Source organism: Schistocerca cancellata, chromosome 1, assembly GCF_023864275.1.
Source record: "Schistocerca cancellata isolate TAMUIC-IGC-003103 chromosome 1, iqSchCanc2.1, whole genome shotgun sequence".
Taxonomy (NCBI): domain Eukaryota; kingdom Metazoa; phylum Arthropoda; class Insecta; order Orthoptera; family Acrididae; genus Schistocerca; species Schistocerca cancellata.
In genome coordinates this window covers 297,553,064-297,841,421 of record NC_064626.1, presented here as the reverse complement: position 1 = coordinate 297,841,421, position 288,358 = coordinate 297,553,064, and the positions used below count along the sequence as shown (strand labels likewise).

The window sequence follows — 288,358 nt, the reverse complement described above, 5'->3', positions numbered from 1 at the left end:
ACATTCCTGACAAACAAAACATAATTATGTAGTTGTATGAATCTGCAAACATAGTGTGTATTTTCTTCCAGACTAGGGATCACTACACATCTATGTTCAAATGTCTTGCCTTCTAAAAGGTGTACAACTTTGCTTCTGCCATGTTTTCCCCAACATTTGAGGCTTTAATGAAACAAATTGGTTACACATGTATCATTCAAAGTATTTTCCATTGCTGGCTACTACTTTCTCCCATCTTTTGGGCAATGTATGAATCCCGTGTCAAAAAAATTGTTCATCTTTTGAAGTGATCCACGAATCGATCCAATTTGTGACTTTTTCATGAGATCGGAGGTGTTGGCCGGCCAGGCCATGCGCCATTGATCTAAACAGGTGATAGTCAGAGGGAGCAACATCTGGAGAATAGGGTGGGTGGGGTAGGACTTCCCATTTTAATGTTCCAAAGTACATTTTGACCTCTTTTGTAATGTGGGGTCAAGCGTTGTCATGCTGCAAAATCACTTTATCATGCCTCTCGCTGTATTGCAGCCATTTGTCTTTTAAAGCTCTGCTTAAATGCATTAATTGCATTCAATAATGAGCACCTGTGATTGATTCACTTGGTTTTAACACCTCATAGTACACGACTCTGAGCTGGTCCTACCAAATGCAGAGCATGATCTTGTGGCCATGAATATTTAGTTTGGCCGTCGATGTAGAAGCATGGCTGGGATATTCTCATGACTTGTGTTTAGGGTTATTGTAATGAACCCATTTTTTGTCCCTGGTCACAATGTGATGCATAAATCCCTTCCGTTTTTGCCTCTGAGGCAACTGTTCACAAACATACAAACGCCATTCAACATCTTTTGGTTTCAGCTCACATGGGATCCAAGTTCCTTGTTTCTGAATCATGCCCATAGATGTTTTGAAATGGCTTGCTGTGTCACTCATGCTAATTGTGCCAGTTCTTCTGGAGTTTGAAGTGACTCTTCACTCAGCAATGTCTCCAATTCTTTATCTTTGAAAACATTCTCTCTTCCATCACTATGCCAGTGTACGACTTTAAAATCACCATTCTTGAAGTGTTGAAACCACTCATGACACATTTGTTCACTAATAGCGTCCTTACCATATGTACTTGAGAGCATATGATGAGACTCGGCTGCTGTTTTCTTCATATTGAAACAAAACAGTAACACCTCCTGCAAATAATGAGAATTAGGCTCGTAAATTGAAATTTTCAATCAAGAACAACTTTATGATGCAGATACACATTGACTAATGTTTGAATGAGGTTATGTTGACTGAGGTCCAACCTAACTGCCTGATATATGCGATCTGTTTCTTTGGACCGCCCCTTACCATTGTCGCCACCAATTGGCAAATGGCGGAAGCAAAGTTGTACACCTTGTATACTAAAGGTTAACAGTACTTGAGATTTTACCAGCTTACTTTGCTTACCAGTAGCTCCTCTTATCTTGACACATACAAATGACATTTCCAGAAAATTCATACTTTACTTAGTCTTATCTCTAAATTGTTCAGATATATCACAACTTGGGCTACCTGTATTAATCAAGCAGTTACATTCCCACTTATCAATCTTAATGTTAATGTAAGGACACCCAAAATCTGAATAATCTTCTCTGCTGTTTGACACTTCATGCAAAAGATCACTTTCAATTTTGTGAAATGGTACATCTACACTCCCTTTACAGGGTTTTATCAACTTTACTGGTATCTTAGCATTACTTTGATCACTCATATTGTCAGGTAGAGATTGAACACAATGAATGGATTCCATGGCACAACTAATATCACTTCTTATAGATGGAACACAAAACATATTACTGTCAAAATTACACTTACTGATTAGATCTTCCTTCACTTCATTCCAGTAATTGGGATACAAATTTTGACTAACCATAGCTAACTTATTTCAATATGCACATTTATTTATGTTATCATCAATCTAGTTCCAACCAAACTTAAAAAAGTTTTCACCTTCAATCTCTAGGCTTACAGATAACTCACTTTTATTGTTTGGATCATTACTCTACATGACATTAATGAAAAACTGTTTTGAATCGGCTGTCATTCCATGACTCTCACTTACATCATCATGTACATCACTTACCTTACCTGTATTGTTAACATAATTCACAAATGACTCTGAAACTTCATTATTCTTAAAATCCACAAATAATTGATACTTATCATCATAATATTCCTCCAAAATTACTTCATCAACAACATCACTAACAATACAAGTCTCATCTCCATCAAAGTTGCTTACCTCTCCTACATTCATTTGTAATAAATCACCAGTTTCAGACTTACCAACATTAGTTATTTCACCGCTCTCATTCACATCTACATCAAAAATATCACCTAGTTCAGATCCAATAGAGGAGTCATCTAATTTTCATACATCGATAACCCTGTTTTCTGACCAAGAGAAGTATCATTAGTACGTACTGCATGAAAATTCTCAGTTCTCTCACACTCTGGTTTGTGATTAGTACCAACATCACCATAATTAAACATAGTATCCCAAAACATTATATCAATACATAAATGAGAAACCTGATCTTCCTTCTGTTCAATTTCAGATACATGTGCCATATCATAAAACTGTTATTATTGTCTAATCACTAGTGTAATCTGGGGTCCTGTGCTTGTTGTGTTTCTTCTCCCCAAAACTGTGGACTTTCATTGAGGTGAATGGCCTTTTCCTGAGTAGGTACTTCTATGATTGTTTCTTCTATTAAAATGCTCATGGTTATCTCCATTATTCTTATCCTGCTGATGTTCAACATTTCTCTCTCTATTAACATTTTGTTCCTGATAGAAGTTACCATTATCTCTATTTCTGTACTTAGTCCCATAGTGATTTCTACCATTCTGATTATTGTGGTACATACTTCTTTCTACTGCCCTATCCAGCTTGTCAACATATTATAAAAACTGTTAAAGACAATGATCAGGTTCTAACAACCCTACCACAACAAAGGTCAGCATTTAATAACGACTGTGGTGTTGCTCATGCTGCTAAATACTGCATTTTCGAGCAACAACAGTCATATTATGTGGCAGGTGTCATTAGAGCACAGTTAATAGTCATTTCATGTAGTAATGAAAAAACTAGGCACTCATCTTTTTGTGTTTCCCTTGCTGGTCTCATCATAAAATCATGGCTCAATCGTTGAAAATCTAAGTGGTTATGATTCCAAGCTCGGATGCAAAGAGGCCTAGGTTTTATTCTGCTATATTCAAAAGTTTTGTAGATGCACTTCACAAACCATTCTTGAAGATTACACTTTTGTTGGACAATGGTGATGTAAAAAAAGCTATCAGCACACCGAATTTAAGTTGCACTTCCTTTTAATTGCAATATCATGTAAACACAAAACATCACTCCACAATACAAAACTTACTTGAAAACATCTTCCTCACAGTCACTGTTAAAGTTCACATTTTATAAGCTAACTACATTATGCATCTTTCCAACATGATGTCCAACACTTGACTTTCTCAAGGTCCGACACTCTAACAACTCAACAACTAACTAACTAATAATCACCTACGCACCCAAAAATCAGAGTTACAAGTACATCAAAGATCATAGTGACAAAAGAAAGAATACACATAAGAATAATGTCATTCCAATATAAACATATTGATGTATCACAAATGAAATCAAATCTGAATGTTGTCTCAGAAATAATGTCTTTGAAACAGTACATAAAGATTATTGATCCTCATGGTATAATATTAAAGAAATGTAATGTAATAGATTAAAAGTTGCTTTAGCCATATCTTTTCAAACTTGCAAAAATTACTAAATTTTACAACAGGCCTCCCTTCACTCTCTTTACAAAGTACACATAAATATCAAAATGTAATCTGTAACATATTGTATGCAAAGAAAAAACTCAAAATTTTTGAATCATAGTTACAAGTATGTACATGAGCACTGAATATGTCTCCTGGCAATATAATAAGAAAAGTATTAAATTTTTTTCAAACAAGAGTCCAATTGTTATTTTCAGTCCATCATTTATATATAACTCACTGTCCATTTCACCACTGTAGTTCCTGTTCTCCTAGTTAAGTTTTTCCTCTAATAACAGGTCCATAGGTATTCCCTTTACATAGTTCCTCTTAGCTGGTGGGTTCTTTATCTGAAATTATTACATAGGCTTTACTGTTCAGTTCAGTATAAGTTCCTACACAAATATTCAGTGTTATATTGTGTCACCAAGAATGATCAAACACTAGTAGAATGACATGAAAAAAACAATATGAAAGATTATAATAGTCTAATAATTATTATTCATATTCAATAAAAATTCTATATATTACAACACACATTAAATTTCTCATTGTCTAACATTACTTTAAAAAAATCTTGTTTATGACATGTCATAAGCAAGCTTATATTATCCTTAGGCCTTCAACATTCTGATGTGAAAGTAACTGGAATTTTTACTCTACTATAATATGGTATGATAGTATATAAATAAATTTGAAAATTAATTTCAAAGTTATTCAACCAGATACAGTTTGCTACATTAACATGGAAATTTGTGACAAAGAAAAGTATTACCAGACAGCATTTAAGAAAACAATTACTTGTTGATCTGTATTGAAGAGTATGAGGACATGGTACAATTATAGACACTGCAACAAGGGAGGAGCGATACCTCAAAATATGTGGATGGAAAAGAAAGATAGAAATAGGTACTACTGGGGAGTTCAGCCTAGCCCCCTCTCATCACCAGAAGAAGAAAAATAGAATAGAATCAGTGACAGGCTGTGGGATAAGAAATAAAAAGGGAGGGCTCAAAAAATATAGCTGAGAGTGGAATATCAACAGCTGCCCACCAATATAAAATACAATGCAGACATGGCAAAATGGACGACTGTGATAATCCCCCCTACAGTAGCTTAAGAAACCCATCACTGATACATATTGTCTATCCCAAAATTCACACCCCCCCCCCCCCCCCCCCGCTCAATACAGATCCAATCTAACTTTAGCATAAAAAAAAACCTACAATTTGACATGTACAAATGAAGAAAAGTGCTCAGGGATACACTGAGTCTTACAAAAACAGAAGAAATATTATCAAAATGACAAAAGTGAAGGTTGGATTTTACAACAAACATCCTCTTAATTTCATCAAAATAATATGCAAAATATCAAAAGGTATCACATTAATCCTAAACATTGTATATATTTATTGATGTGTATGGCAACTGTAAATTTGTATGCTTCTGATTCGAGAATAATAATAATAATCCTAAACATGTTATATAAAAACACAAAATTAAGAAAAATGACAGTTGTTAGTTTCTGTGTGTTGCCTCCATAGGCAGACAGAATGGTTCACCAATAATACACAAAAGAATGATTTAATTCCACGGTGTGGAAAGTCCTCAATTTCATAAATCCCAACAGTCAAGTAGGCAAATAAGCAGGCATAGCCTGTCCATAATATTTCAATTTCAGTCTTTTCCAACATATAGGCTCAGAAAAATATAATAACAGCAATAAAGTATTTTCAGCATAAATGACATCAGCACATGAAGAAAATAGTAGTAAGCTCAAAATATGAATGTCAAAATGTCTAATAACTAACATGAGTAAACTACAACTAAAATAGCACATGTCCTACCACACAAAGAAAAGTAAAATGCAGAAGCAACCATCAAAATATTTTCTTACATCTAGGCATATATTCAATGAATAGTATGTATATTACATGTCATCAAAATAGAAATGACATTAAGAAAGCTTTAGTATCTTATATAGTTTCCATATCACACGAAAGAAAATAACTTCATAAACAATATAAAATGTGAAAAATTTTTCTTGTATTCCAGGTTATTGAGATTTGCAAATTTTATTCTAGATATCGGACTTATAAGGTTTCAATTCTGTTACATTTCTCAAACCAAATAATTTCCTAGACTTTGGATAGATCAATCTGTAAGCATTTGGGTGAGGATTTTCTTTCACCTCAAATGGTCCTATATAAATGTCAAAAAATTTCTTTAATTCTGAAGTCATAAGTTTAGATTTTTCTTTCATTTTAACCAAAACCAAATCACCAATATTAAAGTGTGAAAACCTGCCTTTTGCACTATGTCTTTTCTTTCTGTAATCTGCTTGTTTTTTCATGGTGTCTTTTACAATTTGTTCTCTCTCCCGAGGTGACAAAATTTGACAAACTGGAAAGTCTATGTCTTCAGTAATAAAGCTAGTAGGTCTTTTGTTAAACATAATTTCGAATGGTGAAAAGCCAGTGGATGTGTGTTGCAAACTGTTCATTATGTCTTCGAAATCATTTACATATTCAATCCAATTTACATGGTTCTTACTACAATATGTTCTGCATAACCTCCCTATCTCTCTCATGTGCCTCTCTGCTGGATTACTGGATGGGTGATAAAATGAAATCAAAATATGTTTTATGTTTGCTTTTTCAACAAAATCTTTCCATACTTTTGATGTAAATTGTGAGCCATTGTCTGACAAGATTGCTTGTGGAGTACCTACCTTATTGAAATAATCACTGGTTAATTTAGATGTAATCTGTTTACTTGTGGCTTTCCTTAATGGATACAATTTGATGAATTTTGAGAATATGTCAACAATCACAAAGATAAAACTGTAACCTCCTTTTGACTTGGGGAGGGGTCCATAAATGTCGCAAGCTGTCAGTTCTAAATTTTTGCTGGGCAAAATATTTTGCGTCATCCCTCTGCATATTTGATTACTCACCTTTACTCTTTGGCATCGGTCACAGGCTGCTAATTTTTTCTTCACTCTTCTGGCAATATTATAAAAATAGACGTTTTCCTGACTCTTTGGTATGCATTTGACAGAACCACAATGTCTCATGTATATACTTAACTAATGTGTCTATGTGCTACTCAGGCCAACATAATTTCCAGTCATCCAAATCAGGTCTTAATCTTCTGAACAGAATCCCTTTGTGTACCTTATAATAATCATCTACCTTTTGCTTAGCTTCCAAATAACTTTTTACCAATTTCCAATTTTCATCATGATTTTGGTGTCTCCTAATGTCATTACAAATTTTTAAAATTACTCCTTCCTCTTTTATCCCCTTCAAATATATAATTTTGAAATTTTTGTCATCAATACCTGTTTCATTATCAAAATTTAGCCCAATAGGTGACCTAGAAAGTGCATCAGCAATAACATTTTCCTTCCCCTTAATATATTTAATTTCATAATCAAATTGTAAAAATAATGCCCATCTGGTGATTCTACTATGATAAAGCCTACACTCCTGTAAGTAACTTAGTGCTTTGTGGTCAGAGTAAACAATTACTTTGTGTCCAAGAAGATATTTTTAAATTTGTTGAAAGCCCAATGTATAACCAAAAGTTCTTTCTCAGTCACAGTGTAAGACTTTTCATACTTTTGTAATACTCTACTAGCAAATGCAATGGGATGGTATTCAATATGATCTCTTACTACTTTTTCCTGAAATAAGTGTGCTCCTAATCCTGTATCACTGCTGCCAGTCATCAAACAGAAGGGTAAAGACATGTCAGGCCTATATATAATTCTGCTCTGTGAAAGTTGTTTCTTTATCTCATCAAACGCTTTTTGACAATCAGATGACCAATCCCAGACAGTATTTTTCTTTAATAGATCACATAAACAAGAAGCATTCATAGCTTGAGTACTGACATACTTTTTGTAAAATCTAGCAAGACCAAAAGAAGATTTTAATTGTTTTTTTTTTTATTTTTAGGAACAGGAAAATTCTCTATAGCTTCAATTTTTTCTCTGTCAGGTTCAATCCCCTTTTCTGAAATAATGTGTCCCAAAAATTTCAATTCACTTACTCCAAATTTACATTTTTCTACCTTTAAGGTCATACCCCCTTCCCTTAATTTTGTACGCACCTGTGTTAGCAATACAAAATGTTCTTCCCATGTTTTTCCACCTCCCCCCATGAACCATGGACCTTGCCGCTGGTGGGGAGGCTTGCGTGCCTCAGCGATACAGATGGCCGTACCGTAGGTGCAACCTCAACGGAGGGGTATCTGTTGAGAGGCCAGACAAACATGTGGTTCCTGAAGAGGGGCAGCAGCCTTTTCAGTAGTTGCAGGGGCAACAGTCTGGATGATTGACTGATCTGGCCTTGTAACATTAACCAAAACGGCCTTGCTGTGCTGGTACTGCGAACGGCTGAAAGCAAGGGGAAACTACAGCCGTAATTTTTCCCGAGGAAATGCAGCTCTACTGTATGATTAAATGATGATGGCGTCCTCTTGGGTAAAATATTCCGGAGGTAAAATAGTCCCCCATTCGGATCTCCGGGCGGGGACTACTCAGGAGGACGTCGTTATCAGGAGAAAGAAAACTGGCGTTCTACGGATCGGAGCGTGGAATGTCAGATCCCTTAATCGGGCAGGTAGGTTAGAAAATTTAAAAAGGGAAATGGATAGGTTAAAGTTAGATATAGTGGGAATTAGTGAAGTTCGGTGGCAGGAGGAAAAAGACTTTTGGTCAGGTGATTACAGGGTTATAAATACAAAATCAAATAGGGGTAATGCAGGAGTAGGTTTAATAATGAATAAAAAAATAGGAGTGCGGGTTAGCTACTACAAACAGCATAGTGAACGCATTATTGTGGCCAAGATAGACACAAAGCCCATGCCTACTACAGTAGTACAAGTTTATATGCCAACTACCTCTGCAGATGATGAAGAAATAGATGAAATGTATGCCGAGATAAAAGAAATTATTCAGGTAGTGAAAGGAGACGAAAATTTAATAGTCATGGGTGACTGGAATTCGTCAGTAGGAAAAGGGAGAGAAGGAAACATAGTAGGTGAATATGGATTGGGGGGAAGGAATGAAAGAGGAAGCCGCCTTGTAGAATTTTGCACAGAGCATAACTTAATCATAGTCAACACTTGGTTCAAGAATCATAAAAGAAGGTTGTATACCTGGAAGAATCCTGGAGATACTAGTAGGTATCAGATAGATTATATAATGGTAAGACAGAGATTTAGGAACCAGGTTTTAAATTGTAAGACATTTCCTGGGGCAGATGTGGATTCTGACCACAATCTATTGGTTATGAACTGCAGATTGAAACTGAAGAAACTGCAAAAAGGTGGGAATTTAAGGAGATGGGACCTGGATAAACTGAAAGAACCAGAGGTTGTAGAGAGTTTCAGGAAGAGCATAAGGGAACAATTGACAGGAATGGGGGAAAGAAATACAGTAGAAGAAGAATGGGTAGCTCTGAGGGATGAAGTAGTGAAGGCAGCAGAGGATCAAGTAGGTAAAAAGACGAGGGCTAATAGAAATCCTTGGGTAACAGAAGAAATATTGAATTTAATTGATGAAAGGAGAAAATATAAAAATGCAGTAAATGAAGCAGGCAAAAAGGAATACAAACGTCTCAAAAATGAGATCGACAGGAAGTGCAAAATGGCTAAGCAGGGATGGCTAGAGGATAAATGTAAGGATGTAGAGGCTTGCTTCACTAGGGGTAAGATAGATACCGCCTACAGGAAAATTAAAGAGACCTTTGGAGAGAAGAGAACCACTTGTATGAATATCAAGAGCTCAGATGGCAACCCAGTTCTAAGCAAAGAAGGGAAGGCAGAAAGGTGGAAGGAGTATATAGAGGGTTTATACAAGGACGATGTACTTGAGGACAATATTATGGAAATGGAAGAGGATGTAGATGAAGACGAAATGGGAGATAAGATACTGCGTGAAGAGTTTGACAGAGCACTGAAAGACCTGAGTCAAAACAAGGCCCCGGGAGTAGACAACATTCCATTTGAACTACTGATGGCCTCGGGAGAGCCAGTCATGACAAAACTCTACCATCTGGTGAGCACGATGTATGAGACAGGCGAAATACCCTCAGACTTCAAGAAGAATATAATAATTCCAATCCCAAAGAAAGCAGGTGTTGACAGATGTGAAAATTACCGAACTATCAGTTTAATAAGTCACAGCTGCAAAATACTAACGCGAATTCTTTACAGACGAATGGAAAAACTGGTAGAAGCCGACCTTGGGGAAGATCAGTTTGGATTCCGTAGAAATGTTGGAACACGTGAGGCAATACTGACCTTACGACTTACCTTAGAGGAAAGATTAAGAAAAGGCAAACATACGTTTCTAGCATTTGTAGACTTAGAGAAAGCTTTTGACAATGTTAACTGGAATACTCTCTTTCAAATTCTAAAGGTGGCAGGGGTAAAATACAGGGAGCGAAAGGCTATTTACAGTTTGTACAGAAACCAGATGGCAGTTATAAGAGTCGAGGGGCATGAAAGGGAAGCAGTGGTTGGGAAAGGAGTAAGACAGGGTTGTAGCCTCTCCCCAATGTTATTCAATCTGTATATTGAGCAAGCAGTAAAGGAAACAAAAGAAAAATTCGGAGTAGGTATTAAAATTCATGGAGAAGAAGTAAAAACTTTGAGGTTCGCCGATGACATTGTAATTCTGTCAGAGACAGCAAAGGACTTGGAAGAGCAGTTGAACGGAATGGACAGTGTCTTGAAAGGAGGATATAAGATGAACATCAACAAAAGCAAAACGAGGATAATGGAATGTAGTCAAATTAAGTCGGGTGATGCTGAGGGAATTAGATTAGGAAATGAGACACTTAAAGTAGTAAAGGAGTTTTGCTATTTAGGGAGTAAAATAACCGATGATGGTCGAAGTAGAGAGGATATAAAATGTAGACTGGCAATGGCAAGGAAAGCGTTTCTCAAGAAGAGGAATTTGTTAACATCGAGTATAGATTTAAGTGTCAGGAAGTCGTTTCTGAAAGTATTTGTATGGAGTGTAGCCCTGTATGGAAGTGAAACATGGACGATAACTAGTTTGGACAAGAAGAGAATAGAAGCTTTCGAAATGTGGTGCTACAGAAGAATGCTGAAGATTAGATGGGTAGATCATATAACTAATGAGGAGGTATTGAATAGGATTGGGGAGAAGAGAAGTTTGTGGCACAACTTGACTAGAAGAAGGGATCGGTTGGTAGGACATGTTTTGAGGCATCAAGGGATCACAAATTTAGCATTGGAGGGCAGTGTGGAGGGTAAAAATCGTAGAGGGAGACCAAGAGATGAATACACTAAGCAGATTCAGAAGGATGTAGGTTGCAGTAGATACTGGGAGATGAAGAAGCTTGCACAGGATAGAGTAGCATGGAGAGCTGCATCAAACCAGTCTCAGGACTGAAGACCACAACAACAACAACAATGTTTTTCCAGAAATCAAAATATCATCTACATATACAGAAAGTTTAGACAGTAGTTCATCCCCCAAAGCAAGATCTAATGCTCTAATAAACTCAGCAACAGAAACAGTTAGTCCATATGGTACAACACAGTAATGATAACTTTTCCCCCATACAAAAATGCATTGTATTTTCTAGAATTTATATGTAAAGAAATTTAGTGAAAGCCTGAAGTTTAGTCTAAGTTGCTCATGAATTTCACATATTCAAATTTATGTAACAGTTCATCTATGTTTTCTGGATGATCATTTTCTCTTTTCAAAAATTTGTTAAGGTGCCTAGAATCAAGTACAAGTCTAACACCACCTCCACGTTTGGAAACCACCACCAAAGGATTATTATAATCACTGTTACTTCTTTCGATTATACTTCATGTTTCCATTTTTTGTATCTCACACTCTACTTCTTTTCTTTTTGCAAAAGGAATACTATAAGGCTTGAGGAAACAAGGTTCATGATTTTTAAGGTGTAAAGTGCATTGATAATTCCTGACTCTTCCAGGTTTTTCATTGAAAACATCTTGAAATTGTTGTGACAGTGCCACGACATTTAACAGTGCCGCCACGACAGTACACGCAAATGGCGATAGAGGTGCTCCACAACTCGGCTGAGCACGGGAGCGCCACCTAGCTACGAACAGTGCCGGCCGCATGTCACGGCACGGCAGTCGAATGAGAGATACTGAGTTGTTATCATGCAACCAGCTATTGTTCATAAGTGAGTGTGTTTGAATATCCACGCAATTATTGGTGATTAAAGGTTATAACACTTTTTGGCGACGAGGGTGGGATCTTTTCACTGCGTTGTAGATTTGTGTGTTCGTGATGAGGCAGACATGGAACAGCTTATGCAAGCGCTCATTGAACAACAAACACAGCTGACGGCTGCTATTCAGGCATAACAAACACAGCTGATGGCTGCTATTCAGGCGTTGTCGACGTCGCTTACTCATCGTCTGTCTTCCTCTTCTCCGCCTCCATTCCCTCCTTATGATGAGGCCGCTGAAGACTGGGAGGATTATGAGAAGCGTTTGTGGCAACACTTTTTGGCTTTCGGCGTTGACGACACTCCTATGTGTAAGTCGTTATTTCTATCTTGGACTTCCCCCGGATCTATCAGCTGCTATCTCAGTTAGCCCCTCTGCAGCAACCTGCCTCCCTGTCCTTCCAAGAAATGTGTGACTTATTGTCTAACTATTACTGCAAAAACACCCACGTTGTTGCCACCCGCGTGGCATTCTACCGGTGTCGTAAACAGCCCCATCAATCTTACCGGGCTTGGGTGGCGGAACTACATGGTCTGACTAAGAAATGTCAGTTTGTCACGGACACTCATCATGAGTCTTATGCTGATTCAATGGTTAGGGATGCTATTCTATGGCTTGCTCCTGATAAAGAAGTTCGGCAACGTGCCCTACAACTGCCAAACCCGTCATTGTCGGAAGTTCTAAGCGTCGCTCAATCCTTTGAAGTGTCTCACGCTGCTGGCACGCAAATAGATGCGTGGTGTGATGTAGGCGCTGTACAGTCAACTTTCGACATGGACAATTTGCCTGTTTCACAGGAGAACAAAGATGTGGTGGCGGTTCACTCACGTAAACAACGTCACGTTGGGCCGCAACGCTCGCAGTGAAAACAGCAACCACAGAAGCAGGTTCGTTCCGCACTTCCTTCTTGTCCATGTTGTTTCGTACAGCATGACAGGGCTGTGTGTCCAAAACGTTGGGCCACGTGTAATTCATGTAGGAAAAAAGGCCACATTGCTTCTGTGTGTCAGTCCCCTAAAGTTCCTGTCGATGAGGACGAGGCATCGGACATGGATGTTAACTGTGTGCTTTCTCAAACAAATAAGTTGTTTGTTACTGTTCGTGTTCTGGATAAAGACATTCGCATGCAAGTGGACACTGGCTCTGCAGTAACTCTCATTAATTCTCGCACATATTTGGAGTTGGGCTCCCCTCCCTTGACTCCAGTTACACGAAATCTGAGAACTTATAATAAACAGAAAATTCCTATCATTGGCCAGTTTGATGCTTCCGCTGCCTACAAGTCTGTTGTTAGGCCCCTCACGTTTTATGTGGTGGATCATGCGGGCACTGAAAACCTGTTCGGTTATGATGCTTTCCAGTTGTTCGGGTTCTCCATTGATGATGATGTGCATCTCATATCTGAGGATATTCCATATCAACAGATTGATGGATTGTGTTCTGAATTTTCGTCCATGTTCTCTGCTGGTCTGGGTCATGCCAAAGATTTTGAAGCCCACATTACTCTTAAACCTACAGCTCACCCTAAGTTTTTCCGGGTACGCCCTATTCCGGTGGCATTGCGTGCACCTGTCAAGCTGTCAAGGCTGAGATAGACAGGTTAACAGCTTCAGGGATTCTCCTTCCTGTTACCTCCAGCGAATGGGCATCGCCAATTGTGGTGGTTTCTAAACCAAATGGGAGTCTGCGATTGTGTGGTGATTTTAAAGCCACCGTCAATGCTCAGAACCTCATTGACACTTATCCTCTTCCCTGTCCTGAGGAGTTATTTACCAAGCTCGCTGGGGGCCAGTTCTTTTCCAAACATGACTTATCAGAGGCGTACCATCAGTTGCCATTGGATGCTTCTTCCAAGGAATTTCTCGTCATCAACACTCGTTGTGGGTTGTATCAGTACCAGCGGTTACCATTTGGCGTCGCTAGCATGCCGGCCATTTTTCAGCAGTTTTTGGAACAGCTCACGGCTTCCGTTCCTGGGTGCATAAACTATCTGGATGACATTGTTGTCAGGGGGGCCTCCACTGAGGAGCACCTTCGCAATTTGCGTTCACTGTTTTGGGTTTTGCATTCGGCTGGGTTGAAGTGCAATCTGGACAAGTCACAGTTCTTCCAACCCTCCATTGTGTATCTTGGTTTCCACTTGTCCCGTGAGGGTATACATCCTCTATGTCAGCATGTTGCAGCCATTAACGCTCTACCCCGGCCGTCTACGGTCAAAGAACTTCAGGTGTTTCTAGGCAAGATTGCTTATTATCACAAATTCATTCCATCCGCGGCAGCGGTAGCTCATCCTCTGCATCAGCTGTTACGCAAAAACGTCCCTTTCTGTTGGTCTGACGAGTGTGAGCAGGCTTTTGTCCACCTGAAGGCTCATTTGCAGTCAGCGCCTTGTCTTGCCACATTCTGTCTGGGTCAGCACTTGGTTCTGGTGACTGACACGTCACAGTTTGGCCTAGGGACTGTACTAGCCCATCAGTATGAGGATGGGTCGGAACGACCCATCGCCTATGCTTCCAACACCCTCAACGATGCACAACGGCGTTACTCTCAAATCGAAAAGGAGGTGCTCGCTATCATTTATGCTCTAAAAAAGTTCAGCGTTTTTTGTATGGTTCTAAGTTTCACCTCATCACCGACCACAAGCCACTGGTCTCTCTGTTCAGCCCATCGGCGTCGCTTCCGGATAAGGCAGCTCACCACCTGCAATGCTCGGCCTTATACTTGTCTCGTTTTCACTATGAGATTCACTATCGCCCCACGGCCCAGCACGCCAATGCTGACGCATTGTCGCGATTGCCGATGGGCCCCAACCCGGTTTTCGATCGTGATGAACTACTCGGTTTCCACATTGATGAGGAAGAACGTTGTGCGGTTGAGGGTTTTCCACTTACAGGTTTGCAGGTCAGTCAGCTACTGCGTGGGACCCGGTCCTGCGCCAGGTGATCGGTTTTGTTCAACGAGGTTGGCTGGACAGGACCAAGGGCCGGGCATCGGATCCCCTTCGCAACTACCATCCCTTGTGCCTTCGACTGTCTGTTCATGATGGTGTTGTTCTTCTGGCCACGGATGGCGCATCTCCACGGGTCATGGTGCCAGCCTCTCTTCACAAAGATGTTCTCAAACTGTTGCATGAAGGCCATTGGGGGATTTCTCGGACTAAGTCCCTGGCCCGCAGGCACGTTTATTGGCCCGGTATTGATTCAGAACTCGCTCACATGGTTGCTGCGTGTGGTCAGTGTGCTCAACAACTGGCTGCACCTCGTACAATGCCATCTCCGTGGCCTGATCCGGCACAGCCATGGGAACGGGTACACGCTGACTTTGCCGGCCCCTTCCTCGGTACTTATTGGCTACTGTTGATTGACGCCTTCTCGAAGTTTCCATTTGTTGTTCGATGTCCGTCGCCCACCACTGCGGCGATGACACTGGCTTTGTCCAAAATCTTTGCGCTAGAAGGTCTTCCACCCACCATCGTCACGGACAATGGCCCTCAGTTCTCTTCACAGGCCTTACGTGATTTTTGTACTGGGCAAGGGATTCATCATGTTACAGCACCGCCCTTCCATCCACAATCGAATGGGGAGGTCGAGTGCCTTGTCCGCACTTTCAAAAGCCAGATGAAAAAATTCCTTAGTGATTTTTCCACAGATGATGCTCTGCTGCACTTTCTGAGTTCTTATCGCTTCACGCCTCTGGGTGATCGCAGCCCTGCTGAACTCTTGCATGGCTGCCAACCGCGCACTCTACTGCACCTGCTTCACCCTATCAGGCCTTATGCTGTGTCCCCTCGTGCGGGAAAATACTCAGTGGGTGCTGACGTGTGGGCACGAGGGTATGGATCTCGCCCTAAATGGATTCCAGGGGTGGTCAAGGCTCTTCGTGGCCACCGGCTTTGTGAAATACGTACGGACAACGGCAGGGTTGTTTGCCCAGGAGTGGTGGCCACACTGGTGCCACCGCCCCTTCCTTTGCCTCCACCAGCCTGAGAAGCCAGTCCTGTCCCTGCTGCCGATCTACCACACGTGTTGATGCAGCTGACGTTGCTACCACTTCCGAGTACGCTGGAACCAGCCCCAGTCGTGATGCTGCCTTCTCCGGGACCCATCTCGCTGGAGCACACCCCCAGGTCCACGACACCTATGGATGCTGCGCCAGAGTTTTCACCCATCATCTCGTCCAGGAGGCACGTTCCACGCACGAGCTTCCGTCCTGGACATTTTCGACCATACTCTCGTGTCTCTCCATGGGATCTTCTCAGGGACTCACAAGAGGCCATGGATGTCTCCGCACTGTGCATGTTTAACAGTGCAGTGCCGCCACGACAGTATGCGTAAACGGTGATAGAGGTGCTCCACAACTCGGCTGAATGCGGGAGCGCCACCTAGCTACGAACGGCACCGGCCGCATGTCACAGCACGGCAGTCGAATGAGAGATACTGAGTTGTTATCATGTAACCAGTTATTGTTCATAAGTGAGTGTGTTTGAATATCCACACAATTATTGGTGATTAAAGGTTACAACAGAAATTCCCACGATAAATTTTCCAACTGTCTCTTCTGATCACTGTCCAAATTAATTGCTTCCTCTACTTTGCTTTTAACTAGGTTTTCATAATTTTGACCAGAAAAATTTAGCTCAGGCTTGTTATCAAAACAGTACATATTCTCTTCATAGTCTATGATTTTCCTGACATGATTGCAACCTTCTCCACAGTGTATAATAAACAGTTGTGTACACACAATAATATTGTTTTTGGGTTCACACACAATTAACTTCATCTCACTCCAGCTAAATTCAGCACTTACCTTTAACACCTAGTCCATGCCAAACAATATGTTCTCTTCTAAACTTGGAATAACAAGACATCCCTGCTCAAATTTTACATCTTCTATTTCAAATGATAAAAGTACCTGACTTTTGATGACTTTACTGTGTTTGCCTGTAGCTCCTCTTATCTTTACTCCCATCACAGGGGCCTCAACAAAATCAAAACTGTCTTTTATTTCTAAATTTTTCTGAAATAGCTGAAATAGGACTGCCTGTATCAATGAGACATTTACCCTCCCAATTGTTTACTTTAGCTTTAATGTATGGACACCCTAATTCACATTCTTCTAGTTTTTCTTTTAATGGTTCATGTGAAAGGTCATTTTCAATTTCTCTAAAATTACCCTCATTTTCCTGATCAGTTTTTAACCTTTTTTTTTTTTTAATAGAGGTGGAGCCCCTCCTTGCCCACACCGGCATGATGGCCAACACAAAAGGTCTACTGCCATCTCTGCATAAGGGTTAGTATTCACTAAAGTGAGGTGTCGCAGGATGTGGGTACTGCGATGTTTGCGTACGTCTGGTTAGGATTAACCATTAATACGCGCTCATCTTGAGATAGATTGGTCAAAATCTGATGAAGGGTAGCGCTTTGAAGGGCAGAGGAAAAAAAGTGCCAAGACAAGAGCCAAGGGAAAAAAAACCTCTGCGAAAGTTAGGTCGGGTAGTAAGAGCAGTAGCGGTTGTCTTGCTGCCTGCGATAGGTTGTGCAAGGATAGGCTTTGTTAGTAGTGGGTATCATGCATGCCGATACCTTGATGTTGTGCATTTGAGCTGCTCGGCAGCTGGTGCTGGGTGCTGGTACAGAGTCCTCATTCAGCGTCAGCAACCTGCAACAGTAAGGTTTGTTATCGATCTTGTGTCCGATAGGTCGTATGCCGGAGGCACAGTGTGAGGGAATGTTGGCAGATTGTTTGTGCGTCTGTGGGCGAGCTCGTCAGTGTCCCTGCTGTGGCCTGTTGGTCAGCTCTAATAGCAGCTGGTAGTTGCCAGTCAGTGTTGCTGATATGCAGGGGCTTACCGACGTTTGTCGCTGTTTGCGTATGTTAGTTTACCATAGGTGGCTATGCCCTAGCTAGCAGTGTCTTGTGCTTCCACCTGTGGTTCTGATTGTAGTTTCCCAGAGTGAGGATGAAAGGATTGTTCGAGTGTCTCGAGTTCCTGTATAGTCGTGTGGCGTGTTTTTTGAATACTTCCTTGAGGGTATCAAGGCGGTATTCATGGTGAAGATCCACAGTGCATGTGTAGCATGTAGCATTGCTAATGATTCGTAGCACCTTGTTCTGTATGATCTGCAGGCGGCACAGTCGTGTAGGAGCTGCATATCCCCAGACGGGAGCTGCGTACATCATCAGAGGTCTAATCAGTGTCATGTATATGGACCTCGACACCCTCCTATTCAGTGTGCTTTCCCTGTTGAGCATTGGGTAGAGCTGTTTGAGCCTCGCATGCGCTCGGTTGGCAACATATTTGATGTGGTCCCCCCATGTAAGTTTCCAGTCCAGCCAGACACCAAGGTACCTGACTTTCTCTCGGAAACGTATTGGGCGTGTATTTAGTGTTATTGGTCTACAGTGTTGGTGTTTGTGCAGTAGTTTCGGTCTGCATGTGAACAGAACTGCTTCGCACTTGTCGACGTTTACTTTAATATGCCATCGCTCCAATCGAGGCTCAGCTGTTCTGAGTGCTGTCTGTATTCATGAACTGATGTTCGACAGTTTCCAGTCTTGCGCGAGGATGTCTGTGTCACCCACGTAGACGGCTAACATCGTGTTTTGTGTCACTGTGAAGTCATTAATGCACAGGTTAAACAAGATGGGCCCTAGGATGCTCCCTTGGGGTACTCCAGCTTGGATACCGTGTTGTGTTGATTGTTTATCCTGCACGTTAGTGTTGAAACACCTGTTTGTGAGATATGAGTGTATGAGACTTACGAGTCCATCTGGGAAACCAGCTTCGCTAAGTTTGCGTATGAGTCCATTGTGCCACAGATGATCAAAAGCCTTTTTGATGTCTAGGAACATGGCCCCTGTGGCTTTGTTCATGTTGTAGTCGTGTGTTATATGTTCGACTACGTGGAGGAGTTGTTGTGTTGTCGAGTGGTGATTCCTAAAGCCGAATTGCTCCGGTCTTAGGGTGTCGTTGGCGATGCAATGCCTAGTGATACGTTTTAATATTACCTTCCCAATAATCTTGCTGAGCGAACACAGCAGACTGATGGGTCGGTAATTTTGTGGGAGGGAGTGGTCTTTCCCTGGCTTCCTTAACATCAGGACCTTGGCTGCCTTCCAAAAGTCAGGGAAGTGTTGGTGTGTCAGGATGGCATTCGTTAAGTGTGTGAGGTATTCTACGGCTTTATCCGTGAACTCCTGGACGACATGGTTTTGAATGCCATCCACTCGGTTGGTACGATAGACACAATACCCTGGGATGTCTAGTTGTTTGCGAGGCATAAGCAGTGTTTCGTTCACAAGAGTGATTCGGATACCCTTTCGCTCCATGAACACGGCCATTTTGGCTTTTTTGCTTGTGATCCCGTTGGCAAAACAGGATCTGTGAGATTGTGTTTAAGTCTGCGTTTCGGGGCTTGTGTGGTGTATTATCCATGTAGTAGTGTAAAAAGCGGTGTGATAGTGGCTTGGAAGCTAGTCCAGTTGAGCGTGCTCGACATGAACTGCATGAAGAGTTATGAGACACACCCCATAATCTTCATGACTATTTCGGTGGTCGTGCGTCCGGGGAATAATGTTTCCATTATTCTCTGGAATGTTGTCGTAATGTTGGTCATGTCGGCCTGCGAGTTTTTGGTTGTGTTAGCGGCCGCTTGTTCCTGTGTTGGCTGGCCTGAGTGTCGGCTGTTTGTGTGGCAGTTGTGGGCGCCTGTGTATTCTCTGTGGTGAGTGGGTGTGTTATGTGGGTTGTTGAGTTGGTGTCCGGGTTGTGTTCGTGAGTGTTGGTGTCCTGTTGTCTGTGTACTTGTTGTGGTGTGGTCGTGTTCCTCATGCTGTGGCTGTTTCTCCTTCTCCTCCTCTGGCGCTGTGGTTGTCCCTGTGTAGGTGCATTTTCTGTAGCCTGTGGTGGGCTGCAGTCCGCAATCTCAGGGGGTAGGGTGGTGTTGTTGCTGGTTTTGTGTGGTGTGCCCGGTGCGGGTGTGGTGTCAGGTGTTGTGTTTGTCTGTTGTGTGTCTGTTGCTGGGGGTGTTTGCTGAGCGTGTCCTGAGCTCTGGGGCTTCTCTGACCATCGTGCGCTGCTGGGGCTACCAGCGACCACTCCAGCGAAGGATATTCCACTTCTTACTGGGCGCGGGGGTGGTTTTGGAACTGTGATGGCGGTAGGTTTCGCCTGTTTCGCTATTTTGCGCCTCAGAGCTGCTTTGTAAGCAATGCACCCTCTGTAGTTTGCCGGATGGGCAGCACCACAGTTGGCGCACTTGTGAGGTGCTGTATGGGGCAGTTTGCAGCATTGGGTTGTGTGACCGCCAGTGCAAATGCAGCAGCGGGGTGCGAGACCGCATTTGATACCCGCGTGCGCAAAGCGCTGGCAGTTGTGGCATTGTTGGGGGGTGCGCGGCATGTTGTAGATCTCTACATTGACGACCATGTGAAGAAATAGCTTTAACTTCAGCAGGTCGTGGGACTTGGCCGTGTCAGCCATTTCCGCCATGTAGTTATGAGACGGTCTTGCTGTGCCGAACTCTGACATTCGGTTTACCCGAATGCACTCCCACCCGAGAGCAGAGAGTTCTTTGTGTACTGTGTCGGTCAGGGTTCGTGAGTCTATCCCCTTTATCACGTACTGCTGTGTTTTTTCCAGGACAGTCCTGTACGTGAAGTGCTCTTCCTTCCTTTCTTTAAGAAAGTCCAGTAGATTTGAGTAATCTGACTTGTTCGCCATGTACAGTGCGGCATGTTCTCCAGTGAGCTTAGAGTAGTATGTTGTGGGGTTGTGTTTATTGTTAAATTCCTTGTTTAGGAGACTTAGGCCTCCGTAGTTGTGTATGATGACTGGTGGGAAGCCAGTCGCGGTATTGTTTGTGTTCTGCGTAGCTGCTTGTATATTTGTGGTTGCTGCAGTCGCAGGGTTGTTTGTGTTGGTCCCTGTGTTGCCTTTGTTGTTGGTTCGCGATGTAGATGGTGTTGGCAACAGCACTCGGCCATTGCCTTGTCAGTTTGTGGGCTCACTTGTTTGTGTATTTGGCGGCTGTTTGCATCTTGGGCCAACCTGCTGCCACGGCCCGTCTTCGTCTGTGTTGGTTGTGTCCTCCGTCGGCTCTGGCTCCAGTTCCATCGGTGCCTGGGCCGCCAGAGGTGAAATAGGGGGCATGTCTTAAGATTTATCAGCAGGTGCCTGTGTGTGTGGTGTGGGTGTGGGTGTGTTCACTGCCCATCAGCTCTGTGATCAGCTCCTGCTGTTCCGCGATCTGTTTGTCCTTCAAGGCAACTTGCTCTTGGAAGGTGGACAGTGGGACGGAAATGATGGCGGGAGTCGCCGGCATTTCCGCCTCTTGTGAGCATTATGATGAGGTAAGTGTGGTTAGTAATGAGCTGCAGCGTTGCTGCGGGTAAGTGGTGGGGAAGCACAGGAAAGATTGGACATCTTTGCTGTTTCAGGAGTTTTTATTTGGATAGGGAAGGATGCACATCAATTTTGCTCTTTTCACAAAATGACAATATTTGCTTTTTCGGCGAAAGTGCTGTGTATCATGTCCCTACAGAAGAGGGGTGTCCCTACAACCTATCTGCGTGAAGTGCAATGCGTGGCGCAAGAGAGCACGGCTTGAAGAGAGCGGCCTACAGTGCGCGGGGTTATCCGACATGAACGGGCCCCTGACACTGAGATTACCCTACCAAAGAACAGGAGAGTCCCGCTGGGGAGGTTTGCAACCGAAGTTGCAGGAAGTTGAGCCAAAACTCTTGCCACTTAGCGTCCAGAAGCATTAAGCGGCTTGCGCTAGTTCGTGCCGCTCAGTAGAGAGTCACCGGCAGCTACGCCAGTTGCAGCTTATTTGAGACCACTCTGAAGAGCTATCAACGGGCAGCTACGCCAGGTGCAGAGAGCAGCATTCCGCTCGGGTCGGCTGCTCAACAACTTCACACACACATTGACACTTTCATTATCATCATCTATGGATACAACAGGTTGAGCATACAACAGATATTCATTACATTTTACACTTCAACACCAATGAGGATACAACCTTCTACAAATTTTAGCTAAATAGTTCCACAACTCTTCCCTATCAGTTTTGTAATTGCAACTGTTCCATAATATTTTTAAAAATTTTTCACCTTTTCCTTCAGAACTTGTATGTGGGTTTAAATACTTCATACTATTAGCTGGCACAACATTACAGTCATCTGCTACATTAGATTGGTTACACTGACTTAACTTTACCTGTTCTTCAGATGCATGAGTGTCCTCTTCCTCATTACTAACCACACTTACCTCATCATAATGCTCACAATTATCATCTTCATTATCACATAGCTTCACTACTTCACTTGAAATAATCTCGACAAATACCTGATACTCACCCACAGCATTAATCTCACAATTACTTACCTCCGTACAACTCTCAACATCATTAGCTTCCATATTTTCATCAAAATCAAATATTTCCTCATCATGCATCCTATCCACAGTCACATTAAGTTCCATCTCTCTCTCTTCACATAACTTTTCATTTTCATTAAATAACTTATTCAAATCAGAGCTGTAATGTTTGTCAGATACTTCAGAATTACATAGATTATCATTCTCTACCCAATTATAAAATTCTGGCACAATTGCAATATCCTCATCTAGCTTGTTCTCAGAAGTAGTTACCTTACTGCTTTCAACATGATTGTATCCCAAAATTTCTGATCAAAATTTAAAGTATTAATTTGGTGTTGAACATAAGTGTCTGTTATTTGTGGTATGTATTTGTTTTGTCTTTCACTGGTTTTATTATAATGATAAGTTACATTTCTCCTTTTTCCTCTGTCTGTAAATTCCCAGTTGTTATTGTAGGTCCTATTGTGATTAAATTTTCTCGCCCCAAAACTGCGGACCCTCATTGAGGCGGTCCGGAGTTTTCCTGCCTGTTTTCTCTGTTTGATCTCCAATTTTGTTCTCCCCTGTTTCTGTCATCCCACCTGTTTCTATTTCCAAAATTTCTATCCCTGTCTCTGTCATTACCATTATGATCCCTATTGTTTCCCCTGTGTTGTTCATGTCTATTGTCTCTGTAGTCTCTCCTCTCTCCATACCTGTTTGAATACCACCCCGCCTGTTGATGTTCACCATTGTCAAAACTTTGCATATTCCCTCTTTTTAATGCCCTATCCAATTTATCCACATATTTTAAAAAATTTTCCACAGAATCATCAGGCCAATGAACTAAATCCCATTGCAATTTTTCAGGTAGCCTTCTTCTCAACGCATCTATTTGTGTCATTTAATCAGAAGGTTTATCTAAATGTATTAATTTTCTCAGTTGATCTTTACAAAATACTTTCATGGTGCCCACTCTCCCTCTGAAAATAGGTCCATTTAAAAATTCAGATTTAATTCTCCCCTGTTCAGATTCTGACCAAAATTTGTTTAAGAAGCTTTTCTCAAAATTTGCAAAGGTTTCCCACTGATCGAAATGTTGGTTAGTCCAGGATAGGGCCTCCCCTTCAAGAAATTTTTTGACAAATTTAATTTTTGAACTATCAGACATTCCTGGCACAAAATTGTCCTTGCAATGATGCAAAAAATCAACTGGGTGCAAATTATCACAAGGAAAACTTTTCACTAACAGGTTCGACCATGCTGGTCCATGACTGTACAAATTCTTGTTAACAACATATTCTTCAACTTGATTTATTTTAGTTTTTAATGTGTCTAAGTTATTGGTAAGATTTGATTCTAAACTGTCAACCTTTTTCTCAACACTACTGACTGCATTAACACTGTTTACTTTCAAGTCATTCAATTTTTCATCTAATGATTCATTTTCATTTTGAAGTTCCTGAATATCCCTGGCACTGTTACTATTTTCAGCAATGAATTCATTTTCAAAAACAATTACTTTTTCCTCCACATTGTCTACCCTTGATTCTATTACCTTTAAGTTACCTTCCAGTGTATTTTTGACCTCAGTTAACTCAGTTTTTATTGCATTTAATTACTTATTCAAATTCTTCCCTACCTTTCGTCAATTTCAGCCCTCATTTCAGAATTTAAATGACTTATGTTTTCATTATGCTTACTCAGAAGCTGCATAATTAATTCTAATCTATCAATTGTTGGATCCCCCCCTACTATTTCTTCCCCTTCATTAATTTTATCCATTATTAACTGTTAACAGAAAAAGAACCACTAAAAATGACAATACCAAATTGCAAAATTCGTTAGAATTTTTTACTTAACTTATAGCTGAAGTCTTCTCCATCGGAATCCAGTCGTAGTATTTATTTTTAAATCCTTTGTCATCCCATTGTTTTTAGCGTCCATTTTTCGTCCTGTTGTTGTCAGGTTTTTGTCGATATTTTTCATAACAGATTCACTGTGTACTTTTCCTGAAACACATCTACAGTTAATTTTTAAATATTTGGTGTTGCCTATCCTGGCTGAGCCCCCACGTTCTAACAACCCCACCACAACAAAGGTCAGCATTTAATAACGATTGTGGTGCTGCTCACGCTGCTAAATACTGCATTTTCGGGCAACAACAGTCATATTATGGGACAGGTGAAATTAGAGCACAGTTAATAGTCATTTCATATAATAATGATAAAACTAGGCACTCATCTTTTTGTGTTTCCCACGCTGGTCTTGTCATAAAATCATGGCCCAATCATTGAAAATCTAGGTGGTTATGATTCCAAGCTTGGATGCAAAGAGGCCTAGGTTTTATTCTGCTATATTCAAAAGTTTTGTAGATGCTCTTCACAAACCATTCTTGAAGATTACACTTTTGTTGGACAATGGTGACGTAAAAAAGCAATCAGCACTCTGAATTTAAGTTACACTTCCTTTTAATTGCAATATCACATAAACACAAAACATCACTTCACAATACAAAACAAACACATGTGGTCCACCAGGCTGAAATCACTGGTAGCTAGGCCACAGGTAACTTGTAGACATCCTCCCTGTTCACATTGTTAAGGTGTTTAATTATTTCAATAGACGCTCTTATTTGCTGTTGCTCCACCCATGGCTGCTGAGCAAAGACATGAGGTTCTTGAAAATTGATAGGACAATCACATTCCTGGTGGTATTCTGTGACAGCTGACCTGTTGTTCTGTCCCAGTCATTCGTAACATTCATGCTCCAAAATGCAAGTGCCAATGGATTTCCTGGTTTTACCAACATAGACTTCACTGCATTCACACCAAAGTTTGTAGACACTAGTAATGTGAGGAGCATTCACATCATCCTTAGTGAGCCTCAAAAAATCCTGGATCTTGTGGCCACTCTAAAATACAGATGTAGTTCCTGTGGGATGCAGAATCTTGCCTACATGGTCAGTGACTCCTCTCATGTAAGGTATGCAAGCAACAGAAAGAATATCTTCAGTACTTGTACCTCATAACTCACTGTATGTCTCTGTCATTGTATCCATTCACATGTAATGTTATCTTGAGCTCATTTGGTTCCTGCTGTATGTGGTTGGCATCACTAATCCGGTGAGCTTGGGCTGTCAGCTGTAGGTATTTGTTGATGTGCATCAGTTTCCTGTAGACTTTATGACCTAGTTTGCTGTTAGATGTTCTGTATACCTCCATGTCTAGAAAAGGAATTGCTCGATGTTTTCCATTTCTAGTGTTCACTTTATGTTCTCGTGTAAGCTGTTGAGGTGTTCATGAAATCTTCATAGTTCTACTTCCCCACGTATCCATACAATGAACATGTCTTTCATGTACGTCAGTTATCAGCATGGGAATAATGGCATGGAATTTAGTGTGGTTTGTTCAAAGGCTTCCTTGAATATGTCAACTGCTACAAGTGAGAGGGGGCAGCCCATAGCCTTTCCGTATGTTTCCTCATAAAATTTGCCAGCTAAAATATGTCAATGATAAGCACAGTTGCACTAGGTTGCAGATGTCTGGTAGTCTTTGGTCCTGTAGGATGTGGATGGTTTTGATTATAGGTACACCTATAAACAAAGATTTTATGTCAAAGTTGACCATATGATCCATAGCTACTACTCGTTGTTCCCATATAATCAGGATGAAATGCACAAAATCCTTAACACAAGACTTCTTATGGCCAACCAGGCTGCCTAATTTGTGAGACAGATATTTTGCCAGATAATATGTGGGTGAGATGATCCCATTGACTATCGGTTTCAAAGGACAGCATTCCTTTTGTACCTTATATAATGGACTCAGGTTTGGCAGTGTAGATGACAGCCATGAGAGAACTGTTGTGTGGCCTTAATGCCTATCTACAGGGAAACACTATCCCCTGTATAAAGGTTGCTGATTTTCTATTGCCTTCCAGTCACCAATGAGAGTTTGCCCACCAATCACTCACCACAGTGGCACAGACAACAGACAGCTGACATGTCAGCTTCTAACAATTCCCTACTAGAGTTGTCTTGCTATCAGCCACTAAGATAACACAGGCAGCAGCATGATGTACAGCCACTTTGAGTAAGAGCCTCTTCAAATTTTTCAATGACATCTCAGATATGTGAAGTCAGTTGCCACCAGATAACTGAAAATGACAGTATACAAAGGAAGACATTCACCAGTATTCTGCAATGAACTGCCCTGAAGAAGAGTGCAGCAAGTTGGTCAAATCATCAACAATTTAGTTGGTTTAGTAGCTGCAATGACACAACCCAGTAACCAAAATTATTTTATCCAAATGACACCAGGTGTGGAAGCCTACAAACTTATATAGTAGGTGTTTTGTACAGGTACCATAAAGTTGAAGTGGGATGAAAAAGAAGACTTGGGAATTTTAATAGGCATTTATTAATGAATCTGTCAACAGTTGTAGGCCAATTATTTTATACATTTGTTATTTTTGTGCACCCCAAAGGTGCCTGGGGGGGGGGGGGGGGGGGGAGGAGCTGGGTAAAGAACTTTTCACTATAGAAAGGATAGTGATTCTGTGATTCTATATATAGATGTGTCAGTTGATCAACCAGGGCTTATCATCTTTGTAGTCATGCTCCCCTAATTGACTTGTGGCTCATAAAGAATTCTGTTTTGTTTTATTGAACTACTTAATACCACACATGTGGGAAATATCATTGTAATTTAATTACTCTGTGCCTATCAATGTATTTAGCTTGCATGGACATGTAATTGAACACCTACTTAATGTCAAAAGTGTCTTTATTGTGCATTCTGGGATGCCAGTGCCATTTCCAAAGAATTGCAAAATGGTAAGGTTAAGACATAACAGGCGATAAGATGTGTATGGTACAATCCCCAGGATGAAATAGTTTTTAAGTGTGCAGAAACATTCTCACATGTGGACTGGACACAATGGTCTGATTTATAAAATTTTATTTCTTGACCTTTTAAATTTAATTTTTTACATGAAGGTCTTTTCAATTTTAATCACTGTGTTAGGCACTTAAAATAGTTTATAATATTCTCACTGTGAATAAATAGGAAATACTGCACACTGTATGAATATAGTCACTTTGTAGTGGATATCGTATGAACTGAATGTAATCTGTATCTGTAAAAGTAATATTGGCAGACCCTGAATCTCAGAAGAGTTCAGCAAGTCAGATAGAATGCAACTTCAATTACTATTTTAGGGAACTGATGTAATTATGTTTCTAGAACCTCTCAATAATTTCTGCTTGGGTGAGCTACTACAGGTTCACATACTTGTCTGACTTCAGTAGACCCAAAGACTGCAGCAGGACATGAGCACTCATCCCCATAACCCACTAAACTAGTAACAAGGCCAAAAGGTTTCAGCAATGGTACATATAGAAAAAAAAGTAGACATAGGACAAATCTGCCCAATTTGACAAAAAATACCGTCCTATGGTCCTTATGAAATATGCATATGTCTACAAGTTTACTGATTCCATGAATTTATTTTTTATCCTTTATCTATAAAAAGTACTTTATGTAATAAAATAATTATTATAATTCTGTAAAGAGTATGTATTACATGAATATATAAATGATGGGATACCCAAAAAAAACTGGAATAGCATTGCCATGGGCAGAACTTGTGCAGTATGCATTTCTGCTGCTTGGCGTGTTTAGCACAGCTCATTCCTAGTTTAGTGCCACCTGTGTTGACAACTTGGCTTGTTCTGTTTATCTGCAGTGACTGTTTTGTTAGGACTGCTTTGTTCATGTTTTGTTTTTTAGGATGACAAGTTTAAGTGAACAATGTGCAGCTGTGAAATTTTGTTTTCTGCTCAGCAAAAATGCTGCTGAAACTGTTCTAAATGTTGAAAACAGCTTACCAAGATGTTCTATGGGAAAAAATCAAGTGAACATGGTTTACCCAATTTACAAATAGTAATGTGTCATTTGATGACAAACCTTGGTCTAGACATCCATCAACTACCCGAATCAATGAAAATACTGAAAAAAATTCAAGAGCTCATGCTCACTCGACAGACAGTTGATCAGTTGCCAGAGCTTAGTGGGTTATCTTGGAGCTTGGTTCAGTGAATTTTAATGGAAGATTTGGGAATAAAAAGGGTTGCTGTCCAGCTTTTCCTCAGGTTATAACTGACAATGAAATGGAATGTCGAGTTAAAACATGTTGTGCTTTGAAACAACAGCTTGAAACTGATCCAGATTTTCTCGTCAAAGGCCATTACTACTGATGAATCATGGTGCTATGGTTACAACTCAGAAACAAAGCAACAATCAAGACAATGGAAGATGTCATTGTCACACCATCCAAGTTGTCAAGCCAAACCAAACATCAGAATAATGCTGATTCGCTTTTTTGATGCTGAGGACATAGTTCATTAATGGTTTGTTTCCCCAGATTAGACCATCAATCAAACCTTTTATTTGGAAGTTTTAAAAAAGACCCAATTTGTGGCAGACAGGAGAAGTCCAGAAGAAAACGAGAGACAAACCGTCAGCCATTTCTAAAGATGACTACAAAAAATGTTTTGAACAGTGGAAGCACCAGTGGGGCAAATGTATTAGATGTAATGGAGAGTATTTTGAAGGGGATAAGGTGGTTTTGCAAACAATTTTAAAATATATAGCTTTTAAAAAAAATAATTCAGGTTTTTTGTGGGTATGCTCTCATGCAGGACATGGAACCTACAATGTTTCGGAGTGAAGTCTCTTCACATTTACGTTTTGGTATTCTTAAATCATTCACCAATGAATACACATGCACAGATTAATACACCTGAAATATAAATCTTCATTAGACATACAATTAACACATATGAATTGTAATTACAAACATTTAGTGTACACTACTACTTACAAGGCACTAAAGTTCTATCTTCTTTGCATACATTTAAAATGCATTAATATTTCTTCTTGTTACACAAAATATTTTTAAGGTCCTTATAAGGATGCAATTCTTTAACCTTGTGACTGTTTAGGCAGACTAACAAATAAGCTTCTGGTTGTGGTATGCTTAGAAGTTCAAATGGGCTAATTTACAGTAGTTGAACTTCTTGTTTTTCATGGTCAGCTTCAGAAATCAATGGTGGCTTCACAGTAACACCTTGTTTCCAACCTCAAACTTTTGAATCTTCTCATCAAAGTATTTCTTCCCTTGACGGGACTTTACTGTCTAGGTGATTAATACTTGATTTATTTTTTTCCAATGAGTCATTATTTCTAGTTGTTTATGGGGTTTCATCCACCCATTTGTTATCTTCAGTCCTCCTCATCAGCTCTGCAGAGGTTAACAAGTTATTAAAAATTTCTTCAGTCAGGGACAATATATCCAGGCAATTTGTTGGCTATGACAGTATGTCCTTATAAATCAGGTCAGCCCGCAATACATATGCTTCAACCAAACAATGGAAAATTCTTGCTTCAGGATATAGTGGGAAGTTTTTACTTGTTTAATTAGACTTTGTTCTAAAATGTTCCTCAATCAAAAATGGTTCAAATGGCTCTGAGCACTATGGGACTCAACTGCTGAGGTCATAAGTCCCCTAGGACTTAGTACTACTTAAACCTAACTAACCTAAGGACATCACACACATCCATGCCCAAGGCAGGATTCGAACCTGCGACCGTAGCGGTCTCACGGTTCCAGACTGTAGTGCCTAGAACCACTCGGCCACTCTGGCCTGCTGTTCCTCCATCAGTATCCAGCAAAATTGGTAGCATTATCAGATAACAATTCAAGGGGATTACCAATGTAAGGAATGTAGTCATCTGCCAGCTTTCTGAGTATAGGTCTTTTTTTTTTTTTGCAGTTTTTATTTGATAGATTTTCATGTGCTTGGTGGAAAGATCATAGAAAGTAACTACACACATAATGACCATTTTTTTTTCAAGGCATACTTCAACAGAGACGATTTGCGAAATGGAATATAATACATCTTTACAACCTAGGTGTGAAGGGGTGACCTTTTGACAGAACTACAAATTTTCAATAATTTTTGTACCTACCTCCTCAAATCTGCAACATGACAATAACCATGGCTATTCATGAATGGACTTCTAAAAGCTTGTTTAAACCATGGCATTGCCATTGCAATAGATTTTCTTCCAACCGACTTTTAATATTGTAAATTTCATGGTCAAGGTCTTCAGCTACACTGTCTTTCTTTTGCAGTAGTCTCTACAGCAGCCTTAACCTCCTCTACTATTTTTAAAGCTAATTGTGCATCCTTTGCAGGTGTCCATATTGCTAATTCAGCAGTACATTTATCCCGATGAAGGGCAAATTACTAATTAATCTTCCTTTCATGTTCTAGGGATAGAGCAATAAAATGTTCCAAGAGTTTCTCTTGATTCAGGTGTATCTCAACTACCTCACAAGTTAAAAATGTGATAGCCTCCAGTAAATGGTGATGAGATTTTTCTAAATCAGATGTCTTGTTAACTAAAGTTGTATATGATTCCAAAATCTTCTTGTGCGCAGCAGCCTGACTCTCTGAAATCTCATTTGTTAAACTCTGATGTTGGTCAATTAAATCTAATTTTGTAAAAGTTACACACTGTGTTTTTGACACTGCTTCCTATTTCTCAGTAAGTACACCATCCTGATTAAAAACTGCAACTAACGTTCCACCAGTTTTACCAGTCCTACAGTATAATTGCACTAAAATATCAGCATTCGATCTGTCCTTAGGGACAGTCTCAATGTTATGCACTACTTGTTGAATGTTACTTTCCATCTTTGTTATCCGTTTTTGTCTGACAATGCATCTTTACCATAACCCAAAAAGTACCAAAAGGAATGAAAATGCCCTAGTGACAATTAAAACACTAATAAAGTTTCTCAAACACACTTTTATTAACTAAATGTTACAACAATTAAGTTGAAATATTTAAGGAAAGGTGGACAACATGGTAGCACTTTTCTGTAAGCTGTGTTAAGGGGGCAATTCTTATGCTAGAAAACTCTTAAATTGCTGCAAAAGTACTAAAAATGAGAACTGCCAAAAATTTAATGTTTCTTGATACCCTGGGCACAGGCATGGTGAAAAATGGAGTAAGTATGATGCACGTTGCTGCTGCATTGTAGTTTGTATTCATCAGACTACTCCTGGCATTTTAGTTTCCTTGTCCTTTTCCTCCACTCAGGACACAAATCAAGGAGCAGAGAAACATACAAGGCATGCTATGTAATATACAGGATGCCCAGTTTCAAAATACTGTATAATAAGAACCACTGACAGAATGTCATCAAAATTGAACACGGGAACAGGGGAAATAGGGTCAGCTACAAATGACAGATGAATCACAATAAGACAATTATGGTTTGAGTTGCACATTACACCATATGCACTGTTCAAAGTACATGACTGTACAAGTTCTGTAGACAGTAGTTATGGCATTGTTAGTTAGGTAAGCCCATCCACCGTGGCAATGTTGTAGCATATTGGGTGGGAAAAATCAGCTTTTAACTGCCCTGAGGCCAAAAACCACATAAAAAGCAAAATGGGATTGATTTTTAGTTGTCATGGAGTACTTATTGGCTTCTCGTTATTGACACCTACTCTAACTTTCCTTTCATTGCACGTCGCCTACCACCGTGGCAACCACCACTGCTCTAGCTTGCATTTTCTCTTTGGAAGGCCTTCCCTCTACTCTTGTTACTGATAATGGTCCGCAATTTGCCTCTTCCAATTTTTCAGATTTTTGTGCCCATCATGTCATGCATGTCACGGCCCCTCCGTTCCATCCACGGTGAGGCTGAACGACTGGTCCGCACATTTAAGGCTCAGATGAGGAAACTCCTGACTTCTTCTGCTGCTGATGATGTGCTGCTCCAATTTCTGGCTTCTTTCATTTCACCCCCATGGGCGACCACATCCCGGCTGAGCTCTTACATGGCTGACAGTCTCGCACGCTACCTCATCTTCTGAGGCCTTCCACCTCACGGCCGCGGGTGCCTTTGCTTGGCTGGTTCACCGCTGACGACTTTGTATGGGTACAGGGATATGGCAGGTGGCCAAAAGTGGAGTCCTGGCCGCATCTTACGACACCGTGGCCGATGCTTGTATGAAATCCAGATGGACACGGGTGTTGCAGTGTGTCATTCGGATCAGCTTCGGCCCCGTGTGCCGGCAATGCCTGTTGCGGATGCCACTACACCGCCTTTGGCTCTACCTGATGCTCGAGATACTGGAATCTCTCATTACTCACAACGCAGTCCTCTCACCATCATATTGGTGCCAGCACATGAACTGACGCCACCAGGAGATGTGCCCATGCAGGAACCAGATGACCATCATCTGTTGGAACAACTCTACTCGCCTCCTTCTCCTACGGACACGGACACATCGCCCATGTCTCCTGTTATAACAACCGGACTTGCTGCAATGGACAGATTGGTGCACAGGGCCCCATCAGATTCAACCCCCATGTCTCCTGTCATCTCAATCCGTTATCATCGGGTACACTTCCATCCGTACGGGAAGCCTCCTCCTCGAGACTTTACAGCCAGTCAGACAACACCTATGGACATTAGCAATCTACAGGTCACCTCCATCAAGGCCTGTGCAAAAAATTCAAAGGGGGGAAAAGTGTTGTGACTCGCCGTTTTTTCAAAGTGCTGCCGTGCAGTTACGTGCGTCCTCTACATGCGGCACTGTCTGCCAGCTATGCAGCAGCAGTGCCACCTAACCGGCCAGCCAGCCAGCGACCGCTAGACTTGGTCTGAGTTATGATTTGACTGTTAAAGTGTACATACATCTTACTCTGTTTTCTTGATCTGTGACTTTCATGTATTGTGTCTTCCTTGAAATATATTTGTTCAACTTGAAGTTACTACAGATCCATGTTCTCAAATATTTTTTATTTCATATATTTCTTTTCTGACCTGAAACCTCAAGATTGTACACTGCTATTCATGCCATATGTCCTTATTCTACTTTAAATCATACCATTGGCATTTTTTCATTTACATAAAAATAAATTTCTTATTTATTCTTCCACTAATCTATTAATATGACTACTCCACAATGAGCTCTTACTTTTTGCTGTATTCTTCTATTCTAGGTGAACCAGGCCTCCACTGACAAAATTTTGGAGGCTGTTCATGGATATTCTCAAAATATTTTGGTATAAGTGATGCAAGGTCTCCAGTGACTCACTAAAATTTAACTCATTATCTTTGATTTATTGTATTGTATTGGTATTGCATTAAAAATACGAGTATCTGCACAATAATGTTAATGTTCATGGTAAGTGCTGTGTGCCCATTTTGGAAACAAATTTGTTCCAGTCATTCACAATAGTAGCTCTTGACAACAAAGAGGTTTACTTTACTGTTGGTAATCAAGCTTGCATTCAGTACTGCTTGATCCTGCCTCAGTTTCTTGTGGCAGTATATTAACAGTGATATACAACAAAATAGATAAGTTTACTGATGAAGAACTGGCTGATACGTATCTTGTATTGGTTCAAATCCCTCATTACTTTCAATTTATCTTGCATATCAGTTATAGTAAGTTTATTTACGTCTTTCATCTTTAATTCTTCTTCCAATTCTTGCTCCTTCCTGTTTATACTCTTTACATTCCATGTACCAAGTTTTAAAATGTCTTTTATTTGAGATCCAGATGTAGTCCTCTTAACATATCCAGGCCAATTTCCATGACATCCATCTGACTGTGTGTGTGTTTTTTTTTGTTTTTTTTTTTTCTTTTTTTTTTTTTTTTTCTTTTTTTTTTTTTTTTTTTTTTTTGTGTGTGTCATCAGTCTTTTGACTGGTTTTATGTGGCCCACCATGAATTCCTCTCCTGTGCCAACCACTTCATTTCAAAGTAGTACTTGCAACCTACATCCTCAATTATTTCTGTATGTATTCCAATCTCTGTCTTCCTCTACAATTTTTTCCCTCTACAGCTATTTCAAGTACTATCGAAGTTATTTCCTGATGTCTTAACAGATATTCTATCACCTGTCCCTTCTCTTCATCAGTATGATGGCGCAAAGCATACATGTGTGTAGTGAAAAACAGAATAAAAGTTATAGTTTTACAGTGAAAAAAACTAATTCATGGGCACTACAGTAATGAAATAATGAAAATTCATAAATGCCTACTCATTTCACAAACAAAGCATTGATGCCTTAAATTGGAAAGCACTAAATCTTCAAAACAAAAATGAGGAACTACAACAACAGCTTCACAGGTACAAAATTGTTAATCAGAAGAAAATGATCGTATATGATAGTTCACCAAATACCTACTCATGCATTGATAATATGACTGCTAAGTGTTGTGTGTGCAATGAAATCATAACAAAAGGCTTTCAGACATGTGCAGTCTCTCAGCAGTGGGCACAAACTAACTATTCATGTTCAGTAAACAAACAACAGCTTCAAAGAAGTGCGACAAAATCATAACAAAAGGTTTTCTGACGTATGCAGAATCACAGCAGTGGGTACAAACTAACTATTCATGTTTAGTAAATAAAACAACAGTTTCAAAAAAATGTGAAGTGGGAAAGATAGCACAAGAAAAGCACATAAATACATCAAAGAAGTTGCAATTGTTTGATGAGTTTTCAGATGTAGAAATTTTCTCATACAGTCACGAATGAAATCTCCCAGAAATATTTTGCTATGACCTTAATGTGAAAGCATGTGGACACGTTAAACCTGGAGCACCTATGAAGGAAGTTACCAAAAACATATGATTAGTAATAACAGAAAAGAAAAATATAAGCTTCATGTTGATTGTAGGCGCAAACAATGTTTACAGAAACAAAGTAGCAGCAGCAACCTACAACCTAAAGCAAGCCTTACATCTCATAAGAGAGGGGAGCATTGTCATTAGTGGAATACCTCACAGATATGATTTAATGCCCACCTCATGTGTAGATCTTGAAATCAGAAAGGCAAACAAACAGTACCGTAAGTTCTACAAAATAAGCCAAAATGCATATTTTCTCAGAATGGACTTTCTCCAAAGGAGTCACCATACAAAACATGGAATGCATTTAAACAGAAGTGGTAAGCCTTTACTAGGTAAAAACATTCTTCATATGTTAGAAAAACTCAGTCAACAAAAAAATGGTACCGCCATCCCAGTGAAGTTCTCAGGAGCAAAAGAGCAGCCTTCAACATCAAATAACTGCTAATACAAATGTGATGATACTGCAAATACTACTCTACTGGATACACAACCACAGACAAAAATAACAGAAGCAACTGGACAACCGGTAAGAAAGAAAACAGCAGAAACTACAAGAAAAACAGTTAAGCAGCCATTAGCTTCTCCAGCCGATGAAGAGACTTCCTCAGTTTTTCCACCAGCAATAAACAAAAAGACGCCAACAGAAACCAAATCAGTCAACCCACCATCAGTTTCACCAGCAGTGATAAACAAGGTGACACCTACAGCAGAGAAAATGGCGGTCTACAGAAGAACTGTTGTTCCTCCTCCCAGAGTCAACGATTTTTTGTGGACAGGTCTGAAGAGGAAAAAGCCACCACCAACCAGCTGCAGCAAGTGAGGTAGAACCAAAAATTTTGTCAACAGTGTTCAGTACTTTCTGGCTCTTACAATCAGCAAATTTACTTCCACTATGTACAAGGACTCATAAACAAAGTGAGTGAAATAGAAATTTTAATAAATAGAAACAATGAATTATCAAATATCCAAATACTGTGTATTACTGAGCTGTTCTGAAACTGAATGTGTTATGTTACCACAGTCCAAACTGATAAATCATTTCTCAAGGAAAAATTCAGGGGTGGAGGGAGCTGCATATCTGTAAAATACAATACTATTGCTCTACCACTGGACATATGCAACTCCCACAGCACTGAAAAAGACATAGAATTATCAGGCATAGAACTCAATGAACATTGTGTTTACTTAACATCAGTATATAGATCACCCTCAGGCAATCTAAGCTGCTTCTATAAGAACTTGGTCTTAGTATTAGAAAAACTAACAAATGGAAATCCTACAGTATTGTAATCTGTGCCAATTTCAACACAGATTTCCATGTAGAAAATAGCGACCATGCAAACTTCAAAAACTTTATGAATCTCTACAATTTGGAATTAAAGGTTAAATCCCCAACCAGAATAACCAACCACAGTCAATATTGTCTTGACCAAGTAACTACTGACACAGAATGCACAGCATGCTCCGTAAAGCTAGGATTCTCTGACCACTTCCTGTCCCACATGCAAACTGGCAGGATATATATCAGTCTCAAAATGTAGATAACAAATTTGAAACTTTTCTAAATACTTTTAGTTATTATTTCAACTACCACTTCCCCTTAAAAAAAAAAAATTCCAATAACAGTAAATCCCCCAAGTGGATAACCCCAGGTATTATCACCTCAGCACCTCAGCAATAAGAAAAAGAGAACTCTTCAACCTCAGCAAGACCGAATTTGGCAATACTGAAGAATTTAAGAATTGCTTTACCATATCTAAGAAAATCTTTAGAAATGTAGTTAATGCAGCCAAAAAACTGCAAAATGATAACCTGCTCAAATTATCACCTAAAAAAAGTAAATGCATGTTGAAAATCATTAATACACACAGTGGCAGAAATCAACAGCTGATAAGCAATATGAATCTACAAATAAATGGGAAATCAATCACAAACAAAAAAGAAGCAGCAGATGAATTTAACTCATATTTTATTAAAAATGTTGACAGTCTCACAGACCACCTTAAAAATAATCATCTCTCAAACTTAGGACAATACAACTGCACTGACACACTGTTCTTATTACCAACAACAGAGGCACAAATAGAAAAAATTAATCATACAAAAATTAAGAAAAAAATCCTCTACAGGGCAAGATCAGATCCCTTGATTTCTTATCCATAACTGCAGAAATCTCATAAGTAAACCACTGTCCCACGTAGTAAATCCATTCCTCAACAGAATATTTCCTAATAAACTCAAGACTGCAAAAATCATACCCATTCATAAAAAAGGAAGTAAAGATGATACTAGCAATTACAGGCCAATAACAGTACTCTCAGTATTCAGAAAAATATTTGAATACATTATGGCAGACGGACTAAATTCATTTCTGGAAAAAAGAAATGCCATATCACCTGCTCAGTTTGGTTTCCAAGGAGGAAAAACCACAACTGATGCAATACAGAAACTCCTAGATTACACTTTAACATCTACATCTACATCTACATCTACATTTACATTTATACTCCGCAAGCCACCCAACAGTGTGTGGCGGAGGGCACTTTACGTGCCACTGTCATTACCTCCCTTTTCTGTTCCAGTCGCGTATGGTTCGCGGGAAGAACGACTGTCTGAAAGCCTCTGTGTGTGCTCGAATCTCTCTAATTTTACATTCATGATCTCCTCGGGAGGTATAAGTAGGGGGAAGCAATATATTCGATACCTCATCCAGAAACGCACCCTCTCGAAACTTGGACAGCAGGTTATACCACGATGCAGAGCGCCTCTCTTGCAACCCGATCTGGTACGGATGCCACACTGATGAGCAATACTCAATAATAGGTCGAACGCGTGTTTTGTAAGCCACCTCCTTTGTTGATGGACTACATTTTCTAAGGACTCTCCCAATGAATCTCAACCTGGTACCTGCCTTACCAACAATTAATTTTATATGATCATTCCAGTTCAATTTGTTCCGCACGCATACTGCCAGATATTTTACAGAAGTAACTGCTACCAGTGTTTGTTCCGCTATCATATAATCATACAATAAAGGATCCTTCTTTCTATGTATTCGCAATACATTACATTTGTCTATGTTAAGGGTCAGTTGCCACTCCCTGCACCAAGTGCCTATCTGCTGCAGATCTTCCTGCATTTCGCTACAATTTTCTAATGCTGCAACTTCTCTGTATACTACAGCATCATCCGCGAAAAGCTGCATGGAACTTCTGACACTATCTACTAGGTCATTTATATATATTGTGAAAAGCAAGGGTCCCATAACACTCACCTGTGGCACGCCAGAGGTTACTTTAACATCTGTAGACATCTCTCCATTGATAACAACATGCTGTGTTCTGTTTGCTAAAAACTCTTCAATCCAGCCACACAGCTAGTCTGATATTCCGTAGGCTCATACTTGTTTATCAGGCGGCAGTACGGAACTGTATCAAACGCCTTCCAGAAGTCGAGGAAAATAGCATCTACCTGGGAGCCTGTATCTAATATTTTCTGGGTCTCATGAACAAATAAAAGTGAGTTGGGTCTCACATGATTGCTGTTTCTGGAATCCATGTTGATTCCTACAGAGTAGATTCTGGGATTCCAAAAACGACATGATACGCGAGCAAAAAACATCTTCTAAAATTCTACAACAGATCAACATCAGAGATATAGGTCTACAGTTTTGCGCATCTGCTTGACAACCCTTCTTGAAGACTGGGACTACCTGTGCTCTTTTCCAGTCATTTGGAACCTTCCATTCTTCTAGAGACTTGCGGTACATGGCTGTTAGAAGGGGGGCAAGTTCTTTCACATACTCTGTGTAGAATCGAATTGGTATCCCGTCAGGTCCAGTGGACTTTCCTCTGTTGAGTGATTCCAGTTGCTTTTCTATTCCTTGGACACTTATTTCTATGTCAGCTATTTTTTCGTTTGTGCGAGGATTTAGAGAAGGAACTGCAGTGCGGTCTTCCTCTGTGAAACAGCTTTGGAAAAAGGTGTTTAGTATTTCAGCTTTACACGTGTCATCCTCTGTTTCAATGCCACCATCATCCCGGAGTGTCTGGATATGCTGTTTTGAGCCACTTACTGATTTAACATAAGACCAGAACTTCCTAGGATTTTCTGTCAAGTCGGTACATAGAATTTTACTTTCGAATTCACTGAACGCTTCACGCATAGCCCTCCTTACGCTAACTTTGACATCGTTTAGCTTCTGTTTGTCTGAGAGGTTTTGGCTGTGTTTAAACTTGGAGTGAAGCTCTCTTTGCTCTCGCAGTAGTTTCCTAACTTTGTTGTTGTACCACGGTGGGTTTTTCCCATCCCTCACAGTTTTACCTGGCATTTTACGATTGCCTTGAACTTTTCCCGCAAACACTCAACATTGTCAGTGTCAGAACAGAAATTTTCATTTTGATCTGTTAGGTAGTCTGAAATCTGCCTTCTATTACTCTTGCTAAACAGATAAACCTTCTCCCTATTTTTATATTCCTATTAACTTCCATATTCAGGGATGCTGCAACGGTCTTATGATCACTGATTTCCTGTTCTGCACTTACAGAGTCGAAAAGTACGGGTCTGTTTGTTATCAGTAGGTCCAAGATGTTATCTCCATGAGTCAGTTCTCTGTTTAATTGCTCGAGGTAATTTTCGGATAGTGCGCTCAGTATAATGTCACTTGATGCTCTGTCCCTACCACCCATCCTAAACATCTGAGTGTCCCAGTCTATATCTGGTAAATTGAAATCTCCACCTAAGACTATAACGTGCTGAGAAAATTTATGTGAAATGTATTCCAAATTTCCTCTCAGTTGTTCTGCCAGTAATGCTGCTGAGTCGGGAGGTCGGTAAAAGGAGCCAATTATTAACCTAGCTCGGTTGTTGAGTGACTACCTCAAAGACAGAAACCAATATGTCGAAACACTAGTAGACAAGAAGCTTCCAGCCATAGGCATTTTTCTTGACCTAACAAAGGCATTTGATTTGGCCAATCACAATATACTGCTCCAAAAAATGTATTCCCATGGAATAAGGGGCACTGGCCATGACTGGTTGAAAAGCTACCTCAATGACAGAAACCAATATGTCGAAATGAATGTAACGAATCGACCAGGAATTGCTAATATTGTGCAGTCATCTACCCAAATCACAGAACATGGAGTTCTCCAAGGCCCAGTGTTGGGAACCTTATTATTCTTACTTTAGGTAAATGAGCTACCCTTAAATTTACACAATAAAAGAACCTCCCTCTTTGCTGATGATACCACAATTATGATATCTGACTCAAATGAACATCTTCAAGATGCAATAAACAGGAGCACAGCACAACTAAACTCATGGCTTAATTCAAACAGACTACTCCTATATATAAAAAAGATAGCTGGTATTACTTTCCACACAATACAAAATAAAAACTCGCAAGTACCAAATATATCACTGAGTGATGATAAAGTCAACTGTGTAAAGGAAACAAAATTTTTGGGGGTTACCATTACTGACACACTTACATGGAAAAGTCGTATTGATATAACCTGCACCAAATTGAGTAAAGTATGTTTCATGATTAGACAAATAAGGAATATTGTTAACACCAGCACCCTCATATCAATGTACTATGCTCTTTTCCACTCTATATTAAGCTATAGAATTATCTTTTGGGGCCACAGTGCAGAAGCAGTGAGACTGTTTAAACTCCAAAACAAGTAGTTAGAACAATATTAATCAAGCAGCAAAAAGAATCTTGTAAACCACTGTTCCATAATCTGAACATATTACCCCTCCCATGTCAGTACATACTGGACCTACTATGTTTCACCAAGAAAAATATTAGCAACTTAGATATAAGCTCAAACTGGCACCAACAAGGTCAAAGAACTCTCTACGAGTAATTCCCCATTCAACAAAACTATACAGTAAAGGTGTCAAATATATGGGAATAAAACTCTACAGTCATTTCTCAATAGCAGTGAAGAACATTACACAAGTGAAGGATTTTAAAGTAAAACTACAGTCACTCCTAATTAAACACTGCCTCTACAGCATACAGGAATTCCTCAAAAACAACCTGCTATAAGGAACTGCTCAACAAAAACATCAAATAATGGATCCCAAACCATTGAATTTATGTAACATAACTGAATGTAAGTTTTATTGGTATAAATGCTAAATTCTGGTACAGAATAAATATAAGACCTAAGTACATTACACATGTGATACAAATATGTAATCATTTTATAGAGTCATAGATATGTACCTCTTCTTATAAATGCCTAATATGTATCAAATGACCTGTCCTATCTCACCATGTGCATTTCTGTGCAATATATGATTCAGAGGATCAAAACAAATAAATAAATAAAATAAAAAAAAAATTTCCACATATTCTTCTCCTCTCTGGTTCTTCACAGAACCTCCTCCTTCCTTACTTTATCAGTCCACCCAATTTTCAGCATTTGTCTGTAGCACCACATCTCAAATGCTTTGAATGTCTTGTGTGTTTTTTTTTCCATATATGAAGAGGAAAAGAAAAAAAATTTTTGCACCCATCCGTGCACGAACCCATGGCCTTTTGTATCACATTCCCATGCTCTAACCGCTTTTTTTTCCCCAAGAAAACAAAAATGAAAAAGAGGAAAAAGGGTTTTGGAAGGCTTGGGTTTTATTTTTTATTCATTTTATTTTATTTTATACAAATGGATAAAGGAAATCTGTTCCTCTTCAGCTACATAACCAGAATAATACAAAGTCATCACATTACGACATAAGGAATTGTTCGATGACTGTCACCTCATTGCTGTGTTTTTTCTACTGTTTGTTCAATCTCATAAAAAAAAAAGAAATTGGAAAGAGGTGTGATGGTTATCTTCTCATGTCATCGATAATCCATCTGCGAGGTGGATTATGGAATGTGCTCCAAAGAGAATTAGAAAAATATTGCCAGTATATAGGGTTCTTGACAATCGCACAATGTCATTCGTTGAGGTAATATCAAAAATTGGGTACTGTTTTTTCGCCATTACCGAATAGGTCGTGAACAGCATGGCCGCCAATCCATGTGACAGAGTTTGTTTTTGCTCTTGGGAAATACATATCATTGGGGAAAAGAAGTGATTTGGTAGTTATCCTTTTGGGAGTCTTCTGTGTGAGAAAAGCCAATATCTGGCACTCCAAATACCAAACGTCCTTTGCCAACCTGCATTCAAAACGATGTTCATCTGTGTCAATCACTTGGCATGTGGCATGCAAGGGTGAGTTGGCAAGGTGGATGTGATGTAGGCAGGACTGGCACAACTTTTTCCCATTAACAGCTACATACCATGCAGCCTGCATGTCAGTATCAAGGGTGATAGCATTCACTGCCTGCCACACAGCACGCCACTTTGTAGTGGGGTGTTTGTTTTCAATCACATTCGGCATCCTGTTCAGTTGCATGGCAGCGTAAATTGTCCTCATCATCATCAAGTGTGTGGGTAGTAGTGCAGTATGGATGTAGCTTTATTCAAGGAAGAATTGGCTAATGTAGAAGAAAGGTGCTGGGATGTCCGTTACCATCACAGGGGGTGCGAGTGAGGTTGGTCGTAAGGCCTCCAGTAAGAGACTTGTGAGGAACATCAGGCTTCATCGCCACAGCTGTAGGTGACAGCTGACGGACAGGGCCTTCACTCTGACTCTGTTCTGAACATGACAAAGGCCTAAACCCCTCTGCTCCTTGGTAGGGTTAGGGACTCGTAACAAATCTTAAATAACATGCCCGTATTAACAAAGAATCCCAAAACCGCCAACATGTGGTGAGCTAGAGTAGGTGGTATCGGGAGTATCTGTGTAAAATGGAGGATATGTGACACCAAATAGCCATTAGCATATCATGTCCATTGCAGGAGGTCTAGATGTCTAAGATGGTGTTCACTTATTCCTACCCTCATTTTATTCAATAAACGCCTGTACTTAAGGGCTGTTGAACACTTCATGTCAGATGTGAAATCAATGCCAAGACAGCGGATTGTGTCACTGATTCGGAGTGGTGCGACGCTCTTGTCGGATAGACTTCTGCCTATAGACAGGGTGTGAGATTTATGAAGATTGAGATTGCACTCCAATGCCGCGCCATAGTCACCACCCATGCCAGTGCTGCACAAACATCGTCATTGCTGCAAAGAAGGAGTACCAGATCATCTGCATAGGCAGTGCAGGAAAAAGTGTGTCCACCAAGGGACATCCTGGTCAGGTGTTGTCGGAGACCGCAGAGGAGTGGTTCCAGGATGAGGGCTTATGATATCACTGAAAGAGGGCAGCCTTGTTGCACCGATCACTGGATCTGTATCGGTGGCATGAGATGGCCATTATATAACACCTTGGACATCGTACCACATAGGAGACGCATCAGTACCTCAACTATGATGTATGGATACCCCATGTGTTGCAGTACCTCCATCAAAAATGTGTGGTTGACTCTGTCAAAGGCCTGGCTAAAGTTGAGTGAGGCCAAAACTCCTGGCAGTTCGCGAGCTTTGGCTAGTGTGATCATATCTCGAAATCGGCACAGTGCAGTGTGAATATTATGGTCACCTCCTAACAATGCCTGGCCCTGAGACACAACACATTGTACCGATCACTTTTTTTGTGCCGCCAGAAGACAGGTGAAAATGTTCAAGTCACTGTTGAGTAAGGTCAAGGGGCGATAATCACTGATCATGGATCCGCCTCATGGTTTGAGTATGGGGACAATCATTCCTTCTAGGAATGCCCCAGGGATCTGCGTTGTGGGTAACATAAGATCATGGCATATATCAATCCATACTGGTGCCAGCAATTGTTGATATGTCCAATAAAATTCCAGAGGAAGGCCATCAGGTCCTGGGGACTTATGATCAGCCCCCGCCTGTATTGCTTCAATGATTTTCTCTTCCGTTACATCAGCAATCAAATCCGCAGTGCTGTCGGAGAGATCATGCCATACGTGAGTTGAGAGACTTTGGTGATCACCTCTGGGGGATGTTGGGGTTCTGAGTACAGCCTAGTGTAGTGGGCATGCAGGGCATTTAATATTGCGCTGAGTATCAAGGTGTCGTCCGGCTTCCATCGTGACAGCTTGGATCAGTGTCCTGTGTTGGTGCTGTCATTTTGCAATGACGCGGTACATGGATGGTTCCTCCTGGGCCACTCTGTCTTGAGTGCACCCTCAAGGTGGCAACATGTTAATCTGATGATCTGTACCTTGGTACGGTTCACTGTCACCTGCCTTGCAGGTGAGTACGGCAATGTTGTACATTCTCTTAATATTCTGTAGTAAAAGTCCATGGTATGTCTCTTCCATGCTGCTACATCACATCCATAGCCTATCAAGGTCTTCCGGAGGGCTGGTTTGGCACAGAGTAACCACCATGACAGTGTAGGCTGGTAGGTGCCACGCCGGTGCTTACAGGAATCCCACATGTTCTGTATAAGGCGTCAGCATTCCTGAGAGGCTAGGTGAGTGATGTTCAACTTCCAAGGACCACAGCTGCACCACACCTTCTGGCGGCCGAGGGCAATGGCACAGATGTAGGCCTTGTGGTCAGAAAATGCTGTGGGACAAACTTCGACAGCTCTCGTTGCCACAGCTATGGAGTGCAAGATGTAAATCTGGTCAGTGCGGCTGGAGGAATGGCTGGTGTAGTGTGTAAATCCGGGCCAATCGCCACAAACATGTTCCCACAAGTCCGTCAATTGAAGATTATTTATAATTGTCGCAAGCTCTGTGCACGGAGAATGATGTGGTAACTGATCCTTAGGTACTTGGCTACAGTTGAAGTCCCCTCCGAATATCAAGGTGTCCTGACGGCCCATAAAGAGGGGTGTGATTGTATGAGCAAAAAAGGTGCATTGTTCATGACACTGACCAGATCCGGATGGCACATAGGTGTTAATAAGTTTGACTTCTTGGATAGTAAGAGCCATGCCTCTGGCGTCAGGGAGATACTCGACGTCTTCTGTGGGTACACCTTCATGGAGAAGGATTGCCACACCACTGCCATTGCCCGACACATGTGAGACCCAAGTCTGAAGCCATAGGGTTCCTTGAAGTCTGTGACATACACCTCTTGAAGGAGCGCAATATCGATGTCTGCTACATTGAGCAGATCCTGTGGCATTGCAAGTTTATGTTGGGCATGTATGTTGTTAATGGTAATCATTGCTAGATGGTATGTTTGGCCAGCCAGGTAGGTAACTGGGTTGTTTAGGAGGCCAGGTGTGGGCAGCAGGGGCGGCCGCACAGAGTTTGATGATACAGAAGTAGTCACTGTGGTTGATCGGTGCTGGATACAGTGAGGGAGCATCTCTGCCCTCGGCATCCTCCGAGTGCTGTGGCTCATCCATCAGGATGCTTAAATTTAAGTCCATGAGCATGTCGGCACACAACATCAGTGCACACCTCTTCATTGATCAGTTTTATGTATACAACACTTTGTGTTATAGCAAAGTGGTTCCCAATGATGTCTTGAGGTGTAATATGAAGCTCTTCCCAGATGAAATGTTCAGTGTCAAGTGCTCAAGGTCTTGTGTAGTCTGCTTGAAATGTGGTCTTAATTCTGGACTTGTGGTACGAGTGTGCATGGCCCTACCGAGACATGGAAACATTGCACTCGCCACAGCGGAGGGTAGACAGGAAACACATGTGAGTGCAGTACGCAGACAGGCGGGACACAGGCATGACGACCTTGCCCCACCGATGCTAACAGTAAACTGAGACCTTTAGACCATGGATGCTGTGTACTACAAAACGAAAAAAGTAAAATTTGATGTTGGAAACACAACAGGATTCGGGACAACACTCTACTGGAATGTGAAATGTAGCATGTAGGAACTCATTCTTCATATGATTCCAAAAATTATTTAGGAGGCCAGGTGTGGGCAGCAGGGGCAGCCCCACAGAGTTTGATGATACAGAAATAGTCACTGTGGTTGGTTGGAGCTGGATACAGTGAGTATGAGGACAATCATTCCTTCTAGGAATGCCCCAGGGATCTGCGTTGTGGGTAACATAAGATCATGGCATATATCAGTCCATCAAGTTTTGAAATTGTAATTGGTGAGTTTACTGTATGTAACAATGTACTGAGTGTTATAAAAGGTATATAAATAGTGTAAGAGGGGAAGTATGGATGGCCTGTAAGATGTGAGATTTCAGTGAGGACTCTGTGATGTAATAAATAGTGCACTGGTCGACCGGCCAGCGCTTTTGTTTGGTGAGTCTCATCATCTTTGTTTTTAGATATATTTTTCCTACGTGGAATGTTTCCCTCTATTATATTCAAAAACTATTTTAGCTTTTCTTTCACATAACACTAAGGCTAATTCAAGTTGTTTAATGAACTAAAGTATTATATCATTAGATAGAACCTATGTGGGTAATTTCACCTTTTGAACACTGAAATGTAATTTTTGGTAAAATGATGTCTAAGTTCTAACCAATATTACAGCCACCCATTGCTAGGAAGGTGTAGAATCAATTGCTTTGGTTATAATTAGAACAATTCAGGTACGAACAATAAAATAATGAAAGAGATAACAAAAATAATGTTTTTAAAATGTTTTGAACCTTTAACAACTTCGATTAACATGCTGTCAGCTTAGTAATGCAATAGCTAATCACAACAACACCTAATTACTTATTAATTACTGAAACTCATAAAAAAATATTATTGATGATGAACAAAATGATTATTTGGACTACTGTAGTATTTATAGAAATTCTGTTCACACCAAAGAATAATGTATGTATATTTGAAAACTCAAATGGGTTAGGAAGATTAGTGGTTGAGTAATTTCTGCATAATTCAAAAATGTACTCAGCATTGCTTATTCAATTTTCCTTAAAAAAAAAAAAACGTAGAACTGTGACTGATTTGTTATCACATTTCATTTGAAACTACTGGATGAGGCCATTTTTTTAATTACTGATAAGTTTTGAAATTATAATTGGTGAGTTTACTGTATGTAACAATGTACTGAGTGTTATAAAAGGTATATAAATAGTATAATAGGGGAAGTATGGATGGCCTGTAAGATGTGAGATTTCAGTGAGGACTCTGTGATGTAATAAATAGTGCACCTGAAACAATAACTGTCTTTATACAGTTATTGGGAAACCATACAGTTTTCCAACCCCTTTTTAACTTAACAAAACTTCCAGGAAAACAGCATCCACAGTGAACTTCAATGGCATCAAGAGAAAGGTAAGTTGGCGACATAAATTATTATTCTGAGGATACTGAGTTACACCCACCAAATTACAAGATCTTTATGTACAGCTACTATTAACATTATAAAAAGATAATTAATTTCAATATATTTTCTTTTTGGGACAACTTTCTTTTATCCCTGTGCTGCAGTTACACCCCAAAGGGTAGTTTTTGTTTTCAGAGCTCCTTTTCCTAGAACACTTGCCTTCACAATGGTTCATGAATGTGTTCTACTCAGGTTTTTATTGGCAGTCATGTCTTAGATAAGATTAGAGATTGAAAATGAAAGACACCCTCAGGCTCCACAATCTAATACTGTTGAGGATAAAACAAAAACAACAGTTCACCAAGAGAGGCCAATAGGTAAAGAAAGAGAAACAGTCTCAAACAAGTAAGTGGATGCAATATCAGACTTAACTAAGGGTGCATGTAGTTGTGCACACATACTCCCAGAAGAGAGCCCTCTTGGGGGACTTGTTCTTTGTCTGATGTCTCACCTACTAACCAATCTGGCATGAGTGACCCTACCAGGAGCGTAGTTTCTACCATGCATAGTTCCTACCAGCATAGTTCTGTAAATCATTGAGAAGCATGAACCTCCTCACAAGAAGCACTGGATAATGACATTGAATGTTTCAATAAAAATAAAACCTGGAAAAGAAAACACACACACATTCACACAAGCAAGAACACCTCATACATACATGATTGCTCTTTCTGGCCACTGTGGCCAGAATGCAGTGGTGTATGTCAAGTGGAAACTCCAATCAGGAGAGGGTTGTGGAAGGGGTAGAGATCCAATGTATTGACGGTGAATGGGAGGGGGGGGGGGGGAGGGAGGAGGATTAAGTGCTGCCTGACTGACAAAATGGCCAGACAAGGCTGCCTGGCACAGATTTGGGAAGCTGTGTATGGTAGGGATGGGAAGTGGAAAAGGGGAGCTGAAGAGATAAAGAAAGGACCAGTGATGTAAGCAGAGCAGAAGAACAGTGGGAGACATGAATTTGGAAGAGGTTACAGGTCAGATAATGATGATGTTTGGTTTGTGGGGTGCTCAACTGCACAGTTATCAGTGCCTGTACAAATTTCCAACCTTTGCTCAGTCCAAACTCACTTTCATGAATGATGATGAAATGATGAGGACAACACAAACACCCAGTCATCTCGAGGCAGGTAGTTATAGGTCAGAGAGGCTGGAAACTGTTGAGTGGAAATGTGGGGCATTAGGTAACCTTAGTTGAGGCTGTGATGGTTTTCAGAGCAGCCAGTGTGTTGTAAGGATAAATCCCATCTGCACAGTTCACAGAAGCTGCTGATGGAGGGGAGGCTCCAAATGGCTTGGCTTATGAAGCAGCCATTCCATACAAGCATATTATGTCACAAATAAGGTCTACATTGCTCTAGGCAATAGTTTGACAGTGGCCATTCATTCCCATTTAGAGGCCACATCACCTTTGAAAGTAGCGATGTCATACACCAGTTCTGCTGCAATCATTGAAGAGCTTTTTATACTGGTATGACTACCAGCCAGTTCTTTACCAGTATGAATTGCCACTGCTGAACAGTGACCAAGAGCAAAGTGGGCCACAACATGCAGCTGAATATAACATCCATAATAAATGGATGTACAGACTGAATTTCTTAATGATAAAGTCTTCTCAGAAATTTCTGTAAAGCAACCTCCAAGACAGAAGAATGGACAGGTGGAGTTTTTAAATTAATTAAAAATATGACTTGAAAGAAAATTGTCAAGCATGACACCATTAATTGGATGTGTTTTTAAAAAGTCTAAGTTTTAAGAGAAGTTTGTATTATTATTACCTGTATATACTGATAACTGTAAATTACATGATTTATATAATTGTGTTTGTTGATAATTTGCTCTAAAAGTAAAGGAGAAATACAAGAAATCAAGACTCTATTATGCAAGAGATTTCAGATGAAAGACTTAGGTAAAGTAAAGAATTACCTGAGGATAAATATTAATAATGCAAACACTGTAGTGACTCTCAATGAGGAAAGCTACACTGTATCTTTAGCTAAGAAATATCATTTATAGTATATGTCCATAGTGTCACTAGAAAACAAAGTGGAGTTTTAAGTCTAAACCAAGCACTGGTGAGAAAGTGTTATGCTTGGTGGGCCAGCTAGTTTTCTATCAAAATTACAAGCTGTTTATGCACTGTGTGGATTGTCTAAATGTCAACAGGCACAACAAATACAGCATGTGTCATCTGCTAATTTGTATGGCTTCTCCTGTATTGCTTGTGGATTTTTATAATATGAAAAGAAGGAAGAACTCAAACAAATAAACAGTTCATCTGTGTCAATCACTTGGCATGTGGCATGCAAGGGTGAGTTGGCAAGGTGGATGTGATGTAGGCAGGACTGGCACAACTTTTTCCCATTAACAGCTACATACCATGCAGCCTGCACGTCAGTATCAAGGGTGATAGCATTCACTGCCTGCCACACAGCACGCCACTTTGTAGTGGGGTGTTTGTTTTCAATCACATTCGGCATCCTGTTCAGTTGCATGGCAGCATAAATTGTCCTCATCATCATCATCAAGCGTGTGGGTAGTAGTGCAGTATGGATGTAGCTTTATTCAAGGAAGAATTGGCTAATGTAGAAGAAAGGTGCTGGGATGTCTGTTACCATCACAGGGGGTGTGAGTGAGGTTAGTCGTAAGACCTCCAGTAAGAGACTTGTGAGGAACGTCGGGCTTCATCGCCACAGCTGTAGGTGACAGCTGAGGAACAGTGCCTTCACTCTGTTCTGAACATCACAAAGGCCTAAACCCCTCTGCTCCTTGGTAGGGTTAGGGACTCGTAACAAATCTTAAATAACATGCCCGTATTAACAAAGAATCCCAAAACCGCCAACATGTGGTGAGCCAGAGTAGGTGGTATCGGGAGTATCTGTTTAAAATGGAGGATATGTGACACCAAATAGCCATTAGCATATCACGTCCATTGCAGGAGGTCTAGATGTCTAAGATGGTGTTCACTTATTCCTGCCCTCATTTTATTCAATAAACATCTGTACTTAAGGGCTGTTGAACACTTCATGTCAGATGTGAAATCAATGCCAAGACAGCGGATTGTGTCACTGATTCGGAGTGGTGCGACGCTCTTGTCGGATAGACTTCTGCCTATAGACAGGGCGTGAGATTTATGAAGATTGAGATTGCACTCCAATGCTGCGCCATAGGTCACCACCCATGCCAGTGCTGCACAAACATCGTCATTGCTGCAAAGAAGGAGTACCAGATCATCTGCATAGGCAGTGCAGCAAAAATTGTGTCCACCAAGGGACATCCTGGTCAGGTGTTGTCGGAGACCGCAGAGGAGTGGTTGCAGGATGAGGGCTTACGATATCGCTGAAAGGGGGTAGCCTTGTTGCACCGATCACTGGATCTGTATCGGTGGCATGAGGTGGCCATTATATAACACCTTGGACATCGTACCACATAGGAGACGCATCAGTACCTCAACTATGATGTATGGATACCCCATGTGTTGCAGTACCTTCATCAAAAATGTGTGGTTGACTCTGTCAAAGGCCTGGCTAAAGTTGAGTGAGGCCAAAACTCCTGGCAGTTGGCGAGCTTTGGCTAGTGTGATCATATCTCGATATCGGCACAGTGCAGTGTGAATATTATGGTCACATCCTAACAGTGCCTGGTCCTGCGACACAACACATTGTACCGATCACTTTTGGTGTGCCGCCAGAAGCCAGGTGAAAATGTTCATGTCACTGTTGAGTAAGGTCAAGGGGCGATAATCACTGATCATGGATCCACCTCATGGTTTGAGTATGAGGACAATCATTTCTTCTAGGAATGCCCCAGGGATCTGCGTTGTGGGTAACATAAGATCATGGCAAATATCAGTCCATCAAGTTTTGAAATTGTAATTGGTGAGTTTACTGTATGTAACAATGTACTGAGTGTTATAAAAGGTATATAAATAGTGTAATAGGGGAGGTATGGATGGCCTGTAAGATGTGAGATTTCAGTGAGGACTCTGTGATGTAATAAATAGTGCACTGGTCGACCGGCCAGCGCTTTTGTTTGGTGAGTCTCATCATCTTTGTTTTTAGATATATTTTTCCTACGTGGAATGTTTCCCTCTATTATATTCAAAAACTATTTTAGCTTTTCTTTCACATAACACTAAGGCTAATTCAAGTTGTTTAATGAACTAAAGTATTATATCATTAGATAGAACCTATGTGGGTAATTTCACCTTTTGAACACTGAAATGTAATTTTTGGTAAAATGATGTCTAAGTTCTAACCAATATTACAGCCACCCATTGCTAGGAAGGTGTAGAATCAATTGCTTTGGTTATAATTAGAACAATTCAGGTATGAACAATAAAATAATGAAAGAGATAACAAAAATAATGTTTTTAAAATGTTTTGAACCTTTAACAACTTCGATTAACATGCTGTCAGCTTAGTAATGCAATAGCTAATCACAACAACACATAATTACTTATTAATTACTGAAACTCATGAAAAATATTATTGATGATTAACAAATCGATTATTTGGACTACTGTAGTATTTATAGAAATTCTGTTCACACCAAAGAATAATGTATGTATATTTGAAAACTCAAACAGGTTAGGAAGATTAGTGGTTGAGTAATTTCTGCATAATTCAAAAATGTACTCAGCATTGCTTATTCAATTTTCCTTAAAAAAAAAAAAACGGAGAACTGTGGCTGATTTGTTATCACATTTCATTTGAAACTACTGGATGAGGCCATTTTTTTGATTACTGATAAGTTTTGAAATTATAATTGGTGAGTTTACTGTATGTAACAATGTACTGAGTGTTATAAAAGGTATATAAATAGTGTAATAGGGGAAGTATGGATATCATTTATAGTATATGTCCATAGTGTCACTAGAAAACAAAGTGGAGTTTTAAGTCTAAACCAAGCACTGGTGAGAAAGTGTTATGCTTGGTGGGCCAGCTAGTTTTCCATCAAAATTACAAGCTATTTATGCACTGTGTGGATTGTCTAAATGTCAACAGGCACAACAAGTACAGCATGTGTCATCTGCTAATTTGGATGGATTCTGCTGTATTGCTTGTGGATTTTTATAATATGAAAAGAAGGAAGAACTCAAACAAATAAGTAGTGAGCTTTACAGTTTAGCATGCAAACATCTCAGCTTCTGGTACCATACTAATGTAAGCCAGTGATTAACTTTTTTAATTGTTTAATGGTGTTTGGGAGTATTTGTGAAGTTGTATACTGTGAGATGTATACTGTATTTGGCTTATCTTGAGGTGTGATGAGTCTGTATTTGTGTGACAAACATGTTTTTGTTGTTTTTGTGTAGTTGGACTGACATTTACTGCTGCTGATTAGTGAATACTGTGTCTTTTTAGGTTGCTGTGTCTTGGATACATGTTTCACTGCAGAATTTTTGTTTCTATAATTCCATTTCACAACTGTTTCATGTAATCTGGTAATGCTAAACAATTTGAGGCAACTTTATGAGAGAATTGAGTGGATGCCCCCTCCTACTTCCTGTTGAACACCTTCCTGTCAAGGACCTGCTCATTAATGTGGATCTTACCCCAGCCAATGACATCAACTGAACCACATCATTGACTCCATCACACCTGGTCATTATCTGCTGCAACATCCAACTAGTTCTATTAACACTAAATTATCCAAGAAACCAAAACCAAACTTTTCCTTATTGTGACCATTTTGCATATAACACCACAGTGACAATTTCTTTTTAACAGGAATAACTAAACATCTTTCTAGATGACAAGTCATGTAAAACATTTATGAGAAGAAACTAGATTTGCAAAAACTCCAGAGCTACTAAAGCCAAATATATTGAGTTACACCAGTAATTGTGAAGCAAATACAATGACAACTTGTTTAAAAAAATCTGTCTTCATCAGTCTGTCACTCTGTAAAGTATACTATAGTATTTCCTTCATAGAACGTAAAATCGCTTATGTTACTTGTAAAGTGACCCTGACATGGGCAAATGTTTATCTAAATGAGGAAATTGTATAACTTTTTATTTTGTCTGTCTTAGTCACACTGACACAAAATTTTGCTGCAGTGGTTACCAGTTTCAGGCTGGCATACCCACTATCAAACCACACCCCAAAAATTGCAAAGTACATGCCATACAATAATGTGTACATACATTATGCATGTCCATATTACAAGTATTTATATGCTTATAGACACACATTGTTATTAACTGTAACTATTCATACAATAACACTATGATGCCAAAAGGCACAAATAGCTTCTGTATAGAAAGGTGCACCTTGGGCAACAAGAGTAGCCCCATTGGTACAAGCCTATGTGTGTGTTACACCTGATTGACACAACCAAACTAACAAATACAGTAGTCAACATGACACCTTGGTAGGTGTCACCCTCATATGCACTATGTGATCAAAAGTATCCAGACACCCCCAAAAACATATATTTTTCATATTAGGTGCATTGTGCTACTACCTACTGCCAGGTACTCCACCTCAGTGACCTCACTAGTCATTAGACATTGTGAGAGAGCAGAACGGCGTGCTCTGCAGAATTCACGGATTGTGAATGTGGTCAGGTGATTGGGTGTCACTAATGTCATACATCTGTACACAAGATTTTCACATTCCTAAATGTCCCTAGGTCCACTGTTTCTGATGTGGTAGTGAAGTGGAAATGTGAAGGGACACGTACAGTGCAAAAGCATACAGGTTGACCTCATCTGTTGACTGACAGAGACCACTGACAGTTGAAGAGGGTCATAATGTGTAATAGACGTCTATCCAGAGCATCACACAGGAATTCCAAACTGCATCAGGATCCACTGAAAGTACTGTGACAGAGTCAGGTGGGAGGTGAGAAAACTTGGATTTCATGGTCAAGCAGCTGCTCATAAGCCACATATTATGCTGGTAAATGCCAAACGATGCCTCACTTGGTGCAAGGAGCATAAATATTGGGTGATTGCACAGTCAAAAGTGGTGAATGCCCGGTGAACGTCATCTGCCAACATATGTAGTGCTGACAGTAAAATTTGGAGGCAGTGGTGTTATGGTGTGGTCATGTTTTCCATCGAGGGGCTTGTACCCATTGTTGTTTTGCATGACACTATTACAGCACAGGCCTACATTGATGTTTTAAGCAACTTCTTGCTTCCCACTATTGAAGAGTAATTTGGGGATGGCGATTGCATCTTTCAACATGATCAAGCACCTGTTCATAATGCACAGCCTGTGGTGGAATGGTTGCATGACAATAACATCCCTGTAATGGACTGGCCTGCATAGAGTCCTGACCTGAATCCTATAGAACACCTTTAGAATGTTTTTGAACATGACTTCATACCAGGCCTCACCGACCGTCATCGATAGCTCTCCTCAGTGCAGCACTCCATGAAGAGTGTGCTGCCATTCCCCAAGAAACCTTCCAGCACCTGACTGAATGCATGCGTGCAAGAGTGGAAGCTGTCATCAAGGCTAAGGGTGGGCCAACACGATACTGATTTGCAGCATTACCGATGGACGGTGCCATGAATTTTTAGATCATTTTCAGCCAGGTGTCCAGATACTTTTGATCACATATTGTATATGTGCATGTGCACATGCCTACCTATCAGTTCTGTATGGTGCTGCTGCAACCATCATCATTTATTAATAACATTGTTAAAAAGTAAAGAAATGTAATGTTTACATTACAGGAAAAGTTAACAATTTTGTTTTACAAAATAATGTAGCATCCAAATGAAACATACAAATCAGGAGGTGATGACAAAATGTGCTCTCCTGTATACAACCCTGTACTTTTTTAGCAGAGTGCAGTATAAAACATTACTACCTTGTATATAGGGAGTCAATGCTAAAATCTAAAATATGTTGTTTTTATTGCATGTTATCCACAAACGATCTAGAAATAAAATAAGATGAAAGAGATAATACAGTTACATCTTTTTCAAATTACATTATTAGTGTAACATTCAGTAACAAACCCACAGTAACACAATAAATGGACATTATGCAGAACTGAGGATCATCCTACATAATCATCATTCATTGTGTGAAGGCCTCATTCAATACCAAAACCTTATTTGTGCATTTATCACATTTACATAAAAATCATGCATATAAGTATTATATAAAATGCCAGTAACATATCATTATACAGGCCTACATTACAAAAGAGCATGTTACAAATAATATGTGCCTTCACAAGATATGCAGACACTGGTCATACACATTTGGATTAGTATATCAAACAATTATGCTTGCAGTCATCATAAGCAGGCTAGTAATATATCAACATATGAATTTAACTCAGAAAAGGAATAACCATAGGTATTACTGACACATACAGCACAGCACAGCACATTTTTGTAATCAGTGACTACTGTACAGTGCCTATGTTGTGGAATCAAACCCCTTACAACCTTTTGTATCAAACACTAAATTTTTTCTTATTAAAACAGAATCTCCTATTGCTTACAGGCATCATGATTAAAATATGGAAATGTTATAAAAATGTAGTTCATGTGTATATGCAGCTATGTGAACAAATGTCATAATATCTGATACCTTCCTAAATTTCATATATAAATACAGTTATTATAACTAATTTCTATGGATAGTACTTGTGGCATGACATCATATATTATATCACCCTGAAATGTATTAGCCTAGTTATTCATAGTGCAATATAGTCTAATGTATAGTGCTCCTATGCCCTAACATCCATTTCGGGTTTTGGACTCAAACCCACAACCCTCTTATATATCTGGTGCTAGCTACTACGTATCAGGAAAATTACAAATTGCTTGTTGCTTACACAGCAGTCTGAATGCATTTTCAATTATAAGTGGTGATGTTACATGGTGCTAACTACAAAAAGTACCTAACAAATCATACTTCATCCAGACATGAAAGAATATGCGCATTGTAGACTGTAGTACATATATGTGTGGTCATGCTAACAACTAAAGTTGTAGTGAAGTGCGAAGGAATGGATCATGCCTACATGTCAGTCACAGCAATGAACCTCATATCACATGAAATGGCACCAGTAAAAATCACAATATTTATCTGTTTCAACCAAATGGAAAATTTCATACACTATAGTCCCAACTGCCTTGACATCCTGTGGCAGCATGTCGCAAATAGCCTTTGTCTGAGACATTCAAGGGGCATTGTAATAAATTATTGCAATTTCATTGAGCTAATCATTCTGGGGTTATAATTAACTCATATTCTTGTACTGAATGTATCCATGACTGAAGTTCAATTATCATCTATTTTAAAAACAATGTGAAGAATACAGGTATAGTCTTCTTCTTGAAACCATCTTGTCTCATGTCTTGCAGAATATACACATACACACTTCTTGCTCTCTGTACTGAATGTCAGCAGTATAGAACTATGTTTTTATTTATTAAGTACTACATCACTACCCTTTACTAATAATATGTGAAACCTTCTTCATGTTTCAGTTTTTTATAAAGTTGAGAAGAGACTGGTTTGGTGACATGTCAACTGTATATCTTCCATGCATCATTGCTTACACATTTCATAAGTCAAACCTTGCAAATGAAATTTCTTGTCACAGACTCTTATCACTGTTTTTCTTTGTGTAACACACATTGTTGTTGTTGTGGTCTTCAGTCCTGAGACTGGTTTGATGCAGCTCTCCATGCTACTCTATCCTGTGCAAGCTGCTTCATCTCCCAGTAACTACTGCAGCCTACATCCTTCTGAATCTATTTTTTTTATTTATTTATTTATCTCTTGTTCCGGTGATCCATGTTGTGACAGTATCACAGGATATGGAACGTGTCAATTTTACAAGCTTTTGGCCAGAATTTATGGTAATACATAAAACAAAACAAAAACAGTACACAGTAACTTAGGTTCCACTACAAAAAAAAAAAAAAAAAAAAAAAAAAAAAAAAATACATTTTAGATATAGATAGAGATTACAAAACAAAAAACAGTGAACAGTAACTTAGATCCCACTGCAAAAATACGTTTTAGAGAGAGATAAAGATTACAAAATAATAAGTGTTACAAAGAAATAAATATTGCAAAATATATGTTTACAATAAAAATATTCAGTATTACAAATACAAATTTGGGCATACATTTGCAATTTACAATGCAAGAGATGTTAAACACTGTAGTACAGGAACTCTTCTAATGTATAAAATGATCCTTGCAATAGGAACTGCCTTAAGGTTTTTTTTAAACAGGAGATCATCATCTATCAAACACTTAATTCTTGAAGGGAGGGCATTAAAAATCTTACAGCCACTGAAATGGACACCTTTCAGCACCATACTTAGATTTGGCTGTTCATAGTGGATATCATGTTTCCTTCTAGTATTGTGACTGTGATATGCACTATTCAGCTTAAAGATGGATTTTTCTTTCCTTATGAAGCACATCAATGAGAATATATATTGCGCAGTGGATGTAAGTATTTCAAGCTTCTTAAAAAGATTCCTGCATGTGGCTCTAGGATGGACTCCACACATGATCCTTATGGCTCTTTTTTGTACACACAGTACTTTTTTAGCCAGTGGCTGATTTCCCCAAAATATAATTCCAAATGCCATAATTGCATGAAAGTAACCATAATACGCTGACTTCATGGTTTCCATATTTCTATAAGAAGAAACAATGCGCAATGCATATGTTGCTGAACTTAGTCTTTTGCACAGATCCACGATGTGGTTGGACCAATTCAGTTTGCTATCAATATGCAAGCCTAGGTATTTTGAGGAATCTATCCTGTTTATTGTCTGCTCACCTACCTTTACAAATATTTCCTCATCTTTGGATGTTTTGTGGAACTGAATGTAGTTTGTTTTACAGTAATTTAAAATAAGACCATTAATGTTGAACCAGTTCACTGTTTCATTTAAAACCTTATTTGCCGTTACCTCAAGCTTATCTTCCGAATTATCAATAAGTAGTGTAGTGTCATCCGCGAAAATGGTGAATCTACAATATTCCGTAGAGAGAGGAAGATCATTTATAAATATAATAAAAAGTAGGGGGCCCAGAACTGAGCCCTGCGGCACTCCACATGTGATGGTACCCCATTCTGAAGATATTGGGACACCATCTTGACTATCTATTACAACTTTTTGTTTTCTGTTTGACAGATATGAGTTGAGCCATTTCCCTGCTGCACCACTTATACCGAGATGTGCAGCTTTTTGTAAAAGAATTTGGTGATTTCATCTCTTGGTCTCCCTCTACGATTTTTACCCTCCACGCTGCCCTCCAATACTAAATTGGTGATCTCTTGATGCCTCAGAACATGTCCTACCAACCGATCCCTTCTGCTAGTCAAGTTGCGCCACAAATTTCTCTTCTCCCCAATCCTATTCAATACCTCCTCAGTAGTTATGTGATCTACCCATCTAATCTTCAGCATTCTTCTGTAGCACCACATTTCAAAAGCTTCTATTCTCTTGTTGTCCAAACTATTTATCATCCATGTTTCACTTCCATATATGGCTGCACTCCATACAAATACTTTCAGAAAAGTCTTCCTGACATTTAAATCTATACTTGATGTTAACAAATTTCTCTTCTTCAGAAACGCTTTCCTTCCCATTGCCAATCTACATTTTATATCCTCTCTACTTCCACCATCATCAGTTATTTTGCTCCCCAAATAGCAAAACTCCTTTTACTACTTTAAGTGTCTCATTTCCTAATCTAATTCCCTCAGTATCACCCAACTTAGTCCGACTACATTCCATTATCCTCGTTTTGCTTTTGTTGATGTTCATCTTATATCCTCCTTTCAAGACACTATCCATTCCGTTCAACTGCTCTTCCAAGTCCTTTGCTGTCTCTGACAGAATTACGATGTCATCGGCGAACCTCAAAGTTTTATTCCATTGCATTGTACAGTACATCATAATAGCATGATCTGCCATTACGAAGTTTTTCTACTCACCAATAACGATTCTGCACCTTACTACAAAGGCAAAAGGTAACAGAACCATACTGACCAAAATAGGAGGTTGGTGAGTGTTCAAAACATTATGTATGCACACAATTATTTATTTAATAGAATACAGAATTATAGGAAAATATTGTTCCCACCATTAATCACAATCAGTATGAGGAATGACTGGCAATATCTATGGATGACAGGTATGACCAAGCAGATAATTGATCAGTCATGATAATTGTATTCTTGCAGGGAGACTGGCACTCAGTCAAAATTTTTGCCTTAAAATATTTACTGAAAGCTAAACAAGAAAGAGAAGCAGCATCTTATACCGAGTATTGTTTAATACTATCAGGTACATTATCAAAGCTTATAAGCAGTGAAGTAGAAAATAATATTCTCCTGACAACTTACTAGTAATAACATAACAGTAATACTAGACAGATTCTTCCAGTACTCAATACTCAACTTGTGTTATGACAGGAAATTAATTTTAGATTCCCATGGTAGCAAGTAGGAATGTTATTTTTTGCTGCAACCAAAGAAGGACTAATTTTGAAATGGGTAAATAGTTGGAATCAATCAGCTTTGTTTATTTTACATTTATTTATTTAAACATTCACATTTATTTTCAAGAAAGACACCTACCTGCAGATGACTCAGTACAGCATGCATCTCAACTTGACTTGTTCTCGAGAGTGATGCATCGTAATGAGTGTCGTTAATGATAACAAAGGCGATATGTAAACAAATAAATCATTCCAAAATAAAAATGACTAGTAGCTGGATTTTAATCTGGTTTAGTTCACTGAATGGTCACAGTCTTCTTTTCATACACAACATACAAACTTTATTTGTGTGATAAGAGAAGTTAGCATAACTCACACACAAAAGCAGTTATAAAATAATTGTCTCTGTCTCCATTCCTCAGGCTCATCTTATTCTACATAAAGTATATCAATCAGACTGGAAATGCACTAGCAAATTCAGTGTGAAACACTTTATTTAGAGATTACTTCACCTGACTTGGACAAAAACTGATTGCAACAGAATTTTAGTTGGACACTGGAAATCATTAAGTAAATAAGTATTGGTTTCAGGTTTTAAAACACTTTATTTTTTATTATTTTTTTAAACCACAGTAATCTACATCATTTTCATATACAACACGTTAACAGCTTTTCCTAAATGTGTAAGTATTAACTAAATACATTTATATATGCATAACATTACAAAACTAATTATATGTACAGTTCAATTAATTCTTTCATTTAGTATCTGTCAAATCATAATTCTTTCCTGTGACCATATATGAACCTGAATGTTATTCTTGACTGGTGTGTATCCAATTAAGTCAGTTGAATAGTGAATGAAAAATTTTGAAACTTCAATTTGAATACATTAATTAGCCACAACTCTTGAGTCATACATATTACCATTTTCTGATTGTATCATTTAACTTTACTTTTAAATTTTTAGTCAAGAATATTTCAAATTTGACAGGACTGACTTCACTAATATTAATCAACTTACTTTAAAACTGAAATAGTAAACAACAATATAAATAATTTATGTTTTTGTTTTAAGGAAAAACACACACACACACACACACACACACACACACACACACACAGAGACACACAGAGATAGGTGCTGACAATAGAGAAAGGATACAGAATCAAATTTTCAATACTTTTATGTTATTCATGAAATACAGTACACAAAATTTTCTAGGCCCATTACAGACATTATCATTGCTCTGTAAAGTAGAATAGAAAAGATCCATCAGGCTCACCCTAGTTTCAATCGCACACTGCTTAAATTATGAGGAGAAGGACATTATAAAGGTAATAATACACAAAAGTGTTAGTATATGATTTAATTTATTACTACAGAATTACTTAAATATTTTATGTTAGCAGGCAAGGTCCCAGTTGTGGCCAGTATTCAAGCACAATGAATCTAGGTGAGGGACAGATGGGTTCATTCTGCATGCTCTAAATGTAGTTCAAAGTATTAAAGTAGTACTGTTAACTTGTGTATGCTGCACAAACATTTATTCTCACTAGGTCATTTTTTTGTTTTACTTGGCTTAACACCACAAGCTGCTACAACCTAATTTTAATCCATCACATTGGTCCACATAAAAAAAAGCAACAACACTCAGATTATCTTCTTTTAATCATGGTATTTCTTCATTGTTAATACTCAGTTTCTTCTCTTGGGTATTTGAAGTAAACTTATATGCAAATGACTACATTATTTTTCTTAACACTTTAATATATACATTTATAGTATGTCACTTACTAACAATTACTAATTCTCTCACTTTAAAAATGCTATTTTTAATGGAAAGTGTACCATTTAAATTATTTTCATTTGTTTTGTTGGTCAAATAAGCACTTACAGATGTAAACAAATAAATCTAAGAGAAGGAATAAAACAGTTTATATGCCAATCAGTATCTGAAATATGAATTTTGTGTATTGTTATTTTACTATTCCAATCCTATGTAGTAATGTATTTGACTGTGTTTAGTTGAAAATCAGTTAAGACATGTAATTTCTATTAACACAATGATTATTAATACATCATGACAACATTAAAATAGGCTTATTTTAGACAATTACATAAAAATGTAAGTAATACTTTTAATTTGTTCACATTTTAAATTATGTGGAAGTCTGATTTTTAAAAGCACTCTCTTCACAGTGCTCCACATTAGGTCATCAGTGTGGGCTGTTGGCATGGGGTTGTTCGAGCATGTTCAAAATTTCAGATAAATTACATTAGTTATTAACACTTCCTAGCATTTGTACTGTCAGCATTTCCATCAACTGCATTCCATAAATGAGGATCCACATCACTCATGGTCAGAAGAGCACAACACAGATATTCAGATTGTAGATATTGTGTGGAACAGATGCTAATTATAGAATCTTCTTTGTTGTGGCTATCATTCTCATCTTTGTGACTGGATAAGTTGACTGTCCATTTCATTAAAATTATATTTAAAATAAGCAATTGCACAGTCTAAATGAAGTACATATCTTCAAGATAAATCTTTATCCAAGATCCAATATTGTATCATCATGACTCAACTATTGTGTAATTAGAGGTTTCTGCTGATCAAAAAACTGTTACTAACTTTAAAAATAATGTCAAGCTACTATGATGACTTGGCATGATTAACTACAAAATCTATGACACATTGTCTAACTGTACTGAAGTAAACAAGCAAATGGTGTGCATCCACACACATAAAACATCGCAAAGTTTATACGAAAGCTAAAAACTACAGTTCAGTTTAATATATTTATAACTATGTGTAATAATTATAATTGAGTAATTCACATTCATCCACAACATCCAATATAACCACATAATTTATTTGATTATGTTTGTATGTGATAGTAACACACACACACACACTTAAGTTAACATGCAGATAATTATATAATAATCTGATACAGTACTTATGAATGTAATATGTGTCTATATATAGATATACATATATATATGTAGAGTAGCACACTTAGCTACATTGCTTATCAAAACAGAGCAATAAATTTCATTGTATTAATACTGAAATTATATATTATGTTAATACAGTATTTTGTCACCCCAACTACATATTGGTCCAGGGTTCTGTATTATAGCCCACATCCTGTGGTCTAGTGACTTTTATAAACTTTCCTTGAGAGCATTAAATGTGGATCAAATAATTGTTTCTTTCTTTTATTTATTCTCTTGGCAAATTTTTCAGTACTGAAAATGTTGACAAAATCTTTCTTTTGACAGACTGAAACAAGACCACATGGACTCAGAGCTGATAGTAGGAAGGAAACCAGCTTTCTTTAAGATACTTTATTGAGAAGATATGATTCAAGATACTGTGTTGAGCAGACAAAGCTTGGCTTTTGTGAGGGGCGCCGGGGGCGCAGAAGAGTTGAGCCCATTGTGGGACGCAATTGTCAGGCCGTGGCTGTTACAAGGGCTCAGTTTTGCAGCTCTTCAGTCCTGACAACATTTGCCTCACACTGAACAAACTCAGCGCCAGCCGGATCCACCACACAGATTAACAAGGAAAATGATGCTGCTGTTTACATGTTTATTAAATCTAAGCTTGTCCTTACACACAGTTCTACATTTAACTTCTATTTTTTCCCTTTAAGCAATTTTTATTAGTTATTAATACAAGTCACAATATTCTAAAGCGGCACAAACATCATCATTAGTATATGACACAGATCATTGATATATCAATGAAAGCTCTTTGGGTGAGCAACATGAAATATGAGTTAAATAGTTACTTGTACAAATAAATTAAATATTCAAGAAACAACTCTAAGTCATGCCAAGCCACCAGGAAAATAATATTCCAGAAGCTTCATAAAAAAGAACAGAAGTTTTAAGGACTTAACATAATTTAATAAATCTGTTCAAATAATAATGATAAATCATTCTTTCGAAGAGTTTTGACAGTGACTACATTGCATTCTACCATTTGCCACTGTATACCATGCCATTCTATCTTTTATTATCTTTTATTCAAGGGACAGAGCTGCTGACACTACGAATGTAAAGTGAATAACATCACAGATCTCAACAACTCACTTCTGAAGGCTTCAACTAATCTATTATGCTAACTTAATGTTTTTAGGATAAATTTTTCATAAAAAAACATTTAAAGGTAACCAAGTGTTGCATAAGTCTTCACGTATGGAGCATCCACCTTACAGCTCTCCCTGTTGAAAGAAAAAAAGAATTATGTAATGGATTTTACAGACAATCAAAAGATAATTCAGCACACTTCAAGTACCCAGAAATCTGTTGTTTCATCTACATTCAAGATTGTTTTACCTGTTTATGACAGCAATATTTAAGTAAACAAGTAAGATATATAACAAACTGAATACTTCTTCATACCTCAGGCACTGAAAAGTTATTTAATTATACAGCACAACAAAAATGTACATTGATTGAATTAAATAACAGCAGGGAGCCACCCAAATATTCTGTAATTTGCACTATGAAAATACACTTTGTATCACAAAGTACAATGTAATAGAATTTTAAGACAGAACTCACTTCTGCCCTCTGTTAATAAAGTAAGATCAACCAAAATACTTATCACTCAGACTCAGACCTCAGACCTACGTAGTTGGTGTTTTGGTTTCTTTATAACATCAGTTTCTAAGTGAGTAGAGGAGTAGCTTTCAAAGCCCAGGCACATTACTTCTGTAGTTCTTACAAAACAAGTACTCAGATCTACTGATTCTATGGTCAATATTTACATGACAAAATGAAGTCTCTAGTTAAAAATATTTATGTTTAATGTGTAGGTTACATACAATACTTTTCACCATTAATGTGGAACAGGCTCCTGAGACATTAGCAAAATGCAGGTAAAATAAAAACAAACCACTCTTTTCATAACAAAAGATGACTCTGATTGGAGACAAACTCATGAAGTATCATTTCACACCCAGAAATTAATCCAGAATGTGTTCCATTTAGTAATGACTCTTAAATTACCATCTGTCATGTAAGTTGAACAGACAGACAATTCACATCACAGACAACTACCCTGTAGGCCCTAGTGTAAGTCTCTCTCACGGCTGAGAATTGAGGAATTAACTTGGTATATAGAAGGTGCTAGCAAATTTCATTAATCTTTACAGGATGTATTATTAAATAAAGCGACCCACATTAAACTAAAACGCACGCGCACACACACACACACACACACACACACACACACACACACACACACACACACACACACACACAAATGCAGAAAATAAAATGAGATACTCATTAAAAGTATTTGCTCTGTCTATGAACATAACTGCTGTTTGTACCTAGGAGAGCTGCGAAGTTCAGGAGCAGTGGTGAGAACCACGGGAATATAGACACAAAGTGTGAACATAAAGACTTTTTGTGCACTCTGTTATTGTTTTCAATTCATACAAAATTAGCTTTTAATGTTTCTATATTATGGCCCAGCTGTATAACTATTTATGTACTGTACCTTTCCCAGTCTGTATGATTCTGGTAAATCTACTGTTCGAGTAAACAAAGTTGACACTCAGCGTGGTGGCCGATGGGAGTGACTGAAATGCGAAATGCCTTTACAGTCACTTCCATCAGCCATCACACTGAGTGTCAACTTTGTTTGTGGATGTAGTAACGTCATACTAAATCATAAACTAAGGATTACTAAAACCGCAAATGCCCCTATAGTATGTTCCTGTTACATTCACAGGTGATATTTCCCAAGGATTAGCACTTTAGTACAGAGAGAGATGTGCTACTGCTCCCTCTCCCTCCAGTTGCCACAAGAAGCAATACCTGGGTACCCTCAGTGTTGATTATAAAAGATGAAGGCTGAAAGAAATTAAGAGCTTCATGGCAGATAAGGTTTCATTTTAATTTTTAGTATTATTAATACTGAATTAGATAGACGCTGCACTATAACTTGAGCATTCGTTTGGATTTCCGATGACATGTGGAAGCAGTCAAGGCTTCTCTACACAGTTGCAATGATATAGCACTAGTAGTCACCAGAATGAAGGCTTCCTGTAAAAGCTACTTAAAGATGGTTCTTTTACTCATCTCATAACATTATTAAACATCAAAAAGGATGTTATGAAAACTCAAAATCTATACCAAATGGTACTAGGAAAACAATACATAAATTTTTAGAAAGCTTTCAGTCACGCTTCAAGGAATAGAAGACTATTATGATCTGAACTCAGATGCTATAGTGATTCCAGATGGTCCAAAATAGACCAACCTATCATGCATCTAATAGTGCAATGAGATGCAGTACAAGACCACACGTATAGATTGTCATCTCCGAATTCTACTACAATAATGATAAAATTTTTGAAGCTGTCAAGTCTGAAAGCTATGTTGCAAGGAGTCTTCTTTCTCTCTCTGAGAGACTGAGAATAAACAGGTGATCTGGATGGGGCTGCAGGCCAATAGTTGCCCCCCTCCTGCCCCCCCCCCCCCCCCCCTCTTCCCTTCCCTCTGAGTTGCAACAAGGTTGTCACTGGTAAAATTTGTCTGTAAAGATATCATAGAAGCTTCTGAGCTCATAAGCCTAAAAACTCTGAGGACTTCATGAAGTACTACTGCAGAGCAGTTGTGAACTCAAGGTCATTTACAGAGAGGGATAGTATTTTAAAGACAGCACACAGAGAGGAAAGGTACATACATAGTGAATCAATTGAACAGTGAAATGCCACATCATGGTGCTAATGGTAGGAAACTGCAGGAAAGAGTTCCTGTCAACTGTGGAAACTGTAGTTCTGTGTGGCAAATATGACTCTGGAAATTCAGTGTCACATGTTGATGAGTTAAATGATGGGAATTTTCATTCTGTCCTGAGCTTCTGAGCTGAAGTTGATGATTTAGTTTTGCACAGGTGTCTTCAAAAAAGTACTAAGAATCCACAATATATGGCTGCAGCTATTCAAACCAAGATAACAGATATATAAGGTGAAATTATAAGAGAACAAATTGTTCATAGAATGAACAGTTTTAAGGACTTCATTGTTCTTTGTGCCAAAATGACAGACATTGCAAGAAATGAGCAACTATTTTTCTATGAAAATTTAGGATTAAATGTGATTTGTGTAAGTTTGATGATGTTTATACCTGCTGTATACTTAACAGGGTTTGTATTGGAGAATTTAAGACTATCCCATTTGAAACTATTTGGTATCAATCATGAATTTTTTGTTGGTCAGGAGTACAACAGATCAGTGGTAAAGAGTGGTAATTTATGCAGAGAACTAGCTTTCAACAGAAGAGAATATAGTATCCAATGGCTGTTTGTACATATTGCTGTAGTATTTGCTGAACTGCGTTCTCTGTAGGCGATTGGTAGGCTTAATATATGTTCAGGATTAGCCAGGACAGTTCTGGTGTTTTAGTGTTGTCTGGGGTAATATTTGTGTTGAAAAAATGTCTGAGATTTGAGAATTTTATAACTGTAAAGGAGTTTTTTTTTAACTTTAGACCTATGTGTTTGACATTACATTTTTAAACTTTCCCTTGTGGCCATGTCCCTTCCAGCTGAAGGAGTAAGCACTCACACTGATGGGCAGGCATAACTACCAGTTCAGCCATGGTTTTCAACTTAATCATTTCACAACAGAACAGGGGCAATGGGTTATGTTGTTTTCATGTTTGAAGTAACTCATCTGTGCATTTTTGATCATTTTACGTCTATTATTTCTTGTCTGATCATTTAGCGAGAGACAAAAGAGAGTGTGTGTTTAGTGTTAACTTGCTACAGGAATGTAAATTTTTGAAATTGTGTAATGACAGCAACAATGAAAGTCTTTATTGCACACTACCTATTGGAGAAATTTCAATTGTATATGAGGGAGAAATTAGTATTAAAGATTGATATTTCATGTTGCAATCTCACTAAAATGATTGAATGCAATATCTTTGTCTTTGACATCTGCTCCAGATGAGAGAAATTTTTCAGTTACAGCAAACACTTGGTCTGCAGAAGTGAGTAGACTTTCAGTAACTACTGTTAAACATCTGCTAAATGTTAAAATTAATTCAGAACTTCCTCGATGTGAATTGTATGATGTAATTGAAACAGTCAAACCATTTCTGAAAAAAAAACAAAGGTCTTGTCCAGTGAAAATACAGTTGAATGAATAAACTTTAATGACTCAGTAAACTTTTAAGACCTTCAAGTAATTTCGGGATTAAGTCTTGGGTTGAATCCAAAAAAATATGGTAATATGTCCTACGTGGGATCCAAAAAATACGACAAGCATAGTTATCAGGAATTGCATGGGGACACTACAACCCATCAGAAAATTCTTTATGGGTCTCATTAAACATAATTACTTTCTGAAACTGTTCAAAATTGAAGCAGTTTCTTTGTTAACACATGATTGTAAATGTTTCAAAAAATCCACTGTGACTAAAAAAAATTTTTTAAACAGCAGAATTGCCTCATGTTCTTAAATACATGCATTTTGCACATTGCCAAAAGTGATGAGTGTCTGGTTGCTATGCTGTAATGAATTTTGAGCTGTTTCAAACTGTCATTATGTTTAGCAGGGCAGTTCATTACAGTACGGCAACCAGACCCTCAGCACTTTTGGCAATGTGCAAAATTTATCGATTTAAGAACATGAAGCATTCTGCAATTTTAAAAAAATGTTTTCGTCAAGTGGATTTTTTGTAACAGTTAGAATCATGTGTTAACAAAGACACTGCTCCAAAATCATTATTATGTGCTGTTACTCAGAGCCACTGCTTCTGTTGCACTAACAGTAGGCTACTGGTATGGAAAAAATCTTCTCCTGAACCATTTCTCTTGGCAGAAGACTGCAAAGGGATAACTGTGATCTTATTGCAACATTAGAATAAGTTAGCAACGCGTCCAGTGACTTACAAGAAATTATACTGGATAGTGATAAAAATCTATTTATTTAGACCTTTAAAATCATAGAAGAAGATGAAGTAGCAATCACAGTACTAGTAATACCGAGCAAGGGTGCTTATGCCCAGAGGCAGTAGGGGGACGGGGGGGGGGGGGGGGGGGGGGGGGGGCAGGACTGCACCCTTCTTCTTCTCCTCCCCCCCCCCCAAACTCACAGGGAAAGGAGAAAAAAGTGTAATCAGATGTCTTTCTTTCAAGAAAATGATTTAAAAGTCAGTACTATGTAGGTTTTAACAGTCCATAATTGCAACTTTTTTATATCTACTTACAAGTCAACATTTGTCTTCCAAAATATTAAAAATACTCAATACCTAAAGGTTCAACACACCTCCTCCCCCCTCCCCCCACCTGCCCCCCCCCCCCCCTCCAAACACCAAATGACCTATCATGTGGGTGCCCATGATATCATAGTCTAATTCCACAATGAAATATCAAGACAATAGTCCTGTTTGCAGCCCAGAGAAATACTACAGAATGAAAGGAGACTCACCTTTCTTTCATTGTATAACACACCAACTACAAGTTAGGTTTCAGAACCATAAGATTTAACTGAATCCTTTCAGGGCATAAATCCAAAGTAAATGGTACCAAACCAGATTCCATAAATTTTTAGAAGTCAGTGTAACCAAAGCTTTCCTCTGTGGCTGGAGAATTTTCCATTTGTAAACAAAAGTGACTTAAACAAGCTACAACTACAAGACCAGAGTACACTTTGCTAGTGTTACAGATACACATTTCAAAACTTTTTTGCAATATTAGGATTCTGCATAGAATTCTAGTCACCCTCAAGTTTGAACAGCAACCCCAGAAATGTAATTTTCGACTTAAAACATTTAAAAATCTATCTAGAAACAGCACAGATAAAAAAAGACTGAGTGGTCTTGCTCTCCTCAATGTGCAGTGCAGCATTACAATTGATTCACAGGTAGTGGTCAACCACTTTTCCTGATTTTTTTCTTTATCGTTTTTGCTGTCAGCAGTACAGGCAACCTGCTATTCAGCCAACTGGCAATAAAAAATCAAATGAAACGAAAAAACAACAAACAGATAGAGATATTCACACTGAATTTAAAACTTTCTGAAGCTAAAAAATGAAATGAAAGTTGTTAGATATATGACAGATGACTTCTTGCATTGGTAGTTAAAACAGTAATAATAAAAAGTAAAATGAAACATTTGAAGGATACACTTTCCTGTCATTAGAAAGTGAAAGGATGTGTCATGGGATGGGGAGTCAGTTGCTGAAGGAGAAAAGGTTGGCCATTGAGGATGGTAGGAATGTGGTGGTATAAGGATGGAGGACTGCTGGATAGCAATGATGGAGCAGGAGTTGCTGTGGGAACAGAAGAGGTGGTAGAATAGAGAGGAAGTTGGTGGTACCAATAGTTGTTGGGGAAAGGGGGTGGGGAAAGGAAGGCAGATGGGGAAAAAAGGGGGTAATGAAGTTTGGGGAGGGGAGAGGTGGGAGAGGAAGCCATGATAATGTGGATTAGGTGAGGTGGACCTACAGCTGGCATGAATGGATAGATGTCAGGCTTCATGGTCTGTGAGGGGGAGATGATTGAAGTTTCTCTGGGAGAGTATGTGGAACGTGTGTAGGCGGAAGATTGGTGGGATGTGTCGGTAAAGGCATGGCAGTATATGAGGATTGGAAAGTAGAGGAGAAACAATAAGATTATTGGCGTGGAGTTTCCATATAGTGTAGATTGTTCAGAGGGGTTCAGTGTGAGTGAGGTGGAATTTGATGAGTTGGTAAAGGATCTTTGTGGGGAAAAGGTAAGCAGATGCAGAAAGTGAGGTGGAGTGCATGTGTTCCATCCAATACTTGTGTGGAAAGGGATGGGACAGATCAAGGATTCATAGGTGTGGAGGACAGTTAGTAGTTTGACAGTTAGTAGTTTTCATCTATTGTGGACTTTTTGTTGGATGATTAGTAGGTGAAGTTTCGATGTTAATTGCCAGTCAATTGTTAGTCCAAGATGTTTCAGCGTGTTAATTACCTGGATAGGACAAACAGAAATGGTAAGGTAGAGGTCATGAAGATAGAAGTTGCAGGTGGCGCTTCCTATAATTATTGCCCGTGGTTTGGAAGAGTTGATCTTGAGGAGCCACTGGTTACATCAGGAAGTAAACTGAGGGATGGATTTGGAGGGATCATTGAGATTTGTGGAGTGTAGGATTGAGAGCAAGAAATGTGGTGTCATCAACAGGAGGCGCAATGGTGGAGATGGTTTGGGCATATCAGCCATGTAAAGGAGATAGAAGAGAGAAGACAGAGGCTTGGGGTACACCTGCAGTGGGATGGATGGTGTGGGAGTTGGTGTTGTTAATGGCGACAAAGAATGGGCAATTAGAGAGGAAGGATGCAATAAGGCAGACATATTTCATTGGCACTGCATAAGTCTGGGGTTTGAAAGCAGACTGGAATACCATAGACGGTTGCAGGCTTTCTCTAGGTTGAGGGAGACAACAACAGTGGATTTTGGGTGTTGAACTGGTGGGAAAGGAGATGGTTGAGGTGCAGGAGCTGGTCATTAGAAGAGAAGATGGGCTGGAACCCACAGTGGTTAATGGGAATGACGTAGGGTTGATTCAGGTGTTGATGAGTATGTTGGGAGAGGATGGATTTGAAGATCTTGGTGAACACTGAGATGTGGCAGATGAGATGATTGGAGGAGATATCAGTGGAGGTTTCTGTGGTTTAAGGAAGTGTAGATTTCAGAGGTTTTCCACAGCTCTGGATAGTAACATGTGGAGAGGATAATGGTATAAATAGGTGCCAGGCTGGCAAGAGAGGGGCATTCTTTAAGGTGCTGATAGGTGATGTATTCGTGACTAGGCGATGGGTTGTATTTGCTATGAAGTACTTGTTTCATGTCATGCACTGTGATTGGTTGGGAGCTGGGAGGCAGGGGTGGGGCAGCAGTGTTGGTATATTTGTGGATGGTAGGGAAGTGGGAGTAATCAAAATGAGCATTTCAGGGATGGGGAAGATGTTGGGGAGATAGGATGCAAAATGATCAACTTTGGTCTGCTTGTCGAGTAAGGGGTTGTTGTTGTGGAGGAGCGGATACTGAGCTACAGGGGTATTGCCAGTGAGTTGATGGAATGCTTTCCAGCACTTGGAAGAGTTAATAGTGTGAGGTAATGGGTGAGTTGTGGAACCCTGAAAACATTCTAAGTTTGGAGTTGGCGTGACTGAGTGGACTGCTCAGCAGGCCGACCGCGTAGTGCCTGACAAGAGGGGTAGCCCCAGCGCATGGTCCAGGGGCTGCGTGGCTGAGAATTCTATGGTGATGCTGTGTCGTTGAAGGAGACATACCGGGAGTGCCAAATATGGTGGACTTTATGAAACCTTAAGGGGCTCCGGAAAGGCTCAAAATCATGAAAAGTTCAATTTTTACTTTTTTGCGCTTTCTGAATCTGCAGACTATTACCTTTTAATAGATATATAATTTATTTAATTCCAAAGACTACAACTATTTTTAAATTTTTTTTGAAATGTGTTCTACATGGGCGTGACCCACTGTGGCGCTGTTAAACTGCTGTCAAATGGTGTTATTATTAACGTCCGTGTTCATCAGGTACATTTTAGTGATGTGAGATAAAGTATGTGTTGTGGCCAACCTGTGATGGTTCAATATATATCGCTGGTGTGATTGTCGATTGTTTCATGTTTATTTACTCTGTCGTTAGCTCGAAAATATTCGTAATTAATTCTGTTTCTTGAGTCTCTGTTTTGTTGAAGTATAATAATGAGTAAAAGTAAAGTTATTAGCAATCCTCTGAAGGCTTTTAAGAAAAGGAGAAATGTTGGAAAGCCAAAGGTATGTGTTATTACTGTAAACAATAAAGACGATAACCAAGTGGTGAACCTAACCTCTCAAGTACACCTGCCCATAGCGGTCAAAGTGGGAAAGAAAATACTTCACAGAAGCAGCTTGGTTCAATGAGTGAAAACTATGAATGTTTTATGGGCGAATCGGATGTGAATGAAATATTTGATATGTCAGTTCTCAAAGGAATTTTTTCAAACTGTGTAAGATGTATTCATTGTAGTGAAGTTGGTCTGGAACTCTCCATAATAAAGCACATAGGACTTGCTAGTGAAATACAACTGAAATGTGATAAGTGTTCATACATGACCACCTTTTGGAACAGTGTTGCAGTAACTGCAACTGAAGAAAATGGTAGCAAAATCTACGAACACAACATTAGATTTGTTTATTCCTTGCGTTCAGTTGGTAAGGGTGCTACTGCAGGTGCAGTTTTCTGTGGCATCATGAATCTTCCAAATCCCCCAACCAAGTTTATGACCTATAATAAATTAATAGGGTCTAAAGTAGAAGATGTCTGTATAGAATCTATGAAGAACGCTGTGGAAGAGGCAGTAATGGAAAATAATGGTAACAGAGATTTGACTGCAGCGTTCGATGGTACCTGGCATAAACGGGGACACACATCTCTTCATCGTGTAGTATCTGCCACCAGTATGTATACAGGGAAAGTTTTAGATGTAGCTGTAATATCAAAGTATTGTAGATGTCCACAAAAATATAAAGGTACACATGAAAATAATTGCAAAGCTTACTATAGTGGCAGTAGTGGAGGAATGGAAGTGGCTGGTGTTGCCAGTATATTCCAGCATTCTGAGGCGTGTGATAAAGTGCGATATGTTAATTACCTTGGTGACGGTGATTCTAAAAGTTTCAAACATGTTCAAGGACTGAAGCCCTATGGTGATGATGTTGTAGTGCAGAAATTTGAGTGTATTGGACACATACAGAAGCGAATGGGAACAAGACTTCGGCGACTGAAAGCTTCGTACAAAAAACAAAAACTCAGTGATGGTAAAGGGTTGGATGGGAAGGGAAGGTTAACTGACAGTGTAATTGACAAAATACAGAACTATTATGGAATGGCTATTAGGCATAATACACAAAGTGTCAACGAAATGAAGAAGGCTGTTTGGGCTCTTTTTTTTCATACTTCTTCAACCGATGAAAATCCCCAACATAGCTTGTGTCCCAAAGAAGAAGACAGTTGGTGTAAATATAACAAAGGATTGCTAACTGGTGAAGTGTACACTCATAAGCATAGTCTGCCTCATGCAATAATGGAGATGATAAAACCTATTTTCAGAGACTTAGCAGCACCTGAACTGTTGAAAAAGTGTATTCACGGAAAAACTCAAAACCCCAATGAAAGTGTAAATAGTGTTATATGGTCGAGAATCCCCAAGACTGTATTTGTTGGAATAGAAACACTTCACTTTGGTGTGTGTGATGCTGTTGCGACTTTCAATGATGGCGACATTGTAAGGTGCAAGGTATTTAGAAATATGGGAATGAAGATAGGTTCTAACATGGTACGAGCAATGCTTACTTTAGACAAGGAACGCCTTCGGGCTGCAAACAGGGCTGTAAAGAGTCTAGAAATACAAGCAAGAGTAAACAGGAGGAGAAACAAGAGGAAGCTGGAGGAAGAGTTTGCAGAGGATGAAGATAATCCATCCTATGGACCTGGAATGCACTAAAAAGTTAATCCAATCTTTGTCGCTCGATTCCCAAAACTTTTATTTTCTCATACTAATTACATGTTTTCTAAGGATCTTCCAAACATATTTGTTTCAAACTTTCAGTAAATGTTACACAGTACCTTATGCATAATTAAACACAGCCTTTTTCCAAAAAACTGTATATTTTTTAATATATAAATAAAAAATTGCAAAAAAATGTTTTGAATTTTCATTACAATTGAAAAAAATCATCTTTAATAACTGAACTAAAATTTTGTAAAATCCCTGTGTTAAGTTGTAGCCCATATTCCAATAAATAATCTGTAAAAAGTTCAACTTCCTACCTCAAATACTTTGTGAGGAAAGATGTAATTTATAAGCGTTATTTTAACATTGCAAATATAGGGCATTCCGGAGCCCCTTAATGGCAGACATTTCACAGTTTGTATGGGAATTAACAGTAGCCAGCTGAATCATGATACCTCAAAAAGAAACATGTACATTACCATTATTTGCACGACGATTCTGATAGTGTAATCAGATTTTCAATAGGTTTATTAGTTTAAAACTTAGTATCTGATGATAAATTATACAAGTAACACCCAGCCTCGAATTTCCAAAATCTAAATGATTCATCCAATTTGGTCAGATCGACATGTCTTTAGAAAGCTATTAGTGTAAACCTAAATTGTTATAAATTACAGGCATGTAACTTTAATAGCACGTGAATTATTGGAGGTCAAAGTGGCCGATTACTATTAATCGCATCAGGCCATAAGTACTCCACAGTTACACGTAAAAACGGTAGCAGCATGCCTTTGTCTATATCCGATATCTACCGTTCATTAAGAAATTCGAAATTCATCAATTAATTCACCGTGTTTTAGAAAGCACAGAGACATTAGCCTACTGGCTTACTTCTGTTCTATTCCTTTGATATATGTTTATTTAATTAGTTTAGGTATTTAATAATTTGTGTTAGAGTGTGTTTATGGTCCAGCTGTAGGAATATTTATTTAATTTCAAGTTATTTAAATGTAAATCCAGTATTTTGAATGTGTTTCATTAAGTTTGTGAGTGTGCATTGGCTTGGAGACAGGGCGGGAGCGGTCTAGCCAATCACAGCGATCGTTCCAAAGAGGACACGTGGAGAGACTGTATGGAAGTGAGGCACGAGAGACAGTATGGGAGAGGACAGAGGAGTGCTGCAAGAGGTGGTGCGACGAGCGGTCACGGGAAAGACTTGGAGACTGGAGCAGTTCGCACATGGTCATGAGAGATAAAAATATTTCATAGTGTCGACTTGTGCACTTGTGAGATTTCTGTGACTTATGCAATGAAGAAGTAGTATGCGTTTAGAAGTGAATATCTCACGAGCTATGTTGTTGCTCACAACTAATTACATCAAGTAGGAATCTATTGTTTCCCTGTTATTCAACATATATTTTATTTAATTGCTGGACCATCGACACCAGTAAGTGTTTTGCTGTAATAAAGGGCATTCTTAAAGGTACTAATGCTATCGTAATCATCATTTAAAGTCGTTAGAATAGTACCTGCAGAATTTATGTAATTGCTATCTTTCATTTATAAATTTATATGTTACATTCATAACACTCTATTGGCAAGTGATAGGAACCTTCGACCATTCGGTACATGTGTATATTCATATTATATACTGTAGACTCAGCAGTATTTGGCTTGTAATGCGGCAACTACATATCCCGGCCCCTACACAATGCAACCAGCCAAAACCTTTAATATTTCAACTCTGAGTCTGAGGGTACGTAGTTGAGGGCCACCACACCACATCATTTATAATTTGGGATGCCCACAGTAGGAAGTGTAGTATTGAGTCTGATGCATGTCTGGCGCCAGTCTCAGTGTTTTTCAGCATTTGATTTTCCCGACTGCCAAGACAGATAAATACTTCCTGAAAGCGTTAGCAGCTATTCTGCGTTTGAATGTGGATAATATCGATAAATGAACTTACATTGTGAACACTGTGACCTTAAGGTGTCTGCACACATTCATTATTTATTGAAAATCCTAGTTTGTCAAATTTCTCTCATACCACCACTAATATTGTCAGTTGGCCAACCAGTTTCACAAGGTCAAGATCAGCGTTGCCAATTTGACGGATTTCCCATAAAATTTGATGGAATTTGTCTGGTGGTAGATAGCGATATGAATGATGTAAAAGGGGCGATTTTTGTATGGCGCTGGATATGAATTGTACGTTTACTACATCGACTCGGTCCACGGTGCTATATTGCTGGGTTGGAGATCGGTTTCACACTCTAATATTCAACCTCCTGTCTTCAGTGGCAGAGCAGTGTAATTGAGTAAGAGTCTTTCTGATCTGTAGGCCACTTTACAAGGTTTAATTGTCAGTACAATATGGTGTTCTGTGCAAAATTGTTTTTTTATCACAGAATGTCTCATCTGGAGAAAGAAAAAAAGGAAGGTGGACAGTGCTTCCACACCAGCAGCAGCAGTAATTCAGTGGGATAATTCAATAACAACCAATCATAATGTTCATTCATTTCGCAAGACATCCTTTGTGCCAGGATGTGGGAGCCTCTGGTGGTGAGAATGTCTGTATATCAGGGATGTTTGTTGAAAGCAGGATTTTCGTAAACAGGTTCTGTTAGGACAAGAATTTCCCTGCAGGCAAGCTGAGATACCATAGAAGCACCTACAAAAGCAACCGTTAACTATTTCTGGGACACTTAACAATTTCGGAGAGGTCAACTTGGCTATTATTTTACATTGTCATGTGACGCCAGTATGACATTGAGAACCTTTTTGATGGTGTGTCGCCATGCGGATATTTTACGGTGATTCGTCAGCTACGCTTGGGAGGTAAGCACACTTGCATGGCTAGATGCTGCTCGCATGTCCCATTAGGATCGCTAGGGAGAAAGCAACCTGTGCTATTCTGGAACAGATTTCTATAGCGCGATCTGTGACGATCTAAGGGGACGTTTCGCAGTGTACTGCATTATTTGCGAGTAGTCTGTATGTCTGTGTGCTGCCTAGTGCATTATTTCGGTAATTTAGGAGTTGTTTGCGTGTCTGCAGAGCATTGAACATGTGTTATTTCAGTAATTTACTAGTAGTTTGCAGGTCTCTAGGCAGTGTGGCGTGACCCCAATCATGAGAGAATGTATTTTTTTTGTCAGTGTAATAAATAAACTACGTGAAATCCGTCCCTAAACGCCAGCCCCGGTGGCCGAGCGGTTCTAGGCGCTTCAGTCGGGAACTGCGCGACTGCTACGGTCGCAGGTTCAAATCCTGCCTTGGGCATGGATGTGTGTGATGTCCTTAGGTTAGTTATGTTTAAGTAGTTCTAAGTTCAAGGGGACTGATGACTTCAGATGTTAAGTTCCATAGTGCTCAGACCCATTTGAACCCATTTTCGTCCCTAAGCAAATTGTTTCAAAAATAAACAAAGTACACTCCTTCCTCCCTCCAGCAGCCCAGCACAGGCTGAGTAATTTTCGCGCCATTTTCCCTCTCCAAACCGCCATTTTGGATTACGTCATGGAAGGGACGACAGTACCCTCCAGTGGCGGTATTGTGTACTGCGTTAATTGGACTCCAGACCCTGTGGTGGACAGACCAGGTGGCAGTACTGCCTCAAATTATTTAAATGACTGCCTGCAAAATAACGACGTAAGTCCATCTTATCCAGCACAGGCTGAGTCGTTTTCCCGCCATTTTCCCCCACCCCAACCGCCATCTTGAATTACGTCACTCAAGGGATGACAGCACCCTCTGGTGGCAGTACAGTGTACTAGTTCAGTTGCAATCACACACTGGATGGAGGTACAGACTCAAATTGTTTAAATAAAGACTTATGTTCAGCACAGGCTGAGTCCTTTTCCCGACAATTCCTAGGAAGAGGTGGCGGTCAGATGACTAAGGTTAGTGGAAGTAGCCCAAGTGACCTGTTTTCCCACCATTTTCCTAGGTTAGTAGAGGTAGCTGTTGTGTGTTGCATTGTCCTGATGGAATTTGAACTTTCCACCATTTTCTGTGGGAGGGGAGGGGGCTAGGTTATTAGAGGATGTCCAAATGACCTATCTTTGCGCCAAATTTCAAACTTCCCACCAAAAGCTGCCATATTGGATAACGGTATTTGCGTTATCAGCTGACGTCATGGCCACCATCTTGGATGACATCATGCACTGTTGCTAGGTCTACAGGCCACCATCGTGGATGACGTCATCGCCACCATCTTGGATACATCTGGCAACAATGGAGACTGGGGTAGTGTCCTTGTTGTCCCACTACTAACATATTGTCCATTAGTTTTGTTGTCAATTTGCATGGAACAAGTTGCAATAATTTATAAAGTAGTCCATGCCTCCAAACAGTGTGATTTTCTTGCACTTTGGTCAACGAAATAAACTGATGTTTCTGCTTCATTTGGTGTTCTGAGTCAATAAATGTTGTCAAAGTTAACACTTGATCAGCGTAGCTCCGTCCTGGTTGGAATCCAACTTGCTCAGTAGGACGGTTCTGAAAGATTACTGGACTAATCCGATTGCATACCATTTTTTCAAGTGCTCAGTAGTGCCATTGGGCGATAGTTCTTAGGCTGGTCTGGTGTCTTGGCCGGGTTTGAGTACTGCTATGAGTTTTGATTGCTTCATTTTTTGTGGGACCTTACCAGTGTCAGGGAAGAAATCCGCAAGCCACCTTTTTGCGTACTTCCCACTATGCAGAAGCAATTCTTGGTTGAATCCGTCACTTCCCGGTGCCTTTCCTGGTTTTAGAGTTTTAAGAGCAGGAGAAATTTCATGTATAGAGTAAGTTCTTGAGAAGTCAGACTGTTCATTCGTGTTCTTTTTTAGCAAAGTTCGCGTCTTATGTATCTTATATGAATTTTATCCGTTTGTGCTCTTGGTGTGGACAGTAAGTGCAATGCAAGCAGAGGCACCACGTAATCTGAATGATCTCCTAGCTGAAATGAATATTTCACAAGAACAAACCGTACCAGTACCAAAAAAAAAAAAAAATTACGTGTGTTGGAGAGATCTCAAATACAATGTATCACTAAAACTGCGTATTATTGTAATAAGCAAGTGTAAATACGGAAAACTCAAAGTATGGCATGTTAGCTCCGCACAAGTGCCGATGCAAATGTGATTGTAAGCGATTGTTACTAAATGCGAAGATGAAAAAAACATCCTTTTTTTTCTTCCGTTTCGTAACTTGACATGGCTAACCACATGCCCACAGTGAATACATGCAACCGATATAATTATTATTCATCTTGGGATGTCCTGAAGGCTTCACCGCCCATGCATCATTATTTGGCTTTTAATTACTAGAGCTCGTACAAAGGGTGATATGTCTGTGACAAATATTCTTGCGGCATTCCCTTGAAACGGTATAATTATTGCAAGTAGTAACAGAAAAAAGCGAAACTCGAGGATACCAGCATGGTGTCTGTCGCATCGAGTGTCATCTCGGTTTGACGTCACTTCTCTGCAGCGGCTGCTAGAAGGGGGAAGAGTGGGGCATTCTTCAACGTTTGCTGGAAAACATGGTGGCCATTTTAGAAATCGCCATTTAAGATACAGCTCGTGATTTTCAGATGGAAAGAGGGTGTTGTAACATAACAAAGAGATAGATAATTACACGAGAGAAATAATGGTGCTTTTCATTAATAAAATAGCTTGATTCATTCCCATTTTCTCCCTTACAGGCGACTTGAATTTCATCAAGTTTAATCTTGGTACCTCTGAAAAGAGGAGTGGAATGCGTGTTAGCGTCTTTAGCATTGAGAAACAGCTGAAATCGTTAAAAATGAACGTAGCTCTGGGGCCTTATGGAATCCGTGTCAGACTCTACAATGAATTTGCGGTTGAGTTAGCCCATCTTTTAACTATAATGTTTATTAGATCCCTCAGACAAAAAACCGTGCGCAGTAGTTGGAAGAAAGCACACGTAACACCGATCTACAAGAAGGGTGATCTAAAAAGAAGGGTGATCTAAAAGACTGTTGTCCGATATCTGTAACATAGATCTGTTGCACGCTCTTAGAACATATTGTGAGTCCAAACACAGTGATGTATCTCGAAGAGAATCACCTCCTCCACGTCTACCAGCATGGATTCCGAAAAAATTGCTCATGTGAAACTGAACTCGTACTTTACAAATATGGCATACGGAAAGCTTTACATCAAGGCAGTCAAGTATATGCAGAATTTCTGGATTTCCGATAAAGTATTTGACTGAGTACCACATCTGGGATTATTATTAAAAGTAACGATCGTGTGGGGTATCAAGCGAAATTGGGGCTGGAGTGAGAAATTGTTTTGGTAGGGAGGATGCAGCAATTTATCTTGGATTGAGAGTAATCGACAGATGTAGGGGTATTTTCGTGTGTGCACCAGGGAAGTGTGTTGGGACTCCTGCTGCTCATTTTGTATATTAATGATTTTGTGGGCTTTCGCAGATCATGCTATTACCTATAATGAATTCCTGTCTGAAACAAGCTGCATAAATATTCAGTTAGATCTTGATAAGATTTCAAAATGGTGCAAAAATTGGCAACGGGCTGTAAATGTTCAGAAATTTGAAATTTTGCACTTCAAAAAACATACTATGTATGTAATATCAGTGAACCACAGTTGGAATTGGTCAACTCATACAAATACACTCCTGGAAATTGAAATAAGAACACCGTGAATTCATTGTCCCAGGAAGGGGAAACTTTATTGACATATTCCTGGGGTCAGATACATCACATGATCACACTGACAGAGCCACAAGCACATAGACACAGGCAACAGAGCATGCACAATGTCGGCACTAGTACAGTGTATATCCACCTTTCGCAGCAATGCAGGCTGCTATTCTCCCATGGAGACGATCGTAGAGATGCTGGATGTAGTCCTGTGGAACGGCTTGCCATGCCATTTCCACCTGGCGCCTCAGTTGGACCAGCGTTCGTGCTGGACGTGCAGACCGCGTGAGACGACGCTTCATCCAGTCCCAAACATGCTCAATGGGGGACAGATCCGGAGATCTTGCTGGCCAGGGTAGTTGACTTACACCTTCTAGAGCACGTTGGGTGGCACGGGATACATGCGGACGTGCATTGTCCTGTTGGAACAGCAAGTTCCCTTGCTGTTCTAGGAATGGTAGAACGATGGGTTCGATGACGGTTTGGATGTACCGTGCACTATTCAGTGTCCCCTCGACGATCACCAGTGGTGTACGGCCAGTGTAGGAGATCGCTCCCCACACCATGATGCCGGGTGTTGGCCCTGTGTGCCTCGGTCGTATGCAGTCCCGATTGTGGCGCTCACCTGCACGGCGCCAAACACGCATACGACCATCATTGGCACCAAGGCAGAAGCGACTCTCATCGCTGAAGACGACACGTCTCCATTCGTCCCTCCATTCACGCCTGTCGCGACACCACTGGAGGCGGGCTGCACCATGTTGGGGCGTGAGCGGAAGACGGCCTAACGGTGTGCGGGACCGTAGCCCAGCTTCATGGAGACGGTTGCGAATGGTCCTCGCCGATACCCCAGGAGCAACAGTGTCCCTAATTTGCTGGGAAGTGGCGGTGCGGTCCCCTACGGCACTGCGTAGGATCCTACGGTCTTGGCGTGCATCCGTGCGTCGCTGCGGTCCGGTCCCAGGTCGACGGGCACGTGCACCTTCCGCCGACCACTGGCGACAACATCGATGTACTGTGGAGACCTCACGCCCCAGGTGTTGAGCAATTCGGCGGTACGTCCACCCGGCCTCCTGCATGCCCACTATACGCCCTCGCTCAAAGTCCGTCAACTGCACATACGGTTCACGTCCACGCTGTCGCGGCATGCTACCAGTGTTAAAGAGTGCGATGGAGCTCCGTATGCCACGGCAAACTGGCTGACACTGACGGCGGCGGTGCACAAATGCTGCGCAGCTAGCGCCATTCGACGGCCAACACCGCGGTTCCTGGTGTGTCCGCTGTGCCGTGCGTGTGATCATTGCTTGTACAGCCCTCTCGCAGTGTCCGGAGCAAGTATGGTGGGTCTGACACACCGGTGTCAATGTGTTCTTTTTTCCATTTCCAGGAGTGTACTTAGGTGTAACACCTTGTCAGGATATGAAACGGAAGGATCCCATAGACTCAGTCGTGGTGGAATACTAGGGAAATGCAAATCAGTCTACAAAGGAGATTTCTTACAAATCACTCGTGTGGCCCATCCTAGAGTATTGCTCAAGTGTGTGGGGACCGTTTGAGATTGGGGTAACAGGGGATGTTGAAAGTATACAAAGAAGGGCGACATGAATGGTCACAGGTTGTTTGATCCTAGGGAGGGTGTCTCAGAGATGCTGAAGAAACCTAACTTGCAGACTTTTGAAGACAGACACCACCTGTTCTGAGAGAGCCTAATTACAAAGTTTCCAGAACTAGCTGTAAATTATGACTCTAGGAATATACTATAACTACCTACACACCGCACGCGTAGGGATCATAAGAACAAGATTAGGTTAATTACAGAACGCATGGAGGCATATAAATGGTCATTCTTCCCACGCTCTATACGTGGTAGGTACGGAAAAAATTCTAACAACTGGTAGAATGGGGTGTACCCTTTGCCGTGCTATTCACAGTGTTTTGCTGAGTATAGATGTGGATGTAGTAGGCTGGTGGCCTTAACACAATCCGAATGTACTGAGATCGTTCTGAAATATGCTATCGGTAAAGGGAGCACCCATGTTGTCTCAGACGATTTCAAGCAAATTGACACAGTTATCCAGTGTACAGTCGTGAAACTTTTCTAAAAATTTCTTGAAGTTGGCTCTATCGACAGACAAATCTAAAGCTGGACGCTCAAGAACGGCCACAGATGAAAGAAAAAAAAAATCAATCACTATTCTGGCATCGTTCAGTAAAGAACCAGAGTGAAGTACTTGTTGCAGGAAACTGGGGTCAGCAGGAAATCATTACTGAGTATTTTGGCCGCACATAAATGGTCATGGTGATCTACTGGAGTGGTAGCCACTTACTTAAATCTCGTAGATTCCTATCCATAGGGCATGTGTGGGCAACTGTGCATGTGGTGAAGATCAGAAGGCCTACACACTATAGGGAACGGATTGTCGATGCTTGTGCTCGCATTCCAGTACGTGTTTCGCTTCGAGTCCATGAGGAATAGGTGAAGCAGATGACAACAAGAGCCATACAATGTGATGGACAACACGTCGAACACATATGTAGTCTTTACGTGTCATCACCAGAATTCGCTTTGTTCTGAACAAAATCCGACCTAGCTCGAAAATGAATGAAGACACACTGAAATGAAAGAAACTATTATTTTTCTTGTGTGATTCTCTATCTGTGTGATAGGCCACATGACCACTTACCACCTGAAAATTACGAGTTGTATCCAAGACGGCGATTTCCGAAACGACCGTCATTTAGGTAATAGACTCAGACATTTACCCCTTCTCCCATCTCACATTACTTAACTTTAAATTTTTGTTTATCCACCTGTTTCTGTTTTACAAGTGTTTTTGACGCATATAGACAACAGTGTGTTTCAGACGAGACCAGGTTTCTGCCCGTGACTTCACCTGTGTATGCGTACGTCATATATTTCACATATATACGGGGGTGAGGCAGCTAAGACAGCCCTTCCCAAATACACTCCTGGAAATGGAAAAAAGAACACATTGACACCGGTGTGTCAGACCCACCATACTTGCTCCGGACACTGCGAGAGGGCTGTACAAGCAATGATCACACGCACGGCACAGCGGACACACCAGGAACCGCGGTGTTGGCCGTCGAATGGCGCTAGCTGCGCAGCATTTGTGCACCGCCGCCCTCAGTGTCAGCCAGTTTGCCGTGGCATACGGAGCTCCATCGCAGTCTTTAACACTGGTAGCATGCCGCGACAGCGTGGATGTGAACCGTATGTGCAGTTGACGGACTTTGAGCGAGGGCGTATAGTGGGCATGCAGGAGGCCGGGTGGACGTACCGCCGAATTGCTCAACACGTGGGGCGTGAGGTCTCCACAGTACATCGATGTTGTCGCCAGTGGTCGGCGGAAGGTGCACGTGCCCGTCGACCTGGGACCGGACCGCAGCGACGCACGGATGCACGCCAAGACCGTAGGATCCTATGCAGTGCCGTAGGGGACCGCACCGCCACTTCCCAGCAAATTAGGGACACTGTTGCTCCTGGGGTATCGGCGAGGACCATTCGCAACCGTCTCCATGAAACTGGGCTACGGTCCCGCACACCGTTAGGCCGTCTTCCGCTCACGCCCCAACATCGTGCAGCCCGCCTCCAGTGGTGTCGCGACAGGCGTGAATGGAGGGACGAATGGAGACGTGTCGTCTTCAGCGATGAGAGTCGCTTCTGCCTTGGTGCCAATGATGGTCGTATGCGTGTTTGGCGCCGTGCAGGTGAGCGCCACAATCAGGACTGCATACGACCGAGGCACACAGGGCCAACACCCGGCATCATGGTGTGGGAAGCGATCTCCTACACTGGCCGTACACCACTGGTGATCGTCGAGGGGACACTGAATAGTGCACGGTACATCCAAACCGTCATCGAACCCATCGTTCTACCATTCCTAGACCGGCAAGGGAACTTGCTGTTCCAACAGGACAATGCACGTCCGCATGTATCCCGTGCCACCCAACGTGCTCTAGAAGGTGTAAGTCAACTACCCTGGCCAGCAAGATCTCCGGATCTGTCCCCCATTGAGCATGTTTGGGACTGGATGAAGCGTCGTCTCACGCGGTCTGCACGTCCAGCACGAACGCTGGTCCAACTGAGGCGCCAGGTGGAAATGGCATGGCAAGCCGTTCCACAGGACTACATCCAGCATCTCTACGATCGTCTCCATGGGAGAATAGCAGCCTGCATTGCTGCGAAAGGTGGATATACACTGTACTAGTGCCGACATTGTGCATGCTCTGTTGCCTGTGTCTATGTGCCTGTGGTTCTGTCAGTGTGATCATGTGATGTATCTGACCCCAGGAATGTGTCAATAAAGTTTCCCCTTCCTGGGACAATGAATTCACGGTGTTCTTATTTCAATTTCCAGTAGTGTATATCCAGACTGAATAAATATGTCGAGGTGCGGTTTTCGCCAAGCTAAAATGGACAATATGGCGACTTTCATGACTGTTGCAAGCAATTTTTGTCGTTTATGGTCGTCGAATTACAACTACTTTATTTCTTTCTTTTTTTTTTATGGCCCGCATCTCGAGGTCGTGCGGTAGCGTTCTCGCTTCCCACACCCGGGTTCCCGGGTTCGATTCCCTGCGGGGTTAGGGATTTTCTCTGCCTCGTGATGGCTGGGTGTTGTGTGCTGTCCTTAGGTTAGTTAGGTGTAAGTAGTTCTAAGTTCTAGGGGACTTATGACCACAGAAGTTGAGTCCCATAGTGCTCAGAGCCTTTTTTTTTTTATGGAGCCATATACTTTTTTCGGTGGCGTTTGGAAGTAGATTCTAAGGAAGTGTCAACGACACGACGTGTTTGGCGCTTGATCAAATACAGAATCCGCCAGAAAAATATTTACACTCTTTGTTAGGCTCTACCGAGATATAGATATTGTCGTTCGATTTGAGTTACGAGTGTGTTGTAGTATGGTCTTTGGCTCAACAGATGTTAGTACTTTCATCACAATATTGAGAAAAAAAGATGGCTAGAACGCGCTTGACATTCGAGCAACGGAAATGTGTTGTGAAGTGGTTTTTCAAGTTTGATAATGCTGGTGAAGTGCAACGTCAGTGGAGGTGGGAGTTTGAAACAGAATCGCCAGCCCACCTAACAATTGAACGCATCGTTGACAAGTCTGAATTGCATGGAACGATTTGGAATATTCACAAAGGAAGATCAGGAAGACAGCGTACAGCTACAAGTCCTGCTTCGTCGGCTCTCGTGTTGGTAACGTTTGTTAATTCTCCACAGAAGTTTGCTATGCAATGTTCACGTGAAGTGGGGGTTAGTAGTACAAGTGTACGAAGAATTCTTTAAGTTGCACGCGATTAATGACGACGATACTGATTGCCGAATGCAATTTTGCGAAAGGTATCAGCAAATGGTAACTGATGACGAACAATTTGTGACGAAAATAGTGTGGAGTGACAAGGCACAATTTAAACTTAATGGAACCGTGAATCGGCATAACAGTGTGTACTGGCCACCGGAAAGTCTGCTGTTTTTGTGGATAAAGTGGTCACTCTACCAGGGGTACATGTGTGGTAAGGACTATCATATAGGGGCTTTGTAGGACCCTTTTCTTTGACGCTACTGTCACTGGAGAATGTACCAGGAAATGTTATGCACATCAATTTTGCCAGGTATACGTGCACTTTATGGAGCTGATGAAGAGGCCTTCTATCAAAAGGACAGGGCGCCACCACACTACCACCTAGCCAAATGAGCTTCCTTGGAAGACAATTTTCCGGAGCATTGAACTGGACGAAAAGGGCCCATTGAGTTCCTTCCATGGTCGCCAGATCTAACACCTATGTACTTTTACTTGTGGGGAACTGTGAAAGATAACGTATATCGACGTAAGCCACGCTCGCTGGAGGAACTTCGCTAGATTACAGCGACATGTGCAGCGATCTCCGCTGTAACATTGACTGATGTAGTTGCGGCGACCGCTCGTCGTTCTTTTGTGTGTATAGCCCCCAAAGGAGAACATTCTGAACACTTAAAGTAACCATGTGCTAAACTGACAGTTGTGCAACATGTGTGATCAATTATCAAATGTAAAATAAACACATAAGTAATAATTTTCGTTCCTTAAAGTGTGTATAACATTTTTCTGGCGGACTCTGTATCATCAAGATAACAGCGCCGCAAACCACCGTCACTCCGACAGGATAAAACGTTCCACGAAAGTCTGCCCTATTATACCAAATGTAAGCAGACTAGTAACTCAGGTGTGGTTCTTGTCTTTAAATGTGCTCTAGAAGCAAATCAGTCTGTGTTGTGCTGTTGTAGCAATAAGATAACTAGCTTCTAAAGCTATTGAGACATTCACTACAGATATCATAGTCGAAAATGTAAATATTGTTTACGGCAAATGTCGCTAAACCATGAGGAGTAGTCAAATGAAAACCAAACATCTACCACAGCGGGACCTTGGAACTGTTCCATTCAAAAGTAGTCAGAACGCATGTAAAGACATTTATGTCACTGAGAGACGAGATATTCAATTCCTGTTTCGTGGAACGCACAATCGCACCCGCTCTTGCGCTTCGTCATCCCAGTGAAACCGACTTCAAAGCATGTCTTTCTTCATGTCGCCAAAGATTTTAAGATCACACGGTGAAAGATCCGGGCCACACGAAGGATGTTGCACTGTTTTCCACTGAAGCGTAACTTTCGTCTGGTTGGCAGTGTGGGAGCCGGCTTTATCGTGAAACGGGATGATTCCGTCCGACAGCATTACTGGGTGTTTTGACTTTATGACGCATCGCAGTTTATGCAAAGTGTCTTCATAGCGCTGCGCATTGATTTTGATTCCACACTCGAGGAATTCGACGAGTTGAGGGCCCCTGCAGTCGAAGAAGAGCGTAACCTTACGTGGTGCCATCATTTTGAGCCCGAGTTCAAACGGCGAAGCCAACATTGAAAATATCCCACATCTCACTCGCCATGATGACTTCCTTCTTCGACTGCAGAGGCCCTCTGCTCGTCGAATTCCTCGACCCTGGACCACAATCAATGTGCAGTGCTGCAAAGACGCTTCGCAGAAACTGCGACGCGCCATAGAGTCAAAATGCCAAGGAATGTTGTCGGATGAAATCTTCCCTACTTTCCTGTGCCCATATTGCCAATCGGACGAAGGCTACACGTCAGCGATTTATTTGGGAAACACTGCATCATTCTCAGTGTAACTCGGATAGTTCACCGTTTGATTTTTACATATTTGGCGACATGACAAAGATATGAGTGGACGTCGGTTTCAGTTGGACGAGGAAGTGCAACAGTGAGTGCAGATTTGGATCCGTGAGCGACTGGCTACGTTCTACGAAACAGAAATTAATCGTCTTGTCCCCCATCGAGATAAATGTCTTAATGCGTGTGGCGATTGCTTTTGAATGGAACCATTTCATGGTCCTGTTTTGGCGGGTGTTCGGTTTTCATTTGACTGGCCCTTATATTAGATCTGCAGTGCGGTTGTGTGCTGAAGAGTATCCAGATCTTTCCATGCACTCACAATCTGTCTTTGCAGAAAATTATTAAAAAAAGTTTCAGAAACTTGTAATGTGGAGAACAAAACACGCCAAGAAAAAATAAGAGCAAATGATGAAAGAAATGAAACTAAGATTTTAGCAGTAGTAACACACAATGCAAATGTTATTAAGAAGCGTGTTGGAAGTACGAGAGGAATCAACCAAACGAGTTTTCTGCGAACACTGGAGTTCCGTCGCATTTGACCCTCTTCACAGCTCTATGACAATGACTTTCAAAATTGGATATAGTTCTCCGAATGTTGTCCATGAAAAATGCAAAGTCATGTTGCATATCTATGTAAAATTTGGCTCAGTTAAGAAACACTTTTTACAAACCATTTGGCAAATGAATATTTGCAGTATGGTCTAATCGTCATCTGAAAATTCACGGGGACTGGAGGAAGTGGAATAAAATAATATTTTTGGTTTATCAACTTTTGGTGCGTGTTTTTCAATACGCTTTTCAAGTACGTTTTTTTAACATTACCTCCGCTATATTTATTCGGTAATCAACATATTGCACCCCAGCAAGAAATGTGACACATCAAAAAACGGCAGTTTTTAGTATTTGGGAGCGAAAAATACGTGTGAAGCACTACAACGTGCATGAAAAAACTTGTTCACTTCAGGGCAAATCTATCAGTTCTGTTGTGAGCTAATTCACGATTCGCCACAACGAGAACAGTATTGCTGCAGCGTTGCTACGGGTGCTTGTTCATGGGGATTTGCGAAGAGCGACACATTCTAGATTGTGGAACTTTTCATGTGTACGGCGTAATTGTTAATATCATTGATTATTAGAATGTCAGTGTTTATGTAGTGCCTGTATCTTACATTACGATGTCCTTCACACATGCATGAATGTCTAAAGGAACAAACACTGTTTTGACGATTACAGCTGGTGTAAATATTACGAAATATCACGCGTTGCACAGTACAAGAAGAAAATGGACATTTATCCTGTTAAGAAAGTTCATACTGAATCCCTTTTCTCGGTGAAAAGTATTCCTACATTGTACACGCCCATTTATGATACTATGTTTTCGAAAATCGTGATCTTAGTTTGTACCTAGTTGATGTTCCTTATTAAGTTGTAACAGTTTTCATAAACTACAACTTTGCATTTTGTATTTTTGTAATGCAAGAATTTCAACTTTTTTTTAAGTTAAGTACTAATTGTGCCTATCGGGGGTTCGAATGAGGTATACGTGGTATACAGGATGTTTCAGAAATGATGGTTAATAATTCACACATAGAAAATACAGGCCTAAAGTAGCTAAAAAGCTCCAATAAACGTGGGTGCGCAAATGAACCGTTGCTGAGGAATCGCATTAATTCGAGTAGGGAACCACCTGTAATCGTTCCTGGATACCGCGGTATTTACGTTGTATCTCAAGGTTTGCGGTCGTCTGTTTGTTTGGCATGCGCAACTATTGACCTGTACCCCCCCCCCCCCCCCACCCCCTCCCGGGCAGTCTGCCGTACCGGTATCACAATCAGTTACGAACTTGAGGGCACCATGGACAGAGGTTACACCAATGAAGAGGTCGCTGACATGCACTTCATATATGGCAAAGCGAATGGCAGTGCCCTTGGGACTGCACGACTGTATGAAGAAGCATAAATATAGCAGGTTATATCAGTGCCTTAGAGAAACTGGGAGTTTCGCACACCATGCACGATAACGTCGAGCCCAGATCTGTTAGACCTCTTGTTGAGGAAAGGGTGTTACGCATTGTTCACGAAAGTCAGAGTACTTCAACAACGAGGATTGCCACTGGTAAGGGTCCCACACCGCGCAGCAGTATTCTAAAAGAGGACGGACAAGCGTAGTGTAGGCAGTCTCCTTAGTAGGTCTGTTACATTTTCTAAGTGTCCTGCCAATAAAACGCAGCCTTTGGTTAGCCTTCCCCACAACACTTGCTATGTGTTCTTTCCAATTTAAATTGTTCGTAATTTGTATCACCACAATTGACATTACTATTGAGATGGCTGAATGGTCTCGGCCCGAAAGCCAATAAATTGAGGGGGAAAAAATGACACTGCGGACTCACTTGTGTGTACGTTGTGCCTTTTCATGTTTTTTTTTTTTTTTTTTTTTTTTTTTTTTTTTTTTTTTTAAGAAGCTGCAAATGACTGTGTATGTTGCAGGTAGCTGAAACTGACGTGTTCACGGGGGTCGCGTCCTGACGGGATTGATGGTGGCCCTTTTTACTACGGCACATCCGGGCATCCTCCTTCAGTACATTTGTCTCGTTTATATCGATACTGCGTTTGTCGAGTGGAATTAGGGCTTACTGTAATCACCTTATATGTTGAAGTTAAGTATGTCCTTTTGTAGGGCGCGAACCTTTGTGGATATAGTCGCATTCTCATCTGTAAAGATTGATAGTGGTATTCATTTGTTCTCGTCATATGTATGATTATTTATCTTTTTATATTTATTGTCAGTAAAATGTAAGTGTTAGCGAGGTCCGAATTAGGACGTTGTATTCTCCTCTTGAGGAAACAAATTTAAGTGATTTTATTCCTTTTTTTAAGTAGCCTTTCGATGCGTACATTTTGCCTTTATGTTTGGCGTTTTTATGGCTTCCACGTTAATTAAAATTACTATAAAGGTAAATTTGGCAACGGAGGGTTTCGTATATTTATTAGTTGCTAAGTGGATCCTAAGTTAAGTGCTGGAACCCTACCACTGACGTGTATTTTTTTTGTTTTTTTTGATTCTGTACGTAGTGAATAGAGCGTATATAAAACTTTGGTCCGACTTTCATTCTCAGGAGTGTGACTCGTGATGTTTACATTTGCTCCCACATTTCCTTCCACGAGTCGGGACTCATCAAAGTACGGCAGGGGGATAAAAAATTGGGAGTTGGCAAGCACGCCCAGAATGACGCTGTGACGCGGCAGATTGCAGAGCGAGGGGGCCCGGGTTCGATTCCCGGACGGGTCGGAGATTTTCTTCGCTCAGGGACTGGGTCTTGTGTTGTCCTTACATTCGATCATCATAATTGTCATTACTATTGAGATGGCTGAATGGTCTCGGCCCGAAAGCCAATAAAATGAGGGGAAGAAAATTACACTGCGGACTCGCGATAGTAAATCACTCGTGTGCATGGGGCCTAAGTGTGTGCGATAGAGTGTGGGCTGTGCCTACTCACTCGTCCTCCCAGGGACAGACGTCGTTGCCCTTGCGGGAGGCGGCGCCGGCGGCCGGCTCCCAGGCGCAGGAGGCCACGTCGAGGCTGCCGTCCTTGCGCACGGCGGGCCGCGCGCCGCCGGAGTCCGCAGCCGCCGCCACCGCCGCCACGGAGCGCTTCCTCTGCGGCTGCCTGCGCGCGCCGCCGTCCTCGCCTCCCGCCCCCGCCATGGCCGCCGCCCCCGCGTCCTCCGGCGACACGACGACCGAGGGCCGGCGCGCGTCCGCCGCCGAGTACTTGCGCACCGTCTGTATGCGCGCCACCACGCGCTCCTCCGATGTGGCGCGCGTAGCCTTCTCGGGAGGCGGCTGCGTCGGTGGCGGCCCCACGCCCACGCGGTGCAGGCTCAGCTCTGAAGAGGAGCTGGCGGACGAGTCGCGGCGCCGGTGCTGCAGCGGCAGCGGCGCCGGCGCCGCCTCCTCCCACCTGCGACGCGAGCACGACGGGCCGGGGGCGGCGGAGGCGGCCGGCGGTGAAGCTGGCGGCGGTGCGGGGGCGGGCGCGGCCTCTGCCGGCTGCTGATCGCCGGCCCCCGGCAGCGCCTCTACCTCCTCCTCCACCGACGCCGCCGCCACCGCCACGAGCGGCACAGCTGCTGCCTCTGCCCCCTCAGATGTAGCTACGGGTGACAAGGGGCTCGTCTCCAGAACCGCCCCAGGAGAGCCTTCCACCGCCTCCGTCACCGCCGCCGCCGCCGCCTCCGCCGCCACCACCACCTCCTCCTGGCCACCCGCGATGCTGCTGTCTTCTTCTTCCTCTCCTCCGCCCCCGCTGACCCCCGCTTCCTCGCCATCGGGTTTGCTACTGCTCGTTGGAGCAGGGTCCCTGTAATACAGATTGCGTCGTTATAGCTTCGATTCCCAGCAGTACTTCAGAAAAAAGCAGATTTCATGCCCACTTTATTAAGGCTTTAGTGGCCACTTGTTGACAAACTGCCTATTGGCTTCTGTCTCTGGTTCTGCCGCCGATGTTCGTCTGATGATTTTACTGGTGTTTCGCCAGCACGAGTGGCTGGCATTGTCAAAGCTTCACCCTCCATTGCTGGTGGTGAACTGGAGCCGAACTCGCGACGGCAGGCTATATGTACATGGCGCGCCAACGTCCGAGGGCTTCTCCGAGGTCATTTCCGGTGCGGTTCTTCTCTTGCTACCTGCGACGGTCGTTCGCCGCAGTACGGGAAGCCAGGATCCGTTTACCGTAAGGCTTTCCTCTTCCTTGTTGAAACTGTTCGCGTGGTTTTGTATTTCCACAGCTTCTCTGAACAAGCGCGTGTGATAGTACTTCTCTACAGCCAGAACTTCCGTGTCGGCGAATTTTATTAGGTTCTGGCTGTTCTGGCTGTAGAGAAACACTATCACACGCGCTTGTGCAGAGAAGCTGTGGAAATACAAAAACACGGAACAGTTTCAACAAGAAAGAGAAAAGCCTTAAGGTAAACGGATCCTGGCTTCCCGTACTGCAGCGAATGACCGTCGCAGGTAGCAAGAGGAGAACCGCACCGGAAATGACCGCGGAGAAGCCCTCGGACGTTGGAGCGCCAGGTACATATAACCTGCGGCCGCGAGCTCGGCTCCAGTTCACCACCGGCAATGGAGGGTGAAGCTTTGACAATGCCAGCCACTCGTGCTGTCGAAACGTCAGTAAAATCATTAGATGAACGTCGGCCGAAGAACCCGAGACAGAAGCCAATAGGCAGTTTGTCAGGTTTCATACCCTTGTACATATCTTTAGAAACTCATTGCTATACGGGGTCTCCCATTTACACTGACCACCCAAAATAACTTTTTGTCCAGAAGCAAAATAAAAAAAGTCAAGCAAATATTGTTTATCGAATGAAACAACAAGTTTACTGTTGTAAAATATTATATACGAGGGACGTTGAATAAGTAAAGCAACACGTTTTTTTTTTTCTGAGAGTAGGTTGAATTTATTCAGGAATCCTACTCACCACATCATTCCCAATTCTTTTGGTTGCAAAACCCTATTTTTCAATATAATTTCCATTCAATGAGGCGGCCTTACACCACCTTACTGGGTACCATTCTACTGTCCGACGTCGGAGCCAACGTCTTGCTACCCACCCGTCATCCAGCAGAGACGTTCAGTTGAGCAGCCAGGAGTTCGGTTGTGATCCGTCAAACTAAATCGTTTGCAGAGCGTCAGCCAGTTCTGGTCTGTTCGTGGGTGCAGGATCAATGGCACAATGCCTGCGTTCCATGAGAAGGGAGAATTTCCGCAAATTCGAACACGGAGTACGGAAGCAGTAGCTTTACCTAGAAACACGTTGTTTACCGCGATCGCTCATCCCCGTCGCGGTTGCCGCTCCGTGGGTCATCTACATAGCGACCCATCGAGCAATGCAGACAGTCGACGGCAGCACCGGGTACAGCTGCAGTTGTTACTGCGAATGTACTGTAAATATACGCGACACCAGCGTACTTTGATCAACCTTGCTCCGTCTTGCTAGAGCGGTAGAACTCGTGACATTTTCTTATCAGTTCGCACCATTCGTGATCGCCACTTTACGTAATTTTTTTTGATTGACTTGTGACAGGAAACACAAAGAATTTTGCGCAGTACATCTTGATAGGGAGAATGCCAGACCTCACAGAAGCTATTTCAAAGTTTACTGTGTAGATTTAAATTGTTCTCTTCTTACCATTTAGGGAAAACTTTTAATAACAATCTGATTGTTTTGTCTCTGCTGAACTGAACAGATTCAATAAATGTTCTGGTACTCACAGTACTTATCTGTTCAGAATATCCGTTACTTGGCTCCTACTAATCTTTAATTTTGGAGGTTTATAAAAAAAGGTAAAGATATACATAACCACATTGGACACAGTCAAGTTAGTTGCATAGCAGGGTGAACATAACAATGTCACATGCTACTGTAACTTTCTTGTGACGACTCGGTGGCCAGTTCACAACATGTTGAAAACGTTAAGTGGAGTAATTATGTTTCCAACAGGGGCTAACTTATACATAAAAAAGAATTTAGGTTGGGGTTCAGGGACAGAGGAGCACAAACTTGACAGACAAGTATTCGGGTACCATTCGAAATATTTAATATAACGTACCTATTCATGTACTAAGCCAAAAATCTCCACAATGCTTTAAGGCTTAGTCTGAAATGTTTTGCAATATATTCTTTGTATTTTGAAATAGTATTTCTGTTTTTGCTATAGGTTCTTTGCACCTATCAGTTTCCAGACACCATCTTTATTTACAAAATGTGACACTTGATATGTGACGTATTATGACAGGGAAAGGAACCAGTGACCACTGGAAGTATTTTGTGTTAGTTATTTTATTTGCACATTTACATTTAAATCCAGTTTCTGTCAAAGATAACCACAAAAACGTCTTCTAAAATAGCCACAGGCTATGTCAAAGTCGTAACAGGACAAACAAATGTCATATTAATACACACAAATCCACCTGTTGATGAAGGTTTAAGCTTTTGCAACGCCTTGTGGAAATAATTTAAAGCAGTGACTGATAACGGTAAATTTGTTTTTTCATCCCATGTCAATAACAGTTACGGTAAAGCCTAAGCTAAAATGTTAACATTTAAATGCTGTTTAACTACCACCGGTACATTAACTGCATAAGGGGCCCTTTTATAACTTCCTTAGTTACTAAGATATGAACAGCAGTACGTCATTTTTCAGTAGGACCCTATATTTTTTATTGAAACATCTACTTCCTCTCCTCAAGACGAGTCCAAAAACATATCTCAGTATAATATTCAGGATAACTGACGTTACTAGAAACGTAACACAAAACTGAATTTAACTCTTATGTACTAGCATACGCTGCAGGTACTTCGGATAGTGTAATTCATCCAATTGCTAGACTTTACAGTAAACGAATGGAAACAGAGGGAAAATGCACACTGGTCATTTAGTCAACCGCCTTCAGCTCAAGTTTTCTGGGAGTGCACTGACTTGGCAAATGTCATGGCACAGGCGCCTAATATTGCGTGAGTCCTCCTCTGGCCCTGCGGAATCCACTAAGACGCTGTGGAAGCGAGTCTACAAGTCCCTGGTATTCCTGTGGAAGCAGCTAACACTAAATCGTTTGCAGAGCGTCAGCCAGTTCTGGTCTGTTCGTGGGTGCAGAATCCATGGCACAATGCCTGCGTTCCACGATAATCCCACATATGCTCGATGGTGTTCGAATCTGGGCTCAGGAGTGACCATTTCAGTCTTTGGACCTCCCCTGCATCTTCCAGGAACCATCTCCAGGTGACGTGGCTGCGATGTGGCGACACGTTATCATACTGAACACCGCAAAACCGCCACAGTGTTGGAACGCCAAAAACGGGTGGAGATGACATCCGAGCAGCTCATCATACAGCGGACCTTTCAAAGGCCCTGCCAGAACAACTTGGGGGCTCATTTCATAGCAGGAAAATACACCCCAGACCATAATGGAGACACCACGGCCTTGGACCACACCTTGGCTGGCGGGATCCAGCGGGACATGTATTGCACGCGACACGCAGTCCCTCCCATCGGGATGGTGCAGTGGAAATCGTGCTTCGTTACGCCATTGTTACTGTGTCCATCCCTGGTGACTGTCGACAAATACAAGCCACTGTGCCGCATGTCGTTGGGTTAACAGTGGCACACGTGAGCGGCGCCGGCTTCCTTACCCTATGGAAACCCTGTTTGTCAACTGGGAGACGTGTCTAGAACATCCTGTGTTGAACTGAATCGTGATTTGTTGCACTGTTATCCTTGTGTCATTATGGACGATCTGGCTCAGATGTCATCGATGGTAGGTGGACGGCTGGCAGTTCGTCTGTTGTGGACTGTGACACGCTCATTCTACCATTCACGATACATCCTGGGCCCAGTTGAGCGTGTCAAGCCGAATTCCTGCACCTCTGCCGAAATCTAAATTTCCACCCGTCTGGCAACGACCATCATACTGGAGCAGCTCATGACGACGTTGCTTTCTACAGAAATTGCTTGCACAGCCATTTCTCAGAAGTTCTGCACAACTGCAGCTGACACAGGAGGAGGATGGTGGGCATACAACACACCTCTGCCATCTGTGCCCCACTATCCCATGACATTTGTTAAGTCAGTGTACAAAGCACACTAGCGCAGAGAAGCTACAACTGCAAATCATCTGTAAAGAACTACAGTACTATATGTAAATAAGAAAGCCTTAGTGCAGTTATGGTTCTACTGAGCACAAATTCTATCTTTTCTTCATTGATGCTCACTATACTCACGCAAACCTTCAGCCTGAAGGTGGCTGATGGTATGGACGGTGTCATTTTGAATGTGATACGTTACGCTGTTTATCTGCACTGTGTGTTAGCACAGGAGAATCAAAGTTTATTATGTGTTATGTTTTTAACGAGCGGTATATGGTGATACATTTTTGAATAGGTTTGACCAGAGGAAGTGAATTACGTAATCAGAAGTACAAGCCAACGTTGAAATGTACTTTGCTCATACAGTACTTTCCTAACGAACAAAGTTGCAAGAGATGCAGTAACGCTGGTTAATGTAACTCTGGGAACTAATCAACATTTGCATGAACAACCAACAATATGAGACTGTGGATGCGCCATGATGTAAAACACTTTTGTTTTATTCATATTTTTTCCCAAACTACTTTAACACTTTTGTTTTATTCATGTTCTTTCCCTTAGTTTCAGCGACGCTTTCGCCATCATCAGTGTGTCTTTCTTTATTCTAAGACATGCAAAATTAGCATCATTGTAAAGATTACAAAACTTTATTACACGTATACTGTTTGTTTCCAAATGTTGTATTCTGTGAACTTTTTCGTAATACATCGTTTACGTTAAGTCACACCATCGTTTCTACGTTTGTTGTCGTTATTTCCGCAATATTATCCGTGTTTTGTTGCCTGTTTTGCGGCATACAGCAACTGTATGAGCACCTGTTATTAACAAGTATAAAGAAGTGAACTTATTTGCATGATAAAATTTTCTCTGTAGTTCTGGACAAAAAGTTATTTGTGGTGGTCGAGATAAATGCTACACCCCGTAGAAAGATGTTGAATACTTCGTGTACTGATGAGGTAACCAATCAGGAGGTTGCCTTTAGAATCGCTGAAGAGAGGAACAGAAGGAAAACTTTGACAGTAAGAAGGCACAGAATGATTCGACACCTGTTAAGACATCAGGAAGTAACTTCCATTGTAGTGGGGGGGGGGGGAGGGGGGGGAGTAGGGTGGCTGTAGGGGAAGACGGACATTTGAATATATCTAACAAATAATCGAGGATGTAGGATGCAAGTGTTACTCCGGTATGAAGAAGAGTAGAGTAATTCGTGGCGAACCGTATTAAGCCCGTCAGAAGGCCGAAAAAATTCTAGGATTTCGTAAAATCCAGAAAAAATCAATATCATACGAAAGTCAGCGTACAAGCCGCCGTGCATACCAAAGATTTAATTTTATCTGTTCTTACTGGTCCAGACCCTGTGTTATATGGGTTATTCTGAACCGTAAGGTCAGTCTGCGGGGGATGATGGCTGAAATGCTGATGAACAAGTAAAGACAGGTACGATATTAGGGTTTAAAGTCCTGTCTATGACGAGGTCATTGGAGCCCGAGCTCAAGTGCAGACTTAAGAAGAAGGGGAGAGGATTTCGGGCATCCATTAACAGAAGAACCATTAGTATGGCCTTCACCTCAGGTGATTTAGAGAAGTACCGGTACAGATAAATCTGGACGGCTGGAGAGGAATTTGAACCGTCGTCCTCCAGAATGCGAGCCCTATGTCTTAACCACAACGCCAACGCGCTCGATAAAATGAACGAATAATGTTCATACACATACATCAAAGTGCTTGGCTTGAGAGGTGTTAACGGAAAAGAGCGTAAAACTAAAACTGGAAAGAGTGTAGGATGAAGTTGCTCATACCACTACTTTTGCTTAACCTTTTATTCAAAAGGCTATGAAGATTTTCAAAGGAAAATCATCTGTAAGGAACGGATTTCTCTTTCAAAGCAAAGTCTTATATCTGATAATGAAAAACATTATACATAATATATTTTCTAAATTTTGAACAGCTCTGAAAAAGTTTGAGTTTAGAATTAATACACAAAAAAACCAACGTTACTAAAGAAAGCACATCGAAGATAAAAGAGATACATAACATCAAGCAGGAAGATACAAAATAGAAAGAGTTTTAAATGTAGTTATTTAGGCATTTTAAATGCGGAATAAAACAGATGCTGTAAGAAAATCAGAAAAATATTACAGTATCAAAACGTGCTTTCAATTAAAAAAAAGTCAACTGTCAGTGAACGAGTCATTTAGTATAGAAAACAAGAAAAAAACTTGAGATTACTAATAAATTTGCCTCTGGCTGCAAAAATGAACTTTGGTTTCCATTTATTGTGTCATGGTGGATTTTGGAACTATCGTCAGATGCACCTGGTATACACTGAGGCGACGAAAGTTATGGGATACTCCTGATATCGTGCCGCACCTCCTTTTGGCCTGTGCAGTGCAGCAGCTCCGCGTGACATGGACTCCACAAGTCTCTGAAAGTCCTCTGCAGAAGTACTGAACCATGCTGCCTCTGTAACCGTTCATAACTGCGAAAGTATTGCCGGAGCAGGTTTTGTGCACTAACTGACTTCTCCATTATGTTCCACGTCGGGTGATTAGGGTGGCCAAATAATTCGCTCTAAGTGTCCACAATGTTCTTCAAACCAATCGCGAACAATTGTGGGCCGATGACGTGGCACATTGTAATCTATCAAAATTCCATCGTTGTGTGGGAAAATGAAGTCCATTAATGGCTGCAAATGGTCTCCCAGTAGCCGAAAAAACCATTTGCAGACAGTGATCAGTTCAGTTGGACAAGACGATCCAGCCCACACCATTATGGAGCAACCACCAGCTTGCACGACGTCTTGTTGACAACTTGGGTCCCTGGCTTCGTGGGGCCTACGCCACGTCGAAACTTACTATCGGTTCTTACCGACTGAAGTCGAGACTCATCTGACCAGGTCACGGTTTCCCAGACGTCTAAGTCGAACCGATATTGTCACGAGCCCAGGAGAGGCGCTGCAGGCGATGTCGTGGTGTTAGCAAAGGCACTAGTGTCATCGAACACTGACGCCAGATTTCGCCACACTGTCGTAACGGATACGTTCGTAGTACGTCCCAAATTGGCTTCTGCATTTATTTCACGCAGTGTTGCTTGTCCGTTATGACTGACAACTCTACGCAAACGCCGTTGCTCTCGGTCGTTAAGTGAAGGCTGTCGGCCACTGCATTGTCTGTGCTGAGAGGTAGTGCCTGAAATTTGGTATTCTCCACTCACTCTTGACACTGTGGGTCTTGGAATACTGAATTCTCCAACGATTTCAGAAATGGAATGCCCCGTGCGTCTAGCTCCAAATACTCCTTAGCAGTCTGTTAATTCCCGTCGTGCGACCATAATCACGTCGGACACCTTTTCACATGGATCACCTGAATACAAATGACAGCTCCGCTAATGCACTGCCCTTTTATACCTTGTGGACGCGTTACTACCGACATAAGCATATGCGCATATCGCCATCCCACGACTTGTGTCACTTCAGTTTATGTACACGTAATCGATATGAGCGTGCTCTGCAAAACCTGTGTCCACGGCACCACTCGGGTTGGGTCACAGTGGGAAACACGGTTGCAGGGCCCGCTACTTCTGAACGGTGATGACAGCAAGTTGTGGTCCCAAGATAAACATACCTCGTAGCGATTAGGTGTATATGTACGAGGTGCATCAGACGATGGGGCTGGTAGTTCCAAAATCGATCCTGAGACAGTAAAAAGAAATGAAGATCATTTTTGTGGTAGGAGAAAAATTTATTCCTGTGCTCAACATATTATACGACTGCGTTGCTGTTCCCATCACAATGGCAACTTTAAAGTTAACTAATACACTCATCAGTAGCGTCGACTTGTATGACTATTAAAGCTAGACACTTCTGATGACAAACAGAACGTGCTTATAAGGGATCAAAATAGGATTCAAATATTTACAGGAAATTATAGAGGAAAAAAATTACTTAAACGAACTCCTTCTAGCGTGTGATCGAAAATATACGAGAAATTAAGACAAAGTGATATGGACGTGTGTTATCTGAACGAATCACACATCCGAGCCGAAAACAATGTTTTGTCATTTCCACCTTCTGATATGAAGTGAAAAACTGTTTCAGACATATATTTTCTACTGACAAGTCATCAACTAAGTGATACAATAGGAATATCTTGCCTTTTAAGAAGAACACCCACTTCCATGAAGCACCGCACATACCATCAAACAGATTCACACACTCGGAGCCGTATATATACACTCCTGGAAATGGAAAAAAGAACACATTGACACCGGTGTGTCAGACCCACCATACTTGCTCCGGACACTGCGAGAGGGCTGTACAAGCAATGATCACACGCACGGCACAGCGGACACACCAGGAACCGCGGTGTTGGCCGTCGAATGGCGCTAGCTGCGCAGCATTTGTGCACCGCCGCCGTCAGTGTCAGCCAGTTTGCCGTGGCATACGGAGCTCCATCGCAGTCTTTAACACTGGTAGCATGCCGCGACAGCGTGGACGTGAACCGTATGTGCAGTTGACGGACTTTGAGCGAGGGCGTATAGTGGGCATGCGGGAGGCCGGGTGGACGTACCGCCGAATTGCTCAACACGTGGGGCGTGAGGTCTCCACAGTACATCGATGTTGTCGCCAGTGGTCGGCGGAAGGTGCACGTGCCCGTCGACCTGGGACCGGACCGCAGCGACGCACGGATGCACGCCAAGACCGTAGGATCCTACGCAGTGCCGTAGGGGACCGCACCGCCACTTCCCAGCAAATTAGGGACACTGTTGCTCCTGGGGTATCGGCGAGGACCATTCGCAACCGTCTCCATGAAGCTGGGCTACGGTCCCGCACACCGTTAGGCCGTCTTCCGCTCACGCCCCAACATCGTGCAGCCCGCCTCCAGTGGTGTCGCGACAGGCGTGAATGGAGGGACGAATGGAGACGTGTCGTCTTCAGCGATGAGAGTCGCTTCTGCCTTGGTGCCAATGATGGTCGTATGCGTGTTTGGCGCCGTGCAGGTGAGCGCCACAATCAGGACTGCATACGACCGAGGCACACAGGGCCAACACCCGGCATCATGGTGTGGGGAGCGATCTCCTACACTGGCCGTACACCACTGGTGATCGTCGAGGGGACACTGAATAGTGCACGGTACATCCAAACCGTCATCGAACCCATCGTTCTACCATTCCTAGACCGGCAAGGGAACTTGCTGTTCCAACAGGACAATGCACGTCCGCATGTATCCCGTGCCATCCAACGTGCTCTAGAAGGTGTAAGTCAACTACCCTGGCCAGCAAGATCTCCGGATCTGTCCCCCATTGAGCATGTTTGGGACTGGATGAAGCGTCGTCTCACGCGGTCTGCACGTCCAGCACGAACGCTGGTCCAACTGAGGCGCCAGGTGGAAATGGCATGGCAAGCCGTTCCACAGGACTACATCCAGCATCTCTACGATCGTCTCCATGGGAGAATAGCAGCCTGCATTGCTGCGAAAGGTGGATATACACAGTACTAGTGCCGACATTGTGCATGCTCTGTTGCCTGTATCTATGTGCCTGTGGTTCTGTCAGTGTGATCATGTGATGTATCTGACCCCAGGAATGTGTCAATAAAGTTTCCCCTTCCTGGGACAATGAATTCACGGTGTTCTTATTTCAATTTCCAGGAGCGTAGAAGATATGTCTTCATATATCTTCTTTGTTAATTTTTTATCATACATCCCTAATTCGTCTTTGATATTTTTTTCGCCAGTTTCATGTTGCTACACTCGTCCATTTCGTGATAGGATTTCATATTTCTGAGAATTTACTTACTGAAAAATCGCAAAATGTATACTTCAACATGTAGAATCCGGAGGTAAATCCATATGGCCCATATCCGTATGAGCCGAAATGCTGTTTCTAGAGTCTTAAAACAAGCTCATCATGTTACTGACGGGCTACGTACAATGAAAAATGTTACTGTTAATAATCGTAAGAAAGTTATGGTAAGCAAAAGCGAAAGATTGAAACAAGAAATAATTTACAATATTATACTTATGCACATCGGAATTAATTTAACAAGAAATATACATTGTCTGATTAAAAGTGTCCGGACACCTATTAGTAGACATTACTATGGGGTGTGTCCACGAACTGCATTTACGATGGCTTCACATCTGGTGGGGAGGACATTTTCAATAAGGTGTCTGACTATCTGTGGAGCAATGGCAGCCCATTCTTCCTCAAGAGCCTAAACAAGAGAAGGCAGTGATGTTGGACGCATAGGTCTGGAGTGATGTCCACGTTCTAACACACCACAAGGTGTGTTCCATTGTTTTCATGTCGTGACTCAGAGCAGGCCAGTCGTTTTAGGAATGTTATTGTCCACGAACCATTCTATATGACAGGATGCATTTTCATGCTGTAAAACAATCATCGTCTCCGAAATTCATAAGATGTAAATAGTGTTCATATCACTGCATATTTAGCGTTTTCTTACGCACAGTATGGGAAACGTATTCTAATGACGAAAACCACCCCAAAATCAGAACTGCAGCTGCTCCACACTCAGCTTTTGACACTATACGTGATGGCAGATGACGTTCTCCAGGTATGAGCCAAAATCAAACCCCTCCATTGGACTGCCGCAGTGTATAGTGTGACTCGTTTCCGTCATCAATCTCTTTACACCACGGCAAGCGTTGCCTAGCTCTGGCTGTAGAAATTGGTGGCTTGGCTTATGAGGGGCTGCTCGGTCATTGTGTCCCATTCCTTTTGACTCCATACGCACAGTCACTGTGCCAGATGGACTGCTGGTAGCGCTCTCATACTCACGAGAAATTCCTTTCGCAGATTTCATGAAATTTTTTAGAACTACGATGCGCCATGCTCGACGCTCTCTGGGCGTCAGTACGTGAGGTTTCCCTAGTCTTGGTATAGCTGCTGTTTTTCCTATACGTTTCCACCTTACAGTCACCTCGAAAACAGTCGACCTGGACAGATTTTGAAGGATTGAAACGTTCCTGATAGATTTCTCACTCAGCTGAGATGAAGTAACTACTCCACGTTCGAAGCTACTGAGCTCTCCTGTTACCGATAACAGAATACTCTCCGCCTGCTTTTAGACGGACGGTTCCGCCTCTAGTGACATCCAGTGATCAATTCCGCATTACACAGAAGTGTCGGCATGCTTCTGATCAGATAGTACGGGTTTCTATATTATATTATTGAATGACCCTTGTAACTCTACATTAGTTCTGCTCTCCGGACTCTGTAGTCTACTGCATCATTGTATGTTAACCAGGAACCTAGAAACAACGGAGAGGCTCCGTCCCCGCCGCAGCCGCTGTGGTCCACAACCCCACGACGACTACCGCAGTCGACTTCACCCCTCCGCCGCCACACACCGAATCCAGGGTTATTGTGCGGTTCGGCTCCCCCCCCCTCCCCCTCCTCCAGGGAACGTCTCACAACAGACGAGTGTAACCCCTGTGTTTGTATGGTAGAGTAGTGGTGGTGTACGCGTACGCGGAGAACTTGTTTGCGCAGCAATCGCCGACATAGTGTAGCTGAGGCGCAATAAGGGGAACCAGCCCGCATTCGACGAGGCAGATGGAAAACCGCCTAAAAACCACCCACAGACTGGCCGGCACACCGGACCTCGACACAAGTCCGCTTGGTGGATTCGTTCCGGGGACCAGGCGCTCCTTCCCACTCCAGAAAGCTGTGCGTTAGACTACTCGGCCAACCGGGCGGGCCTACTGCATCATACATTTAATGCATAACTCAAGTTCCTGAAACGAGTAATGCTCTATATTCAACAACCAGTGATACGTTGTAATAACTGGCAAAGTTGACAGTGGGCATATCACAGGTTATTGTGCAAGGTGACCCTAAAGTCCGTTATCAATTTGAAAATTCAATACTTGACGGAATAATGTAGATAGAGAGGTAAAAATTAACACACAGGCTTGAAGTGACATGGAATTTTATTGAAACCAAAAAAGTGCACAAAATGACCAACACATGGCGCTTCATATGACACAAAAGCAATAATTACGAAAACAATTGATTTTCAGCAAAGGAGATATTCTCTGTAAAAAATGCTGAACATATCGTCTGTCATTCATCAACAATACCTGTAGTCAAGAGACAATGTGGTAGACAGCACTGTACAGCATATCAGTAGGTACAGTGAGAAACTGCCGTCGGATGTTGTCTTTAAGCATCCCTAATGAGGTCAGATGACGGCGGTAGACTTGCGACTTCAGGTAACGCCACAACCAATAATCACACGGATTGAGGTCTGAGGAACTGACGCCAAGTAAGACGGAAGTGACGGTGCAACACGCAATCCTCACCAAACTATGTGCTCAAGAGGTCCTTCACACGTGTAGCAGCTTAGGGCGGAATGCCATCCTGCATAAAAGTCATACATTCCAGCAGGTTGTAAGACGTCGTGGTCTCCTGACCTTCACTGCTTACATATTCCGCCCTCACAATCATATTTCGCACATCAAGACGCTTCATTCGAACCCAAACTCAATAAGATAAACCCAATGTAGTATGAATTCATGTAAACGATATGCAAATAACTAGTAAATCGTAAATGCGCAACGAGATTGAAATACTCGAGGTTGGCATACACACACACACACACACACACACACATTCCAGACACGATGGTCACAGGAGCTTTTAGTTCGAGAGAGGCAGACCGCACGCTGGGAGGCCGGTCTCTTCAGAGGACGATTCAGCCAATCTACATCGGACAGCGACCGCCCGTAGAGCAGACAACATTTGCCCGAGTCAAAGGAAGAACGACCCCATGTTCGGCTTAAAAGCAAATTCCGCTACATTGTGTGGGCGCGCCCAGCCTACCCATTCTTTACGAACATAGCACGCAGTTTTAGAGGTTTTCACAGGGAGACAGCAAACGCCAAACGCCGATGCTACAGATTTCCGGATTGGTCGCCTTAAACGAAATGTCATTCTCCCATTTTAGAAGAGCAATGCTGATTGGCAGACGATATTCCTGACGCCTTGAGCTGAAGGAGTAATGGAAGAGACCGAAAGATATACCCCTTCACGTCTGGCGTGGAGAGGGGTCGTTCCGTTGCTGCTCTTGGAGCGAGAACACGTAATGAGAGCTCGTGCGCTTGTACGTGTACTCAAAAAGCGAGGAACAAGTCTCTCCTCAGTACTTCACTGGGAGAGCACCTCTGTAGGGAGCGAATCAGAGTGCGACTCTATATTGAGTCCTTGCGATTAAGCATTGTTCACTGTGTTGGCCGCCACACTTATAGTGCCGTGTGAACAGACAAAGTTAAACGCCTGCAAGCGAATTTTTGAATGGCATCGTGGTGGACTGGTTATCTGACTGGTGTACGACGCCAATAGTTAGAATAGGGGCGAATAGGAGTCCTTGACTTCATCAAGGTGTAGGGAGAGTTTGATTGGCGAAGGTCAATCCAGATAGAACGAGAGTTATCTTATTTGTCAGCAGCGAGCGGCGCAGACAGCAGTCATCACAGCTTACGGTATTGTGTACTACAGCTCTTGCGAGCCCCATATTTCCTCCACAACAGTACACTTCACTGCATTTCACACATGACAGCCTCGACCGTACTTAGCAACATCCTAATGGATAATTATTCAAGTTGAGTAGGCGCGGCTCTCAGCCATTCTGCCAAGTCAATAACAATCTTAAACTTTGTATAGAAATTTCATTAGTGAATCCTGTCCTTAAGAGGTAACTTCACATTCCGAAAAGAACCCGGAAATAACTTGCTCAGTTCATTAACTAAAAGTGCCATTGTGATTTTTCAGAATTTTTGCAAAATAAATAATAATTTTCGTTAGTTTTATGTTTTTCTTACACTAACTGGCACTACTCCAGTACCCAAGTATCCCACTAGTTATGTAAGAAATTTTGTGAATTTTTGTGTCATTTCCTTACAGCGGACGACTCCAGAAGATATTTATTGCTGAAAGTTTTTCAGGCATTTCTCTTTAGAACGTTAGGAGCGTCTGTCTGACTTCTGTAGTAGTGTGGGGGTGGAAATTGCATCTAGCAGGAGTCACAGGGTAAAGGGTACATCTCAGATGAATCCGTTGCGCAGAATGACAGAATAGGACCCACACGCTCACAAGGTGTTTATCAGTCAGGCTAGGGATGATGTGATTCCGTAACATATCGGCCTACCTCGCACACGTCACGCTGACAGTTTGAAAAGCATTACCCCTCTGTCCAGCGCCATCTGTTGGCCTATTTTTGCACTCGTTTTTTTTCATAGAAATCCCGTGTCATTACAAGCACGTGTGTCACGTTTTATCTCTCTCCCTACATTATTCCGTGAATTACTGCATTTTCAAACGTTAACGGTCTTTCGGGTCACCCTCTATAGTGCAGTGCCAACAACGTTGTTGCGGCGGGCAGTTGCCTGTCATGGTTGATAAACATTGTAAAATCGTGAGCCTCACACACATTGCTCATTCTAGACCTCGTACCGTCTCATTTACTTTTACCGACCGTTGGCTAATGATCACAAAATACTGGGCGTGGGATCTTCTTCTGGCTGTATAATTTTGACCCTAAGAATTTGCGACGTCTTTTAAGTAACTTCTGCAAATACAATTTCTTAACATGTTTTGCTACCTGTAAACAGTGATCGTTTATTTTTTTCTCAGAATGTGACCTTAGAATATAAGGAATGATATGTAGGTGAATATTTTCCTTTAAAGCTTATATACATGTATCAATTATTTACACGGAATAATGCACAATAATTACAAAACAAATAGGTGAGAAAAAAGCAGAGAACATACAGAGCATAAAGTTTGTAAATAAAAAAAAAATAAAGTTACTGCACGACTGCTAATGATTACCATGCCACCAAGTACGAATAAAACTTATAAAATTGTTATATAGTGTAATTAAGTTTCATGGAGAATGTAGTTGCAAACTATTTTCCAGAAACGCATGCACTCTCATTATATATCAAGAACTGAATGGTAATACCACATTAAACAGTTCATTTGCCAGCACGCACAAGAGCTGTGTCTGTAGCACCTACTTTGAAGTAAAATAATGCGCAAGTGAACAAATACAGCAAAATATTCACGTGAACAAGGTGAAAATTTTTAACCTAGCAGAGAGGTGGCGTTTTTATTAATGAAAAGCTGCTATATTTAGCGTCACTTTTTACGTAAGCAACAATTCACAAATCGTGTTATCCACTAAAACTATAACAAACACAGATGTAGAACTTAACCAGACCAAGTAGTAACTAACACGAACACCTTACCACATTATATGTTTAATATTAAATAAAACTGTTATTTGTTATTGCTTCCACTCAAACCATCTCTCGTTTTAAAGAGCAGGCCCCGCGCCATATATTAACACTTGCATCCATGTAGTATGCAAACGAATATCAAACTGCGTATAGACACCACAGCACAAACAAAAGACGACCAAAAAGCATACATCGACAGTTGGCAATAGTTTATACTGTGGACACACAATCATAAACAGTCGAAGTGTTCGGGTGAAAGGTGCAACTCAAAGACGCTAGAAAGGGAATCATACGATCAGGGAGTTAAAAGCAGAACCAAATAGTAATATAAGCTCATGAAACTTACGCTATAAAACGTTCTTTCCTTACGATAAGAGTATAAGAAATATCTTTAATATAGTCATGTACCTGGAAACATTATATAATGCAGTTATTATGTACATAAAACAAACATGTATTACATGACACTGAAGAGCTTCATAAAAAAAGAAGCGACGTAAGTGCACAAAAAAACAGCCTTTCATTTAATTGCACAGATAGACCCTATCTCCAAGGATATTCTTATTATGTTGATATATGTTGCGCAATAATGTGAGTCAAGTCTCAACTTCATGCGGAACATGGTACTTTTTAGTGCTTTTTAAAGTAGTTGTTTTAAGTGTATTTCGTTCAAATTTAGATGGAATAATCACACGTTTTCTTTTCTTTTGGGTGGTTTATCGTTAACGTAAAATCATCAAAACCTGCTGAAGATATTTATAGAGAATCTGCTTACTCATTCTGAATAGTTAAGAAGCGGCTAGCGATATTTCGAAGGTAACCCATTTGAAGCATGTCCCAGCCACAGTCTACATGGAGAGCTAATCATGAGAAAATTTTGCGCAACTTGCACATCGGATCTTTTGTTGGACGCTACCTAAAGTAAATGCGAAAACTAACTTCCCAGTAAATTTACGTTTTAATTCTGTATAATAGATGTGGATGCCTTACTTCACGCCAGAAACGAAAGAGTAGTCATATCAGTATGTGGAAGCCTATAGCACTGAACAAAAAATAACCGAAGTCAATTTCATCTGACTGAATGCTTGCGAACAGCATTTTCTAGAATGAGAAACCGATTCATCTTGTTTGGTAACCTTGCAAAGCACAATATAGTAGTGGGTGAATGTTACGCAAGTGTGGACGTACTGCGTGAGAAAAGTGTTTGAGAGAACAACGCAGCTGCTAGCAGCGGCACTTTGAGACTGGGGAAAATGACGGTTCTGATGTACGCACTGCTGGAATTCCAAACAACTCGTCAGATTTGGGCTCCTCTGAAAAGTACATATTCCAGTGTCTACATGTCTTTGTAGCTGGAACAGCCTCGTAGACCAGATCGCTAACGAACACCTGCGCGGCGGCGGTCTCCTAGGAGGTTGCTGGTTCGAACACTGGCAGTGGAAGCAATTTTCACCGCCAATAGTTGACCGCAAAGGCGAAGAGCGTTGGTGGCATAAAGTCTGGCAATCAGGAGCTCTTGATCACCAGGCTTTGCGACTGTATCCGGGATTAAATTCGAAACCTCTCTGCAGTCTCTCTTGGAGCGGGTACATGTGACGGTGTTAATGATCCGTCCGTCGGATGGGGATGTTAAATCCTGCGCCCGCTCACCTCCACCCCCCTTCCTCCCGTTGCTATTCGAGTACAGTATGCTAGCGGCAAGACACAATCAATGCGCCGCGCGGGGTAGCCGCGTTGTCTAAGGGGCATTGTCACAGTCTGTGCAGCTTCCCCCGTCGGAGATTCGAGTCCTCCCTCGGGCCTAGGTGTGTCTGTTGTCCATAGCGTAAGTTATATTAAGTAATGTGTAGGAGGAGGAGGAGGAGGAGGAGGAGATTAGTGTTTAACGTCCCGTCGACAACGAGGTCATTAGAGACGGAGCGCAAGCTCGGGTGAGGGAAGGATGGGGAAGGAAATCGGCCGTGCCCTTTCAAAGGAACCATCCCGGCATTTGCCTGAAGCGATTTAGGGAAATCACGGAAAACCTAAATCAGGATGGCCGGAGACGGGATTGAACCGTCGTCCTCCCGAATGCGAGTCCAGTGTGCTAACCACTGCGCCACCTCGCTCGGTCAGTAATGTGTAGGCTTAGGGACAGATGACTTCAGTAGTTTGGTCCCATAAGACCTTACCACAAATTTCCAATTTTCCAATCAATGCCTTTTCTGCGCGATAGCAATAGAGATACTATCGAAGACAGTGCTGCCAAAGCAGAGTTACTGAACACAGCCTTCTCAAAAGAAGACGAAGTAAATATTCCAGAATTAGATTCAAGAACAGCTGCCAACATGAGTAACGCACGGGGGTAAGGCAATTATTATCCGCAAAGTAGTTATAAAATTTTATTGTAATCAAATAGGACACTTATAAGAACATCATTTTTCGACAGTCTCCTTGCGTTTCAACGCTCTTGGTCCATAGTTGCACAAGCTTCGCGATGCCCTCATAAAAGAAGGTTCTCGGTTCAGCTGCGAGCCAGGAATGTAGCGCTTCTTTCACTGTTCCGTCCGAGGCAAATCGACGGCCCCTTAATGCCTGTTTGAGTGGACCAAACAAGTGATAGTCAAAAGGGGCAAGATCAGGATGATCCAGTACTTCAAATTTAAGTTTCTGGAGCGTTTCAGCAGTGTGGGCAGTAGTATGCGGACGGGCATTGTCGTGCAACAACACAACACCTTCTGACAGCAATCCTCGGCGTTTGCTTCTAATTGCAGGCTTTAGCCTGGCAGTAAGCATCTCACTGTAACGTACACTGTTTATTGTTGTGCCCCTTTCCCCATAATGTCTCAGTACTGGATCTTGTGCGTCCCAAAAATCCGTAAGCATCAGTTTTCCTGCGGGCGGTTGGGTCTAGCACGGTGAATTTGGATGTTTCCATTCCATACCCAGCCGTTTACTCTCCGGCTCGTACTGATGGATCCATGTGTCGTCACCAGTAATGATCCTGTCTAAGAAGTTGTCCACTTCGTTGCCGCAGCGATCCAAATGGTTTTTGCAGATATCCAAGCGGGTTTGCTTATGCAACTGTATGAGTTGTTTTGGGACCCATCTTGCACAAACTTTATGAAAGCCAAGTCAGTTGTGGATGATTTCGTAGGCAGAACCGTGACTGATTTGCAGACGATGTGCCACTTGGTCAATAGTTAATAGTCTAAGAGAATCATTTCATGTGATCGCTCAATGGTTTCTTCATTTGTGGTGGTAAACGGTCGTCCGTCTCCTTCAGTGTGCGTAACACTTGTGCGACCATTTCGGAATTTTTCAATCCATTCGTAGACATTCCGTTGTGGCAAAACACTGTTCCCGTACTGCACCGAAAGTCTTCGATGAATTTCGGCCCTCTGATACGCCTTCCGACCACAAAAACCGGGATCACTGAACGCTGCTCTTCTTTGGTGCAGATAGACAGCGCAGCACCCACGATTAACAGCTCGGCAGCGATAACGAAACTAACCTAGCAGCTTGAAAATAGCAAAGATATAGCAACAAATAAACAAAAGCATGGGTCATCAACGTAAAACGGCAGTACTGCCCATATAAACAAAAATATAACTAAATTGCAGATAACAATTGACTTACCCTCGTAGAAGTAAATATCCTCGGAGTAGTGAAACAACTTAAATAACTTAATAAAAGCAAGTCTTCTGGCCCAGGCTGTATACCAATTAGGTTCCTTTCGGAGTATGCTAATGCATTAGCTCCATACTTAACAATCATATACAACCGTTCGCTCGACGAAAGATCCGTATCCAAAGACTGGAAAGTCACACCAATATTCAAGAAAGGTAGTAGGAGTAACCCACTAAATTACAGGTCCATATCGTTAACGTCGATATGCAGCAGGATTTTGGAACATATATTGTGTTCAAACATTATGAATTACCTCGAAGAAAACGGTCTATTGACACACAGTCAACGTGGGCTTAGAAAACATCGTTCCTGAGAAACACAACTAGCTCTTTATTCACAGGAAGTGTTGAGTGCTATTGACAAGGGATTTCAGATCGATTTCGTATTCCTGGATTTCCGGAAGGCTTTTGACACTGTACCACACAAGCAGCTTGTAGTGAAATTGAGTGCTTATGGAATATCATCTCATTTATGTGACTGGATTTGTTATTTCCTGTCAAAGATGTCACAGTTGGTAGTAATCGACGGAAAGTCATCGAGTAAAACAGAAGTAATTTCTGGCGTTCCCCAAGGCAGTGTTACAGGCCATTTGCTGTTCCTTATCTACATAATCGATTTGGGAGACAATCTGAGTAGCTGTCTTAGGTTGTTTGCAAATGACGCTGTCGTTTATCGACTAATAAAGTCATCAGAAGATCAAAACAAATTGCAAAACGATTTAGAAAAGATATCTGAATGGTGTGAAAATTGGCAGTTGACCTGAAGTAACGAAAAGTGTGAGGTCATCCACATGAGTGCTAAAAGGAATTCGTTAAACTTCGGTTACACGATAAATCAGTCTAATCTAAAAGCCGTAAATTCAACTAAATACCTAGGTACTACAATTACGAAAAACTTTAATTGGAAGGAACTCATAGAAAATGTTGGGTGACGGCTAACCAAAGACTGCGTTTTATTGGCAGGACACTTAGAAAATGTAACAGATCTTCTAAGGAGATAGCCTACACTACACTTGTCCGTCCTCTTTTACAATACTGCTCCGTGGTGTGGGATCCTTACCAGATAGGACTGACGAAGTACGTCGAAAAAGTTCAAAGAAGAGCAGCGCGAAATATGGCAGAGAGTGTCACAGAAAAGATACAGGATTTGGGCTGGACGTCATTAAAAGAAAGGCGTTTTTCGTTGCGACGGAATCTTCTCACGAAATTCCAATCACCAACTTTCTCTTCCGATTGCGAAAATATTTTGTTGACACCGACCTACATAGGGAGAAACGACCACCACGATAAAATAAGGTAAATCAGAGCTCGTACGGGAAGATATAGGTGTTCGTTCTTTCCGCGAGCTACACGAGATTGGAATAATAGAGAATTGTGCAGGTGGTTCGATGAACCCTCTGTAGGCACTTAAATGTGATTTGCACAGTATCCATGTAGATGTAGGTATAGATGTTACGGTTCTCAAAGAAACGCTTTACTGATATAGCTTTTTTATGTTTCTTGCATTACATTTTAACCATATTTATTGTGTTAACTACGGCTCTTTTGCCACAGTGCCTCATCCTACGCACTATTCGCCCCAATGCAGCTTATTATTTGTTGACGGCTTCTCCTCTTCGTGGGACTGAACCATGTGGCAAATACGCTGGGGGCGTCTCCGTGTCCTAATTTGAGATTATTAGAAATAACTGTATTTAGGTTTACTTTTACATTACATGAATGCTTTCGTTCGTATGTAGAACAACAACGTGAAGATGCTGCTTTAACTTAGAGAAACCAGTCGTTAATGTCCGCAGCCCGTGGTCTTGCGGTAGCGTTCTCGCTTCCCGCACACGGGGGCCCGGGTTCGATTCCCGGCGGGGTCAGGGATTTTCTCTGCCTCGTGATGACTGGGTGTTGTGTGTTCTTCATCATCATTTCATCATGATTGACGAACGCAAGTCGCCGAAGTGGCGTCAACTAAACAGAACTTGCAATACGGCGGCCGAACTTCCCCGCATGGGGCCTCCCGGCCAACAATGCCATACAATCATTTCATTTCAGTCGTTAATAAATCATCAAATATCAGCTGTTGGCGGTTTATTGAAGTTCAGTTTACTTAAATATAATTCTAAATAATAAAATGAAAAATGGACGGAAGATTGGGTTTAATATCTTGTCGACATCTAGGTCATTAGAGACGGAGCACGAGCTCGAATTGTGTCAAAGGAACCACTCCGGCATTTGCCTCGATCGAATTAAGGAAACCACGGAAAACCTAAATCTGGATGGTCGTCCTCCCGAATGTGAGTGCTTTAGGCTAACCACTGCGCCACCTCGCTCGGTAATAATAAACAGTACACCAAAGTTGTATGTGTATGCACGTAAAAGATACGGTCTTGTAACTTGAGATGATTTTTTTGAAAATGGACGTTCGTACTCCTACAAGTAAGTTAATCTTTACTCCTACACTATGTCTTTATTCATGTATAAGACATAATCTTGTGAAATAGAATGAGTCTTTCCCAAACACCCTGTACAAGAATTCTTAATGTGCGTGAAGAAAATGTTACAATAATCTTGTGACTGCAGGGGTAGAAAATGGTAGAGTGTGTGTGTGTGTGTGTGTGTGTGTGTGTGTGTGTGTGTGTGTGTGTGTGTACAGCATTAAAAACACCAACACAAATCTAGCACAAAATACATAAAATGCAAAAATCATGCTATTAACAGGCTACACATCATATAAATCAAACAACTGGTCATTTTTCAAGGGAAAGACCAAAAGTGCATTGCACATGTGAAGATACGATAATTTAATGTAACTACTATCAAAAAAAGTTGAATGGGAAGGTAATCAGGTACTGTACAAGGACTGAGAAACATGTCAGTACAAATATAGGTTAGTAGTTTTGAAACATCAAAGCAGTCGCTCCAACTGTCTACAACACAGAGATGATAAAACATGAAGTATAAATTGAATCACAACGAAAACGAACATCGGACACGTAGCAAAAGCGGGGGGCGTCGTGGCGAGTCACTTACGGGCTGAACCACCGGACCGCGGCCGCATACGGCCGGCTCTCCAGGTCCCCCCTGAAAACCAAGCCACACACACACGTGCAGTTGTCTCCGTGGTCTCCAGCAGCAGCACCCTAACACACTGCTACAATCGAAAAGTTTCCAACAAAACTGAGTTTCTTAATTCCACATGTTGGCAATTGTCAATTTCCTCACGAGAACAGACATTCAATTGTCTAGGCACTGTTTATACACTGAGGTGACAAAAGTCAGAGGGTAGCGAAATGAACATATAGAGAGGGCGGTGGTATTTCGTACACAAGGTATAATAGGCGCAGCTATCATTCTACTCAGGTGATTTCTGCGATAAGGTTCCGACGTGATTATAGCCACACGACGGGAACTGATAGTCTTCCAACGCGGAATGTTTGTTGGAACTAAACTCTTCGTTCATTAAATTTTGGAAATCGTTAAGGAATTCAATATTCAGCGATCCAAAGTGTCAACAGAGTGTCGAGAATAGCAAATTTCAGGCGTTAACTCACACCACGGATAATGCTGTGATAGACGGCCTTGACTTAACGACGAGAGCAGCAGCGTTTTCACAGAGTTGTCAGTGATAAAAGACTAACAACACTGCGTGAAATAACCTCAGAAACCCACCTGGGACGTCCGACACACGTATCCGGTAGGACAGTGTGGCGAAATTTGGCGTTGATCGCTTATGACAGCAGACGACCCACGCGAGTGGCTTTGCTGACAGCACGACATTGCCTGAAGCGTCTCTCTTGGGCTCGTGACCATATCGATTGGACGCTAGATGACTGCAAAACCGTGGCTTTGTCAGATGAGTCCCAAATTCAGCTGGTAAGAGTCGATGTTAGGGTTCGAGTGTGGTGCATCCCTACGAAGCTATGGACCCAAGTTGTCGACAAGGCACCGTGCGAGCTGGTGGCGACTCCATAATGGTGTGAGTTATATGTTCATGATAAGGGCTGGGTCCTCTGGTCCAACTGAACCGACGATTGGTTATGTTCGGCTAGTTGGAGATATTTTGCAGTCATTCATGGGCTTCATGTTCCCAAACATGTCACTGGGCCACAATTGTTTGCAATTGGTGTGAAGAATTTCTGGACAATTCGAGCAAATGATTTGGCCACATATATCGCCCAACATGAATTCCATCGAATGTTTATGGGACATAATTGAGAGGTCAGCTGCACCACGCCAAGGAAACAGAGGTTCACCGCGATTTTAGGAGCTATCCCATGACTTTCGAGGCCTCAGAATATAACTGTCACTTTCATAACAAATTATGCTCCATGCAGCACTTAAAGATTTCCCTCATCAGTCTCTTGCAGGTACAAATGATAATACTCCAAATTTTACACCGAGTCTGGTATATTTCTTCCTTAACTGAAAATCAGTACACTTATGAAATGAGCTCACTTTATATGCGCAAAGTATGCAAATCATAAAGTATCCTTCTCTGTACTTAATGTAAAGTGGGTATAAACACTGCCAACTAACTTCAAAAGTGTTTAAGAAATTTTGCTTATGACAAACTTTGATGATCATTTATATATATATATATATATATATATATATATTCCTTTAGTGAGTTTCAACCCCCCAAAGGGGGCGGGCTGGTAGCAGCTTCGTACGCCGCCCGTCCAAATCCAGCACCTTTCACATGACTATAGGGCAATATCAACAGCAGCAGAAAATGGTATAACGAGAGTAGGATTCGTTATGAATATGAAGGCAGGCAGAGAGTGAGTTACTGTGAACAGTTCAGTCATAGGGTTGTTCTCATCAGAATCAATAGAAAACCAACAGCGACAACAACAGTGACGTAGCATGTGAAAGGTGCTGGATTTGGACGGGTTACTCCTGTAACTGAAATATCAGATCTGAAGATGGTTCTGAATGAACCGAAAGCGGTCATATGAATAATAAAAAATTTTTGCAATCAAGACGGATTTCAAGTAACATTATAAAACAAACTTTATTAACATTTTACAACTTTATTCCTCACGTCTACATATTTATTTGTCATTATAGTCATCAAGGTGACGAATACAGCTCGTTGATAGGAGGTTCTGGTTGATACGGTGACTGCAGAATGTTTGATTTTGTTGATGGAGCCACAAACTTACCTCTGCTTGCACCGCTTCATCATTATCAAAGTTTTGGAAACAGGTCAGGGGTCAATAAAGTAAAATGGAAAGATGACTATAGGGCAATATCAACAGCAGCAGAAAATGGTATAACGAGAGTAGGATTCGTTATGAATATGAAGGCAGGCAGAGAGTGAGTTACTGTGAACAGTTCAGTCATAGGGTTGTTCTCATCAGAATCAATAGAAAACCAACAGCGACAACAACAGTTCACATATACATACCGACGTCGCAAGCTGAGGATGAAGAGATAGAGGAAGAACATGAGGACCTTGAAAGGGTAACACAGTACTTAAAGCGAGATAAAAATCTAATAGGCATGGAGGACTGGAATACGGTTGTAGGGAAAGGAACAGAAGGAAAGGTTACAGGAGAATGTGAGTTTGAGACAAAGAATGAGAGAAGAGAAAGAGTAATTGAGTTCTGTAATAAATTTCAGATAGTAATAGCGAATACTCTGCTCAAGAATCACAAGATGAGGAGGTATACAGGGAAAAGGCCGGATGATGCGAGAAGATTTCAGTTAGAATACATCAAGGTCAGACAGAGATTCCGAAATCAGGTACTGGGTTTTAAGGCGTACCCAGGAGCAGATATAGACTCATATGATAATGTAGTAATGATGAAGAGTAGACTGAAGTTTAAAAGATAAGTCAGGAAGAACCAGTAGGCAGATAACAGGAATATGGAAGTACTAGGGAATGAAGAGATACGCTTGAAGTTCTCTAAGGCATTATATACAGCAATAAGGAACAGTTCAGGAAGAGAAATCGAAATCTCTAAAAATTGCAGTCAAAGAAGTTGGAAGGAAAAACATAGGTACAAAGAAGGTAACCATGCGTAACAGAGAAAATACTTCAGTTGATCTATGAAAGAAGGAAGTACAAAAATGTTCAGGGAAATTCAGGAATATAGGAATAGAAGTCGCTGAGGAATGAAATAAATAGAAAGTGCACGGAAGCTAAGACGAAATGACTGCATGAAAAATATGAAGAAATCGAAGAAGAAATGATTGTCAGAAGGAGTGACTCAGGATACAGGAAAGTCAAAACAATCTTCGGTGAAATTAAAAGCAAAGATGGTAACGTTAAGAGTGTAACGGGAATACCACTGTTAAAGTTAAAGGCAGAGGAGAGAGCAGATAGGTGGAATTTAAGACCTCTATGAGGGGGAAGATTTGTCTGATGTGATAGAAGGAGAAATAAGAGTCGATTTAGAAGAGATAGGGGATCCAGTATTAGAATCAGAATTTAAGAGAGCTTTGGAGGACTTAATATCAAATAAGACAGAAGGGGTAGATAACATACCATCAGAATTTGTAAAATCATTGTGGGAAGTAGCAACAAAACGACTATTCACCTTGGTGTGTAGAATGTATGAGGCTGGCGACATACCATCTGACTTTGAAAAATATAATCCACACAATTCCGAAGACTTCATGAAATGACAAGCGCAAGAACTATCGTACAATCAGCTTAGCGCCTCATGCATCCAAGTTGCTGACAAGAATAATGTACTGGAGAATGGAAAAGAAAATTGAGGATGTGTAAGACGACGATCAGTTTGGCTTTAGGAGAGGTATAGGCACCAGAGGGGCAATTCTGACGTTGCGGTTGATAATGGAAGCAAGACTTAAGAAAAATCAAGGCACGTTCATAGGATTTGTAGACCTGGAAAAAGTGTTGGACAATGTAAAATGGTGCACGATGTTCGAGATTCCGAGAAAAACGTGTATAAGCTATAGAGAAAGACGGGTAATATAGAATATGTACAAGACCCAAAGGGGAATAATAATAGTGGACGACCAAGAACGAAGTGCTAGGATCAAAAAGGGTGTAAGGCAGGAATATAGTCCTTTGCCCACACTGTTCAGTCTGTACATCGAAGGAGCAATGATGGAAAGTTTCAGTAGTGAAATTAAAATACGATACGATTCTTTGATGACATTGCTATCGTGAGTGAAAGGGAAGAAGAACTACATGATGTGCTGAATGGAATTGAGTACATTATAGAATTGAGAGTAAACCGAAGAAAGACGAAAGTAATGAGAAGTAGCAGAAATGAGAACAGCGAGAAACTTAACATCAGGATTGATCGTCAAGAAGTTGATGAAGCTAAGGAATTCTGCTACTTAGGCAGCAAAATAACCAATGACGGACGGAGCAAGGAGGATATCAAAAGCAGAATATCACTGGCGAAAAGGGCATTCGTGGCCAAGAGAAGTCTACTAATAAATCTTAACTAACATAAATCTTAATTTGAGGAAGAAATTTCTGAGAATGTTCGTTTGGAGTACAGCATTGTATGGTAGTGAAACACGGACTGTGGGAAAACCGGAACAGAAGAGAATCGAAGCATTTGAGATGTGCTGCTACAGACGAATGTTGAAAATTAGGTGGACTGATAAGGTAAGGAACGAAGAGGTTCTTCGCAGAATTGGAGAGGAAATGAATGTGTGTAAAACGCTGACAAGTGGAAGGGACAGGATTGTGGGACATCCGTTAAGACGTCAAGGAATGACTTCCATGGTACTAGAGGGAGCTGAAGAAGGCAAAAGCTGTAGAGGAAGTCAGAGACTGGAATACATCCAGCAAATAACTGAGGAGGTCGCGGGCCGCATCAAACCAGTCAGAAGACCGATGACTAAAAAAAAAAAAAAAAAAGGACCCATTGCAAATAACAGGAGGTGAGTTAGTTGCTGAATGGTTTGATATTACGTTCCTTTGTTATGACTCGTTAGAGAATATACACTTTCGCTCTAATGCCGACGGGGCATCAAATTCCTAATAAATATTTTCATTCATTTTCTTCTTCCAGTTATCTTCGTACCTGTGGAAAATGTTTGTATATTGTATTTGCAGACAAGCATATTCTTTGACTCGCAGTGCAACTTAAGTGGCGATTCGTTACTGGTGAGTTTGTTGCGAAATACCGGCGAGATTTGCTACTGCACGGTCATTCTAAGACACGCGATGTTGAGCCTGATCCATTCTTCTAAAAAAGGGGAGTATATTTCCGCTAGTTGTCTTCGCTGTACTCGTATCTTCGACAACTTTAGAGACGCCATGGCGAGGAAGAATATGGATTTTATTGCTGGTCGTTTCACTCGCAGCAGTTTAAGCTGTTCTCTTAAATTTTTTCCTAACTACACACTATGAAATCACCACATATACGGAAATAAACAGTAAATGTAAATAATATCGAATATTGCAGAACCGGATACTAGACTCGTAAGCGCCAGAACGCGTTAAAACCGCTAAGGTGAAAAAAGAAAGGGGTATAATAGGACATAAATCTACTTTCTTCGACTCTGTAATCCAAGTCTTTATCTGTTACACTACGCTGAAGACATGCGTTCTTCGTCTTTTGTGTCGGCTATCATCGTATCTCTTGAAGGCTTCTATAGTTATAAATCACTGTGCACTATTTAGGGCCGTTAATCACTTTTTTCGGGTCGGTAACTATTAGCCTAGAATACAGTACCGCTTACATTGTAAACTGGTAGTGTTGTTACTATTCCGTGTCATCTTCGCCGCTGGGAGCTTCTTTGTGGTTTTTGATCTATTTCCGGTTTTGGAGTTCGAAGATGAGCGATGAGGCAGATTAACCATACGTCGAATCCGCATGTCATACCCGTTTTCGCACAGAAAAAGCAAACAAAGCAATAAACCCAGCACTATATTGATAGACTACGCCGATAGCGATCGAAGAACTGGCATTAGCGATCGTCGTTCTTCGACATGTATCGATTCCTCTACTTGTGACAGCCACTATGCCGACTATCTTTGTGAGTCACGCACATAAAATAGAAACGGAGGTTTGAGGGAGTCATACCTAGCGCCGTAGGTAGTCGCCGATGTGGTACACGTCTTGAATTACTAGTATTTTTTAAAACAGAAATAAAATGCAAACATGTAGTTCAGTTACGAGGATATTTGATAAATAATACTCGTGTGCTGGTACTAGCGACTTCATGGTATTTGATACGTACGATGTGCGTCGACAGTATCTTAGAACGGTGTGTTTTTTGAATATCCCATCTTCGTACACTCCCCATTTCTACATTTCATCAGATATTTGCGCATTCACTGCGGACCGACTCATCACGCGAGCTGTTCTCCATCTACAGCCATGCTCTGCAACGTACTGCGAAGTGCATAGTAGAGAGCACTTCTGTTTGCATCGTTATTGCTGTTTCTTCCCGCTCCATTCAGGTATGGAGCGAGGGGGGAATTATTGTTTAAACGCCTCTATGCGCGTTGTAATAATTAGCCTAATCTTATATTCGTGATCCATACGGGAACTATACGTAGGGCGTCGTGGTACATTCCTAAATTCATCAGCTACATCTGGTTCTTGGACCTTTGTAAATTGGTTTTCTCGGTATAATTTGCACCTATCTTCAAACGTCTGTCAGTTTAGTTTCTTTAGCATCTTCATGACACTGTCCCATGGACCGAACAAATTAGTGGTCATTCGTCCTGCCCGTCTCCGTATGCATTCAATATCCCCCGTTAGTACTATTTGGTACGGGTCCAACACATATGAGCTATGTAATAGGATGGATCCCACGAATGTTGTATCAGCGGTATCCTTTGTAGACCAATAACATATGTCTACTGTTCTACTAACAAACTGAAATGTGCCACATTCTTTACCGACGACTACGCCTATGTGATCATTCCACTTCATAGCCCTACTACTTGTGACGCCCTGGTATTTTTATGAGTTGGCTGATTACAACTGTGACTCGCTGATATTGTAGTCATAGGATAAAGTTCAGTATTTCCGTTACTCTTCATCTGGAGGCCTCATCCCTCTACTGCTGAGCACTATCTGCAGTTTCAAAATGTGATGCATGGTTTTTAGGCACGAAAAAGTAACAACTCCTGCATCATTTTGTGGGATGAAGCGATGAGCGTCATAACGATTCTATGAACGGCTTCTAGCATCGAGCTTAACGTATGAAAAGTAATGTCTCCGAACTTTTTATATGAAAACTCTTAAGGCTTTCTAAATAAAACAACATTTATTAATATTCCACGTGTTTATTCTTTATATCTACGTATTTATTTCTGAACATAGTCATCCTAGCGACGAACAAATTTCTCCCAACGAAAGATCTGATTGTTGCTATCGTCGCTGTAGAATATCTGACTTTGTTGACGGAGCCACAGCATCACTTCTACCGGCAAAGATGTTTTTTAAGTTTTGGAAACAGATGAAAATCGGATAGGACCAAGTCGCGACTGTATGGAGGACGATCGATGACAGAGAGCCCAAAGCGTCGGATTGCTGCAGATGTCGCGGCGCTTTTGTGTGGTCTGATGTTGTCATATTGAAGGAGAGAGTGCTCCAGGTCTGGACGAGCTCTTTGAATTCAAAACCTGGCTACAGCACGCTTTTTCTAACACAGCGACATATTTACGTTACAAACCACCATGTTACATGCTACAATTCGGAGCTCTGTAGCGGTAGAGAGCTGAAAATATGTAGACACGAAGAATAAAGACGTAGAAGGTTAATACTATTGTTTAAAAAAACCTTTAAGAGTTTTTACATAAGAAATTTGGAGGCCCTACTCGTTAGCATGCCCTCGTTTACGGTAAAACTCGGTTCTAGGCGCTTCAGTCTGGAACCGCGCGACAGCTACGGTTTCAGGTTAGAATCCTGCCTCGGGCATGGATGTGCGTGATGTCCTTAGGTTAGTTAGGTTTAAGTAGTTCTAAGTTCTAGGGGACTGATGACCTCAGTTGTTAAGTCCTATAGTGCTCAGAGCCATTTGAACCAGTTTTGAACAGTAAAACTGCAATTGGAAATAGGCGATGGTGAAAAACTGTTTACTTCTATTTCAGCTGGAGTACGACTGGTAGACAGAGCACTGTAAGAGATAAGTCGAAGCAAGGTACTTCTAGGTGACATTCCTTAGAGTCATTGAGATCCTCGGGAGCTATGTCAAAACCATTGAACTAGGTGTGCAAGATATATGAAACAGACGTAATACCTTCAGACATGAAGCAGAATGTAGTAACTGCAATGGTACAGAAGGCTGGTGCTGAGAAATGTGAATGTTATCGAATCATCAGTTAAAAATACATGGCTGAAAATATTAGCACGAATTATTTGTGGAAGAATAGGAAGCATGGTAGAAGGCGACTTCAGGTACCGGAGATGTTCGCGAACCCGTGAAAAAGTATTGAGCCCACAACCTATCACTAAAGTAGACTCAAGACTAGGAAACCAAATTACGAGTATATAACATTTCTAGATTTTGAGAAAGCTTTTGATAATGTTGACTGAAATATATTCTTTGAAATTCTGAAGGAAAATATAGGTAGCGGAACATTATACATAACTTTTTCAGTAAACAGGCTGTGGTTCTAAGAGTCGAGGGGCATGAAAGGGGAGCCGTAGTTGAGTGGTAGCCTGAGTGATAACCTCTCTCCTTCGTTTTTCAGTTTGTGCAGTTGGCAAGAAGTAAATAAAACTAAAGAGAAATTTTGAAACTGAATTAAGGTGAAAAGGCAAAATATTAAGGTTTCTCTGTGACATTGTAATTCTCTCAGATATGGCAAAACACTTGGAAGAGAGCTGAGTGGAATGGATAGTCTCTTCTAAAGAAGTTATAAGATGAGCGTCAACAATAGTAAGACAGGGGGTAATGGGATACAGTCGAATTAAATAGTTCAAATGGCTCTGAGCACTACGGGACTTAACGTCTGAGGTCATCAGTCCCCTAGAACTTAGAACTACTTAAACCTAACAAAAAAAAAGGACATCACACACATCCATGCCCGAGGTAGGATTCGAACCTGCGACCGTAGCGGTCGAATTAAATCTTGCAAAGCTAAGAGAATCGTTTTAGGGAACGAGCTGCTAAAAGTAATAGATGAGTCTTGTTACTTGGGCAGCAAAATAACTGATAATGTCCTACTTAGAGAGGAAGTAAAATGCGGACTGGCTGTAGGACAATAGGCATTTTTGAAAAAGAGAAATCTGTCAACATCTAATAAAAATTTAAGTGTCACGAGGTAGTTCCTGAAGGTATCTGTCGGGAATGCAGCTTTTAAGGAAGTGAAAAGTGGAAGATAAACAGTTCAGATAACACGAGAATAGAAGCAATGTGCTGCTACAGATGAATACTGAAGTTGATATGGGCAGACTGAGTAAATATTGAGGAGGTACTGATTGAAATTATAGAATTGTGGGAAAAAAGAAATTTGTGGCTCAACTTGACTGAAAGAAGGGATCAGTTCATAGGACACATTTTGCATTTTACCCTATTTCTGCAAACGGTGTCAGCGACAGTGACATGGAATGGCATGTGGCTAACGTACGTATCTCCTGGCTGTTGCCTTTTCAAAACGATAGCTGCCACTTGTTACTCAGAAGGCCCTTCAGTTTTCCTCAAGTGGCTGAGTGCATCCTATTTCAGTCTTCCTGCCGAAGGAAGCGCCTTCGAAGTAGCGGGAAAAGAACGCAGTTCAACCGGGCAGTAGTCAAACAGGTGATCACTCAGCTATGCAGGCGGACGGAAAAAGAGCGAACTTTGCTTCTTACTTCCCACTTTTTTTGATTCTACATTGTATACAGCGATCGAAAAACCGAAACAACCGTATCTAGCAGGATTAAATCCGCAAGAACTTGTGTGTTGAACTATCAATATTCATCTACTGAAAGCTTATGTGCTGGGTGTATAGATGCCTTTGTGACTGGATCTCGCGTAGTTTTCCTTGAATGTACCTTGCAGGATGTCCCGGGACATGTGCTTCTTCTGACAATTCATAAGTTTCTGTTGTTTCAACGTGACGAACCATTTGCACATTTTGCACACCCTGTTAGGCCGACATGTTCCATGGCCGTCTTCGTCAATGGATATGAAGCCAATCGTTTTTTTTTTTGTTTTGGGAGAATGGGGAGTGTGTAGTGGGAAGAACTTATATTACGAGAATCGATCTGTTTCTCAGGACTATCACAAATGCTAAAGTTGCGCGCCTGTATTCTAAAATTCTAGTAATAGCGCGGAAGTCCTCGATGGAGTCTGTTATATTCGTACACTGGACTTTTACGCAGCTGCTTAATGAAACATTTCCTTAAGCTGTAATAAAAATGTACCTGGTATACCAGAGCGTCGTTGCATGATGTCTGTAATTTGGTTATAAATTTTGAGTATCTGTTCTTGTATACATAACGTTAAATTTGTCAAAATGTAATGATCTGATGACTGATTTATTTTTTACATCACTGTCCAATTTACAGGGATCCAAAATCCTCATACACCCAACAAACTGCCATAAAACTATTCATCAGTGGAATTTATTGTATCAGCAGACCTAACGAGCAGTCCTCAACGACATCTGAAGTGTTACTGGTAGCCTTCACACTTACCAATTACATGTTGGAAGTGATATACAGATGTCCGATGCCCAACAGAATGACGGAACTTTTTATGTCTCTTGAACTAAAGCAGATTTCAGTATTATTATGAGTTCTTCAGTTGTCTCAAGAACACCTGAAAGTCTGATTGAAAATATAGAAATATGGTTTCGAAAACAAACCATCACTAAAAAGTCAGTGGGTTATTACGTATATAGCAGGAAATATGGAATACGTAACTTCTTGCACAAAATGTAACAACAATTGGAGACACTAATAGAAACCAACAGATTTAATTTTCTGAAAAAAAAATATATCGTACTTGAGTACAACATTAACAATACTTTTATTATAAATGTGGCTGCTATCGATATATCAATTGAAATTCTTAAAATTAATAATATAATAAGACAGTTTTGATTTCATTAATGTTTCAATGATTATTACCATTATCATTAAATAAAAGTAAGACGGATAATATGAGTATCGTAAGGTCACCCCTGCCGTCCCTCATTCTTTTCACAGTAAGGTTGGTGCTGTAACGCAAGAAATCTTAAGAGACTACTTTGTTACAAGAGAAATGATGAGAAATAGCGACATTCGATTTTAAAAAGTGCGACTTGTTGTTCACATGTGTTATAGGTGAGACAATAAAGTAACGTTTGCCACAATAATGATTTGAAAACTCGTGTCATTTTTCTGACACTGAATTGTATTTAAGCATCCTAAAGCGAATATATTTATCAAGTGAATAACGTAAATCATGAAGTAACATTCTATAGTGAGACAAAGGTAAACCACTGGAGTATAGCTACCTCTAGGAAATCACTTTTAGTTTGTCACTTGTGTACTGAAGAGTGAGTGACGAAACAAAGCTTAACATGAAATACATTGGAAGCTACAAAACAATTAGTCTACTTTTAGTAGCGCTCGTCTTTCCCTGAAGTTCACAAACGCACAGCACAAAGTTTTACAAGTGGTTTACGAGAACATTTTCTTTTTTTATTTCATATGAGCGTTTCTGGAGGTTAGACTGCAATTAAGTACAGAGTTCAGTTTTACACATCATTATTACAGTTTTGTTGACATGCAACGATGCATCTGTTCCGATGATTGCGAATACCCATACTATTAATATTTTGTGTAATATTATTGGTTTGTATTTCATTACAATTTTTAATTGTGTTCATATGTCTATTGCAAGCCCTTTGCACTACCTATTACTGGAAGAACTCTTTTATAAATTGATTCTAATTTAGTTATAAACACTAGCGTTATGTTACAATCCCTGTGCCTTATGAATACAAGAGAACTTGGTTGTTGTTGTTGTTATGGTCTTCAGTCCTGCGACTGGTTTGATGCAGCTCTCCATGTTACCCTATCCTGTGCAAGCTTCTTCATCTCCCAGTACTTAGTGCAACCTACATCCTTCTGAATCTGCTTAGTGTATTCATCTCTTGGTCTCCCTCTACGATTTTTACCCTCCACGCTGCCCTCCAATGCTAAATTTGTGATCCCTTGATGCTTCAGAAGATGTCCTACTAATCGGTCCCTTCTTTTTGTCAAGTTTTCCACAAACTCCTCTTCTCCCCAATTCTATTCAATAGTTCATCATTAGTTATGTGATCTACCCATCTAATCTGCAGTATTCTTCTGTAGCACCACATTTCGAAAGCTTCTATTCTCTTCTTGTCCAAACTATTTATCGTCCATGTTTCACTTCCATACACTTCATACAAATACTTTCAGAAATAACTTCCTGACAATCTATACTCGATGTTAACGAATTTCTCTTCTTCAGAAACGCCTTCTTTGCCATTGCCAATCTACATTTTATATCTTCACTACTTCGACCATCATCAGTTATTTTGCTCCCCAAATAGCAAAACTCCTTTAGTACTTTAAGTGTCTCATTTCTTAATCTAATCCCCTCAGCATCACCCGACTTAATTCAACTACATTCCATTATCCTGGTTTTGCTTTCGTTGACGTTCATCTTATATCCTCCTTTCAAGACACTGTCCATTCCGATGAACTGCTCTTCCAAGTCCTTTGCTGTCTCTGAGAGAATTACAAAGTCATCGGTGAACCTCAAAGTTTTTATTTCTTCTCCATGGATTTTAATATCTACTCCGAATTTTTCTTTTGTTTCCTTTACTGCTTGCTCAATATACAGATTGAATAACATCGGGGAGATACTCCAACCCTGTCTCACTCCCTTCCCAACCACTGCTTTCCTTTCATGCCCCTCGACTCTTATAACTGCTATCTGGTTTCTGTACAAATTGTAAATAGCCTTTCGCTCCCTGTATTTTGTCCCTGCCACCTTTAGAATTTGAAAGAGAGTATTCCAGTCAACAATGTCAAAAGCTTTCTCTAAGTCTTCCAATGCTAGAAATGTAGGTTTGCCTTTCCTTAATCTTTCTTCTAAGATAAGTCGTAGGGTCAGTATTGCTTCAAGTGTTCCAACATTTCTACGGAATCCAAACTGATCTTCCCCGACGTCGGCTTCTACTAGTTTTTCCATTCGTCTGTAAAGAATTCGTGTTAGTATTTTGCAGCTGTGACTTATTAAACTGATAGTTCGGTAATTTTCACATCTGTCAACACTTGATTTCTTTGGGATTGGAATTATTATATTCTTCTTGAAGTCTGAGGGTATTTCGCCTGTCTCACACATCTTGCTCACCAGATGTTGTCAGATGTTGTCTACTCCCGGGGCCTTGTTTCGACTCGGGTCTTTCAGTGCTCTGTCAAACACTTCACGCAGTATCGTATCTCCCATTTCATCTTCATCTACATCCTCTTCCATTTCCATAATATTGTCCTCAAGTACATCGCCCTTGTATAGACCCTCTACATACTCCTTCCACCTTTCAGCTTTCCCTTCTTTGCTTAGAACTGGGTTTCCATCTGAGCTATTGATATTCATACAAGTGGTTCTCTTTTCTCCAAAGGACCCTTTAAATTTTCTGTAGGCGGTATCTATCTTACCACTAATGAGATAAGCCTCTACATCCTTACATTTGTCCTCTAGCCATCCCTGCTTAGTCACTTTAAACTTCCTGTCGATCTCATTTTTCAGACGTTTGTATTCCTTTTTGCCTGCTTCATTTACTGCATTTTTATATTTTCTTCTTTCATCAATTAAATTCAATATTTCTTCTGTTACCCAAGGATTTCTACTAGCTCTCGTATTTTTACCTACTTGATCCTCTGCTGCCTTCACTACTTCATCCCTCAGAGCTACCCATTCTTCTTCTACTGTACTTCTTTCCCCTATTCCTGTCAATTGTTCACTTATGCTCTCCCTGAAACTCTGTACAACCCCTGGTTTAGTCAGTTTATCCACGTCCCATCTCCTTAAATTCCCACCTTTTTGCAGTTTCTTCAGTTTTAATCTACAGTTCATAACCAATAGATTGTGGTCAGAGTCCACATCTGCCCCTGGAAATGTCTTACAATTTAAAACTTGGTTCCTAAATCTCTGCCTTACCATTATATAATCTATCTGACACCTTCTAGCATCTCCAGGATTCTTCCATGTATACAACCTTCTTTCATTATTCTTGAACCAAGTGTTAGCTATGATTAAGTTATGCTCTGTGCAAAATTCTACCAGACGGCTTCCTCTTTCGTTTCTTAGCCCCAATCCATATTCACCTGCTATGTTTCCTTCTCTCCCTTTTAGTAGAACTTGGTTAGTATATGAAAATTACAACTGTTTTTATATTCGGCAGAGGATGATACACAGCTCTATATTTGTTGTCATGTTGCCCTGTAATGATTATGCTTTGTCAAATGAGTTACACAAATCTGCTATGTTCCATGACGGCTATCCAAGACATTTCTGATTATCGCTAAGTTTATTGGAACTGAAAAAATCATATAACCCCTATTCATTTTTTTGCCACTATTTCTTCATCCTTTTTCATATGGTGTATTTCCAATACCAGAATTCGTAACGCAGCTTTTTATAGTTTAGCTTGATTCATCACCAATGTTCCTTTGTCCTGGTATTTTGCATTAGACTTTTGTTGCGTTCAATGACAGTGTACGTGGAATAACATATTGGAAGGTTACAATCATACTTTATGGGACGAGAGATCGAAAACAGAAGAGTCGATTGTCATTACACCTAAAATAAGTATTTATGAAATAATGGAGGGGTATTAATGTCACCGACTAGTCGACATCTAGAGTATTAATAAAAAAAGAAAAACAGGACAGTCTTTTTGGAAATGAGTGAATGAATAAATGAGTGAATGAATTATTGCAGTGATAAAAGTATTGCCCCAGTTTTCTTTTAAAGTTGTTTCTCCAGTTTCGTCCATCGGGCAGTCTGATTTCTGAGTAGGGTTGATTCCACCCATATGGATTCATCAGAGTTAATAGAACCTGCTGCATCTCCTCGAACTGAATTTGCATCTGCTGCGGTTTAGCTGAGGAAATGGAAAATGTATCCGGCGTTCACCATACAGTTGTGTGTTGCGCATCTAACAGATGTAACCCTTCCTGTCCTCATTCGAGGACCAGATTATACCGCCTGAAGAGTGTCTTTCACTTCCTCTCTACCTGCCTCCCCATCTCATTCAAGGGTAGTTTCTAAGTAAATGCATTTGCGGGGGCGGGTCGCTATCACTGAACTCACGGATGAACAGGTTTGTTTTTTGATCTTGGGAAACTGTGTATAGCTATCTGCACCAGCTACAACATCAGTTCTACCAGAAAACTACTAAAGATACGATATATTGACACTATAAGGATACGTCACATTACGAACGCTCTTCCCCCTCCCCACGCATTATTCTTTAAAGAATCCAACTTCATGTATGAAACAGCTTAAAACTTTTCATTACTTTATTGATAAATTAATATGTTAAACATTTGACACTAAGCAGGCAAGGGAGGAAAAAAGTTTATAAACAATTGAAATTTTATGTAAAGTTTGTCGCAACTCATTAAGTGTTCTCATTCTCAAATACTGGATGGGTAAATGGCGCGCGCCTCAAGGCATATACACAGTTTCTAACTGAAGTATTTAAGTGTCTTAAAATTGTAAGAGACGATTATACCCCTGAATGAATATATTATAACTGCATTTTACATTTTTAAGTTCAGTTAATAAGTATATGAAATACTGAAAATCACATTTTTATAGTTCCTGGGAGCAATTAGATAGACTACCTGCAACTCGAACTACGCACCCTGCACCGGATCAGCCTTATAGTAGTACACAGTAAATTATATGTTACCTGAAAGCAGCGCAGTGCAATAGAAGCGGAAATTCAGATTCCTATACGATGATCCTACATATATCACCTAATCCATACAAGACTGCCGTTGTAACCGAAGATTATCGAGTGTTTACGGGACACGATCCGTCGTCAACCAACAAACCTCTTGCAACGCTCATAAGTCTGTACGTTTTCTGGGGTTTCAGACGTTTGGAGGATGATCGGTAAATGAAGGAAGTGTGGGGTTTAAGTCCCATCGATGCCTAGATCAGAGAGGAGGAACAAACTCGGACCGAGAAAAGGATGGTGGATGAAATCGGTCGTTTCTTTCCAAAGAAGTGCTTTAAGGAAGCCACGGGAAACTTATATTTGCGTGATAGGGCACGAACTTGTGCCACCGTCCTTCCAAATGCGAATCTAGTACCATACTATTGCTGGCTGATTACCGGCAAGCATTTTCAAAAGTTATACAGATTGAATACCAGATATAAAGTTTTGAGACGATACGAGATGTGCGAAACTGCTACAAACTACTCAAGCAAAGTTGTAGACGATATAGATTATACTTAGAAGGAACCCCTTGAGTGCGAGGTTGCAAGTTCAATCTTTAGTAAGGCTCATTTTAAAGTGTTGTTTCAACACTTATGACAGAAAAAAATATTAGCTGCTTATCAATCACCATGTGCACCAGGAGACTGACAAAAATGACTGTCCGGGACGTACAGAGAGCAAATGTGTATATTAAACTTCACAAAATGGACATCGTCGACATCCAAGAAATGTTCAAAACAAACGATTGACTTGCACCATTAACACCGAAATGGCGCTCCACAGTGATCATGAAGGTTCGCACCGTCAAGAAGAAAGGCGAACTTCGTGGGAGCTGCAAACCGTGGCAGGACGTTCAGCTAGGTATCCACCCTTAAAGATGCATATACACTCCTGGAAATGGAAAAAAGAACACATTGACACCGGTGTGTCAGACCCACCATACTTGCTCCGGACACTGCGAGAGGGCTGTACAAGCAATGATCACACGCACGGCACAGCGGACACACCAGGAACCGCGGTGTTGGCCGTCGAATGGCGCTAGCTGCGCAGCATTAGTGCACCGCCGCCGTCAGTGTCAGCCAGTTTGCCGTGGCATACGGAGCTCCAGCGCAGTCTTTAACACTGGTAGCATGCCGCGACAGCGTGGACGTGAACCGTATGTGCAGTTGACGGACTTTGAGCGAGGGCGTATAGTGGGCATGCGGGAGGCCGGGTGGACGTACCGCCGAATTGCTCAACACGTGGGGCGTGAGGTCTCCACAGTACATCGATGTTGTCGCCAGTGGTCGGCGGAAGGTGCACGTGCCCGTCGACCTGGGACCGGACCGCAGCGACGCACGGATGCACGCCAAGACCGTAGGATCCTACGCAGTGCCGTAGGGGACCGCACCGCCACTTCCCAGCAAATTAGGGACACTGTTGCTCCTGGGGTATCGGCGAGGACCATTCGCAACCGTCTCCATGAAGCTGGGCTACGGTCCCGCACACCGTTAGGCCGTCTTCCGCTCACGCCCCAACATCGTGCAGCCCGCCTCCAGTGGTGTCGCGACAGGCGTGAATGGAGGGACGAATGGAGACGTGTCGTCTTCAGCGATGAGAGTCGCTTCTGCCTTGGTGCCAATGATGGGCGTATGCGTGTTTTGCGCCGTGCAGGTGAGCGCCACAATCAGGACTGCATACGACCGAGGCACACAGGGCCAACACCCGGCATCATGGTGTGGGGAGCGATCTCCTACACTGGCCGTACACCACTGGTGATTGTCGAGGGGACACTGAATAGTGCACGGTACATCCAAACCGTCATCGAACCCATCGTTCTACCATTCCTAGACCGGCAAGGGAACTTGCTGTTCCAACAGGACAATGCACGTCCGCATGTATCCCGTGCCACCCAACGTGCTCTAGAAGGTGTAAGTCAACTACCCTGGCCAGCAAGATCTCCGGATCTGTCCCCCATTGAGCATGTTTGGGACTGGATGAAGCGTCGTCTCACGCGGTCTGCACGTCCAGCACGAACGCTGGTCCAACTGAGGCGCCAGGTGGAAATGGCATGGCAAGCCGTTCCACAGGACTACATCCAGCATCTCTACGATCGTCTCCATGGGAGAATAGCAGCCTGCATTGCTGCGAAAGGTGGATATACACTGTACTAGTGCCGACATTGTGCATGCTCTGTTGCCTGTGTCTATGTGCCTGTGGTTCTGTCAGTGTGATCATGTGATGTATCTGACCCCAGGAATGTGTCAATAAAGTTTCCCCTTCCTGGGACAATGAATTCACGGTGTTCTTATTTCAATTTCCAGGAGTGTAGAATCATACTGGTGAAACGGCGTGATGAGAGGTGATGGGAGCTTATCGTGAAACTGCGTATCCATTAAGGCGTTGTTGCAGATAGTGCGATAATATGTTTCATAGATGCGGAAAAACAAACATGCCTAGGCTGAATTGCTCATTGGTATGAGATGCACTGTCACATACTTTTCAGGAGTGATAATTTGCTCTAAAGAAGTTTTTCATTTGTGTGGTCATATCATCCGTACTTGCTGTACAGTTCCTGAGGGTATTTTCATTACGACTTTACAGCAACAAGAAAATGGGTGTTTCCTTCATCAGAGGTAAAGCATCATTAGTGGTCTGTAATTAAAGATACTTATTATTTGATTTGTTTTTAAGATCGAAAAACAGTTCGGTAACAATGTGTTGGTTACTACTTACCGTGATTCCTGATTGGTTTCTCGCTTACATCAGGAAATGCCGTCTGCTAGCACGTCTTTGGTGTCTTCCTTCATTAGACGCTGATACTTGAAGTCTAATTTTTCTTTGCTCTGCAGAACTATACATTTCTTACGCGGTGTGCTGTGTAAAACGTGAGAGATGCATAGTTCTGTAGAGGAACGACAAGTTAGACGGCAAGTATCACTGTCTAATGATGAAAGACAAGAAATACGTGCAAGCAGACGCCTGATGTAGGCGAAAAACCAAGCAGAAGTCAGCGTCAGCCAAAACCGACACGTTGTTAACGAACTGTGTTTCGCTCTTAAAAACAAATCAAATTGTAAATGTCTTTAATTGTAGACCACTGATGATGCTTTACTTCAATAAAGCGAAACATATCTGGTGAGGAAAATACGCATTTTCTTGTAGTTGTAACGGTGGAACGAATATACATTCAAGAATTGCTCTAAAAGAGTACAATTTTTATATGAAAACCATAAATCAAGGAAAAGCAAGTTATTTTGAGCGGTTATTGGCCAAAAACAGTGCTCATACCATAGCTGTAGTTCTCTTACGTCCATTTTACCACATTTGCTTGCTATGTCGTAAATATGCTTACTGCCCCTGCGAGATCACGTACACAAGTAAGAATCGTTGGTAGCAGAGCTCCTCCAACTTCTCACAGCACAATAAATAGCTTTCCAGCCAGTTTACCATCCAGATTAAGTCGGCATAAATATATACGAATGCCTTAAGGCACTGATGTTAGCTGATCTCGATACAACTTTCTTGGTACCTCAAATTTGTTTTTCAAATCCCGATTGTTCGGTGTCGAAAACAGATTCCTTACTGAACGATGCGATGAGTTTGTTTATCTTATCTACAAATTTTCTGGCCGATTCCACAGTTTTCAGTGTATAGGCGTTGCCACTTTGTTTGGAATTTCCTTATCTCATTTCCTCCAATTCTGTAGCACTGTTTGAAGTTACGTAACTACCTATGGCTTCCCTTGAAATTATCGTAATGTGCGTAACGTAGTACGTCACTATCGTGCACATTCTGTAAACTGTTTCGAGCATCCTTGAAACGCTATGACACTGATTTTTGTAACAAGTGCGTCTTGTCCTCCCTTGAATATCCGTAGGTTTTCTTGTTCGCTGCATGGTCATATCGCTGCAGACTTATCCGAAATCTGTTCGTAACTGCTTTTTTACTATGCTGCAGACGATCTTTCATGTAAGTGATTATGTTTAGTACTGCTCCTTGGACAACGATTGTTCGTTACTACGTTTCACAGGAGATTGGATTTGTGGCTCCCTGTCCGACAAGGATGATAAACTACATGGCTGGACACACGTTTCAATATCACTTTCACTTATTAAGCACATGTCTTCATCATTGTATAATTCATGTTCATTATCCGCACAGTCGATCGTGTATGACACCACACATTCCACTGAGTCATCTTTCAGAAACGCTAATATTTCATCTTGTTTCTCACTTACGAAATCCCTTGGCTTCGTTTCTGACGACATATCAACTTCAGAAACTCTTGTTATAGATATAATGCAATGTTTGCTTTGTTTATCGTTACCATTGTTCTGCTTTAAATCATCACAACCACTGTAGTACTGTTGTGAGTCACTCGTCGAATATGCAGTTCGAGTACGCTCCGTAGCCTCATGCTGTACTCACTATTGGATACCTCCAGTTTCGACCACAGTTGACATTAGTAGCCAATATTGTGGTTGCACGATAGGCAGCATGTGGAGCGTCGAATGCCGTAAGCATCATTGGCCTTTTGCGTGCTCGCGCTCAAAGAGTTACTTGTTAGCCATTCGTTCTATCACGGGAGTTACGATCCGTTTTCATGGGTTTCCAAGGGACACATAGTTTGACAACTGTGTATGTTAGTTTATGCAGAGTTATGATTGCGTTTTTCTCTAATTTTGGAACTGTAAGAATGAGAGAGGGTATAACCTGGTTCCGATACATAACCTGCACCACTCGAATACCATTATAGGGTACTGGCGAACGATTCCCCAGCAAGAGCATCGTATTATGATATTCCTTAAGAGACTGTGGCAAGCGCTTGCAGTGTCGGACCACAAGTTCGGAAGTGTGTTTTCAAATTATAGTTTAATATTTGACAAGACACTGGAACCATATGTGTGTGTTCGCCAGCATCGTAACAAGAAACTGAGTTAACTATAAGGATTTTCAGGTACTGACAGCAGTAAGTGGTATAGGGAGATTAAAAACCATATCGCCATCGCAACATATCTCTCTTGCCCTGGCTATTAAGGGCGCTATTAAATACTCGTGTATCCAACGATAGGTGGCATAGTACATCCTGGAGCTGATGGGCAGGTATTTTTCAAGTCAGTGCACTGAATCAATTTCCTACAGCAGTAAGATGCAATTATACACCGAAGAGCCAAAGAAACTGGTTCACCTGCCTAATATCGTGTAGGGCTCCCGCGAGCACGCAGAAGTGCCGTAGCACGACGTGGCATGGACTCGACTAATGTCTGAAGTAGTGCTAGAGGGAACTGACACCATGAATCCTGCAGAGCTGTCCATAAATCGGTAAGAGTACGGGAGGAACTGCTTCTTACAAGGTATTCCAGATATTCTCAATAATGTTCAAGTCTCTGGAGTTTGGTGGCCCGCGGAAGTGTTTAAACTCAGAAGGGTGTTCCTGGGACAGATCTGTAGCAATTCGGGACTTGTGGGGTGTCGCATGTCCTGTTGGAGTTGCCCAAGTCCGTCTGAATGCTTAACGGACATGAATGGATGCAGGAGATCAGACAGGATGCTTACGTACGTGTCACCTGTCAGAGTCGTATCTACGCGGATGAGGGGTCCCATATGACTCCAACTGCACACGCTCCACACCGTTACAGAGCCATCACCAGCTTGAACAGTTCCCAGCTGACGTGCAGGGTCCATGAATTGATGAAGTTGTCTCCATAGCCGAACACGTCCATCCGCTGGATACAATTTGAAACGAGATTCGTCCGACCATCCAACAAGTATCCAGTCATCAAAAGTTCAGTGTCGGTATTGAGGCGCCTAGGAGAGGTGTAAAGCTTTGTGCCGTGCAGTCACCAAGGGTACACGAGTGGACCTTCAGCTCCGAAAGCCCGCATCGATGATGTTTCGTTGAATGGTTCGCACGCTGACACTTATTGATGATCCAGCACTGAAATCTCCAGTAATTTGCGGAAGGGTTGCTCTTCTGTGACGTTGAACGATTCTCTTTAGTAGTCGTTGGTCCCGTACTTGCAGGATATTTTCCGGCGGCAGCTATGTCTGAGATTTGATGTTTTACGGATTTCTGATATTCATGGTATACTCGTGAAATGGTCGTACGGGAAAATCCCCACTTCATCGCTATCTCGGACGTGCTGTGTTCCATTGTTCATGCTCTGTCTATGGCACCACGTTCAAACAAATCTTGATAACCTGCCACTGTAGCAGCAGTAACCGACTAAACGACTGCGCCAGACAGTTTTTTTTGTTATATAGGACTTGCCGATGGCAGCACCGTATTCTCCCTGTTTACATATCCCTGTGTTTGAATACACATGCCTATACCAGTTTCTTTGGCGCTTCAGTGTATACAAAAACCTGGAAAAATATGCATTCGAAAATTAAATAATTTCTGAGGACTGTTAAGTGCAAAACACTTCTAGATTATTAACACAGTCGCTGTTAGATAAGTGCATAAAAAGGAATGCATAGGAAATCTTGTTCCCATGCTTAAAAGAACACATTTTATTTTAATTATTGTTCATGTAAAATAAAATTAAAATTTGATACAAGCATGCGAAATGTCTTACTGTTCAATGAAACAAATACATCAACGGTACTATTCTGTCTTTAGAAATAAAAAGTACGTTATTACTGATTGATGTTCCTCATTTTTGTACCAAATTTCAGTTTGTCGTGAATACTTCCATTTTAATGTGATTTATACTGAAATTAAAAATGTGTTGATTTATTAAAAAATGACACAATATTTATTAATTAATACTTCCATTTGCAAAAATATATGGTTTTCATATAAAAATATTAAAAATTGCTAATAGTGAGATTTGAACCAGTGATTTCTCAACTATAAGACTTTTACATTACGCACCCGGCTGCTGGTGACAATGCTGCTTATTTACAGTAACCTCTAATCTTTTGTTATTAATATCGCTCCAAAATCTTCTAATCTTTGAAGATGACTTTTTCAAGTTTTTTTTAGAATTGCATAGTACTGCCTTAAGAATAGTTGGTAAGAACCACTTCTCTGTGACTATCCCACGTAAGCAGGTGTTTCCGATCAACTGTTGGAAATAAACTTACAAGAAGTCTTGGTGGGAGGGAGCACTTTCCCTAAGAGTGATATTAGCAGGAACAGGAAACGACCAGTGGAAACGACTGAATTCTGCCTCTAAGGCACATTGGCTGAAAGGGTTGGATGTTATAACATTTTCACGGGGATATTTAGGGTTCTTCAAATTGCGGGGTTGGCCAGCAATCCTCCTGGGTGTAGGACGCGAATCAGGTGCCTTTTGGGGCGGAGCTGATGTTTCGAGGATGTTGATTATATCAAATCGGGAATGATGCTTAGTGATCAAAAAATTCAACTCATTTCCGACTTTAAGGAGAGTAATGTTTGTTAGTGCTGATGTGCATGCGATTTGTCAGACATATACAGTACCAAATAGTACAATGTTTTGCCTCTGTAGCTCTTCACGCGGTGACGTGCATGGCGTATCGGTAAGCAATTCTTATCATATCTTAGAGTACTGAACTGAAGGTCTACGCTGAGTATGTGTGGTGTGGAGGGAGAGGGGGCAGAAGTGAATAAGCGTGTAAATTTGTGGCCATACGAACTGTGAAAATATGCATGAAGAATGATGCTGGCTAACTGTACTGAGGAACACAACAAAAGTAACGAATAAATATAAAAATCTTGCATCAATCTCAACCAAACACGGTACTATTAAGGCATACTATATGAGAACAAGTATTGTGAGACGAGACAACTCTATCACCACGTGGGAATGAAAGTGAAACTCGTGATCCAGTTTCAAAGAATCTTGTCGCACATATGAATTAGAATCTGCAGCAAAAATTTGCAGAGACGGAAATAAGATAATAATACTACCCTATGCGTAGTGGCGGCGCTTCTCGGTAAGCGATTACTACCTATGTGGAAATCTTACGGTCTTTTATTCCAAGTTCGTCGCCGTGAGAATGACGTACAAGCAGTTGTCACCACTTTCTTGGTTTTACGAAGACTACGAGACTGGACTTTTCTCCATTTCTCTTCTCCTTAGCATCTGTGAGAGCCATCACGAACAGTCGCCGTCGTCTTGGCGAATAATTGTGTAGCCTCCGTTCTTTTTAGACAGTCCAAAAATGTAAGAGAATTTTCGAGTTAAGTGTTTATGATATCACTTTAAAATTTTATTTTGTGTCGTTGGGTGTTTGTTTAATCTGTTAATCCAATGTCGTTGTACTCATACTTTACTGTATCATATTTCATATACGACTGCTGATAATGAACCACTACACCCATTAAACAAATTGTAAGAGTACTGACTGAAATACATTTTATTGTTATAGTGCGGCACAGAGTCCTCTCAAATATTCTGGGGACAATGCAAGACCATAACTTATTAAAATTGTATATTTAGAGAGAACTTTCGAGTATGTTCATTGGAATAGAGACTTTGAAATTCTGTAGGTAGAAGTGTTGTTTACAACTTATACAGAAACCAGAGTTCAGTTGTACGAGTCGAAAGACGTGAAAGGGAAGCAGTAGTTCAGAAGGGAGTAAGCAGCAAAGAAAATGAAGAAGAAATTTGAAGATGTAACTAAAATTCAGGGAGAAGAAATAAAAACTATGAGATTTGCCAATGACATTATAATTCTGCGAGAGATAGCAAAGGACTTGGAAGAACAGTTGCATGAAATCGGTCGTGTATTCAAAAGAGGTTATAAGATATACATCAACATAAATAAAACAAGAGTAATGTAGTCAGATTAAATCAGGTGAAGCTGAAGACATTAGATTAGGAAATGAGATAGTAAAAGCAGTAAATTAGTTTTGCTACTTGGACAGCAAAATAACTGATGATGTCCAGAACAGGGAGGATGTAAAATGCAGACTGGCTATAGCACCAAAATTACCACTGAAAAAAAGAATTTGTTAATATACAACATAAATTTAAGTGTTAGGTAGTCGTTTCTGTAGGTACTTGCCTGAGGTGTAGCTTTGCATGGGAGTAAAATGTGGATGACAAACAGTTCAGGCGAGAAGAGAACAGGAGCGTTCGACATGTAGAGTTACATAAAAATGCAGAAGATCAGGTGGGTAGACTGAGTAAATAATGTGAAGGTGTCGTTGAATCGAGTTGGAGAAGAAAGAAACTTATGACAGAACTTGTTTGATTGCTCACATGACGGGGCGTGAAGAAATAGTCAGTTTGGTAATGGAGGGGAGCGCTGGGGATCAAAAATTGTAGAGGGAGCCCAAGGGATGAGCACAGTTAGCAGGGCCAAATGGATGTAGGTTGCAGTAGTTATTTGGAGATGAAAAGACTGGCACAGGTTGCAGTCGCATCAATCCAGTCTCCACACTGGAGACTGAAACAACAACAACAGCATCAACAACAACAACAGCGAATGCAATAACAACAGCAACACCAATAACAGATATTGGAACAGCAACCAAGACAGTTGAGAAATATTTGCTTTAGTCTACAGTCACACCGTTATTTTTCAAATGACGACGGGTTTCGGTACTATGTGCAAGGCTTGTCCAGAAAGTAAGTTCCGATCAGTCGCGAAGTGGAAACTACATTGAAAATCAGAAATATTTTATTTGCGACAGTTGGTTCCACCTCCCAACTTCTTCTCTACGTAGTCGCCGGTCCAACTAGAACATTTGTCGCACCGTTATATCAACTTTCCAATACCCTCGCCATAGAAGGCAGCCGCCTGTGCTTCTGGCCAATTCTCTACGCTCATCTACAGCTGGTTGTCTGTTCGAAAATGTTGTCTTCATAGCCAATAGTTAATGTGAACACAGATGAAACACAGAGGGAGCTAATTACCGGCTGTAGTGCGGGTGGTCAAACACTTCCCATCGAAAACGCTGCAGGAGCATTTTCATTGCCCCTGCAGATTGCAACCGAGAATTGTCACGAAGTAGGAACCGTATGACAGTTCTATAATGTGGGCTGCATAACAGCAGGCGAAATCTCTCACCAGGACCTCGTACTTGGCGGGAGACACTATTTTCTACACATCTTTATGTGATCACCATGCGCTCAGAACTGAAAAGAGCGAAGTGATGCAGCCGACAGGGATACTAGAGACACTGTCAAACACATATGTGCAAAGCTTTATTAGATTTTCACAGTGGTTTCCATTTCTTGACCGACAGGAACTTACTTTCCGAATATCCCTCGTATAATCAGGCCATCTGAAGATCAAAAACCTTACAGTGCACGATTAAAATACTCTCCAGGAAACATTCATAATATAATGAAATCTTCGACGAGTTTCCTACTCGTCATCTTCATGAGAAGACAGACAGAAGATGACGAATAGGAAACTTGTCGAAACGTTGCCGCAGGACGACAGCTTTACTCGGCTGATAACCCGAAAAGACTTCATAATCGGAATTCGCCGAGAAAAGCTGCATTCTCACCTTTATAAAACATTTCTCAAATTTATATTTAAAAAATTTTAGTTAAAAATGTGCTCACTGATGCTTTCTGACAATAACACGGTATACATGAACAATCTCAGACATCGCTAGCGATGCGGTAGAAGCATGTGGGGTGGAGAGGACTGCAGTGATGGTACCTGTAGGGGATGTCGCTGAGGTTGGACTGGCTGTGTGAGTGCGGCACGCGCGGGGGCGGCTCGCGCACGCCGGCGGCCACCAGCTCGTGCACCGAGCCGGACAGGCTGCGCTCGCTGCCGCGCCGCCGCCCCAGCGACACCCCACCCCCGCCGCCGCCCACGCTGCCGCCTCCGCCGCCCCCGCCGGCCGCCGCCGCCATCTGCTGCTGCAGCAGCGCCACGTTCGGAGGGTTGCACGTCGAAGATTTCTTCTTCGCTGGACCACCGAACCCGAAGAACCTGCCAGCAGGCACGCGTCTCACATACTAGCTAAACACGATCCGAACTGCGTGCAGTTGATTTTTTAAAAATTTCATTTATGTAAGATATGACACATAACGATCGAGAAGGAGGAACACAAGGTACGAGAAGATTTACACAAGGAAACACACTATTTTACATATATACACGGTGGGCAGAAACAGTCTAAAAACTTAAATGGATGTTCGCGGTAGGTGGTGATGAGAAATAACTTTAAAAAATCCATAGGTTGCGCCTCTTGGTAGTTAATTAGCACTGAAGTTAGCCAATCAGGCATTGGCGCGCACAAATTCAAGCAACCCATCAGGCACCGAGAGAGCGGTGCAAGAATTGGACATACGACGGCAGTAACGATGGAACCTGAAACAAAGGCAAATTAACTCGGAGAAACGGCGCAACGTACCGAAATGTTTTCATAACGATTATTTCTCAACACAACCTATCCTGTAACACCCTTACAAGCTTTTCCAGATTTTTTCTGGCCACCTTGTACGAGTATAAATACATTGTTAATAAACTGCAAAAGGAGATGTATAATTTAACTCCTTTTTGAAAATGATTAGATGGTATTGGCGAATACAGAAGACCACCTACACAGAACTGTGTGGTTCTTACATAAGATGACAAACAATAACTGTACCCCAAAAGAAGATTAAATTTATCGCCTTTCTAGAAAATCATAATCGAGAATAGCGTACTGGAACAAGTCCATGTATTCAGCTATCTGGGTTGTGATTCTCTCATCACAATGATCCTGAAAATCTATAAAGTTACTCACACGTCTGCTGTGATTAAGAGACCACTCTTAAACCAGGAAAGAGCGAATATTTATGAGGGCGTTCGTAAGTAATGCAACACTTTTTTTCACGGCCATTTTTGGTTGAAAAAATGCGGAATTTGTTGTGAGACATTGTGGAATATTCCCGTTTCAGTCCCTGTAGTTTCATAAACTTCGGATCAGTGGCGGCGCAATACGTAGCCTTCAAAATGGCGTCTGCAACGGAGGTGCTTTCGAAGAAGAGAGCTGTCACAGTCGCTACAAGGTGGCAGAAACTTGTCCGATCTCCCACGTGCCGCCCGGGCGCACAAAATTTTTGGAAATTTGTGGTAACATCCTGTAGGTCCAAACTGCAGACGTCATCGGTCCCTAAGCTTACACACTATTTAATCTAACTTAAACTAACTTAAGCTAAGGACAACACGCACACCCATGCCAGAGGGAGGACTCGAACCTCCGACGGGGGAAGCCACGCGAACCGTGACAAGGCGCCTAAGACCGCTCGGCTACCCCGCGCGGCCATGCCGCACACACCCTCGGGAAACTGAAGAAGCGACTTGACCGTGTTCGTAGCCACAAAAATAGAAACGACCTTCTCCTTCTTCATGGCAACGCAAGGCCTCACACAAGTGTGCGCACCAGAGAGGAGCTCGCAGAACTTTATTGGACTGTTTTTCCTCTTTCAGCCTTCAACCAGAATCTCGCAGCTTCCGAGTTCCATCTGTTTGGCCGAATGAAGGATGCATTCCGCGGGAAGCAGTACGTGGATGATGAGAATGTTGTTGATGAAGCAAGACTTTGGCTACGGCGTCGACCAGTAGAGTGCTACCATGCGGGCCGGCCGCGGTGGTCTAGCGGTTCTAGGCGCTCAGTCAGGAATCGCGCGACTGCTACGGTCGCAGGTTCGAATCCTGCCTCGGGCATGGATGTGTGTGATGTCCTTAGGTTAGTTAGGTTTAAGTAGTTCTAAGTTCTAGGGGACTGATGACCACAGCTGTTAAGTCCCATAGTGCTCAGAGCCATTTGAACCATTTTGAGCTACCATGCGGGCATATGACTTCTGCCTTCAACCAGCGTTCTGTTCCTAATACAGTCTGTGCATTATAATCTTCAATAAGTGATACTAATTCTGGAACCTTTCCTTGGATGCTCCTGCAGTTTACTAAAATCGTATTAATCTCTTCTATCTCTGGTCTGCGAGGACCAAGATTCTCTGAGGTCGCTGCGGCTGAATTAACACGTAAATCGTGTTTGCTCTCAGGGGTGGGGTCTTCTAACCTAAAAAAAGCCCCATGTGCTCGCCACACGTACTCCGCTACTCCAGCAGCCGCTTCCTGCGTGTAGTGCACGCCTGACCTATTATGAGGAACCCTACAATTCTGCACCCGACAGCGGAGGTCGAGAAATTCGCATCCGGTTACCGTCGCAGAGCCGTCTGAGCCTCTGGTGTAGACCTTCCACTCTGCTCCAAACCAGAGGGCCGCGATCAACCCTGGGTACGATGCTAGACAGCTTAGCCTGCACCTCGCGTGCATTGCTAGTTGCCTTCACCAAATCAGCCAGCCGCCGAAAGGAGACGAGGATGGCCTCAGAACCTAAGCGGCAGGCGACATTCGTGCCGACATGTGCCACTACATGCAGCCGGTTGCACCCAGTGCGCTCGACAGCCGCCGGCAGGGCCTCCTCTACACCACGGATGAGACCTCCGGCAAAAATACCGAATGTACACTGGAATTCTTTCTCGCCTTGCGTGCTATCTCCCTGAGGGGCTCCATCACCCGGCTAACATTGGAGCTCCCAATGACTAGCATGCCCACCCTCTGTACTGGTCCGCACTGGGCAGGAAAATCGGCCGCTGACCCAACAGGAGAGGCATCCCGTGCTGGCTCAGAGTTACCATCAACACTACGAAGCACCTCGTACCTGTTGCTAAGACATAGGGAGCCATCCGCACGGCCTGCTCTCTCTTTCGCCTTCCACCCCAGTGATAGGCAAACCCACCACTGCCACCCACTCAGGAGTGAGGACGGACCGGTCAGATGTTGCATATCGGAAGCCGCAGTGACGTCCGGGCAACCAGGGGTTCCAGTAACACTGAAAGTGTCGCAGGTCTCGTCACTGGCGCCCCGATGTGACCGCAACTTTGAGCATTAGCTAGAAACTTGTCGACGGTAGCCAACGCAGCGTCCAGATGTTTACGGACAGCAGCCAACTCTCCTTGTGTCCGCTCACAAGCACTATCACTAGCGATATCGTACTGTGTATAAAATAGATATAAAGTCTCAAATGGCGCTACTGAGTTTGAAAATATACCAAAGAAGAATAAAGTAATACTAAAAGTTGGTGTGCAGATTTCTCACTAAACCCTGAGACCGCAAGCTATTAAACAGAAATAAATTTCTCTACTTGGAAAATTTACACTAGGAAGCAGCCCTACACAAGGATATTCACAAGATTTACGCAAAAACAAAAACTACGATTAATTTTCTAACCACTAGTCTAGGCAGTAAAATACAGACGTACAGTTCACGTCTTTGCAGAAGCACGTGAACAAAAAACAAAGACTAAATTAATTTACAGTTTATCACAGAAGTGCTGCTGCTGCTCTGCTGCGCGTCCTCTCGGCTCGGCGTCTGCCACTACAGTGAGTATTCAACGGTCAATTACTCAACTGAGTCACGCGACGGGCATTTGCTGCTCAGTGCGCCTATGCGCATTATGCGCCACTTACCATTGTTTGCCTATTGATAGTGTCTGCTTATCTCTTATTTTATTTTATTTACATGTCAAGTTCCGTAGGACCAAATTGAGGAGCATATCTCCAAGGTCATGGAACGTGTCAGTACATGAAATTACAACATAAAAGTAATAACAAATAAAAATAAATGTTCATGAACCTGAAAAAAGTCAGTCCATAAGTTTAAGTAAACGCTATCAGCAATACAATAAGAATCAGCTTAATTTTTCAAGGAACTCCTCGACAGAATAGGAGTGACCCATGAGGAAACTCTTCAGTTTCGATTCGAAAGCGCGTGGATTACTGCTAAGATTTATGAGTGCGAGTGGCAGTTTATTGAAAATGGATGCAGCAGTATACTGCACACCTTTTTGCAATAGAGTTAAGGAAGTCCAGTCCAAATGCAGGTTTGATTTCTGCCCAGTATTAACCGAGTGAAAGCTGCTTATTCTTGGGAATAAACTAATATTGGTAACAAGAAACGACAATAAGGAATATACATATTGAGAGGTCAATGTCAAAATACCCAGACTCGTGAACAGAGGTCGGCAAGAGGTTCGTGAACTCACACCACTTATTGCCCGAACTGCCCGTTTCTGAGCCAAAAATATCCTTGTAGTATGGGAAGAGTTACCCCAAAATATAATACCATATGACATAAGCGAATGAAAATAAGCAAAGTAGACTAATTTTCGTGTCGAAGTATCACTCACTCCTGATACCGTTCGAATATTAAAAATGACAGTATTACCTGTAAGTCTTTGAACAAGATCCTGAACGTGGGCTTCCCACGACAGCTTACTATCTATCTGAACACCTAAAAATTTGAACGGTTCAGTTTCAGTAATCATATTCTGTAAAATTAAAACGTCAGGTTTTGTTGAATTGTGTGTTAGAAACTGTAAAAACTGAGTCTTACTGTGATTTAACGTTAGTTTATTTTCTACAAGCCATGAACTGAGGTCATGTACTGCACTATTTGAAACTGAGCCAATGTTGCACACAACATCCTTTACTACCAAGCTAGTGTCATCAGCAAACAGAAATATTTTAGAGTTACCCGTAATACTAGAGGGCATATCATTTATATACATAAGGAACAGTAGTGGCCCCAACACTGATCCCTGGGGCACACCCCACTTAGTCAGTTGGTTGGTTGATTTGGGGGACGGGACCAAACAGCGAGGTTATCGGTCCCGGAGGATTAAGTAAGGATAGAGAAGGAAGTCGGCCGTGCCGTTTCAAAGGAACTGGCATTTGCCTGAAACGATTTAGCGCAACCACGGAAACCCTAAATCACGATGGTCAGACGCGGGTTAGCCGTCGTCCTCCCGAATGTGAGTCCTGTGTGATGACCACTGCGCCACTTCGCTCGGTATCTTCGTCAGTCGGCGCATGTCACTATCCTTGTTCGTGCCGTGCAAAATGTCTGCTCGATCCAATGTCACACGTGTTTTATATAAATGTTTTACGACAAAGCTCCACAGTGTTGGGCTACTACCTTCAATTACGCATTTTAACTGTTGATACTTGTGGTCGACATGCACACTGTACAAGACATACGTTGTTGTTAACATGTGATTCTACGAGTGAATACACTTTTCTATAAAACGTTTTTAATTTTATCGATTATGGTTCCTTCTTTGTACAACATTTGTAAGTATTTTGTAACAATCTGTTGAATAGATCCATTTCTCTTCCGAAGCAGACCAATTTATATTTGTTGAAACCGTGGTAAAGGATTAGTAAATCTTTAATTCTGCAACGGTTTGGCTATTATTTTCGAGTTCTGTTAAGTTTCTACATTGACCGTTGCTGAAGCGCAGCTATGTATAAAATTTAAAAAAAATTGTCAAATTTATTGCCTTCATTCTGTTTATCAGTACTCTCTTTTATTAGCCACAGGGATGAAATAAGCTTCAAATACGATGCGAATTTTGCATGGCGTACGATTTGAGTAATACTCATCTACAATTTCAGGCTTTTTTGTGTAGTATGCATAATGTATGTGGTTACGTTAGCACCCACCAATGCTTGACAGCTATTGGGTGTGGTAGATATAAGGTGGTTAAAGAGCTCCTTTGGTATTCGATAGTGTTATCCAGGTATGTTCAGAGATCAGAAAGAGTCTTAGATGGCGGCGGATGGCTTTCATACCAATACCTGTCTTTGCACTGAATATTCCCATCCGTAAGCAATACTTCGACTAGAACACCTTCATGGGGACACACGGACACGAGGTGAAAGTCTCGACCAACTGAAACGCTGAAACTTCGTATAAATGGTTCGAGAAACACATGCTTAGCCACATAAGGATCTCATCAGTGCTAAAAAGATATATTTATATGATGTTCCTGTGATTATATCTTTTACCAGGTTGCCTCTAGATAAATGTGTGAGAAGAATCGCTCTCAAAATTCAAGCTGCATCTATCTACATTCTCCAGTCACATTAACGTGACCGCGTGTCAGAAGCCCGAATAACCACATTTCGCAGCGCGGACGTACAGGAAGAGACTCCATAAGGTTTTTGAATGTTCCGACAGGGGTATGGAGCTATGCTGACTGCAGTGCAATGGCCAGCTGCGGTGGGTTTCTCGGTTGAGGATCCATGGGGCGAACAACCCGATCGAGGTGATCTCACAGATTCTCGATTGGGTTTAAATCGGGGGGAGTTTGATGGGTAGAGGGGTGTGATAAACTCATCCTGGTGCTCTTCGAACCACGCACGTACACTGCGAGCTGTGTGACACGTTGCACTGTCCTGTTGCTGGATGCCGTCTTGCCGAGGAAAACCAAACTGCATGTAGGGGTGGACATGGTCCCCAAAGATACATGCTTACTTGTGTTGATCCATTGTGCCTTCCAGAATGACGAGGTCACCCAGGGAATGACCTTCGGCTTGCATCTTTTTGACGATTGGTTCAAATGGCTCTAAGCACTAAGGGACTTAACATCTGAGGTCATCAGTCCCCTAGACTTGGAATTACGTAAACCTAAATAACCTAAGGACATAACACACATCCATGCCCGAGGCAGGATTCGAACCTGCGACCGTAGCAGTCGCGTGGTTCCGGACTGAAGCGCCTAGAACCGCTCGGTCACCGCGGTCGGCCTTTGACGATTGTTGCAGGATGTTTGCTTTCAGACGTTTCATCCCGTAGACGCTAACAGCCATCTGTACGATGGAGCATGAAACGAGAGTCATCTGAAAAGGTCACCAGTCGCCACTCAGTGGGCGTCTGGTTCCAGTACTGGCGTGCAAATTTCAGCCTTCGTTGCCGATGATCAGCAGTCAGCATGGGTGTAAGGAACAGGTGCCTGCTACAGTGGCCCACACGCAGCAATGCTGGGTGAACAGTCGTTGAGGGGACACTGTTGGTAGCCCCGTGGTTCATCTTCTCGGTTGGTTGCTCAGTAGTTAAACGTCTCCTCGCTCGTACACATCTTTGCAGCCGTAGTTCAGCCTGCTCGCCTACGGCCCGTGGTGCACCACAGTTCGCCAGTTTCCGTTAGCGCTATTTTGCCATTCACGGTATACTTTAAACACGGCGGCAAGCGAACAGTTTATAAATTTAGCCGTTTCAAAACTCTTTCACCCTTGTCGCGAAAGTCAATGCCCTTCTGGACGTCAGATAACGCTCCTTTCCTGCGTTACAACGACTGCAGTGTTTCCAGCGTCCCCTGGACACGCTTTAGATTGGGCTGGCAAAAGTCATGGGACACCTTGTGGTGTCGTAGCGCAGCAACTCTACGTGGCATGGACTCAATGAGTCACCTCTTTTTTTTTTTTTTTTTTTTTTACTTTTCTTTTTCCCAATTACGCTTGCGTTATGGACACAATTGTACGTCCGTGGCTATTCTCTATGTCAAGAACTGTCAGACCGAGGAACGTATGTTTATTTTCCACGCCTACATCTACGTGATTACTCTGCTATTCACAATAAAGTGCCTGGCAGAGGGTTCAGTGAACCATCTTCATGCTATCTCTCTACTGTTCCACTCTCGAACGGCACGCGGGAGAAACGAGCATTTAAATTTTTCCGTGCGAGCCCTAATTTCTCTTATTTTATCGTGATGATCATTTCTCTCTATGTAGGTGGGTGCTAAAAGAATGCTTTCGCAGTCGGAGGAGAAAACTGGTGATTGAAATTTCATGAGAAGATCCTTTCGCAACGAAAAACGCCTTTGTTTTAATGATTGCCACTTCAATTCACGTATCATGTTATGACACTATCTGCCCTATTTCGCGATTATGCAAAACGAGCTGCCCTTCTTTGTACTTTTTCGATGTCATCCGTCAGCCCCACCTGATGCGGATCCCACACCGCAGAGCAGTACTCCAGAGTAGGGCGGACAAGCGTAGTGTAAGCAGTCTCTTTGGTAGACCTGTTGCACCTTCTAAGTTTTCTGCCAATGAATGGCAGCCTTTGGTTTGCTCTACCCACAATATTATTTATGTGATCGTTCCAATTTAGGTTATTTGTAATTGTAATTCCTAAATGTTTAGTTGAACTTACAGGCCTCAGATTTGTGTGATTTATCGCGTAATCGAAATTTAGCTGATTTCTTTTAGTACTCATGTGAATAACTTCGCACTTTTATTTATTCAGGGTCAATTGCCACTTTTAGTGTGGTGTCACCGCCAGACACCACACTTGCTAGGTGGTAGCTTTAAATCGGCCGCGGTCCATTAGTACATGTCGGACCCGCGTGTCGCCACTGTCAGTAATTGCAGACCGAGCGCCACCACACGGCAGGTCTAGTAGAGACGTACGAGCACTCGCCCCAGTTGTACGACGACTTTGCTAGCGACTACACGTACGAAGCCTTTCTCTCATTTGCCGAGAGATAGTTAGAATAGCCTTCAGCTAAGTCCATGGCTACGACCTAGCAAGGCGCCATTAACCATTTCTATAGAGAGTCTCATTTGTATACAGCATTCTTGATGATACAAGTGAGACTCTCTATAGAAATGGTTAATGGCGCCTTGCCAGGTCGTAGCCATGGACTTAGCTGAAGGCTATTCTAACTATCTCTCGGCAAATGAGAGAAAGGCTTCGTACGTGTAGTCGCTAGCAATCGTCGTACAACTGGGGCGAGTGCTCGTACGTCTCTACTAGACCTGCCGTGTGGTGGCGCTCGGTCTGCAATTACTGACAGTGGCGACACGCGGGTCCGACATGTACTAATGGACCGCGGCCGATTTAAAGCTACCACCTAGCAAGTATGGTGTCTGGCGGTGACACCACATTTAGCACCATACACATATCTTATCTAAATCATCTTTCAAGTCGTTTTGATCATCTGATGACTTTACAAGACGGTATATGACAGCATCATCTGCAAAAAATCTAAAACAGCTACTCAGATTGTCTCCTATGTCGTTAACATAGATCAGGAACAATAGAGGGCCTATAACTCTTCCTTGGGGAACGCCGGATATTACTTCTGTTTTACTCGATGACTTGTCGTCTATTACTACGAATAGTGATCTTTCTGACACGAAATCACGAATCTAGTCGCACAACTGAGGCGATACTCCGTAGGCACGCAGTTTGATTAGAAAACGCTTGTGAGGAACGGTGTCGAAAGCCTTCTGGAAATCTAAAAATATGGAATCAATTTGATATCCCCTGTCGACAGCACTCATTACTTCATGAGTATAAAGAGCTAGTTGTGTTTCACAAGAACGGCATTTTCTGAATCCGTACTGACTATATGTCAATAATTCGTTTTCTTCGAGGTACTTCATAATGTTCGAATACAGTATATGTTATAAAACCCTACTGCAAATGGACGTTAGTGATATAGGTCAGTAATTCAGCGGATTACTCCTACTTCCATTTTTGGGTATCGGTGTGACTTGAGCAATTTTCCAGTCTTTAGTTACGTACGAGTATCTTTCTGTGAGCGAGTGGTTGTATATAATTGATAAATATGGAGCTATTTTATTAGCATACTCTGAGAGGAACGTGATTGGTATACAATCTGGACCGGAGGCCTTGCCTTTATTAAGTGATTTAAGCTGCTTTATTAAGTGATTTAAGCTGCTTTGTTTGTTCTATGTTTCTCATCTTGGCAGTTGTTCTTGATTGGAATTCAGGAATATTTACTTCGTCTTCTTTGGTGAAGGAGTTTCGGAAAACCGTGTTTAATAACTCTGCTTTAGTGGCACTGTCATCAGTGACTTCACCGTTGTTATCGCGAAGTGAAGGTATTGATTGTGTCTTGCCACTGGTGTGTTTTATGTATGACCAGAATCTCTTTGGGTTTTCTGCCAGATTTCGAGACAGAATTTCGTTGTGGAAATTATTAAAAGCATCTCGCATTGAAGTACGCGCCATATTTCGAACTTCTGTAAAACTTTGCCAATCTTGGGGATTTTGCGTTCTTTTAAATTTGGCATGCTTTTTTCGTTGCTTCTGCAACAACGATCTGAGCCGTTTTGTGTACCATGGGGAATCAGTACCATCACTTATCAATTTATGTGGTACATATCTCTCAATTGCTGTTGATACTATCTCTCTGAAAACATTCCACAACTTTTCTACACATGCATAATCAGATCGGAAGGAGTGAAGACTGTCTCTTAAAAAGGCGTTATGAGCATTTTTATGAGATTTTTTAAATAGATATACTTTGCGTTTCTTTTTGGTGGTTGTAGGTGTTACGGTATTCAGCCTAGCAGCAACTGCCGTGTGGTTGCTAATCCCTGTATTCGTCACAACAGTCACTATTTGTCCAGGATTATTTGTTGCTAAAAGGTCAAGTATGTCTTCGCAACCGTTTACGCTTCGAGTGGGCTCATGAACTAATTGTTCAAAATAATTTTCTGAGAAAACATTCAGTGCAATTTCGGATGATGTTTTATGCCTGCCGCCGGCTTTAAACGTATAATTTTTCCAGCATATCGAGGGTAGATTGAAGTCACCACCGACTATAATTGTATGAGCGGGGTACTTATTTGAAATGACACACAAGTTTTCTTTGAACTGTTCAGCAACTATATCTTCTGAGTGGGGGGGGGGGGGGTCGGTAAAACGATCCAATTATTAGTTTAGTCCGATAGTCAGGTATAACCTCTACCCATACTATTTCATGTGAACTGTCTAGGCCTATTTCAATTTAGCTACAAGGCAAACTACCCCTGACACAATAAATACTCCACCACCAACTGTATTTCATCTATCCTTTCTGAACACTGTTAGATCTTTTGAAAAAATTTCGGCTGAACTTATTTCCGGCTTTAGCCAGCTCTCTGTACTTACAACTATTTGAGCTTCAGTGCTTTCTATTAGGGCTTGGAGCTCTGGTTCTTTCCCAACACAGCGACGACAATTTACAATACCAATCTTTTCCACAACTACCTTACTGTGTTTTACCTGCCCATTTCCTGACGGACGTCCCTTCTGTGGTTCCCTGAGACCCGCTAACCTAAAAAAACCTCCCAGTCCCTTCCACACGGCCCCCGCTACCCGTGTAGCCGCCTCCTGTGTGTAGTGGACTCCTGACCTATTGATCGGAACCCCGAAACCCACCACCCGATGGCGCAAGTCAGGGAATCTGGAGCCTACACGGTCAGAGAAACGCCTGAGCCTCTGATTCAGACCCTCCACTCGGCTCTGCACCAAAGGATCACAGTCGGTTCCATCGACGATGCTGCAGGTGGTGAGCTCCGCCTTAATCTCGGAATCAAGACTGGCAGTCTTTACCATTTCCGCTAGCCGCCCGAAACCAGACAGAATCTGCTCCGATCCAAAGCGACACATGTCATTGGTACAGACATGAGCCACCACCTGCAGTTGGCTGCACCCTGTACTCTTCATGGCGTCCGGAAGCACCCTTTCCACATCCGGAATGACTCCCCCCGGAATGCACACAGAGTGCACACTGGCTTCCCTCCCCTCCTTGGCAGCCACGTTCCTAAGGGGCCCCATTACGCGCCTAACGTTGGAGCTCCCAAGTACCAGCAGACCCACCCTCTGTGAATATCCAGACCTTGCGGGCCGAGAAGCTTCCTCTGGAACGGGGTGGACGACTGCATCCGGCTCAGAGACATCGTCAGCCACAGATAACGCCATAAATCTGTTCGTCAAACGAACCAGGGAGGCCCTACGATCGGCCCCTCGGAAAGTTTTTCGCTGCTTGCCAGACTTTGGAATGATCTTCCATTAGACCACGGGTGAGGGATCAACCTCAGTGCAGGCAGTACCCGGGGAGGTCACAGCAGTGGACCGATCGGAGGACACTTGGGACGTGCTCGACGACCCTCGCATCCCCGCGTCCGATCCCCCACAGTGACGTCCCTTGGCAGCAGCCTCAAGCTGTGTGACGGAAGCCAACGCAGCCTGAAGCTGTAAGTGAACGGTCGCCAGGTCAGCTCGCATCTGTACACAACAATCACAGTTACTATCCATTACTGCACTGCTCCTGTTTGAAGCCTCGTAAAAATATGTGACAAGCGAACGGTGTACTCGCCTTAGTAGTAGCAGGAACAAGCGATGCGCTCTCTCTGACGGTCTAACTGACACGGAGCTGTTCTAACCAAACAAATCACGTCTGAATACATATATAACAACAACTGAGCAACACAACATCTCTTGGGGGTGCAAAGACTCATACCCCATTAATCAACTGCGTAATGTGGTGTGTGGAGAAAGTGTGATGAACTATAATTAGCTTTTAAGTACTGCCTAAGCTGATAATTCCCTGCCACATTTAATGTTAACTTATGCATTCCCACTGCATGAAGTCTTCCCGTTTTCCCACCACTATCAAACATCTAACACTGCACACAGAGACGTGTCCGATGTTAATTATGGTTGTGTTTATTCGCATGTGGCCAAAATATATTGCTCTACATGAGAATAAATCGAACGAGAATACTTTCATTAAAATGGACACTTATTATCTGTGGACAGCGCTTCATTAAGCGTCGACATACATTTGTTCACAGACTAGTCTACACATTTCTCTACAATTGTGGAGGATTTTTTGAGCTCGAGTCGCGTCTCTAGGAAGACAGACTTCCCTCCAGCAACGAAAGGTGAACGGGGTAGCCTGTAAGCAGACAAAGCGATCCCACCGAACAAATCTAGCGTCTGACTGCAGAGAATGTCGGCTGGGCAGAATTATGTTTCACGTCACACATCACGTGGAACAAATAGTGTGGAGCTTAGTATCACACACTAACTCCATCCGAAGAGAGACCGACCGACCGCCGTGTCGTCCTCAGACCCATAGGCGTGACTCGATGCAGATATGGAGGGGCATGTGGTGAGCGTACCGCTCTCCCAGCCATCAGTTTTCGTGATCGGAGCTGCTACTTTTCGATCAAGTAGAGCCGCAATTGGCCTCAAATGGGCTAAGTGCTGCCCGCTTTCCAAAAGCGCTCGCCAGACCTGAACGGTCGCCTATCCGAGTGCTTTCCAAGCCAGACAGAGCGACAGCGCTTAATTTCGGTGATTTAACGGGAACCTGTGCTACCAAGGTGGCAAGGCCGTTGGCAGCTTAGTATCACTACTGACTAGGATACAAATCACCTTGCACAGCCGTAACTGGCAGTGTTCCTCGACTGTCTCTACGACATTGTGCCCCAGAGCCTCAGTTCGAAACACCGCAGCCGCCATCATTCCAGTTCATAGCAGATCACTGACGGAAGAAGGATCCGGATCCGATGCTCTTCTATAATGCATCAAAACGCATCGCAGTGCCTGCACCGGATAGAAGGCTGTAAAGTGCACCAATTGGACCTAGACTTAGAGCAGGACTGTCGTAGGGTGAAAAATTGTAGTACAATCTTTGAAAGTTGAATATATGTGTGCCGTTGAATAAATATCTGTTTTAGGCACAGAACAGTAGTCAAGACAGTAGTTGAGCTTATAGGTATGCGTGGCTGATGTTTAGCTGGAAGTCGCACCCGTTTTTATACAGGTACAAATGGCATCTCGATGTTTATTGTTAATATCGTATGTTCGTGACGAAATGTAGCTACAACAGAGAATTTTCATTCCAAGAATCTTTTCTACTACTCAGTATATTAGGATATCGCTACCAAAATGAGAGAGACCAATTAAAAGTCAGTCAGTTTTACGACTCGATTTTGTGTTGTTTACTGTATATGAAGACGAGTCCGAAGTTCTGGTCACTTAGTCTCGTACCCTCGTGTTATCAGTCCAGGTGTTTTAAAGCCAGGAAAATCGACAGTTGGTCTAGCTGCGATGATTTCTGGCTCTAGCTTTGTACCTTGAAGTGGCTGTTCCTTAGCTTCACCCAGGCGACACGCGTAGGTTAAGGAATGGTATGCACGAGAACAGCAGGTGGCAGTATGTGCTTCTCCGCTGTGAGATTCTGCGCTAGACAGTGTACTCCCTCGCGGAACACAGCTCCTCTGTGTTGTTGAGTAGCAGCCACGTAAGGAAACCAGACGTCAAACTGCACAACACGATGCGTATCGTAAGTGGATGCATCAAAAATACACGCTGCAATGGTTACCAGTGCTGAGCCACATTGTCCCATTCCCGCTACGCAGAAATGGCTTCTTGGTCTGTTAACTGAAGAGCATTTAAAGTGACGCAGAACTGGCAGTGCATGAGGACATTCCTCATTTATCGCTGAGAAAGATGAGGTCCAGGTAGCTGCAATAAGTCTGAGCGGAGCAGTTACTAGACACAGACCTCAACATCATGGTATAGTGGCGTACAGACTGGGTCGCCGACAACTTGACGATTGACTGGCCCAGCTCCGACCATACACAAATTACACCGACTGGCTTCGAACTTCCCCTCAAAGAGTGGAAAACTCTTAACAGGTTTCGAACACCACATGGAGACTGCCAGAACTTTCTTTACAAATGGAGCAATTACTCAAGCCCTCAGTGTGACTGTGGTGCTCTATGTCAGACAAATGGCTGTATTGTGAGTGGCTGCAACATCAGAGCGTACCCAGAACCAAAAACAGATCTGAACGAAGTGAAGGATGCTGCAGTTTCCTGGCGGGATGGCTTAGATAGTAATATACACTCCTGGAAATTGAAATAAGAACACCGTGAATTCATTTTCCCAGGAAGGGGAAACTTTATTGACACATTCCTGGGGTCAGATACATCACATGATCACACTGACAGAACCACAGGCACATAGACACAGGCAACAGAGCATGCACAATGTCGGCACTAGTACAGTGTATATCCACCTTTCGCAGCAATGCAGGCTGCTATTCTCCCATGGAGACGATCGTAGATATGCTGGATGTAGTCCTGTGGAACGGCTTGCCACGCCATTTCCACCTGGCGCCTCAGTTGGACCAGCGTTCGTGCTGGACGTGCAGACCGCGTGAGACGACGCTTCATCCAGTCCCAAACATGCTCAATGGGGGACAGATCCGGAGATCTTGATGGCCAGGGTAGTTGACTTACACCTTCTAGAGCACGTTGGGTGGCACGGGATACATGCGGACGTGCATTGTCCTGTTGGAACAGCAAGTTCCCTTGCCGGTCTAGGAATGGTAGAACGATGGGTTCGATGACGGTTTGGATGTACCGTGCACTATTCAGTGTCCCCTCGACGATCACCAGTGGTGTACGGCCAGTGTAGGAGATCGCTCCCCACACCATGATGCCGGGTGTTGGCCCTGTGTGCCTCGGTCGTGTGCAGTCCTGATTGTGGCGCTCACCTGCACGGCGCCAAACACGCATACGACCATCATTGGCACCAAGGCAGAAGCGACTCTCATCGCTGAAGACGACACGTCTCCATTCGTCCCTCCATTCACGCCTGTCGCGACACCACTGGAGGCGGGCTGCACAATGTTGGGGCGTGAGCGGAAGACGGCCTAACGGTGTGCGGGACCGTAGCCCAGCTTCATAGAGACAGTTGCGAATGGTCCTCGCCGATACCCCAGGAGCAACAGTGTCCCTAATTTGCTGGGAAGTGGCGGTGCGGTCCCCTACGGCACTGCGTAGGATCCTACGGTCTTGGCGTGCATCCGTGCGTCGCTGCGGTCCGGTCCCAGGTCGACGGGCACGTGCACCTTCCGCCGACCACTGGCGACAACATCGATGTACTGTGGAGACCTCACGCCCCACGTGTTGAGCAATTCGGCGGTACGTCCACCCGGCCTCCCGCATGCCCACTATACGCCCTCGCTCAAAGTCCGTCAACTGCACATACGGTTCACGTCCACGCTGTCGCGGCATGCTACCAGTGTTAAAGACTGCGATGGAGCTCCGTATGCCACGGCAAACTGGCTGACACTGACGGCGGCGGTGCACAAATGCTGCGCAGCTAGCGCCATTCGACGGCCAACACCGCGGTTCCTGGTGTGTCCGCTGTGCCGTGCGTGTGATCATTGCTTGTACAGCCCTCTCGCAGTGTCCGGAGCAAGTATGGTGGGTCTGACACACCGGTGTCAATGTGTTCTTTTTTCCATTTCCAGGAGTGTATAATGACACTGATATAACCGATCGCGGAATTGGAAGGCAAACACTGTCGTTTACTAGCGGCAAGGCGTCATGAGCAGATGAGATAGCTGTAAGATTCTGTAAAGATTAAGTTAAAGAACTTGCTTCCCTTCTAGCAGCAATTTATCGTACTCCTAGATCGCCGGAACAACGAAAGTTATCTAGCGAGTGGAAAAAAAGCATAGATTATTCCCGCTTTGAAGAAGGGTCGTGGGACAGATGCACACGATTATAGAACTATTTAGTTGGCGTCAATCTGTTGTAGAATTGTGGAATATGTTTTATGCTCATGGTTTATGACGTTTTCGGACAATAAAAATTATAAAAGTGAATATGGATTTCGCAAACAGAAATCTCCTCCATGAGATCCATAGAGCAATAGACGTCGTCGCTCAGGTTAATACCATGTTCCTCGACTTCGGGAAGGTTTTTGGCAGTGTCACGCACTATCATTTACCGAAAAAAGAACGAGCTTATGGAGTATCTAACCAGATTTGCGACTGGAAAATTGGAAATGTATGGTAAGTTCTATAGGACCAAACTGCTGAGGTCATCGGTCCCCAAACTTACACACTACTTAATCTAGCTTAAACTAACTTACGCTAACGACAACACACACATCCATGCCAGAGGGAGGACTCGAACCTCCGCCGGGGGCAGCCGCGCGAACCGTGACAAGGCCCCTTAGATCGCACGGCTAATCCGCGCGACTTTGCGACTGAATTGAAGACTTGCTTGTGGACAAAACTCGACACATCGCTCTTAATGGAACAAAATGGACAGATGTAAAAATAATTTCCGGATTACCCGAAAGAAGTTTGACAAGACCGTTGTAGTTTACAATGTATATAAATGATCTAATTTGGTTTTTGGGGGGGTCAACTGCGCTGTTTTCAGCGGCCGTACAAATTACCAACCTTTGCCCCGTCCAATCTCGCCACTTTCATGAATGATGATGAAATGATGAGGACAACACAAACACCCAGTTATCTCGAGGCAGGTGAAAATCCCTGACCACGCCGGGAATCGAACCTGGGGCCCCGTGCTCTGGAAGCGAGAACGCGATCGCGAGACCACAAGCTGCGGATTGCGATTCTTGAATATTGTTCATCAATATGGGATCCTTATCAGGCAGGCCTGATAGAAGAGGTAGAGAAGATCCAACGAAGAGCGCGCGTTTCATCACAGGACCGTTTTGTCGGCTGGCTCTGAGCGCTATGGGACTTAACTTCTGAGGTCATCGCCGGCCGCGGTGGTCTAGCGGTTCTAGGCGCTCAGTCCGGAACCGCGCGACCGCTACGGTCGCAGGTTCGAATCCTGCCTCGGACATGGATGTGTGTGATGTCCTTAGTTTAGTTAGGTTTAAGTAGTTCTAAGTTCTAGGGGACTGATGACCACAGATATTAAGTCCCATAGTGCTCAGAGCCATTTGAACCATTTGAATTTCTGAGGTCGTCAGTCCCCTAGAACTTAGAACTACTTAAACCTAAGTAACCTAAGGACATCACACACATCCATGCCCGAGGCAGGATTCGAACCTGCGACCGTAGCGGTCACGCGGTTCCAGACTGTAGCGCCTAGAACCGCTCGGCCATCCTGGCCGGCCGTTTTGTCGGGACGAGAGCGTTACCGACATTTTAACAAACTCCATTGACAGACGCTCTAAGATACGCGTTGTGCATCACAGTGAGATTTACTAATGAAAATTTGAGAAAGCACCTCCCTGGAGGAGTCGGACAACACGTTACATCCTCCCGCGTACATCTCACGTAATGACCAAGGCGAGAAATGCGAGAAATTAGAGCCAATAGAGAGCATTGCCAACAATCACTGTTCCTACGCCCCATTCGCTTGTGAAAAAAGGGAGAGGACATCAGTTAGTGGTATCTTAAGTACCCTCAGTCACCCATCACGAGTTGGCTTGCGGAGATTGATGTAGATGTAAATTACACTTGCTGCCCATGTTCCTTAATCCACTCAACTTTATTTGTATAAATTTAGTACCCTTTTCATTGTTTTTTTTATTACTTATCTTATTGTTCATTTTAATGTTCTTTTTATAGCTAACTTTAATGTTCATTAACTGCTTATCTTAATTCACACTTTATTGGTCCTCTTATTGGCTCTTGTGACAGCCTATTTTTACTGGTCATTTTATACTCTATTGCATCACACACGTTGCTGTTAATTTCACTGGATATTTCATATTTGTCTTACAAGTAATGCACAGAAAACTCGATGTACTTATTTTCTTAGCCCCTCAGGTTATATAATGTAAATGTCCAATATACCATATACGTACAAGTGTTTGTGCCAAACGATAAAGAAATAAAATAAAATCTTGTATCAAGCAGCAGATGATTTCTGATTGAGTGACATTAGTGTGCGATGCAAAAGGGGCTAGACAGACAGAGAGGTCACCTCTTTTTCTGCAGCGGCTGGACGCCGGCGGCGAGCAGCGCCTTGTACTGTTCGGAGCGAACGAAGCGCGGGTAGCAGTCCTTCTTGAGCAGCAGCGTGTACACGTGCTCGGCCGCGGAGTCGAAAGTGAAGCGCGTGGGCGTTCGCAGCTCCTGGTGCACCTTCTCCATCGTCTTGCCGTCGATGTTGATCTCGCATGGCGCCCCCGGGGCCAGGAACTCGCTGAAATGTACAGCAAGTCTGGTTCGGCACACATCGATGAAGCGTTTTCGCTGTACGTTTGTGTATGTATGTATGTATGTGTGTGTGTGTGTGTGTGTGTGTGTGTGTGTGTCTCTTGACAAACCTGAGTTGTAAACACGTACACCATTTGGACAATGCTGATTAATTTATTGCTTGCAAAGTATTTTACTGATAAACAAAAAGAAAGAAACGTTAGAGTATTTGTCAGCTTGAATGCTCTCTCAAGTAATACAATACTGGTGGGGAGTATACTATATTGCAACAGAAATTTCCATCCCCTGTGTCGAAAAAGCTATCTCATATCTCCGAGTCCGTAAGGTGGTAGTACAGCTTATCCAAGGTCAGGAAAAATTATGAGTGAAATATGCTTTTCACATCACAGTACTGCAATTTTTAGCGGGGTTTCCATATGTCATATATTAGTTTAACATTGTTTCGATTTCTGCTGGTGATCTTATCTGTGATGCAGCAAATACAGTCGTAAACTCTATTGAAAACGGGAAATTAAGGTCTATAGTCGCAAATATATTACTCAGGTAAATGAACGGGTACCCCACCACATACGTTCTAAACCGCATGGTGGTGGAAAGATAAACAATCAATGGAAAGGTACTGACTTAAAAAGGACGCATAAACCTTAATCGTGTAATCCGGGACACTTTGGTGTAGCTAACTCATTTACGAAGAGAAGAAAGTTTGTAACACATATAGATTCTGTAAGATGAAGATAATGACACTCGTAACATCCCCCCTTACCTCCTTTCATATTAATTTTCGGCAGTGGAAATTGTTAACATAAAGACCGCTCTTTGAGCCAAATAGACTGCAGAAAAAAATAAAGCGTTACTATTTTGAAACAGCGTCTCCTTTCCCTATTGCAACGCGGAGGTGTGAAATATGGCTCAAAAGTGCCAAAAACGTCTTCTGTAATAATGCAAAAGCGTGGTACCGTGCGGCGTTATCCTCGGATTGGGCGACACTTCAAACAACAAGGTGTTCACATACGCGAAAAAGAAGGTCAGAGCTTAGAAGTTCATGGCAGATGTAAGATGAGTTAATGATGTCATATTCGCGCCAAATTTCACCATTGTTCTGCACAACGCCAACCTGGACGGTTACATGATAGGAAGGTCGTCACACTCGCTGTTACCCACATCTCACCCCTACTCTTGAAGCCTCTGCGATGGAGGTCACAATCGCAACGTCTAGCGTTGAAATCGTTTTTCTTATGAATGGTCGAGGAAGACATTTTAGACACACCGACGCTTGAAACCGACACGAAAAGGCCTCAGGGAGTGGCATAAAGGGCGTCTGTGAAACCACCTCTTCACTTGGAGCGTTATCTTACACATATTTCACCGTCTAAAACGACAGTTTACAGTGCAATGTTCAACAGAACGAAATTATTGACAATCTTTGACACTACTGAGAGTCTCTGTACGATTCAATCCAATAGCATGGCCGCAATTTTGCTCTATTATAGAATATGGAAACACCGTTAAAAACCACGCGACGAAGTTTGAATGTGATCGGAAGTAGCAAAGGGTGTTTACGCTTTTTCAGTCCTCCTGTGGCATGATACTTGGTGGGAGGGTGGGGGGGTGGGGGGGTGGGGGTTGGGGCGGCGGATGCGACATCGTGAATCAAATGGCAAAGTGTGAGTCTAATACCCGCCCCCCTCCCTATTTCAGCAACACCCTCTGTGCCAACGGCATACCTTTGTTGACGACTTTGAAAATATAACTGTACATAGATAACCCCCTTGACCGATTGCAGACAGACAGCGCCTTCAACACCCCTCAGATCCCGCACGCCTGCAAGCCAGCATTAGAGCAGCATTTGAGCGTCACTCACCAGACAAGAAATGGTCAGTCTTCCTGCTCCACTGAGTCTGCTACAATTTTTAGTACGTACTTTAGCTGAAGTTAAGATCATTTCTGCTCGTTATTTCACCGCATAATCTAAACTAAAATTTAATGCGCTTCTTACGTCTCCTGTCCTCCATGAAAAAGTTTTAGACGCAAATTGTGAATAATATCAGTTGGGCTTAATGCCTTTTAGTTTGTTTTTCCAATCAACGTTACACAATTATTTTGCCTTGCACCATTAAAATATACTGGTAATACAGGTCCTGTAAAGTTGCTCTTGATTCTCATCGTATCAACATCAGGTTATCAAGTACATCAACTATACACCCTACGAACCCTTATTCTTACTGTAATTATGGAAGAAAGCAGTACGCAACACGCTACAGTTATTTCCTCCACTTTCCGTGTCCAAATCTTGGGCTGAAATATGTTACAAATGTTGTAGGAATGTTTCTCAGGTGAGATGTTGGATGACATTGTGAAATTTTTACAATATTTCATCGGCAGAACTGATGGACATCTTCAGATGCGACGAACACACAGCTCAGCCAAGACTAAAGCCTCCTATTTGTGCTAAACTAAGTAAGAAACGCACAGGCGTGAAGGTAAGTAATTCGATGACCAACAACCAAGATTTTCCAATCGGTAGCAGCAGGGACAGCTATGCCCCCTGTAGGACAATGAACCAAGGACTTCACCGCAAGCGCATTCTCTGCCGTTCCTACTGTGGTGCTGCTTTTAGCCGTGCCAGCGCCTTAGAAATACGCCTCTGCAATGGCGTGTGACCATCCTCGCCGACATCATCTGAATGTTAAAGTTGCCAAGGAAGTGTAATCCGTTGGAAGACCAATAGTTTCCTTTGTGATCGCTGTGACTCAAATATTTGCAGCGGTGGATTCAAGACGTGTTTATTGGAATCCATATCTCTGTTACAGGATTCGTCGAGCTTCGAATTTTCACTACTGCTTTAATTATGCTGTCACAGTGCGAAGAAGCCGGCGAGAGAATTTTAATACCTTTATATTCCATAGCTCGGCCACCACAGATTTCTTTCGTTGGTCCAGTCGTGTGTGTCGATCATTCGCAGCCTTTATCCTACACTACGCAAGTTTGTTCGATGTATGACTTTCCGCAGCTACGAGGAATCTTATAGATACCGGATTTTCTCAACCAACATTGTCCTTCATCGAGCCTAGAAGAGATACAAATTTCCTTGGCGAACGGAAGTCGCATTTAACTTTATGTTTCTTCAGCAATCTTCCTCTTCTGGAGGAAACGCCGCCGACCTGTGGCAAACGATCATTCCTCTTGGTTCTACACTTTCATTTAGCGTCGCAGATTTTTTGACATGCTCCAAGTGTAAGGAAGGACGAATCTCCCGTCCGGAATATCCCCTTTGCTGGCTACAGTACGAAGGTGGCGAAGCTCACTGAGTAAGTTCGTCCTCTGTGGACCAACGGCAGAAGCACGCTACGGTTGCGAAGGATAGTGATGGTCTGTAACTACACACCTGGAAATTGAAATAAGAACACCGTGAATTCATTGTCCCAGGAAGGGGAAACTTTATTGACACATTACTGGGGTCAGATACATCACATGATCACACTGACAGAACCACAGGCACATAGACACAGGCAACAGAGCATGCACAATGTCGGCACTAGTACAGTGTATATCCACCTTTCGCAGCAATGCAGGCTGCTATTCTCCCATGGAGATGATCGTAGAGATGCTGGATGTAGTCCTGTGGAACGGCTTGCCATGCCATTTCCACCTGGCGCCTCAGTTGGACCAGCGTTCGTGCTGGATGTGCAGACCGCGTGAGACGACGCTTCATCCAGTCACAAACATGCTCAATGGGGGACAGATCCGGAGATCTTGCTGGTCAGGGTAGTTGACTTACACCTTCTAGAGCACGTTGGGTGGCACGGGATACATGCAGACGTGCAGTGTCCTGTTGGAACAGCAAGTTCCCTTGCCGGTCTAGGAATGGTAGAACGATGGGTTCGATGACGGTTTGGATGTACCGTGCACTATTCAGTGTCCCCTCGACGATCACCAGTGGTGTACGGCCAGTGTAGGAGATCGCTCCCCACACCATGATGCCGGGTGTTGGCCCTGTGTGCCTCGGTCGTATGCAGTCCTGATTGTGGCGCTCACCTGCACGGCGCCAAACACGCATACGACCATCATTGGCACCAAGGCAGAAGCGACTCTCATCGCTGAAGACGACACGTCTCCATTCGTCCCTCCATTCACGCCTGTCGCGACACCACCGGAGGCGGGCTGCACGATGTTGGGGCGTGAGCGGAAGACGGCCTAACGGTGTGCGGGACCGTAGCCCAGCTTCATGGAGACGGTTGCGAATGGTCCTCGCCGATACCCCAGGAGCAACAGTGTCCCTAATTTGCTGGGAAGTGGCGGTGCGGTCCCCTACGGCACTGCGTAGGATCCTACGGTCTTGGCGTGCATCCGTGCGTCGCTGCGGTCCGGTCCCAGGTCGACGGGCACGTGCACCTTCCGCCGACCACTGGCGACAACATCGATGTACTGTGGAGACCTCACGCCCCACGTGTTGAGCAATTCGGCGGTACGTCCACCCGGCCTCCCGCATGCCCACTATACGCCCTCGCTCAAAGTCCGTCAACTGCACATACGGTTCACGTCCACGCTGTCGCGGCATGCTACCAGTGTTAAAGACTGCGATGGAGCTCCGTATGCCACGGCAAACTGGCTGACACTGACGGCGGCGGTGCACAAATGCTGCGCAGCTAGCGCCATTCGACGGCCAACACCGCGGTTCCTGGTGTGTCCGCTGTGCCGTGCGTATGATCATTGCTTGTACAGCCCTCTCGCAGTGTCTGGAGCAAGTATGGTGGGTCTGACACACCGGTGTCAATGTGTTCTTTTTTCCATTTCCAGGAGTGTATAAATTTGTGTGCGTTGGTTCATGCCTTTCGAAATACAGCGGGACTCAAGAGGCCACCCTGATTTCTTTGCAGCAACGCGTCCAGGAAATGTAGTTCGCCGTTTTTCTCAATGTCCATTCTCAGTTTCATGTTAGAATGAAGAAAATTTAGCCGTTGTAGAATTACGTACAGCGATGCGGTGCAGTGTGGCCAGATTCCTAAGGTGTCATCCACCTGTCGCCAAAAGCACGTGCCGACTGGAGTGCTCTCTCTTTGAAATCTTCCACAAAAAGATTAGTCATAGTGGGTCACAAGGGACTATGATTTGCAGCCCACAGTAATAACTGCCAGCCTTGCGCTTGCGCTGAGGTCCTCAGTTCCCCGTCCGACAGATGGCGTATCTGTACTTCCCGTTACTGTTCAGATGATCTTCACCACTGTCCACCGACTTTGGCTTCTTCACACCTGTACACTTCCCACTTAGAATTAGGCTAGCATAGAATAAGGCTTTTAGTCATATATTAGCAGTGGTTCCATAACACCTAAAGATGTCCCTTAGACGCACTGATGCATTGTTGCTTGGGCAGTTCACAATGACATCCGACACCCTCAAGCAACCAACTTGTTAAAAATATTTCTAATGACGATATCACTGCTTAGAAATAATTGGCCTAGATAAATTAGAATTGCATGACTTCACATCAGAAGATAATAATAACACATTTTTATCCGAAATTTATTTACCAAATGGACATTTAATATCGTGGGCTGCTGACAATTTGACAATAAAACTTACTCAAATATCTCCTTTACTTTGCGATGAATCTGTGATTGCGCGCTCCTCCTTAGGTCGTTGACGGCCATCCAGAACCGGATATTCTCGTGGCTGTATTCCTTGCGCAAATAGTTGGTAAACTCCTGTAAACCTGAGAAACAGTGCAGTGTCAAATTAATGTAGTTTGGCAGATTACATAGCAAGGTAATGCTGATAATAAAGGGAACAGCAGTTTTCAAGCAAACATAAATTTTCTATTCTTGAATATGTACTTATATGTATTAGGATACGAGTTCTGAGGTTTCCACAAAATAGTGACAACCTGTTCAGCAACACGTTGGTACACCTTTGGAACACAATACAGTAGCGATTCTGCGTTTCATGGATTAGAAAAGTCATTTGTCGCTTTCTGGAGGTATGTGACACCAGATCTACGTATAGCTCACGCAATTCTCTTAAACCACAGACTGATGGTTTGCGGGCAAGGAGCTGGCGCCCGATATAGTCCTAGGCGTGTTCTATCGAGTTCAGATCAGGCGAACTCTATGGCTACGACATCAACATTTCACTTATCGTGCTCCTGAAACCGCTGTAGCACAATCCTGGCCCTGTGACAAAGACAGTTATCTCGCTGGGAGTTGCCACTGCGATTGAAAGAGAAGACGAGCATGTAGGGATACACGTGGTCTGAAGTAATGTACACGTAGTCCACAACTGTCACGGCGCCAGCGAGTACTACCACAGATGACATGGACGCCCAGTTGAATTTACCCCATTGCATAATATTGCCCTCACCGGCCGGCTTCCGCGGCCTTGCGCACGAATTGAACATCATCATCTTCGATGACTGCGTATCTGCGTATCCAGACACGACCGTCGACGTGGTGCGACAAGAAACGGGAATCATCATACTAAATGACACGTTTCCATTGATCCACGATACAATCTCAATTATTCCATACCCAATGCCGTTTGCGAGATGCTCCTTCCCAGGCGCCGGGCGATAGCAATCTGCTCTTTGACAAAGACGCTTGGTAAGTGGATTTCCCCATTTATTGCTCGTATCGTTGCTGGAATGATACTCCAACGTCTTGGTGTCTGTTTCTTAGAAGCACCACAGAGTTTTGCCACTCAGTCTTCTAGCATAGGATGTATGACTGTTGGGTGTAATCTGCTATAGCCTAATTTGTCATCGAGAAGTACAGGCAGAACACAGGAGTCCGCTGTATGGAGCATCATCATGACTTTTGTGCGTATGATACGGAATAAGTAGTGATTTTACACTAGTGGGACACAATATCCGCATAAACCGCCAGTTTAAATCACAGTTGCAGGTCTTCACCCACAATGAATACAATGAATTGAAGCATAACGGTTTTACAATATAACTCAGTTTATTTACCTATTTACGTGATGCTCAACGGACCGAACTGTCTTGCAAAACTACGATGCGTAATACAGTGAATTCCTGTGTTCTACATCTGTATCTACATCTACATACATACTCCGCAATCCACCATACGGTGCGTGGCGGAGGGTACCTCGTACCACAACTACCATCTCCTCTCCCTGTTCCATTCCCAAACAGAACGAGGGAAAATGACTGCCTATATGCCTCTGTACGAGCCCTAATCTCTCACATCTTATCTTTGTAGTCTTTCCGTGAAATGTAAGTTGGCGGCAGTAAAACTGTATTGCAGTCAGCTTCAAATGCTGGTTCTCTAAATTTCCTCAGTAGCGATTCACGAAAAGAACGCCTCCTTTCCTCTATAGACTCCCACCCGAGTTCCTGAAGCATTTCCGTAACACTCGCGTGATGATCAAACCTACCAGTAACAAATCTAGCAGCCCTCCTCCGAATTGCTTCTATGTCCTCTCTCAATCCGACCTGATAGGGATCCCAAACGCTCGAGCAGTAGTCAAGAACAGGTCGTATTAGTGTTTTATAAGCGGTCTCCATTACAGATGAACCACATCTTCCCAAAGTTCTACCAACGAACCGAAGACGACTATCCGCCTTCCCCACATCGGCCATTACATGCTTGTCCCACTTCATACCGCTCTGCAATGTTAACGCCCAAATATTTAATCGACGTGACTGTGTCAAGTGCTACACTACTAATGGAGTATTCAAACATTACGGGATTCTTTTTCCTATTCATTTGCGTTAATTTACATTTATCTATATTTAGAGTTAACTGCCATTCTTTACACCAATCACAAATCCTGTCCTAGTCATCTTGTATCCTCCTACAGTCACTCAACGACAACACCTTCCCGTACACCATAGCATGATCAGCAAACAGCCACACATTGCTATCCACCCTATCCAAAAGATCATTTATGTAGATAGAAAACAACTGCGGACCTACCAAACTTCCCTAGGGCACTCCAGATGATACCCTCACCTCCGATGAACACTCACCACCGAGGACAACGTACTGGGTTCTATTACTTAAGAAGTCTTCGAGCCACTCACACACTTAGGAACCAATCCCATATGCTCGTACCTTAGTTAGGAGTCTGCAGTGAGGCACCGAGTCAAACGCTTTCCGTAAGTCAAGGAATATGGCATCCGTCTGATACCCTTCATCCATAGTTCGCAAGATATCATGTGAAAAAAGGGTGAGTTGCGTTTCGCAGGAGAGATGCTTTCTAAAGCCGTGCTGATGCATGGACAGCAATTTCTCTGTCTCAAAGAAATTCATTATATTCGAACTGAGAATATGTTCGAGAATCCTGCAACAAACCGATGTTAAGGATATTGTTCTGTAATTTTGAGGATCCGTCCTTCTACCCTTCTTATATACAGGCGTCACCTGCGCTTTTTTCCAGTCGCTCGGGACTTTACGTTGCGCAGGAGATTCGCGATAAATCTGGAAGTAAGGAGCCAATGCAGTAGAGTACTCTCTGTAAAACCGAATTGGAATCCCATCAGAACCTGGCGATTTATTTATTTTCCACCCATTAAGCTGCTTCACAACCCCAAGGATGTCTATCACTATGTCCTTCATACGGGAATCTGTACGAGACTCAAACGGCGGTATGTTTGTACGATCCTCCTGCGTGAACGATTTCTCAAATGCTAAATTTAAAATTTTAGCTTTCGTTTTACTGTCTTCCGTTGCCAGGCCAGACTGATCAGTGAGTGACTGGATGGAAGCCTTCGACCCGCTTACCGATTTTACGTAAGACCAGAATTTCCTTGGGTTTTCAGCAAGATCTTTTGCTAAGGTATGACGGTGGTAGTGGTTGAATGCTTCGCGCATCGCTCTTTTTACAGCAGCACGAATCTCTACTAACTGCCCTCATTCTCCAGATCTTTCTTGTACCCCGAGTGCAACTGCCTTTGCTTCCTGAGCATTCTCCGAATTGCGCTGTTAAACCACCGTGGGTCTTTCCCGTCCGCAACCCACTTTTTCGGCACATGATTGTACATGTACATGTCAACGAATCGTCCGCCATTGTTATGTTGGTACAATGTGTCCACCTGATTATTCTTTAAGATTGAAACTAGTTGAAAACAATAAAAATTAACAAAATAATAGCTTTTAGCTGTTTCGCGATGTCATTTGCTTATCAACTGGGTCAACCATAGACAAAGATCATTGATTGTCTGTAAAATTGAGTTTATCTATTTAAATTAATAAGGAGTGATTTATATGTGTGTTCTTTCGGTTATGTCCGAAAAAACAGATACCACACACATAAAAATATATGCACCTAGCCGGCAAATTTAACCTTCAGTGCTGGATGCACTTTTTGTTCGATCTCTTTTGGGAATCAGTTGAGGCTGCGAGCAATAAGGACAATGGACATGGGGATACTACGTATGTAGCGTGCGACACATGGGAATTTATATTTGACGCGAGGCTTGCTCAGATAGCCGAAGGGGTTATGCTAAGCGCTCGCGATAAGCGGCAAATCTGGATTTGAGTTCCCGTCCGCCACAAATTTTTACTTGTCGCCATTGGATTAATTTCAGTGCTCGATAGTTGCTAATGTCGCAATTTCTGTTTCGTAAAGTCAATTGTCTCCAACGAAAACCTAAGAAAAAAATAATAAAACGAGACGAATCGTTATTACATCGTTCTCATTATCTAAGAATCTCTCCTGTTACCATAATTTATCAAGAAAACTAATGAAGAAATCTAATCCTTCACAGTTGAAGAAATTGTCAAGGTAAATTCTACCAGCATCATCGGTACTGAAGGAGTTGACCCAGAAAATTCTTAGACGCAAAATGCGAAGGATGAAATCTGGAGGTATAAAAGATGTGAATATCTGATTTCGTCGTGTTAGTGCCATGTGGATATTGCATTATTATGTTGCAGCAGTAATAATATCTGCATGTTTTCTGTAGTTTTGGCCACAATGCAAACAAACTGATGGTTATATTTAGATTCATGGGAAGTAGTTTTAATATCTATATAGTCTTCTACGACTCCTAAGACAGTGGAATGTTGCTTCTCCCTTCCTTAAGTCTGAAGTTTTTATGTTAACGTAAAGACAGCTTTTCATCTTCACAGGAAAAGCTGTGGATAGCAACGAAATATGTTGCTTACGAGGTACTTGACGATCGACGAGCAGAGACGAATAACAGGTCGACCACTTATGTCTTATCTTTTCCCATTATCTCTTTGGGTGGCCAAAGAATGGATTTTATAGGTCTATTCGCAAAGAAAATCTTTCAAGATGGTTGAAAGGCCAAAATACAGCCCATTTGCTAACTCTCGGGATGACCGTCGAGGACAGTTATGGATTATGTTATTGAGATGGTCCTGTAAGCAGATGGTGTAGTTAGATCTATAGAATCACTCACGTCAAAGTGAATGTCTTTGAAACGGTAGCATAATTTTTCTTGCTCTACATTGTACATTCAGAAACGTTTAGTTTCTTCCATTACCTGTGCTCCTTCGTTTATCTAAAATGTCTGATGTTTTATTTTCCGCTCGATACTGAAACTTTCTTAACTAATTAAAAGAGAGGCGTACTTACAAGTATAATACTTCAGATAACGGCTACAAATAACAAACAATAAAGTAAACAATGCATTGTCTACGATCTCTTGCGGTAATGAAATAAAGAGCTACAAATGTGCGACCTAAATTAGGGGGCTTTCCCCAAAACGGAAAGTACCTATGTTTCAGTAGGGTAAAGAGGGTCCTATGTGATATAAGTTAGCTAGGTATCCCGCAGGTCTTGACACTTGCACATGAGGTGCAGTGTAGGTATGTTGAGACTATAGTTCATGCTTTATCATAATGAAAGAACACAGATGATGGGCTTTTACTAGTAAGATTCACCTAAATTATATAAAACATAGTCTACAAGTGATAAAGATATTGAAACACTGAGATGTCTCACATAATGGGTGAGTGAGCGAGTACTCACCTGTTGGGTCGGAGACGAGTTCTTCCATGGATAACGCCCAGCGCTTCACTCTCTTCTCTGTTGGAACTTCGACTCTGGGTAGCAGAAATGAGACAAGAAAGATTAGAAAGTATTGTGGCACATCAAATGCAGGCTTTAAGTAGTTAGCGCCCTATTTCGAAACAACAAGCTTCGAACTCGCTTTAGTCGTTGTACATAAATTATTTAACTAGATTGCTTCGAGACTACCTGATTGAAATATTAACAAGTTGAAAACAAATTCCACAATAGTTTATCGCGAAGGCTTGTAAAAGTTTTGAAAGGAACGATTTGATGACTTCTTGTTCCTCTCAAAGATAGCCAACACTTGGAAAGACAGGGAAAGATTTTTTATTTTTTTTTAAAAAGTCGTTGGCTGTTGCACTATAAAATGATGTACTACAATATTATGGCAGCAGGCTAAACATAGTTACATCACGATTTGAACACTGTATAAATCTTTTGAGATTCAAATATCTGTTGGATGCAGGCAGACTTACGTTACACTAATCATACGTTAATGTACTATCATGTCATATATTACTTACAAGCAACTGCTATGTCTAAGAGAGAGTGCTGCTGTTCTCACGGCAAATGAAATTAACAGTGTCCGGGTACGTATCACTGGACATTAACGTGGGTTGTGTCCACCCTTCGCCTTAGCTTGAACTCTGCAGGGGACACTTGCAATGGGATATCTGAATGTCTGTGGAGGAATGGTATTCCAGCTGAAACCAGAGGAGGTCCGGAGCGATGTCGACTTTTTAGGTCACACCCAGAGATATTTCGTTGGGTCTAGCTCAGAACACTGAGGAGGCAAGTCCATTTCTGGACTGTAATTCTCCACAAGCCATTACCTCATAGATGCTACTTCATGACTGAGTGAATTGTCACGCTGATACAATTATCGTCTCTGATGTACGCAGTGCTGCAAAATGTTTTCGTATCATTGCATATTTAGTGATTTCTTAATCCTAACAGGGGGACACACCCCATACTGTAACACCAGCTCCTCCGTACTTCACTGTTGGCACACTGCACATGATGACAGGTAATACACTCCAGGAATTCGTGAAAACCAAGCCCTTCCATCGGATTGTCGCAGGGTATAGTGTGAATCAACCCTCCAAATCATTCGTTTCATGCGATATTTTGCAGCCACCCTTCGCAATGCTCGACAGTTCTTGACCATCAGTACATGAGGTCCGCCTGGTCTTGATTTAGATGCGGTTATTCCTCCGCGTTTTCACATCATAATCTCATCACCAACAGTCTACTTGGGAATAGTCCACGTTCAAATCACTGAACCCTCGTGACCGACCCATTTTGCTGCTGCTGTTCTGTCAATTCTGCATTACAAAAGGGGCGTCCGAATACTTTATATAGTGTAGTTTGGTGTGTCTAGTGCAGGGCTTAACAACTGGCTGGTTTTGAGCGCGAGTACTCGCGTCTGCTCATGCACGTGCTCGTGAGCAGGTGCAAGGTCGTGGAGTAGGGAGGGAGGGGAGGGAGGGGAAATGCGCGCGCACGTTTGAATGTGATCTCGCGTTCGTAGCAGATTTAACTAGCCACCTGAATGCTTTGAACATTTTACTACAAGGTAAAGATCTGCTAATTACTCATTTCATAGATCGAATACGAGCTTTTAAAATGAAATTGACACTTTGGGTGAGTCAGCTGGAAACAGGAAACCTAGCTCATTTTCCTAAATTATCATCCATGCAAGATGTTCACAAAGACTGTGAACGTTATTCACATAGTTTAGTTGATCAGCGCTTTCAAGATCTGACAGCACTAGACAGTGATTTTGATCTGTTCTCTCCATATTCAGCGAATATTTAAGAGATTCGTCCTGAGCTGCAGCAAGAAATTATTGACCTGCAGTGTGACAGAGAATACAGACAACTTTCAGAACAAGAAAAACATTTTGGAATTCTACAGACACTTCCCTCAGGATAGATTTCCTCGTTTGCACAAACTGGCGGCTGCAATAATATCAGTGTTCGGTTCCATGTATGTTTGTGAACAACTCTTCTCTGCAATGAAATGTAACAAGACGCGCCTGAGAAACGCATTGTCTGATCGAAATTTAAACTGCACGCTGCGCCTAAAATGCACAAGAACAATTACTCCGAACATAGACGCAATTGTAAAGGGCAAAAAGTACAAGATAACCGAGAATCCCACACTTCAGTGACACCTTTTATTGTGTAACAGTTCACAAATTAATGCGAATGTAGAGGCATACTCTAAGCTAATGAAATTATGTGGCATGTGTACATTCTCCTTTATTTGTTTCATTTGTCGCAGTAATAATTCGTGAGTGATATCCCTGCAGGTGGCCGCGGATTTACATTGACTGGCGGCAGCTGTTGTGGGCCCCACGTGACTTTCCCCACTCTCCGCTCTGGTCCGGTAGTGGGGGTAGCGTGCTCGCGCTGCTCTGTGCTCGCGCCTTGCTGCTCACAGCTTGCTCCGCGAGCACTTATGTTGTGAAGCCCTGGTCTAGTGAGTCAGATGTTATCATATTTGTCCTCACCTTTGACATGAGAGCCAATCGCGGGACAGGGAGTATACGCAATGAAAACGCTTGGGTTCATGATGTACTGTACTCTCCGTTTTAAAGGCTTTGTAGGTTGTGAGATTTTCACGTGCCGCTATATCGTTGACATAAGTGACTACCCCAATTAAGGGATAACCACTTGTCGATAGTCAATTGCTATTGGAAAACGTGTCGATGACAGCGATTGGTCATCGACTATCGCAGAATGTAATAGCAGACAGGCAGGCAAGTTACTTGCCAACTCAGGAATTAAAAACAGCAATATGTGAGTAGCTCTCGTTCCCATTACAGTATCTAGAGAATCAGAGGGAACAGAGATCAGAATGGGTGCAAGAACACTACCCTTGCATGCTCGACACCTGAGAAGAGGGCGCCTGGGCTTCAGCGTCACGATATACGTTGGCACTCTCCAGTGGCGAGGTATGAGCGTGTTTAAAACTACGTGAAACGATGGCTCGTAGTAATACCCCGTTGAGGCAGGCGGTGGAGGTATTCTCGTGTGAGGGAAAGAAACAAAGTTGTATGACATTGTTGGCTTGGAAACCCCGAGAGTAGTTCAGCAGCCTTGTCCGTACGAGTTTCCTTCCTTCGCACCCTTACAGTGTGTGAGATTCGTTTATCAAATTCAGTTTATGGTATATGACTAGAAATAATACGTGTGTTAGCTGTGAATAAAAAGTGTTAATTCGTTTCCAGTTCATCATGTCAGGTCTATCCCAAGTACAAATGAATCACAAAACATTTCCACTATACATATATATTCTCCACAGCTGTTAGATTATACAGTAGTTTGTTTCGACAAAAGGAGATACGTGAAAAATTTGAAAGAAATGACATTTTCAATTTTTCCTTCTGTTACGTTTTGAAGTCTACAGAAATGGTAGAGGATGGATTTCACGATGTTCTAATTTTCATTACAGAACGTCATAACTTAAAGTGCCAAAGGACCTCCTCGCAGCATAGGTTATTTTGGAGTAGTTTCGCCTAGAGCTTTTAGAGTGACTGTGTACATGTGTCTAGCACCAGTGACACTATTTCACTCCCTCACTGGAATCTGGCTGCGGTACATTGCTGCTCTTCAGTCGACAGCATTAATTTACAAAATTTACAAGCACAGGTTCCTACAAAATTTAAAAACTGTGAAATATGTACAGGCTTATACTATTATTAAAACTAACGATTCTACATTCAAAATTTAAGTAAAATTTTGTTGTCTTTTAAAATACAGAGACTTGACAACGGCGCTTATAAAACAACTGGCTAGGCGCGACTAGGACTCGTGTATTGAGGGTTCCGTACAAACTCAGTTATGCGTGTGAAAAGTTCAGCCACCACGGGAATCGAGAATCTCGACGAGTTTTGGCTGTTACCGACATCGATAGTACAATATCTGTTAGGGGTAAATTTGGAATGGGAAAACAAATGACAAAATAAATATTTTTGTGTGATATACGGTGGTTATGCGGAAAGTACGGAACGATCGGTCGGGAAATGGAAAATCCAGTGAAAATCTGATGAAGCTTTGCACAGATGCGTTGGGCACTGTGTCTAGTATGCCCGTCGATTGCATCATGTCACTCTTTTCAGTTCTGAGCTCACTGGGAGAACGTAAAGATGGCTAGAAATTAGCGTCTCCCGCCAAGTATGAGGAGCTGGCGAACGATTTCGCCTGAAGCTATGCAATCCACATTACATAACTGTCATGCGGTTCGTTCTACACTACAATTCTCTGCCGCACTCTGCAGGGGCAATGACGATACTCCTGCTGCATTTTCGGTGGGAAGTGTTTGATCACCCACAATACAGCCCTTAATTGGCTACTCGTGAGATTCATCTCTGCTCAAATGAACCGCTGGCTATGAAAACAATATTTTGACATAGCCAACAAGCTGCAGTCCAGAGTAGAAAATTGTTGAAAAGCACTGGCAGCTGTCTTCTATAACGAGGGAATTAAAAAGTTGGTACAACGCTACGACAGATGTCTGAGTCTGGGCGGTGACTGTGTAGAGAAGTAGCTGAAAGGTGTAGATAAACGTTGAAAATAAAACAGTTTTGATTTTCACTGTGGTTTCGATTACGCGACCTATCGTTGCTTTCCGAGTAGCCCTCGTATTTGCAGATTAACATTTTCTGATTTTCACCTTTACTTGTGTTATGAAACCATGATTCCAGGTAAATTTCATGATTCCAGGTCAATAATGGGAAATAACGTGTAACTTTTAATTAGTGATTTTGCGTGTATCAAAATTTGTGACAATTACTCCTATTTTTGGATTACATTGACTTAGAAGCTCCAACTTGTTACATCACCAATGGACCGCGGACCATATTGTGTAACGTAAATTTCAATTTGATATGTCTGCCGCTCCTGAGAAAAAGGGTTTTTAAATTTCGGACACACAGACGAAAAACAAAATGATCTCACGAGGATTCCATTTTTACTGACTGAGGTACGTAAGCATAAAAAGGAACACTTGATTTTTCTGGATCGTGTTACAGTACGTGAGTTGTAGTACATAACGAGAGTTGTTAGAGGGAGAGGGTTTTGGAAAGGATGTGGGGTGGAAAAGTTGGGGAGGAGGACACTGTACCAAGCTTTTGGGGAATTCGGGAAATGGAACTCTGACACGGAGTGGAAGGATGGACCTATCTCTAGGCGGATTCCGCTGTCAGGTAGAGAGGGTTGGTTGTGTTTCGTTGGAATAGGATATGTCGGGATAGGATGTATAAATGTAAACAAAATGGTCCCACAAGGATTGTGCTGGTGACAATGACGCAGAGCACGATGGTAATAATCAGGGATAGAGCGTTAGATGTCATATTCGCAGCAAGTGTAGAAAATCCTAAAATTTTCAGTCTGCGAGAGGAAAGAGGGGGCAGGGCATCATACAGGCTACTGGAGGACAGTACACAGATACAGAAGGCGATACAGAGTGCATGACGTTTGAGGATTTGAAGTGAGTGCCAAAAGTTTGGAGAAACAGAGACTAGCTGACAATGGGATTAGAGAGGATTGTTCGGATTAAGGCTTGCGATCCACGTCTTCAGCAGGTTAGTAGTTTTCATAGTTTAATCTGTTGTGGGATTGTTGTTGCATGGTTACTAGGCCTACCAGTATGTTACTTAACTGAATACGTTTATCATCGTGGCGTGGAAGTGGAACCACTGTATGTACATATCTCTCTCTCTCTCTCTCTCTCTCTCTCTCTCTCTCTCTCTGTGTGTGTGTGTGTGTGTGTGTGATTCAGGCGGAGAGCACAGAGCTTCAACTTACAGGGGACTGTTGAGCAGCCAGAAAGCGGGGTCATCGGTGGTCCAAGGGTTGGAAGGCTGCACGCCGGACAGCAGCGGGTCGTACTCTACGTAGGTGGTGCAGTGCTGCACCAGGTTGTCCAGCGCCTGCGACACCTTGACGCGCGTGCGCACCAAGCAGCTCCTCAGGAAGTCCACCTGCAACGAGACGTGTGCAGCGTGAATTAGATAAAAACAGCAATAATTAAGAAATAAAGTATCCAGTAGAGCGAGGGAGGGGGGGGGGGGGAGCGAAATAAATCTTTACGAGTTAACAGAGTGTGTGATTTTATTTGAGTCATTAAAACATTGAGTCAAATTTACAAAGACCGTGGCACTAAGAGCACACTTACCATTATGATATTGCGCCCCCTCTGACCTAGGTGCCTGCACTGGTTCTGTTGAAAAGGGTGTCAAAGTAGTTGTATCCCATCCCGAAGGAAGCTGGGTAACAACTGTTGGGGCTGGTCCTTGGTATCCTGGATACTGATATTGGGGCAGTATTGATGTCCGACTTGGTTTCACACATGTTCCTTTGGGGAAGACCTGGGGAACTTGCTGCCCACAGAAGTACCTCAACATCATACATACAGTTCATAGAGATACGTGCCACGTGTAGACAAGCGCTACCTTGTTGAAAAACGGCACCACGGTATTGTTATATGAAAGGGAACACATGAAGAGTCAAGATGTTCGTGACATCATCGGAATCCCCTCAGTCACTGACAACCGTGACCTGTAGTTATACTCGATAGCACCTCAAACCATGACGCCTGGAGTACCACCGCTGTGCTTCAACGGAACATTGAAAGAGCGGGACCTCACCCGAGGTCGGTCGCCATTACACTCGCCGACGATGGTATCCGGAGTAGTGCAGGACCACAGTTCACCGGGCAAGGCGTCGCCTTTCGTTAGCAGTCTATGCTTACCCGACACGGCATCACTCCAGACGCAGCCGTTTGTGTTGTGCTGTTAAGAGAGCCTACCCATGGGACGGTAATCACCTAGTGCATCTGCTGTTAGCCTCCGAACGTTAGTTTGCGACGACACAGAATGTTGCAGGGAGTGAGTTACCTGCTGTACGTTGTCAGTTGCAGATGCCTGCCCTCGTGTTCCAAGCAGTCCAAATGCGCGGCACTGTCCCATCCAAATACCACACAAATCTACATATTTGCACGATTCGATCATCTGGTTAAATGGATATCCACAACAGGCCCATTTCTGACTATGTCTGTTGATGATAACGCTGTCTCGTACGCGTACATGGCATCCCTGTTTCTTTCACAGTGATCACTCAACATCTAACACTGTTCACGCCCATTACGTACCCTAACGAAACTAGTAACAACACTTAACAAAACAACACTAATGCACTCTGGTGGCCGTTCTAGATGGCACAAAGAACTACAACTCTAATAATTTACATAATTCTCCACGGTGTGCAAGTGTACGATGTTACATCGACATCTGGCCATGTCATCTCAGTGCTTCATTGTTTTTGTCGGCCAGTGTATTAAAGGTATATTAGACCCGATTTTTCAATATCGCACATCAAAATAATTTTGCATCACCCCAGTTCGAAGAACTCCTGAAGATAGACGTAGACTGCGGATACTGAATCATAGTCCCTATGATTGTTCAGAGGTGTCACTAAATCAGCCCAAAGATGAAACAATCATGAGCAGCGCCTATTAGACGGAGGGCGCCCATCAGCCGATCAGTTCCAGTCATTCCACCGGGAACGAGGTACATGGCTAGTGTTGTCTGTAGTTTAACAACGCCTAGACGGTGGATACCGCGGTTTGATCGCGTCCACATTGTTACTTCGTGCCAGGAAGTGCTTTCAACAAGTTCTCGCTGTATGGTGGTACAACATGCAATATGTGGTATTCATGTCCAGGCGTCTCGGAGTGAACCAAAACGATGTTGTTCGGACTTGGAGGAGATACAGGGAGACAGGAAATGTCGATGACATGCCTCGCTCAGGCCGCCCAAGGGCTACTACTGCAGTGGATGACCGCTACCTACGGATTATGGCTCGGAGGAACACTGACAGCAATGCCACCATGTTGAATAATGCTTTTCGTGCAGCCACAGGACGTCGTGTTATGACTCAAACTGCGCGCAGTAGGCTGCATGATGCGCAACTTCACTCTCGACGTCCATGGCGAGGTCCATCTTTGCAACCACGATATCATACAGCGCGGTACAGATGGGACCAACAACATGCCGAATGGACCGCTCAGGATTGGCATCACGTTCTCTTCACTCATGAGTGTCGCATGTGCCTTCAACCAAAAAAACTTCGGAGATGTGTTTCAAGGCAACCCGATCAGGCTGAACCCCTTAGACACACAGTCCAGCAAGTGCAGCAAGGGTGAAGTTCCCTGCTGATTTAGGGTGGCATTATGCGGGGCCGACGTGTGCCGCTGGTGGTCATGAAAGGCGCCGTAATGGCTGCACGATACGTGAATGCCATCCCCCGACCGCTAGTGCAACCATATCGGCAGCATACTGGCGAGGCATTCGTCTTCATGGACGGCAATTCGCGCCCCCATCGTGCACATCTTGTGAATAACTTCCTTCAGAATAACGACATCACTCGACCAGAGTGGCCAGCATGTTCTCCAGACATGAACCCTATCTAACACGCCTGCGATATATTGAAAAGGGCTGTTTATGGACGACGTGACCCACCAACCTCTCTCAGGGATGTACGCCGAATCGCCGTTGAGGAGTGGGACAATCTCGACTAACAGTGCCTTAATAAACTTGTGAATAGTATGCCACGACGAAATACAGGCATGCATCAATGCAAATGGTCTTGCTGCTGGGTATTAGAGGTACCGGTGTGTACAGCGATATGGATCACCACCTCTGAAGGTCTCACTGTATGGTAGTAGAACATCGAATGTGTGATTTACATGAGCAATAAAAAGGGCGGATATGATGTTTGTGTTTATCTCTATTCCAATTTTATGTATAGCTTCCGGAACTCTCGGAACCGAGGTGATGCAGAAAGTTTTTTGATGTGTATACTACACATGGAGTACTATTAATTTAAAACAATCTCAGGGATAGCATTTTAATCTAATTTTCGCCTGTATATGGAAGTGTTGTCTGCATGCGCATTTCACGGTGTTTGCAATGACGTGTTTGTTGTAATTTCAGCTAAGCTTGCTCCATTACTCATTTTCTTGACGAAAAACATTACAAAATATTGCGCCACTAGTATTTTTTTTATGTTTTCCTAGATAAGATGGCCGAGCGGTTCTAGTTGCTACAGGCTGGAACCGCACGACCGCTACGGTCGCAGGTTCGCATCCTGCCTCGGGCATGGATGTGTGTGATGTCCTTAGGTTAGTTAGTTTTAAGTAGTTCTTAGTTCTAGGGGACTGATGACCTCAGAAGTTAAATCCCATAGTGCTCAGAGCCATTTGAACCATTTCTTTTGTAGGAAAACGTAAATAAAGACTATGGTCTGTTTAAAATTACTTCAGGATTGACAGCTGCGATGGAAGTAGTGGAGTGTGCCCCAGGCAGGAGGCACAGCACGCATTCCGCCAATCCTTCGAGATGTGTAGCCGCAGCAGTCACCCGGAGTTGCCACACTTTCACTCTAGTCATTACTGCACTGTGCTTCAGTTTCAGTCTGTCTGCTGTTCTGTGTGATCTTTCGTTGCACCCTGTGATTTTGTTCGTTTTTGTTTTTATGGTTGCAGGAGTTTACTTCATTTATTTTTATTTTTTTAACGTTACTGTAACACTGTATTCACCTTGCATGTCCGTGTTTTCAGAGCTACATTCGGTCCTTACTACATTTTTTATTGACGATAGTGCGGGACCGCACTGAACACAGCAGGTGGAGGAGCTCTTCCAACGGTAGGATTTTCAGCGAATGGACTGACCTGCTCGTCCCCCGACTTAAATGCTATAAGAGTACGTGTGAGACGCGCTAGGGAGACGTATTGTTACGTGTCAACAGCGACCATTCAGCAGTGTCATCCGCGCTGGTGGAGCAATGAACGCCCTAGTTAAGGACTCCCTCCCGACCTTCTGGCCAGAACGAGAGCACGTTGCAAAACATGCACTGCTTTCCGTGGTGATCACACACCCTATTAAAAACCATGCCCCGCTGTTAGTAACGTACAGAGGACAGTTATGAATCTAGGTGACTTACTAGTAACTGTTATTTTTTAATAAAACTGTGATTTATGTCCGGCTCATTGGGTATTTATTTCAGTTACCTTCTGCATATACTGTAGCAGTTCTTTCTTGAGCCATGTTACTTGGTGGTGACACATCATGCAGAAGTTACTTTCATCAATAAGTCTTAGACACCAGCGTACTTGGTGCGTAGGTGTGACACTGTGCATCAAATGCAAGCAGATGATCTCGTTTTGGAGATCTCTCACAGAGTTCCCGTTTCGAGTAGATGAAAACGAGATTCCGTTAGCAAGAAGTGTTCAACAAACTTTAACAACACAAAACTATCCTGAACGTCGAAAATTCGGTAGCAGCATCAGGAAATGCGTTTTCATAACCTTTCCTTATCTCATACCAATAATTTGTTATCGTAAATAAAACTGAAATGAAAACATGGTCCATCTCTCCCAGAAGGACCGAGCGAGATGGCGCAGTGATTAGGACACTGGACGGACGACGGTTCAATCCCACGTCCGGCCATCCTGATTTAGGTTTTCCGTGATTTTCCTAAAACGCTCCAGGCAAATGCCGGGATGGTTCCTTTGAAAGGGCATGGCCAATTTCCTTCCCCGTCCTTCCCTAATTCTATGAGACCGATAACCTCGATGTTTGGTCTCTTCCCCCAAAAAAGCCCAACCAAACTCTTCCAGAAGACACTAAGCCGCTTCTGTCTTCGCACATTGAGTAATTTGCCTGTTTGAGCGAGTTGAAGGGAATGTAAGATTAAGTGTGTGTTCTAAGTGGGACGTGGTAACTTTGCTCGGTGACTCCATGTGCTTCTGCCGAACTATCAATCTTAAAGCGATTCTGATGGACAACAGCGTAGCAAAACAGTGTCATGTTTGACCGCAAGCACAATTTGAGCGTTCCAGACGCATATTGAGACACATATGAGGAGTGTATCCTCTGGCGTCCTTTGTGAGGGGAAAACTTCACGTCGTTCGAAAAACACTGTCACGAATGTAGGCCTGCCGTTCTCAGCAATAAATTTAAGCAAATTAAATACAGAATATCGTCACTTTCTTTCAGGAAAATGATACTTTCGGAATAATGCCGGCCATATTCTTCATTTGTATAACCCGTTATATATTAATTTATTAAAGTTGATACGTGTATGCAATCATTAAAATGATTTTTATTGCCACGAAGCGCAATTAAAACATCATCATTCGTAGATGTTTCTCGACTCTTTCTAGTTTACTGTGAAAATGAAATGTCTGCATGATGTAGTATAACGTCTCTTATTAGATCCGTGCCCAAGTAATCACAATTAAATTTACATACTTTAGATCTTGCACGCTTTTTACCATGAGCACAGAGGGGATACACCTGCGGAAACTCCCGCTCTTCGATTCTTCTTAACAGGTCGTACTGATACGCCAGCATAATAGGCTATCAGGTTGACAAAATTGTTGAGGCAGCAGATATAATCCCAGTGGACAAGGCTCACCTGTCATTGAACTGTGCATTGTTCTTGACAAAAGAGAAACAATTACAAAGCAAAACAGGAAAACTATACACATTCAAACAACTGAGAAATATGATCTACTATTTAAAAAACATTGAGAGATTAAACGGCAAGAAAGACACATTACTAGATGAATACTAACTTCAACAGTAAGTATAGTTGCGTTATACCAAAATTACAATTCGGTAGTTTTGGTACAGCACATAAATGATGTAGTAATTGATAGGTCTACAGGAAGTATTGGTAGCATTGGCAGGGAAACAAACATAAATGCATATGTAAGAGAGAACTTGCGAGTCGACGATTGCTCTTTGTTTTTTGTTTGTTTGGTTGTTTGTTTTGCACACAATTACAACCCCACATCATGTAGTGTTAGTCCATTGGGTATTTTATATCCTTACAGAATATAAATTAGATTTTATAAGAAATAAAAATTACTTGATCGCGTAACTCCTTCACTTTTATGTAGCCAAAGCAATTAATTTTGATGGAAGTATGGAAGTACAGTTCAAATTGATGCATGCCTGTATTTCGTCGTGACATAAAATAAAAAACTGCAAAAGAAAAATATGTCAGACACCGCTTCAGTACTACATAGAACATATATAGAACACAATTCAGCTACCCACAAACAACGTTCGCATTTATCACTAATAGCGGAAAACTCTTGTGTTTGATGATGATGAAGAACCATCTGTTGAGTGCAAAATAACAGCTATATATATTTTGCGCTCTACAGATGGTTCTTCATCATCATCAAACACAAGAGTTTGCTGCTATTAGTGATAAATGCGAACGTTGTTTGCGGGTAGCTGAATTACGTTTCATATATGTTCGATGTAGTATTGAAGCGGTGTCCGACATATTTTTCTTTTGCAGTTTTTTATTTTACATTTTTTGAGGAGATTGCGTTATCTAGCGCTATTTGATAAAACTGTATTGTTTTCTTTATTTATGGACTGATGACCATAGATGTTAAGTCCCTTAGTGCTCAGAGCCATTTTCTTTATTTATGTTAATGCAACATTCTTGTGTTTCACGTTACAGATCAATTGCTTTCGAATGAAACATGAATTAAACATTGAAAATTTGAATTTTGCTATAAATACAGTTTGTTTTTACTTAACAGGCAGGAGGATAACGACGTACAACGAAAGTGTTACACAGGTTAGGCGCAACTTTATACTATCCTCCCACAGTTTCTGGACTATGTCTAGGGGAACGTAGTCAGATACTGATTGATTACGTAAGAAAAGGGATCGCTATGAGGAAACACCCCGTAGGTACTCAATACACCTACCGTAAAAGCAATGCGGCTATGACCTTAACTGACCACAGTTACTAGGAAAACTACCGTAGTCTTTCTATTCTAGTAGGAATGCAATATTTTTTGGACGTCCAACAGTACGTCTGGCCGTATGCGTGGTGTCGAAGGGAGCAGATGTGAGGACCGCTTTCTGTCTCCCTGACTCACCTCTCCCGCAGTGCCACACTGTTAGCGCGGTGCGGGAAAATGTGCCACTACCACAACGCCAGCCGAGCAGGCGCATGCCCGAGTCGCCTCACCGTTCCAAATTGCACCGATAAGTAAAAAACATGCTCGCTGCCCTGTGCCGATCAACACGGGCTAACGCGTCTCAATTTGCTCAAGCGTCGGCGTGCTGCAAGAAACGTCAGTTACATACATACATCAAAAAAAGTTTTGCATCATCTCGATCCGGAACCTGTACAGAAAATTGGAATACAGATCAACATAAACATCATTTCCGGCCTTTTTATTACTCATGAAAACCACACAATGCATGTTGTACCACCATACAGCGAGACCTTCAGAAATGGTCGTCCAGATTGCTGTACACACCGGTACCTCTAATACCCAGTAACACGTCCTCTTCCATTGATGCATGCCTGTATTTCGTCGTGGCATACTATGCACAAGTGCATCACGGCACTGTTGGTCCAGATTGTCACACTCCTCAACGGCGATTCGGCGTACAACCCTCAGAGTGGTTGGTGGGTCACGACGTCCATAAGCAGCCCTTTTCAATCTATCCCAGGCATGTTTGATAGGGTTCGTGTCTGGAGAACATGCTGGCCACTATAGTCGAGCGATGTCGTTATCCTGAAGGAAGTCATTCACAAGATGTGCACTATGGGGGCGCGAATTGTCGTCCATGAAGACGAATGCCTTGCCATTATGCTGCCGATATGGTTGCACTAGCGGTCGGAGGATACCATTCACATGTCGTGCAGCCGTTACGGCGCCTTTCATGACCACCAGCGGCACACGTCGGCCCCGCATAATGCCACCCTAAATCAGCAGGGAACCTCACTCTTGCTGCACTTGCTGCACTGTGTGTCTAAGTCGTTCAGCCTGATCGGGTTGCCTTGAAACACATCTCCGAAGATTGTTTGGTTGAAGGCACATGCAACACTCATGAGTAAAGAGAACGTGATGCCAATCCTGAGCGGTCCATTCGGCATGTTGTTGGTCCCATCTGTACCGCGCTGCATGATATCGTGGTTGCAAAGATGGACCTCGCCATGGACGTCGAGAGTGAAGTTGCGCATCATGCTGCCTACTGCGCGCAGTTTGAGTCGTAACACGACGTCCTGTGGCCGCACGAAAAGCATTATTGAACATGGTGGCGTTGCTGTCAGTGTTCCTCCGAGCCATAATCCGTAGGTAGCGGTCACCCACTGCAGTAGTAGCCCTTGGGCGGCATGAGCGATGCATGTCATCGACATTTCCTGTCTCCCTGTATCTCCTCCATGTCCGAACAATATCGTTTTGGTTCACTCCGAGACACCTGGACACTTCCCTTGTTGGGAGCCCTTCCTGGCACAAAGTAAGAATGCGGAGGCGATGGAACTGCGGTATCGACCGTCTAGACATAGTTGAACTAAAGACAACAAGAGCCGTGTAGCTTCTTCTTGGTGGAATGACTGTAACTGATCGGCTTTCCATGACCACCAGCGGCACACGTTGGCTCCGCATAATGCCACTCTAAAATAACAGGCAACCTCCACCCTGTTGCACTCGCCGTACAGTGTGTCTAAGGCGGCTACCCTGACTGGGTTGCCTGCAAACACATCTCCGACGATTGTCTGTTTGAAGGCTTATGCGACACTCATCCGTGAAGAGAACGTGATGCCAATCCTGAGCGATCCATTCGGCATGTTGTTGGGCCCATCTGTACCTCGCTGGATGGTGTGGGTGCAAAGATGGACCTCGCGACTGACATCGGCAGTAATGTTGCGCATCATACAGCCTTTTGCGCACAGTTTGAGTCGTAACACGACGTCCTGTGGCTGCACCAGAAGCATTATTCAACACGGTGGCGTTTCTGTCAGGGTTCCTCCGAGCCGAAATCCGTAGTTAGCGGTTATCCACTGCAGTAGTAGCATTTGGGCGGCCTGAGCCAGGCGTGTCTCTCTGTATCTCTTCCATGTCCGAACAACATCGCTTTGGTACACTCCGAGACGCCTGGACACTTGCCTTGCTGAAAGATTTTCCTGGCACAAAGTAACAATGGAGATATGATCTAATCGCGGTTTTGACCGTCTAGACATGGTTGAGTTACAGACAACATGAGCCGTGCACCTCCTCCTGGTGGAATTACTGGAACTGATCGGCTGTCAGACCCCCTCTGTCTAATAGGCGCTGCTCATGCATGGTTGTTTACATCTTTGGGCGGGTTTAGTGACATCTCTGAACAGTCAAAGGGACTGTGTGTGCGTCCACAGTCAACGTCTATCTTCAGGAGTTCTGGGAACCGGGATGATGCAAAACGTTTTTTTGATGTATGTATTTTGGGAGGAAGCCTGATTAAATATCGCTCCGCGCAAATGACAGTGTTGCACGAACGGTTTGCCTCTAGTGCCGCACGTGTGAGTGCGAGTGCGCGTGCGAGGTGCGAGATCGGCGAGTGGCGGGCGCCCACCCACCTCACGCTTGACGTCGTCTGAGGAGCGCCTCTTGGCGCGCGCGGCGGCGGCTGCGGCGCGGCCCCAGGCGGGCACGGGCGCGGGCTCCAGGTGGTGCGTGTAGCCGGGCGGCGGCCGGTACACCCGCCAGTAGGCGCGCTCCTGGCTGTCGCTCACGATCTTGTCGCCCTTCTTGCGCTCCTTCGCCAGCCGCACCTGCAAAAACCGCAAACGACTCCAGCTGCCATCTCCGTGCGCTCCGGGCTTCACCAACCCTCAGATATTTCCACAGCTGTAACTGTACAAAGTGTTTCAACTCTGACAGTGGTATTATTATTAGACCACGGATTCTTAGGTGGTAAAAAAGTGTGTTTTAGGCACCTAAAATAGGCTCCTTCAGTAGTTCATTTAGGTTATATAAAACCTAAAGTAGGCTCTAATAAAAATGATGCGGAGAAAATAAAAATAAATTAAAATACACAGTGTTGAAAGTATGAACATCTCATTAGTCATTAAAACAAGGAGAATGAATATTTACACAGTTACAGAGCACAGCAATCTACAACATTAATGTTGAACGTAACTCTAAATATTTTTGAGTTCCTGCAAGATAAAGATCTCTGTAAAAAAGATGACCATAGCTTCACAATAAATAACCAAAATCTTTTATAGGTTTTCTGGTGAAAAACTATGGCGCTAGTCAGTCAGAATCAATTTATACGCTGAAAAAGAACGTTCTACATCAACAGATGTGACAGGAGCGTACTTCATTTTCGGCACATGTTGGACAGGAATGCTGCAGTCAGGAGTGCTGGATTTTCCACTAAGTATGTCGGCAACAAATACTGGAACACGTGAGGCAATATTGACCTTACGACTTATTTTAGAAGAAAGATTAAGGAAAGACAAACCTACGTTTCTAGCATTTGTAGACTTAGAGAAAGCTTTTGACAATGTTGATTGGAATACTCTCTTTCAAATTCTAAAGGTGACAGGGATAAAATACAGGGAGCGAAAGGCTATTTACAATTTGTACAGAAACCAGATGGCAGTTATAAGAGTCGAGGGACATGAAAGGGAAGCAGTGGTTGGGAAGGGAGTAAGACAGGGTTGTAGCCTCTCCCCGATGTTATTCAATCTGTATATTGAGCAAGCAGTAAAGGAAACAAAAGAAAAATTCGGAGTAGGTATTAAAATCCATGGAGAAGAAATAAAAACTTTGAGGTTCGCCGATGACATTGTAATTCTGTCAGAGACAGCAAAGGACTTGGAAGAGCAGTTGAACGGAATGGATGGTGTCTTGAAGGGAGGATATAAGATGAACATCAACAAAAGCAAAACGAGGATAATGGAATGTAGTCGAATTAAGTCGGGTGCTGTTGAGGGTATTAGATTAGGAAATGAGACACTTAAAGTAGTAAAGGAGTTTTGCTATTTGGGGAGCAAAATAACTGATGATGGTCGAAGTAGACAGGATATAAAATGTAGACTGGCAATGGCAAGGAAAGCGTTTCTGAAGAAGAGAAATTTGTTAACATCGAGTATAGATTTAAGTGTCAGGAAGTCATTTCTGAAAGTATTTGTATGGAGTGTAGCCATGTATGGAAGTGAAACATGGACGGTAAATAGTTTGGACAAGAAGAGAATAGAAGCTTTCGAAATGTGGTGCTACAGAAGAATGCTGAAGATAAGATGGGTGGACCACATAACTAATGAGGAAGTATTGAATAGGATTGGGGAGAAGAGAAGTTTGTGGCACAACTTGATCAGAAGAAGGGATCGGTTGGTAGGACATGTTCTGAGGCATCAAGGGATCACCAATTTAGTATTGGAGGGCAGCGTGGAGGGTAAAAATCGTAGGGGGAGACCAAGAGATGAATACACTAAGCAGATTCAGAAGGATGTAGGTTGCAGTAGGTACTGGGAGATGAAGAAGCTTGCACAGGATAGAGTAGCATGGAGAGCTGCATCAAACCAGTCTCAGGACTGAAGACCACAACAACAACATGTCGGCAACTGCACACAACTCCTTCAGGCCAGTTTTCTTCTGCAAAACCGTTTGCCTTATTGCCCGTACTTTTTCCCCTACTTCACATGGCGCTTCATTAATTTTCATTTTGACTTCTTCAAGCAAAGAAATATTGTCGTAGATAGATCTCCCTGAGCCTTCTAAGTGTGAAATAATTCTTGCCATAAATGTGTAGTGGGCCCTAGTGTAAGATAAGTCCCGTTTTAAAGAAGAATCTTTGAGTAACTCCATTGCTGCAGTTACGGATGCAGCATCCTCCGGTATAGTTTCAACCACCTTCTGGACAGCTGAGAGATGCGTACTATAGTATTCTGCTGCTATCAGCCACGTGACCCAGCGGGTGACAACAGGCTCTGGCGGCAACGTGACATCTGGAAGCTGTTCTTTGAATGCCTGTATTCTTGATGATGCCTTAACAAAAAATTTCTTCACCATAGATATTACTTTATTTACTTCAAGAAATTGTAGCCTTACTTGCCCTGCTATGCGGTTGATCCCATGCACTGCACAAGTTACGTGCAACATCAATGGGTAGAATACTTCTAATAGTTGAAACGCTGCTATCATATATGCAGCAGCATCAGTGACGGCCAGAAGCACCTTATTCTCATCCACTCCGTTTGGGTATAGCACCTGAAGCCCATTGTTCACAAACTGTGCTATTGTTTGTTGGTTAGTTTTTGCAAGCTGTTTTGAGTATACCAAATGAGCCCTGGATGGAGCATCTGGATCTAGCTTGCCAATAATCAGGTTTGCAATATAACGGCCAAGACTGTCAGTAGTTTCATCCATAGAAATCCATATACAAGTTTCTCCAACATCTCCTCGGATTCTGTGCAATGCAGCATTGTAAGCTGAATCCACATAATTCTTGCGTAAAGTTTACTCTGCAGGAATAGACTGATGGCAGTACTTCTCAAGAAAACCTCTGAAAATAGGGTTTTTAGTTTCCGAAAGGGGATGTTTGCTGCCACAAGTGCATGACACAAATCACTGCCGACCTTGTTTCTGTCAGAGGATTCACCAGATTTATTGATTAAAGGAATTTGCTTCAGTTTAACCTAAAGATCCGTGATCTATTTTTTACATATGAATAATAAAACACCTATAAAGAGTATTTGGTATTAATAGGGATAGCGATATAAAAAAATAAAAAAAGACCGAAGTGTTAGGCAAATACGAAGCATGAGCGCATATCAACTAGCCACCTTGCTGCACGCTGGGCAGAAAATATTTTTTTTCCATCTGTTGTATAGTGTGGAAAAATTTGAAGCCACTGTCTTATATAATGAAATAGGCAGTTTTTAGGATATTAAAGCCGAAATAGGCAAAAATAGGCACTAACGTCGAAATGGACTTTTTTAGGTCCTATAGAATTAACGCTATTAAGTGTAAATAGTCATGAAACGCATAAATACAAAATTTTATGCAAATAGGAACTCAGGAACAAAATAGGTTTTTACCTAAAATCCGCGGTCTAATTATTATTAGAAAGAGGCACCAAATAGCTGCGTATAACTAACTAATCTTTATTCAGACAGAGTATTTTGGAATTTATCACCATTGTCAAGTGCCTGTGAATACACACTGAAACGGCAAAGAAACTGGTATAGACATGCGTATTCAAATACAGAGATACGCAACAAGGCTGAATACGGCACTGCGGTAGGCAACGCCTATATAGGACAACAAGCAGTTGTCAGATCGGTTATTGCTGCTACAGTGGCCGGTTATCAAGATTTAAGTGAGTTTGAACGTGGTGTTATAGTCGGCGCACGAGAAATGGGACACGGCATCTCTGAGGTAGCGGTGAAGTGGGGATTCTTCCGTACGAGCATTTCACGAGTGTATCGCGAATATCAGGAATCCGGTAAAACATCAAATCTCCGACATCGCTGCGGCCGGGAAAAGATCCTGCAAGAATGGGACCAACGACGACTGAACTCAATCGTTCAACGTGACAGAAGTGCAACCCTTCCGCAAATTGTTGCAGATTTCAATGCTGTGCCATCAGCAAGTGTCGGTGTGCGACCCATTCAACGAAACATCGTCGATACTGCCTTTCGGAGCCGAAGGCCCATTCCTGTACCCTCGACGACTGCACGGCACAAACTTTTACGCCTCGCCTGGGCTCGTCAACACCGACATTGGGCTGTCGATGACAGGGAACATGTTCCCTGGTCGGACGAGTCTCGTTTCTAATTGTATCGAGCGGAAGGACGTGTACGGGGTGTAGAGAACCTTTTAAATCAATGGACCGTGCAGGTGAGCAGGGGACTGTACAAGCTGGACGGGGCTCTGTAATGGTGTCGAGTGTGTGCAGTTGGAGTGATGTGGGGTCCCTCATACGTCTAGAAATGACTCTGACACGTGAAACGTACTTCGGCATTTTTGTCACTTGTGGAAAAATCCAGGTCTCTAACGTATCCACATAAACACTTAGACATAAGACCTGGACGCCGGCCAGCCGCCGCAGGGAGACATTCACTTACGGCGCCAATAAAACTGGCCGTCCCTCAGAACTCTTAAGTCTGGCCATCTGCAGGATCTGCCAAGGCTGTAGGAAGCTGAAGTGTTGTTGCCCGATCGTGATACTACAATGCTGTGTCTGTTCCTGGCCTCGTGGTAAACTTCATGCAGTGTAGACACTAAACCGCAGCTTTCTGACCATTCCTTCCTTTAACCTATTAAACCGCATTTCGACTATCTGCCAAAGGTGTCATTCTGATTGCATCTCAAAGAGAATCTGCACCGTTTTCCACTAATAGCAGCAAAACCCTCCAAGATCCTTGCGGTTTATGCACGAGAGTCTCGCCCTACAGCTTCCACCTGCCACACGCTACTGGGCGCCTTGATGTCAGCCGCCGTTAGATCTGTAATCGCGGCGCGGCAGCCTTCGGCCGTTTCTGTTCTCGCATTGTTAGCATAAAATTGCTTCTTACTGTAGTTTGATAATCCGCACGAAATAACTTCGATAAGCCAAGCGAACACTATGAAGTTACATAATGTCCTCAGTAAGCATGAAGTGAAAGTGATGTTTCGCCCACCACCAAATACAGCAGCACTCCTGGGTACCGTTAAAGATGATTTGGTGCTTCGGAAGCCTGGGGTTTACAAGATCCCCTGTGAGTGCGGCCGTTCATACGTCGGACAGACGACACGTACTATCCAGGAGAGATGCACAGAGCACCGCAGGTACACCCGGCTCTTACAACATAATAAATATGCGGTGGCCGAGCACTGTATTGATACTGGGCACTCTATGGTGTACGATAACGTCGAAATTTTAGCCTCGACTTCATCCTCCGCGGTGAAGGAAGCAACTGAAATTCGCTTGGCGACGAATTTAATAAATAGAGATAGCGGCTTCAGCTTGGGCAAATCTCAGAATCCGTCAATTTCTGTAATAAAATCACAAAGACGTCGCGACGGTGCAGCTCGCAGTGATACATCGATATCACTATGTGGATCGACTGCGCAGCTATAGATCTATTTCCATGCATATGCCATACGTCTTTGCCGCCGATTAACGTCTCTGGCGCCTTGTGTATCTGCCGCATGCGCAGTGGTGCGGTCCATGGTTTTATAAGGACGGAGCAAGTGCTGGAGCGTCAGTAACCTCGGCTCACTCTGAAGATGGCTGGACGGTATTCAGTCGAAATATTAGAAGATGAAGTCAAATTTATGCGGCTGCACGCCAGAAATTTTATGGATCAGTATTTGGGCCGCGAAAATATGAAGATGCACACTACTCCGTTTGATAGGTGCCCTCACGTCATCGTTGCCGTGGTGTTCCGTTGACCGAAATTCCACCATTCATGCAGAACATCTATTCACAGCTTGTATGATTATATCGTGAATTAGACGCAGTACGGAGAAATAGCGGTTTGTTGCTTCAATTTTGTACACCAGTGTAGCTAACTAACGAGGCAATATCTTACTTTTCTGACGGTGAGTGACCAAAACATAACCAACAGAAACAATAGCTAGAGTGTAGTATTAGTATCAGTTGCAAATGTTTTAGTAATGGTTGTTGCTGAAGCATAATAAAGGTGACTGCTATAGTTATAGGGCCTACTATAATTTTTGTTGTAGTAAAAGTAGTATAAGTTGTTGTAATACTAATAGCAACATATGTAATTGTAGCCATAGTCTTTGCAATAGAACTTATGATAGAAGGTGACTTAGATACAGTTAAAATCAGTTACGTCAGTTGGAAAGAAATCCAATGGCCGATTTCTGTGTCGGGAAAGGGACGCTCTACTGTGAAAAAAATACCATAAGAAAACTGTATGGAGGGTACCGTGATGGCAGCCACTGTAGTGTTACGAGGCCCAGTGATAGGAAAAAACAGATACAAAAAAGTAATACAATAAAATTATAAACTTAGATTTATATTTAGTGCAGGAAAAAAACATACCGATAAGACTGTCATGATGATTTACATATGATATTTATTAGATCTGTAATTGTCCAATACTGTTATCGAGAAATTAGACTAAAATAAACAAATAAATAAATAAAAATGTTAGCGTATAGATTGTAATACAATTAAGCCTATAAATTTAGTATTTTATTGATCATCGGTATGTTACGATGGGCGTCACATTTCTCGACACTTTTGCACAACATAACCACATTCTTTTAGAGTTCTTTAATGTGCCGCTCCAACGAAACAGCATGCTTTCGTAGTACGGAAGTTTAAATACGAATATCATCAAGTAAAGCACTTGAGTTCCACAAATACCTACTTCAACATGGCGCTAGCTAGGTTTGCATGTATTACCCAACCACGGCACTGGAGATGGGACATCACACGAGCATTTATCGACGCGCAAGTTGCCGAAGCGGCGTCAAATCGAAAGACTGGCACCCGGCGAACGGCCTACCCGACGGGAGGCCCTAGTCACACGACGAGCATTTTTCTGACGGCGCACTAGAAAATTGTGAACATTTATTTAAAATAACATTGGTTTTGTTGGTTTACGGAATGAAGTTTGGTGGTGACATACTGGTCTGTAGCGTAGCCTGAGGTCTTAATTAAGTTGAAAGTTGATACTTTGAAGACATTTTTTGAAGTAAATCATTTCTGCGCCGTTTTAAATTTCAATAGAAGATTTCAGTTTCGCACTCAGGCCACTTTCTTGCGAGATGGAGAACCCAACACAGTGAGCAAATTGAGAACCTACTATACGACTAATGCAGCACGAATTAAACTCTTGCGTCTGTCACATCTTAGGACGGTGACATGTGCCGACGTCAGCTAGTCTGTGTTACGATTGGCTGTTTACCTGATTTGGCTTTGTTTCCATGCTTACAGCCTATTATACTGGAGACTTCGATACGGAACGCGCTTTGCGTTCTGATGGTAGTCACCTGTGCCGAGTGTAGACGCAGCTACGGACAAGGATTGAACTGTGTTATTCCCAGGTACAACAGCCGTTACTACGGCACACGAATCACGCTACCAAGTTCAGACCACAGTTACGGGATTTTAGAATTTTCAAAATTTGTGGTAAGAACTATGGGACCGAACTTTTAAGGTCATCGGTCCCTAGGCTTACACACTAATTAATCTACCTTAACGTAACTTACGCTAAGGACGTCACACACACCCATGTCCGAGGGTGGACTCGAACCTCCGACGGGGGCAGCCACGCGTACGGGATTTGCTATCCCCATATCCAGAAACATCATTTGTTTTGCGACAGCCGTTATGTTTCTGTGAAGTGATCATGTTGTGCAAGAGTTGTTTAGTAAAGAGCTCAAATGGTGAAACGGTAGTCAGTATTTTCTGCTGATGTAGTAAGTAATTCTATATTTCATCCGCTTTTTCCAGTATTTCTGAAACTCTGAAAGTTATGAGAAAATGTATTTTTTTAATCTACATCACTATTCCCTAAGCGACAAGCGATTGATTTACCTGTTCTTCAGCTTGCATCGTTATGAAGTCCCACTTGTTCTGCAGGTTCTTCCTCAGACTGGTGAGTGCATCCTGCAACAGGACAAAAACGATTAGTAGAAACACATAGCCTTGGAGACCAAATGCAGTGCGTGCTTGATCCATCGGAACAAACTTTTAAGTCTTAATTCCGCATAAACGTATTTCGACTGTCCTTGATCTGAATTTAGCCCCGAATTTGCAAGCAGGGCTTCGGAGATGCTGTCAGTTGTTAATGATGTTTTTCGCTGCAGGTTATTCAACCTTTGTAACTGGTACCGAACAGCGGAAGGCCTACGCGTTTCATTGCACTCTCCTGTTTCAGACCTTGTTAGAGAATCAGACATCACTAAAAGTGCGACTCAGAATACATCATACACATAGTCGAGATGACGACGAGTTGATGGGAAGAAGAGGGAGGAGGCGCGGTGAAGACAGGTATACAGTTTACAGTTATAGACGTCTTACTGCTGGAAATTCATTCAGCATAAACGCTTGGGGTTATGATGATGATGATGTTTGGTTTGTGGGGCGCTCAACTACGCGGTCATCAGCGCCCGTACAAAGTCCCAATTTTTCACACTCTAATTTTTTACGCAGTCCAATCTAGCCATTATCACGAATGATGATGAAATGATGAGGACAACGCAAACACTGGGTCCCTGTGCAGAGAAAATCCCCAACCCGGCCGGGAATCGAACCCGGGACGCCATGTTCTAGAGCAGCAGCGCTAGCCACTCGAACACGAGCTGCGGACGCTTATAGTTAGGTGTGCACCGCTAGACTGTGCTGGCGAGACACTGATGCTATTCCCACGAGGGCTCAGAGTTCAAGACTAGAAAATTTCCTGGGTTTCCAGTAGGAGGAAAGCGAGACGCAACGGCTCTCTAGCAAAGCAGAGATATATCGGTATAGGAAATTATGCTGACGTGCTAGTCGTAGCGCAAATTACTTATATAACTAAATCTTTACGACTGATCTGCGTAAGTATACTTGATAAGTGCAATGCACTGTTTCTTTAACTCGCTCCGTGTTCGGAGTCATCTTCAATTTTTTGACATCTAACAATCGTTTACGCAGAATGGTTGTCGTATCACTTTGACACGTACGCGGGCATGCTGAAAAGTATATGAGAACACATTCACAGAGTGTCAGGCAGACATTTGCATTACTTTGCATCTGCACTGATTATTATACAGAGCAAATTTCTCTGGTGGTCTCTTGTAGTAACCATTTCGTATAGTCAAACGACTGTACCGAACAGATTTTTTAAGGTCTCTACAAGAAAATTACATTATGAGGGTCGCATACGAATCAGTCGGAACTCAATTCACGTCTTTGCAATTCATGTTTTTAGCATAACGGTGCACTATCTTGTTCTTATGATGTTTTACGTTTGACAATTTGGGTTACTGAGAAGAAGATTATTTGTGCATCCACAGCTGCTTACCTGAAACAAATTTATTTTCCTCACGCAGAGACCCGAATAATTTCCGAAGGTGACTATCATGTGAAACTCAAATTACCGTTTTCACAATCAGTCCTCTTTGAGCTTCCACAACACCTTCTATTGAACACAACACTGAAGCCTACAACAGGAAATACGTCTGAGTGGGATATCTAACCAGGCTTTCGGTTTAACTGAAAATTTCTTACCAGACAGAATGCAACACATTATTCTGTATACAGTCATCTGAAGACACGCAAGTGATATTTAGTGTGGACCAGGAGAGAGTGAGCCGGCCGATGTGGCTGAGCGGTTCTAGGCGCTTCAGTCTGGAGCCGTGCGACCGCTACGGTCGCAGGTTCGAATCCTGCCTCGGGCATGGATGTGTGTGATGTCCTTAGGTTAGTTAGGTTTAAGTAGTTCTAAGTTCTAGCGAACTGATGACCTCAGATGTTAAGTTCCTTAGTGCTCAGAACCATTTGAACCAGGAGAGAGTGATAGCACCATTAGTATTTATTTGACACGTGAATGACTCGCTATAGAGAACACGTTCCAGTCCTAGAATTTACGCCGACGTTTCGGCTGTCATATACACTATCTGATCAAAAATATCATCCGCAATGTAACGCGAAATTGACCACAGGAGAGTTCAGTCACTTCCAGCGCGGACTAGTCGTTGGATGTCATCTGAGCAACAAATCCGTTGAGGACTGTCGGCAATGTGGTTGCAAAGTGATCAGCGTCAAACACGAAATCCGGGGTGCAAATTGCACGAAATTTTCTCGCGATTAATTCTTCGAATAAGTCTGTGGCTGGAGTATTGTGGATATCCTTCAAATAGATTATTTGTAAAACATGGCTAGTCATTTCTTAACTATTCACAATAAAGACACGTGAAGGTTCCATCTAAATTTCAATGAAATACACACAAAATAACTATTTCAAAGCGCCGTAAAAGCCGGCGTGTTCTCATGAAGTTGAAACTTGACTTACGTTATTGCGCAGTATTTATCAGCGTACTATAATTATTCCTGGAGTTATGTTCCGTCACGTAACTTAATGAAAGGCTGGGTTTTGTGCCGTAAGCGTTTCAACCCATTTTTATTTTTGAAGCATTTTCAGTGCTCTGGAATGTGTGTTTTATGTACATTAATAGCTGCATTTTGTGATGTGTCAAAAATGGTTCAAATGGCTCTGAGCACTATGGGACTTAACATCTGAGGTCATCAGCCCCTAGAACTTAGAACTACTTAAACCTAACTAACCTAAGGACATCACACACATCCATGCCCGAGGCAGGATTCGAACCTGCGACCGCAGCGGTCGCGCGGTTCCAGACTGAAGCGCCTAGAAACGCTCGGCCACTGCGGCCGGCTGATGTGTCCAGATTGTTCTTATTCACTTATTGTTATATAAAGACGTTTTGTAGCGCAAGTTCCACAAGTTAAATTACTATGTGTTTCTTCCAACGGTTGTCTGAAGTTATTATTCCGTATATGTCGTCCTGGAGTTGTATTTAGTTGTCCCGTATACACACAAATGTCCGATTTTCTCCGATTTCAGGTCCATTGCACTTGAACACTTCATTTTGACTGTGTACTGGTTGTATGTTCACTGTATGCCAACTATTGCTGTGTGTTTTTCGGTCACCTTTTGTTTGTGTTCTGGTATCTGTATACAGTTTGAGAATCGTTTATTTACTGCGTTGGCGCGTGTGTGGTGGGATGTGCTTTGTAAAACGTGGTAGGTATTGTCAGTGACAACAATCACAAATAATAGTATACAGTGTATTCGTGTAGCTTATTACTTAGATTACGGTATACATCTCTGTTTGTTATTGTTTTAGTGGTTCAAAATGGTTCAAATGGCTCTAAGCACTATGCGACTCAACTTCTGAGGTCATTAGTCGCCTAGAACTTAGAACTAATTAAACCTAACTAACCTAAGGACATCACACACATCCACGCCCGAGGCAGGATTCGAACCTGCGACCGTAGCGGTCTCTCGGCTCCAGACTGTAGCGCCCAGAACCGCACGGCCACTTCGGCCGGCTATTGTTTTAGTGGCTAACATGATCTGTGAACTGTTTCTTAGCATAAAAAATGACGAAAATAAAAGCAGCTTTTCATTGACAACAACGTCATCTCTCTGCTAGGGTAAAAACTTTCAAATTGTCAACGTGAGTGTCCTGCTGCGCTTGTCAGGCACGCGCAGTATTTTACTACTGAGTAGATGCAGCACACACGGCAACACTTCGGCGAGCTAGCAAATGATTTGGTCAACTTGATATGACGGTTCAGTTCCTGATGTACAACATGAGCGCACGCGTTTGTGGAAAAAGACACTGCAATCTAAATTCTCCTCTAAATTTGATAATATGATGGGTAATAATTTTATAGTTTTTTCCTTACTTGGCAGCATGTTAATAGTTAGCCACAGAATGATTCGGTTCATCAGTAAAGCATATTTTTTTAATTTACAAACGTCATGCTCCGTATTTTTTCTGCTTTTCATTTCACTTATTTGTTTTGTAGTTCTTGTGCACCAGTCCTTGTAAATAATTCAGACATGTATATAAGCCTTAAAGGAAAATATTCACCTACGTATCATCCCTGAATTAAATCGGGTGATGCCGAGGGAATTAGATTAGGAAATGAGAAACTTAATGTAGTAGATGCGTTTTGCTATTTGGGGAGCAAAATAACTGATGATGGTCGAAGTATAGAGGATATAAAATGTAAACTGTCAATGGCAAGCGTTTCTGAAGAAGAGAAATTTGTTAACATCGAGAATAGATGTAAGTGTCAGGTAGTCGTTTCTGGAAGTATTTGTATGGACTGTAGCCATGTATGGAAGTGAAACATGGACAATAAATACACTCCTGGAAATGGAAAAAAAACACATTGACACCGGTGTGTCAGACCCACCATACTTGCTCCGGACACTGCGAGAGGGCTGTACAAGCAATGATCACACGCACGGCACAGCGGACACACCAGGAACCGCGGTGTTGGCCGTCGAATGGCGCTAGCTGCGCAGCATTTGTGCACCGCCGCCGTCAGTGTCAGCCAGTTTGCCGTGGCATACGGAGCTCCATCGCAGTCTTTAACACTGGTAGCATGCCGCGACAGCGTGGACGTGAACCGTATGTGCAGTTGACGGACTTTGAGCGAGGGCGTATAGTGGGCATGCGGGAGGCCGGGTGGACGTACCGCCGAATTGCTCAACACGTGGGGCGTGAGGTCTCCACAGTACATCGATGTTGTCGCCAGTGGTCGGCGGAAGGTGCACGTGCCCGTCGACCTGGGACCGGACCGCAGCGACGCACGGATGCACGCCAAGACCGTAGGATCCTACGCAGTGCCGTAGGGGACCGCACCGCCACTTCCCAGCAAATTAGGGACACTGTTGCTCCTGGGGTATCGGCGAGGACCATTCGCAACCGTCTCCATGAAGCTGGGCTACGGTCCCGCACACCGTTAGGCCGTCTTCCGCTCACGCCCCAACATCGTGCAGCCCGCCTCCAGTGGTGTCGCGACAGGCGTGAATGGAGGGACGAATGGAGACGTATCGTCTTCAGCGATGAGAGTCGCTTCTGCCTTGGTGCCAATGATGGTCGTATGCGTGTTTGGCGCCGTGCAGGTGAGCGCCACAATCAGGACTGCATACGACCGAGGCACACAGGGCCAACACCCGGCATCATGGTGTGGGGAGCGATCTCCTACACTGGCCGTACACCACTGGTGATCGTCGAGGGGACACTGAATAGTGCACGGTACATCCAAACCGTCATCGAACCCATCGTTCTACCATTCCTAGACCGGCAAGGGAACTTGCTGTTCCAACAGGGCAATGCACGTCCGCATGTTTCCCGTGCCACCCAACGTGCTCTAGGAGGTGTAAGTCAACTACCCTGGCCAGCAAGATCTCCGGATCTGTCCCCCATTGAGCATTTTTGGGACTGGATGAAGCGTCGTCTCACGCGGTCTGCACGTCCAGCACGAACGCTGGTCCAACTGAGGCGCCAGGTGGAAATGGCATGGCAAGCCGTTCCACAGGACTACATCCAGCATCTCTACGATCGTCTCCATGGGAGAATAGCAGCCTGCATTGCTGCGAAATGTGGATATACACTGTACTAGTGCCGACATTGTGCATGCTCTGTTGCCTGTGTCTATGTGCCTGTGGTTCTGTCAGTGTGATCATGTGATGTATCTGACCCCAGGAATGTGTCAATAAAGTTTCCCCTTCCTGGGACAATGAATTCACGGTGTTCTTATTTCAGTTTCCAGGAGTGTAGTTTAGACAAGAAGAGAATACAAGCTTTCGACGTGTGATGCTACAGAAGAATGCTGAAGGTTAGATGGGTAGATCACATAACTAATGAGGATGTACTGAATAGAATTGGGGAGAAGAGAAATTTGTCGCACAACTTGACTAGAAGAAGTGATCGGTTGGTAGGACATGTTTTGAGGCATCAAGGGATCACCAATTTAGTACTGAGGGGCAGCGTAGAGAGTAAAATTCGTAGAGGGAGACCAAGATATGACTACACTAAGCATATTCAGAAGGATGTGGGTTGCAGTAGAAACTGGGTGATGAGGAACCTTCCACAGGATAGAGAAGCATGGAGAGCTGCATCAAACCAGTCTCTGGACTGAAGACAAAAACAACAACATCCTTCCTTTTATTCTAAGGGCACACTTTAATAAATAAATAAACTATGATTGTTGACAGGTAACAGAACCTGTTAAGAAATTATATTAGCAGAAGTTGCTGTACAGTGCGTTCCAAACCATAAGGGTCAAAATTACGCAGCCGGAAGAAGACTCTAGGCTCATTATTTTTAAATCGGGAGCCAATAGGAGGTAACAAGTATTTCAGCAGATATAAAGTCTTGAATGAGCAATGAATGTGGGGCATGCGTTTTTAAACTGCTTATCAGCTGTAACGTACAACTGCCCGCCGAAGCAATGTTGATGGCACCACAATACAAAAAATCTTGTGACGTGTCCACTGTGAAGTTTACCAGCTATTACAGTTCATGATTGGTTGCTGAATATAGACCATTGCTCGTACCGGGAACTTGCAATTATGCACTAATGTATGGTGCACCAGAATATAATGTCCGGGGAGCCATACGAATATACAGATACGATGTTCATTCAGTAACATAACAAACGTGTACTATCAGATGTTAATGTATCCGGACCCTCCTACGTAATGCGGCATTGACCACTATATGTCACGAGAGACGAAACTGTCCGTATAAAAGGATGTCGGAAGTATTGTGCTGTTAGTAGAGATGCAGTAACAGCATAACGTGTCGGTCAGATGACCTCAGTGACTACGAACATGGAATAGCCATTGGATGTACCTTTAGTAACAGACATTAGTGAATTCTAAAGCGCTACTAATAATCCAGCTAGCACAACGACTACGCGTAGGGAGTTAAATAGAAATGCACACAAATGTCGAGCAGCTCTTCATAAGCCACGCATTTCTGCAGTCAGTCCTATGGGGCGCTTGAGAAGCTTTAAAGAGCGATGCCACCGGACGATGGATGACTAAACGAGTGACACGGAGTGGCGAATCTCGCTACATCCTATGGCATTCCGATGGAAGGATTTGGGTTGGTCGAATGCCTGGAGAACGTATCCTGGAAACGTGTGTAGTTACTGGTAAACCTTTCGGGACGTGACATCGTGGTCCCAGAAACTCTTCTGTTTCTGACGTTTCGTCCAGGACTGTGCTGGACATCCTCAGAGGTGTTCCTCCGCTCAGGCTAGCCTACTGACCTGTCGGACGTCCGAGAGCGGCATATACTCTTCTGTTCCTGACGTTTCGTCCAGGACTGCGCTGGACATCCTCAAAGGCGCTTCTCCGCTGAGTCTACACTGGCAGCTCCTGCTGTCATAAAGCAGCATCTGTGAGGCAATGTTTTGTTGACTCTTACATTCCTGACATGTACTAGCCTGCCCAGAGTCCCTACCTGACCCCAATGGTTTCAATTAGTAGAAATTCTACTTAACAGCAGATCCCAACGTCCAAAATCACTACCTTCTCGAGTTTCGGCTCTTGACGAAGAATGGGTTGAAATTCCTCCACAGCCATTCAGACATCTCAGTGAAAGTGTCCCCAGCCGAGCTCAAGCCATCACAAAGGGAAGGGATGGACACATACCGTATCAACGTCCACTAGTGGTGTCCGGATACTTTTGATCAGGTAGTGAACAGTTGGATTAAAATTGAATACTAGCTTGGTGAGAAGATTAGCATTTGTGCTTAATACAGAAGAATGTAGATTTTGGCACTCCAGTAAACGTAAAAAGGTGGTAGAGTTTCACTACTCCTTTAACGGTTCACCATCAGAGACATTCGGGTCATACAGATACTCGGGAGTGACAATGTGTAGTGACGTGAATCAGGCACAATCCCAGTTGCAGATAACTGAAATGGGGGGGGGGGGGGGGGTTACGAAGATGTAGAATAAAGGTGCTGTGTATCTCACAAAAACACACTTGCAGAATTTCCATGAATAAGTTTCCGAGATGGAAACCTAAAATAATCTGCACTCCCTTAATATAGAGCTCAAGCAGTTTGTGAAGATTGCAGTAGGGTTGCATAAAGACGTCCAAGCATTCATTCCTCCATGAGTGTGATGGAAAGAAATATTAATTCATGACAGAAATTACCCTACGCCACGTACTGTACAATGATTCGCTGGGTGTAGATAAAAATATGTATAATCTTACTTTAATTATGAAATTGTAATACGCGATTCCACATGCAGACAATGCAAACAGTTACCTTACATACGTGAGCGTGCATAAACACACACACACACACACACACACACACACACACACACTACAAATATTTCTTCATTTAACTGTTTTCATAAGAACATTGTATGGTTGTATTTATGTATTTGCGATTCTCAGATCGTAACAGTAGTTCACAATGCCATTAACCTCATTGATGTTGTTCTCTTCCTTCTAGACCCGCATGAATTCCTCGAACTACGGTCTGTGGCACTCTTTCGACGATCCCCAAAGTGTGATGAATCGTTTCTGTGGCTTCTTGCAACTGCCGTTCCCTAAATTAATTATTTTTGTGTTTCTCCATAGACAAGAATCCAAAGGTTGTCACGCACTCCAGTAATTTGCGGACTGTGGAAAACTATCCCTTGGAAGCTTACTCACTTAAGTGAGAAATCTAGGAATATACGACAACCTATAATGTATCACTCCCGTAGGGATCAGAAGAAAGGGAACCGTAACAGTTGGTACAAGGCGAGTAATCACTACCATGGGCTGTATAGTGGCTTTGAGAGTATAGATATAGACGTTGAATAAACCATCGTCCAAACAACACGAACAAGTCAGGAGCATCTAAGGCGACTCTGAGGATTGCCACTCGCATTAGCGAACATAACTTGATTCCACTAACGTACACTGCCTGACAAAAAAACTGGAGGACCTTGGAGTCATATTCGGATGTCAGAGCATCTTCGTTACCTTACACAAAATCGATGGGTATGTAAATGATTAGAGTTGCCTTTCTCTATGACAAGCACAATGTCACCAGAGTGCATTATTGTTATTGGCGTTGATTGTTGTTTCCAGGCACGATGGCGTATACAAGGAGCGGATCATGTAGAGACCACTGTAAAGGACACGGAGATGCCGCGAACTTGTGTAAGACAGCGTTATAAGCACCTAAGAAGGTTCAATGGTCTTAACTGTGGGTCTCATGTAGTCGGTTGGTCGACTCGTGCAAAATTCAGATTTTTTTGGGCAATTGGATGTGACAGTCGTTCGACATTGGACTGCGTGCGAACCTGAGGTCTGGCACATCGTCGCCAAGGTTCCGGTCTACTATCTCTGACCACCATAAGGCAGGATCGCCGTATTGTGTGCCAAGCGCATCGTAATCACTGACGTCGGCGCCTGCTGTCCGAGATTCCGAATGATGGACTCCTGCCAGCATTCTGTTTCGTCTCGCACCAGTGGTCCGAGACCAGCAGCAGCTGCACTAGAAAACTGCCGTTCCACGGGCAGGTTGCTGTTAACACCAAACTGTGGTGTCTTGACGGGGAAGTTTGCCTACTGATGAGTGGCGTCGCACTGTTTTCTACGATAAACTGTGGTTCTGCGCTAATTCCAGATGATCGTAGTCGGCGGGTATGGTGACGAGCTCCAATGTTTTGGAGAAACACAGGAGTACCGCTCCTGGCATCACTGTATTGGGAGTCATCGGATATAGCTTCATTTCGTGGGAAGTAGTGGTTAACGTAACTTTGATGGCACAAATGTACGTCATCAAGGACACCTTGCCTCTTCATGTGTTATCTCTCACGGGACAACATCTTGGTGCCATTTTTCAACTTGCGTCTTGATGTGTTGCCACAGGACAACATCTTGGTGCAATTATTCAACAGGACACTGTGTGCGATGTTGAGATATCCTTGTGGATCCCCAGATTCGTCGCCAACAGAACACTTGTGTGACCAGCTCGGACGTCAAATCTGTCCCACTGCCATTATCCACGATATATCAAGGATCTGTTCAACAGTTGTTGGACAGGTCGCCTCACGAGAGCGTACAACGACATTATGGCACCCTTCCCAACTGAACCGCCACATGCATCTAGGCTAGCTGATTCATACTGCCAACTTCTTTGCGAATTTGACTCGGTTTTGTAATCAATGAAATGACATTACATACCCTCTCAACCCGTGAAGTTTCATTTCGTTCCGTCCTTCCCTCCTAGGTGGTTCACTTTTTATCTCACTCAGTGTACATGTTCGCGTAATAGAACCTTCTCTTTTATGGGCATTCGATAAGCCGATGGTTTGTTTTACATCGCGTTTTCATAAATCCTTTGGAACCGTATAATGGTACTGTATTTTTACAGAGCAGTATCGTGCAGAGACAGGTGTATCAGAAGCGGCCAGGTCGCAATTTCAGTCCGTCTCATAAACGTGTTTTTCCCAATAATTCGCCGCTTGATTATGTGCATCCATTAAACTGAACTAACGTTTCTTCAATTATCGGATTTTTCGGGTAAACAGTGTTGTTGTTTGGCTAACTGTTTCGCTGAAACTCATCTGCTCCACGTCCCATTTTTAATCAAGTGCGGCTTCGCGTGTTTATATGTGTTTTTCCAACGAGCGGGATGGCACAGTGTCGTTAGCATACTGGACTCGCATCAGGTTCACCCCGGCGTCCGTCCATCCAAACATAAGTTTTCCGTAATTTCCCTAAATCGCTCCAGGCAAATGCCAGTATGGTTCCTTTGAAAGATCACGGCCGATTCCTTTCCCCGTCCTTGACCCAATCCAAGCTAGTGCTCCGTCTCTAATGTCCTCGATGTCGACGGGACATTAAACCCAACCTTCCTTCCGTTTTATGTGTTACTGTGGTAACAATATGCGTACAGAAGCGTCTCGTGCGACGATGGTAGTCGAATATAACAAAGAACGTAGATATGTGGGCTATTACACGTTATTTGAAACGTTGAATATAGTACTGATGCTCACCCTCTTTCGTAATACTGTTAGCTTTTTGCTGATTTTTTATTGTTTATTGTTCAGTAACAGATCTCAAGAGCAAGATCGTATGCATGGAAGATACTCCGAGACACAGAAAGTTTACAGACTGATTATGTAAACCGAAAACATTTCCGGAAGCAGATGCGAATTCTGACCATAAATTATTGGTTATGAACTGCAGATTAAAACTGATATTGCAGAAAAGTAGGAAATTAAGGAGATGGGTTGTTCAGAGCTTGAAACAAAGAATTAGACAACGATTGATGGAAACAGAGGAAAGAAACGGAATGGAAAGACGGATGGGTACTTTGAAGGATGGAATAGTAATGGCAGCATAGGATCAGATAGGAAAATGAGCAGATGCATTAGAATTCCTTGGATAGCACATGAAAATCTGAATTTAACTGACGAAAGAAGAAAATAAAAAAGTGCAGCAAATGAAGAGGGAATATAGACTTTTGCAACACGAGATGAAAATAGGTGCTAAATGGCAAAGCTGGAGCGACTAGAGGAAAATGCAAGGCTGCAGAAACACACGTGGTTAGGGAACAGATAGACGCAGAGTACAAGAAAAAGAAAGAGACTCTTAGAGGCAAGAGAAGCAGTTGTATTATGAGTATCTGGAGCTCAGATGGCAAGCCAGAACTAAGCAAAAAATGGGAAAGCTGAAACGTGAAAGGCTTTTATGCAATCAACTTGAAGAAAGTATTATGGAAACAAATGAGCAAGTAACTTCAGACAAGACGGAATATTTGATATTGTGGGAAGAAACTGATAGAATACTGGAGGCCATACGTCGAAAAAATGTTTTTGAAGCAGACGACATTCTTTCTGAATTATTGATATGTTTTAGTGAATCAGCCACAAAAAATATTTCCATTTGGTCTGCAAGATGTATGAGGCAGATGAAATACCCTCAGACTTTAAGAAGAATGTAATAATTCCAATTCAAAAACTATAGATGCTGACAGTTGTAAATATTACTGAACTACCATTTTAATAAGTCGTGGTTGTTAAATAACTAAGACGAATTATTTACAGAAGATTGGAAAAGCTGGTAGATGCTGAACTCATAGAGGATAAATTTGGGTTCCTGAAAAATGTACGAACATACGAGGTAATACTGATCCTACAATTTATCATATTATGTTGGTTGAAGAAAGACAAACCAACATTTATAGAATTTAGGGATTTAGAGATTGCTTTGGACGTTGTTCACTGGAATACACACTTCGAAACTCTGAAGAAACCAAGGGTAAAATACAGGAAGCGAAAGATTATGTACAACTTTTAAGACAAGACTGGAGTTACAGGGCTCAGGGGACGACACGGAAGGAAAACAGTAGCTGAGAAGGAAGTGCGACAGGGCTGCAGCTATGAAGGAAACCAAGGATAAATTTGGAGGGGGAATTCACGTTCACGGAGAAGAAATAAAATTTTTGAGGTTTGCTGATACCACTCTTATTCTACTAGAGGCGGAAAAGGACTTAGAATATTTGAACCTAATGGACAATATCTTGAAAACAGGGTATATGAAAACGTCAACAATATAAAAGCAAAGTAAATGAAATCCAAACGAATAACATCAGGCAGTGCTTTGGGCATTAGATTAAAAAAATGAGGCACTGAAGCCAGTCAATGACTTTTGCTTTTTGGGTAGCTAAATGACTGACGATGACCAAAGTAGAGAGAATATAAAATTCAGACCTACAGTAGTAAGAAAAGCATTTCTGAAAAAGAGAAATTTGTTAAAACACTGAATGTAAATTTAAATCTTATGCAGTATTTTCTAATTATATTTGGAGTGCAGCCTTGTACAGAAGTCAAATGTAAACGATAAACCATTCACGGATAGAGTAAAAGCTTCTGAAATATGATGCTACAAAAGAACGGTGACGATTACACGACTAGATTGAATAACTAAGGAGGAGGTACTGAAACGAATTGGCGAAAACAGAAAGTTATGCACAATTTGACTAAAAGAAGGGACAAGCTGACAGGACAAATCCTGAGGAATCCAAAAACAGACAATTTTATAAAGAAGGGAAGTGTGTTAGATAAAATTTGTAGACGGAACCAAGATTTGAATACAGCAAGCAGGCTCAAATTGTTATAGTTTGCAGCAATGATGCAGAGATGAAGAGACTTTCACGCGGTAGATTAGCATGGAGAGTTGCATCAAACCCGCTGTGTCGGAGGCCTACACCTATGCTGCCAGCAACACACATTATTCAGAAGATACGCGGGCAGTCAGCTTTCTTACAGCCGACGCTTGAGAGATTCCACGCTACAAATGGCCACCAGACGGCGACTGAAACGCCAGCAGAGGTCGCTAGCCCCATGGATTTCTTTCCTACGCTGGTCACGTGACAGGAAGCATGACCGGGTGTACCCTGGCTGTGCGGCTGGTCCCGGCGGAGGTTCGAATCCTCCCTCGGGCATGGGTGTGTGTGTGTTTGTCCTTAGGATAATTTAGGTTAAATAGTGTGTAAGCTTAGTGACTAATGACCTTAGCAGTTAAGTCTCATAAGATTTCACACACATTTGAACATTTTTTGTACCCTGGCGGTGAGTGTTGTACTTAGGCCGGCTCGTGGGTCTTGAACAGCGAATCGACTCCGAGTGGTCTTGCTGCGCCAGGCGCCGAATGCTTTTGTATTGCTTCAATCGGAAACTCACTTAGGAGCCGCTTCAATGATGACGCAAAACTTCGTTTTAGGGTTTATGTATGTATAATTATCAGAATTCTGGACATTGTCTTATTTTGCGACACACCGGACGTTTTCATCACACAGGAAACTTAAACTTGGGTCTGTCCTGTCTGGACTTGAACATTTGTTTTGGGATAGCATTTTCTTTGAGTACTAGTCAGTAGGATTTTACGGCAGCGTTTGCTTCGGTCTAGAGGCTTTCTTCGTTCGGATTATATTTATGTTAATTCTTTCTTGTCACTGGCTGCGCTGAACTAAGAAAATTCGCTGACTTGTCATATTTTTGTGTTTGTCTCTATTTTGGCCTCTCCAAATTCGGATTTTTTTCTAATTTTGAACATTGACTCTAACTGGTCCTTTCCAGACCTCGTTTCTGCACTACAGTCGGAAAAGATTCTCTCTGGTTTCGGGCGGCTAGCTGAAGTGGTAAAGACTGCCAGTCTTGCTGGAGAGATGAATGCAGATCGTCGAGAGGACCGATTGCGGATCTTCAGTACAGAGTCGAATGGAGGGTCTGAATCAGAGGTCCAGACAATTCTGCGACCGTGTAAGTTGCAAATTTATGGACTTGCGCCTTAGTGCGATGGGGTCAGATGTCCTATACACGTACAAGCGGCTACACGGGTAGCAGAATGTTTGTGGAATGGACAGGGCGGTTTTTTTATGTTAAATGGTCTTGGGAAAGTGCAGGAAGGGCTTCAGATTCGAAGGGAGGAGGACGAACATAGGAAGAGGGTGGAAATAGCAACAATCAGTACTGTAATTGTAAACTGTCGTAGCTGTGATGGGAAAGAACAAGAGCTCCAAGCGCTAATAGAAAGCACTGTAGCACAAAAGGTTACAGGTAACGAAAGCTTGTTGAAGCTGGAGGTATGTTCATCCGGAATTTTTACACAGGACCTAACAGTGTTAAGAAAGGATAGATTAAATACAGTTGGTGACGGCGTCATTGATTCTGTTAGAAGTAGTTTATCTTGTATCGAAATTAGATAGTCCCTATGAGTTAGTATGGGTAGGAGTTATACTTAACAACCAGAAGAAACTAATAATTGGTTTGCCCGCATCTCGTGGTCGAGCGGTAGCATTCTCGCTTCCCACGCCCGGGTTCCCGGGTTCGATTCCCCGCGGGGTCAGGGATTTTCTCTGCCTCGTGATGGCTGGGTGTTGTGTGCTGTCCTTAGGTTAGTTAGGTTTAAGTAGTTCTAAGTTCTAGGGGACTGATGACCATAGATGTTAAGTCCCATAGTGCTCAGAGCCATTTTTTTTTAATAATTAGTTTCTTTTACCCCCCCCCCCCCCCGACTCAGATGATACGGTTGCTGAACAGTTCAATGAAAACTTGAGTCTCATTTCATACAATTATAGTTACTGACAACTTCAATATACCGTCCATATGTTGGTGAAAATACATGTTAAAGTCGGCAGAAGATATAAAACGTCGTCTGAAATCGTACTGAATGCTTTCACAGAAAATTTATTTTGAACGATTAATTCAGGAGCCGACTCGAAGAGTAAATGTTTGGGAAATCACACTTGACCTCTTAGCAACGAATAAACCTGACGAAGTAGGCAGCATCTTGACGGACAGAGAGGTGAGGAACCACAAAACTGTTGGAGTGAGACTGACCACTACAGTACCCAAATTCACCAAAAGTAAATGTGAATTATATCTATTTAAAAAAGCAGACAAAAATTCGCTTGACGCCCTCCTAAGAGACAACCTCCACTCCTGCCCAACTAACTATATAAGTGTAGACGAGATGTGGTTTAAACGGAAGGAATGTCTGAGGCAGTTGAGAATTTTTATACTAAATAAACTAGTAAAAGATTGGTGTCGATCCCCCACGGTACACAATACAGGTCAGAAAAATGTTATAGAAGCATCGAAGAAAGCACGTCAAATATACGGGGACACAAAATCTCAACATTGGCGATGTTTTACTGAAGCTCTAACCTTCGCCGGACTTTATACGAGTTGTTTTTAACACAATGAAACTGTGTCTCGAAATCTGACAGAGAATCCAAATATATTCTCGTTGTGTGTAAAATGCATCAGCGGCAAGACACAATCTATACCTTTACTCTACGATTCCAATGGTAATGTAACCGATGACTGCGCCGCGAAAGCTAAGTTGTACACAGTTTTCTGAAATTCCTTCACCACAGAAGGAGTAAAAATTGCAGAATTCGATTCCAGAATTCGAATCGAGAACACTTGTCAAAACGAATAAGTTAGAAATACATATCCTCGGTGTACTATAGCGAAACACCTTAAAGCAAAAAAATGGTTCAAATGGCTGTGAGCACTATGGGACTTAACATTTGAGGTCATCAGTCCCATAGAGCTTAGAACTACTTAAACGTACCTAACCTAAGGACATCACACACATCCATGCCCGAGGCAGGGTTCGAACCTGCGACCGTAGCAGTCGTGCGGTTCCGCACTGAAGCGCCAAGAACCGCTCGGCCACCGCGGCCGACTAAATCGCCACCTTAAAGCATTCAATAAAGGCAAGTCGTTCCGTTCAGGTAGCATACCAATAAGGCTCCTCTTAGAGTTTGCTCTTACAATAGCCCCACACTTAGAAACCATATACAACTGCCTGCTTGATGAAAGATCCGTATCAAAAGACTGGGAAGTTGCAGATGTCACACTAGTAATCAAGAAAGGAAATAGGAATAATACGATGAGTTACAGACCCGTATCACTGACGTCGACTTACAGTAGAATTCTGGAGCATATACAGTGTTCGACAATTATGAATTGGCTCTAACATAGCGGTCCATTGACATGCAGTACGAATCCAGAAAATGTAGTTCTTGTGAAACACAACTATCTCTTTATTTGCACGAATTATTGAGCGCTGTCGACAAAGGGTCTCAGATTGATTCTATATGTTGATGGTGTTGAGACAGTAACCAGCCACAGATTTATTTTAAGTTCCTTTATTGTAAAGGTACCATAACCGGCTCGCACCATTACAATTCATCGTCAGACGGCTTTCATGTTTTCATTAGAACATTTGGTGCATTTTTTATTGATTAGTTGTCCTAAAATATAAATAATACATAATTATAATCACGCCACACAGATGGTTGCGTCATAGATTTGCACTGGGATGTGACAACGTGAAATGTTTTTTCTGGAGTATTTGTTTTAACAGTTTTTGTCCAATAAATCAATTACAAAATGACTTAGACACGATATCGGTATGGTGCGAAAAGTGGCATTTGTCTCTGAGTAAGGAAAAGTGTGAGGTCATCACACGAATGAAGCGCAACTGTCCGCCCCTAGTAGCTCAGATGCAAAAAAAAAAAAAAAAAAAAAAAAAAAAAAAAAAAAAAAAAAAAAAAAAAAAAAGTCTGCGCGACGGAATGTCATACCTCACGGCCCGGGCTCGATTCCCGGCTGGGTCGGATCTTTTCTCCGCTTAGGGACTGGTTGTTGTGTTGTCCTTATCGTCATCATTTCATCCCCATCGACACGCAAGTGGCCGAAGTGGCGTCAGCTCGAAAGACTTGCACCAGGCGTAAGGTCTACCCGACGAGAGGCCCTAGGAACACGGCATTTCCATTTCCAAGGGCAAGTCATTTTGTATTATCGCTAAACAGGATATGAAAAACCAGTTTGGATGGCAATCATTAAAACAAAAGCAGTCTTCATTGTGACGAGATCTTTTCATGAAATTTCAATCACCATCTTTCTCCTCTGAATGTGACAATTTTTTATCGCTGCCAAGCTACATGGGGAGAAATAATCACCGTAATATATGAAGAGTAATAATAGGTCGTATGTAAAGATTAAGTGTTCATTTTTACCATGCAGTGTTACAGAGTGGAACGGTAGAGAAATAATCTGAATGTTATTCGATGAGCCGGCCGCGGTGGTCTAGTGGTTCTAGACGCGCAGTCCGGAACCGCGGGACTGCTACGGTCGCAGGTTCGAATCCTGCATCGGGCATGGATGTGTGTGATGTGCTTAGGTTAGTTAGGTTTAAGTAGCTCTAAGTTCTAGGGGGCTGATGACCACAGAAGTTAAGTCCCATAGTGCTCAGAGCCATTTGAACCATTTTTTTGTTATTCGATGAAGCCTCTTCCAGACACTTAAGTGAGAATTGCAGATAGCTATGAAGATGTACGAAGGGCGTTCAGTAATAATACAACGCTTTTTATCTGAAAGCAGGTTGGTTTTATTCAGGTTTCCAATATACCATATGTTGTATACCCGCATGGTACACTCTACCGGTCGACACAATACACACAGTTAATAGTTGCACTCTGAGGGAGGACATCAGACGGAATAACCCCTTCAGAGTCCCAGAAGCCGGTCACCATGACTATAAGACGGCTAAGGGTGCGGCTTTACTTTTTCTTCCAAGGAGAGGTGGTGTAGCGCCACTTCATGGGTTGCCATCGTGTTTCCGATTTTTATTTATTTATTTATTTATTTATTGTTCCGTAGGAGCAAATTAAGGAGAAGTCTCCATGGTCATGGAACGAGTCAATACATGAAATTATAACACGATATTAGAAACAGATAAAATGAAATATAAAAAAAAATATATTCAGGTGACAAGTCGTAAATTTAAATAAAGAAAATCAACAATGTAACACTGGAATTTGCTTAATTTTTTAGCTCTTTCTGGAGCTCCTCGACAGAATAGAAGGAGTGAGCCATGAGGAAACTCTTCAGATTAGACTTAAAAGTGTTTGGGGTACTGCTAAGATTTTTGAGTTCTTGTGGTAGCTTATTGAAAATGGATGCAGCAGAATACTGCACTCCTTTCTGCACAAGAGTCAAGGAAGTGCATTCCACATGCAGATTGGATTTCTGCTTAGTATTAGCTGAGTGAAAGCTGCTAACTCTTGGGAATAGGCTAATATTGCTAACAACAAACGACATTAAAGAAAATATATACTGTGAGGGCAATGTCAGAATTCCCAGACTATTGAATAGGGGTCGACAAGAGGTTCTCGAACTTACACCACATATAGCTCGAACAGCCCGTTTTTGAGCCAAAAATACCCTTTTTGAATCAGAAGAATTACCCCAAAAAATAATACCATACGACATAAGAGTATGGAAATATGCGAAGTAGACTACTTTTCGTGTTGAAGTGTCACTTATTTCAGATACTGTTCTAATGGTAAATAAAGCAGCATTTAGTTTCTGAACAAGATCCTGAACATGGGCTTTCCACAACAGCTTACTATCTATCCGAACTCCTAGGAACTTGAACTGTTCCGTCTCGCTTATAATATGCCCATTCTGTCGGATCAAAATATCGGTTCTTATTGAATTGTGTGTTAGAAACCGTAAAAACTGAGTCTTACTGTGATTTAGCATCAAATTATTTTCCACAAGCCACGAATTTATTTCATGAACTACGTTATTTGATACTGTTTCAATATTACACACAAGATCCTTCACTATCAAGCTGGTGTCATCAGCAAACAGAAATATTTTTGAATCACCTGTAATACTACAAGGCATATCATTTATATAAATAAGAAACAGCAGTGGCCCCAGCACCGATCCATGGGGAACGCCCCACTTAACAGTGCCCCATTGGGACTGAACATCACTACCACTCTCAATATTGCGGAGAATTACCTTCTGCTTTCTGTTCTTAAGGTAAGAGGCGAACCAATTGTAAGCTACTCCCCTTGCTCCATAATGGTCCAACTTCTGCAGTAACATTTTGTGGTCAACATAGTCAAAAGCCTTCGTTAAATCAAAGAAAACACCTAGCGTTTGCAACCTTTTATTTAATCCGTCCAAAACCTCACAGAGAAAAGAGAATATAGCATTTTCAGTCGTTAAACCATTTCTAAAACCAAACTGAACATTTGACAGCAAATTATGTGAATTTAAATGCTCCAGTAACCTTGCATAGACAACCTTCTCGATAACTTTAGCAAACACCGATGGCATAGAAATAGGTCTATAATTGTCAACATTATCCCTGTCTCCCTTTTTATAAAGTGGCTTCACTACCGAGTACTTCAATCAGTCAGGAAACCGACCACTCCTAAAGGAAAAGTTACATATATGGCTAAGTACTGGGCTAACATACATAGAACAATACTTCAATATTCTGCTAGATACCCCGTCATATCCATGAGAGTTCTTGGTCTTTAGTGATTTAATTATTAACTCAATCTCCCTCTTGTCAGTATCATGGAGGAGCATTTCAGGTAACAGTCTCGGAACACTATTTTCTAAGAGCGCTATATGATTCCCTGTTGGGACTAGGTTTCTATTTAGTTCACCTGCTATATTCAGAAAGTGATTATTAAATACTGTACATATATGCGACTTATCAGTAACACGGACATTCCCACTACGCACTGATTCTATATCCTCGACCTGTCTCTGCAGACCAGCCACTCCCTATACGACTGACCATACGGTTTTAATTTTATCCTGAGACTTAGCTATTCTATCTGCATACCACATACTTTTTTGCCTTCCTAATAACATTTTTAAGCACCTTACAATACTGTTTGTAATGGGCTGCTGCATTTAGATTTTGACTGTTTCTAACGTTTTGATATAATTGCCACTTTGTTCTACAAGATATTCTTATCCCTCTAGTCAGCCACCCAGGCTGCCTGTTTGTGCTAGTACCCTGGTTTGAACGTTCTAGCTGAAGGTAACTTTCAAAGAGCACGAGAAAAGTCTTGAGAAAAGCATTATATTTATCGTCTACTGTATCAGCGCTATAAATATCTTGCCACTCTTGTTCCTTGATAAGGTTTACAAAGGTCTCTACAGCAACTGGATCAGCTTTCCTAAACAGCTGATGACTATATTTAACACGTGTTGCAGCACAAAAATCTTTTAGAGTTAAAATTTGTGCATCATGATCTGAAAGGCCAATCACCTTTTTGCTAACAGAATGCCCTTCTAGTAATGAGGAATGAACAAAAATGTTGTCTATGGTTGTTCTACTGTTCCCTTGCACTCTCGTTGGAAAGAATACGGATTGCATAAGATTATATGAATTAAGGTGGTCTACCAGCATCCTCTTCCTTGCACAATCACTTATACAATTAATATTGAAGTCACCACATATAACTAACTTTTTGTATTTCCTATAAAGTGAACCAAGAAGTGATGAACCCACGCTTCATCACCTTTAACGATAGTCGACAAAAAATTGCCACAATCAATTTCGTAACCTGCAAGCGTTTCTGCATGGACGGTCCTTCGTTGCTCTTTGTCATCATCTTCCGTTAAGCGGAGAGGAACACAGCGGGCACACACCTTTGAGTACCCCAACTGGTGGACGAATGTGACAGCACTACCAACAGAGACGCCCAGCTGAGCAGCGAGTTGTTTGACTGCGATCCGTTGAGCACCTCGAATGACAGTGTCCGTCCGTTGCAACATTGCAAGAGTCATAGCTGTGTGGATAAGCCAACATGATGGAGATCTGTCAGGTTTTCGCGACCATGTTGCGATGATGACAGACACCTCACCTAACGACTCACCGTGCTTTTGTTGACTGCCAAGTCTCCGTACATATTCTGCAAACGACTATGAATATCTGCTATATTCTGGTTTTCCTTCAAAAGAAATTCAGTGACAACTCTCTGCTTGGAACACACATCTGTTACAGATGCCATTTTGAAGGTTACGTAAAGCGCCCAGTCTCAGTCTTAATGTAATACACAAATGTTACGAAGTATGTTTGCAGTGGGTAGACTACATGATGATGATGTTGCTCATACATTCGCTTCGCAAGCTCGAACTTCCATCACTTTGTGCCACACTTTAATGCCGATATTTTTAAAAAAATAATTTAATCACAGGTAACTTACGTAATTAGTACACAGTCAACAGTGATAATATTAATGATCTTTTAAGGATTATTTACTTCTGTGACCGAAACATGTTGGAATACTTTTTTCATTCGTCCTCAGAAAATTTAATTTCAGCTCTCAGATGGGTAATTACCTCCAAAGCTGGGAGCCACTCTCTTTCTGACGTGACAGGATGTTTTCTGACATACGCACGGAAGTGATCTGTGTAGCACAACAAAATATTAGGAATTTCAGAATATTTTTGTGAAACGTATTATGAAATTGTAGGCTGACAATTGAAAGGAAAGCGTTTCTGAAGAAGAAAAATTGGTTAACATCGAGTATAGATTTAGGTGCCAGGAAGTCTTTTATGAAAGTATTTGTAAGGAGTGTAGCCATGTATGGAATGAAACATGGACGATAAATAGTTTAGACAAGAAGAGAATAGAAGCTTTCGAAATTTGGTGTTACAGAAGAATGCTGAAGATTAGATGGGTAGATCACGTAACTAATGAGGAGTTACTGAACAGAATTGGGGATAAGAGGAATTTGTGGCACAACTTGACTAGAAGAAGGGGTCGGTTGGTAGGACATGTTCTGAGGCATCAAGGGATCACCAATTTAGTATTCGAGGGCACCGTGGAGGGTAAAAATCGTAGATGGAGACCAAGACATGAATATACTAAGCAAATTCAGAAGGATGTAGGCTGCAGTAGTTACTTGGAGATGAAGAAGCTTGCACAAGATAGAGTAGCATGGAGATCTGCATCAAACCAGTCTCTGGACTGAAGGCCACAACAACAAAATTACGAAATTGTATTAGTAAAAGTGTCTCGCTAATGATTTTAGGAGGCTTGAATTGAAGGCAGACACTTACCAGCTCGTAGTCTTCGAGCCCGTGGCGCTGCTTGTTGCGTAGTGTGCGTTTGGCCAGGTAGATGGCGTACTCCACGTTGTCCGGCATGCGGTGTTGCCAGGGCCAGTAGTAGGGGGTCTGCAACAGACAACACGTGGCTTGCCGCTCTCCAACAACAAGGTGAACAGTGATTCCAGAAAAGTTATACTTCACTCTTTACCGTAAATGTGGCGTTTAATCACTGAAAAGCGGAATAAGTTAAAAAGTGGACTGATGTACAATAACAGAACTCATGCAGCATAGCTAAGTTTAAAAATCGAACTACTCGTAAGTGAGCATATGCATGTGTAATTATTTCTCTGTTTGAAACAGTTATTTAATTATTTATGATTTAAGAGTCGCAAGAAAATAAGTGAGCTTACAGAGGCGGTCGTGTTATTTGTATTATGCGATTTAAGATGTGTACTGCTGAGAACATCCTTTGGACGAATGACTATGTAACGCATTCAAGAGCGTGCCAGTTGCGTATAGAAGTTAGTATGAGCTCGTAATTTAGTTCCTTATCGTTGTACTAACAGCTTTTTTCTTTCTTTTTAAACATATCACTTGATTACGACTTTCCAGGAAATCTAAACAGATACGGAATGCATTAGGGTGACCAAAAGCTGGAAAATAAAAATGTTTCTTTTCAACACAGTCATTGTGTTTCACGTATGTAGTCTACATGCAAGGTGACCGTTACTGAACTATATGAAATTAAATCGTTATAATTTCTAAACGGTTTGTGTTATGACGTCCAAACCGCACGGTTGGCCGCGGGGCACAATAGGTATTAGTATGCGCATGCGCATCGTTTGGTTTAGCGACGTGCCCTGCTTTCATCTGGGTGGGATCATCAATAAGGGACTGGGAATCCGCATTTCGCGATCGAGAATTCTCTTCACACTGAATGGGTAACTGTGCGGTGTACAATGTCCAGTCACTGAATAATTGGTGCGATATTCCTTGATGGCACTGTGACTACCGAACGGTACGTGAAGGTTTTGTAAGATGATTTCATCCCCATTATCCAGAGTGACACTGATTTAGATAAGATGCGGTTCATGCAAGACGAACTCGACCCCATCGAAGCAGGAGTGTGTTTGTTGTCCTGGAGGAGCACCCTGGAGGACCGCATTCTGGCTCTGAGGTACCCAGGGGCGACTGGCATGGGCCTCTATTGGCCGCCATATTCTCCGGTTCTGAACACGTGAGACTCCATTTTGTGGGACTATATTAAAGACAAAATGTACAGCAATAACACCAAAACCAATGCTGAGTTGAAAACAGTCATTCAGGATGTCATTGACAAGATCAATGTTCCGACCCTTCAGCGTGTCATGCAGAATTTCGCCAATGATGGCAGGCATATTGAACATGTCATAACCTAAATCCGAATATCTGTAGTGACGCATATACAGGGTGTTTCAAAAATGACCGGTATATTTGAAATGGCAATAAAAACTAAACGAGCAGCGATAGAAATACACCGTTTGTTGCAATATGCTTGGAACAACAGTACATTTTCAGGCGGACAAACTTTAGAAATTACAGTAGTTACAATTTTCAACAACAGATGGCGCTGCAAGTGATGTGAAAGATATAGAAGACAACGCAGTCTGTGGGTGCGCCATTCTGTACGTCGTCTTTCTGCTGTAAGCGTGTGCTGTTCACAACGTGCAAGTGTGCTGTAGACAACATGGTTTATTCCTTAGAACAGAGGATTTTTCTAGTGTTGGAATTCCACCGCCTAGAACACAGTGTTGTTGCAACAAGACGAAGTTTTCAACGGAGGTTTAATGTAACCAAAGGACCGAAAAGCGATACAATAAAGGATCTGTTTGAAAAATTTCAACGGACTGGGAACGGGACGGATGAACGTGCTGGAAAGGTAGGGCGACCGCATACGGCAACCACAGAGGGCAACGCGCAGCTAGTGCAGCAGGTGATCCAACAGCGGCCTCGGGTTTCCGTTCGCCGTGTTGCAGCTGCGGTCCAAATGACGCCAACGTCCACGTATCGTCTCATGCGCCAGAGTTTACACCTCTATCCTTACAAAATTCAAACGCGGCAAGCCCTCAGCGCCGCTACCATTGCTGCACGAGAGACATTCGCTAACGATATAGTGCATAGGATTGATGACGGCGATATGCATGTGGGCAGCATTTGGTTTACTGACGAAGCTTATTTTTACCTGGACGGCTTCGTCAATAAACAGAACTGGCGCATATGGGGAACCGAAAAGCCCCATGTTGCAGTCCCATCGTCCCTGCATCCTCAAAAAGTACTGGTCTGGGCCGCCATTTCTTCCAAAGGAATCATTGGCCCATTTTTCAGATCCGAAACGATTACTGCATCACGCTATCTGGACATTCTTCGTGAATTTGTGGCGGTACAAATTGCCTTAGACGACACTGCGAACACCTCGTGGTTTATGCAAGATGGTGCCCGGCCACATCGCACGGCCGACGTCTTTAATTTCCTGAATGAATATTTCGATGATCGTGTGATTGCTTTGGGCTATCCGAAACATACAGGAGGCGGCGTGGATTGGCCTCCCTATTCGCCAGACATGAACCCCTGTGACTTCTTTCTGTGGGGACACTTGAAAGACCAGGTGTACCGCCAGAATCCAGAAACAATTGAACAGCTGAAGCAGTACATCTCATCTGCATGTGAAGCCATTCCGCCAGACACGTTGTCAAAGGTTTCGGGTAATTTCATTCAGAGACTACGCCATATTATTGCTACGCATGGTGGATATGTGGAAAATATCGTACTATAGAGTTTCCAAGACCGCAGCGCCATCTGTTGTTGAAAATTGTAACTACTGTAATTTCGAAAGTTTGTCTGCCTGAAAATGTACTGTTGTCCCAAGCATATTGCAACAAACGGTGTATTTCTATCGCTGCTCGTTTAGTTTTTATTGCCGTTTCAAATATACCGGTCATTTTTGAAACACTCTGTATTTGTAAAAATAACATTGGCCCACTGTCCCACCGTCCAGGTGGCATGTTGAAGTCTCCACTTTAGATGTTCCCTTCCGTAAAGACACGCCAGAAGTAAACAGAAAGCAGGTCTCCAACAATAAATGCAACTCTACTGGAGGCTTCTGTACACCGTTTGCCTCGGTACAACACGCCGTTGGGATGCTGCGATGTCAGATGCGAGCTGCAATGCAGTACTACGTCAGCACCGTCGTGTCCTTACAGCCAAATAATGGTCCTCTCTTTCTGATGTCACACATGGTCGGCCCTGTCCTCGTCTCCAGGATAAATTTTCGTTCTCTATAACCTGTCGCCTCATCCGAGAAACAACAGAATGAAAAATAAAGTATCGGGCCACATCAGTTTCCGACTCTCCTGCTTTCATTCTTCCTATAGACCTCCACAGTAGAGAGTCTATAGGCACTGTATGTGACTGTGTACACAGCGACTGTGGATGTGCGACTTCCGGCAAACACTACTGCGTTTGGTAGGTGCCCTGGCGACATCGTTAGCGTGGTTGTCCGTTGATCGCAATACCATCTTCTGTGCACAACACGATCGTAACGACGTCTGCTGACAGTTTGTATGATTATATCGTGAATTAGACACAGGACGAGGAAATAGCAGTTTGTTGCTTTACTTTTGGACACCAGCGTATTTCGGAACCCTTGCGACTGGGCTTGTCCCATCGGAATGACGTATATGACCAAAGTCTTGTCCTGATGCAACAGAATGTATCAGAACATATATCTTAGTCTGCTCTATTTCAGAACAATACTTAAACTCACCAAGAGACCAATAATTTTGCGTAATGTAGATACTTTTTATCCTTTTCTGAGTATTTAACGTAGGTAATAGTGTATAGGTCCCGAAAAAAGTCATTATTTTCCCAACATACAGAAAATTTTAGCCTCCTTGGAACATTTATACTTTTAACAACTGTTTTGCAATGCAGGTTTGGCTGTGCGGTGTCAAGATGGACCCATTTTCCACCTTCAATTACACCAGTAAATCAAAAGCCTTTCGGATTAAGCTAAATTACGTGCTGTCTTAACTTCACCTATAGCACTTTTTTAAAAATATCTTACAATAAGCTCAGTGTGTTCGGTCTGTTGCAATCCTTTGTTCTAGTGCGGACATCTGAAGATCAGTTACGTTCACAATCCGATCATAAAAGTTATGTCCTTATCCTGGGAAGAGTATTTTATGTGAAGATTTACTGCCTTTATGCAATTATTTTAGGCAAATCTGACCACAATCTATTGAGTATGAACTGCAGATTAAAACAGAAGTATTACTAATGGTGTGGGCAGGGATTATGTTTATCTCTAGAACATCTCTTCATGAAATTGTACGGGTGAATCTGCAAGATTTAACTGTCGTCAGGTACCGTGAGGAGATCTTGGGATTTCATGCGCGGTTGTTGTGAGGTGCTGTGGGCCCATACTTCGTATTGATGGATGATTATGCTTGACATCGTAGAGCCCTGTTGTTTGATGGTTTTTTGTTAAAGGAAGATATTGCACGCATGGCGTGGCCTGCTCGCTCTCCCGATTTGAGTCCGATAGAGCATGTCTGGAATGCGCTAGGGAGACTGGTTACATTACGTCAGCATCCACCAACCACTCTCCACGACTTGAGAGCAGCTCTTCAGGAAGAATGGGCGTTGTTCCCTCAACATAAGATTGATGAAATCATTCACAACATGTCCCGCCACTGTCAGGCCTCTATTGGTATCAGAGATGGTCACATCCCATACTGAACACATTAAGCAGTTGTCAGAATGTGCGTACAAATCCGTTAAGTTGGAAAAAATGAAGAACAGTTTTGTCTTCCATTATATATGTTGCAGTTGATTGCGTATTGTATACTTTACATTGTATCTATTTTACTACCACCTGTTGATACTGCTGCGTGGAAAAATAAACGCAACCTTGCAAAATATCTGTGTGTTGTTTTAATTTTGGACACCAGTGTAGTTTCCCACTGCGTCATTCGATGAAACAACAGGATAAAATAAGGTACATTCAAGGAATTATGCTCATGGCATAGCCGAAATCATCATCCATATTACTGACATGCACACTCTTTGTACCATATTGGTGCGCAAAATCCAGCCACAAATTGTACAAGAGACAAGGCCGCTGTACGGAGAGTATCTTGAGAGCCCCCAAGAAGTTCCACCCAGTTTCCGGATAAATTTGTTCTGGTATTTAACTTGTCTGAAAATTACGTGAGGTGAGTTGTGAATGACAGCGAACGATCGAGTGTGTTTTCGAGATACTTAAGGTGAGGGTTCTTAACTTCTTTCTACAGAAGGTGACTTCTAGCAGCTGGTTTGCTAAGCGGTTGTTGAGGTGGAAAGCTGTCACTCTGGTTTTTGTCTGATTAGGCCAAGACAAGTCTAATAGTATGAAACATATGCCTTAATTTGAGGAACAAATTTCTGATAACGTATGTTCGGAGCAGAGAATAGTATGGTAGTGAAACATGGACTGTGGGAAAAGCGGAACAGAAGAGAATCGAAGCATTTGGGATGTGTTGCTACAGAGAAATGTTGAAAATTAGGTAGACTGATAAGGTAAGGAATGAGGTTCTGCGCAGAACCCGAAAGGAACTTGTGGAAAACTCTGACAAGGAGAAGGGACAGGATGATATGATATTAGGGGATGAGTTCCATGGTACTAGAGGGCCAGTACAGGGAAAAAAAACTGTAGAGGAAAATAGAGTTTGGAATACATCCAGCAAATGCACACAGGTTACAATTGCAAGTGCCACCTTGAGATGAAGAGGTTGGCACAGCAGAGGAATTCGTGTCAGGCCGCATCAAACTACCAGAAGACTGATGGAAAAAAAAAGAAATACTGGCTGCTACGAGCTTTCTTTGAAATGCAACAGCATGCGTAGCGAACTTCCTGGATACAGTTTCTGGCATGTCCCTTATGTACAGATTGAAAAACAGTGCGGCAATGACAGATCCTAGAGCAGGACGGCTAAAAGTCTACAAAAACGGCAACCGATACAGGTAGCCTTTATGTGGATTGATTTTGTTGTTATCGATTATTGGAAACTTACCCTCTTTCATATATTGTTCAATGCGTAAAATTTTATGATAATGCAGTAGGGAAATACGAGTAACTGACAAGCTTTGGAATTGTCGACACGAAGAGGATGAAAGCAAGTTGTGTGGACGTGCTCTAGATGTTAATGGACGTCCCCAGCATCAAAGCTAGTCGCTAGCAGACGTTCACAACCTAAAATGTTACTGTTGTTAAAAGTGTTAATAACGCTATTCCATTGTCTTTTCGCAGTTATGGCTCTAGTTAAGAATTGGTTTTCAGAGTAGTTGAGCTTTTGATCGGCAGTCGATTCAATAGGTTAGTATATCATGCAAGGTCACTTAAACTGTACGAGAAAATAAGCTTATTGTGGTAAAATGAGCACAATCCGCTCTATCTGTTGATCAGTTCCTACTAAAACTACTTTCCTGGCCAGATTCCAGCTTTTAGTGGGACAAGAAAGTTCCTCAATAGATTTGTTGGTCAGCGCAAAGGATAAGCGGATCTTAACTGGTAAGTGTAGCTGTTAAATATTTTCTTGTTTGTGGATTGTGAGGTGTTTGTTTATACGGTGTCTAAAAACGATGTTGTTTTCCCTACGTTACATGAGCGACGATGCGGCAGTCTGCATCTACACAGTGAGCCGTAAGAGTTTCTGGTCAACTTCACAATCCGCTCGACGGAAACGGGAAAGAAGATGGTCGCTTGCGCATCGACTCCCGACTGCGACCATTTTTGGGAAAAAAAGAATTGTGGAGAGCCAAGACTGTTGTGATACAATATAATGAATACCACTAGTCGTCATTACTTACGTTAGTGATTCACGTTGTACGAGGAGAGTGACATAAAATTATCACGAAATGTGAAAAGTTTCTATGAAAAGTTTTGATTTGCTTTAAAAAAAGTTTCGTGAAATATTTGAATCTACTATGAGGTAAAGAGATTTTACCCAACTGTGAAAAATTTGTGGAAAAGTAAAGTCAATTCGTTCGCGATACAGTTAGCAACGAGCAGCATTTTCAAGATTTGTCGCATTTCATTTACAGTGAAGTTAGCTCTTACTATTGCAATCTATGAAAACAGATTGCAGTGGAATATTTGTTAGAATGACGTTTCAATTTGGAAGTGACATGGTAAGTTGTAATTGGAGAGATTATGTATGATAATTTTGACATTTTTTTTGTAAACACGAACGAGTAACGTAGGACCTGAAGAGAGCTTAACCTTGCTTAACCCCCCCCCTCCCCCCCCCCCCCACACCCCTCAATCCAGTTAGGAAGGGAACCTCTGGAGAGCTTAGCGAACGAAAATGTTTGTGAAAATGGGATATTAATTAGCTTAACTCAAATGGACTTTGACAACATGTAGAGCGAACGGAGATTAAAGCGGAGAAACGTATGTATCGTGATGTGCTACAATAACATGAGATACATCTACTGTAATTACGAACGGGTATTGATTTTGCTAAACTCGCTGTCAAAGGTAAATACAGGTTTGCAGGTAGCCACAGCAACGAGAGATATACATGTGAAAATACGACAGAATTTAACATCACCATACTAAACTGGCACGTTTATATCTACCTACACGGAAAATGGAAAAACGCCGAATATGTATAATATAGATAAAAATTTCTTCGGAGCTAGTGGGTTGGTTGGTTGATTCGGGGGCAGGGGACCAAATAGCTAGGTCATTGGTCCCATTGGATTAAGGAAGAATGGGGAAGGAAGTCGGCTGTGCCATTTCGTAGGAACCATCCCGGCATTAGCCTGAAGAAATTTAGTGAAATCACGGAAAACCTAAATCAGGATGACCTGACGCGTGTTCGAACCGTCGTCCTCTGGAATGCGAGTCTAGTGTGCTAACCACTGCGCCAGCTCGCTCGGTAGCAGCTAGTGTATGGCAGCCTTGTGTCGGTTTGTTCTGCTATCGAAAGAGCACTGCAGTGCGCAGCACGCAACTGCTGCTCGACTTATTGAGCACGAGCCACTACAGAAAATATCGTACCGCTACGTTTCGCAAAAACCGTAATTTATTGTTATTTTCGAAGTATGAGAAAATGCAGGTAAACGAATAATTGATGGAGAAAAATCAGAGTGGTCAGTAGTTGATCTTTGAATCAACAATGACCCGAGCGAACTGTGTAGATGTTTGAGAGGGAATAGCGTTTGATCGGTAGTATTTCCGATCATCATCCGGTTTGTGGCTGCTGACCACTGCCAGAATACTATCAAGTGGAACATATTACTGTTTCTTTTTTCATGTTTGATATGTTACAGATAGTTTGAATTAAGTGCTCAGAAAGACTCAATCGCAAAGTGAGAGTGAAACAGAGGCTACTAAACTGTTCATTGGATAGTTATAGAGTTGTTGTGTGACTTCATTAATACTAAATGCAGCCTAGAAACAGTCAAATTACCTATTTCTCTAGTGATATTGAAGAACTATAGAAGAACTAGAGAGAGCGTTAATTCAAACTTAAAGAAAACGCTGCTTCGATTACCCAAAAACAGCAGTAATACATTTCTTGTGATGAGTATTCTTATACAGACAACACCTGAAGTGGATGAGACTTGTTAGTGAAATTTTTAATAGATACGGCGAACAGAGTGGAGCTCGAAGGCCGTGAATGTACACTTTAAAAATGTGATCTCGTAATTCAGAAGTAAAATATAACTTTCACCTCGATCTTCTAATCAGACGTAATAATATGCAGAAAAGAAGGGGCTATGAGACGGTCCTAATAGCTATTAAGGTCAGAGACACAAAAAGGGTGAATTATCATGTAAATGTCAGAGTAATTACACTCATAATTAATTCTCAAATTACGAAAAATAATATAAAACAAGCAGACAGTCATAAATTAATGAGCAACATTCGGTAAAGCGAAAGCAAACAGAGTTAATTAAATTTCTTTTGGATTTATAAATGGATCTTGTTAGCAAACAACCACGACTGGTGCGAGTTCTCTCTGACTGGAGAGGAATAACTTCGGTTTTTTCCATAGTTTGGTAATAAAGAAAGGATTTATTCCGTAAATGTCTGCTTTTCATAGTTCTCTGTCTTTACTACTTGAGAAGAAGATTTAGTTACTACTGAACTATGGTAATGTAAAAAGAAAATCTTTTCGTTGGCGAAATTCGTTAGTGATACACACTGGGCTTGCCGACGTTATTGGATAGCGATATGCACATATACGGTTGGCGACCCTATCGCATACACAAGGTAGAGAAGGTCAGTGTATTGGCTGAGATGTCATTTGTACCCCTTAGATGATTCATGCGCAAAGGTTTCAGACGTGATTATGGCAGCACGACGGAAATTAAGACTCTGAACTCGGAATGGTTGTTGGCGATAGACGCATGCGACATTCCCCTTCGAAAATACACTCCTGGAAATGGAAAAAAGAACACATTGACACCGGTGTGTCAGACCCACCATACTTGCTCCGGACACTGCGAGAGGGCTGTACAAGCAATGATCACACGCACGGCACAGCGGACATACCAGGAACCGCGGTGTTGGCCGTCGAATGGCGCTAGCTGCGCAGCATTTGTGCACCGCCGCCGTCAGTTTCAGCCAGTTTGCCGTGGCATACGGAGCTCCATCGCAGTCTTTAACACTGGTAGCATGCCGCGACAGCGTGGACGTGAACCGTATGTGCAGTTGACGGACTTTGAGCGAGGGCGTATAGTGGGCATGCGGGAGGCCGGGTGGACGTACCGCCGAATTGCTCAACACGTGGGGCGTGAGGTCTCCACAGTACATCGATGTTGTCGCCAGTGGTCGGCGGAAGGTGCACGTGCCCGTCGACCTGGGACCGGACCGCAGCGACGCACGGATGCACGCCAAGACCGTAGGATCCTACGCAGTGCCGTAGGGGACCGCACCGCCACTTCCCAGCAAATTAGGGACACTGTTGCTCCTGGGGTATCGGCGAGGACCATTCGCAACCGTCTCCATGAAGCTGGGCTACGGCCCCGCACACCGTTAGGCCGTCTTCCGCTCACGCCCCAACATCGTGCAGCCCGCCTCCAGTGGTGTCGCGACAGGCGTGAATGGAGGGACGAATGGAGACGTGTCGTCTTCAGCGATGAGAGTCGCTTCTGCCTTGGTGCCAATGATGGTCGTATGCGTGTTTGGCGCCGTGCAGGTGAGCGCCACAATCAGGACTGCATACGACCGAGGCACACAGGGCCAACACCCGGCATCATGGTGTGGGGAGCGATCTCCTACACTGGCCGTACACCACTGGTGATCGTCGAGGGGACACTGAATAGTGCACGGTACATCCAAACCGTCATCGAACCCATCGTTCTACCATTCCTAGACCGGCAAGGGAACTTGCTGTTCCAACAGGACAATGAACGTCCGCATGTATCCCGTGCCACCCAACGTGCTCTAGAAGGTGTAAGTCAACTACCCTGGCCAGCAAGATCTCCGGATCTGTCCCCCATTGAGCATGTTTGGGACTGGATGAAGCGTCGTCTCACGCGGCCTGCACGTCCAGCACGAACGCTGGTCCAACTGAGGCGCCAGGTGGAAATGCCATGGCAAGCCGTTCCACAGGACTACATCCAGCATCTCTACGATCGTCTCCATGGGAGAATAGCAGCCTGCATTGCTGCGAAAGGTGGATATACACTGTACTAGTGCCGACATTGTGCATGCTCTGTTGCCTGTGTCTATGTGCCTGTGGTTCTGTCAGTGTGATCATGTGATGTATCTGACCCCAGGAATGTGTCAAGCGAATGAATTCACGGTGTTCTTATTTCAATTTCCAGGAGTGTAGATAGGGTATTAAATATTCCAGGATCTACAGTGTCAAGAGTGTACTGGGAATACCTGATTTCAGGCATTAACTCTCATCACGGACAGCGCATTGAACTACGATCTTGGTTTAACGACCGAGGTCAGCAGCGTTTGCGAAGAACTGTCAGTACTGAAAGCCAAGTAACACTACGTGAAATGACAGCTGAAATCAATGTGGGACGTACGACGTACGTCTCCGTTAAGACAGTCTGGCGAAATCTGGCGTCAATGGGCTATAGCAGCAGACGACTGACGCGAGTGCCTTTTCTAACAGCACGACATCGCCTGCAGCGCCTCTCATGGGCTCGTGACCGTATCGGTGGGACCCTAGAAGACTGGAAAACCGTGGCCTGGTCAGATGAGTCCCGATTTCAGTTGGTATCAGCTGATGGTAGCTCTCGAGTGTGGTACAGACCCCGCGGAGGCAAGGGCACAGGTTGTCAACAAGGCACTGTGCAAACTGGTGGTGGTTCCATAACGGTGTAGGCTGTGTTTACATCGCACGGACTAAGTCCTGGTAATTTTCGGCGTCTTAGAGACAGTTTGCAGCCATTCATGAACTTCATGTTCCGAAACAACGATGGAAGTTTTGTGGATGACATTGCGCCATGTCACTGGGCATCAGTTGTTCGCGACTGGTTTGAAGAACATTCTGGACAGTTCGAGCGAATGCTTTGACCACCCAGATCGCCCGACACGGATCCCATTGAACATTTATGAAACATAATCGAGAGGTCAGTTCGTGCACAAAATCCTGCACCGGCAACACTTTCGCAAGTATGGATGGCTACAGATACAGCACGGCTCAGCATTTCGGCAGGGGACTTCAACCGACTTGTTGAGTGCATGCCACGTCGATTTGGTGCACTGCGCCGGGTGATAGCAGAAGCGACGCAATATTCTGAGGCATCCCATGACTTTTGTCAGCTTGGTGTGTAAGCCAGACGTTAATATTAGCTTCCCGTACTTACGATCGATAAGATTTTGACCGTGTGCAGCATCTGAACTTCTATCGCAAAGAAATCTTTTTTCTTTAAAGAGTTCTTTTCTGTGTAAAATTATATAAATGGATATAAATAAGAATGATACCAACATTTAATTATAGTGATTAGCATACTTTAAACAGTGTTATGGTCTGATCGCTCAGGTTTTCTCGGCGTGACTACTTAATAGCCGAGTTGTTGTTACCATATTCTGCACAGCATTCCGAAGAGCAACCCAGCCGTCTTTTTCAGGTACTGCGAGTTTTACTATTATCTGTACTCGCTCACTGGACTTCAGTTGCGCCCTTTGATTATCTTTTGTTTTACGGAGCACCCTCCGTGAAACCACAACTCCCTCAGCGTTTTCCAACTCTGATGGATGTGATTGTCAGCGAGATTTTAGTAAACGGAGTTGCGGGCCCCAATTGTTATTTAAAAAATTGGAATTTCCATCCTGGTTTATTAGGTTTTCTGACTTCTTTATTTCGATAAAGTACTTAATTTTGCTATCCAGAAACGTGACGTTTGCATTGTGGTACTGGTCTCTTGGTAAATCATTTTATGATTGCATTCGAGACGGTGCTCTGCGACAACTGGTTTGCTTGTTTGTTTTAGACGGGTACGCCGCTGATGTTCCTTGCATCTCTCCACGACTGCCCTACTAGTCTGTACAACGTAAGACACAGCACAATTGCATGCAATGCGATACGCACCCAATTTCGGAGACTTGGATCGTCTTTACATTACAAGCAATACTTTTTATCTTAGCTCAAGCTAGCGAAATGCACTAGACGCCATGTTTGCGTAGGAGTTACCGATCTTTCCGGATATTGGGCCAGCATAAGGCAGACAAGCGATTTTTGACTTACCTCCATCGGTTTCAGTCTCAGCCTCTTTCTTAGGCATTCTTGACTTTGGCTGCATCTCCCATTCAGTTTGAAACTTTGAGTATCCATTCGTTCGGAACATCAATTGCCGGTGTTGTAATTCTCTGGCGAAGCTGTCTTTCTCTAAACGTGTTCGAGCTCTATGAGCCATAGTCTTTAGTACAGAGTTTTGTGACGGGTCGAGGTGTAGAGGCAGTCAGTTGTCGTAGGTTTTCTATACACACTGTCAATCAGGGATATTTCCGGTCTTCTCTCGACTAACACGTCGAGGAACAGTAGTTGACCTTTTTTCTCCACCTCCATCGTGACTTTTTATTACGACGGATAGAGTTTAAATATTCCAGGCACTCTCTTCCACAGAGCTCGAGCACTCGAGACTGAAACCGAGGAAGATAACCCAAAAATCCCGTATCTGCCTTATGCTGGCTCAAGAGCCGAAAAGATCGGTAAGACTCCTACGGAAACATGGCGTCTAGTGTATTTCGCTCGCTTCAGCTAAGACATAAAGTGTTCCCTGTAATGTTAAAGACGTTCCAAGTCTCCGACACTGGGTGTCTATCACATTCCATGCGAATGTGTGATGTCTTACGTGGTGCAGACTATCATAACAGTCGAGGAGAGATGCAAGGAACAAATAAGCAAATCAGCTGTCGCTGAGAACCGCCTCGAATGTAATCATGAAACGAAATACGACGAGACCAGTATCACGGTGAAAACGCCACTTTTCTGGGACAGCATAATTAAGTAGATAATCGAAATAAAGATGACAGAAAATCTAATAAACAAGGATGGAGATTCCAATTTTTTAAATAACAATTGGGGCCCGGCACTCCATTTACCAAAATTTCGCTGACAATCGCATCCATCATTGTTGGCCAACGCTGAGAGAGTAGTCGTTTCACGAAGCGCGCTCCGTAAAACAAAAAATCATCAAAGGGCGCAGTTGTAATCCAGTCAGCGAGTACAGCACCTGAAGAAGACGGCTGAGTCGCTCGACGGAATGTTGCGCAGAATATGCAAACAACAACTCGGCTGAACACCTGAAAACTCACTATTGCTACTAGTGTAGCATTCACGTAACTGTAATCAGGTTAATTTATTTTTTAAAAAGTTGTTGTAGTTAATCTATTGTTAACGTGATTAGACGTCTTCAAAAAATGGCTCTGAGCACTATGGGACTTAACATCTATGGTCATCAGTCCCCTAGAACTTAGAACTACTTAAACCTAACTAACCTAAGGACAGCACACAACACCCAGCCATCACGAGGCAGAGAAAATCCCTGACCCCGCCGGGAATCGAACCCGGGAACCCAGGCGTGGGAAGCGAGAACGCTACCGCACGACCGCGAGATGCGGGCATTAGACGTCTTATCCATCTCAAGTTGGCTACATATGCATAGAGATAATTTTATGTATTGCTGTCATGTGTAGAAAAAAATGTTGGGTAGCGTCAGGTTATACTTTGGGTCAGTACAACTTGCGCTCCCTGTCATACTTTTAACGCTCCCGATGCGAGCGTAAGCTAGAGATTTTAGTTCTGAATGACCGAGGTTTCCCGGTTTTTATTTGTTTTCGGTTATAAGAGATACGTTTTTTCTTTTTTTCTAATAACCGTGTAAAAAATTCGGAATATCGGTTAGCCCTAGTAGAGGTGCTAATGTTTTAGTTATTAAATAAATCTTTTTTTTTATCAAAAAAGTAATTTTTATTCGTAAAATTTGCATTGCTTTGAAATAATGCGTTTTTATAGCATATGCGAATAGCTGACAGTGCTGTTGTAATAACAATGCCGACAGAAACGAACAAGAAAAACAAGGCATAAGAAGTGATGCTACATTGCTGAGACGATAATGTTCCTGTCACCATGAGGCGTGGCCAATTAAATTGTATGCGTTACGAGCAGTGTGAAAGATGGTGCCTTTTGGTATACACGGTAGTTTCTCACTGTCGTCGCCGGACATCCGTTGTATATCAGAATTATACCAACCCTAGTCTGCAAGCGACGTAGCGAAGAAATTCAATGCTTCATTTGCTTTAGATATTTACAATTTGTCTCCCATTAAATGGAATAATAAAACGACGAACGAAATTATATTAATGGTAAGAAATTAAAAACTTAGTAATAGTTCATTTACAATAATGATCGTCTCCTTCGATCATTATCGTAGATAATAGAAAGAGACTTAAATGTCTCAGGAAAACATTTAATTAAAAGTTCATTTACAGTTAACAATAAAAACAGAAGGTACAGGGTCTGCTGTCTGTGCGTACATAATACGCCTTTATTTGCTTGAAGCCATCGAAAATGGACAAATTAACACGAAAAATATATTTCTTCAACCTCAGTTGTCAATCTATACTAAATATTCGTAATGCCCAAATAGTGGCGTGGTCCCAGATTACATCATCAGTTTCGGGCAGAGTTTCAAAAAATTAAAATCGTTAGGTGAATGGTGGTGTTTTTTTTTAACATTCAACCACTTATCACTTTTCGACAAAAGCAGCTACTGATGGACTGACTAAGTTTTCTTTTATATCCTTATTTGAATGAATATTTTGATTGTACGTATTTTGAAACTGAGGTGGTCAAAATGTTTCAATCTCTGTTTACACGAAATAATTGTAATAAAAAGTAAAGTCCAAATTATTTAGACGGTTAAGAAACTTTAGATAAACTACGCAGTGTAGTTCTCATCTGCTGCACTCGATAGTTACGGCAAGCACCTTCAGTTAATCACGAAAATGGTAATAAATGACGCAATAGTGATACGAAGGTAGTTCAGGGGGGGAGGGGGAGGGGGAAATGAGCATTTTGATTCGATCTTTTGTGACAACTTTCTTGCGAGGTAGAGAAGAGCTGTTTCGAGCGGCATGAATGACTGTTTGTCTATCTAATATGGAAGGAGAAGGGTGTGTTTAAGATTGTGCACATGAGCGAGAAACCATAGGCTCTTAGTCATTTGGGAAGTGTAAGTTTGCAGGTTGATCTGTGGTTTCAAGTTGTGATACTGTAGTAATCCTTCTGATAGTTAAATTGACTGAATATATTTATCATTCTATATATATATATATATATATATATATATATATATATATATATATCATTCAGTTGAAGAGCATGTGTCTGTCCAGCTATGACGATTTTTTCCTTGTGGCTGATTGTACCCAACTCTTAGTTGATCGAAATCATCATTTCCTTGGGCCTTTGTCCCACTTCAATGCTTGTGACTACGGATTTGGCGATGTTAGTGTCAGAGGGTGGCTGGATGCCCTTCCTGTCGCCACCCTGTAAACCCCCCCACCCCCACCCCCCAGATCAGATTGAGTGTACCCCAGCTGCCTGCAGTTAGTGTTAAGTCGTGAAACAGTGAAAACGTTTTAAAACTTCTGCGAGTCGTGTAACAGAGGCGGGACGTGGGGACCAGCCCAGTATTCACCTAGTGGGATGTGGAAAACCGCCTAAAAACCACATCAAGGCTGACTGGCACACTGGCCCTCGTCGTTACTCCGTCAGGCTGATTCGATCTGGGGCCAGTGAGCCTACCCGAGTCCAGGAAGCAGCGCATTAGCGCACTCGGCTAACCTGGCTGGTGGTGGTTAGCTGATCGAAATCATAAATGTAATTTTGTTTTCAAACGATATTCACATTTTTGGGTACAACCCAGTGGAGATCTTCCAAAGAACCTAATATGAGAATCTGAATAGTTCTAGTTCCCTATAGCTGCATCGAAAAACTCGATTTTGTTGTACCACCAACCCATTTCTCAGATTAGACACGATTTTGTTGTACCACCAAACCATTTCTCAGATTAGACCCCACGTAACTTTGTTTGTCATCCTCAACAAATTTTCGTCGAATGACGGATATTTGTGCTTTGGATATTATAAAGAAGGGGAAACAAATTTCTGGTTTGGGGATAGATAATTAAAACGCGTAACCTTCGTGAACCAAACGCAATGAAGTCAATGGGGATTAATTTGACAAACAAACGCTTGCTTTTGAAAATAGGCATATGGTTTCAAACAAGCTTTCAGTTCAAGCCCCTTAACTCGAAAACTGGGTCTGTAGAGAGAAGAATGCAATGTCTTTACATTAGTTTCACTTTTCGCAGTAATTACATCATTTCGTCTTCCAGAGTCGCTCACAATTCTTAATAAGGGGACGTATAATTTTGACAACGCCTATGAAGGATTTCTTCCCCATTCATATTGTAAAATAAAAAGGAGACCGGCATGCATCGTCATTGTTCCTTTTAGGGATTTCCTACGCTTATACCTGAAGCTATCAGTAATCTGTCATAAATAGTCGTCATGATGGGAATGGAATGATATTTTCGTTGCTGTAAGGCCTAACGTGTGGTTTGACAGCCATCTCTGTCATTACAATGACTCCATTTATCAACGTAGCTAGCGAGGCTTTATCGAATGACCTATCTGTGATTCAATGGGTACAATTAAGCGCTTAACACACAGTATGTAAACTGTATAAGCTGCCAAAAAAATGCTGCCAGTGGAACACAAGTAATTGATTTAAAATGTCTAGTAACATGCTAGTCCGTTTCCTACGGTTGTCCCAGAAGAAAACAGTTAATCTGAGCCAATATTTTTGGAAATGTAGACACTGGACAGTGGAGGCGGCTTAGACGTGACTTGTGTAAACATTATGCAAAGTAGACAGGGAGAACTCAGTACCAAGTATTAAAACACTACGGTGTGCCTGTTCCCCACCCTCTCCAAAAACAGTGAAGACTTACGTAAGCAATCGGTTCGTGTTATTTATCGCTGCGCGTATTGCCATCCTGAGCGTGAGCCGCAAACACGTAGACACTACGGCCTGAGTGGTTGAGTCATTGTAATACACTCCTGGAAATTGAAATAAGAACACCGTGAATTCATTGTCCCAGGAAGGGGAAACTTTATTGACACATTCCTGAGGTCAGATACATCACATGATCACACTGACAGAACCACAGGCACATAGACACAGGCAACAGAGCATGCACAATTTCGGCACTAGTACAGTGTATATCCATCTTTCGCAGCAATGCAGGCTCCTATTCTCCCATGGAGACGATCGTAGAGATGCTGTATGTAGTCCTGTGGAACGGCTTGCCATGCCATTTCCACCTGGCGCCTCAGTTGGACCAGCGTTCGTGCTGGACGTGCAGACCGCGTGAGACGACGCTTCATCCAGTCCCAAACATGCTCAATGGGGGACAGATCCGGAGATCTTGCTGGCCAGGGTAGTTAACTTACACCTTCTAGAGCACGTTGGGTGGCACGGGATACATGCGGACGTGCATTGTCCTGTTGGAACAGCAAGTTCCCTTGCCGGTCTAGGAATGGTAGAACGATGGGTTCGATGACGGTTTGGATGTACCGTGCACTATTCAGTGTCCCCTCGACGATCACCAGTGGTGTACGGCCAGTGTAGGAGATCGCTCCCCACACCATGATGCCGGATGTTGGCCCTGTGTGCCTCGGTCGTATGCAGTCCTGATTGTGGCGCTCACCTGCACGGCGCCAAACACGCATACGACCATCATTGGCACCAAGCCAGAAGCGACTCTCATCGCTGAAGACGACACGTCTCCATTCGTCCCTCCATTCACGCCTGTCGCGACACCACTGGAGGCGGGCTGCACGATGTTGGGGCGTGAGCGGAAGACGGCCTAACGGTGTGCGGGACCGTAACCCAGCTTCATGGAGACGGTTGCGAATGGTCCTCGCCGATACCCCAGGAGCAACAGTGTCCCTAATTTGCTGGGAAGTGGCGGTGCGGTCCCCTACGGCACTGCGTAGGATCCTACGGTCTTGGCGTGCATCCGTGCGTCGCTGCGGTCCGGTCCCAGGTCGACGGGCACTTGCACTTTCCGCCAACCACTGGCGACAACATCGATGTACTGTGGAGACCTCACGCCTCACGTGTTGAGCAATTCGGCGGTACGTCCACCCGGCCTCCCGCATGCCCACTATACGCCCTCGCTCAAAGTCCGTCAACTGCACATACGGTTCACGTCCACGCTGTCGCGGCATGCTACCAGTGTTAAAGACTGCGATGGAGCTCCGTATGCCACGGCAAACTGGCTGACACTGACGGCGGCGGTGCACAAATGCTGCGCAGCTAGCGCCATTTGACGGCCAACACCGCGGTTCCTGGTGTGTCCGCTGTGCCGTGCGTGTGATCATTGCTTGTACAGCCCTCTCGCAGTGTCCGGAGCAAGTATGGTGGGTCTGACACACCGGTGTCAATGTGTTCTTTTTTCCATTTCCAGGAGTGTACGTCGACCGTCGAATGGCCTGTGGAGACGTTATTGTATTGTAACTCTGTTAAACATTAGGATGTAAGAGAGATTTACTATCGCTGAACTACGCAATATTCTTTTAATTAATAGCGAAGTAAACGGTGTTGCCTGGGCAGCAATACGAATTTATCGAGGGCACTTCCCACGGCGAAGACTTTATACACGATCGACATTTGTTGCTGTTCACCAACGATATGTATCATCATAAATCTCTACTTTTACTAGGTTATTTTGCAGTTCATTTGTAACATAGTGCAGAATATCTTTACCTTTTTACGTTTAATTCTGTATGCAAAACGTATTGTCTGTTTTGATGTGCTTTCATTTTATTGTTTAATAAATGACAGATACAACTTACGTGTGCGTATTTAATGCGCCTAGATTGAGAGGTACTGGCTCTTCACTGCCCCGCGTAGAAGATGTAAGTAGGCTGTTTAGGTTTTTATATTGGTAACGCCACGTAGCGCTCTGTATGAAAATCACTGGCTGTGCTGTGTGCAGTCTGTGGCTGGCTGGCATTGTTGTAATATTCGCTATAGTAGTGTTGTGCAGTTGCATGTGAACAGCGCATAGCGTTGCAGTCGGTGAGCCGCCAGCAGTGGTGGATGTGGGAAAGAGAGATGGCGGAGTTTTGAGAGCGGATGATCTGGACCTGTGTCCATCAGAGAGAGTAAATTTGTAATACTGGATGCCATGAACTGATATATATGTATATTATGACTTTTGAACACTATTAAGGTAAATACATTGTTTGTTTTCTATCAAAATCTTTCATTTCTTAATTATGCCTGTCAGTAGTTAGTGGCTTCAGTAGTTAGAATCTTTTATTTAGCTGGCAGTATTGGCGCTCGCTGTATTGCTTTAGTTCGAGTAACGAAGATTTTTGTGAGGTAAGTGATTCATGAAAGGTATAGGTTATTGTTAGTCAGGGCCATTTTTTGTAGGGATTATTGAAAGTCAGATTGCGTTGCGATTAAAATATTGTGTGTCAGTTTATTGATGATCTGAATAAGTAAAGAGAGAAATGTCTGTGCATGTTCAGATTTGCTCAGCTGTTTGAAAACCAAATAACGTAAGGGGTTTATCAGCACAATCATTCATAAATTTTTCGAAGGGGAGGCTTCAAAGACAGAGGCTCATAAGGCGAAGAACGTACATTGGAAGCTGAGGAACAAATTCTGGACCGCTACCACAAAAATCCTACCTCTAGAGTACTTACTAGAAGCATCGCCCTCCAAGTGGTTGTACCGCACTCTGTCGTTCATCGCACACTGAAACAGGAGTGTCTGCGGCCTTACCACATTCAACGCGTACTAGCTTTGGAAGAGCAAGATTTCTTTCCACGACGAGAATTCTGAGTGTTAGAAAGTGCTGAACATGATTTTGTAAACGAAATATTCGTCATAGATGAAGCGTGTTATATTCGCGATGGAATAACTGATTTCCATAACATGCACGCTTGGAGTATACACAGTCCGCGCCAAGTAGTAGCAACACATTTTCAGCGCCGCTTTTCCGTAAATCCATAGACGGGTATAATCAATGATTCCATTATTGAGCCATAAGTTTTGCCTGCACGACTGACTGGTAACAATTAACGAACCTTTTTAGGAGAAAGATTGGTACCAACTTTATTAGAGGATACTCCGTTAGCATATGTCATAACATGTGGTTCTCATACCACATTGGTCACAGATTATGAAGATTTTTGAATAAACGATTTCCAGGACGATGAATAGGACGTTTTGGACCATGCTGATGGCCAGCTCGCAGTCGTGATTTAAACCAGCTGGATTCTTACTTTTTAAGCCATTTGAAGGAACTTATCTGTGCTCAGCTAGTAAATAATGTGGACAAACTTAAGCAAAGATTTTCTATGCTGACACTACCACAGAGGCAAAAGTGTATGTGTGTGAACGAGTGAGACGAAACTAGGTTCGCCATAATGAAACCATGTACATGTCGTCTATCCTTATCGAAATACGACACTGTCCTTGATCGCGACAAGGATAATCATTATTTCTGTAGTTTTATTTACCGAATCTGTCTGGAAAAGGCATAGTGATATAAAGTTATTATTATTATTGCTGAAACAGAAAACACTGCACATGAGATCACTACGCTGGATCTGGTATTTTAAGACTAGTCGGTTACTTCCAAAGCGCCTAGACTGCGTGACACACCGATGGACAATCCGCACACATCCAGAAAAATAGCATTTCGTAGCTGGTATCAATGCCAGTAGTTTTCAAGTGTACACTAAGATCTTTTGGCTCTCTTCCCGACGTGCCAAGAACTACCGAGGCCACTTTACTGGTTTGCGCCGAGTCGCTACATGGTTCCTCGTATCTGATAAGTTTTTCCAGTTGTTTCTCGTCGTTTCACCTGGGATGGCAAAGCTAATGACCCACACTTTCTTCTCTGCAGGATTGTGTCTGGCTTTTTATTATTATTATTACGTCGTATCCATTTGCTACTAAAACTTCCAGGTTTTCAAGGTAAAAAAATGAAAATAAATCGTTATGAAGAGAGCTAAAATAATGAGCACCACTTACCTGGAAACGATAGAGGGAGCTGTCGTCCTTTACAATCAAATTTTTGGAGTCGCTGACAGGGAAGTAGTATCCGTACTGGCAGAGTTGATTGGCTAAGTGGACCGCCTCAGCTGAAAAAACACACGCTAGATTAGAACGGAGCTAAGATAAGCGAATTTAGCTCACAACTAGCGCGGAGCTGCAGTTTGCAATCAGCGCGAGACGGCAATAGGAATAGGGTCGAAAGGACGATTTCACAGTGTATTTGGTGCGGTGCCAAGAATATTATAGCTGCTTATTTAGGGCGGAGGCGAAATTTATGACTTCCGCCAGCTCACATTTAGGTCCACATCGGATGCAGAGCGGTACGAATCAGGCGAAATGCAACAGCATGCGCGCAGCACCGGCTGCTCGCGGTATATTCGGGAGCTACGGCGTCAGGAAGCACTCCTAATCAGATTCTGACGACACTAGTTTCCGTCTGAGCAAACTGACCAACCTATGAAATGCGTGAGTGGGAAGATGAATGTAAGCTGCGATGTCGTATATAGAAAAGTGCAGTTATGTGAAGGTATAATTCAATATCTAGTGGTACACCTCGTCGCGCAACACAGTGCATCGAGAGACAGAGGTTGTAAAGTTTTCATATGTTTCCTGCAACTGTAAATATTTCCCCTTAACTGCACTGGGACAAAGATGAATGAGCGCGCTGTATGAGTAGTAGCTAAAATCCTTGACTGTGTTCAATGTAATCTGTGGTGCGTTTGGCCGCTAGTCAATTTTGTTGCGCTGGGGCATTCTTATTACAGGCATAATAGCGAGCTGGTGAATTTAACAGAGAGAGATCTGACATTTGTGAATCTATGAGAAATTATCTGGAGAATTTTATTACGGAGATGAAAACTTGCTTTTAATGACATTTTCTTGACTGTATAGATGGAGAAGATTTTTGGAGGAATATTTCAAGGCAAGTAAAGCACGCGCAAGAATGAAATGTTTGTTTGTCAGAATTATTACACGAAGGAAATCTTTGTTCCTTAGATAATAAATAATATCCATGATGAGTGTTGATTTGATCTGTTTGTTTTCGTTGTATCACAACTAATGTAACTGGTTTAAAAGTCTGTAATTTCTGTAATGAGCAAATTGCATAATCGTTAGTGTTTTTTTGACAACAATCAGAGTTTAATTTTTCAAGAACGGCTTTCTTTAAAGTACAACCTTCGTCCATCATTCTTAGTAAAGCTGTAAATATTTTGTCGTATGTGCATTGCACATTATGCCACACGTAGCTACGATCGTTTCTGGCAAAGAAAAATTTAGTAGTGAGCAGATTATTTTTCTTTAGCTGCTGCATTTGCTGATTTCAGTTTGATTTCTAGAACATCAGACACAAAGTGGCTTGTTGAACAAGAAGTAAGTTACTTTTCTTTCAAGCCAGATCTCACTTTGCAAACAGTCGGTAGTCAGAATTTTCAGATAGCGCGCTAAATAAGCTGATTAATTTAGGTTGAACAGTGAAGGCAATCTTAAACCGTTATTTTCTACGGAGCTGAGAACTATTTTATTTTTCAGCATTTTTTTTAAAATAACGTTTTTACCTTTTTATTGTTAGACTGCAAAGCCAGACTAAAAAAACTTAGTTTATAAAACCGAACTGACCTTTAAAATTCCTGAAAATGGTCAACTGAGCTTTCTTCTGCTTCTCCTTCTCCTTCTTCCTCGTCGTTGTCATCGTTGTCCTCTTCATATATACGAGTAATCTTCACTGCCATCGAAAGAGTTACTTATGCTGCAATTCTTTAAATATTTAAGAATAATGTCTTCTCTCATTCTAAACCACGACTGTTTTATCCACTGACACACTTATTTGATTGTAGATGGTTTTGAAGCTCTCTCGGGCGTAAATTCACGTTGGGTTTTATTCATCATCCATTTGTTCCATTCCTCTCTGACATACACATTAAATAGTTTATTTATCAAGACATCAAGAGATTGCAATTGTGAAGTAGGTCCTCTCACAATAACAGCGAGCTCTTTATTTCTTTCTCAATTTCTCTTTCACAGAGTTTTTCAGATGGGTGCTAAACTGATCTGGCACATGAAGAGAACTCTTCTTCAATAAAGCAGCTTTACTTCTCTCCCACACACTGTTAATCCGTAATTTCATACCAGCCTAGTCCATCCAACATTGTCATGTACGTGAACAACGCCTGTGTTTGTTTCAAAAGGTTTTGACATTGTTCTGCGTTTGAAAATGATCACTGGATTAAGCCTAGTACCACCAGAATAACATGAAAGGACAACAGTGTAGTGAATTTTTTTGGTGTCCACTTGTTTTTATAGTTAACAGTTCTAGCACCTTTCATGACAACAGTTCTGTTACTCGGCACATCAAATGTCAGGGTAGTTTCGTCCATATTCGCTATTTGGCTTGGTTACACGCTGGTTTTCTTTCGATGTTGAATAATAAAGCGATGGGAAGATAATATTTTCGCTTCATACTCTTGTGGCATTTTCTGTGGTATTTTGGTTTTGGTTCACTTGCTAAATCTATGACCTTTCATAAACCTGTAGCAGCAACCAACTACACCTTTAAATTCTTTTAAGTTCCATTTTAGCGCTAGCATACGAGCGTGTATTTGAATCATTTTTGTATTAATTCTAGTGCCATTTTGAGTGTGTCCTTGAATCCATTTCAATACGTCACCTAGTTTTGTCCATTTTGCATTCAGTCCTCTACTTGCACATTTAGTCTCCCACTTTTCTTTTCAGTTCTTGTTTACTAGCTCACCAAGCGCGAACGGTTTTTTATGCTGGTGGAGGGCCGAAACGCCGCTCAGCTGTTCTGTTTCCATATTCTTCTGCATATGCTGTTACTTTAGATTTATAACCCGCATCATATGATTACCTTTTGTTTTTTCCATTTCGAAACTAGCTACTAACAAAAATATTGTACTGTTACCGATGACACAAATCACTTTCAATTCATGTTCGCTGGCACCGCTGATTGCAGTGTCGCATCAGAGGCTAGACAGTGTTTTGCGTTTGTGATGGCGGGGCAGGAGAGAGACAGTGTTAGCAAGCTCCTGAATCCACGCAACTCATGTTCGTCGCATCGGGGCACTGCTGCTGCCAGTCGAATCCAGTGTTGCCAGATAGAGCCAGGTTTCAAAAATGGTTCAAATCGCTCTGAGCACTGTGCAACTTAACTTCTGAGGTCATCAATCGCCTAGAACTAAGAACTAATTAAACCTAACTAACATAAGGACCACACCCCCCCCCCTGCCCGAGGCAGGATTCGAACCTGCGACCGTAGCGGTCGTTCGGTCCAGACTGTAGCGCCTAGAACCGTTCGGCCACTCCGGCCGGCAGATAAGTTTCCCGTGGAATCGACTTTTATGGCAATTTTTAAGACTGGCGGTAAATTTAAATAAAAAAACTGGACACTTCCAGTTTAAGACGCACTAGAACTTTGGAGTCAACTTTTCGAACAAAAAGAGCGTCTTATAGTCCGTAAAGTACGGCATCTTAAGGACACGTTACACGAGGAGAAAGTTTTTGAAAACGAATACTGAGCATTTCATATATAGACAATTTACGTAGAGAGCTTACAAGACGGACCACATTCGGATCGAATACGCACGTCGATTCACCCACTGTCGATCTCACTCGCCGACCGGCCTGATTAAGGATTTTACACTCTTTTCAACACCTGCTTAGGCAAATGCCTAGATTGTTCTCCATCTCCACCGCGGAGACAAGGCACACAGAACACAGTTTACAGCTTTCACCGTCGAATGATCCTCCTCTGGGTTACTCACATTTGTGGTGGCAGCACAGGATTTAACATTTATGAAGTTGAGTATCCATCAAGCTGTGCAATTTGTGGTAATCCCTACTGTTGCGGAGGCTTTCGTCGTGGTGCCGAGTTAGGCATCACAATCCACCTGGAGCCAATACAGTCGCTTTCTATTGGCTGACGGAAGCCGACCATTCCAAGATAGTGAAGACTTTTCAGCCCCTGATTGACCAAAAGCTTTCAGAAACCTACGCCATTGTCATTGCTGGTCAGAATCGAGTGCGGGCCGTGGTGGAGCATGCTGGAGTTCGATCGCGTATGCGACGTCACTGTCAAGAAGTAATGCATTATTACGGTTGCACGGTGAGCGGTCGCGAACGTGATGGATGTAGTCAAGTGCCGTCGCATATGTTTCATGTATTCAAACTGATGACTGCACTACAAGGGTGCATTTCATAAAGTCCTGGAGACCGTTGCCGAGAACGGCCGCATACTTGACGGCCGAAGCCAGTTCGGTCGCGAGTGTAATTTTTTTGTTAATTCGTAATATGAGCGGTGATGTGCATAACTTCGTTCAATGCTCAGATTATTTGTGATAAAGTGTTATTAAGCGTTATTTGTTTTAGTAATTATATATTATATAGAACAGTCTTGATCGCATAAAAACACTTTAATTCTTAATGGTGACCGGTTTCGATCAGGTGTGATTCAGCATCGGACCATACTCCACAGATGATGTGTAGAGAAGATGGCACGGAGCAGGAACTGTAAATACCACACACTGATGTCATCAGTGGGTGGTATAAAGATGGTATCTGTTCTTTCTGACATGTCCAAAAGAACAGATACCATCTTCATATAGAAAAAGCTTACAATGATCTTCAGTGCGGGTGCACTCACATTGCTCGATCTCTTACGGGAATCGGTAGACTGACTGCCACGAGTAATGAGTGTAGTGGGCAAGGGCACTACAAATGCAGTGTGTGGACAGTAAGTTGAGGATGGAGCGTGCCAAAGATAAGTCCCTGCAGTCGCACTATTTCTGTGTCCTTGATGGCTCACTCGGATTGAGTATCTGCCATATGAGCAGGAGATTCTGGGTTAGAGTTTCAGTGGGGGCACACATTCTCAATTGTCCCCGCTGATATTTATCAACGCCTGTAAGCAGCTAACGGTCTGGATTTCATTGTAATTTCATCAATGGGTGGTATCCGCAGTTCCTGCTCCGTGCCATCTTCTCCACGCGTCAGAGGAGTATGGTCGAAACCGGTCACCACTTATGAATTAAAGTGTTTATTATGCGATCAGGACTGTCCTATGAAATACTTTATTACTAGTTACTTACGATTACTGTTGTTCTCAATATATTTACAGAAATTATTGGATTTGTGTGCCAGCGATTTTCACAAATAACAGATTGTGTACTCATTTGGTGGTAACGATGCTGTGGCAAGGACTATAGCACGGAATAAAACAAGGCTTCCCCTGAAATTATGCCGAGGTGCTCTTTACTGAGAAGTAGATTCTCATTTTCCTATAATCATATCAGTTACAGAAATAATTCATAAACGATACCACGACGGAGCATATTCCATTATCGTGTTTTCCCTTTCATTTATGTTTGTCTTATCTCTTTTCAAAACGTTATCCTTTCCATTCAACTGATCTTTCAAGTACTTTGTTGTCTCTCACAGACCTACAATGTCATCGTTAACTCTTAAACATTTTGTTTCTTCAGTATCAACATTAACTATTTTCCGAAATCTAGCCTTGGTTTCCTTTGGTGCTTTGTCAATATAAAGATTGTGAACACTCCATGCTGAACTACTGCGTCCCTTTCACGTACCGGGTGATCAAAAAGTCAGTATAAATTTGAAAACTGAATAAATCACGGAATAATGTAGATAGAAAGATACAAATTGACACACATGCTTGGAATGACATGGGGTTTTATTAGAACCGAAAAAATACAAACGTTCAAAAAATGTCCGACAGATGACACTTCATCTGATCAGAATAGCAATAATTAGCATAACAAAGAAAGACAAAGCCAAGATGATGTGCTTTACAGGAAATGCTCAATATGTCCACCATCATTCGTCAACAATAGCTGTAGTCGAGGAATAATGTTGTGAACAGCACTGTAAAGCATGTCCAGCAGGTGTTTATCAGTCAGGCTAGGGATGAAGCGATTCTGTAACATATCGGCGTACCTCTCACCCGTCACGGCAGCAGTTTTGCTGTCCAGCTCCATCTGTCGGACATTTTGTAAACTTTTTTTTGTTCTAATAAAACCCCATGTCATTCCAAGCATGTGTGTCAATTTTTACCTCTCTATCTACATTATTCCGTGGTTTATTAAGTCTTCAAATTTATACTGACTTTTTGATCACCCTGTACTTTCATTCTTGTAGCTGCAGTCCGGTTTCTCTAGAAGTTGTACATAACATTTCGCTCCCTTTATTTTATCTCTGCTTCTTTGAGAAGTTTAGAGTGAACTCAAGTCAACATTACCAAAAGCTCTCTTTGCATCTACTAATGCTTTTGGTAACTTATTATAAATGATTGAAGCGATTTCAAAAAATTCACCGTACCTGCATTAGCTGTCATATTGAAACAAAACTCAACACGCATAGAAAAACTCAAAGTTTTGTAGTGCTGCAGCCGCAGTTCAGATTTCCGCTACGAGAACGCAGCTGTGAGCAGTTAGGCAAGATGGCGACAGGCGCCGAGAAAGCGTATGTTGTGCTTGACACGTTTGCACATCAGTCTGCCGCTACAGTGCAGCCCCACTTGAGAACAAAGCTCAAGATCCATCAACTGCCAACTCTATTGGGCGATATTCATAGTGTGCACAGTTAATAATTTCAGGAAACCCGTGCAAGGGGAAATTAGTATGGGGAACATAGGGGCACTTTTAATACGTAAAAAAAAGTTTTGATGTATGTATGCAAAGCTGTCTGACAATTCGTCAAATAATTTAGCTACAGAAAATCTGTGAAATTTCTTAAAACTTATGATAACCTTGTAGTTTTGCTTTCCTTTGACGTAACGTCTGAGACAAGTCGTAGGCAATGAGTGTATTGTCTCGCATATTTCTAAATTTCTCGGCTTTTATCTGTCTTTCCATTATTCTGGGGAATAATATTCCTATTATTTTGCAACCATTACTTGTTAAATTGATGTTTCGGTAATATTTACACCTGGCAGCATTTCCTTCCGGCCCATAGAACTAAAATAAAAATAATTTCCAAAGCGTGACCATTATCAGCGACCCCACCACAGGCGGTACAAAAATTTAAGAAATAGATGGGCAAAGTTAAACATCTACATCTGTACTCCGCATGCCAAAATATGGCGTATGGCCGAGGGCACTTCGTGTACTACAATCACTCTCCTCTTACTTGTTACAGTAGTGAATGGTGTGCGGGAGGAACATTTGCTAGCAAGCCGCCTTGTGAAGTCGAATCTGTCTGATTTTACCTTCGTGGTCTTATCGTGAGATACACGACGGAGGAAGAAATATATTAGTTGGCTCCCGTAGGAACACACGCTCTCGGAATTTTAACAGTGAATCACATTGCGATATACAACGCCTCTGTCATGGCGTCTGCACTTGACTTTCGAGAGCATCTCTGTGAGGCTTTCTTGTTAATTGTGAGCACTAGTGCAAGGGAAGGAGTAAGAGTGACTGTTAGAGCAAAAATAGACAGAAGAATTGAAGCACATGACCAGGTACTCAAATGGCTCAAATGGCTCTAAGCACTATAGGACTTAACATCTGAGGTCATCAGTCCCCTAGACTTAGAACTACTTAAACCTAACTAACATACGGACATCACACACATCTATGCCTGAGGCAGGATTCGAACCTGCAACTGTAGCAGCAGCGCGGTTCTGTACTGAAGCGCCTAGAACCGCTCGCCACAGCGGCCGGCCGTAATTGCAGATGAAATGAGTTTCTTTAATGTCTTAGCAATTTTATCTGTCTTGAAAACGAAAATTTACGTTAGTTTGGAATAGCTTCTATTTGAAAATATGTGTAACTTGCAACTCGTTTCTGATGACAGTTTTGCTTCATTTTATGTCAGTTACTGATTATTGGTGTCTATGTAACATACAGAGCATTAAATAAGTGTTTACAAGATTTCCTCGATTGCAACGCTTTTAAATTTCAGTAGAATATTGGTTCCTACGTACACGCCCATCTTGTATCCTGGAATATATATATCAAATTTAGAAAAACTTTAACTTCTCGGCACAATTTTTGTAATTTTAGAGAAAGGCCGCAGCACATAAAAGGCGAATGCCAACATTCAAAAACGGAACAAGGAAATACACTGAAGGAAAAAAAATCGCAGTGCGAAGAAGGGGTAGTGGGATATGAACGAAAGCTGATATGTGTGCTTCTACATCTGAAATATGTGTAAGAGTAGCGATAGCAGTGCCAGTACGAGGTGCATTCAAGTCCTAAGGCCTCCAATTTTTTTTCTCCGGACTGGAAAGAGATAGAAACATGCGCATTGTTTTAAAATGAGGCCGCGTTCATTGTCAAAAAAATGATTCAAATGGCTCTGAGCACTATGGGACTTAACATCTGTGGTCATCAGTCCCCTAGAACTTAGAACTACTTAAACCTAACTAACGTAAGGACATCACACACAGCCATGCCCAAGGCAGGATTCGAACCTGCGACCGTAGCAGTCGCGTGGTTCCGGACTGAGCGCCTAGAACCGCTAGACCACTGCGGCCGGCCGTTCATTGTCAATACGTCCCAGAGATGGCAGTACTGTACAGCAGATGGAATTTTACCTCCAGCGGCGAGAATGAGAACTGTTTTAAATACTTAAAATGGCGACGTTTTCCTTACTTGAACAGCGTGCAATCATTCGTTTTCTGAATTTGCATGGTGTGAAACCAATTGAAATTCATCAACAGTTGAAGGAGACATGTGGTGATGGTGTTATGGATGTGTCGAAAGTGCGTTCGTGGGTGCAACAGTTTAATGAAGGCAGAACATCATGTGACAACAAACCGAAACAACCTCGGGCTCGCACAAGCCGGTCTGACGACATAATCGAGAAAGTGGAGAGAATTGTTTTGAGGGATCGCCGAATGACTATTGAACAGATCGCCTCCAGAGTTAGCATTTCTGTGGGTTCTGCGCACACAATCCTGCATGACGACCTGAAAATGCGGAAAGTGTCATCCAGGTGGGTGCCACGAATGCTGACGGACGACCACATGGCTGCCCGTGTGGCATGTTGCCAAGCAATGTTGACACGCAACGACAGCATGAATGGGACTTTCTTTTCGTCGGTTGTGACAATGGATGAGACGTGGATGCCATTTTTCAATCCAGCCATTTTTCAATCAAGCGCCAGTCAGCTCAATGGAAGCACACAGATTCACCGCCACCAAAAAAATTTCGGGTAACCGCCAGTGCTGAAAAAATGGTGTTCATGTTCTGGGACAGCGAGGGCGTAATCCTTACCCATTGCGTTCCAAAGGGCACTACGGTAACAGGTGCATCCTACGAAAATGTTTTGAAGAACAAATTCCTTCCTGCACTGCAACAAAAACATCCGGGAAGCGCTGCGCGTGTGCTGTTTCACCAAAACAACGCACCCGCACATCGAGCTAACGTTACGCAACAGTTTATTCGTGATAACAACTTTGAAGTGATTCCTCATGCTCGCTACTCGCCTGACCTGGCTCCTAGTGACTTTTGGCTTTTTGCAACAATGAAAGAGACTCTCCGTGGCCGCACATTCACCAGCCGTGCTGCTATTGCCTCAGCGATTTTCCAGTGGTCAAAACAGACTCCTAAAGAAGCCTTCGCCGCTGCCATGGAATCATGGCGTCAGCATTGTGAAAAATGTGTACGTCTGCAGGAGGATTACGTCGAGAAGTAACGCCAGTTTCATCGATTTCGAGTGAGTAGTTAATTAGAAAAAAAATCGGAGGCCTTAGAACTTGAATGCACCTCGCAGAAGGATGCAAATCAGGTTTGCTTAAAATTCACGTTATAACACAAGTGAGTGTTAGTTACGTTTGAGATTGTAAGTGGTGAGTTGGTCAAGAATGCCTTACAGGCGACAAAGACGCCATTATCAACACCTTACTGAGCCTGAACATGGTCGTATCTTAGTGCTACAATAAGATGCATGTTCGTTCTGCGATGTTGTAGAAATACTTGGCAGAAATGACTATAGACGACTGCTGGCAGCAGTGGTCACTAGTACGAGTGTACGGTCGCAAGAAGACAGAGTTCCGAACGGTCACATGGCCCACCGAGAGGGAAGACTATCGTGTTTGGCTGTCTCTACATGAAGGGCAGCTCCGAGCCAGACGCCCTGCAGTGAGCATTCCACTGACCCCAAACCACCGCCATTTGCGACTTCAGTGGTGTCAAGCGAGAACTCATTGGAGGGCGGGCACAGTGGATGTCAGTTGCGGTTTCTGATGAATGGTGATTTCTCCTCGGTGCCAGTGATGGCTGTGGTTTGGTTAAGAGGAGGCCAGTTCAGGACCTACAGCTAACCTGTGTTTGACACACTGAAACATAAACCTGGAGTTATGGTCTGGGGTGCGACTAGTATGAGCAGGAGCACTCTCGTGGTTATCCTACGCATCGTGACTGGAAATTTGTACGTCAGTCTGGTGATTCGACCTGTTGTGCTGCCATTCAAGAATAGCTTTCCAGATGGTGTTTTCCAACAGCATACCGTTTGCCCACATACCGCTGTCGTATCAACCGAATGGGTATAGGTTAGGAACTGGATTTCTAGTAGAGAGAGAATGGATTGAGTCACGTTCCCGACCCTAACCTCACCTGCAAGTCACACATGAAAAATAAATCAGCAGTACAGCAGATACAAGAATATGGCGAGAAACATCTGGTGTCTGATATAAAGGAAGATCTTGAACTCCCTATAGATGCGTTTAGAAGGCTGGAACTGACAAAAATAACAAGGCAGTGAAATATTTTGCGATGCCGCTGCTCCGGACTTCTCTTCTGTCCATGTAATTTACCCTGGAAGGAACACACATCAAGGATTTACTGAATGATTAATTTGGGTCTGGGAAATGATGAGGAACCGGTTGCAGAAGAAGAAACTGTGCATGCCGAACTGCCACCAGTTGAAGGTGACAGTGAAGGTGCTAAATTGTGCTACTGCTAAAGACTCATTTTTTGAATGCTGAAATTTATGACTGCAATTATCTGTCACCTTATTTACGTTATTTCATTGTAGCAATTTTTGTTACTGTTTTTGGTGAATAAATTAAAAAAAAACATGTCGCTTTGGCCTCCACGATCACCAGGTCTGTCTCAATCGATCACATACGGCTTATCATCGGCCAACTCCAGCGTCATCCACAAACAGTATTAACCGTCCCTGAATGGACCGACCAAGTGCTACAGGAATGGAACTCCATCTCACAAATTGACATGCGGCACCTGGACAACACAATGCATGTATGTTTGCATGTTTAGTCTCAATATTCTGGTGGCTACACTGGCTATTAATGTACCAGCATTTATCTTGCGCTTATATTAAACTATGATCTTGCAATGTTAATCACTCAAATATGTTACCTGGACAAAGGCATTCCTGAAATTACTATACACAAATTATATTTGGATGTTACGATTTTTTCCGTCAGTGTGTATTAAACTTCTACACTCCTGGAAATGGAAAAAAGAACACATTGACACCGGTGTGTCAGACCCACCATACTTGCTCCGGACACTGCGAGAGGGTTGTACAAGCAATGATCACACGCACGGCACAGCGGACACACCAGGAACCGCGGTGTTGGCCGTCGAATGGCGCTAGCTGCGCAGCATTTGTGCACCGCCGCCGTCAGTGTCAGCCAGTTTGCCGTGGCATACGGAGCTCCATCGCAGTCTTTAACACTGGTAGCATGCCGCGACAGCGTGGACGTGAACCGTATGTGCAGTTGACGGACTTTGAGCGAGGGCGTATAGTGGGCATGCGGGAGGCCGGGTGGACGTACCGCCGAATTGCTCAACACGTGGGGCGTGAGGTCTCCACAGTACATCGATGTTGTCGCCAGTGGTCGGCGGAAGGTGCACGTGCCCGTCGACCTGGGACCGGACCGCAGCGACGCACGGATGCACGCCAAGACCGTAGGATCCTACGCAGTGCCGTAGGGGACCGCACCGCCACTTCCCAGCAAATTAGGGACACTGTTGCTCCTGGGGTATCGGCGAGGACCATTCGCAACCGTCTCCATGAAGCTGGGCTACGGTCCCGCACACCGTTAGGCCGTCTTCCGCTCACGCCCCAACATCGTGCAGCCCGCCTCCAGTGGTGTCGCGACAGGCGTGAATGGAGGGACGAATGGAGACGTGTCGTCTTCAGCGATGAGAGTCGCTTCTGCCTTGGTGCCAATGATGGTCGTATGCGTGTTTGGCGCCGTGCAGGTGAGCGCCACAATCAGGACTGCATACGACCGAGGCACACAGGGCCAACACCCGGCATCATGGTGTGGGGAGCGATCTCCTACACTGGCCGTACACCACTGGTGATCGTCGAGGGGACACTGAATAGTGCACGGTACATCCAAACCGTCATCGAACCCATCGTTCTACCATTCCTAGACCGGCAAGGGAACTTGCTGTTCCAAAAGGACAATGCACGTCCGCATGTATCCCGTGCCACCCAACGTGCTCTAGAAGGTGTAAGTCAACTACCCTGGCCAGCAAGATCTCCGGATCTGTCCCCCATTGAGCATGTTTGGGACTGGATGAAGCGTCGTCTCACGCGGTCTGCACGTCCAGCACGAACGCTGGTCCAACTGAGGCGCCAGGTGGAAATGGCATGGCAAGCCGTTCCACAGGACTACATCCAGCATCTCTACGATCGTCTCCATGGGAGAATAGCAGCCTGCATTGCTGCGAAAGGTGGATATACACTGTACTAATGCCGACATTGTGCATGCTCTGTTGCCTGTGTCTATGTGCCTGTGGTTCTGTCAGTGTGATCATGTGATGTATCTGACCCCAGGAATGTGTCAATAAAGTTTCCCCTTCCTGGGACAATGAATTCACGGTGTTCTTATTTCAATTTCCAGGAGTGTATTACAGGGCTAGAGGCGAAAATCTGAAAAGTGTACCACACTACAACACTCTCCCCTATTTACTTGTTCATTTATTCATCGCTTAGTAGAAGCCTGATGCAATCTTAGTCGATCTACTATGTGAGCTAATTTATCTACTGAAGCATGCTGAAAATAATTGCAATTCAGATGCGAATCAGTATAGTCACCGAGTAGGTATAGATGTTAGCTGTCATTTGCAGCTGGTTACCAGCCCGCTTTAAATCGATGTAGACAGCACACAGTTATCACAATCCTGCAGCTCTTAGAAGTTTCTTTCACAAAAACCAAAGCTAAAAAACTATGAAAGAGATGAAGGGTAATGTAAGAGTCGAAGAAAGCACGCGTATATGATGGGACAACAAAGTACAGGATGACGCACGAAATAACAGCCCCGAGTACGGACTACTCGCTTATTACGAGTACGTACAAATTATTGGCCTCCACGAGCAGATACAACAAATAGGTAAACATGTAATAAATAGACAACGAAGAAATAACAAATAAAATGATGCAAAGGTCTACATTTACTAAATTGATCTTGTTTTTTCATTACTTTATATTAGGTGCTGAATATGACATCCTTGTGTTTCAGTGCGCGTTTGCGTGCGCCCTAACATGTTAAAGTACACTTTGCGCAACTCTACCGCATCCGTTCCCAAAATTTCATTACGAATGCTTTCCTTCAACTCCTCTAACGTTATTGGGTTATTTGTGCATACTTTCCTCTTTTGACTGTCTCACTAGTCACAGGTGGTTAGCTCTGGCTAATGCTGCGGCCACGATCCTTTGACGACAGCCTTCTTCTGTGAATATTTCGTGAACTCGTCACTCACGTGAACTGTGACAGGTAGTCCCATACTGTTGCAAAAAGCATACATATGATCATGCGGGGTCAACTGTGCGTAAAATTCGTCAAAGATTCGTGTATACACAGCAGTGTTACTATTGTTTCAAAAAATAAGAGAGCCACAGTCAGACTTGCTGACACGACACGCCACTCTCTGATTCTTCCACCGTGAAGAGGTTCATCATTAATCGAATAGGGACTGTAATTAGTTTTCACATGTCCTGTCAAATGGAAGAAGGCATCATCACTGATGAAATACGGCGGTGGATCCAACATTCCACTATCAATCGTTTGCCACACATATTATCTTGAGGGCTTCGTCCCTATACAGTATGTTGACATGACCTATGTGAAACGTTCACTTGCGACAATTTACGTATCGACTTCTTTGGACTCTGGATCATTCGTTCTCGAATGGTGTACTAGCGGACGGGGCTCGATTCTTTCTTGCGTTTGCGACTGACCTTGTCGTACTCCACTTTGTCATCAAATCCTACATATCTCTTTTTGATGGTATTGACACGCTGGGAAACTTCTTTGCAAAAATGTCCCTCGTTTCCTTAAATAACTGATAGACACTTACGCCTCCACTATTGCGATTCCTTTTTGAAGTGGAAATATCTCGTACAAATCTTAACCAAGACGCAACGGGTGTGGTACCGATAATACAATACGTTGTAGCAACAGCTTCGAAACAACAAATGACAGTTGACGGGCGACAATGAGCGTGTAGTACTCGGGGCCGGATTTCGTGCGCCGTTGGATTGGATTGTTTGGGGGAAGAGACCAAACAGCGAGGTCATCGGTCTCATCCGATTAAGGAAGGAAGTCGGCCGTGCCCTTTCAAAGGAACCATCCCAGCATTTGCCTGGAGCGATTTAGGGAAATCACGGAAAACCTAAATCAGGATGGCCGGACGCGGGATTGAACCGTCGTCCTCCCGAATGTGAGTCCAGTGTGCTCGTGCGCCGTACTTAGTATTTTTAAGCAAAACAGCGTCACATAAATTGGTATTGAAATGACAATTAAAGACATGGGATGGATGAGGAAGGAAACAGATCGTGACCTTTTATAGGAAAAATCTGTTTTACATCCAAATCACGTTAGCTGTAGCTTCTCTAAAAAGACATGTAGCATGCATATAGGGAACAACATCCAGAGACATGGTTCATAGCAAAGAACACATACTGAGCTATTTTTCAGGTACGTGTGCATAATTCTGAAACATTAAACTTAAAACCCTTCTAAGAGAGAAAGAGGCTGTTTCTCAGCAACGTCACAGTTTCTTCCCAAATTCAGAAGCGTTTATTTTAGTATATACTTACTCTGTGGAAAACATATTTCTATTTCGTTAATATTCGTTCTGTTGCCTGTGGTAACTCAGCACACTGGAGAAGCTGGCAGAGAAAAACTTGTGTAACGTAATGGTGGCCACCGTGATGGCGCTTGTTAATCTTTTAATGTAACATCTTGTATTAATAATGTAAGAGTTCGGGCTACAAAATTTGAGGTGGATTTAATGTTATACACTCAATCTCCAATGGTAAGAATCTATAGAAGTCAAATAAATGAAAATTTTAATACTGAGATAAGAGTAGAAATTTTTCCATCCGAAATAAACTGTTTATACCTTACATTACGCTCATGTTATGTTTCCCGGCTTGGAAGAATCCATTCTGTTGGAGCATAAAAATTATCGTTTCACCGATTTCCTAATATTTTCTAACCTTCTATATGCGTCTGTATTGCTTATTTTGGTTTCTTTCGAAGATTAGGTGCTCCCACTGATGAAACCCTTTTTTTATGATTGAAGAAGCTAACTGCGATTTAATTTTATTTCTGCAGCTTTGTATTCTATTTACATTAAGTAATTTTGTACATCATGGCGGCAATTGTGGAAAGCATTTAGTCTAACATGGAAATGGAGGCTGTCGTGGGTTGAGCGGACAATTACTTTTGGCAGAGACTGAGAGCATTCATCCGACTTGTATTAAAAAGGATACTTGAGGGGTTCACCCGAATTGCCTTAGAAACAGAATTACCTGAGCGAGGTGGCGCAGTGGTTAGGACACTAAGATTCTCATTCTGGAGGACGACGGTTCAAACCCGCGTCCGGCCATCCTGATTTAGGTTTCCCGTGATTTCCCTAAATCGCTTCAGACAAACGCTGGTGCGGTTCCTTTGAAAGGGCACGGTCGACTTCCTTCCCCATTGTTCCGTAATCCGAGGGCATCGATGACTTCGCTGTTTGGTCCCCGCCCCCAAATCAACCAACCGATCAACCAACACAATTACATGTGCCTTAAGACTCAGAAAGTTTCCCGTGCTGCTTCACCAGAATTAATTACGAAGAAATACCTGAGCAGCAATTAAAATGAGTCTTGTTAATGCCTATAAAGTAAATGTAAAACTACGAGTATTTCGCATTTCAGTATCAATTTTAACAGGACTGTTGGCACAGTAAATACTTGCTACTGATTTAGTTAAATGTCTCATTATGAGATAACGTAAAAGTTATGAGGTGCAAATGACTGCTTCGTTCAGAAAAGAGTATGAAGAGTTTCCTAAACTCGAGGTCGATAAAAAAAAATCTGAACCCGCATTCAGCTGACACCACAAATCCAACTTTCGGGTTTCATCAGTAGCATGACGAATTAATGAAACTGGCTGTGGTCTGTTCCAGGAGTCTGGTCCCAGAGTTCACCTGTGATAAGTAAATTTTAATAAGTATCCATACCACGATGTTTATTATTTAAACACAATTCACAGAGTTCACTATAGCGACAGACAATGATTGGCCATATTTTTGCGCTGCTGCCAACTTACTTTTGGAACGTATTAAAAAAAAAAAAGTGATGTCGTCTCATCGACCTACCTCAACAGCAACTCTCACTGAAATGCCTTGTGTGATTTCTCCAAAATCTATGTACAGACATGCTTCTCCCCAGCATTTTAAGGGATGTGAAATTTAAAAATCGATGTCTATATGTGTACTTCATAATAGAAATAAGCATCCAAATCGCTAGGACAGCTTTATATTACTTTTAACCCAAAAGGGTTTATTCTGTATATTAAGTTAATAGTACCATATACAAACGTGGCGCAACAGTAGTACCTACGACCTAAGGCCAAACAACCGTACCGTGACGTCAAAGGCAACCAGCAAACGCCAGAGAAATTGTGTGGCTTGTAAAACTAGTGAGTTATAAATTAATACTTCAGTGAGGTTAGATAACAGTGAAAACACAAGTGTTGTTTGCATGAAATTGGACAAAAACAATTAAGAAAGCATAGCTGTGGTTAATTTGGTGCACAGCATACACGACATGACTAGCCATCTGTTAATGAAACTACTCCCGTCTTCGAAAATTTTTTTTATTTTCGTGGATATGAACTGTTAGGAACAACTGGAGTAATTTAAAATGTACAGGAGTTGTTTGATAAAACACTCACACTGTCCAAACAACATCTTTATACAAAAAACACTGAGGCATGCACATCACAGTCGGTTGTATTCACTCAGTTTTCTGTACTATTACGTCAGGAACAAATTCAAAGGTTATAACTTTGTTTAATGAAACTCCTTTTGAATAGATCTACACTTTCAACTGATTACCACTCACAACACACACTAAGTAATTGACCTCCACAGACAGATCGATATACATAAAAATAATACAATCTTATTTCACTGTTATCACATATTCCTGTGTAAATACATTAAATTCATTTTATCTTTCACTTTCTGTAGGTTGTTACATGATTTTTTTAAATATTCATAATGGCTGGCTACACTAATCTTGATGCTCTCTTGCAGTGCTGCTGCCTACAGCGTGCTCCTTTTATCTTCTGTTCTCTTTCAGAATGGTCCTGCAGCTGTAGATGCATATGTGTTAGATAAGTAATGAGACTGATTTTTATCTTTTTTATTTTGTCAAACTACGATATTGTCTCCTTTGAAATAGTTTCCTTCGGTAGCGGTACACCAGCGAAGTCGTTGTTTTTAGCCTTGGCAGCAGAAGTGATGGGTTCAGTTGGCGTGGTCTTTAACAGGTCGGTCACATTTTTTTGAATGTTCTACAAAGCCCCAAAAATATATCGTTTTAAGACATTTTTCAATTTCAGGAGAAGAAAGAAGTCACAAGGACTCAGATCGGGTAATTAGGGGAGCTGTGGACCAACAGGAGCGCCGTGTGACATTGCAATGTTGCAGCATAGGCTTGTCTGCAGTGCCCGGTCTCACAGGATTCAATCTTTTCCTGAGGCTGTCAACGATATTTCTGTAAAACACTCGGTTGACAGGCTGTCCTAGAGGAGGAATCTCACAGGAGCACGAATACGTTCGACTTTTTCGTCGAAATTGAACGTCTCCTCAAGCGAGATTCATCTTTAATGTGTTCGTGGCCTTCCAAAAATGATATGTGCCAGCGATAAACAATGCAATTGGTAACGAATGTTCCCAAAAGGCCTGTTTCAACATTTAAAAGGTCACACTCACTGATTCCCCAAGTTTAACACAAAACTTGATGCTATAACGTTGCTCTGAATTCCTCTGTTCCATTTTCGCATTGCACGACAAAAGCACAACTTCACTGATGGCGGTCTCAAAAACCACGTGATGTCTGTACAGAGCTGAAACTCGGTCTGAGCATCTGGAAGGGACGAACTCACCGGTCTACACAAGGAGAACAATACAGCGTCGACAAATCGCTGGCAGTGTTGTCACTCTCATTACTTTTCTCACACACCTCGTAGGTAAGCTGGACAGATCGGAAAAATGCACGGCACGGCATCTGAACCAATCTGTGGTTCTGTAAAATGGAACAGTTATGGCTTTTCCGTCTGTGGCAGATACTCCCAACATAATGTGGTAGCTTTGAAATGCCTGTGACAAGCCTGAAAATTGACAGTGAAGTACGATAACAATATACTCAAGCGAAGTGATACGGCAACCAATATACTATTATCTAAAACATGTATTAGTAAAATATTCAAAACAAGGACTCGGCTCTGGTAAGTATGGGGGCTGTGGACCAACAGGAGTGCCGTGTGACATGGGCCATTGTGATGATGCAGCATCCACTTCTCTGCAGTGTCTGGTCTGACGTGATTCAACCTTTTTCTGAGCCTTTCGAGGATATTTCTGTACCTGTAACTGTGAAATACTGCCTTGGAATTGAATGGCGCCGTTTCTGTTTCATTATACCGTCCTTAGGAAACTTGATCAAACGAACCTTCTTTTCTTTTGTGTAGTTTCCATCAGCTTTCGATTACGTAACACTTCTTAAGCATAATAAAGACAAAACTGAATAAACGTATATTATATTGCGTTAAACACACACAAGCACCACGTAGTAACACACAATATGATTTCTGTGTACTTAAGAGACAACTCGTAAGGATAATACAGCGCAACGAGTCTTTTTTTATGTCCTATACGTTGTTGATACAACACATGACAGCTGTTGACTGTCATCGCTTGTCGGTGACATCAAGACTTCGAGTTGTCGCAGGTCTCCCACAGTGTAACATAGGAGTATGTGTCAGGCTATGGTACCGAAACTCCTATTCATTTTTGTTAAACAAAGTTTTTACAATAATGAGAGTATGCAGTGCCATAAAAGTGACAATAACTACAAAATTATACCACGTTTGTCTTTATTTAGTTTCTAACGACCCTGGAAGGTATGAAGTGGTTTTACAGCACTCCCATTTAGGTGGTACAACCAAATGTAACTCAGCTATTCCTTCTACAACCCGTAATGCCATATTAGCGAACTTAATTTTTGTGGTATTTAAAGGGCTGTGAAATGATGTGAAAAATGTCTCATCATAAACGAATTTGGTGGCATGGTTCCTTGAAAGTGAGACAACCTATTTCCAACTTCAATTTAATCTTCTCCATCACTTATGACATCACTTACGACATTAGTCTGTAATATTTCCGAAGTTATGGAGACTTTAACATTATGTTTAAAGTTAGTTCAATAGATGCGTTTGCCCTACGGTTGTACGTATAAAACATCTGTAGCCCTTTACCACAAGTTAAATGAACGTTACCTTTGAAAACCGTCATTTAATTTAATTTCAATACTGCATCACAGCTTCTTTCGTTAATGTGTGATACCGTTTTGGAATTGGCCAAGTGAGAAGGCCCGTCATGACACCTGTTATGCTGTCACGTTCCTCAGATGATGATAGCAAAATGAAGGGTGATGAATTTAACTCGTTTCAACATTCGAAATACAACTTCAGGAAATTGTATGGTAACTATGTAATCAGCATGAAGTTATCAATGTTGTACTGTTGTTATAAACATGTCTTATGTATAAGAAATAGAATTTATGTTCTACAAATATAGTTGAAGGTCAAAGACTCCGTTACTAGGTGTCGCGATCGAATTGCTTCACTAATTGATAATCCATTATGAAATAATGTCTTGAGGTGAGCTCAACAAAAACCACAGTTTGATAGTTTGGGTAGGGTACATGCATGACGTAGTAAATGGTAAGATTAACGGTAGTATTGCTAGCATCGGTAGGGAAAGAAACAAATGAATCTGTAAGAGAGGACCTGGGAGCCGACGACTTCGCTTTCTTTTTTCTATGCTATTAGAGGCGCGCGTCATTCAGTGTTAGTCCACTGAGAGTTTTGTATCCTTACACAACATAAATTCCATTTTATAAGTATTAAAATTCGTTGACAACGTATCATCTGCACTTTAATTTAACCATAGCACTTACCTTTGATGCAAATACAGTTTACATGCATAAAAATAAAAGAATATATACAATCATTATTTTGTAGTCGACAGAACGTTCTTCAGCATGATCAAAGGCAAGAATTTCTTATTATTACCGATAAATGCGAAAGTTGTTTATGAATAAAAGATACCTGTTTTATGTAATGTCAACGAGCTATTGAAGTGATGTTTGATTTATTGTTTCTCATTTTTAAAAATTATTTTCTATTTTGAGGAAATTGCTTTTCATAGCACTATATGATAAATCTGTATTTTCTTAAACTTCTGCTACAATATCCCTCTGTTTCACGTTACATACAAGCAATTTTCGAATAAAACCTTAATTAAACACTGACAATTTCAATTTTGCTATAAACACCATTTAGTTTTAAGTAATAGACAGTAGGGTAACCCGTGTAGAACAAAAATTTTCCATAGGTTACGCTACCCTTTATATATCTTCGCTTAGTTTCTAGACAGTCTACCGCCTCCGGTTTCTAAAGAAATTTAGCAAGACACTGATTGCATGCGTGAACGAAGCTGTCGATATGAGGTAAAGTCCGATAGGTAACGCCCATACGACCTTAACTGACCAAGGCTACTAGGAAAACTACCGTCGCCCACGCTTATTTATGATAGTCTACTTCAGCTGGTGGGAATTTAAGGAGATGGGACCTGGATAAACTGAAAGAACCAGAGGTTGTACAGAGTTTTAGGAAGAGCATAAGAGAACAATTGACAGGAATGGGGGAAAGAAATACAGTAGAAGAAGAATGGGTAGCTTTGAGGGATGAAGTAGTGAAGGCAGCAGAGGATCAAGTAGGTAGAAAGACCAGGGCTCTTAGAAATCCTTGGGTAACAGAAGAAATATTGAATTTAATTGATGAAAGGAGAAAATATAAAAATGCAGTTAATGAAGCAGGCAAAAAGGAATACAAACGTCTCAAAAATGAGATCGACAGGAAGTGCAAAATGGCTAAGCAGGGATGGCTAGAGAACAAATGTAAGAATGTAGAGGCTTATCTCACTAGGGGTAAGATAGATACTGTCTACAGGAAAATTAAAGAGACCTTTGGAGATAAGAGAACCACTTGCATGAACATCAAGAGCTCAGATGGAAACCCAGTTCTAAGCAAAGAAGGGAAAGCAGAAAGGTGGAAGGAGTATATAGAGGGGCTATACAAGGGCGATGCACTTGAGGACAATATTATGGAAATGGAAGAGGATGTAGATGAAGACGAAATGGGAGATACGATACTGCGTGAGCACTGAAAGACCTGACAGAGCACTGAAAGACCTGAGTCGAAACAAGGCCCCCGGAGTAGACAACATTCCATTGGAACTACTGACGGCCTTGGGAGAGCCAGTCCTGACAAAACTCTACCATCTGGTGAGCAAGATGTATGAAACAGGCGAAATACCCTCAGACTTCAAGAAGAATATAATAATTCCAATCTCAAAGAAAGCAGGTGTTGACAGATGTGAAAATTACCGAACAATCAGTTTAATAAGCCACAGCTGTAAAATACTAACACGAATTCTTTACAGACGAATGGAAAAACTAGTAGAAGCCGACCTCGGGGAAGATCAGTTTGGATTCCGTAGAAATACTGGAACACGTGAGGCAATACTGACCTTACAACTTATCTTAGAAGAAAGATTAAGGAAAGGCAAACCTACGTTTCTAGCATTTGTAGACTTAGAGAAAGCTTTTGACAATGTTGACTGGAATACTCTCTTTCAAATTCTAAAGGTGGCAGGGGTAAAATACAGGGAGCGAAAGGCTATTTACAATTTGTACAGAAACCAGATGGCAGTTATAAGAGTCGAGGGACATGAAAGGGAAGCAGTGGTTGGGAAGGGAGTGAGACAGGGTTGTAGCCTCTCTCCGATGTTATTCAATCTGTATATTGAGCAAGCAGTAAAGGAAACAAAAGAAAAATTCGGAGTAGGTATTAAAATCCATGGAGAAGAAATAAAAACCTTGAGGTTTGCCGATGGCATTGTAATTCTGTCAGAGACAGCAAAGGACTTGGAAGAGCAGTTGAACAGAATGGAAAGTGTCTTGAAAGGAGGATATAAGATGAACATCAACAAAAGCAAAACGAGGATAATGGAATGTAGTCGAATTAAGTCGCTGAGGGAATTAGATTAGGAAATGAGACACTTAAAGTAGTAAAGGAGTTTTGCTATTTGGGGAGCAAAATAACTGATGATGGTCGAAGTAGAGAGGATATAAAATGTAGACTGGCAATGGCAAGGAAAGCGTTTCTGAAGAAGAGAAATTTGTTAACATCGAGTATAGATTTAAGTGTCAGGAAGTCATTTCTGAAAGTATTTGTATGGAGTGTAGCCATGTATGGAAGTGAAACATGGACGGTAAATAGTTTGGACAAGAAGAGAATAGAAGCTTTCGAAATGTGGTGCTACAGAAGAATGCTGAAGATTAGATGGGTAGATCACATAACTAATGTGGAAGCATTGAATAGGATTGGGGAGAAGAGAAGTTTGTGGCACAACTTGACCAGAAGAAGGGATCGGTTGGTAGGACATGTTCTGAGGCATCAAGGGATCACCAATTTAATATTGGAGGGCAGCGTGGAGGGTAAAAATCGTAGGGGGAGACCAAGAGATGAATACACTAAGCAGATTCAGAAGGATGTAGGTTGCAGTAGGTACTGGGAGATGAAGAAGCTTGCACAGGATAGAGTAGCATGGAGAGCTGCATCAAACCAGTCTCAGGACTGAAGACCACAACAACAACAACTTAAGCTTACGGCAGTTTTACAACTCTAATCACATGTAACAGTCAAATTCATGATGATTAGAGATATGCAGTTATTTAGTTGGTAATCTCCCGTCAAAAAGTGGTGGATGATGTCTAGATGAGGTTGGAAGCTGATGAATAATTATCATTGCAGGTATTCTGATGTATATGTCATACCCATGCCGTTCATCAACTATTAGAAATAGAAGAGGAAGGGCACAACGTAACTCCCACTCTGCTCTCCACACCCAAGTACACATTCTGATAAGAGTTCAAGATGTTACTGTACTGTTTACTTATACATAATGAGACTTTAATATCTCGTTGTTACTTCCATCTAAAACGGAAATGTCTGCATAGTGTAAGTTCTACGGCTAAACTAAGTTTTACGTTTAATTAATATGTCAGTCCGAGAACACTCACCAGATTCTTCTATGTTGAGGCGCTCCATTAGCCATTCAATGAGATCGTAACCTAAAAAATAGAAAAACACATTTAGCGGGAGGTCGAATAAGTTATTTTCAGTAGATAAATATTTGGGGCGATCAATTGACAAAGATAAGCAATGGATTCATAATTAATTGGTGCCTGCAGTAACAAGCAGTTAAACAACAATATTAAATCGTTAGAAGTTCTTCTTTGCCATTAGGTACTCTCAAACGAAGTAAAAACTTTGTGTGTATCTACCAATGCAGTGTAAGTATTCAATAGCGTATCTGATAAGTACATAAGTTATAAGAGCAAGCTTCATTATTGCAACAATATTAATCCAGTGACAAAACTTTAGCTGTACTGTGGTTACATAAAGTCTTTAAATTAATACCTGAAACATATTATTAATTGAACTCTGTTTGGAATACACTGCTTACTAGCCACTAAATTCGTTGTATTTATGTTTCTCTCCGTGTCGTATAATCGATACAGCAGTGCAGTCGATGCCATAATTACCAAATGGGAACAATATTGTGACTGAAACAGTTGTGAATAAAAGAAAAATCCTGAAATACTGAAAAAAATAAACACTCCAAAGAAAATAAATGAATAAATAACTTAAAAATCAGATCTCTCTATAATAATAATAGTATAATAACTATTATAATTATTATATGTAACTAGTACGCAAACGCTGTACTTGTACAATACTATTTAACAAACATTTAATTATGATAATGTTGTTATATACTGAAATATTAATTTTTGGCAAATTCTCTTGTGTTTGTAAAGAATATATTTTATCCCAGCATTTGGTGTACCTACTAAACATTAACCTTTGAAGCGACGAAAGTAAATTAGTAACAAATGCACTAACATAATTTCGAAGTAATTAATAGCTTAGGTAAAACATTTCTACTAAAATTTACGCGAACTCACTAGTGCAATTGTGTAGAAATAATTACTGTATATGAAAGTTCATTCAGAGCTGAATTTCCATTCCCTATTCAATCACTCATAAATGTAAATCTTCATTGGTAATTTGTGAATATCAAAAGAACAAAAAGATACAAATTCAGTTTTGATTATTGTAATTTTATAAAAGGAGCTTGTTGGAAGCCATGCTAGGTTCAGTCTACGGTGAGTTTTGAACAGAGCAATATCTATTTCCGCCAATACCGTAGTATGTACCGCAGTCGATTTAGTATAGATTACAACCGGAAAGTGTAAATCGTTTTACCTTAGTTTTGCGTCCGAGAGATTATTCAACAATTTAGTGACTGTTTTAAACGATTAACAGAACGTGTAATTTTTCTCATTAACTGCATGAAACTTCAGTAATGATTATAAGCAACTGTGACAATGAGACTACGTATTTAATAATGTTGTTTTCAAACGTTATAAGTGCTGTGCATATTTCACTCGTTCTGATACGATTATCTGCTTGAAAAGACAGTTTAATCAGTGATTTATACAGTGACTGTGTTAATGATTTTCTGCCACACTGTGACTGATTACGTTATGATTAGGTTACTGCCCTCGAGTAATATTATAGGACATCAACTGAGTGAGGTATGTGGTTACTTGTTTATCTGCGCATAATTGAAGTAGATGAGACTCGAAATGGCCATAAACAGTAGCTTACACGGCATCCAAGAGCAATTAAAGTGTGTGAATTGCAATTTGGGTGTATACTACATTATTTGCTGTAGATTTTTCCCACCACTAACATTTCAACCAGTTTCGACGTAGGCGCTGCTATTGAAGCTGACTGCACAGGGAGAACAGGTAAATTCGTCGGGACCAATTTCCTCCACATACTCTCCCTCCATTCGTTTTTTCTTCTTTAAGAAACGATGATAACAAAATATTAATTGATGGTATTATAGTACCATCGAAATGTAGCGTAGTTAGATGTAAACAATTATTCCAATGGATCAAGTATCGTTAACTTTCGGGACGTTTAAGGCAGATAAAATCAAGTCGAAGCAATATATGATGTATATCTACTTCCATAAATTAAGGAAAAATCCAAAAGCTGCAGTGTGTGGTGAAAGCTAAGGCGTGCACAATGCTACCACACGCAAGTCAGCGTCACTCCAACCGGCTTGAGTCACGTGTACACAGCAGACAACCGAATGAGAGTAGCACACAAAGAGAAAAAACAGTTGGAAATATTGTCTTGGCCGTATGGTGTCGACGGATAGTTTACCGAGAAAACCACTATTGAAAATTTGGAAGCAAATAAAATCCAAGTGTGGTCGAGTTGTTAAATTTTCATCTTTCTCTTATTCGAAAATTATTCCCTATATCTTGTTATACCTTATTATCTTTAGTGATAGTTTCAGTATCCAGAAGTTCAGCTAAGGACTAGTAAGGCATAAAGACACTCCGTGGCCAATATTTGCTGCCACTCTCTCTGAGGGAACATCGTACTGCTTGAGCAACGTTCAATCTGCAGCACAGTCACTCTGTAATAATTTTTTACACTTTAATTCTCGGTTGTTAATCGTTAAATTTTCAGGATTTCCCTTCATGAGTGACTGTATTTCCGGCTGTCCCGCGTGGCTGCGGGTCCATGCTTTTTTACGATAGTTTGTTCTATATTGCTACGAGCGATGATTTCAGATCTATATCTTATGTGATCATCAATTGTAACATTTGACGTAAATGACTAGTTCAGTCTCCAAAATGTTGTCCAGAATAATAGAATCGCCAACGGACTGGACATGTAGCTATAAAATATGTGCTCAAAAGTATCCCGATTTCATATTAGGTGCATTGTGTTGCCATCTGCTGCCAGGTGCTCCATATCAGAGACTTCAGTAGTCATTAGTCACACTGAGAGAGTAGAATGGGGTGCTCCGAGGAACTCACGGACTTCGAACGTGGTCAGGTGATAGGGTGTCACTTGTGTCCTACGTCTGTACGCGAGATTTCCACACTCCTAAATATCTCTACGTCCACTGCTTCCGATGAGACAGTGAATCGGATACGTGAAGGGACACGTACAGCACAAAAGCGTATAGGTCGACCTCGTCTGTTGACTGACAGAGACCGCTGCATTTGAAGAGGGTCGTAATGTCCAATAGGCAGACATCTACCCAGACCATCACACAGGAATTCCAAACTGCATCAGGATTCATTGCAGCTACTATGAAGCTAGGCGGGAGGTGAGAGAACTTGGATTTCATGATCGAGCGGCTGCTCATAAACCACACATCACGCCGGTAAATTCCAAACAACGCCTCGCTTGGTGTAAGGAGCGTAAACATTGGACGACTGAACCGTGGAAAAACTGTACACAATGTGGCGATCCGATGGCAGGGTGTGGGTAGGACGAATGCCCGGTGAACGTCATCAGCCAGCGTGTGTAGTGCCTACAGTAAAATTCGGGGGCGGTAGTGTTATGGTGTGGTCATGTTTTTCATGGAGGCGGCTTGCACCCCCTTGTTGTCTTGCGTGGTACTATCATAGTACAAGCCTACATTGATGTTTTTAGCATCTCCTTGCTCGCACTGTTGAAGAAAAAATCGGGGATGGCGATTGCATTTTTCAACACGATCGAGCACCTGTTCATAATGCACGGCCTGTGGCAGAGTGGTTACACGACAATAAAATCCCCAAGAAATCTTCCAGCACCTGATTGAACGTATGCTTGCGAGAGCGGAAGCTGTCATCAAGGCTAACAGTGGGCCAACACCATACTGAATTCCAGCATTGCCAATGGAGGGCACCACGAACTTTTCAGTCATTTTCAACCAGGCGTCCCGATACTTTTGATCACATAGTGTATATCTTCCACTTTCCATTTCAGTACCAAACATATACTTCTAGTGAAACATTCAGAAGTTTGTAGAAGCGTTACTGACCAAAATTTCTGTTCTGGGAGTTATTGACTCAAATACTAAACTATAATTTTTTTTTTGCAGATGGCTGTTTTATGTTACGCACGTAAATTATTGTTAATATATCTTTTGTTAGGGGCAGGGAGGGGGGAGAAGTGGGGAGAGGGGGATGAGTCTTCCGGCTTCTGACTGATTAGATGCAGCCAACTACGAATTACTGCCTTGCGACAGCCTCTTATTATAACGGATTACAAAACTATATCTTTCCTATGAACAGGAAAATTTTAAGTTTTTATAATAAAAAATTTGTGATTTTGAATTGAAAGAAATCGAAGGCATATTAATGGCTTGAAAATATTGTTTCAGAGTGTCTATATTATTACGCTGATAGTGAAACATTGAGGCTATACAGCTGTGAACGTATTGTACAATGTTTTATAGAATCTTACATACACTGATGGAAAAAAAATCGCAGCACCAAGAAGGAGATGTGCAATCTAAAAGAAAGTTGGTAGGTCTACGAGTATTTCCACATCTGAAAGATGATGTCTATTCAAATCTCGCACCAGTCGCATAAGAGTGGCGCTAGTAGCCCCACAACGGTGAATGCAGATCAGGTTTGCTTTAAATAAACGCTGTAACGATCGTGAGTGTTAGTTACCTTTGAGACTAGACATGGTGAATCGATGCTAGTGAAGAATGCGTTTAAGGCGACAAACACGCCATTATCTGCACCTTACTGATTTTGTACGACGTCATGTAACAGGGTTAGGAGAAGCTGACTCTTCTTTCTGGAATACTGCAGAAAGACTTGGCAGGACAGTAGCCACTTTAAATGACAGCTGGCAGTGGTGGTCACGAGAATTTACGGTCGCAAGAAGACCAGGTTCCGGTCGGTCACGTGGCACTACGGAGAGGGAAGACACTCGTGTTCGGCGTGTGGCTGAGTCGCATCGTGCTGCATCTGCAGCAGCATTTTGAGCAATAGTTGGCTTCACAATGACTCAGTGAACTGTTGCAAATCGGTTACTTCAAGGACAGCCCCGAGCCAGACACCATGCAACGTGCATTCCACGACCCCGAACCATCGCCATCTGCGACTTCGGCGGTGTCAAGCGAGAGTTCATTAGAGGACAGGATGGTGGTCTGTTGTGTTTTCTGATGAAAGCTGGTTCTGCTTCGGTGCCAGTGATTGGTTAGAAGGAGGCCAGTTGAGAACCTGCTGCCAACCTGTCTGCGTGCTAGACACACTGGGCCTACGAGGGGGGACCCAAAAGAAACTGGACTCCGAGGGCGCTGCCACTCGTAGACGTAGTGCAGGCTTCTCACGCCAGATGGTGTTAGTAGAGACCTTCATGAAATAGCCGTGCAGACAGCGTCAGTGTAGAGCTGAACGTACAAGTGTGGTATTGTGTTTCTCTGACTGTTGGCGTGTTACCTCTGTAAAGTCGTTATGGCATCCTTAAAAGAACAAAGAGTGTGTGTGAAATTCCTTCTTAAAAAACTGCAACGGAGACACACCAAATGCTTCAGGAAGCTTTCCAGGAGGACGCTATGAGCCGCACACAGGTTTTCGAGTGGTTTGGTTCAAATGGCTCTGAGCACTATGGGACTCAACATCTTAGGTCATAATTCCCTTAGAACTACTTAAACCTAACTAACCTAATGACATCACACGCACCCATGCCCGAGGCAGGATTCGAACCTGCGACCGTAGCAGTCCCGTTCCGGACTGCAGCGCCAGAACCGCTAGACCACCGCGGCCGGCTTCGAGTGGTTTGGGTGCTTTAAACGTGGTGAGATGTGTATTGAAGACCAAGCTCGTTCTGGACGCCCTTCAACATCGCGAAATGAGGAGAACATTGAAAAGGTCTGCCAAAAGATCAACGAGGATCGTCGCTAAACGATCGACCAAATTTCAGCAGAGACAGGAATCAGTTGGAGCTCGTGCCAGCGGATTTTGAGTGAGGATTTGCACATGAGACGTGTTGCTGCTAAATTTGTTCCGCGCCTTCTCACACAGGAGCAAAAAACCATCCGCATGAATGTGTGTCAGGACTTGAAAACAGAGATTGCACACGATCCAAACTTCTTGAACAAAGTCATTACAGGGGAAGAGAGTTGGTGTTACGGGTATGACCCAGAAACCAGGCAAGCGTCAAGCCAGTGGCAGACTCCCTTATCTCCCAGACCAAAAAAAGCAAGGCAAGTGAGGTGTAATGTGAAGACGATGATCATTGTCTTTTTTGATGTTCGTGGAATTGTGCATCGGGAATTCGTACCCCCTGGCCAAACTGTTAACCAGCACTTTACTTGGATGTTTTAAGGCGTCTGCGAGAGGATGTGAGGAGGAAACGCCCGGAACTTTGGCGATCAGGTGACTGGTTTCTGCATCACGACAACGCTCCAGCACACACGGCCTTACGAGTGACCCACTATTTAACATCTCAGAGGTGGTCTGTCGTTCCCCACGCTCCGTATTCGCCGGACCTAACCCCGTGCGACTTTTTCCTATTTCCACGAATGAAAAAAACGCTAAAAGGGGAGCGTTATGACGATGTGGAGACGATAAAAGCAGCTTCGCGAAGGGCATGTGGGGTGATAGGTTACAATACAGCATCACCGGTCTATTGCGGTCTAACTGTGTTGGTGAGCCAGTAAGTTTCCACTGTGCAGTGACTGCGTCACTGCAATTCACTTTGGAGGTGTGGCGGTGGGACTCGTGGTCCCGTACCACCCTCTGACGGTGATAGTACTACATGAGTCAGGCAGAATTTATTGCCTAACATGTGCAGGTGAAGGTGTGGCGGCGGGACTCGTACCGTGGCGAAGGGCACTGGACAATATCAAACTTGAAGAGTTCCAAACATACTTCCAACTGCGGGAAAAGAGATTTGACAAGTGCATTGCATGTAATGGCGAGTATTTTGAAGGTGACTGAAGTAATTTTGTAAAAATGGTTCATCAATAAAAAAAAAAAATTTTTTTATGACAACAATCCGGTTTCTTTTGGGTCCCCCCTCGTACACCCGGAGTTATGGTCTGGGGTGCGATTTCGTACAACAGCAAGAGCACCCGCGCGGTTATTCCACGCTCTCTGCAGCAAATTTATACGCCCTGTTGTGCTGCCATTCATGAACTTCATTCCACGTGGTTTTTCCAACAGGATAACGCTGTCTACATACTGCTGCTGCAACTCAGAATGCTTTACAGAGTGTCGACACGTTGCCTTCGTCTGCTCGATTATCAGATGTGTCTCCAAACCGAGCGCATATGGGACGTCATCGGATGACAACTCCAACGTCATCTACAAACAGCATTAAACGTCCCTGTATTGACGGACCAATTGCAACAGGAATGAAACTGCAGCCCACAAACTGACATCCGGCCATTGTACAACACTATAAATACACGTTTCCATGCTTGCATTCAACATTCTGGCGGCTACACCGGTTTTAATAACCCGTTTTCAATGGTTTATCTCACGCTTAACATTAACTTGTGATCTTGCAATGTTTAAATGGCTCTTAGCACTATGGGACATAACATCTGAGGTCATCAGTACCCTAGAACTTAGAACTACTTAAACCTAACTAACCTAAGGACATCACACACAGCCCTGCCCGAGGCAGGATTCGAACCTGCGACCGTAGCAGTCGCGCGGTTCCGGACTGAAGCGCCTAGAACCGCTCGGCCACCGCGGCCGGCCTTGCGATGTTGATCACTCAAACATGTTACCTAGACAAATGTATTCCTGAAATTTCATTACTCTACAGTAATTAATTTTTGGTGTTTTTGATTTTCTAAAATCCTTCTAGCACGATCTAGATTTCGAAATTAATATTAGTTTGCATGAAAAACAGTCTGGATCGAAAGAAACTGAAATACCGGATCCTGTGTCTTCTGAAACTGAAAAGTACAAACGAGCTCTGCTAATCTAAAGCAGTACTGAATATTCGCAACAACAGCTTACAGCATTTTGGTAACAGGAAGTTGGAGAGTTAACGTTGCTCTGGCACCCAATATAGCTAATCTGGTATCCAGTCCTATGAGATAACGGAGACTCCAGAGCTACCGAAATCATGTTTCTCGAGGCAAACAGAATTGCAATGCGTACAATTATCCTATGTATTGGTTGTTCGGGTCCTGGCTAATTGTTGAACCAGTGAATTAAAATTAGGCAATCATTCGGTAGCAACCACGGCACCCTGCGAAGTACGCACTAACAAATTCTTCTTTACAATTCCCTCTGCTGTTTTGCTGGAGTAATAAATTAGCTCTTTACACCGCTGCGACCGAATCTGGCTGCCCTCTGATAAAGTCGCTAGGAAGGGGCAGAGGAGATAAACAGAAATTGCCTGCTGCGGCTGAACTGGTGCGCTGCTAATAGCGGTGCTCCCAGCAATGGCGGGCAATCTGCTCTTGTCCACGTTCTTTTTATTGTGTAAATCCTGTGGATAGCGATACTTAACATGAACAAGGTCACTGACGGTTATAGCTTTCTGAATGGTGGGGCAGATCACACGTACCGGTGATTACGTCATAATTCTGTTGCCTCGTTAAGAGGGTTTTCTCTTTGCGTCATTTTCCTTATACATACACCAACGATTTAATAATATTCTAGTTACTCCAAGTAACAGATTAACACTGTGTCCATTTTCACTTTGCTAGCAATAAATGAAGCGCCGTCTCATATCTCCACTAAGCAATCAGTTTATATCTTGCCTACTACGCGTCTATATTCTTAGAATACATTTCATGATAATTAAAATAGTTTTCTGTGTCAGTCACTTGCTTTTCATACCACTGCGCATTTCGATGGTTCACAGCATCATCTTCAGGTGGAGGATTACATTCTTGGTGCTGTTTCAAAACACCAAGTCGTTTTGACAGCAGCAGAGCAAGTGAAAAACACACTTTGCTTCGTCATTAGAGGTAAAGCAGAAACAAACAGATGACTCATACTGTTATATGTTACTATGTTATCTGTTACGATTACTTTTCGCTGTGTATGGCGTATTACACCGGTTTTTTAGTTTATAACTATAAAGTAAAGAAACAGTGAGAGCTAGTCAAACCTAATGTTTGGACATTCATTGCTCCCTTCGTTGATCTCTTGGAGACTGTTGCATGGCCAAGATGTTTCTCATTACTAAGGTTCCCAGGAAGCCGCCATGTCTTCTCATGTCTTCTGGGTATCTGTTTTATTTTATAAAGTACTGACATTACTTGAAGATGGAATGTTCAACGCAACTCGAGTACCATATGATTGACCTGTAACTTGTTCTAATTTTACTTTTACTTTATCTCCTTTATAATGTTATATGTGTCAGCGCCATGTCCATTGAAGAGTGAATGTTTGGTTACAAATTATGAAGTTGAATTTAATCTAGTTTCAGACCGTTAACCATAGTTACAGACTCGATGCTGCTGCTGATCCTGAGTAATCGTTTAAGGAGACCAAACAGCTAAGGTCATCAGTTCGCTACTAACTCCACAGGACAGAAGCAGTCCGCCCAATTCTCTGTGTGGGGGGTAAATTTTGTGTTCAAGTGTGAGAAAGTGTTCTAAATGTTTGTGTAGCATGTATTTGAGGCGGAACTTGGGAACTAGCTCTGTATTCACGTAGAGGGCTGTGGAAAACTGCCTAAAAACCACATCCAGGCTGCACGGCACACCAATCTCTCGTCGTTAACCCGCCGGGCGGATACGATCCAGGACTGGCATACCTCTCCGTCCTAGAAGTGGTCACTTTTAACACGCACGACCACCCTAGAAACTACTATTGATTCGAAGCTGTTAAAGGAAGTATATTGCAAACTCTGTTAAGATGTAGAAAAAGGTTATGATTTTAACTAGAAGTATTCTGTAGAAAATGCTTTTTATTTGCATTATTTGAATATGTACGTCCAAAAAGTTGTGTAAGTGATTTTATTCCTGACGTATAAGTGACGTCAGCGCAGTGAGTACGGTATCAGCTTGAACTAACAACTGTAAACATCGTATGTGCATTCGGCCAGTCGGTTGTCAGCAGGAAATTTTAAGTAGTGGGCGTGCGATCGCAGTGTGTCAAGGTTGCTGTGTCACAAATCGCGGGACAGCAACACCTCTAAATCAAGTTTTCATGACATTCTCTAAAAGATTTTGAAGATAAATGTGTATGCAAAGTTCGGCCCGCACACCTTGACTTCCGAACAAAACGACGCATGGAAGCCTGCCGCGACTTGACTGAAATGCAGAATGTGGACAATTCTTTTTCGGTAAAAAGTCATCAAGGTTAATGAGGCTTGGTGTTATCAATACGAACCTACCACAAAACGACAAACTACAGAATTTCAAGTGAAGTCAACGCTTTGACGACATAAACGACATTCAAGGCATGTGATACGTGGCTTGAGAAACGCCTAAGAGAACTATTCTGACAGTTCGACAGAGTTTTGTGTGTTGACGACATAGTTTTGTGTGTTGAACTCGTGTAGATCACCTGCAGCATTAAAACCGTCAACTAAACTTTTCCTGTTTTTTATTAATCCAGTCTCAAAACTTTTTGGATTGACGGGGTAGGCATTTTGAAGTGCGTGATCCAGAGTCAGTCTAATAAGAACAAAAGACCTTTGTGACGAAACCTGTATGACGAACTTTACTTTTGTCGATGGTATAATAAATCATACGTATGTTATGATTTTTTTGTGTACGCCAGACTAGCTCTTGTGTCAGAGGAGGAGGGTTAAGCGCAGACCGTGTAGTGTTCTCCCTGTGTTGTCCTCTCAATTGTTCCGAACTCATGATCACAAATGACGGAATCTTGAAGAGACTCTGGTCCTGTAGATGACTGTCGAAGGAGGTGTGCTTCAATTATGCACTAGAAAACGCCATTTTGTCTATACGAAAATCATGTATTGGTGGACTTAGTTATTCGAGACGTTAAGTAAATGTCAGCATATGGTGACACTAGAATACGTAATCACTGATTTTCATGTAAATTATCACTCTGGACTTTCTCGCCTTGATCCTTACAGAGAATTTTTGCTCGGTATGATGTTTATTGACGGTTACCGGTGAGGCGAGCTGGGACCCACAGTTCCTGTGACGATTTGAATTCAATTAATTTCTTCTAACTATTAGAAAATTATTAGCACCTATCATTAGCCGATCACGGACGAGCTGAACTACGCGCAGCTCTGTACCAGCCAGCAACAATAATAAGGCTTTATGAGTGAAAATAATAACTGTGTGTAAGGGAAATGTTCGGCACAAGTGATGGATTTATTTATAACTATCTACAAATAAAATTCAAAGGAAATAGTTATCCAGGCCACAAGTCAAAATTTGAACACAAGATCCTTAACACGAGACTTAAATCCGCAGGCCCCTCCCAAAAAAAAAAAAAAAACCTTCGGACTTATTGCATACATTATGTGCGTCGACTGAGGAAGGAGTCTTTTGTCTGTAATACTTTATGTACCCCTGTTTTTATTACACATCGTCGAGTAACTTCAGTGATTTCAGCGGTGAACAATGATAACATATGCAGCTACATTTGATGCATAACGTAGTGCGATGGAACTCATGCACGCAAAATACTAATATCTCTTGGTCCTATCCTGCACAGTTTACTGCGTAGGAACAGTTTACCCAGCGACCAGCCGTAGAGTTCGAAGACAACACGCCTGAATGGTGAGCTAATTGCAGCAAGTTTCGCCGTTAACCAGAAGCCGTATGCCCTGGAGATCTCTCTGCAACCAGCGCAGGAAATGTATGAATACAGATGTGCGTTAAGAGATGCCTGCAAATATGGCTGGAACTGTGAGCTATGAGCCCCAGTACCCCAGACGCCACACGACCCCTAGAGAGCTGTTAGCTCACCGGCAGCGAGCTAACTACTGCAAGGCGCCTCTGCTGACACGGAGAACGTCCTTGCAAACTTGCAAATATGAACTGAAGATTGGTTCAAATGGCTCTGAGCACTATGCGACTTAACTTCTGAGGTCATCAGTCACCTAGAGCTTAGAACTAATTAAACCTAACTAACCTAAAGCCATCACACACATCCATGCCCAAGGCAGGATTCGAACCTGCGACCGTAGCGTGAACTGAAGAGACCGCATAGTTGAGTTTTGGGGTTTCTCACTTCACTTTCAAAAACTGATAGTGAGGACAAACTAGAGATACTAATGACAGCATATAAAGAGGAGGAGGATATTTCAGTAATAACAACAGAGTACTAGTAATAAGGAAATGTAAATAACAACAGAAGGAAGGAAGGTGGTTCAAATGACTCTGAGCACTATGGGACTTAACATCTGAGGTCATCAGTCTCCTAAAACTTAGAACTACTTAAACCTAACTAACCTAAGGACATCACACACATCCATGCCCAAGGCAGGATTCGAACCTGCGACCGTAGCAGTCACGCGGTTCCGGACTGAAGTGCCTACAACCGCTCGGCCATAGAAAGAAGAAATTAGCCATTACTACAAAAGTGTATGAAGGAGGTGGCAAATAATGTGAAACTTTTTAAGTAACAGTAAGTCATCTTAATGGCCAGGGTACACTATATACCCATTCCTTTTCGTACTAGCTTTAGGGGTCTCGTGGGTGACACATGAAGTACTAACGATCCAGACTCCTTTTCAGGCTAGACTTCGGATCCGAATACAGTTCAGCTGCAGAAACGGAAACAATCTGACATTCTACTAGACCAGTCATATCTTTGTATCGAATCGTTCCCCACCTCTGTGACACATCACTTCCTTCTGCCGTAGGCACGCGTTAGCTGGTCTGCTTGCTCTTCTTTGACAGTCTGTGACAATAATGAAGTTATTTCATTCAAGAAACGAAATTTCAGTAGGCTGTAATGTTCTGAAGCCCTTCCGCCAAGAAGGACCAAATGCTGAACCTTCTTTCAGGATGAGGTCAGGTGCATATGCGGCCAAGGGCGTCCGTACCCGGTTGGTAGGGTAGGTTGTCTCCTCTCCCCCCCCCCCCCCCCCCCAACCTCCCGCTCCAACTAGCTCTCAAGGAAAGGGAAAAGTAATGTAGAAAGGTATTTTTCTTTCACGAAAATTGCCCACGTGTGAGGAGGACTCGCGCACTGAGGTTTCAGTGCAAACTTATATCGTCTATCCTTGGAATCGAGAACCTCTACTTTTTTTGCCTGTTTTCGATGTAGATACTGGCAATGTATGAGCCCTGGGAATTCAAAAACCTATCAAAATCTCTGCAGTATGTACACTGATCAGCCAAATCATTAAGACCACAGCCGACCGTGATGTTGGATGCCACCTGGTGGCGTTGCGAGAACGTGAGGCGGCAACAAAAGTACGTAAGCGGAGCAGACATGGTCGGAGGATCACCCTAGCGATGACATGGGCTGTAAATGGGGAACTCCACTGAGATAAGCGACTTTGACAAAGGGCAGATTAGTATTACGCAGAGCCTTGAAAGAATATCTCGAAAACGAAGGTGGTCGAATGTTCACGTACTACTGTCGTGAGAACGTCTGCTCTGTAAAGTAGGATAGACGGTGATCTGTGGCATCTCTGTCGAAAGATCACAATACTGGTTCACACACATGTGTTTTGGAGTACACCGTACGTAGTACACTGTTGAAAATGCAGCTCCACAGCAGACCACTTCTACGTTTTCATATGTTGGCGCCTAGACATCATCAATTACGACTGCAGAGAGCACAGGACAATCGGAATTCGACCGTCGACCAATGGAAACGAGTCGGCTCTTCGGGTGCATCATATTTTCGGTCGTGGTAGCATCAAAAATAACGTCATCGAGGTGAATGGCGGCTCGAGACGTGCAGCGCGCCACGAACGCAAGACTTTGGGATAAGTATTATGCTATAGGAGACATTCTCCTGCCCTTGCATGAAACATATGGTAGTAATCTAAGACACGCTGACAGTTGCTAACTACCTGCATCCCTTCATGCTTGATATCTTCCCCGACGGCAGTACAATTGTCCGTGTCTCGGAGACAGAGCCGTGCTACAGTGGTTTGTGAATCATTATAGTGAACTCAGGCGGGTGTCTCGGCGACCAAATTCGCCTCATGTAAAACCCATGGATCTGATCTTGGTCGCTAATGGGCGCCATTACCGCATACGGAAATCAGAGGCCTATTATTTACACGAATTACACTATGTGATCAAAAGTATCCGAACACCCCCAAAACAAATGTTTTCATATTAGGTGCGTTCTGCTGCCACCTACTGCCAGGTACTCCATATCAGTGACCTCAGTAGTCATTAGACATCGTGACAGAGCAGAATGGAGCACTCCGTGGAACTCACGGACTTCGAACGTGGTCAGGTGATTGGGTGTCACTTGTGTCATACGTCTGTACGCGACATTTTCACACTCCTAAACATCCCTAGGTCCACTGCTACTGCATCAGGATCCACTGCAAATACTATGACAGTTAGTCGGGAGGTGAGACAACTTGGATTTCATGGTCGAGCGGCTGCTCATAAGCCACACATCACGCCGGTAAATGCCAAACGACGCCTCGCTTGATGTAAGGAGCGTAAACATTGGACGATTGAACAGTGGAAAAACATTGTGTGGAGTGACGAATCACGTTAGACAATGTAGCGATCCGGTGGCAGGGTGTGGGTATGGCGAATGCCTGGTGAACGTCATCTGTCAGCATGTAGTGCCAAAAGTAAAATTCGGAGGCGGTGATGTTATGGTGTGGTCATGTTTTCATGGAGGGGCTTGCACCCCTTGTTATTTTGCGTGGCACTATCACAGCACTGGCCTACATTGATGTTCTAAGCACCTTCTTGCTTCCCACTGTTGAAGAGCAATTCGGTGATGGCGATTGCATCTTTCAACGCTATCGAGAATCTGTTCATAATGCACGGCCTGTGGCTGAGTGGTTACACTACAATAACCTCCCTGTAATAGACTGGCCAGCACATAGTCCTGACCAGAATCCTATAGAAGACCTTTGGGATGTTTTGAAACGCCAGCTTCGTGCCAGGCCTCACCGACCGACATCGATACCTCTCCTCAGTGCAGCACACCGTGCAGATTGGGCTGCCACTCCCCAAGAAATCTTTCAGCACCTGATTGAAAGTATTCTTGCGAGGGTGGAAGGTGGGCCAACACAGTATTGAATTACAGCATTACGAATGGAGGTTGCCACGAACTTGTACGTCACTTTCAGCCAGGTGTCCGGATACTTTTGATCACATAGTGTACATGACTGTGCGTAAACGTCTAATGCCACATGCTTTCACAAAACTACCAACAAGCGGTCGAATCTCTGATACGCAGAGGGAGTGATGTATTTCGTTCCAAAGACGGAAAAAACAAGTTGTTAAGCAGTTTGTGCCGGCGTTGTGGCCAAGCGGTTCTAGGTGCTTCAGTCTGGAACCGCCCGACCACTACGGTCGCACGTTCGAATCCTGCCTCGGACATGGATGTGTTTGATGTCCTTAGTTAGGTTTAAGTAGTTCTAAGTTCTAGGGGACCGATGACCTCAGATGTTAAGTCCCATAGTGCTCAGAGCTATTTGAAATTTTAAGCAGTTTGTCATAATGTTTTGGCTGACAACCTACGCTTATAGGTTGGAATGACAAAAAGATATTTTTTACGTAATATAATTACTGTTTAACAATTTTGTGATTTTTTCCTTTACTTGTAGCGTGAAACTGTGAGTCTTTGCAAATTTCATGATTCCAAGTCAACGGTAAGTACCCTATAGATTTTAATGAGTGAGTTTTCGAGCATCTAAATTTGTGACATAAATGGCGGTATCTTGTGACTGAATTGACTCGTAAGCTTAATATTTTTACAGCACCAAGGGACCAAAGCCTTTAATCTGTGACATAAATTTGAACTTCATTCGTTTAGTCGTTTCTACGGAAAAAGAGCTCTTAACTGTCGGACAGACAGAAAGACACGGAGTCAACAAGACGATCATGTAAGGATTACCTTTTTACAGACTAAGATATGGAACGGTAAAAATGATGTATTAGTCGGTATTAAGCAGGTTATTATCAGCGTCGGAACTGGTACTTTTTTATGGCTACTACAAGTCGCCATTCTTCTTCCAAAATCTTAAAAATACTCCATACCCCACGATTTGACAAGCATCTTAGCAGAAACTTTATTTGATTTTAGAACATTCGCCGTTGTAACGATAAAGAAAACATATTCCACACATGCAGAGAATATATCGGTGTGTTGTATCTTCTGAATTCGCCTTTATTTCATGATAACGATATGTAACTTTCAACTCGCAGTCTTCTTCAGCAAAAATTGGGAAATCACTAATTCTGTTGTAGTTTTTGACGAATAATTCGTTGTGATTTCACGTTAGTTTAACTTCCCAAATTACGTTCAAAATAAAATTTCCTTTTCATGTCATAACATCACTCGAAACTCGTGACCAGGTTTCTTCGACGTTTCTTTGGCTACGACATGGCTGAGCTTTTTGTGAGCCTTCCTTGGCCATTGACAGCAATAGTATTTGTTTTTAAATCGTGGGTAAGACATTGCTGCAATAATTGCAATTAGTGTAGAAAATCGAAACAGTCTTTCAATCGTCACTTGAAATTTCCTCGATAAAAAGTTGCTATTGTGCTGCAGTATTATGAACCCTCTATGCACCAACCCCAGCGTCCCTTCCGAAACTTTTGTATCTGAAGGTTGTGTGTAACTGAAAATATGCATGTCGGATCGAAAAACTATTCCAGATTATGACGGAAAGCTTACTCTGAGTTAATCCAAAAAGAAGTATGGATGACTTTGCACATCCAGCAGTATTCCACAAAAGTTTAGGAATTCTTTAAAGTGTGCTGATGTTAGTTGTTAGAAACTAAGCTTTGTTCACTCATTTTGAACAAACACGAGCGAATTGCGTAATATCAATGAGACACCCTTATCCGATGCTGGCCGGTGTGGCCGAGCGGTTCTCGGCGCTTCAGTCTGGAACCGCGCGACGGCTACGGTCGCAGGTTCGAATCCTGCCTCGGGCACGGATGTGTGTGATGTCCTTAGGTTAGTTAGGTTTAAGTAGTTCTAAGTTCTAGGGGACCGATGACCTCAGATGTTAAGTCCCATAGTGCTCAGAGCCATTTGAACCTTATCCGATTGAGTTAGCAATCTTGGACATCCATATGCGATCGTGTCAGCAGTCTTGGAAAAATGGTGGAAGGTACTACAGATTAAGAGTTTTTTCCTCATCTTTGGCTACTTAGGTAGGATACTCTCACATTATATCAGGGGAGACGGGCGAAGTACTGTCAACTGCGGAGCTAGCTGAGTTGGGCCGCATCGATAGTGTTAACTGATAAGGGCGTGCCCCTATGGAGTATTTTCCTGTTTACTCCAGGACACGGTGCATCTTAACTTGGCATTATTTTCATTTTTAGAGATGAAACAAGCGATAAGTAACAGAAAAAATCGAAGAACGAACCATCGAACCCAAAATCCTAGGCTTTGTAACTTTAACTACTGTGCCTCCGTTCACAAGCGGTCTGGTAGGTCAGCATAAAAGATAAAAAGTTACAGTCATTGATGATCTCGTGCAGAAGGAACATAATCACAAGACAGATTGTGAATACGGATCAACATGTACTGCGAGGAAAGATTCCAAGGTAACACGCAACAGACACGAAGTAGCATTGCAGCAAAGAAAACATTTATGCTGTACACATGACGAGACAGAAAGCGGGCAATTAAAATGGAGAGAGATACCACAGCCGCGATATAGTTGGCTCTGAGCACTATGGGACTCAACTGCTGAGGTCATTAGTCCCCTAGAACTTAGAACTAGTTAAACCTAACTAACCTAAGGACATCACAAACATCCATGCCCGAGGCAGGATTCGAACCTGCGACCGTAGCGGTCTTGCGGTTCCAGACTGCAGCGCCTTTAACCGCACGGCCACTTCGGCCGGCTCGCGATATAGTGTCGACCTAGGGCGTCGACTATTTGTCTGTTTAAATTATGGATATGTGATAATTTCGAGATGAAAAGTAACTCGTGATCTGTATAGGCCTACTATATGTATGTCGAATTCCAGCTTCTGAACGTGCCGGCCAAAGATGCTCGTATTTCATTGCGTTTTGCGATAAAGTTCAAAGCCAGAAGTAATCAAATAATTCTTTATCACGTACAGACTGGTGGAAAGGTTTCTGTCTAGTTACAACTTGGAAGACTATTCAGATGACAAGAATCTGCAGGCACATCGAAGTTCCATGCTCTGAGATCAGAGATCTACATCCGGGCAATACAGAGGTCACTGCGACTAACGCATTGCTTTCGTCAAAAAGTGATGTGACGTGTAGTCTTACCAATTTGCATTTCCGGCCGGGGTGGCCGAGCTGTTCTAGGCGCTACAGTCTGGAACCGTGCGACCGCTACAGTCGCAGGTTCGAATCCTGCCTCGGGCATGGATGTGTGTGATGTCCTTTGGTTAGTTAGGTTTAAGTAGTTCTAAGTTATAAAATTATAAACAGCTGACCAGTTGCAATGGATAAAGAATTCTTTACCTAGGTTTCGACAAATGTAATTTTGTCTTCTTCAGAAGGTGGAAATTTTACATTAGTAATTACTAATGTACCATCGCCGTTTTTACAAATGTCGGCATAGATCCATTTGTCAAATTTAAAATATAGCCCTAGAATTAGCGTTTGTCACGTAAATATAAATTAGTACATGGATCTTGCAGAGCTCACCCTAATTCTAGGGCTATATTTTAATTTTGACAAATGGATCTATGCCGACATTTGTAAAAACGGCGATGGTACATTAGTCCTTACTAATGTAAAATTGCCACCTTCTGAAGAAGACAAAATTACATTTGTCGAAACCTAGGTAAAGAATTCTTTATCCATTGCAACTGGTCGGCTGTTTATAATTTTATTACGTGGAACCGTTATTGTTGTGCAGCTATGTTTAAAATACTGTAGTTCTAAGTTCTAGGCGACTGATGACCTCAGAAGTTAAGTCCCATAGTGCTCAGAGCCATTTGAACCATTTTTTAGCCAATTCGCATTCGTGTGATTGTAACGAGGCTGCTGTAACGTAGTGAATCAAATGCATAAATACTGACACTCTTAAACAAGGAGTCAGACGAGGTTTTAACATACCGCGTTACAGGTGAGTCCGACTCTACAACCAAATAATACAAACGCAAAATGTTCTGTTCTCTTTCTGTTTAAGCACGTACATCGTCAGACGGCAGTCTCCCAGACAGAACGAAATTTACACTCTGTTGAACTGAGAATTGCATATGGTACACTAACTAGAATAGCTGCATCACATCTATCTTCGAACTGAAGACTACAACAAATTTGACACCAGTAATCTTATCACTGTCGAGACATAGTGGTTGTGCACGACCTATCTACGTGAGAGAGAGAAAATTCATTCGCGAGCAGACTTGGCGCTGAGGCATTAAGATAGCAGTAAGCGGTGCGCAGAAGGCGATGTTGACTTGGTGCAGTGCAGCTAGAGTCGAACTCACCGGAGCAGTCGTATTATTGGAAACGGAGGCCGATGACAACAGTGACGGAGAAGTGCTTGCTGGCAGCTCATTTGTTCGCACAGTTTGCCGCCCCGAGTGTCGCTCGCTGCGGACTCGACACTGACAGCCGCGAGCAAGATGCGGGCCGCCGCCCGCGGCGCGGTACTGTCGAGCCGTGCGGCGGCGCCGCCGTGTGCTCCAGCCTCAATGAGCCGCATCCTGTCCAGGGCACGCCGTGCCAATTACAGCCGCGGTGCGCTGCTCACACACGTGCTGATTTGCAACGACGAGTCATTGGCGTTCCCGCTGTATGACTATGGACTTGGGTTATTACGGAGTGAGAGTAAGTAGCGTACTGACATTGCTGCCGACATCAAACGGGGATTGTCAAGCGACTGCAGTACTATCCGGTGTAGCGAAATGAATACCTGGCCACGGTGGCAGTACCGTTGTATCTACGCTCAAGAAGGAGGGAGCAGAGCCAATAAATGCGTATGCTCCATTATACCGGGTGATCAAAAAGTCAGTATAAATTTGAAAACTCAATAAACCACGGAATAATGTAGATAGAGAGGTAAAAATTGACACACATGCTTGGAATGATATGGGGTTTTATTAGAACCATCCCGTATTGCTAGACGCGTGAAAGATCTCTTGCGCGGGTCGTTTGGTGATGATCGTGTGCTCAGCCGCCACTTTCGTCATGCTTGGCCTCCCAGGTCCCCAGACCTCAGTCCGTGCGATTATTGGCTTTGGGGTTACCTGAAGTCGCAAGTGTATCGTGATCGGCCGACATCTCTAGGGATGTTGAAAGACATAATCTGACGCCAATGCCTCACCATAACTCCGTACATGCTTTACATTGCTGTTCACAACATTATTCCTCGACTAGAGCTATTGTTGAGGAATGATGGTGGACATACTGAGCATTTCCTGTAAAGAACATCATCTTTGCTTTGTCTTACTTTGTTATGCTAATTATTGCTATTCTGATCAGATGAAGCGCCATCTGTCGGACATTTTTTGAACGTTTGTATTTTTTTGGTTCTAATAAAACCCCATGTCATTCCAAGCATATGTGTCAATTTGTACCTCTCTATCTACATTATTCCGTGATTTATTCAGTTTTCAAATTTATACTGACTTTTTGATCACCCGGTACTTAACAATGTAGCAATGGCACTGCTTGGGGTTATTCTATTAATCACGTGAGCTCAAAATGAGGGGGGGGGGGGGGAGGCGACTCCAGTAAAATCACACCAAATCTAATCTAAAGGGATGGGGGAAATGAAAATCTCACGTCAGCTCTTCAGTTCAGAAAATGTACGTTATTACGACGGATGCCATCTTGTTTTCGAAAAATAAAACAGAGTATAGACAATATTGAAGTGCCCACCGACAAATGTGGCTTGTCTGAAATGAGCTGAACTGAATGCTCTACAAGTGTGCATGCCGGGGATTCCCCGATTTGAAACACGTGTCTCACAACTGTCAGATTTCATTCACTGCCGTGGCGATCAAAATCACTGCGTGTCAGTCAGCGAGCTAGTCCTGACATTCTGCAATACGAAACTTCCTGGCAGATTAAAACTGTGTGCCGGACCGAGACTAGAACTCGGGACCTTTGCCTTTCGCGGGCAAGTGCTCTACCGACTGAGCAAAACATATGAAGCCGATGATAACGTATTCAATGCTAATTAGTATCAAAACTTTTACAATTAAGCGCCATGCCGACAGGTCGAAACAAACGTGCAAGAAAGAAGCTAATCGTTCGTGGAAGGACGCTAAGCTGAAGTTAACCGGCAAGAACTCTCTTAGTGACCATATAAGTGCGGAGATTGACAAGCTACGTAATCTCATCTTTCAAGGAAACTTGCAAGATAATTTTGTCTTTCGTCTGCAAAGTAAAGGCTCAATGCCGGAGCCTGGGAAATAGAACGGCAAGTCAATCGCACCGCTCCTGCTTCGGCAATCTCTTACGGTGTATTCCAAACATGCAGACTATTCCCGAATGCCATACCATTACTAATACCCATGTCCGCCCCTTGTAGCTGAGTGGTCGTTTAATACTTGATAAGTAAGAACATTAAAACTTAATTTTTGAAAGGTGCGGTTGGTTAAACAAGCCATATGTCGTAACCGAATCGTGTCTGAGGTTGGGGCATCCCACTGTAGCCGGCACGGTAGCTCAGCGTGTTCGGTCAGAGGGTTTAGTTACCCTCTGTAATAAAAAAAAAGAACTGAGTAAAGGGATCAACGAACAAGCTGAACGAGTGTCATCGGACGTCCACCACGAACAAATTCAACGAACAATATATAGAACAAAAATGAGATTAAAAAAATAAAAAAAAGTGGTCAGCGCGATGGAATGTCATACCTAACGGCCCAGGTTCAATTCCCGGCTGGGTCGGAGATTTTCTCCGCTCAGGGAAAGGGTGTTGTGCTGTCCTCATCATCATCATCATTTCATCCCCATCGACACGCAAGTCACCGAAGTGGCGTCAGCTTGAAAGACTTGCACCAGGCGAACGGTCTATCCGACGGGAGGCCCTAGTCACACGGCATTTCCAATTTTACTGCTACCCATCTCTTGGGATGAATGATCAAACTATCCATCACAGATGCCGCAAGACTTGCGACATCTAGTTTGTTTAGCCCGTGAAGCCGCAGAAACACAAGTAGACGCTGCATGCGACTCCGCGAGCACCTGTGGCCAGGATTCGACCAACGCATGTCGTCTCCCATCGGGCTGAGGACGTACTGTGCGCCGTGGACAATAGGCTGGAGTAGCTGCACGGGGAGGATGTACATATGTCTAGCGACTGTCTTCCTGTACTACCAAAACACATAGATGTGATGCATCCTATCATTACAATGGAAGAAGCACATTGGTGCCGATGGAGTGAGTGAAGAATTGGGGAAGGTCGCGTCGCAGAACATTTTGTGTTTGCTTCTTTGAGAAATTTATTTGCAAAAACCACCATATGTAGAGAGCCATTTCACATTTTTTAAGATAATTAACTGAATTTAACTTGTTATAGTGCCCCTTAAACTTAGTTATCATTTTCGCCTCTAATTTCGCAAAAAATGTAGTACATTGTGGATATGATTTATGTGTTTTTATCTGTATGAAGCAAAAATATGAATATATCAAGTAAATTTAATTATTAAAAATTACTGGCTAAACCTCACGCGAGAGGGGAGGGGGAAGTCTCACCAAAGGGCGAGGGGAAAGTGGAAATTTATAAACAGAACGTACTTTGTCTGTACGTGAATGCCCTGAGGAACAAAATAATTAAACATTGCCCGGCACTTCTGTTTGACAATACTCCTGACGAAATGCCAACATTCAGTTATAGCATAATATGTAAGAAACACTGTAAATCCGATGGCTCATATTTTCGTAAAATTCTGACGTATTTTGGCTTTTTTGAAACTACGTCGTCTCATCTGTACACAATAATTAATTTATTCTCGCACCTTTTGGAAGCAAAATTTTATAGTGAGTACAGTTTCTTTCACAGGGGAAGGACGCAGGTCACGTTTGGAGATCTGAGTACGAACTTGAACGATGACGTAGTTTAAGGTGCCAACTATCTCGCACTAAAGCGTTCACACTCGTACGCTTTGGCGTTCATACAGGAGAGACCGTCCTCGGAAACCGGACGAATAATGACGAGTTTTTTATTTTTTGGTCATCAGTCTTATGGCTGGTTTGATGTGGCCCGCCACTAGTTCCTCTCCTGTGCTAACCTTATAGTAGCATTTGCACCCTACTTCCTCAGTTATTTGTTGCATGTATTCTAATCTCTTCTCCCCCTACAGCATTTTAGCCTCTACCGCTCCATCTAGTACCATGAATTTCATTGCATTATGTCGTAACACATTCGGTCCCTTCTTCTTCTCAACGTTTACCACATGCTTCCCTCCTTGCTGATTCTGCGGTGAACCTCCTCATTCTTTATCTTACGACTACACATAATTGTCAACATCCTTCTATAGCTTCACACCTCAAACGCTTCAGTTCTCTTCTTTCCCGGTTTTCCCACCGTCCATGATTCGCTACCATACAGTGTTGGGCTCCAAACGTACGGGCACATCCTCTAAAATTTCTTCGTCAAATTAAAGTCGATGATCAGTACGCTTTTCGCCTTCTAAGAATATGAACGTGAAACGGTAATACTCTTCTAGCGTCAAAGGTCAGTTATCCTGTTTACTTTGTCTGTGGTGCGAAAATACGAATAATAGTTAGCTGAACAGTGGTAATAGCCAAATACCAACGGTACAACTTTAGTACATTCTTTAAATGACATGAACGGAACTGACAATAATCGAGTGCAAGATGAACACACGAAGACAACTAGCCCTGGGGTGAGCTCACTGAAGTAATCGATTAACGACAATAACTACGAGCAGCTCTGATAAAATCTTGCGTGTGGGTGCCGAAAGACGAGAGAACGTGGCCTTCTGACACTGCCAGATATACGGAAGCTGCAGCTGCACGTGCAGAACCAGTAATCAAGGATAAGAATGTGGGTCATCTATATCCTATATCATTGGATAAACTACTACATCATGAATGTAAGGCATAAATAAATATATCGCAAAGATAATATCGTCGCACTGCAACCGCATAAAAGTACAAAGTGAAGTTCCAAAGTGTAGTATCCTCTTCACCTCGAACACCGGTATGAATAAACTATATCTAGGAGCGGCCAAAGGTATATTGCAAGTACAGATTCACAAATTCCTTTACTGCTGCCAGATTTCAGCTTCTGTCGTCTCTCACACGATTTTTTTCCTCGCAGAAGCGCACAGCGTGTTAGTGCGTTATCTGTCTGCTGTTTTAGACGCGATGGAGTACACAAGTGCCTACGTGGTCGTCCTTGGTTATAGGTATTAAATAGTCTTACTATTATATTGTGTTGTAATATAGGCCACGGCTAGAAGCTTCTATAAAGACACTGTTCATTAAGGAAGAGCAAATTTTTCGATAGAAAAAGTTAATGTAAAATTCAACGTCTACATTTTTTTAGCACAGTCTCCATCGAACATCCGCTACTAAACGCCTTTTAATTGTTTATGTTATATATTCCTACAAATAAGAAAAGCTGTCACTTGAACCTTCACTCGTGGTATGGGGTCCGTGCAGTTCCGGGTACACGGCAAAAATATGAAATTACATAAAACTCTATAAATTCGGCAATAATAAGTTAAGATATTACAAAATGCTTTAGTTCGGAGCATGAAGAATTATATTCTATGACGACAAGCTAGGTATCGTTGAAGATATGGGCGTGACATTGTCTGAAAAGAAAACTTGAAACTTATTTGGTGCTGGGTACCTGTGGCACAAACAAAACGCTTTCACCAGACCTATCAAAGGAGGAGGGTATGTTTCAAAATGATCTATTCCACTATGTTTTATAAAAGTTATATCTAAAAAATGATAAATCACGTTTTTATCCATACAGTAAGAAGCCGGGTGAAGCCATTTGTACTAGTCATCCAAATCGTTCGTCTTAACTGTATGAGATTTAGACATGGAAGTAATCAGTGACGTGTGCAGATGTTTTCATTGTGGACTGTGTCATGTGGAGCTCATCACGAGGCTACCGACAAAATATGCCCACTGTTTACAAGGCAAAAGGAAATAAACAGAAAAAGAGCAGAGTTGGATTAACCTTTCAAGATATGTCACTTTGGAAGGTAAAAGACGCTATGTACTAACATAAAGGAGCACACGAAAATGTCTACTTTATTCGGCACATTAGAAAAATTTAATGTTTTTGTCTTAATCACAGTAATTAAAAATTCTATAGCAACAATTTGATCGTCATATGCTTCTGCTTTTTCTTTTTAGGTTTACGACGTGGTCATCATTTTTACCATGTTGCCAAAACTTCCCGTGTATTTAGTAAACGTCGCGTCCGCATCTCGTGGTCTAGTGGCTAGCGTTGCCCCCTCTGAATCACGGGGCCACGGTTTCGATTCCCGGCCGGGTTGGTGACTTTTATCTGCCCGGGACGGGGTGTTTGTGGTGTCCTCATCATTTCATCATCATCCTCATCATTCGTGACAGTGGCTAGATTGGACTGTGAAAAAATTGGGACTTAGTACGGGCGCTGATGACAGCGCAGTTGAGCGCCACACAAACCAAACATCATCATCATGCGTCGTGATTTTCCTGTGTTTCTTTTCAAATAACGACAAGCAGTTGCTGTTCGGTAATGTATTATATATGTTGCAGTATGTGCAAGCATCCAAACTGCAGTAATGTTACTTCCTGGCAGATTAAAACTGTGTGCCGGACCGAGACTCGAACTCGGGACCTTTGCCTTTCGCGGGCAAGTGCACTTGCCCGCGAAAGGCAAAGGTCCCAAGTTCGAGTCTCGGTCCGGCACACAGTTTTAATCTGCCAGGAAGTTTCATATCAGCGCACTCTCCGCTGCAGAGTTAAAATCTAATTCTGCAGTATTGTTCTTTCTTTCTCGAATTTCTGAGTTTTTCAGGTCGCATTAATGCAATTATATCAGCACTTGCAGGGGTTGTCCTGTCGTTCACTGCTGGTTTCTGACGGACGAAATTCCACATACTATCTCTTTGCCCACAACTAATTCTGTGGATTAAAATATCAATATTTCCACGTATAATTTAGTCTTCGGTCTGTGTGGTGTCACCGCAAGACACCACACTTG

The 288,358-nt window shown here is 42.4% G+C and overlaps 1 protein-coding gene and 1 long non-coding RNA gene across 2 annotated transcripts; both read right to left on the bottom strand.

The window, feature by feature from the left end:
- Window positions 1–61,049: 61,049 nt before the first annotated feature.
- On the bottom strand, window positions 61,050–91,892 carry LOC126171825 (uncharacterized). Its single transcript, XR_007535474.1, has 2 exons — window positions 91,771–91,892; window positions 61,050–64,116 (listed from the first exon to the last, which is right to left on the bottom strand). It is a non-coding gene; the product is annotated as an uncharacterized LOC126171825 (long non-coding RNA).
- Window positions 91,893–92,155: 263 nt separating this feature from the next.
- On the bottom strand, window positions 92,156–281,878 carry LOC126171413 (regulator of G-protein signaling 11). Its single transcript, XM_049920801.1, has 14 exons — window positions 281,661–281,878; window positions 273,801–273,901; window positions 262,309–262,359; window positions 238,620–238,729; window positions 217,012–217,128; window positions 194,595–194,666; window positions 186,739–186,858; window positions 177,025–177,200; window positions 171,170–171,243; window positions 165,797–165,926; window positions 159,981–160,202; window positions 141,283–141,444; window positions 92,236–92,634; window positions 92,156–92,198 (listed from the first exon to the last, which is right to left on the bottom strand). The coding sequence occupies exons 1-14, from the start codon at window positions 281,876–281,878 to the stop codon at window positions 92,156–92,158; spliced, it is 1,995 nt and encodes a 664-aa protein (XP_049776758.1).
- Window positions 281,879–288,358: the final 6,480 nt, after the last annotated feature.

Bases quoted from the DNA above. Each gene is read 5' to 3' on its own strand.
- LOC126171413 (XM_049920801.1), bottom strand. From the start codon at position 281,878: ATGCGGCTCATTGAGGCTGGAGCACACGGCGGCGCCGCCGCACGGCTC. The intron at 217,129-238,619 runs GTAAGTGGTGCT...TGTCTGTTGCAG, and splicing joins GCTCCCTCTATCGTTTCCAG to ACCCCCTACTACTGGCCCTG. The intron at 92,635-141,282 runs GTACCATCACTG...TCTGTATTACAG, and splicing joins CTCAGCGACATCCCCTACAG to GGACCCTGCTCCAACGAGCA.